General features: G+C 38.5%; 1 protein-coding gene and 1 non-coding gene across 8 annotated transcripts; both read right to left on the minus strand.

The window, feature by feature from the left end:
• Window positions 1-32,535: 32,535 nt before the first annotated feature.
• On the minus strand, window positions 32,536-32,641 carry LOC137749651 (U6 spliceosomal RNA). The gene has a single exon (XR_011070242.1). It is a non-coding gene; the product is annotated as a U6 spliceosomal RNA (small nuclear RNA).
• An 8,812-nt stretch (window positions 32,642-41,453) lies between these two features.
• MCTP2 (multiple C2 and transmembrane domain containing 2) lies at window positions 41,454-230,478 on the minus strand. Of its 7 annotated transcripts, none has more exons than XM_068537510.1 (22): window positions 230,011-230,478; window positions 209,900-209,962; window positions 208,618-208,726; window positions 188,569-188,711; window positions 187,755-187,831; window positions 187,154-187,265; window positions 183,042-183,077; window positions 171,562-171,726; window positions 169,153-169,283; window positions 159,659-159,845; window positions 156,880-156,973; window positions 143,198-143,300; window positions 141,720-141,822; window positions 126,462-126,563; window positions 124,226-124,300; window positions 121,810-121,929; window positions 78,744-78,866; window positions 75,964-76,011; window positions 62,688-62,797; window positions 51,071-51,180; window positions 44,859-44,956; window positions 41,454-42,681 (listed from the first exon to the last, which is right to left on the minus strand). In XM_068537510.1, exons 1-22 carry the CDS (start codon window positions 230,476-230,478, stop codon window positions 42,613-42,615), a joined length of 2,646 nt encoding a protein of 881 aa, XP_068393611.1. In that variant the 3' UTR covers window positions 41,454-42,612. The 7 variants fall into 7 exon arrangements, with proteins under 7 accessions (XP_068393611.1, XP_068393607.1, XP_068393622.1 ...); XM_068537506.1 differs by having other exon boundaries at window positions 75,940-76,011; XM_068537521.1 differs by lacking the exon at window positions 78,744-78,866.
• Between the last annotated feature and the right edge of the window lie 57,880 nt (window positions 230,479-288,358).

The following is a 288,358-nucleotide window of genomic DNA, read 5'->3' on the forward strand; positions in this document are numbered from 1 at the left end:
ACATTTCGTATATGAGAATGAACAGTCACGAGCATTGATACCACCAAAAATCTCAGCAGAGAACTGTTAAACTCAACGGACGATGCAAGTTCTCTAAAAATTCTCATTTTCTCTTGAAAGTCTACATTTTATCATTTGCAACAAATACTGTCATTTATCTTTAAGTGACAGGCTCAATTAGTTTACTTTCAAGAAAATGTTTACCAAATACCCAAGTCTGAACAATTATACTTTGTCAGTTGTTCTTTCAAGTAAAAACAGTGTTCCATGAAAAAGTGGCTAGTTCAGCTACTAACTCAAATAATCACAGAAGTGCTTTTCTGAAGATAACCAACATACTTTGATATGGAACAGAAGTGCTTCATGTGAACTTCTGATTTTGCCTCAACAAAAACATCAGAGTTAATAAAATTAATAATCTATATTGCTTTCTCAATGACATTCTTTTTTTTTTTTTTTGCTATTTTTTTAACATCTTTATTGGTGTATAATTGTTTTACAATGCTGTGTTAGTTTCTGCTGTATAACAAAGTGAATCAGCTATACATAAAAATATATCCCCATATCTCCTCCCTCTTGTGTCTCCTTCCCACACTCCCTATCCCACCCTTCTAGGTGGATACAAAGCACTGAGCTGATCTCCCTGTGCTATGTGGCTGCTTCCCACTGGCTATCTATTTTATATTTGGTAGTGCATATATGTCCATGCCACTCTCTCACTCCGCCCCAGCTTAACCTTACCCTTTCCCCTGTCCTCAAGTCCATTCTCGACGTCTGGATCTTTATTCCTGTCCTGCCCCTCGGTTCTTCAGAACCATTTTTCTTTTTTTTTTTTAGATTCCATATATATATGTTAGCATATGGTATTTGTTTTCCTCTTTCTAACTTATTTCACTCTGTATGACAGACTCTACGTCCATCCACCTCACTACAAATAACTCAATTTTGTTGCTTTTTATGGCTGAGTAATATTCCATTGTATATATGTGCCACATCTTTATCCATTCATCTGTCAATAGACACTTAGGTTGCTTCCATGTCCTGGCTATTGTAAATAGAGCTGCAATGAACATTGTGGTACATGACTCTTCTTGAATTATGGTTTTCTCAGGTTATATGCCCAGTAGTGGGATTGCTGGGTCGTATGGAAGTTCTATTTTTAGTTTTTTAGGGAACCTCCATGCTATTCTCCATAGTGGCTGTATCAATTTACATTCCCACCAACAGTGCAAGAGGGTTCCCTTTTCTCCACACCCTCTCCAGCATTTATTGTTTGTAGATTTTTTGATGACAGCCATTCTGACTGCTGTGAGGTGATACCTCATTGTAGTTTTGATTTGCATTTCTTTAACGATTAGTGATGTTGAGCATCCTTTCATGTGTTTGTTGGCAATCTGTATATCTTCTTTGGAGAAATGTCTGTTTAGGTCCTCTGCCCATTTTTGGATTGGGTTGTTTGTTTTTTTGATATTGAGCTGCATGAGCTGCTTCTATATTTTGGAGATTAATCCTTTGTCATTTGCTTGGTTTGCAAATATTTTCTCCCATTCTGAGGGTTCCCTTTTTGTCTTGTTTATGGTTTCCTTGGTATGCAAAAGTTTGAAGTTTCATTACATCCCACTTGTTTATTTTTGTTTTTATTTCCATTTCTCTATGTGGTGGGTCAAAAAGGATCTTGCTGTCATTTATGTCATAGAGTGTTCTTCCTATGTTTTCCTCTAAGAATTTTATAATGTCTGGCCTTACATTTAGGTCTTTAATCCCTTGAGTTTATTTCTGTGTATGGTGTTAGGAAGTGTTCTAGTTTCATTCTTTTACATGTAGCTGTCCAGTTTTCCCAGCACCACTTATTGAAGAGGCTGTCTTTTCTCCATTGCATATTCTTGCCTCCTTTATCAAAGATAAAGTAACCATATGTGCGTGGGTTTATCTCTGGGCTTTCTATCCTGTTCCATTGATCTATATGTCTATTTTTGTGCCAGTACCAAACTGTCTTGATTACTGTACCTTTGTAGTATAGTCTGAAGTCCAGGAGCCTGATTCCTCCAGCTCCATTTTTCTTTGTCAAGATTGCTTTGGCTATTCGAGGTCTATTGTGTTTCCATACAAATTGTGAAATTTTTTGTTCTAGTTCTGTGAAAAATGCCACTGGTAGTTTGATAGGGATTGCATTGAATCTGTAGATTGCTTTGGGTAATATAGTCATTTTCACAATGTTGATTCTTCCAATCCAGGAACAAGGTATATCTCTCCATCTGTCTGTATCATCTTTAATTTCTTTCATCAGTGTCTTACAGTTTTCTGCATACAGGTCTTTTGTCTCCTTACACAGGTTTATCCCTAGGCATTTTATTCTTTTTGTTGCAGTGGTAAATGAGAGTGTTTCCTTAATTTCTCTTTGAGATTTTTTGTTGATAGTATATAGGAATGCAAGAGATTTAAGAGCATTAATTTTGTATCCTGCTACTTTACCTAATTCATTGATTAGCTCTAGTAGTTTTCTGATAGCATCTTTAGGATTCTCTATGTATAGTATCATGTCATCTGTAAACAGTGACAGTTGTACTTCTTCTTTTCCAATTTGGATTCCTTTTATTTCTTTTTCTTCTCTGATTGCTGTGGCTAAAACTTCCAAAACTATGTTGAATAATAGTGCTGATAGTCTGCAACTTTGTATTGTTCCTGATCTTAGAGGAAATGGTTTCATTTTTTCACCATTGAGAACGATGTTGGCTGTGGGTTTGTCATATATGGCCTTTACTATGTTGAGATAGGTTCCCTCTATGCCTACTTTCTGGAGAGTTTTTATCATAAATGGGTGTTGAATGTTGTCAAAATCTTTTTCTGCATCTGTTGAGATTATCATATGGTTTTTCTCCTTCAGTTTGTTAATATGGTTTATCACACTGATTGATTTGCATGTATTGAAGAATCCTTGCATTCCTGTGATAAACCCCACTTGATCATGGTGTATAATCCTTTTAATGTGCTGTTGGATTCTGTTTGCTAGTATTTTGTTGAGGATTTTTGCATCTATGTTCATCAGTGATATTGGCCTGTAGTTTTCTTTTTTTGTGACATCTTTGTCTGGTTTTGGTATCAGGGTGATGGTGCCCTCATAGAATGAGTTTGGGAGTGTTCCTCCCTCTGCTATATTTTGGAAGAGTTTGAGAAGGATAGGTGTTAGCTCTTCTCTAAATGTTTGATAGAATTCGCCTGTGAAGCCATCTGGTCCTGGGCTTTTGTTTGTTGGAAGATTTTTAATCACAGTTTCAATTTCAGTGCTTGCGATTGGTCTGTTTATATTTTCTATTTCTTCCTGGTGCAGTCTCGGGAGGTGGTGCTTTTCTAAGAATTTATCCCTTTCTTCCGGGTTGCCCATTATATTGGCATATAGTTGCTTGTAGTAATCTCTCATGGTCCTTTGTATTTCTGCAGTGTCAGTTGTTAGTTCTCCTTTTCATTTCTAACTCTATTGATTTGAGTCTTCTCCCTTTTTTTCTTGATGAGTCTGGCTAGTGGTCTATCAATTTTGTTTCTCTTCTCAAAGAACCAGCTTTTAGTTTTATTGATCTTTGCTATCGTTTCCTTCTTTTCTTTTTCATTTATTACTGATCTGATCTTTATGATTTATTTCATTCTGCAAACTTTGGGGGTTTTTTGATCTTCTTTCTCTAATTGTTTTAGGTGTAAGGTTAGGTTGTTTGTTTGAGATGTTTCTTGTTTCTTGAGGTAGGATTGTATTGCTATAAACTTCCCTCTTAGAGCTGCTTTTGCTGCATCCTTGAGGTTTGGGGTGGTCGTGTTTTCATTGTCATTTGTTTCTAGGTATTTTTTTATTTCTTTGGTGATCTCTTGGTTATTTAGTAGTGTATTGTTTCACCTCAATGTGTTTGTATTTTTCACAGATTTTTACCTGTAATTTATATCTTGTCTCATAGCATTGTAGTCGGAAAAGATACCTGATACAATTTCAATTTTCTTAAATTTACCAAAGCTTGTTTTGTGACCCAAGATATGATTTATCCTGGATAATGTTCCATGAGCACTTGAGAAGAAAGTGTATTCTGTTGTTTTTGGATGGAATGTCCTATAAATATCAATTAAGTCCATCTTGTTTAATGTATCATTTAAAGCCAGTGTTTCCTTATTTATTTTCATTTTGGATGATCTGTCCGTTGGTGAAAGTGGGGTGTTAAAGTCCCCTACTATGATTGTGTTACTGTCGATTTCCCCTTTTATGGCTGTTAGCTTTAGCCTTATGTATTGATGTGCTCCTAGGTTGGGAGCATAAATATTTACAATTGTTATATCTTCTTCTTTGACTGATCCCTTGATCACTATGTAGTGTCCTTCTTTGTCTCGTAATAGTCTTTAAAGTCTATTTTGTCTGATATGAGAATTGTTACTCCAGCTTTCTTTTGATTTCCATTTGCATGGAATATCTTTTTCCACCTCTCACTTTGTCTGTATGTGTCCCTAGGTCTGAAGTGGGTCTCTTGTAGACAGCATATATACAGGTCTTGTTTTTGTATCCATTCAGCCAGTCTATGCCTTTGGGTTGGAGCATTTAATCCATTTATAAAGGTAGTTATCGAAATGTGTGTTCCTATTACCATTTTCTTCATCGTTTTGTGTTTGTTTTGTAGGTCTTTTCCTTCTCTTGTGTTTCCTACCTAGAGAAGTTCCTTTAGAATTTGTTGTAAAGCTGGTTTGGTGGTGCTGAATTCTCTTAGCTTTTGCTTGGCTGTAAAGCTTTTAATTTCTCTGTCGAATCTGAATGAGATCCGTGCCCGGTAGAGTAATCTTGGTTGTAGGTTCTTCCCTTTCATCACTTTAAATGTGTCCCGCCACTCCCTTCTGGCTTGCAGAGTTTCCGCTGAAAGATCAGCTGTTAACCTTATGGGGATTCCCTTGTATTCTATTTGTTGTTTTCCCCTTGCTGCTTTTAATATTTTTTCTTTGTATTTAATTTTTGATAGTTTGATTAATATGTGTTTTGGCGTGTTTCTCCTTGGATTTACCCTATATGGGACTCTCTGTGCTTCCTGGGCATGACTGACTATTTCCTTTCCCATGTTAGGGAAGTTTTCAACTATAATCTCTTCAAATATTTTCTCAGTCCCTCTTTTTTTCTCTTCTTCTTCTGGGACCCCTATAATTTGAATGTTGGTTTGTTTAATGTTTTCCCAGAGGTCTCTGAGACTGTCCTCAATTCTTTTCATTCTTTTTTCTTTATTCTGCTCTGTGGTAATTATTTCCACTATTTTATCTTCCTGGTCACTTATTCGTTCTTCTGCCTCAGTTATTCTGCTATTGATTCCTTGTGGAGAATTTTAAATTTCAATTATTATGTTGTTCATCATTTTTTGTTTGCTCTTTAGTTCTTCTAGGTGCTTGTTAAAACTTTCTTGTATTTTCTCCATTCTATTTCTGAGATTTTGGATCATCTTTACTATCATTACTCTGAATTCTTTTTCAGGTAGACTGCCTATTTCCTCTTCATTTGTTTGGTCTGGTGGGTTTTTACCTTGCTCCTTCATCTGCTGTGTATTTCTCTGTCTTCTCACTTTGCTTAATTTACTGTGTTTGTGGTCTCCTTTTCACAGGCTGCAGGTTCATAGTTTCCGTTGTTTTTGGTGTCTGCCCCCAGGGCTAAGTTTGTTTTAGTGGGTTGTGTAGGCTTCCTGGTGGAGGGGACTGGTGCATGTGTTCTGGTGGATGAGGCTGGATCTTGTCTTTCTGCTGGGCAGGACAGAGTCCGGTGGTGTGTTTTGGGTGTTGTGAACTTATTATGATTTTAGGCAGCCTCTCTGCTAAGGGCTGGGGTTGTGTTCCTGTCTTGCTAGTTGTTTGGCATAGTGTGTCCAGCACTGTAACTTGCTGGTCATTGAGTGGAACTGGGTGTTCGCATTGAGATGGAGATCTCTGGGAGAGCTTTCACCATTTGATATTACATGGGGCTGGGAGGTCTCTGGTGGACGAATGTCCTGAACTCGGCTCTCCCACCTCAGAGGCTCAGGCCTGACACCCAGCCGGAGCACCAAGACCCTGTCAACCACACGGCCCAAGTCTACAGTTACTCCCAAAGTCCACCGCCTCAATTTTGTTTTGCTTCGTGTCTATTCAGGTATTCCACAGATGCACGGTACATCAAATTGATTGTGGAGATTTAATCTACTGCTCTTGAGGCTGCTGGGAGAGACTTCCCTTTCTCTTCTATGTTTGCACAGCTCCTGGGGTTCAGCTTCGGGTTTAGTCCCACCTCTGCGTGTAGGTCACCTGAGGACATCTGTTCTTTGCCCAGACAGGATGGGGTTAAAGTAGCAGCTGATTAGGGGTCTCTGGCTCACTCAGGCCAGGGGGAGGGAGGGGTCTGGATGAGGGGCGAGGCTGTGGCGGCAGAGTCCAGCATGACGGTGCAGCAGCCTGAGGCGTGCTGTGTGTTCTCCAGGGGAAGTTGTCCCTGGATAATGGGACCCTGGCTGTGGCGGTCTGCACAGGCTCCCAGGAGGGGAGGTGTGGATAGTGACCTGTGCTCGCACACAGGCTTCTTGGTGGCTGCAGCAGCAGCCTTACATTTCATGCCCGTCTCTGGTGTCCGCGCTGATAGCCACGGCTCGTGCCCATCTCTGAAGCTTGTTTAGGCTGTGCTCTGAGTCCCCTCTCCTCACGCACCCCGAAACAATGGTCTCTTGCGTCTTAGGCAATTCCAGACTTTTTCCCGGACTCCCGCCTGCCTAGCTATGGCGCAGTAGCCCCCTTCAGGCTGTGTTCACCCAGCCAACCCCAGTCTTCTCCCTGGGATCTAACCTCCGACACCCGAGCCTCAGCTCCCAGCCCCCACCCGCCCCTGCAGGTGAGCAGACAAGCCTCTCGGACTGGTGAGTGCTGGTCGGCACCGATCCTCTGTGCGGGAATCTCTCTGCTTTGCTCTCTGCACCCCTGTTGCTGCGCTCTCCTCCGTGGCTCCGAAGCTTCCCCCCCACCAACCACCCCCCACCCCGTCTCCACCAGCGAAGGGGCTTCCTAGTGTGTGGAAACTTTTCCTTCTTCACAGATCCCTCCCAGAGATGCAGGTTCCATCCCTATTCTTTTGTCTCTGTTTTTTATTTTTTCTTTTGCCTTACCCAGGTACGTGGGGAGTTTCTTGCCTTTTGGGAAGTTTGAGGTCTTCTTCCAGCGTTCACTGGTGTTCTGTAGGAGTTGTTCCACACGTAGATGTATTTTTGATGTATTTGTGGGGAGGAAGGTGATCTCCATGTCTTACTCCTCCACCATCTTGAAGCTATCTCTCTCAATGACATACTTAAGTGAAACTGGCTTTTATTTCCCTGAAATTGCAAGGTGGTAAAGAAACAGAGTTTGATGGCATTGCATTGATTCACTGTAAGGGTCATTAGTTTTATCCATCATCACTTTTGTTCCATCAGTATAAATGTCAACACAGTGAATTAGGCAAAAAACATCTTAGTATCATTATGACAATAATTTTGATTTTGTAGATCCTCTGAAAGGAGGGTCTCAGAGTTCCTCAAGATTCCAAAACCGTATGTTGAGAATCTCTGTTACTAGCTATATCTAGTCCTACTGGCTGCCTCACCCTCATACCCCTGCCAATAATTTGAATTCCACTGAAACCCCAGCCATTCAGAATCCATGACAAGCAAGAAGGTGTCATGCTGACTCCATTACTCTAATCTACAGAAATCTGAGTGCCTAGATGCTGTCTCCTCATTACTGAGCATAAATAAATCACATGTGTTCTTCCATGGAACACCTTCTATATATTTCATCTACAAAGCTGTACTGCGTTAGATAGTATTTAAGTCAGGGTTCTCAAGAGAAACAGAGCCAGTGTGTGCGTGTCTGTGTGTGTGGTGAAAGGGTGCGGGGGGGAGATTGATTTAAAGATTTGTCTCATGCAATTCTGAAGGCATGAAGTCTATCAAGTCCAAAATATGCAGATCTGGCAGACTAGAGACTCAGGAAGAGGCAGTGCTACAGTTTAAGTCTGAAGGCAGTCAGCTGGCAGAATTCCTTCTTGCTTGGGGGAGTGTCAGTCTTTTGTTCTATTGGGACCTTCGACTTATTGGAAGAGACCCACCTCTATCGTGGATGACAGTTTGCTTCACTCAAAGTCCACTGATGAAAATGTTAATCTCATCCAAAAACACTCTTACAGAAACATCCAGAATAATATTTGACCACATAGGTGGACACTATGGCCCAATCAAGTTGACACACAAAATTAACCATCATAGATAGTGTTCCCCAAATTCATCTCCTTCCCAGAACCTCAGAATATGACTAGGGTTTGGAAATAGGGCCATTACAGATGCAATTAGTTGAGATGAGGTCATAATGGAGTAGGGTGGGCCCTTAGTACAATATGACTGGTGTCTTCAAAAGAAGAGGAAAGACAGAGCAAGAGATGCTTTGGCAGAACATTATGGGATGCCAAAGGCAGAGATTGGAGTGAGGTGTCTATGAGCCGAGGAAAACCAAGGATTTCTGGCCACACCAGAAGTTAAGTGAAAGGCAGGGAACAGGTTCTCCTCTAGAGCCTTCAGAGACAGCATGGCCCTGCCAGCCCTAGACTTCAGACTTCTGACCCCCATATCTATGAGGGAATACATTCTGTTGTGTTAGGCCACCAGGCTTGTGGTACTTTATTATGGCAGCCCTGGGAAACTAATCCAATTGTTATATTACTATGTAGCTTAATGCGTGTAAAAGTAAAAATCTCTTTAGGGGTAAAAATAAATAAATCATCAGGATTTCCTCTCCTAAGGGTGGGGAAGCAGGAGCACAACCCCTGACTCAGACATGCTCAGTGACCTGCAGTTGGAGAGAGATTCAGCAAAAAAGCCCTGAAGAAAGATGGAAGACAGTGAGATGGACCAGAAACAGCAGGAGTCATCTGCAAAATGAAGGATGCCGACTGAGGATACAGGATGGAAGCGTCAGACACGTCTTACTCATTTTCCTCTTTGATGCAGGTATCTATCCCGGAGAGCTTTGCAGGGAAGATATCACGCAGTCACTCAGAGGGGCCCAACGTTGCCTCCTGCAAAATTAAGAATACGAAAGAGAGTGGAAGAGGAGAGCCAGAGGGGTTGAGAGGAAGAACCAGACCTGCTGTCACTCTGGAAGGGAAAAGAAAGTGTCAGATAGCAGCTGGTAAATAAGATGTTACAGTGAAGCTTGAAAAGCCGGGTTCCTTCTCCTTTGTAAAGGCTCTACCTGCATCCCATGAAGGGGCTCAGTGACAGACACATTAAAACACCATTAAAGTGTGAAATAGAACACAGTGTGAAAATAGATCTAACCTTCACAGCATATCGATCGCTACCCCGCACCGTGGCCAAGTTCTTGGACAACTGTTTTATAATAGGTTTTACTTATTTTCCTGTTGCTATTTTGACTTCCTCCGAGGAGGGTGTTATTTCTTTTTTTTTTTTTTTTTTTACACACATGTTCACAGCAGTTTTATTTGTAAGAATCAAAAACTGAGAACAACCCAACTGTCATGAATAAGTGAATGGATAAGCACAATAAACACACTGTGTTATATCCATATACATGGAATACGAAGGAATAAACTTTTGATTAAAATATAGATGAACTACAAAATAATCAGTCTAAGTGACAGAAACAAGACAAAACAGAGTACATAGTATATGATTCCATTCACATAAAAATTTTTAAAATGCAAAGTCGTCTATAAGAAAGAAAACAGATTCTTTTTGTCATGGTATAGAGGAGAACAGGGAAGCACAGGAATAAAGAAAGAGTAAAGAGGTATTAGGAAACTTTGGGAGTTGAGGGCTATGTTCATTATCTTGATTATGATCATGATTTCACAGGAGTACAAGTATGTCAAACTTACCAAACTGGACATTTTAAACATGTACATTTTACTGGTTGTCAATTTTATCTCAGGACAGGAGTAAAGACACAGATGTAGAGAATGGACTTGAGGACACAGGGAGGGGGAAAGGTAAGCTGGGACAAAGTGAGAGAGTGGCATGGGCATATATACACTACCAAATGTAAAATAGATAGCTAGTGGAAAGCAGCCGCATAGCACAGGGAGATCAGCTCAGTGCTTTGAGACCACCTAGAGGGGTGGAATAAGGAGGGTGGGAGGGAGGCGCAAGAGGGAGGGGATATGGGGATATATGTATATGTATAGCTGATTCACTTTGTTATACAGCAGAAACTAACACAACAATGTAAAGCAATTAGATTCCAATAAAGAGGGTGTTATTTTTAAAAGCTCCTGACAGCAGAGAGAAGAAGACTTGCCTCTCAGGGAGTGCCTGGCCTTGGAATGCTCCTGTCAGCTGCTCCATAAACAGAAATCAGTTTTGTGAAAGTGAGGAATGATTTTATGGTGGCTGCTGGGATGACAGACGCCCAGGGATGAGGAGGAGAACATTACCAGCTTCCCAGGGAAGGAGAAGGAGAGAGGGTTGGGTCCATACAATTATAAATAATGGCAGGAGTTGGGTACCTACATCTCTTGTGACTTAATTTAGGCACCCAAGGATGATGGACTATTGCTGCCTTGTAGGATGGCTCTTATGTTTTATTTTTTTCTTCAAGATGTGTACACACACACACACACACACACACAGAGAGAGAAAACTGTTTTCAAAATAAGGGAGAAAAGAGATTCAGTTCCCTGTAACAAAAATGATTAAGGAGCTGTAACTCTCTAAATTTCTGAATAAGTTTTTGACCTACATGAGAGCAGACTAACAAAGAGGAACATAAAGACAGTAAAATCACTTTTCAACAAAACATTCATATTTAATTTTGTAATGGCTTAGAAGACTAAGCAAATGGGAAGATACATTTGTATCTCAGAGTTAATAATAATGAGCTCAGGTATCCCTCTATGTGGGACTTATCTCACTATTTTTTCTTCAACCATCTTATTTGTAAAATGAGCATCTAAGGAATAGCCCCTTCCTAAATCGTAGCAGAATCAGAGAAAAATTATAATGAAAAGATCAGTGCATGGCAAAGCATTCAATACACTTGCATCGTAGGTCATGAAAAACCAAAGAGGCCAATATTTAATGGTGTTTTATGCGGCCCACAAGACCACAGCTCATCAAAGGTGGAAAAACTACCCATGAGCGGACTCAAATCTGAACTTTCACAGCTGTATTTCCCAAATCATATTCTTAATATTCATCAAATTATGAATTCAAATACATTTGATCAAATTGAACATTATTTTTTTATACAAAAACTGTTCATAAAAAAGGACAAAAAAATTTTTAATGGAAAAAAAATCTATGCCAGAGTAGTAACTGCATCAGGCTTAATGGTGAACGAATAAATTCTCTTTGGGTTTAGAAACATGACAAAGTTACCTACGCCCATTTAACTATTGTTATTTAGAATTATTGTGTAAATAATAACTGATAAATTAAATACAAATATGGAATAATACTTCTAATAATGAAAGCGATAATGAAAAAGTTGTAGATCATATGATTGCCTAAGTAAAAAATTCAGTAAGATCTACTGAAGTCATTAAGACAATTGATTTAAATACACTTGTTGATTAAAAACTATATATAAAATACCAGTAATTTCCTGTGTAAGAAATATATCTAGTATGGAAAAGATTGCACCCAACTGGGACCATAAATATAAAATAAAGTGAAAATAATCCTTATAGGAAATGTGTGGAAATCACATGAATAAAACTATAAAATATTATGTCATGTTCACATATTGAGAGATTAATATTGTAAAGATCACAAATCATTCCCAAATAATTTATGAATGTAATAAAATTCCAGTGGATATCTCAGAGCATGAAAAAATATCTTCCAAAAAAATGTATGTAAAAGACTAAGCTGGGTAGATAGCCTGGGACTTTTTAAAATGAAGAGTGAGAGGAGATGACATGACCAATCAAATGTCAATCATTCATTAAGTAAATAATTGAGGACCTACTGTGTGTGTTTTCTTTGGGAGACAAAAGGAGAGAATGGACATGGTTCCTGACTTCAAAGAGCCTACAATCTAATGGGAGAAAGAGATGGTAAAAAAAAAAAAATAAAGACACAAATAAATATCTAATTATAAATTGTAATAAATATTTTAAAAGAAAGCTGCAGGTGTGGAGAAGCAGTGCCTTGTGGTGCTGTAGGTATCCTCCAAATCAGAGGACACTACTCACTTTGATTGGCACACAAATGGTGTCACTGGCCTATTGTGCAGCTCCCTGCAGCCTGAAACATCAGTCTTCATGATGAGAGTGACATTTAACCTGGGTCAAGGGACAGGAAGGGCAAGAGAGTTCCCAGTAGAAAGAAAACAGGTCTGAATGTCCTGCAATGAAAAGATCTGGGCACAGTCAAGAAACAAAAGGGGTCCAATGTGGCCAAAAAAATGGAACTCCAGAGAGAGACATGTTGGTAGGTGTGGAGAGAGAAGTAAGTGGGGGCCACGTGCAGACCATGCAAAATGGAATAGATGTTGAGTGTTGTGATAGTCTCCTCAAGGGTTCTGAGCAGGGAAGTGCATAATGTAATTAATGGTTTAAGGAGGTTTTTGTTGTTGTTGTTGTTGTTTGTTTTTTTGTTTTTCTATTGTGTGGCGAATGGTTTGGAATGGGCTAAGAATGGACATAGGGAGATTGAATAGTGGGCTATGCAGTACTGCAGGAGAAAATTGGTAGTGTAATTAACCAGGGTGAGGGCACTGGAAATAGAAAGTGGAAGGATTTGATAAATATTTTGAAGGTAGAGTTAATGAGAACTGGTGATTGATAGAATGTGAAGTCAAAAGACCTATATAAAGCTGATATAAAGATTTTCACTGGTATAAAAAAGACAGACTGATTGTTGGAACAGAACAAAAAAGCAGAAATAGATCGATAAATATTATAAAATAAAGTTGGTATTTTAAAATAGTGGGAAAGAAGGGATAAAAATAAATGTAGGCTATTGACTAAATTTTTAGGGGAAGGAGGAGAGAACTGAAGAAGATGGAGACCTTTGTCACAATTTGCACCAAATAAAAACAAAACATTAGAAGTACTAGAATATAGGTTTGTATTTTTATTACTTTATCTCACTTCGCTTTTTTCTTTTTTACTTTTGGACCTCAGGAACAAACATGATACAAAAATACCCCTCAGTTCATGGCTCAATACCATGCTCTCTTGTCTTTTTATTCCTTCTCAGTCATCATTCCCATCTACTTTTCTGGCTTCATACTCTCCAACCCTACCAAGCACCCACTCTAAGGCTCTACGTAAGGTTAATGAGTAGTTTAAATGTTAATACATGAAAAGCCACTTAGAAAATACATACCACTTTGTAACCAAAGTTACAACTGTTAATATCAATGAATACTAACTAATAAGTTCATTATTAAGTTGTCCCATCAAAGAATATAGTATATCTCTTCATTTGATCAAAGCTTTCTTTATGTCCTCTTTTTCTTTCAGGATTTTCTCCATAAGTGCTTATTCATTCTTTGTTAGTTTAAATTCTAGTCACTTTGTAGCTTGTGTTGATATTAAAAGGTATCTTATTTTCTATTTCTTTTACTGAATGGCTATTCCCAGTATAGAAGAATGCTACTGATTTTTAAATTTTATTTTTATGCTGAATTTAAAAAATAATCTTGGAGTAGGGAGGGCTCCCCCACCAACCAAGCATAATGCCAAAGCAGAACACATAGAAAAATGTTTGCCAAGAAAACCTACTGAAGTCAAAATCATATGACAATTTGGGAATAAAATTGTCACATATTTGACAGAAAAGGGACTAATGCTCTAAATATATAAAAAGTTATGGCAAAACAAAAAAAAATTGTCAAATATGGGTAAAGATCATGAAGAAACACTTTGAAAGACGAAACTGAAATATCCAGCAAACTCGAATTAGTGTTCAATTTTATATGTAATCAAGGCCTGCAAATTAGTAGAAGAAAGCACTTTTTGATTATCATGTGCATTCGTCGAGATTCATGTCCTAGTGACGGAATTCAAACATAATGTAAATTATGCAAAAAAGAGAAATTATAGGATCAGTTCACTGGGATATACGGGGATGATTCTTTCTTAAGTCCCAGGTGGATCCAAAAGCTCACATGTCACAGCTGTCATCTCTATTGGATTTTATTCTGTAGGCTGATGTCCACTTGGAAGAAAAGATTGCTGCTGGTAGCTCCTTCCAACCCAGCAAATGGAGAAACAAACCTAACAGCTCTCTTGAATGTCTATATATGAAACCTAGGAAAAACTCTGGTCCTGGTTCATTCACTCACCTATGCTGAATAGAGAATAACACTCTACAGACAAAAGAAAGAACTTGAGAGGGTATTTTCCAATTCCTCAAAATTTAAAAACTACAGATCATTATAAACAGACAAACAAAACCCAATAAACTGATTGAATGTGGAGCACATCAGATACGGAGTTGGATATACTCTTTCCCAGCAAGACCCCATTACATTGACGGTCACTTCCCAAACCACTACCGGGGACCTCTGGGCTGGAGTGGCTTGCTTTAGACATTATATCACGGTCCATGGAGAGAAAAAAGTTGCTTGTAGAAAGAGAAGAAGCAATTCCATCTTGCAGGACAAAAGCAAGCATTGGACAGGTCTGAGATGGGGAGAGGAGACGGACAGTGGATCCACACTCTGCATGAATAGGTTTCTCATAGTGAACCATGTGGTCCGTGCTGAGGATTAGTGACAAATACCATTTTGAGCATGTGAGAAGCCCCTCTCTTATTTTTTTGCTCCACTCAATTGATGGGTTGGCAGGTTTGAGGCCTGTGTCCTTTAGAAATCCCACCGCACAGCTTGGAGGTTTAATTCAGCCAGAAAGGCAATCAACAGCTCGAAGGTCACTCAGAGCCTCTACTACGAAGTGAAAATGTTTTACTTTATGAAAAGTACGAAACGCAGAGAAAATTGAGCCTACAAAAGGACGATGTGAAGCCTGCAGAGAGCAAATAATGAAATTCCACATTCCCTTGGAACTTTTCAGAAAACCTGAATTCCCTTTGACAACAGATCTGCCACCTTCTAACTTGAAAGACTTTCAAATGGGAAATGGCACCTGCAGTTCTGCCTGAAGAGATAAGGCTTCTATCGGGTTCAGAAAGTTGCTCTGCCCGTATGGTTGTAGACCTCCTTCTCTGGATGTGGGGAGATCTGAACTCACAGAAAGAGAGGTGAGAAGCCGGTAAGAGACTGCTCAGTCATAAAAGGAAAGGGGCCCTTCTCTCCACAGGTTTGCCCTGAACTTGGAGTTCCATGGAGGGTGCCGTAATTCCCTTAAAAGATATTGACTAAATGTCAGCTGCAGGTAAGTACTATGAAGTTCTGAATATTATTTTCAGTTTTCCTATTGGAAAGGCGGAACTACATCGTACTTGCTTTTTGTTTTCATAACACCTAGCTCCAAGACCTGACACGTAGCAGACTGTGCAAAGCCTCTGAGTTAGCTGCGAGGAGACATTTAGAAATGAGTGTACTGCAATTCAAGAAGAGATGAGACGATCATACGAATTCTTACAATATAACGTGGAGGAACACAACTGCCATCAAGGAGGAACAAAGTGATGTATGAGGTTAAAAGCAGGAAAGCTTATGCATGGTTGTGGGGATCAAAACACTTTCTTAAAGAAGTGTGATACGGGAAAAATCCTTAAAACTGACTTATTGCCTCTGGGAGAGAGAGAGGAGAAGAGGCTCTTCCAGATCAAGGCAGGCGTATGTATTCAGGTTTAAAAAGTAGTGCAGTTTGAGTGGAATCAACCATATTTCTGGGAGAGTGTTGTTATGTAGGACTGGAAAGCTAGGTTGGGGCTAGTTACTTCCTATTTACTCCAACATGCTTCAGTTGCTGGAAAAGAAAATTGGTCATGTGTGTTATTATTGCTTGTTTATTCCTCTATTTCCCATACTGGACTGTAAGTTCCTTGAAAGCATGGAGTATATCTGGCTCCTGCCTGGCAGGCATCTCTATATGTGTCTCTCCTAGTCCACAGAGTTGCTCCTAATAGGCATGGTCCTTGCCGTGGGCCACTACTCAAGAGACTGCCATGAGGAGAGTGATTTAGAGCACCATTTCTGACCTTCCTCAGTGTCTCTATCAACACCCCCTCCGCAGGAGCAGGAAGTAGGCCAGCCCACTCAGACCCATTTCCTCTCTTTTTCTTTGGAATCTCCCTGTCTGCAGTGAATGGGCGTTTTGCTCTGCTCCCTCTCCACCCTGAGTCTTAGAGGAGCAGGCTATGCCCGTGTTCAGGAGGCCTCTGGTATCCAACATTTTCTGTGTCTGGCTGGATAAGTCTATTTAATTCTGGAGTTCAGTATTAGGAAGCCCACTTGTCCTCATTCTTCAACAGCAGTAATAAGGATCTATTTTTATCTCCATTTGTTTGACTCCTGCATGTATCTCTTGGTGGAATTCAGGTGGAAAAGGGGATATGATAGCCCTTTTTTTTTTTAAGTCTTTATTGAATTTGTTACAATATTGCTTTTGTCTTATGTTTTGGCTTTTTGGCCGCAAGGCATGTGGAATCTTAGCTCCCCAACCAGGGATTGAACCCGCATCTCCTGCATTGGAAGGCAAAGTCTTAACCATTGGACCACCAGTGAAGTCCCTGATAATCCTCTTAAATGCCGTCAAACCCTAAGTGTGTGTTGATGGAAAGAATGAATGCATGATTTAATTATTGAAGCCTAGTGGATGCAAGAAGCATCAAAGTCACCATCCTATCGCTCTATTGCTCTGTCAAGGTCCAGCTGTGACCACCACGTGCACTTGATAAGGGAATCTTACCATGAGGTCATTAGGGTCACCACAGATAGATCACTTTCTCTTTGTTGTCTTGGAATATTTGATTATTTCCTTCTTTTCTCCTTTTATGTGAAATCTGTTTCTCAATTCTTGGAAATATTCCCATCACCTTTTACTCTTTGAATACCATTACCTCCCTTTCCCCACCAACACAGCTTCCAACGGCTGTTGCCTCATTAATTTCTGGTGTCCATTTCTGAAGCCAGGAATTTTAATAATCCTTGAAGTTAAGAATAAAGGAACTTATTGTTACAGCATCCCCAGCTGCACAGGGACACACCACTTACTTAGAATACATTTGCGGTTTAGAAACCAAGCCCTTGGGTTCCTATTTCTTTCACATATTATTCACCAGGAGGATGTCATACACAGTGGATTGAAGGCCAATAAGTTTTCTTTTTTAAAAAAATTCACGTTTGATTCGGATTTGTTTATTTTAGAATACACTGATACTTATAAAAACTGGATATTGCATTTTATCAAGTTCATGCCAACTAAAACAAGAAATTGACCTGCAGTTCAAAGCTTGAGTTGGAGTGTTCAGATAGCCTTCTGAAATTGGATGGTCACCTCTAGTTCCAAAGTTTCTTTAAAGATGATGAAACACTGCGATCACTAGGACCAGACTAAGTATCAGGTTGGGGATATGACTGAAAAAGTGGAAGAGATTAAGAGCTCAGTTTCTACAGCTGTCTGGACAGAAGTGTCTGAGCATCAGCACAGAACTTTTTTAAAAAAGAGGCAGGTAGAGCCCATTGAAAATGGAAAAACAATTACAAATATATTGAAAGTAGAAATAAAAAGAGAAATCATTCTTAATTAATTCTGGTGCCCTGCTCAACCCCAGACTCTTTGTAATCCTACTGGGAACATCTTTATTGATCTTCGGGTCCTGCAGCAGGCTTCTGATGCTTATCTCAGCATAAAAACAGGCTCTTGTGATGAGCAGTGATTTAATTACATGACAATCACCGTTAACAATGCATGGCGAATACCAAAAAAGATATGCAGAGCAAAACTGGCAGTGATAAATGCAAAGAGGTGGCACTGACTTTCAGTGAAGTTTCTGGCTAAAATTCCCCTGATACTTCTCTCATAGGAAAGAAGGATATTCAGTGACTTGAAATGTCTAAGAATCGACTTCATTGGTTCTTTTTTAGGTAACAATAAGGAAGTTTAAATTTTAAAATATTAATTTGTATTATATTAGTAAAACCTGTTTCTAAAACCTGAGAAATAGACATAGAATTAAAATTTTCCACAAAAATATGAGGCTTTAAAAGGCAGAGAATTTCTCTTGTCTTAGATCCTCAAGACTCACTCAATGCCTAAGTCCCTAGTCAATATTCAAAAATTATGGAAGTAACTAGTGGAAATTGAATACATTTTCACAATAAGTACCCATTCAGAATAAAATTTCAAGTGTCTTCAGATGTGTTATCATACCTAGGCTTTTAGGTATGTCAAAGCACGAATTTAAGTCTAGACATATTGAAAACAATAAAATACATTCCCCTCTATCACTATACTAAGTTGGATTAATCAAAGATAATTAGTAGTTTAGAAAGATTATATCATAATGTTAATTGCCACAGGTTGTTTTAAGACACTTGAGTAGATAAGTATGAAAGTAAGGGCCAAAACTTGTGTTTAATCTGGTTTCATAAAATCTGGTTAACTGTTTTATGTATAGTGCTGTGTATGTGTTAATCCCAGCCTCTTGATTTATCCCTCCCCCTTCCACCTTTCCCCTTTAGTGACCACAAATTTGTTTTTGAAGTCTGTGAGTCTGTTTCTGTTTTGTAAATAAGTTCATTTGTATAATATTTTTTTTAGATTCCACATATAAGTGATATCATATGATATTTGTCTTTCTCTGTCAGCAAGGCCCTGCTGTATAACATGGGGAAATCTACTCAATATTTTGTAATAACTTATATGGGAAAAGAATCTGAAAAAGAATGGATATATGTATATGTATAACTGACTCACTTTGCTGTACACCTGAAACTAACACAACATTGTAAATCAACTATACTCCAATATAACATAAAGATTAAATTAAAAAAGATCTGGTTAACTGGACATGGTAGAATGGCTCATGTGTTGTCATGAGAGGCTAATAAAATGACAGCATAGTACAAATGAGAATAAATCGACAAGAGTTAAGAGAGTGGAGGAAGAGTCATCTCAGACAAGAGCCATGGAGAAGTGTCTCGATGAATGGAACACAGTAATACCAAGGGGGGAGAGGAGTGCCGAACAGGAGGTGACACCAGTGGGGTCATCCACACCTGTGGAGTGGAGAAGGGGGCTCCGTTGTCTTTGGCAGCCTTCAAATAGCTCAGCTTGGAGTTGACAGGGTCTAAAGGTGCATAAATGGGAAAGGGTCTGGGAAGAAGGAGATTCACAGGAAGTTTATACAGAGGCACACACCAGCATGAGCTCAGTTTATAAAACTGGGGGTCTCTTCTTTTGAGAATACATGAGCTTTCTGAAGAGAGTTAAGGTAGAATATGTAACAGTCAAGGTAGAATACGTAACTCCGGAGCCAGACTGGCCATATATAAAGTTCAGCTCTGTTTCTTACAAGCTGTGTAACCTTGAACAATTTCCTTAACCCTCTGAGCTTTGGTTTCCTAATCAGTACCATTGGGGATAATAATAGTACTACCTCACAGATGTTTTGAAGAATAAATAATTATTATGTTTAAAATACTTAGAACAGTGCCTGTTAAGTGTTAGCTATTAGTGATATTCATGTTTATAGTGTCGCGTTGGCAAGCCCAGAAAAAAGTTTTCCTGATGCTGGGATTTGGGAGACTCACAATCCGGAACTGACTCTGCCTACTTGAACTAAAGCACATACTGCCACCGGGCACACTCTTCCGAGATTCACAGCGATCTCCTTCCTAAAACAGGCTAATCAGGAAACGGACCTACTGACACATTAGCAGAGGAAAGCCACATCTCTTGCCTAGCACAGTCAATCCAATTCTTCATTCCAAGATAAGAAGAATCAACAATGAATCCACAGACATGTGAGGAAAGCAAGCAATGGGAAAGAAAAACTGACATGGAAGAAATAGATAATTCAGGAAGACAGACAAAAACTTTAATTTAAAAAAAAGAAAAAGGAAGAAAATATTCTATTATCTTCAGATTTGACAAGATGGTAAAAAAAAGATGGCTAGGGAAAAAATTAACTTAGAAATTAAAAATATGAGTGGTCAAATTAAACAGTTAATCAAAAGATTGTAAGAAAAAAGCAAAGAAGTTTCCCAGAGTGTAGAGCAAAAGCAAAATATGAGAGAAAAGAAAAAAGAGACAAAAGATTATTCAAAGACATCTTACTTCTGCCTACAGTGGTCTCAGTGAGGAAGAAGAGAAAATGGAAGAACAGAAACTATTGCATATATAATAGATAACAATTTCCCAGGTTTGAGCTAGATAATGTTTTAGCTTGAAAGGGTTCACTTCAGCTTGAGTGCTAACTGGAATGAATTGAAAAATGACACAGATCTAGGTGAACCTTGTGAAATCTCTAAGCAGAGATAGAGTAAAAATTCTTAAAAAAAAAAAAAAAAAAAAAAAGCTAATGAGAAAGGGAAAAAGGTTGCCAACAAAGTTTGAGTTAGCTTGGCAGCCAACCTCTTATCAGCTACCGGCCCCAATGCCTTCAGAATTCCAAGGGAGAATTATTGTGAAACCAGCATTGACCTATAACCTTTGAACTCTGGACAAGTGTGAATGCTAAATAAATACATTTTCCTACAGTAAAGGGCTCAAATACTGTATATTCTTTCTTAGAAAGGCATTTCTCGATGTACTGCAGCATAAGAAAGAGAAGGACATGTAGCCCAGGAACACGTAGATATGACCCAAGAGAGTAAGGAAGGGATATCTCGGGTATGAGGGAGTGGTGGGTGCAAGGGAAATGAGGCACGGTGCGGGGGGTGGGACAGTGGTGTTCTGATCGCAAATATAGAGGAGGTGAAACACTGCCTGAAGTTAACAGAACAAGAAATACAGGCATGTGGTCGAAAGGATTAAAGAAAAATGAAAATTCATATATAACCTGGAATTACTTCACAATGTAGAAATCTACATATTAAACATAGATTATCCTAAATTAGCAAAAAAAATGTATCGCCTCCAATAATGATAAAAATACCTTGCACTTTTCCAAATTGCTTAAACAGCTGGCATCTCTCTCTCTCCCCCTCTCCCCACCTCCCACCCCCGCACTTTATCTGCATGAAATTGCTAGTTTTTATCCACAAAAAATCCCCACTTGACAAATCAGAAATTCAAGGCACAGTGAGATTACACAGCTAGGAAGTTAACTTTTCTCTTGGTCCAGCATTAAAAAAAATTCTCTACAAAACTAATCCAGGCTAAATTTACATCCTAAAGGATTGTAGGTGGCAAGGTAGATGCCAACAGTGGAACTTCCATTCATCAAGTCCTAAAATGCAAAACTGCCATCCACTGCAGAGACTCACCTTTGTGGCAAATGATGACTCATGAAGTCCTTCATGTCAACGTGACAAACCTATTAAAACATGATGAATTCCTCAGGTGAGTGTTTCTTATTAGCCTGACCTGTTGTCTATCTTCTGAAAAGCATATGTGTATTCCCAAGTGTGCACACCTAATATCTCTTCAGCAGACTGAGTTCTCTGCAGCTCACTGATATTAATAGAAAACAGACTCAGAAAGAAAAGAAATTCTGCGAGTTGCTGTTGCTGTATTTAGGTTTGAGCAAAGATTCAAATCTGCCTCTGCAACTCACAGCTTAATTGGTATTTCTATTAATATACAATTTCTGGCTTTAGTCTCTAGTTGTGACATAATCATTTCCTAGTGTGAGTTAGAAGGAATGCAACTTTACAGTTAAAATTTAAATATACTATTAATAAGATGATCAGTTACTTCAATCCAATCATGGCCCAAATCCAGAGAGAAAAATTCCCCAAACCAATCAATTTAAAGGACTGGAAATTTTAGTTTTAAGCCTCTATTTTTGACAGCTTGTTCCAAAAGAATTATGTAATTACAATTGCAACTTGTGATTTTCTGAAATGATAGGAGACAAGTATAACATGGATAATTGAAACTGAGAATTGGGGAACTATAAACCCAAACTATATCTAATGATCAGTTTCAATGTTCACTTTCATTGAACATTGAGGCAGTATATTGCTACAGAACCAAATGGACTAATCCCATGCCAAGATCTTAAAACAATGCAAACATTTTATGCCCTATGCCAGTGTTTATGTTCTATTCCTAAATATTTCATCCTATTACTTTAGTGGAGAAACTGAGTTAGGGTGTATTGCAATTTTGCATTCAGTATTTCAACAATTAGCATTGGTGATGACGTCAAGAATTAGGGTTTTGGAGTTTGGCCCTTACTCAGCTGAGATGAGTCTCCTATTCAGGCCCTACCATATAAAAGCATCTCTTTTCTGCTAAATTGTTAAATTTAGGGTAGGTTTATCCTCCTTCCATCCTTTACCTCTGGAGCTGAGCATTAGTTGGTCCTGAGGTTCCTTAATGGAATTTTAATGATGGAGAATACATTTGAGATATTTAAATAAATGCCCATGACTCTCTATACAGCTTAATTACTACTAATAATAATGTTTTACATGAAAGTTTATAAAAGGGCAGATTCAGGTCAAAAACATGGATTTTCTTATTCCGAGTTTGATGTTCTTTATATCGCTCATGCTGCATTTGAGCCGTTATTAAGGATGTTGTCTCATTATAAATAGGATGTGTTTTTTCACCCACTATTGTTTCTCAGTGATGCTCTGAATAAATTAGGAACGTGTTTACGTGTGTATGTGTGCATGCACGTGTAAATGTATGAGTATAACCCATACAAATATAGGAAATCTGCTTTGAAAATAAATATGGATGACAAAATCTCCAAGAAAAAAAAAGATAGAAATGTACTCCTACCCAAACTGGTTAATTTAGATTAGAAAACCTTAGTGGATGTGATAGGCAGATTAATGGCCCACCATGGATGTCCACATCGTCATCTCCAGAACTTGCAAATATGTTAGGCTACATGGCAAAAGGGATTTAAGATTGCAGATGTCATTAAGTCACTAATCAACTGGCCTGAAATATGGAGATTATCCTGGATTATACAGTTGGGGCCAAAAAATTCACAAGAGTGAGTCCTTAAGAGTAGAAAAAAGACTTGGAAAAGACAACAAGAAAGATGGCAGAGTGAGAGAAACTCTGCCCAACATTGCTGGCTTCAAAGATGGAGGAAGGGGGGCAGGAGTCAAGGTACATTGGCCTTCAGTAGCTGGAAAAGGCAAGGAAACCATCCTCCCCTAGAGGCTCTAGAAGGAATGCAGCCCTGTTGACCTCTTGATTTTCACCCAAGTGAGATCATTTCAAACTCCTGACCTCCAGAACTGTAAGGTAAATTTGTGTTGTTTTAAGCCACTAAACTTATGGTTATTTGTTACAGCAGCCACAGAAACCAATACAATAGGACTCTCTTTAATGCAGCTTATCATTTTTAACCTAAAGAGGAGACACTGCATCAAAATTAAACATCACTGAATATTTCTGCTTATCAATCAGACTTTGATTTTTTAAAAATTCTAGGAGACTTTATACTTTCAGGCATTCTCACTGTACTTTATTATACTTTTAACAAATGGTAAAGGAAGGGAGAAAAATAGTCTGGTGTGTACTGTTTAGCCAATTTGCATCCAAATGTTTATCTGTCTAAATCGTTGTTTTTCTAATTCAGCTAATGTGATATGAAACTTCAGTAATGTGTATTTTCTGTTACATATGAGATTTAGATATCTACAACATCAGAATACACGATATGAAAGCTGTTGTTTATCATTTCTTGGATATTTTTGTCGTCTTCCCTCATATTATAACAACTGACTATTATAAAGAAGATGAAAATGATTCTTTGTTTTCTAAGATTCTTATTTTCTTTCATTATAACAAGTACTCAAACTTCCTGCTTTTACATAATTTAACACACAGTGATTAAGTTACTAGATCTTTACATTTTTTTAAAACTGTGAAAACTGGGTAAAATATTTTGAACAGCCCTCCAATAATTGTAGCCTCAGTTATTTATAAATAATATACATATACAAGACTATTAGGGTGTTATGTACATTATGAAACATGCCAGGAGGGGAATTTTTTTTAATGAGAAGAAGAAATATAAATAGACTATAGAATAGTAGAAGCAAAACAGTGTTAACCTTGTTGGACTTTATAGATGTAGGTTCGAGTCTTGTTCCACTTATTACCACTATCTGGCTTTGACCAAGATTCTCTAATGGCTTTGTTCCTGCTCTGTAAGATGAAAATTATAATTATACTGAGAGAAATTCAGGAAATATGATGAAGGCAGCATATATATAGAGAGAGATATATAGATGTGTACATGTATCTATATGTATGGAAGATTATATATATATTATTTTTATCTATAGATAGATAGATATAATCTTCTCAAAGCATTTCATAAAGACACACAGAGAAACTATAATAGCATAACCAAAACTCATATAAAACATAAGTCATCCAAACTAGATTACATGACATCCTCATGAACCCCAAAATATAAATGGGTGAAGACAAACTACTGATAGTTTTAAAACCTACATGATATCAACAGAGGAAGCATGGGGTATCTGATGGACCTCACATCAAAAGACACCTAAATTTCCAATTGATACACTGAGACATAGGGCAAGCAATGTGAGAACAGTAGCTGAAACTAGGAAGGACTTTTGCATGCTCCAGTTTTTAGGTGAGTGCATGATAAGCTCTGAGGGCGGTGGAGCTGTCTGGGTACTATGAATTCTCCAATCTCAAAACCAATAGAAGAGCTCCTTCCCGAATAAAATCTGCTAGTGAGTCAGAAATTTCTATGAATAAAAAACAAAACTGAGTGGGATAGGGACCAATAGGGGAAAAGAAAGAGAAGGTTTAGATACCAGTTGTTGAGAGGAGAAGAGGGGGAAGAACTCAAATTGCAAAGCCATGTTTTTTTAATCACTTTGCAAGGACAATAGCTGTGAAGCTATCCTGACCCATATGCCCACAGAAAAACTTCAGGGAAAATAATTCTAAGTAAAAATGAATAATGCGATGTCAATTCGTATCAACTTAGAAAAAAATAAGCATGACGAGCCTTATTTCACACAGTACACCAAACTCAATTCTGGATTGAGTGAAGGTAATTCAATAAAGCTTTTCAGAGGCAAACACGGGAGAAAATCTTCATGACTTTGGAGTAGAAAAGAATTTCTTAAGCAAGATACTAAAAGCACAGATAATTTAAAAAGTAATAAATTATACTGCATTAAAATTTAGAACTTCTTTCCGTTAAAAGATACCATTGACAAGTCATAAACACTGAAAAGGCAAGTCATAAAATGGGGAAAAAAATGCTCACAATACATATCTCTGACAAATGATTCATATGCAGATTATGTGTAAAGAAATTCTACAAAACAAAGAAAATCAGGATGATTCATTTTGAAAAAAATGGCAAAAGAGTTGAATATCTAAATGATCAGGAAATATATGAAAATGTGCCTAACTTCTTTAGCTATCACAGAAATGCAGATTAAAACCACAATGAGATACAACTGCATACATGTCTGATGTTTAAAGTGAAATGGGTGGAGATATCAAGCGTTGAAGAGAACATGGAGCCACCAGAACTCTCTTACAGTGCTGTTTGAAATGCAAATAGGTACAACCACTTTGGGAAATTGGATGTATCTTCTAGAGCTTGATTTGCATACCCTATGACTCAGCAGTTTTACTAGGCTATCCCCAGCAGAACCTATACATTGACTTGACATTACATTTTGAAATATACTTGGGTTAACTGAACTAGAAAAATCAACACGTAGACATTTTTCTAGTAAATCTACTGGACTTCCAAGGAAAAATAGTAAGTCATTTACAAGTAGTAGAGAATCAGACTGATCAGACTTTTAACAGCAGTCACCATGGCAGTAGAAAACAGATATTTAAATATAATAGTAAAAATCAATCAAGTATTAAAAATCAAGACAAAAAGCAAATAACAAAAAACATGGGTGAGTTCTTCTATGACATGTGAATGAGGAACACTTCCTTAAAAGTCTGGGAACAATATGGAAAAATATAGATAAAATGATTTTATTAAAAGAATACAAACATTAAAACAATTTTTTTTGGTGAAAGACACTATAATTAGAGTTTAAAAAATGACAAACTTGGAAAAATATTTGCAACTTATATCACAGATGAAGGGTTAATATTCCTATATAATTAATTTCTAAAACTATAAAAAACACCAAAATCTCTGTACAAAAATGGGCTAGAGAAATGATCGGAAAATTCATAGAAAAAGAAATGCAAATAGATATTCAACATATGAAAAGCATTTCTCACAATAAGAGAAATGCAAATTAAAACTACATTAAAATATCATTTCTCACTTATCAGATTGGAAAAATTCAAAAGTTTGTCAATCTACTGGGCTGGTGAGCCTGGAGGAAACAAGCATTCTCAAATATTATTTGGGAGAATGTAAAATTGAAAAGCTCTACAGAAGAGGATTTAGCAATTGCTAGCAAAGTTACCTATATATTTACCTTTTGAACAATTCAACATCTAGGAGGAAACACTGGTAAAATTATAAAGAAAGAGGTGCAAAATAATTCATTGCATGGTCAATGGTAAAAGCAATAAATGGAAAGAACTAAATAAGTATTACTTGCTACATCCACAAGTGCAAAACAGAATAAGGATCATATTTATATACTGCGATGGAGTGCTTTCCAGAACATGTTGTTCAGTGTAAAAAGTAAGTTGGATAAAAGTGTTTTAGTAGGATACTAAGTAGCACATATGCTAACATATGTGTGTGTCTGTGTGTCCTTATGTTAAAAAAATTTTTAATACAACTAATGTGATGGAAGGAGAAAAAAAGTTACTTTGGGGGGAAGGTGATAATACTTCATAGATTTGACTTTGGAGGAGAGTAACTATTTTGCCAATTATAAAACCAAATTAAATTTTAAAAAGCAATCCCTAAAAAAAAATAAAACAAATTAACTTACATATGTATGCATTCGGTGGCATAATTCCAGAGAAGAACTCTTCTATGTGACTTAAAGACAATCATTTGAAGAACTACAAAAAAACTACATAAATAAATAATTACCTGTAATAATATTATTAGTGGTAGTGCTGGTATTGCTATTCTGAGACTGCTGTGACTGTGTTCTGGGATAAAGAACATGCTTAATTCTGTAATATTCTAATTTACATTAGGTTTAATTGAAAACTGGAATTCTCCATATAGGGAAATAAGACATAGAAATAAGATTAAAGAATTTAAGTAAAAACCCTGTAGCTGGAAGTATCAGCATGAATTTATCATGTATTGGAAAGAGCTAGAAACAATGAGAAACTCAGTTGTACTCAGCACTTTTAGCACCCAGTGTGATGCTTAATTTTACATGTCATCTGACTGGGCCATAGGGCACCCAGATATTTGATCAAACATTATTTTGGGTGTTTCTGTGAGGATGTTTTAGGATAAGATTAACCTTTAAGTTGGTAGACTGTGTAAAGCAGATTGCTCTCCCTAATGTGGGTGGGCCTCATTTAATCTGTTGAAGGCCTGAATGAAAAAAAAAACCAAAAAAGGCTCTCCTTCCCTGAGTAAGAAAGGATTTTCTACTTCAGTGCCTTTGAACTGAGACATGGGCTTTTTTCCTGTCTTCAGACTGGAACTGAAACATAATTCTTTCTGGGATTTAAGCCTGCCAGCCTCTGAACTAGAACTACATCATTGGTCCTCTGGGTCACCAGCTTGCTGGCTCACCCTGCGGATTTGAGACCTACCAGCCTCCATAATTGTGTGGGCCAATTCGTTATCTTTACACACACACACACACACACATACACACACACATAACCTATTGGTTCTTTTTCTCTAGAGAATGCTGGTAAGGCACCCAGACTGTGGTCCTGAAATACCACTTCCCACTAAAAAAACCCAGTGCTCTTGGGAGAAATGGCTGATTCTAAGTCCTCAGTAAGGTAGGTGCACAATGAGTTTCATGCATCTCATCATATCAGATACCAAGAAAACTATCAAAAAGTACTAAGATCATGTCAAAAGGAATCAGAAGCCAACTTAAAGAGACCTCATTGACACTTTGTCTACAAGGATAATAATGGCAATAATTTGAAACATTTAAAAACATTTAAATCCATTGGTTCATAGAGACAAAAAATCTAATTGATCAACATTAGATGTGAATAGATAATGTGAATAAATCTTTATTTTAAAATCTGGTAAATAAAGGGAAAAAAACTTGAATTTCCTTCTTTTGAAGTATAAGCTGATGAATAAGGAGAAACACTAAATGTAAAATATTCCTATATTGCAGTCCTAATGAAGTAATGCATCTAGACTTCATTCATTGCTAACATTATATGCCTCTTGATAGCAGAGTATAGCAGCACTATGAAATAGCATCAAAAATTATCAAACCTTATTTTGTTTCTGTCTCAGCCCATCAATAGTAATGCTATCAGCTAGGAATATCTGGGAGCATTCAACTTGGCCCATTGTGAGTCCCCATAGACATTTTGAATGCTGCGGCTGGACCAGCCCTTGTGATTCTTATTCTGATTGCAAGATGCCTGCAGACACCTCAGCAACAACCATCAGGGAACTTTGAAATGAACAAGATTTATTACTCACAGGTCCTGGAGGGTACACAGCATGCCTGGGGTCATACAACAAGGTCATGGGGGGAGAGAGAGAGAGAAAGAGAGCATGGACCTTGAAGTTGTGCCTTTACTGGGGTCAAGGGTGGGGTGCCTAGGGTTTTGTGGGTTCACTATTTATTGGTGAATTTAAACCATAAGAGTGGGAATTAAAGTAGAAGAAAGGAAAAGCAGGGTCACCAAAAAGGTCAGTTATCTAGGTCAGCCAGGACTTTCTGGAAGGAGAACTTCATGGGTGGGGTGGCCTGGCTCTTTACACAATGGCTAGTTGACAATGTGTTCATTCAAGATGAACGTCTTTGAAATGGATGCCTTTAATGTCAGGCACTTACATTACAATCCAAAAAAGCTAATTGTCAGGGCCTTATACTACAAACTGTATCTGAGAACACCTCTTTCCAATTACTATTTACAGAGAACGTATTAAATGACACCAGTGGGATGCAGTCATTTAAATTCAGATGATCAAAAGATTTACAGGACAAAAACTCAGTTTCTTTAACTAATAAATTGAGACAAAAAATACAGATTGGAAACATACTAGCTTAAAAGTGATTTCAGACATATATTAACAATGAAATATGTAAACTTGTTTGGAATCTGATTCAAATTATAAACAAGAATGTTTATTGCAAAACAATTAATACTAATATTAATCTTCATCTTGAACTCCCCAGCTTTCTTGTAGTACAAATCAAGGAAATAATTTTTCTTATTTTCAGCTGTAATACTCCACTAAAATATACAGGCTAATTAATATGTTAATGTTGTCTGTTGCAAGTTACTTCAGATCTCTTTTTGGGAAAGGCCAGATGTAAATGATTAAGTAAATACTCAAACTGGGGTAGTCATAGGGTACACATATGTACAGCTTAATAAATCCCTATAAATACTGCCAACAGTTTCCCAGAGTGGATGAACTAATTTACACTTCTACTAGCAGAAATTGGTAGAAGCTAGGGAGAAATGGGAAAAGAAGCAAGACATTTGGGGCCCCAGGCCCCAGGAGGAAGTGGATTTCAGAACTCCTAGGCAGTGTACATACTTGGTAGTAGTTGGTACTCAGAAGTTTCTCTCAACTGCATGAGTCCCCACAGAGGAGGGAAGACAGAGGAGAACAAGTGACAGCTCACACAGGAGGTGTCCCTCAGGACTTAGTTCCTAGTGGTATAAAGAATAGTATATAGCAGAGGTTCTCACCTGGGGGACATTTTGCCTCCCCCCAACCCACCCCCAAAAATTTGACAATATCTAGAGACATTTTTGATTGTCATATTTTGGCAGGATTGGGAGGTACTGCAGGCATCTAATTGTCAGAAGCCAGGGGTGCTGCTAAACATTACACTGCCATTGCTCTGCATCAAAGAAGTGTCCGGCCCCAAATACCAATAGTGCCAAGTTTGAGAAAACGTGCATGTACCCTTGAGGGGTAGAATGAAAAGAGGCACAGGAGAGGCTTCTGGGGCGCTGGTAATGTCAAGTTCCTTGACCTGGGTGCTGGTTTCATAATGATATTCAATTAGTAAAGATTCATCAAACTGTGCACTTGATATATGCACTTTTCTGCATATATATATATATATATATACACACACACATATATATCTTAATTTAATAAAAGCAAAGAGTGTGTGCCTGACACTGCTGAGTATTTATATTCTTTATTCAAAACCCGATAATTTGGGTGTTATTATTTCTAATCTAGAAATGAAGAAATTGGGGCTCCAGGAAGATTAGTGTGTTGCCCAGACATACAGTAAGTTACCACCGTAGTACCCAATCTTGGACTTGAACTTCTCTCTTTCTAGCTCCAGGTCACTGAGGTCACCCAAGCCAATAACAATCAAATGTTAATGAAAGGCAGTTGGAGGAAGGGAACTGGTTTTCATTTCAAAATAGTCCAAATCTGAGCTCAACCAGCCCTCTAAGTTTTTAAATCCCCCCTTTTAAATTGCCTGTTTTAGGACGTGTAAAATGTTTGCCACCTCTGAGATAGAGAATTGACAGCTGTAAAAGAGAGCAAGTGAGGGAAACACAGATTAAATAAGGTAACAATTGTATAGCTCATCAGGACATTGGGAGAGATGTGCAATACGATAAGGTTTAAAACTTTTTGTTTTTAAATTTTATTTTATTTTTTTTATACAGCAGGTTCTAATTAGTTATCTATTTTATACATATTAGTGTATAATGGCAACTTTTAGGACCACATGTGCATTGCATTCATGTTCCCACAGGACTATGAATAATCGAAATCTAGGCTGAAATCTAAGGGTTAGGAGAAAAGGAGGCATTAATTATCAAATGAATGAGACACTATTCATTTGGAAATCTTTCACAGGAACAGTCAATATGAATACTTGATAGGAATGGACAGTTTGACCAAGTTACCATTTATAAGAAACACAGGAAAGAGCTGTCAGGAGACCTTATCTTTCAAAAGTCAATAGTTCTAAAATGGCTCAGACCTTACAGCATTCACCACCCCGCAACCTCCTAACCATGACTCCTTCAAAGTGGTTCATGTAAAATCAAGAACTGAAGCACAGATCAAAACCTTATGCTTAGACAGACCCTGCTAATTATGCAAAATATCTTTGTAATTGACTAAAACTATGATTTCAAAGTGCCTTGAATATAAATGACCATCAATAAATAGTAGCGACTGCGATGATTGTAACGGCCCAGAGTTTTAAAAGCAAATATACTACTATAAATTATGAAGCTTAAACTTGAGAATATTGAGTGAGAGGGGTTATCTGGAAAAGGCCCTAAGTTCTGTTTGCTATTTAAAATCAATATAGAAGATTCAGTGGTATTTCACAAAGCTCCAGTTTTCAGTTTAATTTGCTGGAAAAAAAATACAGACTGATTAGTTGAATCCAATTACTTTTTAAGCCCTTAATAGTGATAAATGCTCCTGGATCTAGTTTAAAAGAAGTGTCTGGTCAGTGGTCTGAAAGGATCAATGTTATGTGCTGACCTGTTTTAGAATCTTTATTAATGCTTTGGAAGAGAAAAGAATATTCAGCACAAACATTTCAGGTAATTTTAAAATGGAATATATATAGTATATATATACACACACACACAGTACAGACAATATGAAAAAGAAGAAATATGATTTTTATATGATAGGGGCTTTTTTTCTGCTCAGAACATTAAGCCAGGTAGCACTGGCACTTCTAAATTCCCTGGGGAAAAAGTTGCTGCACCTGAGGGCATCAGTATTCATAGTCAAGGGCAAAAGTTTCAGAGTTTGAGACAACAGGTACCTGTGTCCCTCTCCTAGTAAGCTCAGCTCTGTCAGGGTTACGGCGCTGCATGACCAGAGGACCTGTCCCTGGCCATTGATGTCTGACACTTTCTCAAAGTCAGAGGCGGTGCTTCCCACTTCTTTTTTTTTAATCAGAAGCAAGAAAGTTTTATTAATTTCACAATTTATCAAAGCAGAGTATTTCCTAATTAGTATTTCTACCAGTTTGGAAATATCCTACTAACGTAAAAACTTACATCAAAAGGAGTTTTTATCTGACTGGTCAATTGCTGCCAGGCACGTTAATAGGAAAATATCTCTAGGGTAAAAATTAAAAGAAAGCTTTTTGTAGAATTTTTGAAATATTATAAAAGAAGAATTGAATTGAAATACTGGCACTGGTTTTAATGCCTGGGTATTATAGCAATACATACAAGAAAACATGAAGTCATTATACCTCCTACGCATGTAGTAGGTACTCAATGCGTATTTCATTGTTTTGAAAATTCCTTTGAAAGCCTATTTCTGTTGTGCAGTATTTCACTATTGTTTAAAAGTTGAAGTCATATTTAACTTTTTTTTTGTTATTTCACAGATGTTATTGTTAAAAACTATGGAATGCTTCACAAATTTGCATGCCATCCTTTCACAGGGACTGTGCTAATCTCTGTATCGTTCCAATTTTAGTACATCAGTCTTTTATTTTTTTAATGTTTTTTTTTTTTTAACGTCTTTGTTGGAGTATAATTGTTTTACAATGGTGTGTTAGTTTCTGCTGTATAACAAAGTGAATAAGCTATACGTACACATATATTCCCATATCCCCTCCCTCTTGCATCTCCCTCCCACCTTCCCTAGCCCACCTGTCTAGTTGGTCACAAAGCACCGAGCTGATCTCCCTGTGCTATGCGGCTGCTTCCCACTAGCTATCTATTTTACATTTGGTAGTGTATATATGTCCATGCCACTCTCTCACTTCATCCCAGCTTACCCTTCCCCCTCCCCGTGTCCTCAAGTCCATTCTCTATGTCTGCGTCTTTATTCCTGTCTTGCCCCTTGGTTCTTCAGAACCACTTTTTTTTTTTTTTAGATTCCGTATATATGTGTTAGCATACAGTATTTGTTTTTCTCTTTCTGACTTACTTCACTCTGTATGACAGACTCTAGGTCCATCCACCTCACTACAAATAACTCAATTTCCTTGCTTTTTATGGCTGAGTAATATTCCATTGTATATATGTGTCACATCTTCTTTATCCATTCAACTGTCGATGGACACTTAGGTTGCTTCCATATCCTGGCTATCGTAAATAGTGCTGCAATAAACATTGTGGTATGTGTCTCTTTTTGAATTATGGTTTTCTCAGGGTATGTGCCCAGTAGTGCGATTGCTGGGTCATATGGTAGTTCCAGTTTTCATTTCTTAAGTAACCTCCATACTGCTCTTCATAGTGGCTGTATCAATTTACATTCCCACCAACAGTGCAAGAGGGTTCCCTTTTCTCCACACCTTCGCCAGCATTTATTGTTTGTAGATTTTTTGATGATGGCCATTCTGACCAGTGCAAGAATATACAATGGAGAAAAGACAAGCTCTTCAATAAGTGGTGCTGGGAAAACTGGACAGCTACATGTAAAAGAATGAAATTAGAACACTCCCTAACACCATACACAAAAATAAACTCAAAATGGATTAACAACCTAAATGTAAGGCCAGACACTATAAAACTTAGAGGAAAACATAGGCAGAACACTCTATGACATAAATCACAGCAAGATCCTTTTTGACCCACCTCCTAGAGAAATGGAAATAAAAACAAAAATAAACAAATGGGATCTAATGAAACTTAAAAGTTTTTGCACGGCAAAGGAAACCATAAACAAGATGAAAAGACAACCCTCAGAATGGGAGAAAATATTTGCAAACCAAGCAACTGACAAAGGATTAATCTCCAAAATACACAAGTAGCTCATGCAGTTCAATATCAAAAAAACAAACAACCCAATCCAAAAATGGGCAGAAGACCTAAATAGACATTTCTCCAAAGAAGATATACAGATTGCCAACAAACACATGAAAGGATGTTCAACATCACTAATCATTAGAGAAATACAAATCAAAGCCTCCCACTTCTTATACCAGATTCGTGTCCAGCAACCTCCAGTTTCTGCCTGGGTGCAGCCCAACATAGAGCCCAACAGGTGATTCATGCCTGGACTAAATAAAACCAATCTGCAGTCTCCCTTCACTGTGCCAGGAATGTTCCACTTGTCCCTGTTAACTTTGCTTGGCTGGACCACTGCTCTGGGTTGTGCAGGCCTTTTGGGGATAAAAATGCCAAAACAAAAACAAACTCACACCAAGCATTTATTGGGTAGATGCATACTGAGTCAGTTATGGCAGCTATTTATTATGCAGTTAAACAAATGATTTCATGTGTTTTCACTTTTCCAACCAGTTGTTTTGATCTGATAATGAAAATACATGGAGGGTAGAAGCTTGTATGTATTATTGTAATGAATTAAGGGAATGGAAAACCAACTGAAATTTTAGGATTTTTCAGCCTATAAAGACTAGCTTAATAAAACATTTCCCAGAGAAAAGCTGGATCAGAAATAAATGAGTCGGATTCTGGCAATGAGCAGGCTACTGACATTGGGCTCCTAGAAAAACACACCCTGCACCCTGAGGTTTCAAATGCAGCAAGAGACAAACTTCTAATGTTTCACCTGAACACACAGTTCTTGGGTTCTTAATTGGAGTCTTTGGATCAATTTTTGGAGATATGTGAAATTTCACAAAAACGTACGACTATACATGTGTATGTATATACATATTGAAGGAGTACAGAAAATACCGTTGTGACATAAAAATTATTTTGAACTGAAGACATTTGAGAATCAACAGATGATTTTTTTTTTTTTTTCTGAACTCCTTTATCTGACTGAAAGCAGAGCCTCCCAAAAAGAACTCAGTTGTTTTAAATCCCCTGCCCAAGAGTAACCTAGGAAGGTTGACTCTTATCACCAGGGACAATGAAAAGGCACCACACCTAGAGAGACATTGCCACAAAACTATCCTATCTCCCATCTGTCTATTCTCCTAAGGGCCAATCTAATTTTCCTGAAAGTCATCTGTTTTCCCATGTGCTGTTCCTCCCTTCTCCCCTCTAACAAGTCATTTGTCTTCCCATTTTACATGCCCTTCTCCTCCTTCCCTTCGCCTCTTAAGATGGTGTTTAAGTCCCAAATTCAACCGCTCTCTTTGAGTCACATTTCTTTGTGAACTCCTTTACAAGATTAAAATCTGTTCTTTCTCTTGTTAATCTGTTAGTTGAGTTTAATTTGTAGGCCTCCAACTACTGAGCCTAAGAAGGTAAAGTTTTCACTTCAGCAAAATAGATATATATGCATATATATGTGTATACATACTCTCATCTATATCATCTATATTTATATCTATCATCTATCTCTATCATCCATTTATCATCTATCTATCCATCTATCACCTATCGTCTACCTATCTATCTATCTATCTATCTATCTATCTATCTATCTATCTATCTATCTATCAATCTATCTATCATCTATCATCATCTATCTCTCTTTCTTCCCATGGGAGAGAAGACACATAGCCTTTCTCAGGAACCACAAAAATTCCATCACCTTTTTGCTTTACAAGCTTTAATAGGTGAAAAGGGAAGAAAAATAACTCATGTGAGAGATGTTGTCCTAGGATGCCAGGCTCAATGAACCTAAGTATAAACTGTAAAAAGTTAAAATTTTCTGGAACACTTAGGATTCTGAGGTTTTATGGGTCAGTTTGCTCATGCAAAGCAACTTTTTAATGCTCCATCATGTAATCAGTTAGAAGTCATTTTTAGTACTTCTGATAATAAAGATTTTTTAAAACTGATGGTTGATTTAACATGAAATCGAATACTCAAAGGCAATAAGATTATGTAAGAACTGCCTTCTTTGGGCTTATCGTTTAAAGTGACTTCCAACTCTTACACAATTTTAAAGGTTTATTTGAATGGGTTCTCCCTTTTCATGTTTAAAATACTTAACAGTGATTGGTCTTGGTTTCTTTCATTGTAAATTAGGGATAAAATTGTCATGCTTCATCGTTTTTCTTTTCTTTTTAGGAAACATGCAGGAAATTACATTAGTCTTAAGTTCAGGGAATTTCACAAAGTGAACAAGTTCACGTAACTAGAGTCCAAACCAAAACAACTGACCATTACCATCATCCCAGGAGCCCACTCATACATTCTTTTAGTCACTATCCCCCCAGCCTCCTGACTTCTAACACCATAGACTGTATTCTCCCTGTTTTTGAACTTGACATAAATGAAATCATACATTGCATTTATCTGTGCATCTGTCTTGTTCCTTTTGCTCAACATTGTTTGTGAAATTTGTCCATGTTGTTGCATGTAACAGTTTTTCATTTCATTTCTCTATGTATTCCATTGTAGAGTCACAATTTACTGATCAACCCAGCGATTGATGGGTATCTATATCTATATATATATATATACTGTTTCTAGTTTGGAATTATACAAGTAGTGCCGCTACAAATATTCTCGGGCATGCCTTTTATTGACATGCACATATCTATTGGTTATAAACCTAAGAGTAAACCTGGGGGAAGGGTCATAGGGTATTCATATAGCCAGCTTTAATAGGTACTGCCAACCAGTTTTCCAAAGTGGTTGTACCAATTTATGTTCCCACCCACCAGCAAGTATGAGAATTTTTTTCCCATATTCTCGATAATGCTTAATATTGACTTTCCTACTTTAGTTATTCTGGCTTTGTGCAATTGTATCATTTTGTGATTTCAGGTTCCATTTGCCTGATGACTAATGATGTTAAGCACCTTTTTATATATTTGCTGGCCATTTGGATAGGCTCATTTGTACAGTGCCTGTTCAAGTCTTTTGCCCATTTTTCTACTGGGTTATAGGCCTTTTCATTGTAGAAATTCTTTACGTATTCCGGATAAGAATCCTTTGTCAGTTTACATATAGAGATTGCATATCTTCTCCCACTTTGTGGCTTATCTTTACACTCAGTCATATTTTTTGAGGACAAGATTAATTGTAATGATCAACAACTTAACAGTATTTTCCCTTTATTATTAGCATCTTGTCTCCAGTTTAAGAAATCTTTTTGCTTATCACATAGATGTGAAAATATTTTCCTATGTCTTTTTCTGAAATCTTTATTTTGCCATCCACTTTTGGACCTGCAAACTCATATGGAATTGATTCTTGTAAATTATATATGGAAGAGGTCAAGATTCATTTTAACCACATGGATACTAAAATAACCCAGCATCATTTTCCAAAAAGGTCTTTTCCCTATGCATTGCAAATATGTTACCTTTGACATAAATTAAGTCACAGGTTACCAAATATGTGTGGGTCTGCTTCTGGTCTTTTCTACTTCTTTGATATATTTGTCCACGTTTGTGCCAATACCACATTGTCTTAGTTACAATAGCTTTGTAATACATCTGGACATCTGCTAGAGTTATTACCTGTAAGATTGCTTTGGCTATTCTTGAACTCTTGTATTTCCATATACATTTTAGAGTCAGCTGATTAATTTCTGCAAAAAAAAAAAAAACCCTCTAATTTTTACCAGGCTTACATTCAATCTGTTGACATCTTAATATATTGAATTTCTAATCCATGAACCCCATCATTTGTATATCTTCTTCCTTTCATTAATTTTCTTCAGTGTAGAGGCTTATATATCTTTCATAATTTTACATTTATATTCATGAGGGATTTTGGTAAGTAATTTTCCATTCTTGTATCATCTTGTTGGGTTTTGGGATGAAGATTATCCTGGCCTCATAAAATGTATAGAAGAGTGTAATCTTTTTTGCTGTTTTCTAGGACAGTTTGTATAAGATGGGTGTTTTTTTTTTTTTTAATAAGTATTTAGAGGGAATATCATAGTTGCTTTTCAAAAAATTATTAAATGTGTTATTACATCTAAAGCACCTAGAAAGTATCTGGCATTCGATAAGTGCTATAAAATGTTAACCGTTCTGATGTGCTTGACTATCCATTTTCCTGTGTAAATTATTACATTAAAATGCCGGAACAGAATGGCAGGTTTTATACAAAGAGACCTATATAAAGAGGTAATGTGCTTTAAGCCATTCTTGAGAAGTCACCCTTCAACTTTTATTCAATTTTCAATTGACTACTCATTATATTTTCAGAGAATATTCTATTTCGATTTTTCATCCATTCTGTTGCCATAAAAGTTAGATTAAGACTACATAAATGAGGTGGGTTTTGACAGAACGTAATTTTAAATAATGAATATAGTTAACTCCATCTCATACTCATGAAGAATTTTTGGATCTGATGGGTATATACTGAGTTCATGACACATCTAATTTTTCCTCTTACTACAATCATCCTGTAGCCCTTCTTTCATTCCCAATCTCTGCCCTCTCTCCCTCGTCTCCCTCCAGTGGAAATTTGCAAAGTTACCTTCATTCAGTCTCCACATTCTGACACCCACTCACGTCTCAACCTCAATCTTTTCTACTCCTACCACTCCCCTGAAATGACTTGTTGCCAAGGTCCTCCCAAACTGCCATGTCATTAAGGTCATCATTCTGTCCTCAATCTATGTGATCACAGTGGCATTTAGCACTACTGACCACACTTTTCTGGAAACATGCTCTATCCTTGAATTCTATGACAGCACATGCTTACTGCTTTCCTATTTAATTCTATTTCTATTTACAGTCTTAGCTGACTAATCTTTATATATATATGACTATGAGTGTTGAGTTCAATCTCTTAAAGCACGTAGCTTCATTCATCTTCTATGACTGTTGGCCCTTAAATGTATCTCTCTCAAGTACAGTGTATTTCTTTTAGCTCCATTTCAGTCATCTCATAGACATCCCGGTTTGGAGGCTTCTCAAGCATCCCAAATTCAACGCCATCTAAAATTGGGCTCCTGCAGTTCTTCCCCTGGATGCTCTTACAATCCTCTCTCTGGGTAAAAGGCGAGATGATCTTTCTAGACCCAGAGACAAGAGGACTGAGTGCCATCCTTGATCTACTCTCTCCCTCACTCCATAGTCAAGCAATTGTGAAGTCCTGCTCACTTTAATCTCTTAACCATTCTCTGATTTCACTTATATGTGTTTCTTTTTCCAGTGCCCTTATTTGACAGTCCAGGCAAACATCAACTTATCAGGAGCTCTACAACTGGCTCTTCTCTGGTCATTCGTAATTGCTAGTGTACCCACTGCAGTCAGAATGATCACTTTAAAAGCTGAATCTGAGAATGTCATGCCATTGCTTGAAAATATTTGTTTAATGCCTGGCTCTACCAAGGGAATGTAATCTGTTTTGTTCAAGTATATCATCAACATTCAATATATGTTTGTTCAGTGATAAATAATAAGAAAAAGAATCAAAAATTGTTTTACCACCTACAAATAAACATTATATTTTCCTTTGATATGTAGGTAATCTGTTTTGTTCAAGTATATCATCAACATTCAATATATGTTTGTTCAGTGATAAATAATAAGAAAAAGAATCAAAAATTGTTTTACCACCTACAAATAAACATTATATTTTCCTTTGATATGTAGGTAAGGACTTCTCCAAATATGACACTGTTTAATTTAAAAGTTTATAATCAACATGGCCAGAGCTTATAAGTAGTATCACATAATATGAGGTGTGCACTTAATGCAAGAAATTATTTCCTGGGATAGACCACACTAATTTATTCAGCTCAGCTCTCTGTTCTGAGAATCACACATGAAAAGGCAGAGAAAGAAATGTTCTCTATGACCTGGTCAGTTAATCATGTATTTTCTGAGTGACTATTCGATGCCAGATAGGATGGGCTATCCAGTGGAGGGAAGTGGGAGTCAAGGCTCTGGTAATTATGAGCGATGGCAGAATACGGCAGATGCCAGAAAGATATCTAAGATGTCGGGGTGCAAAAGAGAAAGATGGACTCTAATCCAGCCAAGGAACTAAGAAAGCCAATGTGGGCAGGAGACTTCTGAAAGTTTTGAAGGAGGGTAGAATTAATTTGGATAGAAACTGGGGAGAAACTATTTCAAGGGAAAAGAATAATCTGAATGAATACTGACCTGGCATAATGTAATTGGCACCATTACCTACCTTGACTTGTGAGAGGTTATAGAGGCCTCAGCTTGGGCGGTGCCTTGGGTGGTCGAGATTGGAAATGTACAAAACATAAACGGACAAGATAATGTGTCAACACTGATCTACCAGATTTTATGGGTTGGGAGATGGTGATAAAAGCATGAGGAATAAAAAAGGGATGCCAAGGGCCCCCCAGCCCATAAGATGCTTGCGCCAATAAGGGGAATAACAAAGCTAGAAGGAGACTGTGGGGTTAGGGATCCTGAACACATGGAGGGAAAGATAATGCTGAATTTCCGAACTGCTGAGGAAGAGATGCCTGTAAGACACCAAGCAGGACTGGAAACTGGTGTGTGAGGTTTGAGAAGAGAACCAGGAGAGCTTGGCCAGACTTCAACATTCCTACTAAATTATCTTTAATTATCACACTGTGAAACCATAATCCATAAACTTTATCTAAAGCATCCCCGAATCTTTCATACGAGTTTGACTACTTGTAGGAATCTTAACATTTCACTTGCAGATAGCATTCATTTTTAACATCCCATGCCTACTTAATCAATTAACAATTGTTTTCCATACAGTTTACTAAAGGTTGATTCTGTCCTTGCTCTTGCATCCCAGCTGCTGTTTGTATCCTAAACTTAATGCTGAAAATTCCAGAGGGACTACAGAAGAGATAAGTCTAACTAATGATGCCTTCTTTTCAGGCGAATTATTTCATTTTGAAATTCTATTGCAAGAGAACAACAATAAAGTATTGGTTCCACTTTTAAATAAATAAGGGGTTATTCTGCTGCTGAAAGTTTTCATTCAAATGACTGATCAGATCTCACGTGTCTGTTTAAAAATGTCTGACTTAGGTCGTTACAAAATGACAGACTATGATAAACTAGATGGTAGTTGGGAGTGAGACAATGAGGCATTGTTTACACAGAAGATTAACTGGTTTAACAAAAGAGGTTCTTGGGTATCTATTGTATGTACAACTCAGAGATTTACTGGAGCTTTTATAATTTCTGCAAGGTTCTTTTTCAGCCAGCTTCATTAACTTGAAGTAAATCAAATCATGCAGAAATCTGGCTCAGCCAGAAAGCAACCCAGGAAGATAGAATATGAAGAAAAACAGACACAGGATGATAAGGTTTAGAATCTTTGGCATTTTTCATAAACATTTTGTTTGAAGATTATTAAATTACAACCCAGAGACAGAGAGAGGAAAAAAAAAAAACACAGTAAAACTCACTATTAGATCTTTTTACCTCAACTTTTCTTTACAATACATATATATATATATTATATATATATAAATCTGCACATACAAAGTATGTGTCAACAAAATACAGTCTTTACAACTTAAATATCATTTGAACAGAAAGGTATTTGTATACATTTTATATATGCATAATAATTGGGATTTTTACTTGCAGGGGGTTACGGTGAAATGGTGAAGACTGATATACTCAAAAAGACTTCCGGGTGGTACTTTTCTAGGAATGGGGTTCTGAGATATATTTTTATTATGTGTAGCCTATTTTGCTCAGGAATAAAAGATCCATTTGGATTGCTACAGCATTTTTACTTTCTTAAAAACGCAGGCAAATGAAGGGAGTATGACAATCAGATAAGCAGCCACATACATTGGTTCCTTGCTCCTCAGCCTTTATCTTTCAAAACGCTTCTCAGAATTCATTCAATCATTCCCCTCCCCCTCTTTCTCAAGCTATAATATTGAGATTTTATTTGGGAGATAAGCAAAAAGTCAAGTCAGAAGAAATGGCTATTTGAGGCAACGACATACTTTCATGAAACCTTCAGGTTTTGGGTGAATGATCCCTTGGGGCCTTCCTGGGGCATCCATTGCCAGCAACGGACCACGATGCAGGCTGGCATCCAGCACCAAGCAGCTTACTGAAATTTTACATATAGGTCTTTGGTAATTACGGCTGAACGATCCCTAAAGAATTGGGCTAATCCTGGTAATTATTTTTACAAATCTATTTATAATATACATTATTTGGGTGGATGGTGACTATCTATCAAGGACTTGTTAACTCAGAGAAAAAAACGGACTCATGAACAATCATCTGAAAGGAGTGCAGGGGTGGGGAGTGAAAATAACTGAATCTTAATGAGGATCTGTCGGATGTGTGAAAACGAGTTCAAAGTCATGCTCGAATCCAAGTGGCCTCCTGGCTGTTCTCAAGGAGGGTGCTCAGACCCATGGAAGCCTTGCTTTAGCTCCTATTTGAGAAGGGATGTGAGTCTTTTACCGTCTCTGGGTTGTTCCCTTTTGCTGGGCTGACTCAAGATGCAACCAGGACGCCCCTGCACATGGATGCACACACACGTGCGTGCATCTGTGCCACGAAGAAGGGGGCGGATACAGACAGGGCTCCACACAGCACGCATTTCAGACTGACACCACGGATACCACTGAACAAGAGAGAATATTGGTCTAATCAACCCAACACGGAATCGGGTGCTGGCGTCCAAAGTCGGCGTGTGTCCTAGAGTGCGCTGCGCTTCTTCCGAAGGGGGCTCTGGCCGCTGCCGGGCTTCAACTCTGCATACTGCACCTGTGAAAACAGACAGACGTGACGCTGGCAGTTAGGTAACCCTAGCTCACCACAGTGTGCTAATGGCTCCCCGAGGACACACCAAGGCAAAGGAAGGAAGGTTCAAAGGTAATGAATCATTTTCTAAACACAGGAACATGGAGGGATTAATTGCAGGAAGGATTTGAAGAGTCATGCATCATTTCTTGAAACCAAAATATTAAAAGCAGATTTTTCTAATGAGATGCATGGGTTTCTGGGTTTCTACCTGCTCTCAGCACTGCTAGATGGTTTTAGTTCTGTGTATGCCCGTGTTCAACCAGAAAAGAGCTTAATAACAGCCTCTTGGGAATGTTTATCTTAGTATATGATACAGCAACTTACTAAGAATTATTCATTTAGAAATATCTAAAATCTTGGGGGAAAATATCTCTGCCAATTACATACATTTCTTTTGCCAGAGGGGGCAGAAATGTTGAAATTAATGCTGGCCCCAGACTAATAAAAGATTTCTCTTATAAATGAATTTCATTTACAATGTAATGGCTAAAACATCTGTGACAAATATGAACATGTGGGGAGTCCCCAGTGGCAAACTGTCTACTGTGTTATTAGCAAATGCTCTTGGAGATACACGGAGATCTTACTAGCTTACTGTACATCTTCCTCAAATGCTCTTTTGTTGTATCCCTCTGTATTCACGCCAACTCCAACTGGATGACCTCGCTCAGGGCTGGTGCCCAAACTGTGCACAGATAATCCCTAGCGGGGGCTTGATGGGAATTTCCATTCTTCAAGGATGCAGGCACAAACTCACATTGTGACTCAAGTGATGGTACGTTGCAGTCGTATTGCTTTGGTGTGTGGGCTTTGATAGGCTGATGGTGGAATGGCTTTATTTAAAGTATTGCATTACAGACCACATGTGCTCACTATTTTGAGTATTTGTGCCAAACTCCCCAAGGACATCCTACCCCATCACATAAACTGAGCTACACTTGGTGGAAAGCAGATATGTGAAAAAAGCATGCTTTCTTTAGAGTGTCTTGTGAAGGTCCCCTAGGGGATGACACGCCTGCCAATCTTCAAGGCCAAACAAATAGGGGCCAAGTTACTATTTTACAATCATGCAATGCAGTGTTAACAAGGAAATTCATATTTATAGAATGCATTTTAATAGATAATTATATCATTAAATGAAGGTTAAAAGAAAAAGCATCACAAGGTCTATTTTAATCTCTAGAAGTTGGAATGAAGGGGAAAGAAACTCTCTGGGGCCTTTCAGCCTTACGTCTCTGCGATGCACCCGGAGCTGCCGGGAAATGAATTATGGTACAGTGGCCTAGAAATTGATACTTGATTTGGGATTCTCTCAGATAATAAAAGATTGTGTCTTTGATCGTCATGATGGCATTTCATGCCACGGTCTCCCCATCTACCTATTCTATGATTTCTCTTCTCCATTAGAGAGGTCTTTGCCTGCCCTCCCGCCTCTGGATTTATAGCAGACTGATCTGCAGGGGCCTGAATTAGGCTGCTCTATGGACTTTCCGGTATTGTTGCCTTGGTTAAGCTCTGTGTATCCAAAGAAAAGGGACACTGCTGGACTAAGTGACCATTACCTGTGAATAATACTTCTGATTGATCTCAAATTATTGCATGCTGTCTCTGCCTCTATGTGTATTAGGGTAAGTGGGGGCTTTGCCCTCAGCATCTTTAAGTCTTCAAAGGGAAAGGGATAGGAGGGTGGCCTAGGAGATAATCGGGGCAAAGAAGAATCAAAAGAGTAATCCTCTTGCCCGCTACTTCCCGTAGAATGCCTGCCAACCGGAAGAGGGGGAAAATAAGCAAGCCTCCCCCAGCTCTGGATCTCACGCTCTCCTACTCGCTGAGCCCATCTTATCCTCTTTGGGAAGGCAAACGATCAGAAAAGGGGCAAACCTCACTGCGCTACAGCCTCGCAGTGTGAGTTCCAGATCATTCTTAAGTAGCTCTTTTTCCGGATAATTTTCCCCAATCATCTCATGCTTCTGGACAAAGGTTTTCTTGCCACCTCCCTGCAAGGCAGGCCTCTTTAAGGATTTTCTGATTCGTTATCTCAATGACTCACACAAGCACAGTCCTGTGCTCCTCTGGCTCTGGGGCAGGCCAGACTTCAGGGTCGGGGCCCCTGTTGGTGGTGAGCGTTCATTACATACCTTTTGAACATCAGACGGAACTCTGGAGAGGAAGTCTAGTAGCTCATCATCATTGATGGCGTAGGGATTTCGAAGCTTCTTAGTAAATTTATTTATGCCTGAAAAACAGAAATATCGGGAGATCTCTGTCTGTCTGTTGAGGTCTCTCTATCCATCTATCTATCTTTAAAAACTCACCTGACTGGGAGAGGGGAAGCAATCACAAGTAAAAATTAGTGTGAAAACAATTACTGGACCTCAAGTCATGCACACGTTGCTGTCATGTGGAATCATTCACAAATGTCTTTTCTTGGAGGAAGGAAAGGGGGATCATTGGAGAGGGGCTTTGCCTTCTTCAGCTGTGAAAATCCCATTACAATCCCATCAGCAGGGCGGCAGAAACACACACTAAAACTGTGGAGCTCACTGGTTTTTTGGACGACACTGATTAACAGCCTGCTCTGCTAGGAAAATGAATGTCCCAGATGGGAAAAGGCCTTCACTAGCCCAAACAAGTCTCTGCTTGGAAGCTCTGGACCAAACCTAGCAGCGGGAGGTGGAGGGTGGGAGTTGTTTTTTTGTTGTTAAAAAGAACCCACAAGAAATCTATCTCCCGCCCCCTGTCCAACTCATTTTCACAGGTTTCTCTTCTCTCACTGCAGAACAGAACTTGACATGTTGATTTTACTTTGATGCTGCAGGAAACTGTGAAAAGTTATTATTGGAAAATTATCTTACTGTGGTTGCTAGCTTAATTTATGGACCGTGGCACTGGTGCGAGGGTTTGGCTAGGCCATGAAGTCAGTGCGGCTGATTTAGGACAACGGTAATTAGAAGGGGGTGTGACGTTTTAAGTTGTCCTTGGTGGCGGCACCTTGGGCACGTGGGCACGTCCAGGACAAGCTCTGCCCACGGTTCCCTCTTCAGAGGGAGGCACCCCTCCACCAGCTTTTGTCTCCTACTCCGCTCCTAGGAGCTTCTTGGAGGTGTGTGTGCCTGTAGCCAGAGCTTATAAATGTGGTCTTTTCACTAAATGTCAACCCTTTGTGCCAAGTCTTAGAAGCAGAAGGTGGCCTTCTGAAGTTTGCCCACAGAGTGCTTGTTTATCAAGGACCGTATCTGAAGTCCTTGTCAATCTCCGTGATGCTGAACGAATGTTCACATTGGTGGTACCCTGACTGGCTCTTAACTCTGAAGGCAAGGTAACATTTACCTGTTCAATAGTCCACAACAGAGAAGAGGTTTGATGTTTTTCTTCTTTCATTAAATATTATTTTGCCTTCATCTAAGAACTGGACTTTCTGCGAGCCATTACACCTGACGCAATGCCAAACTCCTAGTAGTTCCTTTAGAGAGGGTCGGGTTCACATCTGCTTGGCAAATGGGAGCTGGCCATGTTTATAAGTCAAGGGTGCTTGTTGACTGGGCTGGGGAAGAATTCCTGCAAATAACCCCCTTTTTCTCAAGTCAAAGTCACTCTATGCCTTTCTTCCCTCTACCTCCACAGGCAGCTTCATGTTTCTAGTTAAAATTTCCCCCAGTGTTCCTTTAAAATACTCTCCACTGTGTTATTCTAAAGACATTTAATTGTAGCATGGGCTTTTTGGCAAAAGAAAACAGACAAAGCAAAATGATGAAGGAAGACAAAGACGTATTGAGGAAAGATATATCTTCTATTGTTAATTATATATAGTGTGCGCATCTGGAGTCTTTACAAGGAACCGCCAGGCAGGGATAATACCACAGCCGATCAAAACACTGCATTCTTAGTCACTGAGAAGATTACAAACCTGCCCAGTAGCTCAAATGCACCAGTAAGGGCAGAAGAAGTCCACAAAGCACTCCGACAGTCTATGTTTGAAAAACTTTGTTAGAATAAAAATTATAAGGAACTCAGATTGCGTGCTTCAAAAGCACACCTTGTTTTTTTAAGATGTCACAGGCTCAAATGTCAGTAAGTCCACCATATTATCTACCGTGTAAAACCAAGTGTCAAGAGGGGATCATAGAGCCCGTGGTCATCTTTAAAGGGCAACTGGGCAAGGAACAAGGGTTTGGGAACAAGAATAGCTGGGTTCCAGTTCTGGCCTCACCATATATTATTAGCTGTAGTTTCAGACAAATTACTTAACCTCCCTGAGCCTTAGATTTCTTATATTAAAATTTGAATAATAAAGACCTATATTATATAGTTCCTTGGGTTGAAGGGAGAATCACATTGGACAACAAAGGCAAGAGGATTCTATAATCTGAAATTCCACCACAATGAAGGGAGCTACCATCATTACTGTAGATGTCAATAAGCCAAGAAAACAAAGCAGGCAGTGATGGAAGAGTCTTTATACTGGCAGGTATGTGACTACATACCAAATTTGGAAGTGGTGGGTTTCTCCAGAAGCATGCTAGATGTACCTTTAGATTTTTTAACCTAAACAATACAGATAGAGCATATCTGCTGTGAATTTTTATCTGTTTTGTTTTTAGCCAAAGAAAGAAAGTGGGATTTAAATACCAAGGGATTAACATTTGGGAAAGACACTATCACTTAATGATGATAGATTGAATAGATCAGTGGATTAGAATGAGCCCTCTGGTTAAAAAAATAAATCACTTGGAGAAAGAGAGAGGAAAAATCGCATGGCTGCTTTGCACATACGGTCAATAGGGAATAAACACTTGAAACTGAATTAGAACATTTTATGAGTGACTGGCATGTAGCCCTGACTGCAAAATATTGGTGGGGGTGGGTGAGGTGGGGCAGAGGGTCCTTGCTTGCTCCTGTATCAAACACTAAGTGTCTTCCATGTGATATATATAGTACTATCAAATGGAGGTACAAAGTTAAATAAGTCACAGTTTCTTTCCAGAAGCTCAAAATCTGGCTTGGGGAGTTTGTAATCTACCTGGGAAAATCAGAAGTGGCTAAGATCAGAACTGAAAAAGTATAATTAGAGCATCTATGATGAAGAACAGAATGGAAGGAATATGGGAAACCTCTCAAAAGGTACAGAAAACCTCCATGGGATCTAATCCTCAAAGGTGCCTTGCCTTCTAGAAACACATACAACAAACAAATGACTGAAATTCAGTAGATACAGTTTTCTAGAGAAAATTCCCTCTTAAACCACTTCTAACTTAATTTTCATAATTACACTCCCAAATAAGAGAGGTGGTGAGCTCAAAAAATGCCATCTATGTAGATCACAGGTATTAAACGTGCAGACTCATCCACTCATAAAATATTTGCCAAGTACCCACTAAAGATCTACTACCTATATGTAGCTGCACTAGGAATTATACGGTTAAAGAGGAAAGAAAGTATCTCACCATTTAAAACCTTACAATAAAGTTGGTGAGTCAAGGAATATTCCCCACAGCCATCATGAAACTAGGCTGCTTTCATAGACTTATGTTAAATAATTGTGCTACTTAATAAATACTTATACAAAAATGTTATTTGGCTGTAAAGAATAGGGAAATATGAACACAGAGTTAAAAAATTTTGTTCCAAAAGGTTAATAAACATTGCACAAAAAAATTTAAGGATCTTATCCACCACTTCAGGACTCAATGAAAATGAGTAAGTAACTTAGGATAAGAAATAGTCTTTTGATGCTTAATAAGGTTAAAAGGAAAACTAGAAATTTAAGACGTATAAAGTTGTCTTCTTCTACATGATAAATTCTCTGCCAAGAATATGATCATGTAAGAGATGTGCAAAGGAAAGTCCTGGATCTGTGCTAGCTAATAACTAACTTGTCTAGGAAAAGAATAAGTCCTAACAGAATGGCAGAATATATTCCATGATGGTATGGCAGGTTTTACATGATGAAAAGAGGCAACAGATCATGTGATAAGTCAAGGCTTATCTATGGTAAGCTCATCAATAAACTATAAACCTCTGTCTAGAACATAAAACTAAAGAATGAGACACAGAACATAAAGATCAAAGGGTTATTTTCATCCAGGAGAGCATCTTAAACTCCATGCTATTTCATAATTTCATCCATAAGCTGAACAATAAATAGAACAGTGCCTCATTAAGTAGATGCAAAAAGTTGGTGTTGAAAAGCTGCCAAGAACTTGAAGGATAAGACGAGAAGTCAAAGGGATGTGGGGTAAATTGAAAGATGGATTGGAATCCCAATACTGACAATCTAAGGAAGAAACATAGTATAGTCTTCTTTCTGGATGGAGAGATGCAGAAAAGCAAATCAAGTATATACCAGAAGGATGAAGAAATCACGTGCAACAGTATTTAACAAGCTGACCGTCAACTCACACCAACTTAAAAAAGAGCAAAACACTGGCCAAATAGTTGTAATTTTGGATCAAGTTCTTGTTAGGGTCAGGCAACAATTTTAAGATCTGTGTTTTAAATGTGATCAGCAAATGGACTGAGAAACTAACACTTAACGAAAAACAAGAAAGAATGAGATTATTCAATCTATACAGATAACATTCAGTAGTATATGAGTATTCAGGGAAATGCTTTTATAAAATACGTATTCCTTCTTAATCAATGGGCCCCTGAAAAGCTCCATGCTCTCTTTCCTAAAGGTCAAATATGGGCCAATGTGCTAAAACTGAAAAACACAACAGAAAAACAAACAAAAACTAAGCATGGATATGAGATGACTTTCTCCAAGAGTAAGAGTCATCAAGTATTAAAATGGACCCCTGAAGAGGGAGTTAGAATATCCTTTCCTTTTCTAGGGCTTGTTACAAAGGAGAGAGACTTTATGTAATAGGATTTTCACCTCCTGGATAAAATAGAGAATGGATTATGAATGGATTATGCTCTCTCAAAATCATTCTATTTCTGAAATGTTATGAGTTATTCCATTTTTCCCATGACTTTTCCCATTTCTGAATGTCTAGGTTTGGCCTTCCTCATCAGCAGGATTCTGCCTGGGTTCTCTTTGGAAATGGTCTACATTTAATGGTTTTAGAAATATTATACCTCCCCCTCTCCCTGGCATTTGCAGGCTTTCAGCTTTTGCTTAAAGATGAATGCATCTCAACACAGTCACTTACATTTGGAACTTCTCTGAACCTCTCTTAACATCTGAAGATCCCTAGAAGTAACTATGGTTAAGAACTGAGAAGTGGGGCTTCCCTGGTGGCGCAGTGGTTAGGAGTCTGCCTGCCAATGCAGGGTACATGGGTTCGAGCCCTGGTCTGGGAAGATCCCACATGCCGCAGAGCGGCTAGGCCCGTGAGCCACAACTACTGAGCCTGCGCGTCTGGAGCCTGTGTTCCGCAATGGGAGAGGCCACGACAGTGAGAGGCCCGCGCACCGGGATGAAGAGTGGCCCCCGCTCGTTGGAACTGGAGAAAGCCCTCGCACAGAAACGAAGACCCAACACAGCCAAAAATAAATAAATAAATAAATAAAATTAAAAAAAAAAAGAACTGAGCAGTGGTCACAGGAGCTGAGCAATGGAAAACCAGAACTGATAGATTCTTCCAGAAAAGGGTTGATTGCTTCTCCAATTAACTGCAATGCACTCTCCTTATATCAACCCAGCGCCCACCCAGCAAGAGACACAAATATTCACAAAGTTGCTTGTAATTTTTCCAATTGCTAGCTTGAGTAGTAAATCAAGTCCTGAAATTTATTTCCAGTTTGCTGTTTTTGTTTCTACTTTTGTTAAAAGCAGCTAAACTTTATATAGGCTCACCATTTCCCCTGGTAAATAATAGCTTTTTCTTTCCTTTCAGGAACTGGTTAGGTAGTCAGTGAGGGTCCCTCCCTTTCACCTCACTGCTTCTGGATTTAAGTATTGGGTTAGGTTATTTTTTTCCTTCCAGGGGAGATAAAGTGTCAGCAGCAGGCTAGCAGTGGCTAGATCTACTTTTACATAATATAAAGGGCAAGATGCAGGTGTTTGCTCACTCTGAATAACAGTGTTTCCTAAAAGTTACTGGGCCACAGCAGTATATTATTCAAGAGTATTTATGACTCTGAAAGCCCAAAGGGAAATAGCATGCACAATCACATTTTTATTTGATTGCAATTATGCAAGAGGCCTATAAATATCTATGCTGATCCTTCACGTAACTGGCCTTTTCAGGGAGGTCCTGGAAGTTTTTGTTCCCCAAATACTTTTCTTAATCTCATGTTTAACTGCCAACAAGAGCACATTTAAAGTTTATAGCCACACTTTAAAAATGAGTAATTGGTTCTTACCTGGAATTGATTGCTAGCAAAAGGACCATGCCAAACTTACCCCAGATTAAAATGATGTACCGCAGTGGAATGAAATACAAAGTGATGGTGGCAACTGCCAGTATCAAACAGGCCAGGAATGAAAGGAATGGGACCGTCCAGTTAAATGTGCTGTAGACAAACCACATACATGTCATTTTCTCTGATGCTCAAGAACAGCTGTAGATTCATTTTGCCATGTTTACTTCTTAGTTTATACACATGAAAAAGGTCTATTGGAAATGTTTCTTCTCAAAACTTGGAGATAAAAGTCTGCCAAACTGATTGGGCACTGGAAAAACATTCTTGAGGAGAAAGTCACAAGACCAACTGCCATTCGGCTTGTCAGAATCTTGGTGACTTTGCCTTCCTGGAACCGACAGTACTGAAGAGAAGACTTTGGCTCTCAAAAGTGATTAAACACTGAAATACTGTTATGTGGCTCTGTGCATGCAGAGCTTCAAAACACAAGGTGAGTTAGGTCACTTCAAAGTCAATATTTCTCTCTCAATTAACACGTGGTTGCCAGTAAACATTGAGAAAAGGGAGTATATTAGTACAGTGCTTTTGCATTTTTCTAATAACTTATATTTAGAATTTCCAGACTCACTGACTCCAGAAGGTTAATAATGCCCTGAAATGGGCTGGGGAGCATCTGGCTATAAACCATTACACCACCAACCCATAGACAATGTAGGGAATGTTGCCGTATATTATTTTCACAAGGCCCTTGGCTCCTTTTGTTCTATCTATTGCCTGCTTTGACTTGAGATCTAGAATATGGGATGTAGAACTGAATGTACTATGGAAATCCTTGCACAATCCTAGAAAGTGATCGTTAAATCCAGTGCCCTGATGAAAGCTCATGAGTGTCTGGGGCATTTCTTCTTCTGGGCCTTCATCTTCACTGAGATGAAAGATTTATTTCTGTTGTCTTTTTTTTTGGGGGGGGGTGGGTGTTAGGGGATTTGGGGAGAGCAGCTTATAATAGTTATTGGGCACTTAATATGTGCCACTGTCCTAAGATGTTTTTTTATATATTTAGGTTGTAATGCTCACAAGTAAGGATTATCCCCCTTTTACAGATGAGCAAATCAAGCCTGAAATTAGGAGTCTGGTGTTAACATATACACACTACTATATATAAAATAGGTAAACAACAAGGACCTACTCTATAACACAGGGAACTATACTCAGTATCTTATAATAACCTATAATGGAAAAGAATCTGAAAAAGAATATATATATATATATATATATATATATATATATATATACACACACACACACACATACATACACAACATTGTAAATTAACTATACTTCAATAACAAATTTAAAAAATATAAGAGCAATCCAGTTATACCTCACCCTCTTGTTAAAAATTGTTATTAATATTTTAAATCTTTGCCTATGGAGAGATACAATATTATATACACATGTGTGTGTATTTAATGTCTCATTTCTTTAAATTATAAGTAAAGGTGAATGCATTTTAATATGATTGTTGGTCATTCTAATGTGTTTCTTAGTGATATCCAGCTTATTTCCTTGCCAGAGGCAACTATTTAGGGAAGTGCTTAAGAAAATTGATTTTATAAGCAAACTGACATGGGTTTGAGTTCAAGCTCTACCTCTAAAAGTTGAGTGACTAGAGGAAAGTGTTTCAATCAATCTGAACAATAATTTCTTCTCTAAAGAATGGGAATAATAATAATACCTATAGCATAGAGTTTTGCTAGAATTAAACAGGTACTTGCATTTACAATAGCTCTGGTAACACATGAAAGATGGTTAGCTTAGTTTTCATATTAAATTTTTATCTTAAGTTTGTTTCCAAAAAAAAAAAAAAAGTTAGCTCTGCTTCTAGCACATTGTAAAAACTCAAAAAAACAAAAACAAAAACAAAAACAAAAAAGGAAAGAAGTTACTATTTGTCTATCCCTTCCCTCCCTTTGATGTTTTCCTCAAATAAAATCTCTTTGGATACTAAAGAAATCAGTCTTTTGTCATATTTGTTGCAAACGTTTTCCCAGTTTGTTGCTTTGTCTTTTTAAAAAATCTCATTTATAATTTTTTAAAGATAAAAATTATGTATTTTACATGACCAAATTCATCAATTTTTTTCCCTGTTGATTTTTAGATTTGGTATTTCTTGTAAAAGACTTCCCCTAGTCAAGTGACTTGACACCAAGAATTTGAATAATCAATATTTCCTCCACTCCTTTATCATACTGCTTTCTATGTTATTTTAAATGTCTACATATATGTAGGTCCATTCCTGACTATTCTCTTACATAGCGGAATTTGTAGTAGAACTTTTTAGTAGGCAACCTCACAATATTTGAGAAAATGTTATGGATGCCACAAATGCCCCTGTTATGCCAGGGCAAGAAACTTAACCTGCAAATATCTTTGCACAAGGACGTACGGATAGTACATGAATGTGTGATGCAGTATGGTTTGTAATAGTTAAAAAAGAAAATAGCTTCAGTATCATCAATAAAGTAATATCTAAATAAAATAAATATCTAAACATCTAAATAAAGAGGAAAAACTAAATAGATTTACACTCTGCAATATAATACAGCTTTAAAAAACAATGAGACTATGAAAAGAATACCCACACAAATACCTTTGCCCTCAACACAGAGGCTCAAAGCTAGATACAGTGAAAAACTAAGTTTCAGAAATATGTAAGTATGTTTATACACACACACACACACACATACTGAGAAAACCTCTGGAGGATATACTCCAAACTGTGACTGATAGCTCAATATGATGGGGGGAGAGGGAAAGAAAGAGGGAAGATGGAGCTACAGAGAATAACGGGAAGCTTTCTGATTTGATTACTTTTATAATGGATGTATATCACATAATCAAAATAAATAAAAATATAAAATCAATAAATTAAAACTGAAATAAACAAGTAAAAACAAATACCAATCTGTGTGCCCTATTTTTGTTTTCGTTGTTGTTGCTTTTTAAAGCAGAGACATAGTAAGTGTCAGATCCTGGATGCCAATACACAGGTAGGTAGCAATGCACCCGTCTCTTTTCCATTAGGTGAGCTTAAGCAATGTACTCTACTTCTCTGTGCTTTAATTTTCCCATCTGTAAAGTGGGAATAATGACTTTCTACTTTATAGAGATGCTGAGGGGATTCAATGAATTAATAAATGTAAACCCCTTAAAAACAACATCTGGTACATAGTAATTATTCAGTAAATGTTAGCTAGCCTCATTTTTCTTGTTGTTATTGCACAAAAGTGACATAAATATGAAAAAAGCTAATTATATCAGGTAGCATTTTGAAGATAATAAAAACTATGGAAAATGTATGGAACTACTTTTTATAAAGAAATATACATTATGGCTCCTTTTCTAAAAATAGCAAACCTGCCTTTAAAAAAAGTTAAATAATAGCTAAATAATTTTTAATACCTTGAAAAAAAAGAGAAAGCCACCATTAGGCTGACATAAAAATAAGAAAACATCAGAGTGTAAAATATATTGCAAGAATTCTGGAGATTACCAACCTCCAAAGTCAATTTCACTCTAATAATTTCTGCCAAATATTGAAATTTTTAACTTCTGCATCTGTTACCTGCACGGGAGGGCAGAAGATAAAGCCTAGGGCCTCCACAAAGGAAGATTCAAGTAGAAGAACACTGCATAAAACTTACATTTTCAGGGTAAGGATGAATTGAGAGAGACAGACAGACAGAAAGACAGACAGACAGAGAAAAAAAGGAAGAAAGGAAGGGAGGGACAAATCCACCATATATAAGTGGATGCAGAGAACTCTCTTGTGTGTCACGATGCTAGTGCCAGGATTTATCATCTGAGTTTATGCTACCAGTATACTCTGAAAAGCCTCAGCAAAAAATTTAATTAAAAAAGGAGATCCCAGGTTGGATCACCCCAAAGTGACTCGAGCAATAATCCTCTCTAGGGAAATGCACTATCAACTCAGATATCTGAGTATGCTTCACACACACACAAATCCAAGGAATATGAGTTCATAATTAAAACTGCAAAATATAAAAGGACACACAGCATCATGAGTAAGAGCCAGCAGAAGTAACAGCAAAATCCCAAACAAAAGACTTCAAATACGGAAAGCAAACACAATATGTTAAATAATAATGTTTAATAATTTAAAAGTCATAAAACAGAGGCTTAAAAATATAGTCAAGGAAGAGATGATGAAAATGACCAAGAAGATTTGAAAACAAAGCAAGGAGAACTTTAAAAAGAAATACAGTTAAAGTTAAGACCCCCACGCATGGATTAAACTGGATTTTAAATATCAGAGGAAATAAGGTTGTGCAAGAGAGTCCAAAGAAAGTACTTAGAAGGCATCACAAAGAGCAAAAAGATAGAAGATGTCAAAGAGAAGAGACATGGAACATAGATTAACTGACTGAATTGACTGGGAAGATGATAATAGTAACAATTAATATTAGACTGTGGTAATAAGCCATGCTGTAAACTCTAGGGTAACAACAACAACAGCAACAACAACAAATGGCAAAAGGGTGCTTATATATAGAGGAAAATAGAAGAAAATTACAGAAAATAATGAAAAAAAGAACCAAAAAACAGAGCAAGGGCAAAAAAGACACAATAAAAACCACAGATTTAAATCTAAGTATATCAGTAACCACATTAAATTTGCATGCACTACATGCTGCAAGTAAAAGACAGTGACTCTCAGAAACAAGAGAGATATCTAAAACATAAACAGGTTGAAAGAAAGTGATAGAAAACTTGTATTATGAAGGAAGCATCAAAAGGAAGATGGTATAGCCATATCATTAGTTAAACAAGATATTAAGGCCAATTTTTAAAATCGGTCACTTTCTATTGATTAATGATCCAATTCAACAGGAAAATACAACAATTTTAACATGTATAAACCAAATAACATAACTTCAGAATATAGAAAGCAAAACCTGATCAAACTACAAAGAGTAGACAAATCCATGACCCCAGTGGAAGGTTTTAACACACATCTTTAATTAATACAAGAAGAACCAAAAATAAAGACCAGTATGAGTATAAAAGATTTGAACACCATCAACAAATTTAATCAATGAATATATATAAAATAATACACTCAATAACCTTCTTTTCAAAAATTTATAAAAGTTGGCCATTTGTTAGAAATTAAGCAATATACTTCTTGGCAAGGAAGAAATAAAAATAGAAATTAGAAAAAAGTTTTTACTAAACGTGAATTGATAATGAGTATCAGTGCCTAAATGTTTGGCATGGAGCTAAGCATTTAGGAAACTGTAGCACTTTAAATGCTTACGTTAGGAAAACAGAAAGATTGAAAATAAATGATCTAGTTATCCATCTTAGAGAGTTAGAATAAGAATAGTAAATTAATCTGAAAGAAACTAGAAGGAAGAAAGTAATAAAAATAAGAGTAGTAATTAATGGAAAAGAAAACAGGCAACAGGGAAGATTAACAAAGGCAAATGATGGTTCTTGCTAAAGACTAACATAATTGATAAATGACTGTCAAGAAGAAAAAAGGGAAAACACAATTTTGAGGATAAAAAAGTGAACAATGCTACAGATTCTACTGTCATCAAAGATAGTAAGAGGATTTTATAAACAACTTCATGTCAAAAAGTAGAAAATTTAAATGAAATGGAAAAACTCTTAGAAAATGACAACTTACAGAAACAGATATGAGAAGAAATAGAATAGCTGAACAGATCTCTATATATACTACAGAAACTGAATATTTAATTGAAATCTTCCCTGAAAGAAAACTCCAGGCCCAGATACTTCACTAGAAAATTATATAAAATCTTAAAGGAAGTAATTACACCAGGCTTACACAGACTCTTCCAGATAATGGTAAAGAGAGAACACTGCCCACCTATTGTATGAGTCTAGAATAACCTTCACACCATAAAGAATTTTCAAGAACAGAAAACTATATATCAGATCTCACTGATGGTCACAGCTGCAAAAATCCTAGGCAAAAAAATTGTAAATAAAATCCCAGCATATATAAAGAGATTGGATAGCATGATGAAGCTGAGTTTATTCCAGAAATGTAAGATTGGTTTAATATTTGAAAATCAATCATAATTATATACCACATTAACAAAAATAGGAGAAAACAAAAACAACCATAAGATTATCTCAATGAATGCAGAAAAAAAGTTTGACAAAACTCAACCTACATTCACGATAAAAACTCTCAGCAAACTAGGAATAAAAGGGAAATTCCTTAAGCTAATAAAGCACCTTTACAAAAACCTACAGAAAACAACATTCTTAAGGGTAAAATGTTGAAAGCTTTCTCTCTGAGATCGTGTGTGAGAAAGGAATGTTCACTAACAACAATTCTGTTCAACACTGTACTGGAGCTACTAGCCAGTACAATAAAGCAAGAAAACAAAGTAAAATGTATAAGGACTGAAAAATAAGAAAGAAAAAAAATTATTCCTGGATGATATGTTTATGTAATACAACATCCAGAATAATAATCTTCATATAAAAATTAAGATAATTAAGTTTATCAAGGTTGATAGATTCAAAGTCAATGTAGGAATAATAATTTCACTTTTATATCCCAGTAACAAACAGGTAGAGATGAAATCTGAAAAAAAAGATACCCTTTAAAATAGCATGAAACAAATCAAGTACTTCAGACTATATCTCACAAAAATGTGTCAAATTTTTATACATAAAACTCTCAAATACTGAGATAAATTAACGACGATCTAAGTAGATGAAGGAATACATTACATTCATATGTTAGAAAACTTAAATTTTAACAAGATGTCAATTTTTTCCCAATTAATGCAATCCTTATAAAGATCTCAATGATCGTTTGCTTGTGTGCAAGTGCATGGTGTGTCACGTGTGTTTATGTGTTGGATGCTAAAAGTGGAGATCTGTACCAGACACATTCGTACACACCCTGTCAGATTAGCCCTCCCAACAGCCAAGTCAGTTAAGTCATGTATTTTTCTCTCGGCAACCCACAGTTTTAGTGGTAAAATGTTTAAATGTTTCACAGTTTTTTAAAAATTTAAGACACAGAGGAAGAAGGTCAAAGCAATTTACCAAAAATAATACTCATAATCGTTAATATTTTTATGTGATTACTAAAGGCCATCCACTGGTTTAAACTCTTTATAGGCACTAATTCATCCAGGAATGTTATGAAGTAGGAATTATTATTATGCCCATTCTACAGATGAGAACTTGAGTCAGAGAAGGTAATAATTGGCCCCAAACATTTACTCCCAGTATAAGTGGCAGAACTGGGATCTGAATCCAGAGAGTTGGCTCAAGAGCCTACACTCACTGTCTGTATAGTAGACATTTCAGAAAATGTAAGATGGCACATTTTACTCATTTAATCCCCTGAATATTCCTGCTTGTAAGACTGAGGACTTAATTCAAAGATATTGGCACTAACACTCAAAAACTTACTAGACCGTCACTCCAGCTAAAGTGGAGTATCCTGTCTTTCATAGAAGGCCCAAGATTGAAGAACTCTGATAAATCAAAGCTTTCCATCTCAAAATTAAACAATTTGTTAAATATTTTCATAGAAATCCCCAGATTTCCTGAGTTGGCAGCTCCCCAAATTCTAAATAGGAAATCCCTGACTCAAACCTTTCAATGAATGAAAAAATCCAAGGAATCCCCATTCATTCATTCAACTCTTCAGGTTCACTAACACATCCTAAGAATATCTTTGACAAAATTTCAAAACAAAAACCAGAAATTATTGTGACCACATCCAGTAAGGTGGGGAAAACTCCATCCTAGAGTTCCTCTCCCAACTGGGTGCCCCACTAGTTGACCTTTGTGTCAATGAAGTCATTATTTTCCTCATTTCCTAGGCACGGAAAAATGAAGTCCTCTGACTCTTCTACCCATGGAAACAGAAACGAGGGTCATAAAATCCTGTAGACCATTCTTTTGTGATTTACCCACATGATGCTTTCCTTCATACATGCATGGTTTTCACCCCAGTTTGTGAACTCTCCCCTCACAACTGGTCTCCTATCCTCACCTTGGTCTTTCTGCCTTCATTCTCTGTCCCTTAAACATGTAACTTTAGATAAAATATAAGATACATCAATCTATCATTCCCCACGTGCTCACCGTCATTCAAACTTCACTTATCCTGCTTTCTCATCTTCATTGCTTAGTATTTCATGATATTACTTCAAAGAAGTTCTTCTTCCTAGGAATGTGCCTTCTAAGCCTTACTCTGGGACATTTGCAGGGAAGACTCCCCTGTCCTAGGTCTACCTTAATTTCACTATCTCCTCTGTGGAGATTTCCCTCACCACTCAAGGACACAAGTGTTGGAGCCATCACTCTATAATGACAGGACATACAAGATACCTCAGTATTCTGATCCACCCTCTCTGCTGCCTGGGATAATATAAATGCCACATGTTAAGCAAATGTTAGCCTGATGCATGCATACATTTGAAATCTGTATACAATGAAAGAAGGTAATTAGAGAATGTAGAGAAAAGAAAATACCGTTCACTCCATGTAAATGCAAAATCACCAGGGTCTTCGCTGTCAGTAGCAGGGAAGCCTTGCTCTGAGAGATTTATGTAAGTCTATTTATTTGTTAGCTGCCAAAAGTTGGGTACAAGTTTTCCTGGTCCTTATGCACTGAATTACAATGGAATTCCAACAGAGTTACACATGACGTTGTACTTGAATGCCCAGTGGGAACTTTAAGGTCACTGTAATAATGAATGGCCAAAGAATTAATAGGAGTTGAGTCTCATGTGCCTTCCTGTGTTGCAGCTGGGTAGAACAGTGCTCTGTTCATGGCTGAAAATACGTCTCAGACGTGGCCACCACAGCTGTGTCGGGCACAGCCGCCGTCAAAAGCACTGTAGAGTTGGGGGCCTGTTTAAATCACTCTGCCCTCCTCTCATCAGACACAGTTCCTTGACCATTATCAACTACACAACAGCTACATTTGTCTATTAACAGACATTCAAACATGGAGATACTTTTACCAAAGGACATGGCCTTCTTGCCTCAGTCTTGCCCCCGCTCCACATCCTCTTATCTTCTTTGCTGCCAGTACCTCCCTCACTCAATTTTTTTCATTTGCTTTTCCATCCACTCAAGGCCCTGCATGACCAGCCGCATTTCCAGGCTCTGCCACGTCCATCCCCAGTGGCACAGACATACTGACGCCCCTCCATCTCCCTGTATCTAGCACAGTCTTGGGCTTTGAGCCTCTGCACAAAGGTGCCCACCTACTGAAGCCCCCATTCATCAACTCTGTGCCCAGCTAGCTCTTCTCATTCTCAGAGATGCTGATAAGTTGTTGCTTCTTCAGAACTTTCCTTTGTTTCTCTCTCTCTCTCCTACAACCTTCCTGGGATGTAGGACTTCCCCCCGCATCCTACCTAACCTCTATCTAGCATCAATGCTATTCTAATTGTCTTATTAGTGTTCTTCTCCCTCGTTGGAAAATAGATTCCTACAGAGAGGGAAGTGGGGAGTGGCAAGACGGGGGCGGGGGTTTAAAAAGTACAAACTACTATGTATAAAATAAATAAGCTACAGGAATATATTGTACAACACAGGGAGTATACCCAATATTTTATAATAACTTTAAATGGAATATAATCTATAAAAATTTACTATCTTGTATACCTGAAACTAATATACTATTGTAATCAACTATACCACAACAAAAAAATGAATTAAAAATAAAGTATTATTTATTTTAAAAAACACACGAAGAAAGAGAATAGATCCCCAGAGGACAATGACATTATAGTGTAAAGTGAGGAGGGGAAGTTCAAACCCAAGATCCATGGCTTACTCGTTGTGTGATCTGGGTTTCATATTTAATCATTCTGTACTTCAGTTTCTTCATCTGTAAAATGGGGATACTAACAATCCTTACTCTGTAGGGTTGTTGGAATCATTTAATCCAATTTCTTTAAGTAACTCCTTAAAGAAGTTGCTATGTATAAAGGGCTTAGAACAGTATCTGGCTGGCACATGACATTAGTTGATGTTTCTATTATCATTGTTATTGTGGATGCATTTCTCATTCTTAAACCAAGCCAGTGCCTGAAACTCAAACACTGATAGCTGAATGAGTGAATGAAGAATTATAAATGCTCTCTTCATCATTTCACTATTTTCTACTGCCACTTATGTTTTTGCTAAGCAATTTTGAGGGTACATTCAGGAATCAGTTTTCAATTTATATGAAACCTAGAGAAATAAAGCAGATAAATATCAATATACATGACCAAACCCCCTACTGCTCTTTAATTTTTCTTGACATTGTTCATGGGAATAACAATGTGTAAGTTCAGTAAAAACTCACTAAATTTGAAGATGACTTTGAACCTGTTTTTTTAAAGCAAAAGAAACATGTTTGCTATGCCAACAATAAATGGACATTCAAGGGCAATTTCATGTAATAAGGGATGGAGGAATAACATCAGTAACGACAGAAAGTTCCATATTAGCTGTTTATATTTCCTGATGTTAATCACCACTTATTGATTTCCCTGCATCTTGATAGACAAAATTTCACTTGGCTTTTAGCACTAATTTCAGTCTCTTCTTTATCCATGTAATTTCTAAATATTATGTTCTTTACTTAAAGAAACTAGAATGGCCAGTAAAGTATGAAACAGTATTAATTAATCTTTAGAAAGAACAACATGGCTGACACAACTCTGGATTTAAAGGGGAAACAAACATCTACAATTCAAAAGAAAGAAAAAACCTGCTCTGTTCATTGGTATCAAATGAAGACCAAGTTACACAGAGTTCGCAATGTATAAAACAAAATAAATAAAAAATAAAAACATGAATCACAGAGAGTTTTTCTCAATTGAGACTCCATTAGAGAATTTAGCCTTTATGCCCTAATGTAGGGGGATGGCAAGCTATGGGTTGGAGCTGAGTCAAACCTAGCCTGACATCTGTTTTTGTAAATAAAGTTTTATTGGAATACATATCACATCCATTCATTTACATATCAACTATCTGCTTTTACACTTAAACAAGGGAGCTGAGTAGCTGCTGCGACACAAACCATATAGTCCAAAGCTGAAAACATTTACTCTTGGGTCCTTTATGGAGAAAGTTTGTTGATCCCTGTCCTAAGCTGTCCATGTATGTGATGAATTAACTTTACATCTTTGCGTCTGTGATGTTACTAGTTATGTACCATTCTCTGGAGAACAGAGAAAAAAATTTCACTCAAGGCATTTACTGTATTCTGTGATTCAGATGAAAAAGCCTCCTTTAAAGCATATTTGCTTCCTTCTTTATTTCTGTATAGGACAATCTATTTTTTAATCTATAGTTTATCACTTAAACCAGAGTATTTTTGAGAATGAATAGAGGCACTATTAATAATTATGCTGGGACAACTGGTGTAAATTGGGCCATACAGCCACCCTGTGAAATTGACAAGCCCAAAGAACACACCAATCAAAGTTAAAAGGCCCAAGACTGTTGCTTTTTTTTTTCTTTGTTTTTGCATTTTCTGATCCTATCCTCCCTAAGACTCCCCACCCTCGTTTGTCCTAGTGGATGGCAGTTTCACTTCACAACAACACAAATGTAGAACTTACTTTTTAATTCTTTCTCCAAAAGAAGCTATCTCCTCCAAGACGTTTTGAACAGTTGAGACAACATCCTGTACCATATAGATTCTTTCAATTAAGCCCTTTTTCTCAGATTCCTAAGAAACATAAAAGATTTAACTCAGTTACTTCATTTTTATTGGTCTGCTATAGAAATTATTATGCCATATTATCATAGCATGGTTATTATCAACAGAGTGACTTCAGAAGATAAATTTACGTTTTTCACAACTTATTTATTGACTCCCCCAAATCCCTGCCTACTCATGAGATGTGACCACTTGTAGTGCACAAGCATGTCGCTACCTCAATATCATGAGCTGATGAAGGGGAGCCCCACAGACAAAAGAACTTCATTTCCCTGTGGAGTTGCTTCTTCTCTCTGCAGTCCTTTCCATTGGCTGATCCTGATTTCTTCTGTCTTCACAAGGTTAGCTTACTTACCCTTCTCCCATTAGTCCTTCAGAAAGGTTTCCAGCAGGTAACAATAAGGCATGTTGGATATCCAGATTTTGTATATGGAATTCAGCTTTCTAAGAATATTACCCTTACTTCGCTTATAGAAAACCTAAAATGTGTTTTACCATGTTAGGTAGCTAATGTTTATGAAAATAATTTAGAAATTACTCCCATATTGGAGAAAAGATGATTCCCTGAAGAGTGGCATTTTCATGCTATTTCTTATATTCTGATACCATATTCTAGCTCCTTTATGAACTCTACTGTAACTGGGATTTAGTTAGTGTCTTCTTAGCTCAGGCCTAGCTGGGTCACTGTAGCTGTCACATCTAACATATAGTACCTAAAACCTCAAATAAATCTAACAAAACTTATTTTTTTTTCTATCTTTTACTTGGGTTAGAATTGTACTAAATTATTGAGCAAATATCTTCTAAATTTAAGAGACCATTTCTATAATAATCTTTGCAGCAAAAGAAAAAAAAAATCATTCTCATCTTGTATTCTCTGTTCCATCAAACTGGACCCACAGATGGAAGAAGGAAAACACACCACCTCATACTGATTGCAGCGACTGGTAAAAGCACCAATATGGCTGAAATGTCAAAAAGCACAAATTTCCCTTCTTGCATCTGCCCTTGTTTATGGAGCTACTGGCAGAAACAGAGCAAAGAGAGGGGCTGAGGTTAGAATGTACCATTGCTACCCCCTTTTGAGTAAGGGTGCTGGGCTGGTTTGAATAACTTCCTACCATCTGTTCTGTACCCATTTATGCTGCCATTCTGTACAGAAGGAGAGGTCATACTCATTGCTTCCTCTTGCAAAGTCAAACTCACAAGACATTTTTACTTTTTCACTCTAATTTTAAATTTCTTCTTTCCCTTATTCTCTTACTGACTCTAATTCTTCAAGTCGTTTGCATCAAAAATCGGATAGACTGCCAGAGCGACTTAATTCATCTTCAGCAATCCACCAACATCTATTAATGGGCACAATGGTGAAAACCCATCTCTGTCTGCCACAGAAGCATTCATGTTTATAAAGGAGGATTTGAAAGCACCAGGGAATTTGACCCAAAGGGCAAAAGTGGCTTCCTCTTCTCAACAGTGTAGAGTTTAGGTCAAAACAATTTCTTGGAAAATGACTCAAATTACCATGTGGCTCAATTTCATAAAAATTTCCTATTTTAGTTGACTGATTTTTTTTTTCCCCTTTGAAACAGCCAAATGCGGAGGTTCTGGTTGTGAAGAAAAGCCTGAGTTAGTACACCAAAATAATAAATGATTCTCACAATGTTCTTTTACTTTTTAATGAATTTGATGTTTTAGTTTGAATATTCAACATTTAAAGACTACGCCAAAGAATTCCACTGTATCTAGGGTACCAGCATAATTTATGAACCATATCTGTACACTTTTAAGAGTGAAAGTAATCAGAATTATAAATTTTTGAAATATTTACCAACTGACAACTTGGTTTATTAGTGGATCTATAAAATTATTTCATTTTTATTTATTTTCATAATGACATTGTTTCAAAATAAAAAAATATATTTTACATGCATTAGAACAAAAGAGATGTGCTTATATTAACTGAATTTTAAAATGATACATGAAGAATGATTATTCATGCTACATATTCATATATTTAATTGGTTTCCTAGTTATATCTGTTTATAGTCCCATGTTAAGATTACTTTTCCAAAAAATGTACTTCTTTAATGTCATCTTTTCACTTACAATATTTCATAAAATTGTTCTTACTTATCTTCAGAATTGCACTTAATGGTCATTAAATTGACACCTTTAATTGACTCTACTGTAGGCCATAATTTTAATTACAAAAATACTCTCTCTCCAGGCACTGAGAGGAACTCACAGCAAAAATGTGATACATGAAGAATATTCTCAATTCTATATTTTAAATATTGAAATCTGTATATATTTCTGCCCAAATAATTTCAAAGGCACGATATCTTGTATCCATTCATATGAACTTTCTCTGTCAATATTTTTTCAAGATAAAACTTTAAATAAGTTGTCTCTATGATTCTCCACAAAATTTATGCTGAAAAATTAATGGCTTCTCAATTTCCTTCCATTCCTGGGTAGAATTTATATTTATCCTATTAAAAATCAAAAGATTTTTTTTATCCCACAAATTGAGATAATCCAAAGTGTAACTTCAGAACTTAAACACTGAATCATGCACAAATAGGTCAACTATTTGACCTCACAGTTTGCTTTGTGCTGAATATCCCTTTCTTTTGTAAAGAAAAAAAATTCAATATCTTTTATGCCAGTTCTTGTAAAATTCGCTTCCATCTACTAAGGGCTTCCAAAGATGAAGTTACTTAGCATTTTCAGTCATCAAAAATTTTGATTAAAAATATTCCAAATGATACGACCAAAATGCAACAAACATTTAAAAGATTTCTTTTTTTCACAAGAGTTCAATAGCTTTGGGGAATGTTTAAGTTGACTGAGAGTTCTTCAAAGGTTTCAAACATTCTTAAAATCAGACTGATGGATGGATGACTGGCAGCAAAAACAAAGTGCACACTGCCATGCTGAAAGAAGTATATTTTTATATCTGAACATATCTCTGTCATGAAAACTGCTGTTGCTATCCCAACTCTGTATACATAAAATATTTATAAATGTGGGCACTACAGCTTCTAATTCAATTGGTGGTGCATTATCACTTGTCTGTATGCGATCATGGATAATCAGGGCACCATGATCTATCAACTGTACATTTCTGCTTCAAAGATCCCTTCAATTTATATGAATATTTTATTAGCCCTGATGCTGTGCTTCATCAAAATCTGCATTCATATTATCACTACAAAATTAAATAACCCTCAATGCTAAATGTTTAAACTAAATTTACAATAGCATTCCTGATGTCAGAGATTTCATTGTTTGTCAAATTAACTTGCAAAAGCTTTATTTTGATTCCATATAGTGGATGAAAAAAATCGTAATTTCAAGTCATCGTGGTGGGGTATTGGAAAAGTTTTCAATTAGCAATAATCATGCCTCATTGATTGAGGCATTGTATGAGTACAACAATTTCAGAATTAACTTATTTGATATTCTGTTTGAATCATTTGACGGCATGCTAATAAGACTGGTATCATCTGACTCTACAAGGATTTTAATATATTGATGCTACTGAAGTCAACACATTAATACCTACCTTGCCCTTTTTCGTACATGCATGATTAAACCTTGGAATGGAAGATGAGATAAATGTGGAAGAACAGTCATTTGATCTAAAAGAAAAGTCATGCTGCACAGAGAGATTTGTAAACACATCCTTTGGGCTGTGTAAATTAACATCATGTTTCCAGAAATAGTCTTCTAAAAGTAACTATTGACAGCTGAAGGCTCTTCAGCAGGTTTGTAACTTAAGTTTACATGTATCAGTGATGTGATCATGGTCCCAGTGGTAGACAGGAAATGTGAACATTTCATTCATGAATGTAGACATTCATTTCATTTCATGAATGTAGACATTCATCAGTTAGTCTGTCAACAATTATCTTGAGAAATGGATTTTCAGTACTTGATTATTCATTAAACATGTACTCTTTATATTTATTATTATTATTTACTCACTGAAAAAGCATTATCAAACAGTAAGAAGTAAGAAGGAAGATTCCAGGCCTCCTAACTCCAGCAGAATGATCTAAAGGTCCAACTTATACTCCTGGCCTTCGTGAAATCTTTCCTAGGGAGGCCAGTCCACACCAACTACTGTCTTGTTCTTTCAATTTGCATCACACCTCTACTCTTTTCATCATTCTAGTAGCAAATGTTCTTTTCACTCTCTACACTGCAAACTTTATCTTTTAAAACATGTACTATTGATTTCACGGGTCTTTAATTATATCTGCCAGTATACCAATGGACATGTTATATGGTCTTTGATACTAGCATTTCCATTAATAGGAAACCAAGGTACAAAGAGGTTAAGTGATGTGTCTATGTCCACATTTGTCTATGTTCACATATATGTGGCAGAGAATTCCAGTCCAGGACTATTAAGTCCAGAGGAAGAGTGGACATTTTCTAGTGGACATTTCACAAGGTAGGCATTCAGCTCACACTTGTTCTTTTTGTCATTTGCTTCTTTGGTGTCTATGGATCTCTGTTCTCTCGACTCACTATAAAATACATGATTTTTAGCCATTTCATTCAGTTACATATTTCTATCTACTGTTCATTTCCAGTATTATTTGCCCAGTTTTCATGAGAATGTATGTTAAATTACACTTTTTGAAAATACTTGGGGAAAAACATTTCTTTCCATTCTTACTTATTTTTTAACTTTTCTTGCTAAACATTTTAGCAAACTTTGTGTATAATTTGCATAAAACACATACCATAATTTACATTATAATAAAATGCATTCATTCTTATCTAGGAGCTGGAGTAACCAGGGTTTACAAAAACAGATGCAAAGTTAGGGGGAAAAAAACAAAAAAACACTTAAGATGTACCAACTCCACAGGCCTGCATATTTTATTAATCACAGGTTATGGAGTCAGAGGGAAGTGAGTTCAACATGGGTCTTGTCATCTACGAGCTTTGTGATCATGTCAAGTTCCTACTGGTTTCTGAGTCACAATTCTGCTATCTGGAAAAGGGAGATCATAATCCTGACCCTGACTGGAGTATTTGGAGAATTAAATATTGTATCATATGCAAAGCATTTGGTGCACTCCAGGTGTTTCATAAACATAAGTCCTTGCCCTTCAAGAATGTGAAGAGACAAAAGAACAAATAACCTTTTGTCTAGTTTAAAGAATCCTGGGGTTCATTTAAGTTTCAAAAGCAACGATCTTCCAGGACAAGTCTACTCATGTTGCCCTGCGTTGTATGAAAGATCATCTGGCAGTTCTATCTGCATCATGCTGGCTTTATTTACACGTTTCAGATTGAACCAGGGAATGTGGTGATAACACAGTTTAGCAAACACAGCATTACATCTGCGGCTGCTACCAAATTGCCTAGGAAGAGTAACAGTGATTCATTCAGAAAAAGGAAACTGTTATCACATGTGCTTATATTTTTCCTTAACATATAAGGCTTCTAATTTATAGAGGGAAATGTGTAATAAAAATAGTGATGGCCACTGGTGTGATTAAACTAATGAACAAGATAATTGTGGCTGAACACATATTTTTAGATTCCTACAATTCAGAAAGAATGGATTTTACTTCCCATTACTTGAAAAAAACACCAAGGCATAAGTAAAATTTGCATGATTTAGGGCCTACTTTATGAGCAAGTAGGTAATAACATATAACAGAAGAGATGAAAGCATGGAAATTTTCAGATCCAGAATTAAAATTTCAAAAGGTTCCTTTGCTTTATTATATACTACAGAGAATGACTGTAAGAAAAATAATGTAATTATAATAATAATTGTAAGAAAAATAATGACAAACTCCAAATCTGTAACCTAAAAATGCATATTATTATATAAAATGTATGTAAGATCATCATTTTTTCATTGTCCATTTGTTTATAAAATGTCAAAAAAAAAAAAAAAAAGAAAAACAACACTGAGTCTTTAGTGGCTAAGTTTTAGAGACAACTGACTGAAGAACAAATAATGTGCCTGTGTTGTAACATGGTTGTTCTTTAAGAACAAAGCCAATAAATAAATAAATGAATCAGTCAGGCAGTGCATCTTTTCTTCTTCAAGGCTTTGTTGGCTTCCCCAATGTCTCCAAAGAGCATAGCACTGTAGGTGCAATAAACTAGCTTCGAGCCTCTGGGAGAGAATTAACACCATCAAAATGAATTTACAGCTAAGAATTCATTATATAATCGGTATGCTACTTTAAATCTTTCCCACATGTTCTGGTTCAGGAAAAAAAATTCTCATTTCTCTATTAATTACCTAAGCAAAACCAAAGAGCTAGTCCTGAAAATTGACCACGTCAGGAAAGATCCTTGGGACATGCTTAAAAACTGAGTAGTATTTGTCACAGGATGCCCAGGATTCCCACAAGGGATTGGTGCAAAATTTCTATCTCAGGATTGTCCCAGCAATGCCAACCATCCAGGGCAAAGACAACGCAAAAATACGACTTTAGACTTTAAATGGGAATCTGTTTGGTCTGTTTCATCCCACTGAATATTAAAAGCCTGCAATTTGAAAACCTGAAGAATTACAAACATCAGAAATAGATTGAGTGGCATTTAGCAGGGGAAAAAAAAAAAACCTCTCAGCATCTGTCATAACAAAGAACAAGAAGTAATATTTCTGATACACGAGATTAAAAATTGTTCTTTGGGAATCTGGCTTAATGCACTGGGAACTGTCCTTAAGGGTTCTTCCCATGAGCTACGTCCTGTGTGCATGGACGGACACACACACACACACACACACACACACCTCTATGGTATGCTATTAAAATGGGGGAAAAAGTCTGCAGTCTTTCAGGAGAATACTTCTTTCTCAAGCAGTATTTTTGCTTTGGGAAATGAATATGAAACAGACTGGATTTTGAACCAGTATCATTTCTAAGTAGTTATAAACTGCTGTATCTGTTCATTACATAGAGTCCTTCCTTCCAGACTGACTGGTATTTACCAACATGTTTCTTTGGCCTGCAACAGGATTCTCATCAGGGATCAAACGAGAGGGCTGAAAAAGTAAAAGGAATAAACATCATCATGAGGAAGATGTTGATAAAACTCTTTTGAAAAATTGGGAACAATTTGGAAAAAAAAAATTATTTGGAATTAGACCCTGGGAAGATTGATTTCCTTAAAAGTTTCTCTGAGCCAAATGACAGATGCCACGCCATTACAAGGCAAACAGGGCTAATGGTTTTCTCTAACTGTCACTACCATAGGTAAACACACAGTAAGCTGCAGTTGCTGATTTAGCTATGTGTCCTTTAGTTTTCTTTGAGGTGGGGGGTAGAAGATAAAATATTTATCACCTAAGACTCAGCTCAAACATCACCTTTAGCAGTCCTGACTCACCCAGGCACTGCATCGCTAACACCCAATGTAGTATACAAATTTTGATGAAAGTAGCAATCACAGATGCAGAGAAAACACTCCATAAAGGTTGTCAATAATAATGCAGAAAAATGGACCAATAAATTAATGACATGTTTCCTTCATAATAATGTAACATAGTCCAAAATAAACAGGATTTAAATCAGAAGGGCTGGATTTGAGTCTCGCTACTATCCTGGCTGGGAAATCTCTGATGCATTATTACATTTCTCTTAACCTGGGTTAGTTCATTCGCATATGGGGAAAATAGTATCAAATTTAATGGTTTACTTTGAGTACTGAATGAGCTGAAGCATATAAAAATAGCCTGCAAATTGTAAACACTCTACAAATAAGAATAATCTTATAAATCTAATCATTTAAATAATTCTTACTCAAAATGGTCTCATTTTAAATTATTATTTTTGTGTCATTTATTACTTACTTTAAATTACTATATTCCCTTGAGGAAAAAGTGACGTCCCCACCTTTCTATCAATTATTTTGCAAATTATCTATCAATTACCTTGCAAACTCATTGGATAATTGGGACTTAAGGCAAACCACATTGAAACAGAGCAGATTTCAATAGGAAATTCCTCTTGTAGGAATGGCTACTATCCTCAGAAAAATAATGACTTGTGGATAATTGAGATACAATGTCCAATGTATTCTATATTAGCATAATGTAAAAAATTTAGACAACGGCAAGATAAATATCCAGATGTAGTATAGTCTATAACATCAGAGCACCAGTTAGTGCACATTAGCTAATAAAAGGATGGCTAATCCATCTAATTTATAGTCTGGCACACCATATTTCACAATATTTGGGAGTAACCTACCAAGTATAATCCTTACAGTAGAAATCACAAAGAAAATCCACAAGTACTGGGGCTATTAGTGAACCTGGTAGCAGTAGGCTGAATAATGCTTCAAATGTCAGATTAATAACATTTCTGGATTATTTCTGAAGGTAATGAAGCCAAACATTTTTAAGAATGGAAGTTTGAGTTTTTAAAAGGGATTTGAGCAAGTCATTGGTTCAGAGAAAAGACGGCAGGAAATAGGGAAGCCGATCCTTTTTCATGCAAAACATGCATAAACTGATAATTAAGAATTGGCTGGAATCCATTTTAATATTAAAGTCTTGGAAGTAAGATGGTATGGTTGAAATGTTAGCAATTAAATCACTTCATCACTGAATATAATATTAATTCAAATTAAAAGGAGTTACATCGGAACAACCATTTACTTTATTCCCCTGAAAATTATCCATAAGTAGGTCCTCTACAACATGCCCTGTATATAGACTGTATATGCCTTGAAAATATGTGTGTGTATTCAACTATTGTTAACCTTTCAAAGATATTATCTGACTTTTCATTTTCTTAAAAATATCACACCATCTTAAAGTACCATGGCTTAGTCAATAGTTACAAAAAAAATCACTGTTCAAACTAATTTGCTTTGTTTCTGACATTCTTAAGGCACAAAGGAATCATAAACAAAACTACTCTCACTATTAAATTGTAAGACTTCCTCCAAGAACGAGTCTTCCCTGGTTGAGATACTATAGATCATCTTCTCTTTCTGGAACAAGAAAACACAGGGCATGAGGTATGCTGGCCCTGAACAACTCAACCAAAGGACTATGCAGGTTAATTTACAACAAGAACTCCTAAATATTGATACATAATAAATATTGATATATATGCCACATCCTTCTCTCTCTAAGAAGGCTCTGCCTGGGTAGTGATGAGTGAACTAATCAATTTGTAGGACGAAAATCATTTTTACAACTAAGATTGATGGTTTAAAATATACTTAAATTTTAATAATATCATCCTAATTTGTGAAAAGAGAATAGAGATATAATATTCATTTGCATCCTTTCATTATAAAATGTTCCACCACGTTCCACCATCAATCAACAAAAACGTATCAGATATTTCTTATTTTCTTAAAGGAAAACGTCCATATCTGTTTTTCACCCATAACTGACACGAAAGGATGATCCCCACCCCCCCAAACACTGTAAAGCAATTGTGAACTCATTGATAATCTTAAAAGAACAGATGATTCAAGTCCTATTTCTGACAGCTGAGTTAAAAACAAACCAACCCATAATGCAGGCATCACAATGCAGTCTCTTTATGATAGCAATAGGCAGGTTTTTTGTTTTTTTTTTTTATTACATGCCCTTATGATTCTTTCTTCCTGATGTTACTAGTAAATGCTGAAATATTCTACCTAAGTGATTGTTGGGCTGGGAAAAAAAAAAAAAAGAAACTCTAATGCAAGTATTTATACCTTCTGCAATGAAAACAAGATATTATTGCCTTGCATGACCTTTCCTAAATATGAGATACAGCATTTTACACAATAGTTTCTTGGTTCACGTTTCAATTACTGACCTTTACTGTGTAGAAAATTAATGCAATTTTCATTGTAATCCATCCGTACAAATAAGGTCCACATAGAAGAATTCCACATATGGAATCTAATACAAATAGGAAATGTCAGCTGATTGCTGTTGGCTGAACTTAGCCGTTATCTGTTTGTTCTGGGGTCCCCAGCAAACTCTACTTGTAACAAGGAATTTCTTGTGTGGAGCCATCAGGTATAAGAAAGAAAAATCTCCTCTCCTCAAAGTTTAGTTTGTACAGTTAGTTTCCTAAAAGCCAAAAAACTAGTGACCTGAAAGTTCTACATTGTAACTGAAAGTCCACAAAAAGAAAGGACGGCAAAACTGTGGAGCCTAATTTGGTTTCTAAAAATGCAGGTCATTTACCATGGACTTTTAACAATGAGAAGAAGCAAGAGGCTATAGTGATGTCATTTTACAACCATCCCTGTTCCAGACAATAAAAAGATGACAGACCCCAGACCATGTCCTGGCCTGTGCATCAGAGACAGGCAGAATATGGGAATGCGTCCATCTCCCAAGGAAGCTGTGCCAAGGGGCCCCAGCATGCTTTCATCTTCCACAGTCGTCCATGATGGTATTTGGTGGGAAGGGGTGCTGGCAATTAAGGAGTGTCACTTTCAAGATGGATTGTTTGGGTAGAAAGGAGTTCCTCTCCTCTTCTGGTTTGGAAGGAGACGGCTGTGTGTTTATAATCTGTAAACAGTTCATCTCTCACTGGGTGTGTTACAGTTCCCAGAAGCCCGTCTGTCATGTCGAACACACAACAGAAGCCAGAAGGGCGCTGTGGGGAAGCCCTTGGAGTCAGCACACTGTGGAGGGCAGTGGCCCAGGGCCTGTGTGCTTGAGGGACCCATCCCAGGCATGGAGGCTGCTCTACATGGAGAAGAAATGATGAAGTGTAATAATATATAGGTGGACGTATGCTCCCGAAGTCTTAAAGTTGAAAACTGCTCTAGTTTACCCATCTCTTAGAGAAGTGAGAGTGAAGAGATGTGCAAAAAGACTGCAAAATTTGCCAAAATCCCCTCACAATAGAAGGCTTGTGTTCAGCAGAAGAGGCACAAACAGAAGTCAACATTTCATTTCAGACTTATTCCTCTAGAAGTTTCCACAGAAATATGAAATTGAGGAAGCAAAACAAACATGGCCAAGTGGGGTTATTAAAGGCCCTACAAACATACTACAATCAAAGTATCTCAAGAAAGGAATTGCCCTGGAGGAGACATGGAGAACCCCAGAGCCAACGTCCTCAGTGTGGGATGAGCTGACGCATCTGTTGCGTGGAGGGCCGTGCTTGGGTGAGCGCAAGAGCTCCCAGGCTCATGCATGTAGATGCTGTAGTTCCAACTCAGTTATCCTTGCCCAGAAAAGCTTGATGCACAGCCCAAATGGCTCTACCTCCACACCCCCAGGCCCCCAGACAGCCCTTGAAGCACCACAATGGAAGGTTAGATGGTGAAAAACACTGGTCTAGAGTTTCATGGCTCAATTTGTTGCCTGACAGTTCATCGACACCACTTTTTCATCCATTGCCTTCTTGTTAGATGTCTCCTGTATCAGATGGGACAAAGCCCCATGGTCACAATGATCTCTCTAGGGTGGATGACATCCTCCTTCCACGGGTGGCTCGTTTACACAGACTTGGTCCAAGAGAAAGACATCTTCCTCACTTCCAAACTTTGGTTAATGAAATTGATAATTATGCCTAATGTAGGTTTAAAATAATTTCATTAATACCTGTGTTTCCTTTGGTTAAACACCCCTTCGTCCACATTAGCTTAGCTATGACTATTTTTAATGTTCAAGGAGTTACATCACTCAGAAGCCACTCACATCAATTCATCCAGAAGAAAGTTGCAGGACTTCCCTGGTGGCGCAGTCGTTGAGAATCTGCCTGCCAATGCAGGGGACATGGGTTCGAGCCCTGGTCTGGGAAGATCCCACATGCCGCAGAGCAACTAAACCCGTGAGCCACAACTACTGAGCCTGCGCATCTGGAGCCTGTGCTCCGCAACAAGAGAGGCCGCGACAGTGAGAGGCCCGCGCACCGCGATGAAGAGTGGCCCCCACTTGCCGCAACTAGAGAAAGCCCTCGTACAGAAACGAAGACCCAACACAGCCAAAAATAATAAATAAATAAATAAATAAAAATTAAAAGAATCCGCCTGCCAGTGCAGGGGATACGGGTTCAATGCCTAGTCCAGGAACATCCCACATGCCATGCAGCAATGAAGCCTGTGCGCCATAACTACTGAGCCTGTGCTCTAGAGCCCGCGAGCCACAACTACTGAAACCCGCGAGTCTAGAGACCGTGCTCTGCAACAAAGAGTAGCCCCCGCTCGCTGCAACTAGAGAAAGCCTGCGCACAGCAACGAAGACCCGAAGCAGCCAAAAAATAAATTAATTAATAAAAAAAAAAAAAAAAAAGAAGAAGAAGAAAGTTGCATCATGGGACCTTCATTCTAAAAAGGGTCAATTCCCTTTTAAAAAAATTATACTTTATTACTTTGCTATTAATGATCATTTTAGCCCAACAAATAAGATTTACTTTGTAATCTGCCCAGCATCCTTCAAATGGGCAAAACCATCTGGCTCGCTCAATTAATTTTAAGGCTGTCTGTGTCATGGAGCTAGTGTTTTTAAATTCGTTTCTATTTTCTGGACATTTTATATTGGATACTTAGCTCTTAAGTTTCCCCCGTTTGCCCCTTTCCTCTCCTGTCAGCCTTCTACACACTATCACCCCAGCCCCGTAGACCCATAGGTTCTAGGGGACTGGGCAGCCGTGAAGCTAGTAGCAACTCATTTGGCATTTCACTTTTATTTTTTTTCATTTTATTCCAGAAGGTTTGTCTGAAAGCGTAATGACAACAAAAAGCAGCAGATTTGAGAGATTCTCCCAGGAGGAGAGAAAGGACAGATGTACACAGACGTAAAGCTGAAAACGTTGCCAGCAACAGCTGGGCAAGTGACAGGTTCTGAAGCGGGTGACCACCCTGCAGAGTGCAGACATGAGCCTAAAGGAACAGCGATTGCACTTGATTTACTTTTGACTTCCTGGGCTACCTTTCATCTACCTTTCATCCACCAAGGGGAAGGCTAATCTTTGCCTCCAATGACAGGCCTCCTAGAGGGATGCTTCTATAACATTTCAGTTATTCCTTATATTTCGCCCCTTTTCATCCTCATTTAAAAAACCTTAAAAAGGGATACCCTTTTTACATTACGAGAATATCACTATACTGGTCACCCTATAGTAGTAAAAAAATATATATATATAGTTTGACTCAACCGGCTAGAACGCTGAAAGCAGTCACGTTACCCCTTTGTGTCCTTTCTCGAGCGCACCCATCTTGTCATCTTCATCCTCCTCCTCATCGACGTCCGTGCTCTCCTGCAAGGAAAATCCATAATTTGTAATAAAACGTCAACCGAAATTACCGACTACGAATGAAATGCATACTCATGCTTAAAGTTTTCCCATATCATTGCAACACTAGTCTTTTTAAAATACACTGTAACTTCTTTAAAAAGGACATTTTTAAAGTTAAGGGATGCCTTGCCAAGGTTGTAAACAATATGCATAATCTACATAAAACTGTTAAGTATAAATAAAGCTATTAGGGGAGTGCCCTTTGAAGGCAGCCAGCTTTAAAAATGCATTGCGGAGTTGTACTATCTGTAAACAGTTTTGTTCTGAGTCTGACAAATGAAGCAGCTGCTGTGTTAAGGCTGAGAACACCATACTCCGTCTGTGCTGGGCTCATTGTTAGAATGACTGCACTTTTCCTCTGGGGCCATTACCGAAACATTAGACAGTAGAAAATGCATTAGTCTGAATGTAATCAATCTCAAGAATAAGCTACAGGTTTCTATATGGCATTCTTGTCTTCCTTGGGCTTCAGGGTTGGTGGGGGGCAGGTGAGGGAAGGAAACTCAAGGCTCAGATCTGGACTAAAGGGGGGACTGCCTTTAGTTCAGGGGCCCCAGCACCAGCTGTGCTGCACATAGGCTTGTTCAGATTCATTTAGAAATCTCGGCTAGTTAACAGGTACACTTGAATAATATCACTGCTACATTTAAAAGCTAACACGTGTTGGTACACAATCCAATGATTTGGTAGCTTGAAAAGAATTCTGGGTATCAGAAAACCAGGGACTATTTTCAATTTGAACGCTTACCTTTCTGCTTAACCTTGCAAAGGTCAGGCATGCTAATTAGATGCCATTGTTCCAATAGAAAAAAGAATGGTCAATATCATGCTTGTATAAGGGAGTAACTCTGAAGTATCCAGAAGGTACTCTGCTATCCTCCATAAACCACTGAGCAATTTCTTCAGGGCTGGTACTGTATTACCGCCCAGAATTCCTAGGAGATCCCTAGCAGTCTGTGGAATACTTACTGATGCTGGAGAACTAACCTATTCAATGATGGCAACAAGCATTTTTCATACAAGCACATGGATAAAAATGAATACAATGAAACATGTTATGGGAGGAAAAAACTCTGTAATTAGGAGTCAGAAGTCTTCATCTTGAGACAAAGTCTTCAGCTGGAGACATTGTTCCAGCACTGCTTTGCTGTGTGACTTTGAGCAAATCACTTTGCCACTCTGAACGTTAGCTTTATGAAGCATGAAATGAAAACAGTAGTTCTTGACTCCTTCATGGTTATGTTAACAAGATTAAATTAGGTAATAAATTAGAAAATGTTTAGTAAATTAAAAAGGTTTCATACATGCACATACACATTTATATGCATACACACACAAGTACACTTATGTACCCATATTTACATACACACACATATATACATATATATACCTGCCTACAAATACACATGTACACATACACATATATATATACACACGCTGTAAACGTATACATCATATATATACCTGGGAAAATAAAATCTGATTAAAACTGTAAAAATGTTAGTTGACAGCACTTTTACAACAGATGCTTCTCTGTAAAAATTTCCCTCATCTGTACCTCTGTGAAACTTAGTCCTTACATAAACCTGTATTTTAAACCTGTTTATTTGCTACTTGGTTCTAGCATCTTCAGGCCCCTCATTTATTGATATATGCACATGCTTACTGCACTACACAATCAAAAACCAAACAGAATAGAATTTGGAATTTGTCTGAGGTTTTACTCCCTGCCATAACACTCATTTCCCCCATCCCAAATGAAACCAGAAACATTCCTTAAATATCCATTATTTCAGAGATAATTTTTTAAAATAATCAGAACATTATAAGGAAAAATAGGTGAAGATGGTCAGCTTTTGAGTCTTAGAAAACCTCATGTGCAGGTGATTTTTCTAAAGGATGTTATCAAGTCTCAAGACCTTTGATTTTTGTTTCAAAAACTTGGTTCTTGAATCTGGAATGCCAAGATTATATCATAAAGCAAGTCTATAAATACAAGTTCCTTCTAACCCAGAGCAGAAAAAGATTCTATGGGCTGGGATAAGAGGGGTAGGGGAGGGAGAACTGGAGAAAAATTAAGAAGAGTAAATGCTGAGGGATGTCTTTGAGAAGAGGCCTTGCCTGTGCCTCCTTTAACACCACGGTGAGTTTGAGAATTGCAAGAAAAACTTGGGCACTCAAGAACAGAGGGGCCCATGCCCACGCACTCTCTGATTTCCCTGGGAGTTGGCAAGCCTCAGAATATCCCCTGAGGCTTCAGCCTAGAGGAGAATATTGCACAGGATAATCATAGGGAGAGGCCTGAGGCAGCCTCCCAGTTGCGTGTGCCCTGAAGGGGGCTCAAGGAGCCACCAAAGGCTTTTCTCTAGTGATTGAGAATCTCATTCCCAGGAACCTTATGGAGAACCAGATGGGCACGCAGACATGTGCTGCCCGCATGGAAATGCTGACCAAGAACCAGATGGCTCACTCGGGCTAAGAAGGCAGGCCAAGACTCAGGAACACAAGATGCTCTAGGAAGAAGACTCCAGATTACACATGATAAATACCTTCCCTGTAACATGAATACATGTGCAGTGTCGCTCCTCAAACCTCAAATGCAGTGGACTCGGGTCATGATTCGGTGGTGGTGGTTTACTGCTAACACATTTTTTCTTTAGTCCAATGTCAGAATTATTGGAATCTTTGCTCACCTGGCTGTCCTGGATGCTGCCAACCTTCCCCCTCGCAGGTCTGATGAAATTGTAGACAAAGAGGAGCGATAATGCCAGCGGGATCATGTACAGTTCAAAATTCCAGACAGTGACTAAAAATACCTGATTGGAAGACACAGACCAAATGACTGCTTGAAAAAACAGGATGGGAGCAATCTTCAATTCCTATTCATTGACTTAAGGAGATTAAACCCAGGACTCTCTATATAGTTCCAAATAGGTTAAAACACACACACACACACACACACACACACACAGATACACACATGATGACTAACAGTTTTAGAACTGGTAGCAGAATAAAGAAGACAGAGAAATGAATTGGCCTGTCACACTCTGGAATAGAGTTCCCATATTTGGAAACCTCATTACCCTATCAACCTGATTCAGAGTTTCTTGCTGCTGGATTCAATGTACCAGAATTTAGGAGAAGTAGTGTGGAAAATCCAAAAGTCATGAAGAGGCTGGCCACAGGCCAAATTTTGCCAACAGTGAGGTGTATCTGAACTAGAAAGAATGATTACTTTTCAAAGAGGCTGCCAATGTTGAAAAATTCAAATATTTTGGATAAAAACTTCAACTTCAGTTGATTTACAATGTTGTGTTAATTTCTGCCATACAGCAAAGTGACTCAGTTATATATATTTATATATATATGTATATATTCTTTTTCATATTCTTTTCCATTATGGTTTGTCACAGAATGCTGAATATAGTTCCCTGTGCTATACAGTAGGACCTTGTTGTTTATCCATAAAAATCTTAAAATCTTCCAGTTTTGAGGCAACATGGCCACAAGATGATGATCAGTGTGAATCTCTGACACTTGAGGAGACATAAGGTTTATATTAGAAATAACATAAACAGTATCAAAATGTTGAGATCATTCTGGAATTTTTTTGTTCAGTACTATGTTTTATAGATCTATTGATGGTGTTATATATAAATCAAGTATATTCATTTTACCTGATCTATGGTACCCCATTCCAATGAATATTCTGCAATTTTTCCATTATACTCTCTTATCAATGAAAACTTAGGTTGAAACAGTGGTTTGTTTTTTAATATAGTCAAACATATTAATCTTTGACTTTAGCATTTCTGCCATTTAATATTCAATGTTCTACTTAAGAAATCATATGCTACCCTGAGGTGATAAAGCAATTTCCTTGTATTTTCTTCCAAAAGGTAATTGTATGTGTGTGGGTGTATGTGTGTGTGTGCGTGTGTGTGTTCCTTATTTTGTCTCAAATGCTTTTTGCTTTATCGTTGGAAACAAGCATCCGATTTGAACTCCATCCTTACAGATAGCCAACTTTTATTTTTTATTTCATTTTTTTAAATTGAAGTGGAGTTGATTTACAACGTTGTATTAGTTTCAGGTGTACAGCAAAGTGATTCAGGTATACACACATATATATCTTTTTTTTCAGATTCTTTTCCCTTATTGGTTATTACAAGATATTGAATACAGTCAACTTTCAGAATTAGATTACTGAAGGGATCCATACGTTGCTCACTGATCTACATGCCCACCTCTGTCACACATCAGCTTCCCACATGACTGTGTTGGTTGTTTACGGACCCTCTCATCCCTTCCACTGAATTATATTATTGTTCTTCCACCAAGACCACGTTGTTAAACAGCAGTTTAGTAACCAGGTGATATCTGAGTGGGTAAGTCCCAATTACTTCACTTTCAAAATTATCTCGGATCGTTCTTTGCCCTTTATCCTTCCACATGTATTTAAAAATCAATTTGCAACATTCTATAAAATTATTGGTGAAATTTTTATTGAGATAGCCTTTAATGTATATGTCAATTCAGAGAGAAATGACATCCTGACATTGATCTTCTGAATTATAAGGACTTTATTTCTCCATATACTCAGGACTTCTTTTATGTATCTCAAAATATCTTTTTTACTTTCACCATAATGATTTTACATATGTTTTGTTATTTTTTGTAAGTAACAACACTTTTGATACTATTACAAATGGGGTCATTTTCAAATTTATATACTTTAGTTGGTTACTTCTAGGTACAGGAACATTGATTTATATGTTGTTCCCATTATTTCTGAGCCCTCTTATTGCTTGTTATGAGATTGCAAATATATCATTTTGGAGATGTGGTGTGGAAAATCATATAAACTGCAAATCATGACAGTTTTCTTTAGCCTCCCAGTCTATACATTATATTTTGTTTTAGTGCTAAACCTCTATACATTTTTTAATAAGTACAGAATTTTTGAAATACTTTTTGATTCAATGCAAATTATTACACTGTTGATGTCTTCCAGTCTATTAATTTGGTGTGCTTTATCAACTTTCTTTTATTTATTATTTCATAATATATATATTTTCCTATAATTTCCTAGCTTTTTAAATCTTTCTTTTTCTTTTACTTTTTTGTCTTGTTTTGTTTTATTATGAACAACATAGAGAAAAGTAGAGAAAACAGTACAGCAACTTCTCTACTATGTAAAACTAGTGATTTTCCTCATTGTTACCTATTTCCCTTTCCCTGTTCTTAAAGTTCTTTTAGGAATAGAGGTTTTAACTGTGTTCTAAAGGATTACTATTTCTTTATGTATATCTACTGGATAAGTGGGGTTTTACTGTTCCTTTAAATTTCTAAATATAATTTCAAGTAAAAAGAGGCTGACCTAAAACTATTGAGAAAAAATAGGAAACAACATATTTTTGATTTATTTTCATCATCAACTATTTATAAAATGTCTTCAACAAAATTACTTGTACATCAACCAATACTAGAGGGACAGCTGTGTTATACAAACACCTCATTTGCCATAATATTTGCCTCCACCAGGTATAGGTAAGTAAGCCCAGAGTGTTTTACAAAAAAAAAAAAAAAGACCCACATTTAAATATCACATTCAAAGGGCTTGAAACTCTTTTAGACTGAGAGACTAGTACCTTCAGAAACATTTAAAAACTCAATGCCTAATTCCTACTTCTGTAATAAAGGATTAATTTCCTAGCAACAGGTTCTAGCAAAAACAAATAGAAACCCTTGGCAGGGAGAGGAGACCAATTATCTGAGAGTCTGAAACAAAGTTACTTAATTTTGCAGGGGAGTTGAAACCTCGGGAAAAGAAATCAGATGTGCATGGAGTCACTTTAACGTTTTTTGCACCTTTGACTCAAAAGCAGCTGCAGACGCAGAGATGGTACCAGTTGGTACTCAACAGAAAAATTTGCCATCTTTCTGAATGAAGGATACAGGCAAAGGAGTCAGTGACAATTAGGGCCACCAGAGAGTGTACAAACACACTGGAAGGAGAGAGTAAGCAAAAGAAAATCCCAAATTCTGTATGTGAACTCTGCTATGGTCTGTACCACACACACGGGGCAGACTCAAAGCAGTGTCTGAATTGGGATCAAAGCTGCCACCCACAGCAGGTGTGACCAAATGTGCAATTTGAGTCTAACAGGATTAATCCCTAGGGCAATCACTAAAGAACAAGCAGAGAAGAACAGATAAAAAGTTAACAGATGAATTAAAATGGAATTCTAAAAGGTAAGAAAAGGGAAATAGGAATAAGAAACATAGTAGACAAATACAAAAATAATAAAATGGTAACCTAAATTCAACATATCAATAATTACATTGAAAGTTAATAGAATAAACATTGCAAGTATAAAAGGTAGAGATGAGAATAAAATGAATAACTCTGTGGCAAAAACTGTGACCACTTAAACAAAAGGAAAAATTTATTGAAAAATGCAACTTAACAAAATTGAACAAATGTCCCCACCAAGATAAATTCAGGTTCAAATGCTTTTACTGTTGAATTCTATCAAACATTCAAAGAAGAAAGAATATTATGTTGGAGGGAACACTTCACAACCAATTTTATGAAGCCAGTGTTACCCTGATACCAAAACCTGACAAAGCCATTACAACAAAATAAATTACAGGCAAATATTCAACAGAGCAAAGATGCAAAAATCCTTAAGAAAATAATAGCGAACCAAATCAAGAAATATATGAAAAATATATACTACAGTGTGACCAACTAGAAGATGTTCCAAGAATGTAAGATTAGTTTCACATTAAAAAACAATGTGATTCACCACATTGACAGAAAGGAGAAAAAAACACTTGATTATTTCAATAGATGTGGAAAAAAATATTGACAAAAAATTCAACACTATTAACAAACAATGAATGGAAGGAATTTCCTCAATCTGATAAAGGACACTTACAAAAATCTTACAGTTATCGTATTTGATCATATTTGGCTATAGTTTGTTGTATGTAAATTATGCTTTGAGAAGTTGCTTTTAAAAAAATCAACACTTGCTAAGAAGGAAACTACTTAGGCATGGAACCACATGAATAAATCTCAAAAACACACTGAGAGAAAGAAGCCTTGTACAAAAAAGAGCACATACTGTATAATTCCATTTAGATGAAGTTCTAGAACAGACAAAATGATTCTATGATGGAGAAAACTGCATGATTTCCTTCTAAAATTAGAAACAAGGTAGGGATGTCTGCTCTCACTACTCCTATTCAGTATTGGACTGAATGTCTTAGTCATTGCAATAAAGGAAAATAAATGAAATAAAAGGCATAAGTATCAGAAAGGAGGAAAGCAAAACTGTCTCTTTTTATTGATGACCTGATATTTTACACAGAAAATCCTAAGGAATCTACAAAGCAAATCGTAGAAATAACAAATCCAGCAGTGACAGGGTATAAAGTTACTTTTTAAAAATCAATTCTATTTTTAAAACTAGCAGCAAAAATCTGGAAAATAAAATTTAAGATTTTCCATTTATAGTAGAACCAAAGCCCATAAAATACATGGGAATAAAATTCACAAAATGTGAGCAAGATCTCTTCACTGCAAATTATAAAATATTACTGAGGAATGTTACAGAATACATAAAGAAGTGGACAGAAATGCCACTAGTTCATGGATTATAAGACTCAATATTGTTAAGCTGGCAGTTCTTCACAAATTGATCCACAGATGCAAGCAATCCCAATTTTGTAGAAATTGACAAGCTGATTCTGAATATTATATTGAAATGTAAATAACACAGAATAGTCAAAGTAATTTTAAAAAATAAAGGTTATACTACTTAATATAGTTTACTATAAAGCTATAGTAATGGAACAGAAAATAGAATCCACATATGTGTAATTAACTGATCTCTAAGAAAGTTGCCAAGGTAATTCAATGGGAGAAATGAGAGTCTTTTCAACAAATGGCGCTGGAACACTGGATATATGTGTGGGGGAAAAAAAATCACTAACCCTTACCACTTACCATATATAGAAATTAAATAAATCATAATATCTAAAAGTAAATGCTAAAATTTCAAAACTTCTAGAATAAACATATGAGAAAACCTTTGGCATACGGGAGGGTAGGCCAAAGACTTCTTAGGACAAAAAAGCACAACAAAATAATGTAAATAAAAGAAAAAGGAAACTTCATTGAAATTATTCTTCCTTTGCTCTTTGGAAGACACAATTAAGAAATGAAAAAAAAAGTCACAAAATGGGAGAAAATATTTTCTATGCATATACTGAAAGAGAACATGTATCTGGAATATATAAAGAATTCTTACAACTTAGTAAGAAGACAACTCAATAAAGATTGGTGAAATATTTGATTGGACTCTTCACACACACACAAATCTATATGAATATCTAAAAGCACATGGAAAGACATCCAACTTGATTATCCATCAGGAAAATGCAAATAACTCCTATGAAATAGTACATATCAGAAAAAAAAAAAAAACTGACAAGATATAAAGTGTTGACAATGTGGAACAACTGGAGGTCTTATACACTCCTGGTAGGAATACAAAATGATAACTGATTTGGGAAACCACATGGCAGTTTTTCAAAAAGTTGTGCATACACCTCTGTAATTCAAGCCCTCCTACTCCTAGATATTTAACATATGACCCAGAGACTTGCGCACAAATGTTCAGAACATAGCAGCTTCATTCCAAATAACAACAACAACAAAACTGGCAACAGCCCAAATGTCCACCAACAAGTGAATACAATATATCCATTCAAGGGAACAACTACTCAGAATTAAAACAGAACCACCTATAAAATGTCGGAAGCAGTGAAGCCTGATTTCTCTGACACCAAGGAAGCTTCTCACCCCACCACGCAGGTTTCCCTGTGTTCCATGATGCAGATGCAATGGTGACCCCATCTGAACCTTCCCCAAAAATGTAACTTTAAGAAATTACCTGAAATCTTCAGCTTACAAATATTTCTTCACTTTCTACCCCAAAATGTGTTTGCCATAATTTTTATGAAATTAGATATGAAGAATATAAGCATGCCAAATCTCAGATGAGGGAAAATGATTCATAAAGACACTTGCGTTTTCCTGGGGGAAAACCTAAAAACAGAAATACTATCTTAGGGAGTCAGTGGTTCCAAGGTAGCTGTGATTGAGGAACTTAGTCAGCATTGCCATGGACGAACATATCTCTTGAACAAATCCTCTAGGTATTGTTTCTTTAGGTAGGGCTGAGAAATATATTATCTTATGTCACAAACAGTTTTAAAGAACAAATCAGGCTACATTTTTCTCAGGTTTCATTATGAAGTGGTCGATAAAATTGACCAACCAACCAATTATTAAATATCTTCTATACATCCAAGAGGATGCCTCACTATAAGGTAGTTAACTTGGAATACCAAATACAATAGCATGGCTATTTTCCAAAATACTTTAGGATTTACTCATTTAAGATTATCTTAAAATTTTGTCCTTCTGTCCCTTGAGAGTAGATTTAAGACTAGGAAATAGCTCAATTAAATGAAATCAAGTCTCTGAATAAATCAAAAACATTGCATTTGTTAAAACAAATGAAACAAACATACAAAATGTGATTATATAAATTAGCATTTGCCATTTGTGACCTACACATTGTTCATAATGTTTAAAAGAAAGTGAACAATGGAATCAAGATCCTCATTTAAATATATATATATATATTTATATACACACATATATATATATATTATGGTAGGGGTGCTCATACAAAATCATGGATTCTTTTATGTTTGTTCTCATAAATAGCTAAGGATGCCACAGAAATTTTGGAGCCGCTCAATATGATCATTATTCAGAGTATAACTTTGACCCAACATTGGTCAGATTCACTAGGTGATCTCAAATTGTTACTCTACTTTGTAGTAGAATGACATAACTTAAGATAGCATGTAAACATTAAGCATGTAATAACAAAATTAAATGTTCACTTGTGGTAAAAAAATCTTTGAGAAACTTCTATATCAAGTTTCAGCTAATGGAAAATCTACTCTCTGTTTTAAGTTACCCATTCCTATATCCCCAAGTAAACACTGAATTTTAAGGAATAGAATAAAGAAGTCAAGATCACCTCATAAAGTCAATTAAGGCTTAAGATAAAATTATTATAAAAGTGGAACTGATTATTTTAGAATAAAAACAGACGAAAATTAACCAAACATCCATCTTCCTTACTAGACTACTGGGTTAAAATTGTATGGAGAAACAGCATCTCAAGAAGCACAAAGGAAGGGCTAGTTGATTTAGTTTGGTTAAGGCACTGCTGCTTTAAAGCCCAATGACTTTGAATGAATATTCAAGGGGTTGGAAGATGTTTCGTTTGAAAAATACTGAAGAGGGGCCTAACTTTCTGTGAAAACCACTGGTGTGGCCCCTATGACAAAGAAAATGAGAAAGAGAAGCACACACGCACCTTTCAGAATACTGTGAAAATCAGCTCTTTTGTTACACTAAAGATTAAATCTAGACATTTGAAAACAGTGTCTCTTGAAATAACCAGTCTTTATGAACAACCATCCTGTATGTGTCCGGCCCAGATTGGGGGGAGATTCACACACACATGATTATTTTAGAATAAAGGTATTGAGTACTGTGAAACAAACTGTGCTAGTTCTGATCCAAAAAACTCAAGGGTTAAACAAAGAGAAAACAAGGCAACAATTTGTTTTTAATTTGACTACATACAAGTTCATTTCTATGACAACAAATCGGTAAGCAGCCCCTTCTCAATAAGGTATACCTGGATTTATTGTCATTAAAAGAGAAAACCAAAATGCCTTATGTACCAACATAATAAAGCAAAACAACAGAAAACCAAAAAAAACACCTACAGGTCATGTCATGCCCTTTCATCTGAATAATATTTTCTATTGCTTCCTGGCCTACCTTATGACATTTAGACCTCATAGTTTAACATCTAAGACCTTCCTTGAACTGACTGATACTTGACTATTTCATAAGCCAACACTCACCACACATCCTAGATTCCTAGTCATGTTGCACTATTTGCAGACCCCAAGAGATGAAATGGTGTCCAGGATTTTGCTTCTGAACACAACCTTCTCTCATTTAGGAAGCTACTGCTTGAACATTTCCTCACTCTGAAGTGTGACTCCCTCACCCCGACCCTGAGCACTAACGCACTAACCCCATCTTTTTGTCACTGTTTTACTTCATGCATAAATTGATTGTCCAGCATTTATTGAACACCTACCATGAACCACACTGATCTAGACACAACAGTGAACAAAACCAAGCAACCAACCAACAAACAAAACAGCCTTCATAGAGCTTGCATTATATTTGGGAATTAGGAATGAGATTGATAAGTAAGTAAACTATATATTCTACATCATCAGATGGTAAGAACGGCTATGAGGAGGGTGACGAAAAACAAAACAGGAATGTAATAAAGGAAATACCAGGCGATGGGGCTGGGACTGCAATTATAAGTAGAGTGGTTAGAGACAGCCTTGCTGAGAAGGGCAATATGTGGGCAAAGTCCTTGGAGAAGTGTGCAAATCTAGGTGAATAGTGTTTCTGGTCAGAAGAACAGCAAATCCAAAGGTCCGGAAATGGGAGTATGCCTAGTACGTTCAAGGAACAGTAAGAACCCCCTTGGCTGATACAGAGTGAGCAAGAGGCTTAGAAAGGGAAGAAGTGAGAAACAGGAGCCAGTCCTAAAGGGCCTGAACCATGGCTGTAAGTTCTTTGGCGTTTATTATAAGGGAGTTGTTGAGTTGTCAGAGGGTTATGAGCAGAAGATGGACATGATTTGACTCCTACTGAAGAAAGATCACTCTGGTATATCACAAGAACATACCATAAAGAGGCAGGGTAAAAGCACAGGTTTCATTTAGAAAGCTATTGCAATGATCCAGGTTAAAGTTAATTGTACTTTAGAACCATGGTGATGGCAGTGCAATTAGTGAAAAGTGGCCATGTAACTCTATTTAGAAAGTAGACCAAGAGGATTTGCAGACAATTTGAATGAGAAGATAAAAATGGAATCATCAAGGATGATACCAAGTTGTGGGGCTTGAAAAACTGGAAGACCGGATTGGTTCGTTAATGGAGACAAAAGTCTGCAGAAAGAACAGGTTTGGTGAAGGAGAGTCTGAGGCACATATTAGACATCCCTGCAGAGACACAGAGTAGGCAATGGATAGCAGGTTTGGAGTTCAGAAAAGAGGCTAGGGCTAGAGGCACAAATTTGCATATTATCAGCATCCAGATGGTATTTAAAGGTATCAGACTGGATAATTTTAACAAGGAAGTAACAGTAGAGAGAAATGGCCTACAAGTGTAGTGATCCCTAGAAAAGTGCAAATTTATGGGTTGGAGAAAATGAAAAGGAACCAGAAAAGGAGACTGAGGAGCAGTCAGAGCAAAAGAGATACACTGGGAGATTGTGCTGTCCTAGAAAACAAGATAAACAAAGAGGAGGGCAACAATACATTTCTAAATAAGACAGTCACTGAAAATTGGTCATTGGTGATTTGAAATGAGCAGCTGACTGCAGTGATAAGACAAAAATCAGATAACAGTGAGTTTAAGAGAGAACAGCAAAACTATAGACAGTGAGTAGAGATAACTCTATGAAACAGTTTGATATAAAGAAGAGCAGAGAAATAGGGTGGAAGCTGGAAGGGGATGTAGCAACAATACAGGAGAGAGAGGGAGAAAAAAATGATGATGTAGGAGACAGAAGAAAGAAGAGTTGGAACAATATTTTTGAAACAGTGGGTAGGAGCAGGAGTCAGTGCACAGATGGAGGGTTGGTCTTCAGAAGCAACAATTCAGTGATTCATAGTTAGAGGAGGGAAAGCAGAGGATACAGGCATAGATGTTGGTAGGGGGATAGGTAGGTATGGTGAGGGCAAGATAGCAGTAGATGGGTACTTGTGTCAACCATGGTCATGATCTGAGTGAGGACAGGGAGAAGGTATTAGAGTTTGAGGACAGAAGAGAAGTTATAAAATAGTCTAGAAGAGAGGAAAAGAGAATGGCTCATAGAAATGTAATATAACTGTCAGGAGGCACTGTATGTGTTTCTCTAGCCATGCTTACCTGAGGCTGCTAATCAAGTATAATGAAGGTAGAGAAGGAAAGGAAATTATTTTTAAAATGGACCATGGAATCTGAGCTGGATTACTGGTGAGGAACAATATAAAGTGGAGAGGATAAAATTTAAATGCAATGGCTATGTTAATTAACAGATTATAAACAGCTGAAGAGAAAATTAGTGAACTGAGAAATAATTCCAAAGAAGTTCTTCAGAATGGAGATGAGAGAAACAAAGATACAGATATGTAAGAGGTTAAAAGACATGGAAGATAGAAACAAGAAGGTCTGACATACGTCTGATGGGTGTTGAGGGGGCAAAGGGTTAATGAGAGAACGGGGAAGCAATATATGAAGGTACAATGCCTGAGGATTTTCCAGAACTGTTGAAATATACCATATAGGAAGATCAAAAAACCCCTATCAGGATAAATAAAGAAGAATTTAGGCCTAAAAATGTCATGGTAGAACTGAAGAATACTTGGGAAAAATGTAGAAACATTCACAAGCACCTAGAGAGAAAAGACAATTCAACTGTGAAGAAAAAGCAATTTGAGTGACTTTATATCTCAATGCAACAAGGGAAACAAGGAGAGAGTAGAATAACTTAAATACATATGCTTTCAGTCTTTCAGTTTAAAAACTTGTACCTAGCAAATTGTCTTACAAGTAAAACTGAGACTTTTCCAGAAAAGCATGAGCCAGTAGTGCTTATCACCCAAAGACCCTCATGAAAGTACATATAATAGATTTATTTCAAAGAGAAGGAAAATTGTCCCTGGTATAAAAAGGCTGAACATGAGAATGTATGTGTTCAAAAGCAATGGTAAATGTGTATACCAGTCTAAATAAACATGGACGTATTAAAAAAAAAGGTTTAATTTGTGTGTAATGAGACAATCTAGTAGTAAAACAGGGGACAGCAAAAGCCCATAAACTGGGAGAGGTATGGGTTGATTTGAAAAATTCTAAGACGCCCTTGTTGTTAAGCTTGTATGTTAAGTAGACATGTAAATTTCAGCTTTTCAGTATGAAGCTGAAGCTTTCTCTCATTCTTTCTGCATAAAACAAAATAATCCACAAAAAACAAACAGAAACCCCCCAAACAGCTGTGAAAATTGAATAATCTATACAAACTCTGTATGAAGACATTTGAGGGGAATCAAGGCATCCAGGACCTGAGGGGACAAGATCAAGGATAACAGACAAACGCAGTGAGGTACATCTTAGTTTGCTTTTGCTTTAACTCCTTCAGAGTTTTTTGTTATATTTTGTTTTATTTTTGCCAATTCACTGTGTAAGACAAGTGACTGAGCACACAGGAGCAGTTTAGAGCTCGCTTCAATCTTAATAATCTAGGGAGGTAAAAATTGGAGTGCAGGGGAACTATGGCAGCCAGGACTTGAAGGACGAAAGGAATAGCAGAGATGCAAGCCTGACATTCTGCATGCATGTCTCCTTGAGAAATTTACTGTTTCCTAAAGCATGTGAGGTTAGAATGAAAAGTTGAGGCCAAGCAGAAAGTGGGAACTAAAAGTTTTTGGCAATCTCACTGAGTTGGGAAATAAAAACTGGAGGTTAAGGACTCTTAAAAAATAAGGGCTCTAGTAAACACTACAGAATTTTATTAAGACTCCTGAAGCACTAAGCATAGGGGTAAAACCAGAAATAGATCAATCTTCAAAATGCTTGAAATCCTTCCTACTTTGGATCATTTCAATCCCTGACTGGATCATTCTGACTTGCTAGACCCTCACTGCCTCCTCTACATCCTCTCTTGTGGAAAATAATATATTCCATATCCTCTAAAATGTTTTAATAAATCTTATCCAGTATGTGATAAAAAATAACCAGGTATGGTCAGGATTAAAAAACAATGACCAAAAAATCAAGAGAAAAACAGACAATGAGAACAAAAAGCTTATTTAGATGTAAGAGTTACCAGTTATAAATTTTAAAATAGCCATGATTAATATATACATATTTTTGCCATAATATATAATATACATATGTGTATATTAGTATATACACATATACCATCTTAATATATACATAAAAATGGATTAAAAAACATGGAGAGGGGCTTCCTTGGTGGTGCAGTGGTTGAGAATCTGCCTGCCAATGCAGGGGACATGGCGTCGAGCCCTGGTCTGGGAAGACCCCACATGCCGCGGAGCAACTGGGACCGTGAGCCACCACTACTGAGCCTGCGCGTCTGGAGCCTGTGCTCCGCAACAAGAGAGGCCGCGATAGTGAGAGGCCCACGCACCGCGATGAAGAGTGGCCCCTGCTCGCTGCAACTAGAGAAAGCCCCCGCATAGAAACGAAGACCCAACACAGCCAAAAATAAATAAATAAATAAATAAATAAATAAATAAATAAATAAATAAATAAATAATTTAAAAAATGGAGAATATCAGCAGAGAACTGGGGTCTATGAAATAGAATCCAATGGAAATAGAAATTTTTTTTAAAAAAAGATAAGTGAAATGAAGAGCTCACTAAATGAATTTAATAGCAGAGCAGAAAAGAGAGCATTTGTGATTTGGAGTATTAGTAGAAAATATCTATACTTAAAGCAGATATAAACATGATGACAAAACACACCAAAAAAAAAAAAAGCAGCTACATGGCACATTTAGAAAGGTTTAATTTAGATGTAAAAACTTGGAGTCCAGAAAAAGAGAGTAAGAGAGAAATGGGGAAAAGCTATAAATGATATTGAATGAGAATTTCCAAAAACCTAATATAAAAGCTGTGAAGTTACAGATTTAAAGAACCTCAAATAGGATGAAGGGGAAAAAAATCACAGGCAGGCATCTCATAGTAAAACTGCATATAATTCATGACCAAAAGAAAGCGGGAAAGTAGATATAATGAAGTTTAAAGAAAAATCACATTTCCTCCACAATGAACAACAATCAAAATGACAACTGACTTTTCAACGGAAAAGATAACAGCCAGAAGACAATTGAAAAGAATCTGTATAATATAGGATTTATCTGCTCCTTGAATGTTTGGTAAAAACGTGTCTCTAAAGTTGCCTGGGCCTATGTTTTGTTTTCTGGTAAGACATTAAACCACTGATTCAATTATTTAGTGGGTGTAGGACCATTCAAGTTCTCATTCTTTTTCAGTCATTTGGATACACTGTGGTACAGGTTTCATCTCTTTCATACATCTTTCAACGTTTTAAGCATAAAACTTCATAATATCCTCATATGTTTAATCTCTGCCCATCTGAATTATCTCCCCATTCAATGCCTGCTGTTATTTATTTGTGTCTTTACTCTTTGTACATTGAAAACTCTCAGGAAAGAATAACCCATTTTGTTAGTTTTTCAAAGAGACAGCTTTTAACTATTATTCCTTTTTATTTTACACACATATTCTACTTCACCAATTTTTCTCTTATTTTTACTTCTAGTTAATTTGGCTTCATTCTGCTGTTCTTTATCAATGGCATGATCCTGACAGTTAACTCAATAATTCTGATTCTGACTCATTTTCCATATTGGCTTTGTCTTGTTCTATTTTTTGTGAAACACAACATGTCAATTCTAACTATTACGTGGAAGAGCAAAATGCCAAGAAGAGCCTAGGCATTCTTGAAGATGAAAAACAAATTGGGAAGGACAATGCTAAATTCAAGTGATGCTTGTGTAACATTGGTACTGGTGTAGACAAGAGACCAATGAATGGACAAGCCCACCTATATAAGGAAACCTGATTTACAATATGACCTGGTGGAAATTGTAGATCTGTGAGGAAAAGTAGAATATTCAAGAAATGGTACTGGATCAGTTGGTAAACAAAATACAAAAATGAAATCAATTCACAAGCAGATTTTTAAATTTAATATAAAAAGTAAAACCATAAAAAATTTAAAGAGCGTCTTTATGACTTTGAGACTGGGAACGATCCCTCAACAGTGACACAAAATGCACAAACCACAGTGAAAATAATTAATACATTTGACATTAAGTGTAAGAAGTTTGTTCATCAAAAAATATAATGGAAAAAAATAAGCCACAAACTTGGAGAGGATATTTCTATTACAAAGAAGTTCTATCTAGATTACATAAAACACATCTACAAATCAATAAAAAGGTAGAGGGGGGAAGAAAATTAGGCAAAAGAAGAAAAAAGGGGTGGAAAGGTCCCCAAACCTATATATATTATTAGTAATGAGGAAAATGGAAATTAAAACCACAACAAAGTACGACAACTCATGAGATTGACACAACTTAGAAGTCATACAATGAGAAGAGTTTTCTAAGATGTAGAACGCTGATAACTTTTATTTGATGCTGACGGTTCAGTAACTTGGGAAACGGTTGCATTAACTATTAAGCAGAATGTGTATATCAGATAATGTGCATTTTTACTCCTAGGTATAAACTTGGGAGCAGTGGGTTTCAGATTTTACCATGCATGGGAAATGCCAGAGGACTGGTGTAGACAAGATCTCTGGGCCCCAACCACAGTTCCTGGTTCAGCAGGAGTGGGGTGGGGCCCAAGAAATTCATTTCTGCAAAGTTTCTAGGTGATGCTGATGCTACTCTCCAGGCACTACATACTGAGAGCCATTGCTCTAAAGTCTTGCACATGTCTGCCAGATGAAATGTACAATGTTGACAAGACCACTTTTCATAATAGCTGAAAAACAAGCAAACCAATCAACAAACAAAAAACCCCAATCAAGCCTGCAATCAATTCAAATACCTTTCTAGAGTAGAATGGATAAATAACTTATGCATAAAGTTATATATCATACACAATGAAGATATCTGAAGGTCACATTTTTTTTTGAAGGTCACATTTTGACCACATGGACGAAGGTCAAAAACAATACTGAGTGAATTAATTTGTAAGTCACAGAGTAAGACGTAAAAGTATTACACAATTCCTTTATAAAATCTTAAAAAAGCAGATAAAATTGGATTACACTGTTCAAGGTAGATACAAAGGTAGTAAAACCACAATGAGTAAATGACACACATTCAGTGTTACCACTACTTCTGGGGATGAGGGAAGAAGGATTCAGTAATAAAGAGGCAGAGGAAGGAATCTAAAATAATGGGAGGGGGGGACCTTCAAGATGATGGAGGAGTAAGACATGGAGATCACCTTCCTCCCCACAAATACATCAAAAATACATCTACATGTGGAACAACTCCTACAGAACACATACTGAACGCTGGCAGAAGGCCTCAGACTTCCCAAAAGGCAAGCAAGTCCCCATGTACCTGGGTAGGGCAAAAGAAAAAAAAAAAAAAAAACAGAAACAAAAGAATAGGGACAGGACCTGCACCTCTGGGAGGGAGCTGTGAAGGAGGAAAAGTTTCCACATACTAGGAAGCCCCTTCACTGGCAGAGACTCGGGGTGGGTGGGTTGAGGGGGCAGAAGCTTCGGAGCCACAGAGGAGAGCGCAACAACAGGGGTACAGAGGGCAAAGCAGAGAGATTCCCGCACAGAGAATCAGTGCCGGCCAGCACTCACCAGCCTGAGAGGCTCGTCTGCTCACCCACCGGGGTGGGTGGGGGCTGGGGGCTGAGGCTCCGGCTTCTTCAGAGGTCAGATCCCAGGGAGAGGACTGGGGTTGGCTGCATGAACACAGCCTGAAGGGGGCTAGTGGCCACAGCTAGCCTGGAGGGAGTCCGGGTAAAAGTCTGGAACTGCCTAAGAGGCAAGAGACCATTGTTTCGGGGTGTGTGAGGAAAGGGGATACAGAGCAGCACCTAAACGAGCTACAGAGACAGGCGCGAGCTGTGGCTATCAGCTCGGACCCCAGAGACAGGCATGAAACGCTACCGCTGCTGCTGCCGCCACCAAGAATCCTGTGTGCAAGCACAGGTCACTATCCACACCCTCCGACCCCCCTGCCGGAAGCCTGTGTAGCCCGCCATTGCCAGGGTTCCGTGATCCAGGGACAACTTCCCCGGGAGAACGCACGGTGCGCCTCAGGCTGTTGCAAAGTCACGCTGGCCTCTGCCACCGCAGGCTCTCCCCGCATTCCAATTACGACTACCATACCCGTCCCTCCCCCTGGCCTGAGTGAGCAAGAGCAACCTAATCAGCTGCTACGTTAACCCCCTCCTGTGTGGGCGGGAACAGATGCCTGAGGGCAACCTACACGCAGAGGTGGGGCCAAAACCAAAGCTAAACCCCGGGAGCTGTGCGAACAAAGAAGAGAAAGGGAAATTTCTCCCAGCAGCCTCAGGAGGAGTGGATTACATCCCCATAATCAACTTGATGTACCCTGCATCTGTGGAATACCTGAACAGACAACAAATCATCCCAAAATTGAGGTGGTGGACTCTGGGAGCAACCGTAGACTTGGGGTTTGCTGTTTGTGACTGACTAGCTTCTGATTTTTATGTTTATCTTAGTTTAGATTTAGCACTTGATATCATTGGTGGATTTTTTATTGGTTTGGTTGCTCTCTTCTTCTTTTTCTTTTATTACTATTCTTTTATTTTAATCATTCTTTTCTCTTTTCTTTTTTTCTCCCTTTACTTCTAAGCCGTGTGGTTGACAGGGTCTTGGTGCTCCGGCCTGGTGTCAGGCCTGAGGCTCTGAGGTGGGAGAGCCAAGTTCAGGACATTGGATCACCAGAGACCTCCCAGCCCCATGTAATATCAATAGGTGAGAGCTCTCCCAGGGATCTCCGTCTCAACCCTAAGACCCAACTCCAACCAACAGCCAGCAAGCTCTAGGGCTGGACGCCCCATGCCAAAAAACTAGCAAGACAGGAACACAACCCCACCCATTAGCAGAGAGGCTGCCTAAAATCATACTAAGTTCAAAGACACACCAAAACACACCACCAGACGTGGCACTGTTCACCAGACAGACAAGATGCAGCCCCACCCACCAGAACATAGGCACCAGTCCCCTCCGCTAGGAAGCCTACACAAGCCACTGAACCAACCTCACCCACAGGGTGCAGATACCATAAACAACAGGAACTACAAACCTGCAGCCTGCAAAAAGGAGACCTCAAACACAGTAAGTTAAGCAAAATGAGAAGACAGAGAACTATACAGCAGATGAAGGAGCAAAGTAAAAACCAACCAGACCAAATAAATGAAGAGGAAATATGCAGTCTACCTGAAAAAGGATTCACAGTAATGATAGTAAAGATGATCCAAAATCTTGGAAATAGAATGGAGAAAATAAAAGAAACATTTAACAAGGACCTAGAAGAACTAAAGAGCAAACAAACAATGATAAACAACACAATAAATGAAATTAAAAATTCTCTAGAAGGAATCAACAGCAGAATAACTGAGGCAGAAGAACAGATAAGTGAACTGGAAGATAAAATACTGGAAATAACTACCACAGAGCAGAATGAAGTAAAAAGAGTGAAAAGAATTGAGCACAGTCTCAGAGACCACTGGGAAAACATTAAACACACCAACATTTGAATTACAGGGGTCCCAGAAGAAGAAGAGAAAAAGAAAGGGTCTGAGAAAATATTTGAAGAGATTATAGTTGAAAACTTCCCTAACATGGGAAAGGAAATAGTCAGTCAAGTCCAGGAAGCACGGAGAGTCCCATACAGGATAAATCCAAGGAGAAACACACAAAGACACATATTAATCAAACTATCAAAAATTAAACACAAAGAAAGAATATTAAAAGCAGCAAGGGAAAAACAACAAATAACATACAAGGGAATCCCCATAAGGTTAACACCTGATCTTTCAGCAGAAACTCTGCAAGCCAGAAGGAAGTAGCAGGACATATATAAAGTGATGAAAAGGAAAAAACTACATCCAAGATTACTCTACCACCAAGGATCTCATTCAGATTTGACAGAGAAATTAAAACCTTTCAGACAAGCAAAAGTTAAGAGCATTCAGCATCACCAAACCACCATTACAACAAATGCTAAAGGAACTTCTCTAGGCAGCAAACACAAGAGAAGGAAAAGACCTACAGAACCAAACCCAAAACAATGAAGAAAATGGTAATAGGAACATACACATTGATAATTATCTTAAATGTAAATGGATTAAATGCTCCAACCAAAAGACATGGACTGGCTGAATGGATACAAAAAGAAAACCCGTATATATGCTGTCTACAAGAGACCCACTTCAGACCTAGGGACACATACAGGCTGAAAGTGAGGGAATGGAAAAAGATATTCCATGCAAATGGAAATCAAAAGAAGGCTGGAGTAGCAATTCTCATATCAGACAAAATAGACTTTAAAATAAAGACTATTACAAGAGACAAAGAAGGACACTACATAATGATCAAGGGATCGATCCAAGAAGAAGATATAACAATTGTAAATATTTAACCATCCAACGAAGGAGCACCTCAATACATAAGGCAAGTGCTAACAGCCATAAAAGGGGAAATCGACAGTAACACAATCATAGTAGGGGACTTTAACACCCCACTTTCACCAATGGACAGATCATCCAAAATGAAAATAAATTAGGAAACATAAGCTTTAAATGACACATTAGACAAGATAGACTAAACTGGTATTTATAGGACATTCCATCCAAAAACAACAGAATACACTTTCTTCTCAAGTGCTCATGGAACATTCTCCAGGATAGATTATATCTTGGGTCACAAATCAAGGCTTGGTTAATTTAAGAAAATTGGAGTCATATCTAGTATCTTTTCTGACCACAACGCTATGAGACTAGATGTCAATTACAGGAAAAAAAACTGTGAAGAATACAAACACATGGAGGCTAAGCAATACACCACTAAATAACAAAGAGACCACTGAAGAAATCAAAGAGGAAATCAAAAAATACCTACAAACAAATGACAATGAAAACACGATGACCCAAAACCTTAGGGATGCAGCAAAAGCAGTTTTAAGAGGGAAGTTTATAGCAACACAATCCTACCTCAAGAAAGAAGAAGAATCTCAAACAAACAACCTCACCTTACACCTAAAGCAATTAGAGAAAGAAGAACAAAAAAACCCAAAGTTAGCAGAAGGAAAAAAATCATAAAGATCAGATCAGAAATAAATGAAAAAGAAATGAAGGAAATGATAGCAAAGATCAATAAAACTAAAAGCTGGTTCTTTGAGAAGATAAACAACACTGATAAACCATTAGCCACACTCGTCAAGAATAAAAGGGAGAAGACTCAAATCAACAGAATTAAAAATGATAACGGAGATGTAACAACTGACACTGCAGAGATACAAAGGATCATGAGAGATTACTACAAGCAACTATATGCCAAAAAAATGGACAACCTGGAAGAAAAGGACAAATTCTTAGAAAAGCACAACCTTCCAAGACTGAACCAGGAAGAAATAGAAAATATAAACAGACCAATCACAAGCACTGAAATTGAAAATGTGATTAAAAAGCTTCCAACAGGGCTTCCCTGGTGGCGCAGTGGTTGAGAATCTGCCTGCCAATGCAGGGGACACGGGTTCGAGCCCTGGTCTGGGAAGATCCCACATGCCATGGAGCAACTGGGCCCGTGAGCCACAACTACTGAGCCTGCGCATCTGGAGCCTGTGCTCCGCAACAAGAGAGGCCGCGACAGTGAGAGGCCCACGCACCACGATGAAGAGTGGCCCCCGCTCGCTGCAACTAGAGAAAGCCCTCGCACAGAAACGAAGACCCAACACAGCCAAATAAATAAATAAATAAATAAATAAAATAAATTTTAAAAAAAAGCATAAACTGTTCTAATTTAAAAAAAAAAAAAAAAGCTTCCAACAAACAAAAGCCCAGGACCAGATGGCTTCACAGGTGAATTCTATCAAACATTTAAAGAAGAGCTAACACATATCCTTCTCAAACTCTTCCAAAATATAGCAGAGGGAGGAACACTCCCAAACTCATTCTACGAGGCCACCATCACCCTGATACCAAAACCAGACAAAGATGTCACAAAAAAGGAAACTACAGGCCAATATCACTGATGAACATAGATGCAAAAATCCTCAACAAAATACTAGCAAACAGAATCCAAGAGCACATTAAAAGGATCATACACAGGATGATCATACACAGGACGGTTTATCACAGGAATGCAAGGATTCTTCAATATACGGAAATAATCAATGGGATAAACCATATTAACAAACTGAAGGAGAAAAACCTTATGATAATCTCAATAGATGCAGAAAAAGATTCTGACAACATTCAACACCCACTTATGATAAAAACTCTCCAATAAGTACGCATAGAGGGAACCTGCCTCAACATAGTAAAGGCCATTTATGACAAACCCACAGCCAACGTTGTTCTCAGTGGTGAAAAAAATGAAACCATTTCCTCTAAGATCAGGAACAAGACAAGGTTGCCCACTCTCAGCACTATTGTTCAACATAGTTGTGGAAGTGTTAGCCACAGAAATCAGAGAAGAAAAATAAATAAAAGGAATACAAATCGGAAAAGAGAGGTAAAACTGTCACTGTTTGCAGATGACATGATACTATACATAGAGAAACCTAAAGATGCTACCAGAAAACTACTAGAGCTAATCAATGAATTTGGTAAAGTAGCAGGATACAAAATTAATGCTCTTAAATCTCTTGCATTCCTATACACTATCAACAAAAAATCTTAAAGAGAAATTAAGGAAACACTCCCATTTACCATTGCAACAAAAAGAATAAAGTACCTAGGGATAAACCTACATAAGGAGACAAAAGACCTGTATGCAGAAAACTATAAGACACTGATGAAAGAAATTAAAGATGATACAGACAGAAGGAGAGACATACCATGTTCTTGGATTGGAAGAATCAACATTGTGAAAATGACTATACTACCCAAAGCAATCTACAGATTCAATGCAATCCCTATCAAACTACCAGTGGCATTTTTCACAGAACTAGAACAAAAAATTTCACAATTTGTATGGAAACACAATAGACCTTGAATAGCCAAAGCAATCTTGACAAAGAAAAATGGAGCTGGAGGAATCAGGCTCCCTGAATTCAGACTATACTACAAAGCTACAATAATCAAGACAGTATAGTACTGGCACAAAAACAGAAATATAGATCAATGGAACAGGATAGAAAGCCCAGAGATAAACCCACACACATATGGTTATGTTATCTTTGATAAAGGAGGCAAGAATATAGAATGGAGAAAAGACAGCCTCTTCAATAAGTGGTGCTGGGAAAACTGGACAGCTACATGTACAAGAATGAAACTAGAACACTTCCTAACACCATACACAGAAATAAACTCAAAGGATTAAAGACCTAAATGTAAGGCCAGACATTATAAAACTCTTAGAGGAAAACATAGGAAGAACACTTTATGACATAAATCACAGCAAGATCCTTTTTGACCCACCACATACAGAAATGGAAATAAAAACAAAAATAAACAAATGGGACCTAATGAAACTTAAAAGCTTTTGCACAGCAAAGGAAACCATAAACAAGACAAAAAGAGAACCCTCAGAATGGGAGAAAATATTTGCAAACCAAGCAAATGACAAAGGATTAATCTCCAAAATATACAAGCAGCTCATGCAGCTCAATATCAAAAAAACAAACAACCCAATCCAAAAACGGGCAGAAGACCTAAATAGACATTTCTCCAAAGAAGATATACAGATTGCCAACAAACACATGAAAGGATGTTCAACATCACTAATCATTACAGAAATGCAAATCAAAACTACAATGAGGTATCACCTCACACCAGTCAGAATGGCCATCATCAAAAAATCTAGAAACAATAAATGCTGGAGAGGGTGTGGACAAAAGGGAACCCTCTTGCACTGTTGGTGGGAACATAAATTGATACCGTCACTATGGAGAACAGTATGGAGGCTCCTTTAAAAACTAAAAATAAAACTACCATATGACAGAGCAAACCCACTACGGGGCATATACCCTGAGCAAACCATAGTTCAAAAAGAGACATGTACCACAATGTTCTTTGCAGCACTATTTACAATAGCCAGGACATGAAACCAAACTAAACGTCCACTGACAGATGAATGGATAAAGAAGATGTGGCACATATATGCAATGAAATATTATTCAGCCATAAAAAGAAATGAAATGAGCTATTTGTAGTGAGGTGGATGGACCTACAGTCTGTCATACAGAGTGAAGTCAGAAAGAGGAAAACAAATACTGTATGCTAACCCATATATATGGACTATAAACAAAAAGTGGTTCTCAGGAACCCAGGGGCAGGAAAGGAATAAAGACACAGATGTAGAGAATGGACTTGAGGACATGGGGAGGGGGAAGGGTAAGCTGGGACGAAGTGAAAGTGTAGCACTGACATATATACACTACCAAATGTAAAACAGATAGCTAGTTGGAAGCAGCTGCATAGCACAGGGAGATGAGCTCAGTGTTTTGTGATCACCTAGAGGGGTGGGATAGGGAGGGTGGGAGGGAGACGCAAGAGGGAGGGGATATGGGGATATATGTATACATATAGATGATTCACTTTGTTATACAGCAGAAACTAACACAATATTGTAAAGCAATTATACTCCAATAAAGATGTTTAAAAATAAATAAATAAAAATAAAATAATGGGAATTTTCATTTTTTAAGTTGAGTGGAAGTAAACAAGTGATTCTTATTCTTTAAAATGTACACGTATGTGCATGGTTTTATCAACTCCCTTGCATATACAATATATTTTATAATAAAATTTTTATGGCAGGTAACATACTACAGGAAATAATGGCTATGATTTTGCACTGACCTAGGAATGCCTTCCAAAGCCTTGGAATTAAGCTCTCCCAAGCAGCCACTTCTATTGTTTTACAGCTGCTATGAAGGACGAAGAGCTGATTTTGAAAGTGAGGAAGGCCAGGATGGGTGATAAAGAAGAAAAGGAGGAAAGACACCACCAAACAACACAAACACACACACACACACACACACACACACACACACACACACACACACAACTATGATGGGTACAAAATTTTGGGGTGATGCCGAGTTCCTGAGCAGCATTTGTCTGTGTGCTTTCCTCACTTTCTCTATTTTTGGCCTTGGGAATAAACGAGTAGCAGCATTCTTCCTAATAGTCCCACCCCCATGACCCCTGACACCTCTCCCCCACACCTGTACAAATTCCTTTGTAGTCAACAGTGTTTAAAGAAAAAAAAATCTGTGGTCTAATACATTTGTAGACACTCCATAAACATAATAGGACATGCGGATTTTTTTTAACTCTGTCAAAACTTACTACTTGATACTTTGTTTCCCCATCTCATCTAAGAAGGGGGATAAAATTTGTTTTCCCATATCAGATATATTAATGTGTGAAACACTGCTCATTTTACATCCGTTTCAGAAATGGTAGCTACTCTCAGGGGTTACAGACCCAGATGCCCACAGGGGTCAGGGTAAAATATAAAGTACAGGAAGCCCAGGTGTAAGACCATAAGGAGTGTTGGGGACCAGGGTGCGCTCAGATTGTAAACCTTCTCCAAGGGGTCCACCCCGTACTCAACTTCAGCTGACTGTCATCATGTGAGATTAGGTCTGATGTTACCCAGTATTCTGATTTTTCAAAAATTCATGACATGAGTCAACTATTGATGCACGCAACTTGGATGGATCTGAAAGCCATTACGCTGAGTGAAAAAAAAGTGCATTTCAAAAGGTAACATAATATAAGATTCCTTCTATATGACATTCGTGAAGTGACAAAATTATGGTGATGAAGATAGATAAGTGGTTGCTAGGACTAGAGTTGGGGGTGTGTGAACATTAAGGGGCAATAAGAATGAGCTTCTCTGTGATTATAGAACTTTCCTAGGGACACAGGGAATAAGGCATTGAGAAGGAAAACAATAGACCAGTTCGTGGAAAGACCTGTATGTCATGGTAGTAAGTTGAAGATGTGATCGTAAACTAAAGGAGAAGTCTTTAATGGATTTTTTAAGAGAATAAAAATAATAGGATCAGATATTTAACTAGATAATTCTAATAGCAAATTACCCTTAATTATGGGAATGGGGTAAGGAAATGAGAAACTGAGAAAAATTTTAGAAAGAAACAGCAATAGCCCAGGAAAAAGGGCAAAACCACTTTTCTCGGGGATGCTGAGGGGTGTTTTACAGAGAATATAGGCTTTTGTTGGTTCTTTAAACATGGCTTGTATTTTTATTAACCACAGGGAATCAAGTGGGGAAATGCCATGGATCTTATGCCCAGTAACATTCACCCGCTTACCAGGAATTACATCTGAGTCCTGGACAAACTTTCAAGTCACTCCTTGTCCCTTTACCCCTTTTGGTTGCCCTCTAGAACTAGCCCATCCATTCTTCTCCCTGTTGGGGTTCTGATATTCAAGATCTGCTGTGTGGAGAGGAACATAGCTTCCTCCTAGATGTCTGACCCTCCAGCCATACACTATGATCACAGGGAAGCAGATAGAGCAAGCCAAATACCAACAGTCTCTCAAGTTACTAATAACATGTGACTTCTGTATATTTGTAATTACAGTCCTCTTAGCCATTCGCAGGTTTAAATGTCCATAATATATAAACTCTTCCCCCCTCCCCCCAAATGTATGCTAAATTAATTTCTATGCAATGAACCAACGCTTGCTTCAGAAATCCTTATCCATCAGAAAGCAACATGAGTAGAAGACAGGCATGGTTGTGGTAGGCAGAATAATAGCACCCCAAAGATATCCACGTCCTATTCCCCGGACCTTGTGAATATGTTACACTGCAAAGAGAAATCAAGACTACTGATGGAGTTAAGGTTGCTGATCATCTGACTTTAACATAGGAAGATCATCATGGATTATCTGGTTGAGTCTAATGTAAGCAAAGGGTCTTTAAAAGTGGAAGATGGAGGCAGAAAAAGAAATTCCGGAAAAGATGTGAGGGCAGAAGCAAGGTCAGAGTGATGCCATGTGAGGATTGAACCTTGTGCCCTTGCTGGATATGATGGAGGAAGGGGCCATGAGACAAGGAATGTGGGCAGCCTCTAGAAGCTGGAAAAGGAAAGGGAACATATTCTCCCCAGAATGGAACACAGCCTTTCCAACACCTTGATTTTAGTGCAGTGAGACGTGTGGTAGACTCCTGACCTCCAGAACAGTAAGATAATAAATATGTGTTGTCTTAAGCCACTCATGTGTATGGTAACTTGTTACAATAGCAATAGAAAACTAATAAAGTAGTATAATGTAAAAAAGGTGAACACATCTAGGGAAATTATGAAAGGCTATCTGGACTGACCAGAAAACCAATTTTACACCTTTGGAAGGAACCACTGGGTCTAGGTAAGAAATTGTTTTTCCCAGTCCTTCCCAGTCCAGCCTCCACCTAGAAGGAGGTAAGGGGAAAACAGCACCAATCAAGGAAGAATGACTTTGGCAAACCTCAACTCAGATTGGGTCCAGAACTGAAAAGTCCTTTCCTGCTCTGACCCTCACTTTTCTCCCATCCTCTAACAAAACCTTTGTGCCTCTACATCATGCTCGAGTAACATACATAGAAAGTTTACTAAATCAACATTGATTAACCGCCTATTTTCTTGGGCATCAGAATATACCACTTTGGGTGTTTATCTGGCATTGCCTTTGACTATTTCTACAAGACATGGAATGATCTGGTCACTTCATTGCGAGTTAAATCAAACTAGGTGTCTTGCCTTCTCTCTTAGAGTTAGTTCATCAATTAGTTCTAGTTTTGTGTGAGAATGATCACAACTGACAGTTTATTCCCAATACTTTTGCAGAAAGATACCTGGATTATGTGTTCCCTGCTTTTATTATCCTCTGTAACTGTTTGAATAAACAATGTATGTAATTTTCAAACTGCCAATGTCACAATAACACTAAGCTGAACATTTCAAGAAGAATGTAGCTTATTCCATGCTGGTTTTAGAGGAAGTCTATACATAAAAAGTCCTTAATATACTAATATTAAATATAAATTGGAGACTTTTAGACTGTATTTTTCTAGACAGAGAGTTTTTGTTGACATTTATTTTCCCCTTTTGACTGTATAATGGGATTTTTTTAAAAAACAGAAAAATAAATGATTCTAACTTGTATTTATGCATGCATTCCTTTCTAAATACATCATCATCTTTTCCCTCTTTTAAATATAAAGTATTTATTAAAATCCCATCATGTTAAGGTTTGTATCATGTTACCGGCCACTCTACACTTTACATTTCTTGATTTCTTGATTCTACATAAATGGGAACAAGTCAAACAATCACCTGTAGCCCAATAAAAATCCCCACACCACTCATAAAGGCAGAACAACTACTTTAAAAAGTAGAAAAGCACTAAACTAAATGAGACAAAGCATGTAATGTGCTGCAACTATTGGCTTTTTCACCCAGAATGATCATAATTCCAGGTCTAGAACCAGACAATAAATTTCTCATTATGCGTTTTTGCCGAAGCTAGTAATTGAGCAGTGGAAAGTCTGATTTTGGTAAATACACCTTTCAAAGCCATCAGCAAATTATCTGCTCTGATTAAAGGAAGAGAGGAAAAATCACATATTTATTCATTCCCCATAAAGCTGGGCATCTCGAGGAGGTCAAGAAAAAATTCCATTAAATGTACCAGTAAGTGTCTCACTTATTCCGGAGGTGTAATTGTTGGCACCGTGGGTACCCTCGGTGGGAGAAGTCTGACGGGGCTCTAATTGTACAAAGCGGACAGAGTGGACAAAGCATTCTCTAAAAGTGTTCCCCGACTTTGGTCACATGAACATCAGGCTGCAATTCTGACTAAAAACTTCAACTGAACACTTAAGACTTACTCCTTCATATTCACAGAAAGATTGGATCAGAATGAATACAGGAAAAACGCTCTGGGTAATAAAGCAAGTGTATCTAATTAGCATTAGCGCAGTGATGGAATAAAGCAGTTCACTGTATTAAGTTCCTCCACTTGCAGCTTTATTTCTGGCACTCAAAGAAGCAGGGTTGCAATATGTTCACATTAAGCCTGCAGTAGCTCTTTACATGTTCAGTGTGCTTAAAATAGACTAAGGTGCCTTAATTCAAGAACTCTCCCACAGGGGTTAGTGAGCGATGCTCTTTATAGCAAAGAACAATTCCCTTAGGAATCGGATCAAGAATGTCTTGGATGGTCTCCCATTACTTGGATAGACTACCTATTTGCTTAATCAAAAAGAAAATTGTGCTTGTATCAGAGCCACACATCCTTGCCACTAAAAACAACACTGATGCCAACTTTGGATCTTCCTTTCCTTTAAAAATGCTCTTAGGAGTCCTGAGTTTATTTTGATGAGGAATCCAAGCAGCTTTCCGACAAAGCTGAGACATCACTATAAACCGGGAAGAAACACAAAATATGGTCTTTAAGCATGCATGTACACACATACATACACACATACACTCACACACACACACACACACACACACACACCACTGACATTCAAACAATCTTTTGCTCACCAAAATAATAGTTCAAATCAAAACCCAGCAAGTATGAATTCAATTTTTGGCCTGTTATGTTTAAAATCTGTTGCATCATGTAAGTAAATGTTCCCAAAACAACCACCAAAATTCCTGAAACAACAATGATCCTATTTAAAGATGCCGTGTGAATTTTAATGTTTTTCCTTTCAAACAAAAAATAATAAGTTTGATGACATGAATAGAAAATAAAGTCTTCCTCAGCTTTTTTGGGATCAGATTCATTTAAGCACAGAATGAAAATATTTTAAAAGGCCCTTTAAAATCCAAGAGGCAGATGTTCAGGTAAAAGCAAAGCCAGGAGACTGTTTATTTTAATAAAGCTATTATATGTGCCGCTCCGAATTAGGAATGGCACTGAGACTAGGGCATGTCTAAACCATCACCACCTGTTTGCCCTGAAAAATCAATTAAAGTCACACTTTCATAGCACGGCCTTTCTAACCAATAAAACTTAGACAGCTTCATCATGAGACTTGAGTCGCTCAGAGGGAATGTACTTGAAACCCAAACCCTTAGTCTCACATTCCTGCCCTGCTTGCATTCATATAAACGAACCACAGTAAAACCAGCCTTCAGGGGCAGTGGTAGAAATCAGAGGGAGAAAGAGACGAAAACAGGAGAGAAAAAGAGGAGAGAGATTCTGACTTCTATTGGTTTCATACTGAGAATCATACCTCTTTTTGGTGAATTCCAATAATTTCTTCAAAGGCTCTTTTTTTCCCCCTTTTCTTTTTTTCTCCTTCAGAACAGAATCCTGTGCTACATTTTCTGTGCAGTAGAAGAGATCCAACTTTGCCAGTTGAGAGCAAGGGCAGGAAAGCCATCCCAAGTGTTTTAGTAATTAAACGAATATGCATAATGAACCATATGCCCAAAGGGCCTGTTCTTCATGTGGGCCAGATTTTTGTTTGAATTTTTAATTTTTATATACAGATGAAACATTCAGTGTAATCTACCAACAGTGCAAGGGAACATACAATAAGACGAAGTGTGAGGGACAGTCTACATAGGAGCAGGAACGAGAGACACTGGAGAAATTCTCTCCTGAAGATGTTGATTCAAATGTGTTTTTCCCCCTCTAGCAATAGTTCTCGTCATCTGCTCAGAGTCTTCAGGAGACACACATAACGCATACACTGACAGCTTTACACAATATGAGTAAAATACAGTGCCATCAGCTGAAAAGTGTGAAAATCCCGTGGGACAAATAAGGATTTCTTTAAAAAAAAATCCGTCTACACCCATCATTCAGACTTCCATCTTGAATTACAGGGAATCCTCCCAAGTCTCTTTTGGAAGCTACATAAATATATTGCAGGCTCTAGGCCACATATATTAGCAATTTGAACAGATCTGAGAGGAATTCTTACCTCTCAATGATGCAACTGCGCATGGTGGGCAGAATATGCTCAGGGCGAAAAGCAAGCTTGCCCTCCCCACTCCTATAGCAAGGCAGACTATGAATTTAAGGAGCGCAACATCGCATCTGCAACATACAGATTCCCGGGATTTCCTTAACTCCCATCATGGAAGAATTGGTAAAAGCTTCCTTTAAGCTTTTGAGTGTCATTTAGAAAATACTAAGTTAAAATCAAAGCAATGTAAGAGATACAGAGTCTGATAAAATTACTATCTCAGCTTCCAGACACCACAGAGGAATGAGTAAGCATTCTTTAATGCAGAGAGGAGAGGTTTTTAAAAATGCGTTTGCACAACATATGAAATTTATAATGATGGTCTGGACAAAGTTATCAGGTCCTACGCGTGGGTCAGTCTTGTACGTGCTTACTTCAGGATAAACATTTCAGAATGGAGTGTGTGTGTGTGTGTGTGTGTGTGTGTGTGTGTTGGGGGGGGGGAAGCAGCACAGAGGAAACGCTGAAGTCCACTATTCTTTACTTCTTTAACGGAAATAAATTCAATGCAAAATGCCACACTGGCCCTTATGTCATTGAGACAAGATTATGAAAACAAACCTGATCAAAAGTCAAAGTGAAGCCCTGGATTTCTTTCAGCCCCCCTTTTTGAACGCGAATACGCTGTTGTTTTCACAATGTAAACACCAGAGATGGAATGCAAAGCATTTAAAGAGCAGGTCATAATGGAGCTGTAAATAACATCTCTCCTTGCTTTCACTATTAATTCAGAGTTTATGCCTTTGACACTGGCGAGGCTACTTGATCTAGTGGTCTCAGTGGAAAGACAGATAAACTTCAACTGCAGGCAGAAGACAAAAATTGACAAGGAGCATCACCTTGCCTGACTGTTTAAATCCTTTAAGGAAGTGTCGGAGCAATTAGAGAGGGAGTGTAATCTTTGCAGAGTGCATTAACACTCATCTGACCTCCCAGACAATAGATCAGACCTCAGACACATAATGCTTCCCTAAGGCTTTTTAGCCAGTGTATTTGATCTCTTAGTCACTGCGTGTGTGTGACTATAGGTATCCTCCATGTAGAAGGCATTATTCATTAGCACTACTGTCCACTGGCTCCAACACTGGACGGCAATCAAGCAAAAAGCAGGAAAATCACCATAATCCACAGCAGTATTTCCTGTATCTTTAAGATGGGGGGGTGAGGGTGAGTCCAGACTTCTGGAAAATCATCTTTCACCATTCTCTTATTATTTTTTAAAGCTACAGAGTTCGCTCTGTAAAAGTGAATTAGTTACATTAATAGGAATAGGTCACTGATGAGCATCCGGTGTGTGGGGCGGGAGTGGGGCGTGGAGGGGGGAGGCGACCTCCAAAACACTGGATGCTTTTTGTCTATAAAATGAACTTTGGAATAGATTTGTTGAGAAAAAAACACCATGGGTGATAAACAACACTGTGATATGCAAAAGAAGGCAAAGGGGGGAAATCAAATAAACTCCTTGCACTGCAAGCTTTTAAATCTTCATCTATCCTGCAGGTTACGCAGCAGGACACACTGGTAAGGCAATAACCTATTTCCTGATGAACACATCCTGTTCCAACTGCTAATCTCACAGTGGAAGCTTGGCTTTTACCATTCATTATAAACATTTTCAAGAACTGCTTACCACGATATATTTTTTAATGGATTAGATTTTGGTCAGTTGCTAACAGAGCACAGAATTGAATATCCTTTATGTGAAGGCAGCAAAACAGGTTTTCCGAGGGTCTGACTTGCTTTCCACTCTTCCCCCTCATGAGTAATTGGAATAGCAATTGAAACAGAATATTAGAAGGCTAGAAGGTTTCTCTTCTTTTCTCTTTTTCCCCCTCTTCTATTATAAGAAATTCTGTATTCTACGGTACATTATACAAGACCTTATTGGTTTTGAACTTCACCATAAGACTCAGTGAAATGTTCAGAAGAGAGACAAAGACTGAATTTCACATAATTTGCTCAAGACCATCACAGTTGTCTGTTGATGACACTCAACATCTAAAGCCTAAAGCATTTAAACCAAAATAATTACATTTTCTAGAATCAAGGCAGTTCCCCTTGAAAATGTGCACTGCAAAGGTTTTTAAATGAGGCTACGTGAAAAGACGAGAGCTGAAAATTAGCTTTATGTTTAAGCAAATCACTTCAGAGTTTGCATCTTCGAACCCAAACTTAAGAAAAAATGGCAAGTGAAAACATACATTCACAATAAGCAATTTAAGAACTTTTGAACCTCAACTAGCAGGAAAGAAAGATCTACTGAATGTTTTAACTTTGCTTGAACAAAGCCTAATATCTAAAATAATTGAAAAAATGTTATCATATCCACTATGCAATTTCTAGTGTTTTCAAACAAACTGTTTATGTTGTCTTTTTATTGCTGGGTAAAATAAATAGCTTTCAAAGAATTTGTGATTCCTCTCAGATTAAAACTAACCTTCAACAATTAGCTAAGGAAGGAAATGTCCTCTGGAAGCAACTGATTTGATACTCTGATACACAAGCAAACACTGACACACATACACCCACACAGCACTACCCTTATACAACTTAATACTCAATAGCAAAAGATTTTATGAACCTAACCGATGGCACAGGCATCAAATTTTAGCTATAGGTTAAAAAAAGTAAAATAAAAATTTAAAAAACAGGCTTAAAATGGTTATTTGCCATATAAAATGTGTACCAGCTCGGCAATAACCTAGATCTCATCTCTTGTGCATAAAGATGAACAAGCCATAAAATATGTGAGAAAATTTTTATAAAAACAGAGATTACACAACATGGAAATTTGAATTTTTTCTAATGTAATGATTTCTGCTTGTAGATGATTGTATCAAATTAAAAATAAATTACTGAAATTAAAATCCCCAAGAAACAGTGCACAGAAATTTACTTTGGGATTTTTATCATTTATGAGATTCTATCGCCACCTGCAGGACTGTCTTTAAGTAAACTCCAGCAATGGAAAGGCTATTTGCTCTCCCTTCTCTTTTCCCTTTTCCTTTCTCTCCTCTTCCTCCTCCTCTGCCCCCCTCCCCCTTGTATATGTTCGTGCGTGTGTGTATGCACATGCACAGAATTTCCTGGAAATCAATTATTTTTTTCTTGGAATGTGTACATTACTAGAAGTCTAAAAATCATGAAATGCAAAATAAAATGTATGGAAAGAGGTATAGGCGACTGAGGCCACAGGTGGCTAATTTTTTAACAGCTAAACACACATCCCATTTTCCTATTTTGCAAAGTAGAATCTGGAGCACAAATTAGCCTATAGAAATTTCCTTACCAAAAATGTGAGGACTTCAATGGTTTCCAAGGAAAGCCACTTTTGCTATGGAATAATTGACAATAAAGTTTATAATTGCATGTACCTGGTTTATACCAGAGCAGAAGAAATGTTGCTATCGGCAAATTCATACTTAGTATTCTGTTGCTCTTTAAATAAAAGACAAATGTGAGACAATATTTCACTACAAGTGTTACTGTAGCCCAATAAAGGAAGAACAAGTTGAACAGCAGAAGTCAAAACTTAAACACCCAGAACATGCAAACAGATTATCATCATCATCCTCACGTCATCATCTTCAGGGGCCAGCAGCACTACCCCTCAAGTCTTAATGAGGAAGATTCATCTGCTGGAAGAAAAGCCCACATGAAGTAACAGATACTACAGATATTTGTTCCTCCAGGGCATATTACCCCTCTGAGTAGCAGCTCTCCAGACTTATAAAATATTTTCCAAATGTAAGACTTGCAGAAAAGTATGTTTTCAAAAAAATTTTTTAATAGCACAATCTGTGGACACTGTATACAGCTCATACTCACAAACTAAAACCATAATTGCAAAATTTATGACCACAAAAGCCACACACTGTAAAAATGGTATAAGGACTGAAAATCTTCTGTTCTAACAGGCCAGGAGAAAAATCACTTTCCCGAAGCCTTCAGTTTCTTCCCCCATGAATGCACATAACCCTCTGACTTAACATTCTATAGCTCCATGCTTTTCCAGACTTAAAATCGTAGCCATGGAGGTCTCAACACCAATTGAGCTAATAAGTATATTTCTTTCTTTTTATTTTTCCCTGACAAAGTGAAGTATCCCTGGCAACGAGTGTAAACAAAAAAATTTTTAAAGTTAGGCCAGATATAGAAAAGTCATTTTAAAGGGCCAAAAAACACAGATTTGGGTTATAAGAAAATCCCAGGGAGACTAAAACAGTCTGTAAACACTGTACAGGAACATCGTTTAAATGATGACATAATGAATTGGCTGTTTGATTTAACTGTCTTCCTATCTTTTTTAATAAAATTGGGAGCTACAGTATCAGTCCAATGAAAACTACCCCCTCCAAATTAGCGCTGTTATTTCAAAAGCCAATGACACAACTCCAAGCTCGGCGGAGAGGTAGCAAAACACAACTTCCTGAATTATAAATCAAATGGCAAAAGTAAGATACAGTATAGTAAACCCTAACCAGACCACAAAGAAGGTTTCTCTCTATAAACATCAGATCAGGCAGCTAGAATGATTACCAGGCTCTCTTGTAACTGTCATCTGTGGTGGGTCTAATTACAGGCTGCCCGGCAAGCATGCCCGCATCACACAGCAATAAAAGGGCCAGCGGCTTGCCAAGCCCAGTCAGACAACGGAGAGCACGCGCCACCTGATGCGGAGCCCCAAAGATCAGCCAGAGAGACTAATAAAGATGACAGCTTCCAAACAAATGACAAAGCTCGGACCACCAAAAAGGCAATATCAAATTAGCCCGAAATGTAAGTGCTGAGCGTGGTTCTTCAACAGATCAAAACTGAAGCAGGAAATTGGTTCTGACTGTTTTCAGACACACCAGCACTCTATTCCTCCCTTCCAACCCTCTCTCTTTGATTTCTAAATCTTCTTTTCCATTTTTGCATCAGACAAAATGTTTGCACATCCAGGTGTCATAAATAGCAACAGATGTGGGGGGGGGAAAGCACTCAGCTCTGTAAGAATCAAAAATAAAATCCCTCCAGATTCAGGGTCTGTTGATCTGGGTTAGAGATTTGCCAACTCCCCTCCTCCAAGTTCTCCTACTGCTGACTGTCTTTTGGACATTTTGCTGCAAATTAGCACCATCACCCCCCCCACCATGGGCAGGGTCGAGAAAAAGTTGGGAAAATGCACACCAGAAAAGATTATGAAGTCATTCAGTTGTCTTTGAATTTTACCCTCTGGTGGGGTCACAGATTGCTATGGTCAGAGGAGTAGTCGGAATACAAACAAACAGTAACTGGTAATAGATGGTCTGCATGAGTTCCAGTATTCTTCTAAGAAGCATTGATTAGATGCCTGCAATGTACTCAGCACCATCATAAGCGGTAAGGACGTACACACAGATAAAAGACTGGGTCTCTGTCATTCAATCTGTAGCTCACAATGTCTTAACATAATCCTTCAATCATATGGCTACGTTACACTGAATGATTTTTTTAGCATATGACATTAACCTGAAATATTAAAATAAAATCCCTCCTATTTTGATATAAAGAACTTAATTTATTAGGTCAAACATGAAAAGTACTATCACAGCCTTAAAGGTAGAATCACATAATTTGGAATTTGGTGGTTCCATGCACATTAATCTAGAGATAGTTGACTCTTGTACATTAATTGTATGACACAGAATACAACTGTTTGCATTTCTACCCCATTCTCGAACAGGTCCTCCACATCATTTGCAATTAAACAGCAACTCTGTGTGTGTGTGTTTGTGTGTGTACCTGTACCCACTTCAGTGAAGCTTTCAGCAACTGTATGTATGTGTTTGTGTGTGTACCTGTACCCACTTCAGCGAAGCTTTTCTCTGAGTTAGGAGAGCAACACCCTAACCTCCCAATAGTTATATCAGCTAATAATTCCTACTCACATTTGTAGCTCACTTCATATGTTTAAAATAGTTCCATGCTTATTATTTAATTTGCTCTCCAAAGGGCAAACTTAATTTTTCTTACGGTGTGCTTTATTAATTAAAAATTTACTGCTTTGGTTTCAAATATAAGATGAGGACAGTGGAGGGAAGCTGGGGGAGAGAAAGAAAGGGTGCAGGCAAAGGAGGTGGAGAGGGATACTGGGGAGAGGCTGGGAGGCTGGTGGATAGGGTGAGAAGGGAGAGAGAGGGAGAGATGAAGGGGGGAAGAGAAGAAAAGAGGGGAGGAAGACAGATGGTCAGATGACTTACTATGATCATTTCATCTCTGTATCTCAATATCTAGCAGTGTATGAGACACTGGACAAACAATGATTGTGGAAAGGGAGGGAAGGAGGGAGGAAGGAAGAGGGGAAAGCTTGAAGGAGGCAGTGAAGCACTGGTTTGGTCAAGGAGGGACATGATCACTGAAGTCTTTTCTTCATCTAAGATTTAAGTTCCTAAATTCAGGATCAAGTTCAAATTAACAGTAGGGTATCTCTGGACAGCAGAGTGAACTAGACTGAGTTCTCTGGAATCTGTAAAGGACAACGGCTCCTAACCAGAAAATTCACAGAAGGCAGAAAAATGTGTACTTGCAAGTATATCTCAATAGAAAGCTTAGGAAAGGCAGCAGGTAGAGACAGAGAGTCCCCATACAGGGCCTGGACCTATCAGAACCATTCACTTATTACCCATCTGGGTCATGTGAAGACTGACAACATATGCTATTCTGGGATTTTAAAAAATGAAGATCTAATGCTTACTATTCAAAATTGGGATGTACCAGCTGATTTCATTCAGTATAGCTAGGATTCTGCCTGGAAATGCAATTCAATTATAAAGTTGAAAATATAAACATGAAATATACTAAAATAGCTAAGAGTGTCCTTTTAAATTTTCAATAGATAATCTTTTAATGCAATTACTGTAATTTTATTAAATGGCATAATTAGTTAATGCCTGAGAAGTTGTCAATAGAAGGTGCAATTATGTTGTAAAAAATTATAATCGCAATGTGCAATAATGGATTGTTCTTATGGAAAAAAATACTGAAAAAGAACTTTAAAGTATTTTTTAAAGTATGTTAGGTAGTCCTCTGCGAAAAGGAAGATTTGGGAAATCATCGTACAAATGTTAAATAAAACAAATAATAAACTGGCAAATATTTTAAGCATTTAATGTAATATATTTATACATTTTTGCATGTAAGTATATATACGTAACATTTAAGATGCCTAAAAAATTTTCTCCAGACAAAATGGTGATTGTAACTGTGGATTTTTTTTCAGTTTTACTGTTAATCTTTGAGCAGCAACTGCACAAACACCCACCAAACAGGCAGTGATGCCTGCTGTGCACATCCGACTGTGACTTCTGGTGGGTGTGGAAACAGCCACCAAAAGTTGAATCAAATGCAGTGCATCTAGTTGTGAATAAACTGGTGATAGAATTAAAAAAAAAAAAAATCTTTTAGACCCAGTTAACACATAAATATCTAAAGCATCAAAAAGACAACTGACCAGCACTATTTTAATCGTCCAATCTGAAAACAAAACGTCCAGTGTAATTGTCATTTGTACCAAAGTAAGTTCAATCTGAATGTCCTGTGGGCCACAGAAGGGATTATAAACAGGGACACTCCGCAAGGTCTCATGAAATTTTTATCAAATCGTTCTCAGAAAACTTTCAGCAGCGAAACTTTTTGCTTCCCAAATGCCCTCTGCTTCTCAGTGTTTTGTGTGTGAGTGCGTGTACGCACACATGTGTGTGATGGAAGGGTTCGTTCTGTTACAGTTGTTATTGTTTTTAAGTTCAATGTGAAATCATTTCACACTTCTCAAAATTCTAGGATCTCTAAAAGCTAAGAATTCTATATATGTTAAATAGGGGCTATCACTAAGAAAGTGGAGAATTGTATTTTAACCTTATTGGGGAGCGGGACAGTTGATTGATGCTTTAAATTATGTATCATATTGCAGGCCCTGTCAACTCTGAAGAATTAATTCTTCATTTTCTTACAATCAAAAAATGCAGGAAAAAAAGTCACAGATGTTAAAAGCATAGCTTTATGAAAATACCCATTGATATATGGTAGACTTAGATTGCTTTTTAACATCAAAGGTCCAAGTAAAATTTTAATAAATAAGGAATCCATCAATGCCCCCATAGACTCCTCTCCCTCAACGCAAGAGGCGAGGGACTGAAAGAGTGGTGGAAAACCAAACTACGTAAATGCAATCCTTTTTTACAGCATTGGGAGACCTTTGCTATTTCAAATAATTTTCTGATGATGCCAACTGTCAAGTAAATGTTTTCTGTCATATGAAAAAATTAATGCACTTATGCCATAATATAACCTTAGGTCTTTTTATAGACGACATTTGGGGCTTGTATATAAAGTACAATTACCCGAGAGAAAAACAAATCAAAAAAACTCATACAGATGATTGCTTCTACAATACAAATACCACAATGCAAAATTATCTTTTGAAAACAAACTCAATTCCTCTTAACTATCATCGCATAATGTATTTGCACTAGACATGGGAATATATTGTACAATACACCACCCTTCCCACAGTAGAAATATGAGCCAATTTCTCTGAAAGTCACTGTTTTAAGATATTTTGTAGTAATTTACTAAAGTAGATAGTTACTCATCTCTACTACTAGCCCGTATTCTGAACAACTTGGAATTCTTGAAGAAGATCTGAAAACTACAGATTCCTTCCATGGCTCCTTCCGTCAGTTGTTTTCACTCTTCACTCTCCCCTTGAAAGCCCTTCTACATCATCTAAGAGCTTCCTCCAAAAGCGGGAAAAGATAACTCAGACCTCAATTTGGGGCTTAGCCTAGAACCAAGCACTGAGGTTTTCCAGACCATCAAGCTGAATTCCACGGAGGTCATAAGCATGTGATTCCCACGGTCTGGGCTGTTCCCCAAAGATGCCAGAGACATTTCTACCTTTCACTTCTTTAATTTTACTCCATCTCTTGTGAATATAATGACTATGTATGAGAATTATTCTTACCCGTATAATAAGGATTTCTTTCTCCCAAAGAATCTTGGAATAGGCTTAACTTCCATTTATAACATCTAGATATTATACATATCTGAAATGACTCATATGGTTGTCCCTAGAGCCATTATATCGATCTAAATACAAGGATCGTGATCACTGCATCCTGGGCATCAATGACAGGCAGTGTAGCCCAATGTTTACATGCATGGACTCTAAATCCTGATGGTCTGGGTTTAAATCTCAGCTCTGTCTCTTAAAAGCATATGAGCTCTGACACTTTATTTAACCATTATTTAACTTCTATGGGCTTATTTTTCTTATCTGTAAAAAGAAGGAAATACTGATACTGGCATCTACATCAGCAGGTTGTTATGAGAACTAAATGAATTAACACTTGTAACATGCTTTAGGACAGTACCTGACACATAGTAATCACTGAAACAACACAAGCCATTAATTATCCCTAGAGTTCAAAGCCTGTGACTGGGAATGACCATGGGCATGTATACAAAATACCATATATATTTACAAATCCATTCATAGGGAAATATACAGATGTGCTTCTTCTAGGCATGATGTTTTAGTTATAGGCCTCTGTCCATAAGCTGACGTCTTATATTAATTTATCTTTCAATTGGAAAAACTGAGAATGTGAACTTTTGAGTGAAAAACAATTATCTTTAGCTTAAAGCAAGTAAAGCTCAGAAAACACATTAAAAAAAAATCTAGAAAACTTAGAGGAAGGAGAAAGACTCAAAAGAGGTAATGACACGGGGAGGGGGAAGGGTAAGCTGGGACGAAGTGAGAGAGTGGCACGGACATATATACACTACCAAATGTAAAATAGATAGCTAGTGGGAAGCAGCCGCATAGCACAGGGAGATCAGCTCGGTGCTTTGTGACCACCTAGAGGGGTGGGATAGGGAGGCTGGATGGGAGGGAGACGCAAGAGGGAAGAGATATGGGGATATATGTATATGTATAGCTGATTCACTTTGTTATACAGCAGAAACTAACACACCATGTAAAGCAATTATACTCCAATAAAGATGTTAAAAAAAAAAAGAGGTAATGAGCACGGTGTCCCGTAATTATCCTAACAAAAAATGAAGCCTATAGAAGTATGATTTGGAATCTGACCGCTCTAAAAAAGTCCACATTCAGTGACCTACTGTATAGCACAGGGAACTATATTCAATACCTTGTAATAACCTATAATAGAAAAGAATCTGAAAAAGAATAGACATATATATATATGTATAACTGAATCACTTTGTTGTACACCTGAAACTAATACAACATTGTAAATCAACTATACTTCAATAAAAATTAAAGAAAGATAGTCCACTTTTAATTTCTTACAATAACAATGAATTAAACAGTATACAGCAACAGTCACGTGGCAGGTGTCAGGAAATTGAAGATAACTTTCTTCTCTTAGTATTGGGAGAACAACCACCCACGTTAAGTGGAGAGGGGATTAATCCCCTAGTGGGGGAGGTTAATGCTTAGACAGTCTAACAAGATAAGTTTTCTCATGTTTGTTCATCCACTTCTGACTGGACACCACAGGACCTAGATCTTAACAGGTTGCTTTCCTTTAACTCCTGCTTTCAACAAGATACGATATATTCATACATCCATCCACAGGATCCCTTAGAAAATGTATGGCTTGCTTTCATAAAGTCTTAAGATTAACAACCAGAATATACTAAACATGATCCTATAACATTCCTGCTTTGTATCAACTGAAAATAGAAACATGAACATGATGTTAGTAAGGCAATTTCATGTTACCTGACAAAACAGAAGTGAAAAATTCCTATGTTTCTGCCCTTAGCTTGTGGTGCTGTACCTCTAGGGGAAGGAAAAGCCCCAATGGAGACGGGTTTAGCCAAGACGGTTCTTTTCACACCTGTGCAGTGAACCCTCAAAGAGCACTTATCCTAATTTCTAATAGAGAAAGGCCTTCACATGCAGTCCTACTGTTTAATAAATTCTTGGCTTAAGACCTTGCTTCAGACCAGCACGAAATTACTCTGCCCCTGTAATGCCAAGGCAAGTGGACAAAGCATGAACAAAGTACCACATGGATGAATAAAGACCAGGAGCAGCATTCTGTCCTCAGCAGATCATAGGAGAACATCAGTGTGTACTGTACCACCAAAGACAAACACGGTGTTCTCAGTAGTGGAGTGAGGGAGCGAAGCCAGGCTTCAGTATCACAGTCTCGCCATACCTCCCTCTCTGGCCCAGGTCACCTGAGGATCCAACATTGTGCAGAAAGACAACCCTGAACAGAGTCCTACAGAGTCAGGGACACAGCCAGTGGCAGCCCACAGGCCTGGAATCACCCATCAGCACTCCACAAGCAGCTAGTGTTAAGTCTGTAAGCAAGAGCCATGAAAGCAAAATGTTTTCTGAAAAATATGAAGGCTTGGCTACCCATGATCTTATTAAAGAAAATAAGGGAGGCTACAATGCATTTTTTATTTTATCCTAATAATGTACTTTCTTTATATGTTCTCGCTTTAAGAGCAGAAATAGTTTTGGAGTGACCATCATGATGGTAGCAACAAAAACATTCTCTAATGAAATTACACATCATCAGCTTAGGGAGGGGAGGTACCTACGTCTCTACATCTGCAGTATCTCTGAGATCCACCATGGCTGGTCAAAGTAAATGTGAGATAAACATTCAAAAGTAGAGTTTCAAATGAAAACAGAAAACTAAGTGTATCTGAGTGAAGCTGTCTTTATTTCAGTACTTTCAGGACAACCTAGAGAGAGAGAGAACGGGTGCACATATCACTCGTAATTGACTCTGCATTTTCCAATGATGTCCAATGGAAAATGTCCCCCATCCACACCTGCAGTGGGGCCTCCCACCGTCTCATAAACTCGGGTACCCTTGCAAAATCACATTTTGGCAAACCAGCAAGAAGAGCACTCCTCTATCTTTCGTTCCTTGGGCCTTAGGGATTTTAAAGGAGGATGTGCTGGCCTGCCTCTGGCAGCCAGCCTGGCAGAGGGCTGTGCGGTGTGGTGTCAGCAAGGAGGGTCCACTCAGGTCCCAGGCCATGCAGAAGTGGCCCCAATGCCAAGGCTCCCTTCCCGTTTAGAAGCCCCCTCTATGAAACAACTTATTTCTATTCATTTGTTGTAATCTTTCTTCAGATCAGGCTGACAGCCCATTAATCATTTCTGTCATCCCCCTACATAATCCAGTGCAACAGATCTCTGTTTTTCTAAAAATCTCAGTGCCAGAAACTAAGCTCAAGAAAGAGGAAATCCCTCTTCCTCCAAGGGACTGGCCGGGGTGCTGACTGGAAGAAGCCACCAATCATGTTGACTCGCCTCTTTTGCCCAGAATCACACAGAACATTCCCTGGGAAGTTTGTAGAGAGGATTCAGGTGGGAAACAGAGGCAGGGAGGCTGAAGAGGAACCCAACACACAAAGCCCCCAGCTGAGGAGAATGTGAGAAAGGGAAGTGGATGAATCAATGCCAAGTCAAAGGCAGATAGGGATTAATAAAATCCTTCTTAATGCTGTTATCAAGCCCAATTGTTCTAGCAACTTTAAAACAAAGAAAAAGTATATTAAAGGCCAAGGCTGCAGCCATCATAGGCCTTCTACCTCCTGAACCAATGAAAAACTAACATTAACTAAAGATAAAACAATGTGCTAAAATGGCTAAGAAAAAGCCTCTTATGGAGCCAGTATACAGCTTGCATAATAAAGGTGGGAGTGACCTCGAACCCACTGACCTCTGGGACTGATTTTTTTTTTTTTTTTTTTTTAATGTGGATAAGCCTGGTGGGTAAGAGAGAGCATGGATGATAGAAAACAGGAGACAAAAGAGCCGTAATCATGACTCAACCACTCACACATCATATGAGGTCCTACTGTGATCTTTGCACAGTGCAGGAGTTAATGGCCTAATACAGAAGGCACAAGATTAGCAGTCGAGCAAATTGGTTTCTCCTCCCATGCCTGACGCTACCAATCTGATCAATGACAAGTGCCTTTACAGATGAGGGAGGATGCCCACAGATGTAAAGTGAGGACATTATGCTCACTTTCAAGTCCTTACAAGATCCTTGGACTCTCAGTGGTTGACCTAGGTGGTTTTAAGATCTCATGAAGTTCTGAGATTCCATGATTTTATTATGCGCATAAGGAAAGGCCAACTATTATTATAAGAATGTATTTCACAGACAGTGGTTCTCCTTTGTGGTGTTGGGTCAACGTGTAATGTGTAGTAATCAGTTACGTCTCAAGAGGTTTGATCTGAATACATGTTTTTTATACCAAAGTTTGCCAATGATTTACTTAAAACATAAATTAGAGCAATTTAGTCTTCATTTAGTCATGTGATTTTTCAACTGCCATTTTTCAGAAAACACTGGGCCTCATGGATACAGAAGGAGACAAACACATTGTGGGGACTATACAAATGGTTTATCATAAGCACCACAGAAACATTTAAAAATGCATAGAACACTGGCTCTCTTTACCTTATCAAGAGATAGTATATAAGTATGATTTGGGTAATTTAAGGGATTTCCAAGGGTAAATCTGACAAGTATGGTCTTGGAAAGACACCTCCTACATTAATCTCCTATGTCATAATATATTTTAGAAAGATGAATGGCTATCCTTTTCTTTAAAGTTTCCTTCCCAGTGTAAACTTCACCTATATCGAATGTACCTCATTCTGCTTCACGTAAGTAAAATAAAACCCAACTGCATTCGGACTTGGGACTCAGAAGCAAATAAGCTGAACATAAAAAAGGAAGCTTACCACGAATGCTACTGTACTTCTCAATGTGGATTCCCATTGGAAGCAGCTTTTAAGGAACTGTATTGTATTCCAGACTGTCATGCTGAGTCTTTTCACTCGGTCTACATCTCTTGATAAGATCTGATTAAAAAAATGGAAAACAGGGAACTAGGTTTAAACATTCCAAATATCCTCTTTAGATCAGACAACTTGGTCATTTAAATTAGATTCTGTATAACTGCCAATGAATAAAACAGCAAAAATGAAGAGTCCTAATACTTTTTCTAAAGTTCATTTTTAAACTATGATCATCCTGGGAGGAAAAGAAAATCCAATGCATTTTATAGCTCCTTTGAAGGAGAATAGGCTGTTTCAATAATGTTCAGCACAAAACTGAGCTGGTAAAAAATACAGCAGTCAGGGGACTTCCCTGATGGCGCAGTGGTTAAGAATCCTCCTGCCAATGCAGGGAACATGGGTTCGATCCCTGGTCTGGGAAGATCCCCCATGCCGTGGAGCAACTAAGCCCGTGCACCACAACTACTGAGCCTGTGCTCTAGGGTCTGCGAGCCACAACTACTGAGCCCACGTGCCACAACTACTAAAGCCTGAGCGTCCCAGAGCCCACATGCCACAACTACTGAGCCCACGTGCTGCAACTACTGAAGCCCGCACACCTAGAGCCTGTGCTCCGCGACAAGAGAAGCCGCCAGTGAGAAGCCCGCGCACCGCAACAAGGAGTAGCCCCCGCTCGCCTCGACTAGAGAAAGCCCGCACACAGCAACAAAGCCCCAACGCAGCCAAAAAAAAAAAAAACAGCAGTCAGGCATGTGATATGTGTGTGTGTGTTTGAAAGAGACAGACAGAATGGAATGAGGGTCTATGTTGTTTAGTTTGGAAGGAAATGGGTAGATTTACAGTAGAAATGTACATGTAATCTAGCTTATCTAGTCCAAAAGGAAAAGTCTATTCTATAGGAAAGTAAAGTTCTGGAAAGGAAATCCAGCTCTCTTACCTCTTTGCTGTGTGACCTTGGGCCAGTTTCTTAACCTCTCTCTTACTCAATGGGGTTGATAGGAGTGCTAACCTTGTAGGTTGTGGAGAGAATTAAAGGGCTTAGAAGAGTGCCTGGCACATACTAAGTGATTTTAAGTATTTGTGTCATGAGCACAAGTTTCAACTTTATAAAAATCTGGGGACGCGTAGTGGTGAGAGGAACTTGGGGAGAAACCTAACATACCCCAGAGTCTCAGCCCCAAAACCCCCCAGTGCTCTCAGAGCCCAAAGCCACCCAACGCGGAGGTCCTGTTTGGCAAAGGAAATGTCTTTTCTCCCAGTTGTAGGTAGATTCATTTCAATTTGTTTACAAAGCAGCTATGCCACCTACCTCAACTCAGGTTTTAACTTTCAAGTAAACAGAGCAAAAGGCAATAATAACAACAATAATAAAGCCATTTACTCAGATTACACAAAATAAATATTACACTCAATGTTACGGCAGACCAAAACAAAACATCTGGATGCTCCCTTCTGAAGAGGGTTAAGGCCTTTCCCGAGCGTGTCCAGAAGTTCATGGGAAACCAAAGGATGATAAGATGCCTTTATATTTAACTTGCTTTATGTAATCCACAGCTGCTCACCCCACAGGAAGTGGTGGAAGTAATAAACACTTTAAAAAGGGGACACTTTGTTCTTTGCTACACAACTGAAGAGGGGCCGTAAGTACAGAGTGAAATCCTGAACTGTGTCTGAATAGGACAGGGAGGGGTTCTGAAAAGAACTGCAAAGGTCATGTTAAAAAAAAAAAAAAATGTGAAACTTCCTCTACTTGGCCCTGATCTTCACTTTTTGTTGAACTGATGAGAGAGGAATTAAGGGCAACAGGCAGAGGGAGTGAAAGTTAACTCAATAGGAGGTAAAATGCCAACACAATCCAAATTTAGGCAAAAAAAAGTGGTAGGAGCAGCTATCGGTGAATCTGAGGCTGCACATCTCGAAAGATCAACTGGGTTAATTCCACGATGGACTCCGCTGGCAGAATGCCTCCCTGAAATGTTGAAAGATGGAGAGTAAAGTGGCTGTGATTCAAGGAGGGTACGAGGGGCAAGTAAATTCAAGAGAAGGTTTATGGCTTGACGCTCAGAACTTTTGTTTACAAAATGGTTCAGGGGATGAATGGAGGCCTGACACCCTCTGCAGCATGCAACAGATGTGTTCTGAGTCTTTGCCTTCTTACTGAGCCCAGCTGAAGTCCTTGTCTAGGGAGAGAAGGGGAGATGGAGGAAGGAGTGGAGAGATGGGGAGAGAAGCGGGGAGAGGGAGGAGGGAGAGAGGAAAACAGAGAAGGAGGGCGAGATGCAACCAAGTCATGACGAGTAAGTACTCCGGGTGCTGGGTGCTGACTGTACCAACAAGCCAGTTTACTGCACTGACCTACCTTTTTGGACAGCTTGCGGCTATCTTCAGCAAAGCGCTTTTCTCTGGGAGTAAAGGTCCGAATACTTGCTTTGATCTAGAAAGACACCAGTGTTAAAAGGGGCAGCATTGAGATGGACTTCACTCTCTTCTTTTTCTAATGACTGAGAAGCTCTGGAAACCAATACCTTCTGACCCTAAGGGCGCGGGGTTAGGGGGTTGGGGGGTGGGCAGAGACATGGTGGGTACCCGGAGCTCTGCATGGGTCTCCGGAGTGTCATTTCATGAGCATCACTCGGGTAGGTCAGACTGGAGATTCCAGAGTGTTGTTTCCACGTTGCAAATCAAAGAGATACTTTAAACCACTGCAGAGATTGGGCTCATGAAGTCCTCAAACCAAAGTCTCTAAAAAAAGTAAAACTTCCTTTCACATCAAAGTTTTGAACTACTCTTTGCCAGTAATACCTTGCGTGTGAAAATCAGTTTCCGGCTTATAAAAACATCTTTTCCATAGAGAATCTCATTTCCTCTCAGTGATCCAGAAAAATAAGTAAATGAGTCATTTTAGCCCAGCTTTTAGGGAATAAACTGAGGGTCAGAGAGATTTCATGGCTTATCCAAATCACTAAACTGAGGAAAACCTCAAAGAACAAAATTCAAGTCCTTCTCCTCTACATCAGATGGACAACTAGAACATTACTTAACAGTTTTTCATTTAAGGCTGTTTTTCCCCCTAAAACTCAAGTTTTACCTGTGTGCATAGTCTATATACAAGTACTTGTCAGAAGAAAAGAGGAGATGAAGGGTGATCTGTGTGCAACACACACATACGATCTCCTTGAAGGGAAAGGTTAAGAGATGGGGAAAAAGAGGAAGTAACAACAGACCCCATATTGGAGGCTGTGCCCAGAGTTCTAACATTTCCAGGAATAAATATAAAACTTCCCTGCCATTGATTTTATGAATAATCTCTTAAAGATAGTAAACAATCAGCAATGTAGCATCGGGATAATTGAAGAGTCAGAAAGATCTGGATTTGGATCCCAACTCACTCATTTATCAGCAAATCAGCTCCCCTGTTTAATTCCATTTGCGCATCATAAGATGGCATTCATGATAGCTAGGGACCAGGCTTATTGTGGGGATGAAATGAAATAATATCAGAGCCTGGCACATCGTAGATGGCCAATAAATGGCAGCCATTCTTCTAATTATTGTAAAAGCACCATTATGCTACATTCATTTACCCCACTAACTGGATTAACCTGTGCTCTCCCTTCCCTTTCTAGAACCTACTGCTGATACCATGGCAAGGAAAGCTCACAGCTAAGTAAGCCATGTCCGTGCACGCCTAGGGATTTCTGCTCCTGACAGTCCAATAGTATTCCCATCTGGAACCAACTGTGCTAATTTGTAAACCTATTTATGCCAATTTTACCCGTTACTATAATTCTATATTTAATTAATTATTATATAAATTATTGAAATACAGATCAAAAGACTTGAAATCGATGTTGCTCTAGAAAGCCTTGAGAAAAGTCAGTTACTAAAAAGATACTGCTATTGAGGTGATGATTTTATGGAAAAATAATCTGGAGGAATTCCACATTCAGATTGTTCTGTGAGTGTCTTTAAAGAATATCTCTACTTTCAAGAAACTGAAATTAGAAATCATAGATGTTATGGGTGTATTTATTCAAGGAATATGCTGTAGAACTAAAAATAATATGTCCATGCTACTTAAAAAAAGGTTTTAGGCCCGCACCTAAAAATTGGCAAGTGAATGTATATTTACATATTTTATTTATATTAAACTAAAAGTTTAAGATACATTAAAAAAAAATCCTCCTTTAACTGTAGTTTTCAATTGAGTAACTACCTGTCTTGATAGTGTTGGATAGTAGAACATCTACTGTAATAATTAAATAACATGTCAGAGGCTTGAAGATATCTCTGTCCAACAGCCAACTGTTGCCTTGGAAGAAGATTAAAGGTAATAAAGCTAAGAACCTAATTTTCCTCTTATTTTTTTTTTTCCCTTGACATATATTGAGAATTACACACCATCAATTCTACTGGCCCAACAGGATTAATACCAGACTGTCCAGCACTGATTTTTCTTGCCTCAGTTTTAAAACACTATTTTCTTTGTAGCTGCAAAAATTCTGAAACATTTTACATTGATTTGAAACTCTCCAGGCTGGTCATCTTTTACTTTCCATAGAGAGAAGCTGGGAGATCTGTCCAGTTAGACCTACCGGATTATATATGAGGTCCATCTCCAAGTAAATAACTCCTTTAAAAGCTTGTTCTAAATCTTTATTCTTCAACACGTAACAGTTTGTCTGTCCATCTCGAATCTGTCATAAACAATAGATAAAATACAGACTTTCTATGGGATTTAAACTGAATGAGCTGACAAAATTGAAAATGCAGAACGCATACACAGATGAAGCCAATATTAAGCAAATATTAAAACTATGTAAATATTAAATCATAAATCAACTTTTAATTCTAGAGTGCTGCTATAACTGATAAGAAGATAAAGTAACAATCACCAGGCTGAAACTGATATACGAAAGGAAAATTAGTGGTACAAATGATTACTAAGCCTACCAGGGCTTTCATTCAAAAATCCCAGAGGTTGAATATTTTTAGTTGTTAAAAAATGATGAATATTCTACAAAATTTCTGGCAAGTACTACTCAAGATTGCCAAGGTCATGGGAAAAAGGAAAAACTTGGAAACTGCCACAGTCAGAAGACTAAGATTAGATGATAAAATGCAATGTGGTACCCTTGGTTGGATCCTGGAACAGAAAAAGGACATTAGTGGAAAAACTGGTGAAATCCAAATAAAGACCAGAGTTTAGTTAATAGCAATGTACAATGTCAGTTTTTTCCTTAGTTTTGATAAATGCATCATGGCAATGTAAGATGTTAACATTAGAGGAAACTAGGTGAGGATAGATGGGAACTCTGTATCACTTTGCAACTTTTCTGTAAACCTAGAATTATTCCAAAATAAAAAGGTTATAAAATAAGATCTTTTATTTATTTATAATATAGTATTTTATTTTATGAAAATATTATAAAATATTTTATACAATATTTTATAAAAATATTGCCTTATAAAATATTATTTTATAAAATGTTATTTTAGAAAAATATTATTTTATACAAATACTATGAAATATTTTAAAGAAATGAATAAAGGAACCAGTTTTCTAAAACTGACCAGTGTTTCACAGCCAACGTACAATGCAAATTAAATAAATCAGCATAGCTAGAGTTGAGGTCAAAATCCAAAAACATTTCAAAAGAACAATGTGCTGATAAACCTACAAAATAAACAAGTTCTTCTGATAGCATCTCTCAGCCAAGCATGTCACATCAATTCCACATACCAATCTACCTGTGGACCCCCAGTGTGTGAGGCGTCTAAGAAAAAAATCCCCTGTGTCATTTTGGAAATGACTTGGCTCCCATTAAGGCATTTTCTTTTCAGATTTGATAGCAGCAATGCTTATATTATACACAGTGGTAGTATCTGCATTTTTAAACTTCTGGCTTATTCGAAGCATATCTCTTAACTCCAACAGGGCAGAGCAAAACTTGAGCTGACCAAAAGCTCCATTTGGGATTGTAATGATCAAACATCTGAAATAACATAGGAAATTTGAGGGCATGAAATCTGAGCCATATTTTAAATGACTATTGCTGTCACTACAAGCATTCAGCACAAGTGTTCTTATAAACAGTGGTGGAAATGAGTTGAATAAGTCATGGGGGGAAACAGAGCCATTCCACTTTACAAGGGAGAGGTCACCTTCCTTCCCAAAGTCACCCCACCTCTCTCAAATTGAATAGGTTTTAAACAGAAAGATGGTTTTCCTGGCCAGTGGCTAAGAGGAAGGGGGTACCCCATAAAGACCTGGCTTCCTTCCTAAACGGTATCCAAACAGGATTCTGAGCTTCCTCTTTTATCCACTGTCTCACTTAATAAATTGTGGGTGTTAAAGTTGAAAGAAATAAATACAAAAACAGCATGACAATTTGCCAAGCTGACTTTGGTCCAGTTTAGTTTTGCCTCAACCCATAATCATTGTACTGTTATCTTAAAATTTCCATGATTTCTTAAGGGTTAGGAAGGGCAACAGAGGAACAAGAGGTATCAGTATAAAAAGAAATATTTTATAGTCAAAGAAGTTTTTTTTGTTTTTTTGGGTAAATGATCGTTTCCTCTTTCTCAATGTCCTAGAATTGTGTCAGCAAAGCACAGAATCCACCTAGGACATTAAAGCAGTTTTTAAAGCTAGAGAAATAATTAAGGCTACTCATATTTGGCACTTTCATATATTATTTTAAAATATATAAATTATAAGTTTAAAAATTTGTGAAAAGATTGAAAAATTACAGGAAATAAAAAAGTCCCTTTGAATGTCCATAAATACCACAATTCTTTCCCTGAGAAGGAAATTAGATAGGAATTTGGCATGTATCCTTTCTAAATTTTTATTGAGAATTTATATTCATAAATATATCCTTGAAGAAAGTATTTTACATTTTTTGTTTCAAACTGTACATATTTTGCAATTTCATTCTGTATGTATCAATATGACTTGATAATGTGTCTGTATTAGTATATAGATCAGCCTCATTTCTTTAAACTGCTATGTAAAATTCAAAAGCTGAATAAACCACAATTTATGAATCCTCCTATTTATGAACATTTGGTTGATTCCACTTTTTCAGTCTGTCCTCTATAAGGAATATCTTTTGGGAAAAGATAAACTGAGAGATACAGGAAATACACTACTTTGTATTTGGGATATGCTTGGGTTAAGAACAGATCAATGCATTTGAATATTTAGCGTTATAATTAAACACTGAAATAGTAACCAAAGAAACTATTTGTTAAATATTTTCATTTTCCATGGTGTTTATATAATTGAACTTCCAACACATGAATACAGGATAAAAAGTTCGGTAACACCCCAACTTGCCAAACTCCTACATGACAGTATTTATATAATAAATGAAAGCTAAACATATTTTTCCAGTCAAGAACTATATTTATTATTTATACTTAACTCTTAAAATTATTTCTAGCATTTTATAATGTTAAAACCTCTATGAAATAGGACAACTAAAGCACAGCTAAAAGAAAACTTAGAGCAAAGAATCTATATATACTTTTGTCTTTACGTATGAGATAGTGACTTCAATTAAGACAAGTTTAATTCTGAGATCTCTATCACCCAAGGCAAATTGTGACAAAAGGAAATCTCGAAGTTCAACTGGAGAGTCTTCCTGGGCTGACATCGGGGAGGATTTCCTTTCACTCAAATAGAAGGATGAAATAATAGATAATGTCCTTAACTTTAGTGTTACAAGAAAACTCTTCAAATTGACTTATCACACACCTTTGCCTACTTGCCTTTCCATAGGTGAGGAGCACAGATATCAGGCAATAATTTGGGGAAGGCATCTCTGCAGGACAGTTATAAAGATTTAACTTAATTAGGAATTAAACTTCCATAATTAGGGAAATGGGCATTTCCATGTCCCTTTACATTATTCTCAGAAACAATATATCAGAAAGCTAATCATGCTAACCATGAATTCTTAGTTACATTAGACAGTGAATGAAAGAGCACAGGAAGTCTGTTTCTGAGTAATAATTCAGGATTTCAGAGCCAGAGGGCAAGTTACAGAGAAGGTAGTCTGGTCTGGATTTTAATCTGACCTGAAATTATCTTTAACCTATGCGATTTTTCTCTATCTAAAAGAATTTTAAATCTGCTTACACAAGCTTTAAGCACGGTAAACATGAAGAACTTTTAAAACGTTTGGTGATAAAACTAATTTTTGAGTCACAGAGATACTACATTAACTATATTAGAAAACAAAACTTTTTAAATTGGCATATAACAAAGGTTAGTATGTGGGACAGAGAAAAAATATTTTTCTCAGCTGGAACTCTTTTTAAAGAATTCTCATTATTTAAAAAAAACAAGAAAAAAAAAGAGAATTGTCATTATTATGCTTTACTGTAAAGTTTTGATGTGACAAGATATCAACTGATTCAACAGCAAAGTTAATCAGAATCGATATGAAGGAATAAAACCATCAGTTGCTTTAAGGAGAAAAGATACACATTTAACATCAAAATCCAAACTGAAGAGTCATATCGATCCTCCCCAGCCCCCAATTCGACCTTCATGTGAATAAATGGAGAACATTTGGGGGTAAACAAGCGTTATTCTATCAGAAGCTTTTCATTGCATGCAAAAGGGAAAATAATGTGACATAACAATACGGCATGTGATCCCCACTAATGCACATGCAAGGTGACTCCAACAAAATGTGATGTGAACAGACACGTATGTTCACATGTGATATGTGGCTAGGAAAGAAGAAAAGTAAATATCCTTTACTTGGTAGTGATTCTATTCACATCCCCACTTGGAAACACGCCTGTTTCCCACCGCAGGAGTTACAAACAGCAGGAGAGATTGAAAAGCCCACAAGGTCACTGTTTGCCCTGACACAGTCAACCACCAGCCAGTAGAGGCAGCACTGAACTCATCACCCCAGCCCTCCACATACAACTCACCTTTCTCTGTGCAAGGCAATCCAACCCACCCTTTGCCTGAATCCAAAACCCAGCACTGAACTTTGGTAAAGGCAGAAAACCCTGCTGTACCCAAAATGTCTTATCAACTCCTCTCCCTGAAATAGAAGCTGTCTTTACAAAGTAATATTTACTAATTGTAAGAATGGTGTACAATTTACAAAAATAGCTTAGAAAAAGGGAAAAAAATGTAATTTTTACAATATTACATATTTTAACAAACATCTCTAATTTTTAATGTACTTTTATAAATATTTATCTTATGAAAATATGATCATAGTGTATTGGATAAAGTTTGGGACTCTTAGAGGCAGATGAAGTGAGTTTAAATTCTGGCTCTGCCTCAGAGTGGCTGGGTAACTTTGGATAAGTTACATAACTCCTCTATTCTTCAGTTTCCTAACCTGTAAAGTGTGAAAAAAAAAAAAAAAAAAGGATACATATCTCAGCAGCTGTTGTGAAATAATCAGCAAAAAGCAGTAAGAACAGTGACAAGTACACAGAAATTGCTTATTAAATAACATGATTTTTTTCTGTCTTACTTTCATTTATGTACTTTTTAATCACTTGTGTTTTAAACTTTAAAAAAGTATGGGGAAACATTCTCCAATGTAAAAATCGATTCTTCTCCATAATTGAGAATGGTTCTTCATCTTATGAATATTCTATTATTAGCTTAACCAATCTTCCATTGTAACTAAGATTGTTTCCAATTTTTAACAACTGTAAACACTGTGATGGTTTTATACATAGATACCTTTGTGCTTCCATGATGCATTCCTAAAAATAAAGTCTTAGAGGTGGAATTATCGAGTCATATGGTACACCTATTTTTATGGTTTCGGCAAGTATTGCCAATTTGCTCTCCTAAAATGTTGTATTAATTTATACTCCTAGCCTCAGTGAATGAGCCTGTCCGTTTCCTTCCAACGTTGCCAACCATAGGCATTTTTATTTAATATAGTTATTTCATAGGAATAAAATGGCCTCAGATTGTTTTAATATGTGCTTTTTTTTATAACTAATGAAACTGAACATTTTCTGTCATATGTTTATTAACAGTGGGCCATGGTAGGACCACGAAACCAGACAGACTTCAATTCAATTCCCATTTCTGGCGTTTAGCATCTGTGTGACCATGGGTAATTACTGTATCTCTCCAAGCCCCAGTTGCCTCCCTAAAATAGATATCTAGAATATAAACGCTCAAAGATATGTGTCTATTAAATTTTAATCCAAGGTGCCTTCTAGGAGGCTGGTAGCAGGTCATGCTCCCTCCAACAGCATTTGAGAGAGTCCTTTGACTACACTTAATCATCACTGCTCACGAAAAATCTTGACTATATTTCTTAATCTGACTGGTTAAAATAATTTGGTAATTTAAGCTACTAAAACAAGGGTGATGAAGATGAGAGCTTACACTTTAAGTGCTTACTGTGTGCTACTGTACTCTTTTTACATTTACCAAACCATTTAAATCCTCACCACAGACCTCCAACACAGGTACTGTGATAATTTTCATTTAGGAGGAAACAGAAACAGAAATGTCAAGTAAGGTGTCAAAAGTCACACAGCCAGTTAATGGAGAAGACTGGGGGCCAACCCAGGTGATCTGGCTCCCTCTTCTACACTTTTTAAAAAAAAAAAAAAATTATTTATTTGACTGCATTGGGTCTTCATTGCAGCTCGCGGGCTTTCTCTAGTTGCGGTGAGTGGGGGCTACTCTTCGATGTGGTGTCCAGGTTCTAGGCACGCAGGCTGTAGCGCGCAGGCTCAGTAGTTGTGGCGCAGGGGCTTAGTTGCTCTGCGGCATGTGGGATCTTCCCAGACCAGGGCTCGAACCCATGTCCCCTGCATTGGCAGGCAGACTCCTAACCACTGCGCCACCAGGGAAGCCCCCTCTTCTGCACTTTTAACAACCATGATGGTGGTTGAATAAAGCATGAGCCATTCATCTGCTTATTAGCTATACAGATTTCTGCCTCCTTGATTTAAATTTTCTGTTAGGTTGAATTGTCTTTTCCTTACTGATCAAAAAAAAACCTTTTATATTAGTGCTGTCATCTATTTGTTTTATGGCAATTTTTGTTTTCACCACGACATCTTAAATCTTTCTTCCTTTATCATTCCTGTTTTTCAGTTTGTTTATGTAGCACTTCCCATTATTTTAATAGTTTTATTTATGGAACTGTATATAAATAAATATTTATTTATTTTGTTTCAAGCATTTGACCTTTAATTCACCTTAAAATAGTTACTGTGTTTGGTGTAACATGCTGACGCATTTTTCCCTGATGGATAAGCAACCAACTTACCTCAGAATCACTTATACAGTGATCACTTAGTTTATCCTCTCAATGACTTCATGTTTCAAGTTTATCATATATTAAATTTCTCAATTAGTCTTTTTTTCATGTCCTTCAGTACAGTTCAGAAATTCCTCACATAGTTAAGCGTTATAGCATTTTTTTGTTTCCTGTTATACTCTTTGATTTTTTTTTTAGGTTTTTAAGATTTTTTTCTATTGGGTATGGGCACTGGTTTTCATTTTCTTAATTTTGATATTGTTTATACATAACTGACCTTTTTTTATTCCAATACGTCGTCTATTAATTTTCTTTATATTTACAGATATTATCAGATAGCTAGTACTTGCAAATAATGTGTTTCCTTCATTCAAATATCATTTATTTCTCTTACATTTTTGCATTGGCTGGATCTGACCTCAAGGCTTAATTTTAATAGTTAATTCATAAGTATGTAAGCTCATTAAATTCTTGCAACAATCCTAGCAGTAGAAACTACTGTTATCTTCATTTTAAAAATGAGGAACTAGAGTGGCTTCCCTGGTTGTCCAGTGATTAAGACTCCGGGCTTGCACTGCAGAGGGCGTGGGTTCCACCCCTGGTGGGGGAAGTTCCACATGCCACGAGGTACGGCCAAAAAAAAAGAAAAAAAAAAAAAAAAAGAGGAACTAGAATAACTATCTCTAGTGTTTCAGCAATAAGTCTGATGTTTGTGATACTTCTGATAGATATCATTCATCATGTAAAGGCACTGCTCATCATTTACTAATTTATTAGACTATTTTTTCATAATCAAGAAGGGATGTTAAATTTTATCAAGTACACCTTCTACATCTATTGAGATTGTCAAGGTTTTTTTTTTTTTTTCTTAACTCAATAATATAAATTACACAATTAGATTTCCTAATGTGTTCAATCTTACTGATGTTCCATGAAAGATATATAATTTGCTTTTTTAAAAAATCTGTGTTTTTTTTAATATCAGAATTATTTTAGCCTCAGGGAATGAATTCACACATTTTCCATTTTCTTTTATGTTCTTAATAAACTTGAACAACGTTTAAGAATTGCCTGTACAGTTAAGGTTTCAAAACTCATGTTCATTAAATGATTGAAATGTGTTATTTTCTTATTCAGGGGCGGGGAGTATGCAGGGAGAAAAGGGTGGAGTTATTTGATAACTATTTCTGATATTTCCATCAGTAATGATTTTCACTAAACAGTGCATTTAATACCTGATATTCAAGTTCCTCTAATTATATTTTTAAAGATAATTTCCTTGATATTTTTATACATTAATTTCTTCAAATGGGGGACAGTATTATATTTTTAGTTAACTTGGGGAGATTTTTATACCTTTACAATACCTAAGTCTTCCCAAGGTATGTCTCTATATTTATTCACGTTTTCTCTCATACTCAGTAAAATTTAGTTATGTTCTTCATAGCAATCCCTATATTTCTTGTTGTTCACTCATTCTTAATAGTATATGTTTTCCCTTTTTTTCATTAGCCTTGAAAATGGCTTGCCTGTATCACTGGTTTGGGGGGCAACTAATACTTGGATTTATCAAATACACTGTTTAAGTACTTTCTATGTAATTGCTCTTTTATTAATCTTCATAAATTTCTTTATAATTTTCTCAGTTTTCTTTATTTTAGTTCATTTTGGTGAGATGTTTAATTGATTTTCAACCTTGTTGTTCAATTATAAAACCATTCACGTAACTTCCCTGGTGGTCCAGTGGTTAAGACACTGTGCTTCCACTGCAGGGGGCACAAGTTCGATCCCTGGTCAGGAAACTAAGATCCTACATGCCCTGTGGTGCAGCCAAAAAAAATTTCCTCTGAATAATACTTTTGGCCCTTATCCATAGTTTTTATATATCGCATTTCATTGTTAGTTTCTAAGAAGTTTATAGTTGCAGTTTTGGTAACTACATTAGCTACCTGAGATTTTTTTTCTACCAAGGATTCTGATACTTGTTTCATTTTTGTTATTTATTTCTCTTTACCGTGATCACAGTACAGGTTCTGCCTTTTTGAAATCTATTGAAGCGTTTTGGACCCACAACATAATCAATAATTAAACAAGTTAAGTGGGTATGTGAACAGAATATTTTATGTATTTATGTGTAATTCTACACATACACATATTGGACAAAGCTTATGGCTGATTCTCTAAAGTCTAAGAACCACCACTTTAGTTTGTTTAAAATTCACCTGAGAACTTGCTAAAAAAATAAAAACAAAAACAAAAGAGATTCCAGGGTTTCATCACCAGAAATTTAGTAGCTGTGGAATCATGTGCAAGGACTTCTGCTATTAGCATACACTTCATGGAACTTGGAATTTCAAAGACTTGGCATTTTAAAACATCACTTCAAAGCTTTGTTTTTTGTTTCTGATTTTTAAAAGCTAAATAGATAATATATATTATTTTTCTGTGATTCCAATTTTGTAATTTTTCTGGTGTTTCAAATATTATATATATATGTGTGTATATACATATGCACACACACATTTCCTTGGGAAGTCATTCACGTAAAAGTTCCTGTCTTTATAACTTTATTGATAATTAAATTATTTTGTAACCCATAAAATAACCTCCTCTGTATGTTTCTCACTTACCTTTTGTTTACATTTATGTGTTACACTTTTGTTCACCCATTTTAGTATTGCCATGCTTTAGGTGTCTCATCTAGAAGCAGCACTTAGATTTTACTCTTTCACTCATTATGAGAGGTTTTCCCATATAATAGAAAAGTTTAACCTATTCAATGTTTACCATCATGCAGGATATGCTCAGATTTATACTTGCTATCTTCCCGTTATAGGACAGTAGAGGAATTCCACTAGTCATTCTTCTTTCTCCCTTGGCCTGTCGTAACCAAATATCATCCACCTTCTACACTAGTTATGGTTCATGATAATTACAGCATATTTATGGCACCCTTTGCTGGTTTCTAGGGCCAACAGAAAAATGTGCCTTATCTTCCTTTACTTCAATGAACATGTTGGACCAGGATTAGATGAGGAAGAGAGTTGAATGTTTGTGTCCAAAAATCACCATTTTGTCCTGTTAAATTTTGTATTTGGTTATACATCCATAAACATTTATATAAAGTAAAATAAATATTATATATTTCAATGGCCAAAATTTCAGCATTAACTTAATAAATCTGATTAAGAATGTCCAGTACAATGTGCAAAATCCATTATAGGTGAGAGTTGGGCAAATACTTAATTGGAAATGCAAATGAAGATGTGCATGGACATTTATTTGGTACAGCAATTATAGAAAATTTATCCCATAAAGCTAATTAAGTGAGGCTGTTATTGGTGTACCTAGTTACCGGGCACTGGCTTCACAGAGAACGCTAAGGGCTGCATGAAGGCCTGTGCTTCTGATATAAATTCACATGTGCATGTTGGCATGGCTTACACAAGAGGACTCAAATTTGTTTCAAAATGTAGGACCTCATCAAATTGGGATGACTTCTCCATAGATAGCAGGAAATAACAACAAATAGATGCTTTTCCTATTTTACAGAAAGCTGATTTTCAAAGTCTTCCAAAATTGACCCATTAGATAATTAATTCTAGGAGGGTAAACACATGTTTAAATAAGAAGGATGAGAAGAACTCAGCCAGATTTTCATGACAAAATCAAGATCACTTAATTGAGAATAGCAATGAAAAATAGATCTACTGAATTGGATAATTATAAGGAGACAATGTCTATGTTGGGAATGTTTTAAAACTAAAACATTCCTACTGTTTTTCAATGTATATTTACTATATTACTGATTAGAAGATTTTTGGAAGAATGTGGAAATGTACAAATATTAAAAGTTTTCGGGACTTCCCTGGTGGTCCAGTGGTTAAGACTCCACACTTCCACTGCAGGGGGCACAGGTTAGATCCCTGGTGGGGGAAGTTCCGTGTGGTGCGTCCAAAAAAAAAATTTTTTTTCAGATTATAATCCAATCCAACTGCAATCTTCTACTGCTTTTAATCATGAGTAAAAAGTTTTGCCTATCTATATAATCATTTTTAAAAACTGTTTTTTAAAAAGTTGAACAGAAATGAAATCTATGGAAGGATGGCTCACTGTCCTGCATTTTTTCAATTCTGATGTATATCTGAGCACATGTATATGCTTTGAACAATTCACCACCATTAATAAATATACTGACTTTAGAATATGAATTTTAAGGGAGCCAAGAGTCATCCAATATATTCACCCTGATTAAAAGGTATAGTGAATTCAGAACAGGCTCTTTATTTAACAGGCTGAAATGCACTTAGCACATTACCATTTCGAGAGAGTAAAAGTTGAAGGACTTTCAATACTTTACACTTAGACATTTTAAAATGTAGTTTGCATTTTCTCTGAAAGTGTAAATCAAGTTTTAGTTTATGACTTGATTAAAGAAAATGTGTTCTCACAAAAATTACGCACACTCTAAGAAATACAATTTTTGTTTTTAAATACAAAGCAAGGTATTATAGGACACTGTTCCATGTCCTATAGAGGTAATAGTGAAGCACCAACGGATCCATTTTTGTGACTAAAAATATTTAAAAAGCAGGGAAATAAATCCTTCTCCTAAGAGGCCTAGAACACAGAATTGAAGGGTTTTCTCTTTGATGCTTTTTTTCTGGAGTTGCAACCAATTCCTCCAGGAAGAGCCTTCCTCCCCTATAATTTGCTTCACACAGGAGCCAAAGTTTCTTCCTAGTTAACTGTTCTGCTATATCCATGCCAAAGCCTGCAGATAATCCCCGCCCATAGAATAGGCCCCAAACTCCCTCCACCCCTCCTGAGCTGCACTCTCCAGCCTCCCTGTTCACACTGAGAGCTAGGCACCAAGGGCGCTCCTTGCTTCCAGAATGTGGCCTCTCCTTTACCCTGCTGTTTCTCTGCTCATGCTTTCCCCTCTGCTTGGAATGGCCTTCATGCTTCATCTCACCCAGCAGTTCCTATCAACACCATACTCTTTCCTGGCCAGCTCAGACTCCCCACTTTCTAAAGTCTTCCCAAAGTTAAATTCAGCCCTCCCACCTTGCATTTTCCTGTTCCTTTTATATGGCACCTAATATTTTCGGTCTTGTGTGTTCATCTCACAGGCATCACCCATGGAATGCAAGTCTTTACTTAACTCTGTACCCCACCTGCACCCCTGTCCCCCACCTCCATTGCACTGAGCGCAGTGGCTGCACAAAGCAGATCTTGGTTATGGCTTTTGGCACAATATTTACTTAACAGCTACTCACTATGGCAGCACAGCATCCTCTTAGGATGGCTCTGATATGAGACTGCCTAATTCAAACCCAGCCTCCCCTACTTACCAGCTACAGGTCTTTCTTTGCCTCAGTTTCCTCATTTGTAGATGGTCATAATAATAAAGCGTGCCTCATTAGGCTGTCATAGAATTAATGATGTACCATATGGTAAGTGCACAGCACAGGGCTTGCTAGGTAAGTATTGCTCAATAGACATTAAATAAAGAAAAAACTTAGATCTAAATACATTTTAAAATATACCCTCTAAATCACAAGTTAGAATTATTTTAAAATAATTATAAATATAAACAAAATTTATAAATATAAATACTATAGATATAAGTAATATAAATTTTTTAAAAAACCAAATGATCAATGAAATAACAAACAAAATTTGCCTGTTACAGATACTGAGGGTTATGACCTTTTTTTCTAATACATTTATATCTACACTTTAGGTAGGGAATCAATTCATTTGGAGAAGGTATGTTGCGGGTGCATCGGGAAGAGCCCACACAGATCTTACGTAAGATCTGATCACTTTCCCAATCTACTGGTCAAAGCATTGGAAATAAATATGAACTGAAACAGCCATGCTGAACAACAACTACTGAAATGTCTTATTCAGCTCAACATCCCTGGGCCCCCAAAGTCCCAAAGGGGAAACGTGGCTCAGGCCACACTGCCTTTACACAGTGGAGACCTTTCAGATCTGGGCTTATTTCTCCACGTGCTACATTTATATTAGAAACAAGCAGTGTAAACCAAATCAAACACTCCCCGGCTGGAAACCTCCCTGTGGTTTCCCATCACCACTAAGAAAGAGCCAAAGTCCTTCTAACTTTCAGGCTGTCAGGGTCCTACAAGGTCCTCTTCCACACCATCCTATCTCCTATCCTTTCCTATCTCACATTTGCTATTCTCTACTCACTCTATTCCATCCACACTGCTCTGCTATTTTTGAAATTTGACAGTCAAGGCCTGGCCTTGGAACCTTTGAACTTGAAGATTTCCTGCCTGGAAGAGTTTCCCCAGATACCCTCCTGGTTTTCTCCCCGCCCTTACCTACTTAAGTTCTCAGTCAAATGTTCCCTTTCCAGTGAGGTAATCGCTGCCTGAATCACGGAAAATTGCATCCCTTTCCCACACACATCCTCTTGGAGGCCCCTCCCCCTGCTTCATTTTCTACATAGCACTTTTCACCATCTAACCTACTGTGCATTGCTTTTTTTTTTTTTTCTTTTTTTGTTTCTGGTTTGTATATTGCCTCCTGCAATCAAAAGATAAGTTCCAGGAGAGGACATAGCTTCACTGAGATCATTGTTAGAACATTACCACCTAAAACAATTCTTGGCACACACTGAACACTTGATAAATATTTATCAAATGAATGCTTAGATTGTGGGGCAGCTTATCAGCAACCTGAAAAAGTGAAGGGGGCTAATGGGCTTGCTTTCATCGAAACGAAGTCTTTCACAAATCACTCTATCTTGTATTTAGAAGGATATAGTTTGAAAGCTCTATTAATTGAGGTCAGGGGTTCTCCACTCCACCGGGAGTGACTCTGCCCCCTTCAGAGCCCTGGGCGATGTTGCAAGACATCTTTGGTTATCACAATAGCGATGGGTGGATGGGTGCTACTGGCATCTAGTGGGTAGAGGTCAGGGATGCTGCTAAACTTCATACAGTACATAGGACAGTCCCCGCAGCAGAGAACGATCCGTCCAACAATGTCAGGAGTGCTGAGGTTGAGAAACCCTAAACCTGATTTAGCCAGGGGTAATTTCTTAGATCTAACTCCACAGCGTATAGCGATTGTACAGTACGAGGGAGGGAGGAAAGAAAGTCGGTCAACTTGTTGGTATTCTAGGAAGACCAAATACACAAAATGTTTACATGCGAAACAGAGGGAGGTTAATAAAGGTACGAAGTGGCGTCCACCCAGCAAGGAATCAAATACGCTACTAAGGATTTATCTATAAAAACAAGACGAGAAATGTCCAAAAAAAAAAAAAATGTTAGAGAGAAAGGACACTAAATTCTAAAGGAGAGCCTTGGTTCCTTGTCCCTTTAGACCTCTTTAAAATTGTGCCCCATGTTCCTGTCACATGTATTCTTTCAGGAATAACTGACAAAGTTGTAATAAAAAAAAAAGGAGGGAAATCCCACATCACCATCTCCTCTCTGAGAGTGGGCGTGGCTTGCTGCTGGTGGCTCAGAACATTCGGCAGCAGCCAGCTCTGCAAGGGAGCAGCTGCTCTACCACGCTCTCCAAGTAACATCAGGGATATGAGAACTTGGGGAGAAATTAACCAAGCCAATCAAAAAGAGAAGAGATATTGAGAGGTGCAGCGTTTCCCCCTCTGTAAACACCATATGAGCTAGTCTAATCTCATGGATAAATTACAGACTGCTCCAGCCACAAAAATGCACTAAGAGCTTTGGGGAAATAAGTCTTTGGGAAGAAAGAAATAAAGCCTTCCTCACAGATAAAAGGCCATTACAACTCTACCACACATTGTATGAATGGTTGGATGAAAAACTGAAATTCTCTCCTCTAGAAGAGTACATTTGGCGTAAACACAAATGCCCAATTAATAGGTGAATTCGGATCCCAGCTTTCCACCTTTGCCCACGTAAAGACATTATATGATGCTCTCCCCTCTGAATTTTATAGGGTATTTTTTTTCATTCAGCTCTTAGCTCACTCTGACACATTACCTTTTAAGGGGACTACCAAAACAGCCCTCTTTTTCCAAGAGAGGCTCTCTGCTTTCTTCCACAAAGCACTTTTGGAAACTGAAAACAAACGGGACTGCTAAAAAGACAAACAGAATTTTTGAGAAAATGGTCTTTAGTGGAATTGAGAATAACTATGCAGTTACCAGCAAGTAATCTTTGAAGAAATGGGCAGTAAGGACGCAATGAAGAAAAACATGGATGTTTTTCATTCACCAATGGAAAATCAGTCATAGATATGTATTCCCTGAAACAAAAGAGAAACTCCTATCTTAAGATGGAAAGACTGAGTGTGGATTGAAAGACCGGTCAAAATGTTTTGGTTGGTTAAATCAATACGCAATTGACACACAGAGAAAATTATGTGACTTTACATCTGAAACTACTGAAAATACTGGAGAAGGATAAGGAATAAAACAGCTGTTTCCTGCTATAGCTGGGAGGACATTTCCCCCCCCAGATTGACAAAGATAAAGCAACTCTAGACCATAGAAACTTGTCAACTGTAAAATGACTCACACACTGTATATTAACGAAGGTAACTTACAGACAGCAAGGGAATGGCAACTTTCCCAAGAAAATCAGGGGGTTTATCTCCATCTTCATCAAACACAGTCACTTCCAAAACATCATGAATATCTTTAATGGGACTGAAACAAGAAACACACCATGTATTAGATACAAAAACACAAAAGTGAAGTCTGTTCCATGAAGATCTGAAAACACGGTTTCACTAATTAAATCTGTATGTCCTCAGAGTATAAAAGTACCATTTAATTAAATTCCAAAAATTAAATCAAACTGACTGTATTCCCAAACCTTCCATCAGAGAAGATTCAGACATCCATATGGAAAAAAAAAGTCAGCTTTTTTACTATGACATTTTCCATGTATATGTGTACTCAAGGGCAGAACCGTTAAAGAAACAGGATAAAGAAAGAGAACAGGGGACAGAATAAGGAGGACAGTGATTTCAAAGTAGCTTCCAAATGAGAAGAACAAAAATCAGATTTACTTTACTTTAAACTAAGGAAGAATTCCCTTACAAAAAAAAAGATGGTCAAAATCACTACTTGCCGAGATCCCTAGAAAGCATCCTATTGTTGAAACACAGAGTACTAAAAGTCTTACGCATATTTACATACTGGTAAACAGTTTTTATGTTGACCAGAAGCCAGACATCGGCTACAATGAAACACGGAGCCATGGTCATTGGCAGGGTGTTGACCAAACCAGAGACTTGCATATGGCAATTTGCAAACCTGCTTAGCACAGTACATCCTCTTCTCATAGATCCTTGGGAAGTTTCTGCTTGGGAACCACCAACTGCATTCAATACGAACTATATTCTTCCAGTTATAAGCACAGACAGAGCATTTCTTCAGTGTTGTGAGGCCAGTGTACCACCATTTCACCCAAATTGAAAAAGGGGCCTCCCCCTTGATGGCCAGGCGCCTTGGAATCTACAGCAAACTAGGAATATACTCAGCCTCCTAAGTGCCTGAGTCTGAAAAGTGAGCATCACTACGGAGCAGGTCATTCAGAGAAGCTGGAATATAAGGGGCCTTTGGGAGTCCTTGAGGAATTGCAGATAATCTATATGTTCCAAAAGACTCTGGCAGAATACAAGCCTTCAGATATTAAAATAATGTTGTACCATACAAGCTCCTTGAATTAAAGACAGGTCTACATTTGTAATTTCCTTGAACCCAGGAATGAATTAGTCTGGATTTATGGAAGCTTCCTTCTACTCACAGATTAATTTAGTCACTAAAAGACCTACTTTACAAATGCCTCTCCTATAACACTCCCTTGCAGTTCCAAATGGTCTCTTCTATTATTAACACTATACTCTATAAAATGAAAGCATAAAAGGTTTTCAGAAAAACAATAAACTTCACTCTTTGCCCATAAAAATGGACAGAAAGTTCCACTCAAGAGCCCCAGACTGCCCCAAACATATCAGGGATAATTGGTCTCTGAGTTAAAGCTGCTCTTTGATATTCCAGGGGCTAAAGTACTTACAATGTAAAAACTTTGTTCCACTCAGGGTTGAGGTTTTTGTAAATGGTATGTGTCTGAAGTCGGTCATTTCCCAACTCCAGCAAGCAAAAGGGATCGCTCTTCCCTGCAAAGAGAACACAGACAGAGACAAAGGAATCTCCTTGGTCAGAGGCAAGTGAATCTCAAAAGTGACAGAGGCAAAGTGAACAAAAGTCATGCACTTTTTTTCCAATTATTATTATTTTTTTAAATTTTATATTGCAGTATAGTTGATTTACAATGCTGTGTTAGTTTCAGGTGTACAGCAAAGTGATTCAGTTATACATATACCTGTATCTATTCTTTTTCAGATTCTTTTCCCATTTAGGTTATTACAGAATATTAAGTAGAGCTCCCTGTACTATACAGTAGGTCCTTGTTGATTGTATATTTTACGTATAGTAATGTGTATATGTTAATCCCAGACTCCTAATTTATCCCTCACTCCACCTTTCCCCTTTGGTAACCATAAATTTGTTTTCTAAATCTCTGAGTCTGTTTCTGTTTGTAAATAAGTTCATTTGTATCATTTTTTAGATTCCACATATTGTTAACAATAAAATTGGGCTTGCTGATAGAGAATAGACTTGTGGTTGCCAAGGGGGAGGGGATGTGACGGAGGGATGGATTGGGAGTTTGGGGTTAGCAGATGCAAACTATTAGATATAGAATGGATAAACAACAAAGTCCTACTGCATATTCAATACCCTGTGATAAACCATAATGGAAAAGAATATGAAAAAGAATGTGTATATATATATGTACAACCATCACTTTGCTGTACAGCAGAAATTAACACAGCACTGTAAATCAACTACACTTCAATTAAAAAAAAAATTGTGCTTGCTAAAAGATTGAACGTGAGCCTCTCTTTTCAGCAAGCCGTGTAAGCCCTGTGTGGGAATTCGGGAGGTGGACAGACATATAGGTGTCAGCACACTTATTGGACTGGGACTGACACACAACCCAGATGCAGCCTTGAGAGCAGTGGCAACACTGGTTTCACAAGAGCAGGTGTCAGTGTGGCATGTGAGAGAGTCCAAGTTTGTGTTTTGTTTTAAAACAGAAGCACATCTCTGTTTCCTTCCTAAATTCTCTGAGCCAACATATTTTTTTTTTTCTTTTTTTGGCCGCGTCAGGTCTTAGCTGCGGCACGCGGGGTCTTCGTTGAGGCACGCGGGATCTTTCGTTGTGGCACGCAGGCTCTTCGCTGTGGCACGCGGGCTTCTCTCTAGTTGCGGTGTGCGGGTTTTCTCCCTCTAGCTGTGGCGCTCGGGCTCCAGAGCGCATGGGCTCTATAGTTTGCGGCACACGGGCTCTCTCGTTGAGCCGCACGAGCTCAGTAGTTGTGGCGCGCGGGCTTAGTTGCCTCGCGGCATGTGGGATCCTAGTTCCCCGACCAGGGATTGAACCCGCATCCCCTGCATTGAGAGGCGGCTTCTTTACCACTGGACCACCAGGCAAGTCCCTGAGTGAATATAATTACTCGTTTACAACTGGAAGTCTATGATAACTTACATGCTTCTACAAGGTGATAAGAGAAAGGAGAAAAAGTGTAACCATGGCTATTTAGGAGGTAAAACTCTGCTCTGGAGTGAGTGGCCACACACACATAGGATCTTATATACTTAGTAAATGGTGAGAATACACATGGGACATTTTTGGTGCTCAGACACATGCAGAAGTCTAATTTCATAAGGTTAAGTTCAAAGTTTTTATCTTAAAAAATAATGAAGCTTAACCTTTACTTCTCCCATCTCACCTCTTCTTCTTCCCCCCTACCTCACACAGCCTCCAAAAGAAAAAAATAAAAAGATTAGAAAATCCTGAATCCAAAGGGGAACACAGAAAGTTACCGCATAAGAAGTCTCTCCCCTTCTGTTGGGCTTGGCAGAGGGATCCAGAGTTGAAACTGTCAGGGTCTCTAACATTCTCAGGACATGAACACATGGCCTACCTCTGCGCACACTGGCGCTTTACAAAGCGGTGTGTACTAAATTAATTGGCGGCAAAAGGACAGACATGCCTCCAACAAATGGGCAAGGAATCCCAGACCAGGGCCTAACTCAGACAGTGCTCAGGCCACTTGACCTACTGGCCTACCATTCAGGTCACTGAACCTACATCTAATTCACTTAATAACCAGGAGCTCTGAAGTATTGCAAGTCATTAGAGAGACACATGTGCAGGAGCCAGCATGAAGATATTTCAAAACAGGAAGAAAAGAAGAGCAGCTGTATGGCTAAGAGTCAGTGTGAAACAGGATATTCCATTCAACTGACTAGTGGCCTGGACACTTGGATGCCTGGCCAAAGCTTTTAAGTCAAGGCTATTATCTCAGTGGCCAGCAGACAGTGATTGAGCCATGGACACAGATGAATGCATTGGGGTCGTCACTTACAAACAATGGAAATGATCCCTGTCTAAATTTAGCAGAAAAGGAATTTATTAAAATAATAGCAAGCAGCTCTCAGGATCAGACCACAGATTGGAAAACCAGGCTGGAAAAATCACTGGAAACCAAAGAATGCTGAGGGATACTAAGGCACAGAATCTCAGTCAATCTCTCACCCCAGGAAAAGTCTGGCGTGGCCTCTGCTTCCCAGGAAAACTGGCCCCGCCGACACTTCCAACCCCGGCCCGTAAATGTAGCTGCTTCTAATATGAATTCTCCACTCCCGCTTCTTTGCCTCACTTGATGTAGATGAAAAGGGATTGCCCCTGCCTAGCAAATCCTCATGCCCTAACTTCCAGGGCTCAGAAAGGGAGTACATATTGACTTTCTACCACATGAAAGTGGCTCTGAGCCCTTCTCCAAAACATTCGATGAGAAGCACCCCAAACCTAGAAGGGGTTTCAAATGTTGGGCAGCCTAAATCAAACACACACACACAAATCCATCTGCATCTGTAAAAAGTCTTGCTTCTTTAAGGCATTTTACTCAGCCATAAAAAAGTGAAATAATGCCATTTGCAGCAACATGGATGGACCTAGAGATTATCATACTAAGTGAACTAAATCAGACAGAGAAAGACAAATATCACATGATATCACTTATTTGCGGAATCTAAAAAAAAATGATACATTTCGTAATTTTCTTGTTTCTAGTTGTGGCCTTTTCTTTTCTGCCTAGATAAGTTCTTTTAGCATTTGTTGTAAAGCTGGTTAAAAAAAAAATTGATACAAATGAACTTATTTGCAACATATAAATAGACTCAGGGACATAGGAAACTTTGGTAACTTACGGTTACCAAAGGGGATGGAGGTGGGGAGATAAATTCGGAATTTGGGATTAACACACTACTATATAAAACAGATAAACAACAAGGACCTACTGGATAGCACAGGAACTATAGTCAATATCTCGTAATAACCTATAATGGAAAAGAATCTGATTCATATGCATATAACTGAATCACTCTGCTGTGCACTTGAAACTAACACAACACTGTAAATTTACTACACTTCATTTTTTTAAAAAGGCAGTTTTAACTCTGGGACTGTGTCTCACGGGGCACGGGGTAGGGGTTGGGTGACAGTGCAGAAGGTCATGACATCTCTCGACTAACATGAAAAGAACATGAACATGAAAGAACACATATGTTCTCAGCTTCATACTCAGGTAGACAATGCTCAGCTCCCCAACCCAAGCTGAAACCGCTACTTAACCGTTTGTCAGACTGTTGGGAGGTGACACTGACATGACATCCCACCAGCACTGGCTCGGGGGGAGCCGTCTGAGACTTGTAATGAAAGCCCGGGGGTTCCTCCACAGCGACGTGGAGAGGGTCCGGGCCTGTGCCTGCACAGGTGCGCTGAGCCCTGCCTACTCCCCGTCTCTCCAGCACACTCCTCCGCTATCCCAGCTAAGAAGGAACAGTCTTCCTTCCAGGAACTGGGAACTTCAGTTGTGTCTCCAAGGAACACACTGCGCCGACTCTCTGAAGATAATTCCTTCAAAGCTCATTAAAATGCTGCATTTATTAATATTACAGTGTAAACAGGCAGAGAGGAGGAAGAAGAAGCGAAGACATTAACACATTTATAGAGTAATGTATATACACTTTAGGATTGATCTCTTGCCCTTCAAAGATTCCAGATAGAGGGGGACTTTCAAAAAAATTTAAATCATGAGTATTTTTATTCAATCATGATAAAACGATCTCCCATCACAAATGTTTCCCAAGAGTAGCAAGCAAACAGTACCAGACAAAGTGACATATATACACTTGGGTCTGCACTTTTGCTCTTTGCTCCACCTGTTTGTACAGGTAAAACATCTAGACCACCTCTTCTACATCCAGATGCCGTGTCACCTTGACACGGCTATACCACTAGCGATTCAGATTCACGGTCGGGTGGTGTTTTAGCGCCTTGCTCTCAATAGCCTTTGCTATTTTTGAACAGCACGTTAAAATTCATTTGTATTCCTTGAATGGCAAGTGGAGGTTCCTCGTTTAAATAATTTTACCTTTATATTAGTTACAGAAGTTGAATGACAAGCAATAAAAGTATTTTAGAGGTCAAAGCATTCATCCAATAAATATTTATTAAGCGCCCATTCTGCTCTTGGCACTGAACCAGGCCGGTCCCAATGTACACAGACCACCAAGTCATCACCTTCAAGGAACTCTCATAATAATCATGCTTTTCAGCAAATGTCACCTTTCCAGTGAAAACTTCACTCACACCCTCTGCCAGAGGACTAAGCTGTTCCCCTCTGTGATCTCCAACTGTATATTTTCCTTGCCCGTTTTCAACTGCACACCTGTACATCTCTGTTCTGTATTTAGCCCTGTATTTCATTTAAGGGGCCCAATGCAGGCACAACCAAGGTATGCGTGCCCCTCTCATGCCCTGTGAAGAGTGTCCTGGCCCAGTGACAGAAGGCAGCAGGGGACTTCCGGCTCTGGTGATGGGTGTTGGCTGGAGGGAGCCAGGCTCCTCCCACTCTGTGCAGAAAACAATGCTTCATGCAGGTTCTCCTTTAATCTTCGCGCCCATTCTATGGGGTAAGGTATGTCTGTGCCATTTTGCAGATGAGAAGACTAAAGTTCAGAGACATTTATTATGGTTGGTTAAAGTCCAGAAAGATTTCACAGTGGAGGTGAATTCTAAGCAAGGTTTAGGAGGAGGCTGATTTGGTTAAAAGAAATGGGTAGGTCCTTGCTGAGGAGATAGGGACAGATCGGAGCCTAACATTCATTAAGTAGATAGATAGATAGATAGATAGATAGATAGATAGATAGATAGATAGATAGATAGATACAGATATAGATACATATATATGCATACATACAGCTAAATAGTGGTGATCAGGAAATATAAGATATGGGTGGATAAAGGAAGAGACTGGCTGGAAGCCTGGAAGGCCATGACTGGTGCTTTTTTTAAAAATTTCATTTCTTTTTACTTATCAAGCAGCCAGGAGCCACCAAAGACTGTCAACACAAGGGGCAAGAATTTCTAGAGGAAGGTAATTCCTGAAGCTAACTGTGGAGCATTATAGCTCAGGCTAGGGGCGGATGTGGGAGTGGGGACAACAGCCATTCCAGACTTCATTTCCAAAATCTCTCCCTTAAATTCTTGTCCCCAACCGTTTGTTGACAAAACTTACTTTTGCATATTGGAGCCAATTCTAGTGTTCATCCTGAAAATCTGTGTTCTCTGACAACTTATCCCACACCATCCATGCTGCTCTATCTCCTATTCCCTAACCTTTATCAAGTCGGCGTGTCTGGGCCCCACCCCTGGACCAGCACAGAGGTACGGGGCTCAGTCATGCTTCCTAACTCTGCGTGTGGAATGGCTTCTCCGTGCAATGCTCTCCCAAGCCCTGCTCCTCTCCAAAAAAAAAAAAAAAAAAAAGAAAAAAAAAGGACCAACTAACCTCTGAGGCCTAGTTCAAGATGCATCATCTGCATGGAACTTTCTCTGCCACCTTAAACTCCAGGGAGCTCCCCACTCAATCTCCTATGATCATTAGTTTGGGTATCATAATGCCACATGTATGATATGCTTGCTCCTCCCTTCAACAAATAATTTATGGTTTCCTAAAATGTGTAAAGTACTGTGCTGGGCTGTGAGACGGATTTTAAAGAAAGAGAAAACACTGATCTCTATTCCTTCCGGACCTAACTTTCAAGTATCTCTTGCCTTCCTGAGTGGGTTGCAAGCATCTCTAATCCAAACAATGGCCTCGGTGGCATCCTGCAGATGAGGACGGATCGCTTCACCGTGGCAGACGTCCAGAGCTGGGGACAGACAGGTCTCACTTAGGACTGTGAGGTCCGCAAAGGAAGAGGACACTATTGCTGAAATGTTTTTTAACTAAATTTCTGATGTTGTAATATTCTAGCACAAATAGAACAAACAAGAACTGATGACATGAGAATTTTTCCTTCTTCTAATTCCATTCCCCTGTCACCACTCAAGCTCCATAAAGCACCATCATCCACTGAATTTGCCTAACATCTCCCCATTTTCAGTCTTGCACCCCCAAAATCCTTGCTCTTCGCAGCCACCAGAATAAACTTGTATTTAAGTTCATATCGGATCATATCAGTTCCCTACTTAAAAAGGTCTCTAATTTCTTCACCTGGACCCCATGTTCTTATATAATCCAGTCCCACCTAATACAATAGCCTCCTGGCCCCTGAGGGTCCCCTTGCTCTGTTCTCCAGTTTCACTTGATTTTCTGCAAGTCTTGGGAAAGCCCTGCAGGCTTTGGCACATGCTGTTCCCTCATTTGAAAACTGCTTTTCCTTCAGCTCTACTGTGCTAACTCCTCCTTATGCCTGACACCTCAGCTAAAAAATCACTTCCTGCAGGAACACCAGTCAGGTGTCCCTTTAATGAACCTTGACACCTGTTCTTGACCTTGACAGTATCATTGTCATTAGATGCCACTGGGTTAGCAGTCACTCCATGTGAAGGCAGGGACCAATTCCTCTCCCCCACCATGTCACCAGGACCCACCACAGGCTCACACACAGAGGAGGTATACTGGCTGAGTAAATTAAGATCTTACTAAGAAGCCAGCCAGTAAGATCAGCTGTTAATCAATGAACTGAACTCATTCACTCACAAGGTACCAGTAAGCTACAAACTGCTAAATCTTCGATAAACTCCCAAACTTTACGTCAACTAGAGTTCATGTTCCTTGGCAGACTGCTAAAGCAGATGGCCTGCCAAGGCAGATTTGTATCATTTTTTACGTGTTTTTGAAAAGTTGGTCTTGATTTGGGCTCATCTAGCCATGAGGTTCTCATGAAAATTAAGAGCACTAAATCACTATGGCTGAGCTTCCTAGAAATTCAATTACAGTCAACCCTTTGAAAATGGGGCATCTTTAAGAGGGGACGTATTGCTACGAATATAGCTTCAAACAGCAGACAATGAAAACAAACTAGAAAATGGACATGTGACTTAAAATTCCCAACGAACAACAACCATAGGACTATTTTATTTCTCTTTCGATACAAGCAGTCTTATGTTTCAAAAAAAAAACAAAACAACAGAAAACAAAGCTAGTGTTATAATTTACAGAAACTACTCAAACGTCAGTATTACAGCATATGGCTGGAATATTTCTATGCTATAATATGGTATCTAACTGCAGTATTTTGGTCAACAGTTTCTCAAAACAGCACTTTTATATACAACAAAAAATTGATGAGCTCATAAAAGCATTTTATATCGATAAAACTATTATCCATATTATCAAAATGTGAATACAAGCACTAAACTGGTTTAAGCATGAGAATTTTCCTACCATGAAGCATGTTTTTTCTTCACTTTTATCAGGCAATAGAAACAGAAACAAAAAGAAACAAACATCATAGAGTGGTAACTATAGATTTCTAAAAGTGGTTGAAAAGCTAAAAGTGATTAGCAACGTTGATATTTCCAACATTATTTAAAATTAGAGAAATCATAAACAAAATACCAAGAAGACAATAACCTGTGAAATTCCCCAGGTCAACTATACTCTAAAAAAATAAATCTAATAAAGAATGGGAATAGCATTTATTGAGCATGCAATATGTGTCAGGTATGCTCATTTAGGTTTTGATTTAACTCTCAAAATATCCATGAGAAGCTGGAGGCTTAAGTGGACCCAAGGCTGGTATGTGGTAGAACCAAGATTTACACATCTGTTTCTATACAACTTCTATAACATAATACATGGGGATTAAAATGAAAGGCAGCTACCATAAAAATAAAGAGCAAATAAAATGGGGAATAATTTTCATCTTCAGTGAATAAATTATTGAACTGAACATTAATTTACCCAAAGCATGAGTTTCGGTCTCTTGGAAAGGGATCGTGTACTTAATGAATGAATGGAGAACTTTACCAGTCATGGGAGAGCAACCCTGCGTGTGGAACAGAGCTCCTCCTAATGGCATTGCCAAGGAACCACTCAACTGAAAATGCCACCCAATTTTGAGCAAGGTCCTCACCCACATCAATGATACTCACTGCCCCCTAGAGGAGGAAGAGTGAAGTGATCACAAGCTCCCTACAGGTAGGTGTGTCTGATCTGTCGTAGATGCTCAACGAACATTTCTTGAAGATCACTAGATCTACACACCAAGGTGACTTTTCTTAAATTAAGACAAACTCAAAAAGCATTTGGAAAACTACACTGGGCTCCCTGAAAAGTATGGAGTTCTTGAATTAAATGTGTCTTTGTTCTCCTGCATCAGGCACTGTTATGGCCCCTGACATGCTTATTTATCACATAAGACTACTTTCCCGTAACCCATATTTTTTGCTTGAAAACATAGTCTTTTCCATTCCTCTGATAAAGATTCTCTAATTACAAGATTCTGTTAATTTGGTAGTTGTCTTACTAACATTGGAAACAGAGAAAGGGTCCAAGTGACAATCTTACAGCCAAGAAATCAAAAAAATCCAGATATATTTGGAAAATTTTTGCGTTTTATGGGTGGGTTTTGTATGGCAAAAAGTAACTAAAAATCGCAATGATAAAAAAGACCCCTGGAGAACAGTTACTCCAAATTTTGAGGAAAGATGGTTATTTCCAGTTTTGTTCCTTCGTTGCCTCCTGATAATTCCCCAGCTTCTCACCATGACATACAGTGTATTATGACAGGAACATGAAAAATTAAGATAGGATTGTGCTACCAAAAGAAGGGCTATTGAGACCCATACCCTATTATGCTGTGTGTTGTTAGAACACTTACTATCATCTTATATGGAGGTGAGCTTGCAATGCTGTTCTCCTTGCTCTTTTGCCACTGCTGGCATGACGAGGTAAAGAAAACTCTCCTAAGCTTCTATCGCCCCTATTTTATGTCAGAATACTTAATGGCTAGGGTCATCTTGGTGGTGTTAACAGGGTGGAGGAATAAAGCGGAGGGAGACTAAAGAATAACCCATCCTGCCACTGGAAGATTCCTTAAGGAGAAGGGTGTTAATATATAAGAACTCTTTTAGAACAAAATTAATATATAGAAAGCTTAATTAGTAGGGAGGAAGATGTGTGAAACCCACATTTTGATTCTAAGAATATAAGAGAAGGGTCACTGACTAAGTGCTGAATTTTGGCAGGTGTGTTATGCAAATAGAGGCCGTGATGGTTTCAGTACTGATACACGGAAGGAGCCCCTCCGTCGTACAATTCTGGAAGCTTCCCCACAATATTCTATCAATTATAACAAGGCTATCCAGAACATTTCTCCGCGTATGTGCTGAACACAGTAAATACTTTCCTACTCTTCACTGGTGGATCTCCCAATAGGTAAGATAAGCATTGCCATTTGTACTGAAATACAATTCTGATCAGAAAATATTTCAGTTCCCTAACTATTTTTCTGTTTACCTATTATCTACTTGATTACCTTTTTATAGCATATGAAACAAACTCTGCATTGTTTTTGTTTGGTTTTTATTGCTTTCTTCTCAAAACAGCTGAGTTCTAAGACTAGCGGCAGCTGAGTGAAGTATGTTGGTCTCATTAAACATTACAAACAGCTATGCTCACCTTGAGTTTCAAAGTACAATTTATCATCTGCTTTGTGAATCAAGGCTATGGCCTTGTTTACTACAGAAGAACTGACATCAGACAGGATAACCTATTACTTAAAAATTTTAGGTTACATTGGACACAAGGTGTTTGTGAGACAAATGCTTTAATAAAAATATCTGACAGGCTCTTCTATTAGAATAACTGTGTATGGCTATCCATATCTCATATTGGCTGTAGAGAACATTAAAATATCTTTCACCAATTTTAGAGGGATGGACTGCAAAAGAAGTTAATTACCTCCAATTCTTTAAAATAAAAAGTCTTCTCACTTATATACAAACAAATGTCAGATACACACACAAAAATGCCAAGCTATATATAAATTTAAATTTATTAATTCTAGAGTAGGTTCAATCACACAATAAAATAGCATATTTAGAAAAGAATGAATTAGTTTGAAAAAATAATAAATTATCTTTTCTCCACATTAGAACACCGAAGCCTTTATCTTTTATAAATATCTTAATATTGGTAACATATGTAGATTTAGGTTATTAATATCTTATAACATTTGGAAAGCTACACTAATTTTTTTCTTTATATAAAAAAGTTAAACGTTTAATTGCAAAGAAGTTCACCTTAGTGCATGTATATATATAATGTATATATATGATATATATTATTCCAATGTTCTAAAATGCTAGCAAAGTAGTGAGGATTCAATTTCCCCCAAGTTTAATTTATTTTTATGGCTACATAATCATAACATTAATAACCACTCATGAGGAATATCCACCTAACTTTGATCCGATTAGCATAAGTGACTGATATTTTCTTTTTCTAATTGCTACTTGCAAAAATATAGATAACTTTAAAATTGGCAAACCACTGATCGCAGGGCTGCCAAGTGCTTTCATTTCTCCTCTAGGACAAAAGGTCCCTGCACTCTGCAAACCGTAACCTTCACCTCCATATGGACCACTGCCAAGATCTGCTCCCATGGACTTTTGTTTTATCAGAGTCCCTGAATCTAACTTGAAGCATCAGTTATTATGGTTATTTGGTATTGTTTTCAAGAAACAAACAATTACAGAAAAAAAAAAGAAGAAACTATCAAGAAAAAATGTAGGAAGGTTGGAAAGTTCCCTTTTGCACTGTCTAAAACGACCACCGTTCTTTGAGAATGTGCCTGGTTATTCAGAGTAAATGCAGTTCTTTTTAATTTGCAGGAGTGAATATTTTGTTCTCTGAGCAAGTGCCATGAAACACTCAGTTATAAAAAGCAAGGCTGACTGGAAAATGCTGGGTATAAATAGTTACTTATTTCTTAAATGTTTCTGGCACTGGCAATGATGAGTACCTCTTCTGATCCATGATCAAGTGAAGCTGGCATTTTTTTTTTCTGCATATCAAGTGAATTGGTAATGATAATAACAGCAATAATGTATGAGTCGCCACTGCATGATATGATCGTTAACATCTCGGAGGCATTAATTACATCTCTACTGCTACCTCACAGCAACCTGAATCCACTTCTTTTTTCACATAGAAAAGTTACTTTACAACTCTGTGGATTAGGTCCACTTTGTTGCCCTAAAGCAACACCTTGGTTTGGAACAGACTGGATGAGCCTACCAACCTATAAAGATCATTAGACTGTGAAATTTGATTCTAAGAATAAAGATTGATATGGTCTAAAGACATGTTTAGCTAATGACAAGGATCTCTGCTTCAATTCAGAAGAGTGATGATTTTCTCGTAAATAATACAGAGATAGTAAAACACCAGGGCATTTAGCTAAATCGCTTAGCATTATTTGGTTTCTAACCACTGCTTTTTGTTAATGGAATCCTCAGGTACTCACCACCTTCATCCACTCCAAAACTATCTACTGAATATCTTGAATATAAAGAAAATGACAAAATGGTAGCATTTTGCCCCAAAATTATTCTTCTGAAAAGTGGGTTTTGCCTTATCGTCTGATCTTTATAAAAACTTCCATTTTCCAGGTTTCTCTCCTATACACTTTAATAGTCAAAGTACTCTTTGGAGAATTCACATTGGCCTGAAACAACCTCCATCAATCCTAGTTTTGGGGGTGCTTTATGGAAGTCACCTGATAGGAAGCATAAAATAAGGTAAGTTTTAAAAAAGTATTTCCACATATGGATGTAGTTGTACACAAGCCTTTTAAAAAAGTGTTTAATGCATTTCAATTAGTTGCTGGCAAACACAAAATATACAACTACAGAAAGAATATTTGAAAATACTGCTTGAAAGCATAAATGAGTTCTTGGGGCCTGAGACAACGTTTACTGAGACATCAACAATCACAGATTCAAACAGTGTTGTATCTAAACACTGAGATGGAAGTAAAACACAATTTGCTCTGGAAAACTGGTCGATATCTCTACATGTGCTTTAGTGATGACAAAACTACTTCTGTCAAAGGCACATGAAACGTCTGAATTAAGCGTTTTCATAAACTGTAAGTTTCAAAAGGAAAATTTCTAAATCAATCTAAGACTATATAAGCATTTGCAAGTAAACTGATGAATATTACAAGTCATTACTGAAGTATTTCATCCACAACCCTGAGAATTAATATATTCATATTGGCTGAAAAAGCATTTTTGGATATACTCACTGGGCATTTCCTTAAAATTGAGATCACCTTATTTGGGGGGGCTTATAGAGTAGTGATTTCCATTGGTTCATTTTTTGAAGGAGGGTGGGGAGAACTCTTTTTTTAAAACTAAGTTCATATATCCCATCATTTTTGTAATATAAAGTGCTTCTAATTAACATTCTCTTTTCCAGAGTTTGAGCTACCTCAAACTCAGAAGTTCAGAGGTTACACAAATACAGAGAGTAGACCACATTCTAAAATTATGATATAACAACAACAACAAAAATGCACTACTGCATTAATAGATAGATCCATGTTGTATAATAGCCTTCATATTCATCAATTTACTTGGTAAATAGCATCTGTCATATAGGTGCTTAAATTGTTAGTCAGTACAAGGGGGTAATTCAGCAATGAGGCAATGAGCGGAGAGGCATCCTCTGATCATACACTGGAACGTTTGGATTACTCTCCTCATAGTCAAGCATAATTCAGCACAAAGCATGTCAGTTCCAGCCTCTGTCTATAAGTTCCAGGTAGTGAAACACCAAGAGAAATTTTGTATAAAACAATGGCAATGGCAAAGTGGTTCCATGGCCAAGACTTTGGTTACTGTTACAGAGAAGTGCCAGCCAGCCAGATTTAGGACCCTGTGAAGAATAAAACACTGTCTGCACACAGCGCTGCAAGAGAAAAGGCAAGAAGTCAAATCTGTCTTCTGAGGTCCTATAGAAAAGCTTCATCAAACATTTAACAAATAAAGAAGTCATGACACGAATCAACCACAAATATCTTTGAAAGCTAAATGGACTAGCACATTATCTAACCGTAGTAAAATTACTTGAAAAAGATAATTTTGCAAAAAATGTGAAGTGAGAGAACTTGTTGTCTGCACCTTTTTTTCTTCTGTGACTCTGTCTGAAAGAGTATGATTGCTCTGTACATGCTTCTACTTAGTAAAACATTTCACTCTGCCACCGGATCATTACAAAGCAGGAAATAAATAAAAATGAATAAAAAGATGGAACTTTTCTATACCTGAGAAATCTGCTGCTAAGAGATCTACCGCCTTTAAAACCTTCACTTGTAAAATGCCGACGTCCTTCATATTTTTCAGGGAGTTCTGTAAACACTGGGGGGAGAAAAGTAGATCACAAATGAACATAGCTTTCTGATATACTGTTTAATGCCAAAAACTCCCCATAGGAAGTACCTTCTAGATTTATCATCATCTATCTCATGCAATGCTAAGAAAAGTTCCAATGCGCATTGCATCAGTCAACAGGAAACTTAGGCATTTGCAGCAACCAGATTAAAAGTGACTGAGAATTAATTAACTCCCCTTTCAAAATAAACAAATTACAAAGCACATGCAATCTACTTTTAACATCACCCCCTGGTGATAGTACAGACATCCCACCGGGAAAATGGGTGTAGAACTACATTCATTCTCTTTTCCCCCTTTCTCTTTAATGAAACTTTTAAATCACCCGAAAAGGCAACATTATTCTGACCTAGTTAGAACAAACTTTATGGATATCAGAGGACTAAACTTGGACTCTTCGTAGACACTTATTACTACCAGAAAGAGAGTAGGGATGGAAATGGAATGAATTTTCTAGTCCATGTTACATCCAGCTTATTAGAGACTGAGCATCTAGTTCTGCTCTGTAATCACATTTACTTTCATTCTTAGTTTGCATGTGCCAAAGCTCTAATATATCTACTGATAATTCTTAAGCATGTATAGAAATACTTAGATGTCTACGCACATTGCATTCTTTCGAAATTGTGCATGAGATAAGAGATAAGCAAATAAATGCTCTTTGCATGCCTCCAAAACACATTTGCTGAAAAAGATGCTGCTTTCAAACCTTTGGATATAGTATTTCCGTCATCATTAGATAACTAAAAACCTGTGATAAGTGGACCCCAGGGATTTATGGAAGGGTAGTAAAATCCTTGTTATTTAGGCATTTCAGGAAAGAATAACGAAAGCTTAATAACAGCTAAGGTTTGCCTAACGTAAACCTTAGGAAGCACCATTCCTAAGAACTTTTGGAAGTTGTTTCTTCAAACAGTATTTTCAATCTTAAAAAAAACAAACAGAAAAAAACTAGTGTTTAAGCTAAGATGGAAACATCTGAAATAAAGTACTTTCATAATTTAGAGGCAAAATGCCTTTGAAGATTACCTATTCTTAAAACCTAAAAAACAAATCCAGGAGTCTGGAACTTGTGTCTTGTAACACAGTATCTTTCCCTCTAGCATGCTGGTCAGCTCGTTAGCTACAAAAAAAACCAAAACAAAACAAAACACTTGATATTTTTATTTTGATTACTGGCTTTTCAAATCTCTTTTCAATGAGTACTCCTCGAATCCTGAGACATTATTCAAAGCAGTCATTATGATCTTACCTAATGTCACCTTATAAATGCATGACACTCCTCATGAATTTGGTAAATTGTGCAATTTATCCATGGGAAAGTTTGGGGAAGTGTTTTATTTTCATTTGCTTAACTAAAGTCATCAAAGAGAATATTAAAAGTGGATTTTGTCAAAACTTCTTTAGAGTACTTCAACCTTGCATGCAGAATCTTGTGTTGTCATTAAGATGTGTGGCTAGGCTTTGTACTCCTGAAGATAAAGGATTATTCAATTAATCAATACGCCTGCACAGTGAAGGAGTCTGGAGGCACTGAAGTTTATGCTGAGAATAATATTCCCATTAAATAGGGATTCATCTTTGCTTCACTTCCATGCCACTTTCCTAAAACATGCCTTTCGTGTGTGTGGCAATAAAATAAATGCATTGATTTACAAAGAAGATGGAATAAAACGAGAATGCAAATAAAGACACCTAGAAAGCCAGAGCACAAAAAATAATGACGAGAACAAAGCCATTTGATTTAAAAATGCTGAGTGGACTTTTAAGCAAATTGCAACTACTTAGGCAAAAATCACAAACTGCTCTTATTCAGGGTAGTATGGAATAAGTCTTTCGTGCCTGTCTACGGCTTGGCTTTGCTTTATGAGACACAAGCGCTTTCTCACTTGACCTTAAGAGGTTCTAGAAAAGTATCTACAACATGGCAGACATTAATATTTGGTTTTAAAAAAAGCGACTTTTGTGAACGTATATTAAAATTCCTAAAAATGATACAAATGAACTTACTTACAATACAGAAACAGACTCACAGACTTGGAAAACAAACTTATGGTTACCAAAGGGGAAACGTGGTGGGGAGGAATAAATTAGGATTTTGGGATTAACATATACACACTACTATATATAAAATAGAAAATCAACAAGGACCTACTATATAGCACAGGGAACTATACTCAATATTCTGTAGTAACCTATATGGGAAAAGAATCTGAAAAAGAATGGATATATGTATATGTATAACTGAATCACTTAGCTGTACACCTAAAACTAACACAACATTGCAAATCAACTATATTCCAAAATAAAAATTAAAAAAATAAAATAAAATTCCTATTTACATATACAGACATGCTAAACAACCTTTTGCCCCCTTGAGGATTTCAATTTTCTCCAAAGAGATCCAGGATACTAAAAAATCAAATACCTTTTTTTTGGCTTTTAAAATAGGAAGGCAAACTCTAATCTACTGTCACCTTCTCACTAATGCATTAACCTCTAGGGCTGATGTCTTGTTTTACGAGACATACCATTAAACTTTGGACAAAGATCTCTTTGGAGGCAGTTTTTCAATTCATAGACTTTGTTTCAACTTACAAGTGGGGGTGGGTGTCGGGGTCAGGAGGGGGTGTAGCAAGGCAAAGAACTCACGAATCGCTGGGCGATCTGCTTTCTCTCGCTGGGATCTGCCAAGGGGCACACACACAGATCTGAGATGGAGACTCCTGCACAGGGCGTGAGGGTGACCAGCATCCGGAGCGTCCCCAGGCAGCTCTCCAGCGGCAGCTCCAGGCAGTTGGCTTGCTTCAGTGGGAGGGCTGAGATATCCACTTTACACCTGGAAAAGTTGCAGGAATCAGAGACAGAAAAGCGATTAACGCGTGGCAGCTGCTGAACCTCCAAAGCACCTGATTTTCATTTCATCCTCCCCATGAAACCTCACGCTGCCTGGGCAAGGGCTGGTTGAGTAGTGAAGGTTGCAAGGGCTCTCCTGGCTGCTAACACTCCATCCCAGCCTAACACACCCTGAATGAAGGAGAGAAAGAGATCAAGAAAAACAAAGAAAAGGCAGCATGGAGAAAGTGGCAAATGAACCAAGAAGCAGCAGATCTTTGATAAATAAGGTCTGCAGAAAAACGATGAGATCAAGAACTAGCAAGAAAAGAGTTTCAAAGTTTCAACACTATGGATGCCGGCTCTAGAAGGCTGCTCTGGGCTGCTCTTGGCTGGTCTTCTACCAGCAAAGAGAATAAGAGACATTGGTTCAAAAAAAGAAGAAAAGATAGGAGCTGTGCAAGCGGGAGAGGGTTAATGGAGAAACCATTTTCTTCTAGATTAATGCCGACTGGCGAGTTTTTATTTAAAGAAGTGTGTTAAGGTGTTTTCCTAATAGGCATAGTTCCACAGGATTTCCCCAGGTGGGCTTCTGTTAGACAAATGGAGCGTGAAGTGCTACTGATTGATCCCATTTCGGCAGCACTGCCAGAAAAGGCTGCACCCATCTGCTATCAATTGCATGTTTTCCGCCTCTTAACAGTCAATGTTCTGGTGATGTTGAAAACCTCAAACGCATTTAAATACAGAAGCAAACACCCATAAGCGGGGGCTGAGGTGCTAAGCCATTTATTTGCTTTAACACGAAAAGTCTGGGATTGCCTGGACCACACTTGCTTTGTTTATGTGCAGGTAGGTGAGGTAGGCAGGGCTGAGTAGAGTGAGGGAGGGTAGTGTGTGGTTTTCATTCTCATTTGCCATCTCTAGTTTTTGAATAAGATGACTATTCAAGACGTTATTAAAAAATGGAAGCACGGCCTCAGAATGTCTGACAGGAATGGATTCTTACCCTTAATCATCAATGGACTTTGTAAGTTTGCAGATAACAGGAAATAGGTAAACTTACTTTATATATAAAGCAACGACAATTTTGAGCCACATGGATATGGAAAAAGCTCCAGTTTAATAAATTTAAAAGAAAGCTTGCAATCCCTTCCCCCAGAAATATCAATATTAAAGGTCTATACCAGCTTTTACCACAGAATAGAATTAATAGTGATATGTACCTATAAAATTAAACATATGTGGGTATTTACTTCCTAATTACCAAAAGCGATTCCAGTGACTAGAAGAGGTGGCAATTAGAGCTTTTGCATGAAATAAATTCATCATTTCTACTGGAAACACGTTAAAATATATATATATATATATATATATATTTTAAATAACCCTCTAGGATTTGAATCAAAACAATTTTTTTTTCTGTACAATAAGGGATATTTCAAAGTTAAAGTTCACTACTGTGAAAAGAGGGGTTAGTAAATATTTTTATTTCATGAGCAAGTATGTAAATGGGGAATTAATTTTGCTTGGAAAGAAAGGTCAAGTGCTTTAACTGTGCCATTTCTACAAAACTAAGTACCCGCAAATTCTGAACAAGTATAGCAGTAGTTCACCTGCTTAGGAACACTTTGCTAAGCATTATTTTCCACTGTTATGTACACTTTCATTTCATAAACCTCTTTCTTACGGAAAGATGAATGATCCGAATTTGTAAGACTTTTCTCTGGTGGTCATCTTCATTAGTCCAAAGTAGCAATAACCTACCTATTTATGACACATTCATTTTAATATCATTAATAATGGCATTTTTGTCCTTTGAAGTTTACCTTTTTGTTGTGGTGGTGGTTTTATTTATCTTCTGAACAAAGGAAAAGTTACAGGATCTCTGAGAGCAAATAATATTTGGGAGTCAAAAATGATGTATAATGAGGCAATAATAATTTTTTTCTTGGATAATTCAAAACGGACCTGACAGTAATTCTAAAAAGTCATCTAGACTGTAAGCAATATTAGCATATTTACAATAACTTTGCACCCTCTTCCTGACTGTCTAAAGGCACAGCTTACTTGAACAGAGCAGTTTATTAATTTAAACAAGTGTGAATCACATCCCAGATGAAATGCAAACTAAATATTGAATTTTGTCTCAGAAATTACACATTTTCACAAACTTTTCAGTCATTTCTGCCCACTGTGAAACTTTTCCACCTATCTCAGTTTTAAAGATTATTTCGATAACGAAGAAAGAAACCCTGCACAGAACATAGCCTTGCCTATTTCAGATAAAAGAGCCCCATAAACACCAGATGGGGGATTTCAGGACAAACTTAATGGATTCTACGTTCCCAGTTAACTAATGAGTGAATTCAATCAAATACTTACTTTTACTTTCTTAGTGACTTGAAAGAGCAAATTAAATTGATACATAGGCATCAGGTCAATCAAAATTAAACCTTGATCCTTCTGCACATAGATGACGACCCAGTTTCTTAGGGTCCCTGCCCCATCATATGAATTAATTGATTCTTAAAACACTGATGTCTTTAGTCTTATGAATTAATGTAAAGCTACCTTCTCCCTAGTGTTAACCACCCGCTCTAAGGATGACGTTCTATAAACTTTCTAGAACTGAACTGCTCTATCCACCTGGCTTCCCCATTCATTTTCACATTCTGGAAGAAAGAAGGAAAGACGGGAGAAAGAAGAAATGAATCTCATACAAAACCCTTTCCTCCAGGCCTCCCATTTTTCTCTGTTGCAATCTCAGCCCCCACGGCTTCAGCTCATCCTCACATCTGAAGGAGAACCAGAATGTTCGGGAGGTTAGCCAGAGGCTGAAGAAATATTTACATTAACCCCAAGCTAGGAACTAGCTTGTATGATCAGCAAAAGCAGTAGAAGAAAAAAAAAAAAAAATGTAAGGACTTTTCTTCCAGAATTTCAGAATACTTTTACCACAAGACTCATTGAATCTTCTAAAGAAAGGTTAAGTATCATGTAAACTAAATGGCTTTCTTTAGGCTCAAGTAAAGATAAATCCTCTAAAATCTTTAAGATATAATCATTCTGAAATATATTCATCAAAGACATGTTTAATATAAAAAATCTTGAAAGGAGACTCTGGGCTGCTTCCTTAATTTTCTATAGGGTACCAGATTCTACCCTGAGAAAGTACTAAATGATTTGGTCAGTCTCTTCATTCTTTCTCGTTGCTACTGAAGCACTACAGAATCTGCTGTTCTTTCCCAAGGCTTTCTGTTAACTGTTTAGTTACCAGTTCCGGGAAAAGTGCAGGGTTGGCCCCTAAGAATGCCTAGGAGAAGAGATCCAGCCCAGCTTCCTGGGCAAATCAAAACTCTTCCTCCTCCTCCCTTCCTTCTCATTCTTATAAACAATACTTGCTCACTCATTGATTCCAGAATTTTACAGGTGTTGTTATATATTCTCTTTCTCTTCCATTTTGTACCCCCTAAGTTTCTTCCCAAACTCTACCCAAATGGCAACCTTATATGAGCACTGATGAAAACTGAGCTTACTACTATGGATGCAAATTTTCTTTGAAAAATAAACTCAGTTTTCAGATATGTGGTTTAAAAGGCTCTCATAATGAATGTTCCAATTATCATTAAAAACCACACCAACATTAATAAGTGATAGGCACTAAGACCATTTTTTCTGTGAAGGGCAAGACAGTAAATATATTTTTAGTTTGTTGGCCACCTGGTCTCTATTGCAACTACTCAACTCTCCTCTTGTAGCATGAAAGCAGTAATAGACAATGTACACAAATGAACAAGACTGTTTTCCAATAAAACTTTATTCAAAAACAAGCAGCCATCTGCATTTGGCCCATGGGCCCTAGTTTGCTGACCCCTAACCTAGAGAAATGCCAATCATTCAGCTGTGGTGAATTATAGAGATGGAAGTATTTAAAAATTTTTTCCCAGGTTGGTAACTGACAGTACAAACACACTGATAAAGGTATCAAGAGATACTGACCTAAGAACAATTTAAAAGAAAAAATAACTTTTAACTCACCATAGCCCACGAGACTCTGGCCAACATATCTAAAGACATGTTTGTTAACAAAAACCAATAAAGCAATAAAACTTATAAAACTGTTCTTCTATCTGAGGAAACAATGTGGAAAACACGTGCTCAGGGCATCCATGTAAAACACATGAGTAATGAGCACTAGCAAATTAGGTCTATTCCCGTGGCATCATGTGTGACTCCACAGGCAAGGGGAGTGACCACATCTGGGCCATCATTCAGCAGGTGCTACACGCTGGCCCTTAGGTGACCAGGAAATCCTCATTCCGAAGTCAGAACTTACACCATTCAGTCCGAAAGAGCTCCACTACGATAACAAGCTTTGCATTAGGAACATAAAGTAGCAGAGCACTAATGCATCTGTGTCTAGCCAGGAGCCACTGTTGTTCATCTGCAGGTCATGGAATCCGATGGTTTTGTGACCTCACTCCTGCCTTCCTCTCTAGTTTGATCGCATGACATCACCCACCCTTCTCATCCCTTTCAAGTTTCTCAGAATGTGTTCTCCCTCCTCTCTAAGTCTTTGTCCATGTGGTCCCATCTTCCTGGAAAGTTCTTCCTCCTTGTCAGGCTAACCACCACTCATGTTACAGGTCTCAGCTTAGACTCTCTTCTTCCAGGAAGCTGCCCTTCCACCCCCAAGACGCTGCCCACAACCTAATGCCTGAGGACAGAATCCACCTCCGAACCCCCAGCACTTGGCAGGATGTCTGATACACGATGTGCTCTACATTTGTTCAATAAAATGAACAAACAAACAAATGCATGCCAGTGGCAAAATAAAATTCCAAGTCAAAAACTCCAAATTATAAAGTCAGTGTTTTTTTGGTTAACCAACTAAATATTCTGTAGTGTCTATTTCCTCCCCTACCTAAAGAAAGGGAAATAAATATATGTACTAGGTGCCTCCCAGATTGAAAGGCCTGTGGTTCTATTCACCTGGAGGAAACAAGGACTAAATTACTTTTTTTTTTTTTTTCTTTCCTCTGCAAGCTTTTTTTTTTCTCTGCATATATTAAAGCCAGCCCCTCTGGCCCACAGGCAGTTAATGTGCTGATTTAGCGTTGTTTCTGACCTCCTGTTCCTGTCTTTCTCCATTAATCCCACCGCATTTTAATGTTTTAATTCCAACACATAATTTTACCATATCAGTTAGCCAAACCTGCTTAAGTTCCACTTGCCATGATAGCTTTTAACCTCTTATTCATTACCATAATTCTATGCTTTATATTATAGACTGGTCAGCTTTTCACTTAAATGCAAGGGGAAGAAAAGGGTGCTAGAGTTTTAAAAGCTGTACATCTCAGAGGCTAAGGAAGGGGGTGAACGGGAAGAAAATGGCGGCTGCGTCATGCCTGGCTGTAAGAGCAGATCAGCGACATGGGGTGCAGACTATCCAAAGAAATCCTCTAGCCCTGATTCTCCTCTGCACCAGAGTCACCAGTAAACCGGTAGCACGTCAGAGTCACTTTCTGAGGCACCGCGTGGGGCTGAGGATTGGCTCTGAGGCAGCCCAGTTAAAATGAGCTTGTGCATTCTCATTCTTAAGTTTCCAAACTAAATTAAGTCTAGAATATTCTGTGACAAATTAATCTCCGGAATCACAGGGAAATGTAAAATATACTTTAAGAAAATGATACGATCATGTTGAAATGGCACAGGTTGACAAGGGGGTTAATCTGTGTTTCTACTCTTGCCATTTTGTTTAAAAGTTGGGGCAGGTTATATTTAGCTTTATTTCTTACTCCTCCCTAAAAATTCTCTGTCTCTAGACCACTGATGGACTCAAAAGACTGGCTTTTTTTGGTCCATGAACAAACAGCTGAGTTAGTAGGCACCCTGGTCTGGGAGGGGTGTTGGATTTGCCCAAGCACCTTCATCTCACCAGCCCTGACTTCCTCAGGAGTTACCTGTGGCTCAGTGGAAGCCCACAGGTGCACCATGACACAAGGGATTTCAGAAAGTTCCCCGTGACTCAGGAGAGCCTGGGGGAGGCTGGCTACCAGGAGGGGGTGGGCCATGCCTGAACCATCACCAAGCTAGCAACCCACCAATGCCAACATGATTTCTCTTCACATGACTGACCACTACTCCAGCTTTCTGTCCACAGCTACAAAACCCAGTATTGTTCAGGCTAATCGACACTGCTCAGATCTCCAGTCAACGAATGTCCTTCCCACCATGTCCTGGAAGACAGTGACGGCTCACTTCTACCAAAAAATATAAAAAATGTCTCTCCTGTTTTGAAGAAACAAAAATATGCTGAATTTTAACTAGTGTTTCAGTTACTTAAATGACAGAATTTTAGTTGCAAATGTTGTGGGGATCTATAGTTACCATCCAGAAAAAAAAATCTCAAAATTAATAGGAATAATAATAGCTACCAACAAGAGACATTGTTGCCAATTGCCATGATGACCTGCAAATTGGTGGAAAACCCCATTACACAAATAGAAAACCACAAGGAAAGTCACTGGCAAGGTCACGCAGCTAGCAAATGCTGTGGTTACAAGCCAGCCCAGGAAGTACAACTCAAAGGCTGGTGTTCCTTCCCTCACATCAAACTGCCTGGCAGAGGACTTTCTTAGGCCATGCAGAACTTTAAATTACCAGCATCAAGGTGTTATCCAAACACAAAATATGACATAGGTCTGAGGACAGTCATGACTCATTCAACATTGTCAAAGACCCTTCTCATGCAAAAAGGTATTTCCCAACAGTTGGGAGATAAAATAACTGAGCCTTAGAATTACAACAAAGAACAGGAAAACAATAAGTGAACATTTTTAAATAAGAAGGAACAGTAAGTAACAGGTCTGTGATACGCATATGCCAGCACAATCTCTCTTTTAACTCTGACAAGAAGTATGTATTTTAGGGTAAGTCTCACCCCACCTGGAAGTTCACTCAGGGTAATGCTGTGTAGCCAACTCCCAAGAGATACTTTTGTTATCTTTTGTACCTTAGGAGAGGAAAAAGGAAAAGGATACCAAAAAAAAAAAAAAAAAAAAAATCCTTTAAAATCCATGAAAAGGAAGGACAGAATGACCACTGGGGCAGGTATACGGCTAAGTTACAAACAGGAAATAGCTCAAATAATAAATGAAGACCCAAATGACAAAACATGGCATAAGAGGGACATCTCCAATTATTCTTTGTGTCTGTAAAGAAACTTAACACTCATTTGGAAAAGCGTTTCCTATTATGTGAAGGAAACATAACAGCACAATGACATGCAGAATGAAAGGCCATTATTTTCTGCACCTACTAAAATAACACGCTGGCCATCCATCACTGGGGGCCCAAATTCCCACCATTCAGATAACGCTTTGGGACACAGAGTTCTCTGCATTTGTGCATTTACGTGACTTATTCCTGCTCTGCTGGCTAGCACAAAGTTTCTGATCCTCCTACCATGGGTGTTGGCAGGGCACTGGGGTGTCACGGTGGTGGCCAGGGTGGGAGACACTGGGAAGACTCTGAGGTGTCTCAGTTACCCCATGGTGTTGGGGGGTGGTGGTTGGGGGGAGACTAGTAAGGCATCTGACAGGCAAAATCTGTGATTGACCACAGGAAGACCTCTCTCCTGGACTGGAGAGTGTGACATGACCTAGTTTGGTACCCAAAAACACAAACCTGGCCCTGGAGATCTCCAAGGAAGCACGGCTACTACCTGCTAGCTCAGCACAGAGCTGGGGATGAGAGGGCTGTGCAAAGCAATGTAACCAGGGCCATGACACGTGCAGGGAAAAGCACCCATGTCTCAGTCCGTGGCAGTGTTGCTCTCCTAGCAGGTGTTTGGACATGTGTGCATGAGCTGTCAGTGTGTGTGTGTGTGTGTGTGTGTGTCTTCCCCAGGATAATTGGGGAATGTTGCTGGCATCAGGTGGGTGAGAGCCAGGTTTATTAGGCACCTGGAACATGCCCGGCCGTCCCATGAGACAAGGTGCCTCTGCTGAGAAGCTTGGGCCTCCGAACTCCCACCTGTCTATCTCAGGAGGAGCCACTGAGGTGGGACAGGGTAACAGCAGCAAAAAGAGCTGACGTTCCGTGCACCAGGCTTCGCTAAGTGTTTTACACAGAAAAAGCACTGCATCAGGTATCGGGTTAGCTGGGGCTCATCCCACTTCTGCCCCTAAATTCCTTGCTGATGGAAAAACATGACTTCTCTGGGCCTCTGGACTTCCTCAACTATAAAATGAAGGCGTTCTACTGGATGAGTGTTTTCAATCTTTCATTTTCAGCAGTAAGCTCTTCCCTCGAATGGAGCTCTACCAATGTAGAGCACAGGTAAAAGTGGAGACGCTCTGGTTTCAGGAGACCCCCGTTCTCCAAGGGTGACCCCAAGGCATCTCCCTGAACCCAGGGTTCCAGAGAACTTGGTTTGAAAAAGACCACAAACAGCTGTTGAGAGCCCTTTAAATGCTTCTACTTAGGATTGGTGGACAAATTGTATGTATATGGGCTGAACAAAAGGCAGTGGTTTGGTGGGAAAAACTTGGTCTTTGAAAACACAGAATCCTGACTCTCGCACTCGCTGCTCTGAAGTCTACAGCGAAGATGTCTGCAAACCTCTTGCACTCCATTTCCTCATCTATAAAACAAAAATAATACCGCGAACTTGCAGGGCTATCAGAAAGATCAGAGATGTATGCTTCCACCAGCATCTCCTTCATGCTTAAACTGGAGCAGCCACAGTGCAGGCACAATTGCATTTAACTATATTCTTACTACAATCCTATAAGGAAGCTATAGTACTTACAGTATTTTTCGTTATGTACGAGTGAGCCCCTCAATTAAGTTGGGAAGGTCCAAAGTAAAGAAATAAAACAAATCTGGCCTCAATAGATTTCATTATGATTTGCCACAAAGTTCATCAAGGACACCGAAAAGTTTCCATCAATTTGGGACACCTAGCTTCACAGTGTTACTAAATTATATGGTATTTCACTAAGTAGCAAAACCCAAATCATAGGGTGCATTGGACATTTATACCAACATTTCCCAAAGAGTGTGAGATGGTACATTATCTTTCTTTAGAGAATTCCTGGCACATACAATTTTCTTCTGTTGTAATCAATACTAAATTAAAAAATTGAAAAAACTTTCCCCAGGTTAGGGTCCAGCTAACTTATGGCTCCTTGGGGGGGTGGGGATATGAGGTTTTATTCTAAGCTCAAACAGATAAAGATATTCCCTCAGACCAGCCTCATGTAGACACATCTCCCACCGTTTAGAAAGCAGAGCAGACTCACGTGCCCAGACGTTCCTCGTGCTTTTTGCTGTCCTTTCCCCACACTTCAATGTCCAAAATGCCCATCCTGTCAGAGAAGTAGTGAAAGTCAAACTGTTCCTGCCACTGCGGATTTGCACTCTTACACAGTGTCTAGAAAACATGCAGTTATAATATTTATTTTCTTAAAATGGCATTCATTGCTACAGCAACTACACATTCATTTCTTAAACAGCAGGAGATCATAATTATGGTTACGATTGCTCTTATAAAGTTAAACTTTTCTTTTTGGAAACGAAAGGGACTTCAAGGTTTCGGGAATTGGCAAAACATCATACTCTTTTAGCTGACTCCCCAGATTCACTAATTTATCCACCAAATTTGGAGAAACACTGTTATCCCAAAAGAAACCATAAATTTTATATATATAAAATACATACTTTTGATATATATATATATTTATTATATAATATTTATTACACACACACAATAATGACTATTGAGATATGCTCTCTATACAATATTATATCTCAGTAGACATTTTACAGTTGTTCTCTCTTACAAAAGATACTACTAATTGGTTAATCAAATGGAAGTAACATTTTTATTGGCACATCCATTCAGCGCTGGCTTAAGAACTATGTGAATTAACAGTCTGGGGTCTTAATTAACATCTGTCAGATGCATTACATGAGAAACCCGTAACCTGTAGGCCGCTGCCTATTTTTAAATCCAAGTTTACTGAATCCAGTCACTAGAATGAGAGGAAGACTATGAAATTCCACTGCGCCCCAAACCTAAAGATTAACAAATGTGGTCTGAAAACTCCACAAGTGTTCCTGTGTTCTCCGAGAGTGATTTCAAATTGCTTGTGTGTTTGATTCATGGGCAGGACTTTCATTTTTGTTTCATTTACACAGAGATTCAATTTGTGAATAAAAAGTGAGCAAAAATGCAGGCCACTAAGAATCAGGACCTCAGGGCCAACTATTAAATCCTGGGGCCAAGTATCCCCGTGTGAGAAAACAGGGACTGCTCAGACCTCAGCTGCAGCCAACATCACGTAACATCATTTACGCTGTTTTTCATCATCATTGGGCTTAAATATAGCAGATCACAGCATTTTGAAACCATGAAGAAAAAAAAAACCTATTAGACCACGAATTAAGTGCAATATTCCCCAAGGGGGAACGTAGCAGATACTGGACTAATTCTACACTTCACCTTAGTCTAAAAGGGTACGTGTGCTTAGTGATGAATAATTTTTCTATAAATCCTTACCCTGACCCTGGATCGTTAAAGGAATCTTAGTGGAGAGCTTTGGTCATCCTGGATATACTCACTGTGAAGTACAGCCTAAAACTGCCTGGTTAAAATAATTATCTGTATATTTCTGCTGTAACTTGTCTTCAATTTTCTGCATTTCTTATAATAAACGATTCTTCAGTATGAGCTTCAATCCTCTACTCCTTGTGCTGGAGTAAATGACATTTCATATTTGATTTTGCACTGAAAATTGTGCAGCAGAGAAAACCTCTTGCCCCCCTAAATCATTTTCTAACTAGTCTGCTTCAGTTAAGTCCTCTACACTAGAAAGCCCAAACTGCAAATATCCTCAGGCCTATTTTCAAAATCTTCCACTGATGTTTTTCTTCCTATGTGGCTTTTGGCAAATGACTTAACTTTCAAGTACCCTAGTTCCCTCAATCCATAAAACATAGGAAATATTTCTGTCTGACAGTTATGTAAAACTAATTAATTACCATGGTTTGGAGACTAGTGTTTTTGAAATAAAAACCACACCAAATTACTGAGATTAAAAATTAAATGGAAGTTGGATCAGCAGAATAAGATGATTGATTTTTAAAGACGGCTAAAAAAAGCCATTACCTTTGGTCAAAACAAATCACTTTTAATACTTTTTAGATAGTTTAAAAAATCACAGCAAAAAAATCCCCAGCAGCACTAGATGTCTATTTTTAGTGTTCATACCAACAAGTTAGAGAAAGCCCAGAGTACATAATTTTGAAAACATGTTTAGTTAACTCAAATATTTTAATCCAACTATAACATAGTATACCATTTTATTTTTATACGATTTTGAACGCATTTAATAATCCTTTTCCCTCATTCTCTGAAACATAGTTTGCTTATTTTCAAAACAAAAATAAGCCATGCATTCAAATCTATTACTTAATAAGCTTTCTCTAGCTCCAGTTTAGTATATTAAAATAGATTATACTAAGCAATCAAATACCCATATTAATAGACTGCACCTATACAATTATTTTGTTTTCTGGGATGCTCCTAATACAGTTAGGAGGGTTAAAAATAAATTCTGTTCTTGCAAAGTTTAGAGTGGGAAAACATTTTTTTTCCATTGTTTTAATCTTAAAGATATTGTTCTACTTAAGGAACTGACAGAACTTACCTTACTTTTATACCTCTGATCTCCCAGTTTTAACTGGACAAACATCGCTGTCATGCTTCCTCCTGAGACATTCTTTCCTTCCAACAAAGTTATACTTATAATCCCGTTCCAGAGTTGGTTCTTTTTCAAGGACTCTGAGAGCCGGAGGTTGCGTATCAAAGAGGGCTAAAGCAAAAAATAAAGATAACATATAAACTTGCTGATAATTCTTGAGTGTGACTTTGGTGATCAGAGGAATTCCAGCTTTCAATATTTGATTAGAAATAGCACTCCCTGCCTGGTAAAAGTGTTAATATTCTTCACTGGCTTTGCAAACCTGCAATCACAGTTATGTGACTTCCTTCTCAAGCATTGGACTTGAAACATATAGCAAAGCATGAATTCGAACAACACTTGCATTTGGCACTGGCCTGTACTCCCACCTAGATGTGCTCTTTGGTAGGAATCCTTCAGCTGGGCCTTTGGCTATTTTAATAGTAGGAAGGGAAGAAAGGCATTCTGGGAAACAGAGATATAAGAACCAGGCATTGCTTTTCAGGGAAACAAAATACCTCTGGGCATTTAGAAATTATGGTTTTGAATTTATCCTTCACACTTGAATCTGTCCCCACTTCCCTTTATTCCTTGGGCTACAACTAAAAAGCCTAACACCACTGTGAGATCCACAACTCCAGATATAGCCCGTAATCGGCTAGCCAGCCAGATGAGCTTTGCAGAGGGAAGGCTGCATAAAGAACACTGCCCCATGGCTGGGACCCAGTAGGGGTTCAGTAACTTGTTACCTTATTTTTTTTTCCTTTTCTACATTGTATTACTCACACACATCTTAAACAGAATATAGAAAAAGGCAAATATCCCCTATTATTAAATTATAAAGAGGCCAAGCACACTTTATTTTTAATTTCCATTATGTAAATTTTCGAACACACACAAAGATAGAACAACAAACCTCCATGTGCTTATTCATCAGATTCGACATTTTATCAACCTTATTTCACCTATCCCTTCACTATTTTTTTTTCTGCCTGAAATATTTGAAAGCAAAATCCTTGTTTGTTTTTACATAAGCACCATGCCATGATCACACTCAACACAAGTAACCATGATTCCTTTAATACTGTTAAATGCCCTGAAGGTCTCAACAGTGTCTTTTTATGGTTAGTTTGTTTGAGTGAGGATCCCCGACACGATCTGCAGGCTGCATTCAGTTGGCGGAGTTCATTCACGTTCTCCGTTCAATAAGTGAAATGGCACGAGTGTGGACGGCTTGATTTGAGGGAGAAATAAATGGGCTGAAGAAGGTAGATGGTGTCGAGTATCATAGTAAAGCAATGAATTTCTAACACTATATATTCATTCCTGTCATCTGCTCACTCTATCTTCGAGATCATTTAGGCATCAATTTGCTCGGTTTGATGACCAGTTAGTCACAATTTGTCACAACAAACAGTATGTCAGTGCCATGTTAATTACACGCCAGCTTACCTCATCCAACACAGGTCACTCCACCACCCTTAATAAATGATGCAATAATGCCAAGTGTTTGGATCATTTTATGATTTCCTTAAACAAAATACTTTTAAGGAAATCTGTACTCCCAACTTCATATCTGTGTTGCTTTTCTCTTGAAATTGGAATTCACACACATACATGCACACACACAAATGCACACACACACAAATGCACACACACGCACAAGGGTTTGGAGGTGCTGAAACAGAGCAGGAAAGGGAGATGGGAAAATAAGTAATTTTTTTAAAAAAGAAAAAAACCCTCTCCTTTGGAAAACATGAACAATTCTTTCTCTAACTTCTATTTGCAGTTGGGTTGTGGACAGAATATATTCAATAATGAAGGTTTATGAAATAAAGTTAAGTAATTTTATATTTGCTAAAAACAATGCACACCATCACAATATATAGACAAATACATATATAAATATGTATATAATCTATATGTGTGCATACAGATGTAGATACACTTAATACATTCTCTAGCTTAGTAAGCACACGGGCTGAAAATTTCTATCTTTAAAAAGAAAATGAGATTTTGATTCATATATCCTGTTGCACTTTCCTTTTTTATGTTTTTTTCTTCTTAAAGTTCGACTTGCCAACCAACAAGCTGAAGCATGACCTGTCCCATGGCTATGCTTCAAAGTTCCGACAGATATATTCCTCCCTAAACACTGCAACTATTTCAAAATCCTTTTTATAAAGAAGGGAGTAATGTCCACAAGGGATCAAAGGGCATCCTACAGTCTGGCAATTGCCTAAGAAAAATGGCAGTGCTTCCATGAAATATGCCCTAAAATAATTTTGCGGCTTGGTATGTCCTAATTTCAAATTGGATGTTTATCTTGGAAAGGCTTCTAACTTGTCCATAAAACAGCCCCACTTAGCTCTATGAGCTCTGTGAAAATGGAATCCAAAGCTGGTTATTAAGGGGGCCCAGAGATAGGTTCCATATGGCGGAACAGCATGGGAGGGCAAGGCAAAAGGCCTACATCAGGCCCGGCTTGGCTGGAGCTCCTGATCTATCCACGGACACTCGTTGCATTACACTCTAACATCTGGATTATTGCTTGCAATGTCCCTGGGAAATATCCACTTTCCATCAAAGCCTTTATCTATCTCAGTCGGACTTTGAACATTTTAGTATTTAACACAGTCATGTTTGATGTGATGGACTTGCTCTTTGCTGTCCAAGATTTTTTTTTTTTTCCTTACTCAAAGCGGGGTAGGAAAAGAGACGTATTTATCGCACAGTTCACAGATAGAAAAGGACACAGGACCATTATTCTACTTATTTCACCCTAAGTATTTCTGCAAAGCCCACTATAAGGTTATGTCCAAAAAAAGGTTTCATTTGCAAGCGATGCAGTCTAGGATATGAGTATGAGTTTTAAGACGTTTCTTAACTACTTTCGCATTTCTCTTCCACCTTTGAGACTTGTGATGAGGCTTAAGAGCAGGGTCTGTGGTTGTGGGCGGCATCCGGGCCATCCCATGTGTGCTCTCATGCAGACCTGGGCTATCCAAATCTTTTGTGCTTCTCAAATGCTCCCTTTCTCCCCACCATAAATCGACTCCTCTGCACTCACTCTGTTAGCTCAATAGCTCAGGTTTTCATGACTGTGCCCGAGCCCTATATGTGAAATTTGTCATCTTAATGCAGTTTGGAATGTGAAAGGAGAGAAGGAAATGACCCATCAAAAGGAGAAACCCACCCCACCTGAGCTGAAACAAACACCAGGAGATAGAGCAAAGCTTCTGGGTCCCGACCCTAATTTCTCAGCAGACATAATGGATAAAATATAGTACATCAGGGTTTTGTTATTTTTCTCCTTCCTCCCAGAGGGTCAGAACCTTTTACTATTTCTATGTGGATTCATTCATAGGCTCTCTTCCTTGGCCCTCACCCCACCAAATCCACACCCAGAAAAAGTGACTTTCTTTTGAAACATGCAACTTAGTTATGACTAGTGAAAACAAGGTGTGATATTTAACTTAGAAACATATTAGCTTTTGTAAAAATGAAACAGATTCCAAAACATTAATATACTTCCAGGTCACGAAAATTTCGCAGGAAGGAAGGGAAGAAAGGGAGAGAGACTGAAAGTATAGGCTGTGGAGCGTCTGCTCACTTCCAACACGTGCAGAATTCTCAGGAGTTTTTGATCTAGGAATAGACTCTCAAAACAGTGAATAGATTTTCCTTCCTGGAACATAAAAAACAGATTGTAGCTTGGCGACATGCATTATTTGAGGATTTTGGCCAAGCAGCATGCTGTGAAGACAGCAATGTGGACTCCAGTACCCCGATTCCTGGCGTGGCTACAAAGGAAACCCTGGGATAGTGGACATGTCAGCTCGATGCCTCCTGTCCGTCCCAAGCCAGGAAGAATAGCAGAGAGTTCAGGAGTAAAGAAGGATCCTGATAGGATGGCACAGAGTCCAGGAGCTGGGGCCATAGCCTGCAGTTATCAAAAGCAAAGCAATGTTATATTCAGTGATGCCACAGTCCATAACTAACTATGCCGACCAATACCACAGGGTAACAATTCAAAGCACTCCCTTGGGTGACAAAAAACACCAAAACGTTAAAAAAAATTAAAATTAAAAATAGGGGCGGGACTTCCCTGGTGGTCCAGTGGTTGAGGCTCCGTGCTCCCAATGCAGGGGCCCCGGGTTTGATCCCTGGGCAGGGAACTAGATCCCACATGCATGCCACAACTGAGAGTCTGCATGCTGCAACTAAGACCTGGTGCAGCAAAATAAATTAATAAATAAATATTTTTAAAAAAATAGAGGCATTGAGAAAATGTTTTTACAAGATTTTTGTACTAGGCCTACCTTACTGGTGCCAATTACTGTATGGGTACCTTTTAGATCATCTCAGTGATGGAGATTTAAAAGTATGAGTTCCGATGTTGCCAATCCATCTTATTTTGACTCTCATTAATTATTTTTCCTGAGTCATTGTGAGAAAGGAGGGAGTCAAGGAGACAAATGCATGAAAAAAAAAAAAAAAAGGAACTAACTTTGTAAGCAAAATGAGGAGTAAAGCAAGATTCCAACTATGTTGGCAATGCTTAGAAAAACTAAGGGAGAACATTCAGTCTATAAAAGGTTTCCCTGAAATATTCCTTCCAAGCTTTTTCAACATGTAAAACTACTGCTCATTGTCAACAGCTTTTATAGCATGACATGAGAAGAGCCATACATTCATGCAACAGGCTTCCAGAAAGCTGCTACTCGACAGCTCCTTATATCATCTGAAGAGAACCCTGTAGGCATAAATTCTCCTAGAACTACACAAACATTTTTGCATAGGATATAAAGGAAGCCTTTTAAATTTCCCACAGGGGCATGGACATGAAAGATGAGATTTATATTTATAGATGAAAACTATTTCACAGTCCCAAGGATATGAATAATCTGTATGCACAGACATTAGCTATAAAAGGATTATATTATTTTTTTAATTAAAAGGGAATATCCTCACTCAATGTTTGAACTTAAAAATAAAAATTAGGGGCTTCCCTGGTGGCGCAGTGGTTGAGAATCTGCCTGCCAATGCAGGGGACACGGGTTCGAGCCCTGGTCTGGGAAGATCCCACATGCCGCGGAGCGACTAGGCCCGTGAGCCACAACTACCGAGCCTGTGCGTCTGGAGCCTGTGCTCCGCAACGAGAGAGGCCGCGATAGTGAGAGGCCCGCGCACCGCGATGAAGAGTGGCCGCCGCTTGCCGCAACTAGAGAAAGCCCTCGCACAGAAACGAAGACCCAACACAGCCAAAAATAAATAATTAATTAAAAAAAAAAAATTAGACTAAGAGAAGATTTTTAAAAATTGATAAAGTCCATAAATACCCAATGATTCTCAGGGGTCTGGACTGAGGGGGGAAAAAAATGAAGGCCATGTGATTTAACAAGATTTTCCTTTTTGCCCTGACCTCTAGGAAGCTCAATATTAAATGCTGGGCTCATATATGATAATATTCATCAACTAGTATCTCTTGATTCACATGTGTCATCCCACAGGCCTTCATTTCTGTGTTCCATATTTCTATGTCTCTCCTTCACTTAAAATAGGTCAAGGGCACCCCTATACGAGACTGGGACTAGGGTGAGGCAAGTGAGGCATTCGGGGTGAAACATTTAAGGAGGTGCTCACTCTCAGGCTTCTGCAAGCGCAGGGCTGGCCCCTGAGCCCGAGTGCCTTCTCATGTTTTACACCCCAGGCACCTCACCCGCCTCACCCTAATCCCAGCCAAACCTAAGATTTAGCAGTGCTCCCCACTGCTCTACAAGGCCTGCCCCTCTTACATCCCTGGCTTTGCCTCCTACTTTCCCTAGCATCCCACGCCGTACCCTAGTCCTCACCAGTGGCTCTCAAATATCACTATGCTTCCGAATCACCTGGAAGGCTTGCTAAAAGATGGCTGGGCCCCGTTTCCAGAGTTTCTGATCTGAGAGGCCTGAAATGGAGGCCCAACATCCACATTTCAGAAAATGTCCAGGTGACGCTGATGGTGTTGGCCCAGGGGCTCCCCTTTGGAACTGATAACAAAGAATTTGGAGCACTTGCCATGCACCACATTATTTTATAAATGTCCTGTCTCAGTTCACTTCCTCCTCCTTCTCATCTGGTGAGATTCACTCCAGCTTTCTCGGTCCCCAGCCTTCAATCCACCCCACCCACCTGTAAAGCCAAGATAAGGGCCTAGTCTCTGAATACTCCCACCTCCTTACTCTCATCTCTCCTAATCCCTCATCAGTTATGATGGCCAACTCTTGTCTCCGAATTCTCAGGACAGCGCTCCTGACAATACAGTATGTGCTCAGTGAGAGGCTTTTTTTTTTTTTTTTGGCCAAAACTGAATCTAATGTCACTGAGAGGAGAGATCTGATGCAAAGTTTACGAAGGAAGTGGCTCTGTTCTTCTGGGCTGGAGACACACAAGGTTTGAGAGTTCTAACAGATCCAAGGTCTTACGTGAGCATGACTGAAGCCCACAGAAATGAGGAAAGCCTCTAGAAACCATTCTGCTCAGGGTAATGCTGACCTAGACTTCATAACAAGGCAGTAGAAGCATCGGGGTTAAGATATTTAGAAGTGTGCCCGTGCAGTGTCACTACTAGATAGATAGGCAGGCAGGTAGGTAGGTAGGTAGGTAGGTAGAAAGAGAGATAGGCATATAGACAGACAGACAAATAAATTAGGTAGATATATAGATGAGCAGATAGAGATAGATAGGTATATGGATGTATATGGCTGCTTGGGGTATACCATTCTCCAATCCTTCAAATTTAACCAAGAAAACAAAAAAGTAAAAGGTATTACTAAGGGTGGGCACTTGAGTAAAGAATGTGTCAAAATGAAAAAGAACCAAACAAACAAAAAGCATTCTATTAGTTGGGAAAGTGGTCCAGGCACAATACTCTCACTTTAGTTCTACAAGTGGACCACACTTCTTACAAGGGGTTTTGCTTGTGCTACTTCCTGGGCTCATAGTGAAATAAGGGACATGGGTTCACCTAGAGAAAGGTACAGTGACAGAGGGCATTTACCAGTAAGGTGGGAGGAGTGGCATCTCTTCCAGTTTGAGCAGCTTCTTCTCAACCCAAAACTATATGACAGACAAAACAATCATCCAGTCTTCCTCCTGGTTCTCACCTGGGCTCTGGTCACAAAGCACGTCATGATATGTAGCTGGATAGATAGGTAGATGATAGATAGATAGATAGATAGACAGACAGATAGACAGATAGATAGGCAGACAGACAGACAGAAAGAGCTTCCCTCCAAATTCTTTGACTGTCCTCTTTCAATTTAAGTTCCTCCACATTAAACTAGCCTTGTGACAAGATACCTTTCAGGAGCTAAATATGTTAAAACCACACTTTTAAAGCCACCGGAGTCCCAGCCCTGCAAAGTGCTTCAACCTGCATTGAGGTCTTCAGTGAACCCATCTTGGCCCACGTGTTAGAAGCAAAATTGACAAGGTCAACCTGTATAACTGAATCAAAGGCAAAAGCACAACCACAATAATTTGCTGAAACTTCCCAGACTTCACTCATTTGGCCAGACAGCTAACCCACAGACACAGCCACCCCCGGGGCAGCAGCCCATGGGAGGGGTCACAACTGACAAGGATGCCACGTCACCCCCTGGCAAGAGAGCGTATAGTCACAAGACCCAACCAGCATCCCATCACAGGGGGCTGCTGGGCGATGAGTCTGAGGATGGCACACTTCAAAAAGCCCAAGTGGACAAACCAGCAGAGAAAGGAGGCGCTGGCCCATGCAACAGGCAGCTCTCCGGGTTCAAGACCAACCTCAGCAAAACACTGCTACTACTAGCTCCACCTTTCTGAGACTGCCTACCTGCTCTGAGTCCTAGATGTCAGAGAGCTAGAAACAGAGGGGCAGACAGAGCCCAAGGGAAAAAGAGAAAGTGGAAAAGGGGAAAGAAGACAAGGAGGACATAACCTAAATTCAGGCAGAACCCTCACCATGTAATTCATGACTCTTACCAAGTCATGACACTGAGATAAAGTATCCATAAAAGCCGAAAGCAAGAGCGTGGCCCCTATATTTTGTCAGGGAATACAATGGGAAAAGAGAACCATTCCAGGTACTACGAACAGAGGGAACATAATGCGGAGAACAGGTGATGGAAAAGCTGAGACGCCAAATAGAGTATATCGAGAAAAGTTAAGGTCAGTGACAGGAGGAAGAAGCCAGCACTCTTAGGCTGGAGTGAGGGCGGGGCGGGCAGACTTTCTGTAAAGTTCCAGGTAGTAAGAATTAGGGTCTGCCCCAAGTACTCAACTCTTCCATGTCAGCCAGAGGCAGTGCATACGCAAATGAGTGCATGAGTGCAGCTGCGCTCCGATCAAACTTTATTTGCAGAAGCAGACACAGGGCTGAATTTTGCACTCAGGCTGAAGTTCAATGACCCCTGGGCTAGAGAGAGAAAAAGAGTAAATGCTAGGATCAGGGTACAGAAAAAAAATGTTGCACTAGGTGCAGGGATATCTTTTACCTTAAATGGCTGACACATAATTGCATAAAACAATGGGTCAGAAGAGGGGCCATGTGAGAATAAATACTTATCTCAGTGCAAATTATCTAAAATAAAGAAAGTCCATAACTAAAAAGGCACTGTGGTCACTCATAATACAGTCCCAAATGAAAGGGCAAGGGTGTGGTGTGTATGTATATATACAGATTTTCTGAATACAATCAGTGACCCATCAATTCCATATTTTATCATCATGTTTTTATCCCATTAGACTATTTGATGTAAGAGAAGTAACTGCTGTTAATTTTCTATCTCTGTAACTGTGACATACATTAGAAAGTGAGAAGTAAGGTTGGGAAACAGATCTATTCACAGAAAAGATTGTGCATAGTAAATATCTAAAAAGAAGTAGTTATCTGATTCAGGTCCTTTCAAATAAGATTTTCAGTTCTCTCTTTAAAAGGCTCATTAGAAGGAAAACAAAGGCTTTTGTATGAAACCTAAAGCTATTTTTTAAAGGCAATCTCTATGTATTTACTGTATTAAAATCAAGGTCAGTATCAAAATCAAGGAAACGGGGAATTCTCTGGCAGTCCAGTGGTTAGGACTCCGTGCTTTCGCTGTCAAGGGTGCAGGTTCAATCCCTGGTTGGGGAACTAAGCCCACGAGAGACGGGAAAAAAAAAAAAATCAGGAAATGCTTTAGAATACAGTCCACAAAGACTCTGCCATTCTGGGTCCCTCTAGATGATGCAAAATTATAAACTTATGGGTCTAAGAACAATTATTTAAATAAAGTTAAGTTATTATAAGAATAAGATTGAGGTGAAAGAGTCAAAGACATTTTATAGGTAATACATCACTTAGGACTAGTAAAATTTTAGATACTCATAGTAAGTAATCTTCTTTATATTAAACTTCTGTTACCTAATTTTTAAATATAATATGGAAATCCTAAAAAAGAAGCTTATAGTTTAAAAATACCAAGATAGGTTGATCAGGGTGTTTTAACTACTTACACAGAGGGTTAATCACAGAGTCTACAGATTTTCCACATGACTCATTTTCATAAGCTAAATTAGAAGCTATCTCATGTTTTCCTCCAAAACTGCAAACTCTAAGCAGCAAAATGTCAACCTAACAATTGAAATTCTTCACCAATATATAAATGGCATCGCTCATATAAGATCACGAGTGAGTAGCTTTCAATGACCTATATTCATCTAAGGTTTTATTAAACATTGTATTAGGTTTGGGCATTTAGTCTCTGAGCCCAGTGCACTGAAGTCAAAATTCTCGAAACTACAATGATAGGGAAAAAAAGAAGATGACAGTTCCAGGATCCTCTGTTCCTTTCATATTTTTGATATCTTTATCCCGGCCGTCAACATTTTTCCTCCCCCTCTTCATTCCTTTGGCTGTTCTTCCTAACCTCTTCTGTCCTCCTCTAGACTCCCATATTCCCCAAGCTCACAATTTTTCTTTCTAGCCTTTATGTTCTTCTGCAAACCGCCAGTGCTCTTCCACAGGCCGGAGCTCCCTAACTAAAGATGGTTATTGATGTACAGTACCAGTGTTTTAGTGCAGCAGCAGAATCAATAAATGAGAAAATACTGCTTTGTCAGGTTTCGCCAGAGCATGCTGGGAAACTTTACTGCTCCAAATGGTTACAGCAACTCTTAATACATGAGAGGGAGAGCCGGGCTCCCTTCTGCGGAGAGAAATGATGTTCTTCTACCCTCTAGTGACTATAAAGGAATAAGACAAAAGTTGGAGGAATTTTTGAGACCACTTCACATGATTATTTATTGTCTCTTAAGTTTATTTCTAAAAAGAACCAGAGTCTTGGAAACCAAGTGAACAGGGAAGATTAAAAAAAAAAAAAAAAAAAAGAAAACCACCTTAGCCTGGTTATTTTTAAAGTGCTCAAAAATGCAAAGGATATACATTTTAGGAAGAGTCAAAACTTTGATTCCTCTGGATTTTAAAAAGCAAGGTTTAGAAAGTTTACCTTCTTTCCTAGGAACTAGTCAGGTTACAAATCTCTCCTTCTCTCTCTTTCACATACACACGCTCTTACAAACACACGAAATCTTTGTTTCAATCTCCTTATTTTATAGAGAAGTAAACAACTGCAGTGTGGTGAGGTTAGAAATGAGAGATGGCATATATCTGTGTACACATATGTGTGTATAAATAAATGCATATACAGAGATTGCCCACGCACCCTCCCCTCATACACGGACACATCACGGCCACCTCCATCTTGGTTATTCCTCTTTTAAAAGCAGTAGACCTGCTAAAGTAAGTTATACATAATATTTTTGGTTTTGTTTACATTTACATTAATTTTGACATTTAGTCACTTAAGTTACAATGTGTTACCTTAATAACCTGATAATAACACATCCCTACCTTGGTACACCTATACTTTTTATAAATTGCACAGAAGTATGTAATTGTTTAAAATGATACTAACAATGTAAAAAAGTCACTGGTATTTCATGGAGAAATCTTTAAAGAAACGCTCACAAAAAAAAAAAAGGTAAAATAAAAGTAATATAAAAAAGATTTATAAAATATACCACGTATTCTTCTCAATCTTTTCACTGCCCTTATAACAGTTTCCACCGAATGGTAAATAGCTTTCTAAAGGACTAAATCTAACTGCACTACAACTCCAAATAATTCAAGCTTAATGAAGTGTAACATTCTAATATGACCGGTACATATAAAATGTCAACACTAAAACAAGTGTAAGTTCAAACATCTGGCTATGCCCTTATTAAATGAAATTTTAAAAGGTAGTTTGTTTCCTTTTTATTCATAACAGCAGTAAGAGGAAAAGAAAGCCTTTCCATGTAAAGGTTGGATAATAATCTTGTCTACATTTGTCTTTGCTACAAAGGTGAACCACATGATGTAAAGGAAAAAAAACAGCTATATTTACCTTGCTGGCACTTAACTGCTTCCGATTTGACCAACGCTAAGGATTATGTCCATTGAAACGTGAAAAATGGCAAAATAAAAGAGAGAGATAGAGCCGTTAACAACATGATGATGTTATCATGCTAGTTAGATGGTGCAGACTATCTTCGAACAACTGACACCCACACTCTAAGGTTTCAGAGGAAACACATTTGAGCAAGAAAATAGTTAGAAACCTAGAAAAATCACATTTCTGTGGTTGTGTTACATCATTTTCTCACAGTATTCAAAAATGAAAAGACAAGGACACAGAATACTGCTCAGTCCTTACAGGTACATTTATGTTTTTATTTGCCTGAAAACACTCTAATTTTACCTCGAAAAGCAAAGTGGAAAGGCAGGTTTTTTCTACCTGAAATATTCAGAGAGCATTATAAAAATGTTTAAGAAATTCATGGACAAAGTTAGTTCATGTTTAGGTTTCTGTAGTTTTAGATACTAGAAAAAAATAATTCCATTGCCCTCTGATGAGAAAATCTCAATATTCGAAATAATAGGAAAAACAATCTGAGTCATTTCTTCACAATGAAGAAAAATAGGCTAATGTACCAGTGAGGGAGGGAAGAAAAAAATGTTCTGAACAGCCAGTAACTTCACCACTGTTCTCTTTTGATCTCTCATTTGTCGAGCTAAGACTGCTGAATTTCGTCTACAATTAAAGTTCTCTCCTAACAAAATCCTCTCATTACTCCTGTCACCATCCAGTACTGCAAAGCTCTACTCTGGCTGGTTAACCAGCTAACTGGATGTTAAAACTTGGAAAAATTTGGCAGATTACAACTCAATTATGAATCTAATTGAGCAGCCCATAGTAACTATTATGAGTAAGGGAAAAAAATGCCTTTAGGCAAATGACCTATCCACATTGCCAATAAGTCTCCCCAGTAAATTAGAAACCAGAAAACAAATTGTCTTTGGGGAAAATCCACTTATATTCCAGGGACCAGCAAGTAGAAACGCTGGTACAAAAATGTCTTGAAAATATTCTTCAGGAAAAACACTTTCCCTGGTGAAACTGTTAAGCTCAACCACTCAGCATGTGACCCAGAGTTATAGATACTACAATCTGGGTATTAAAATCAGTTCTTTTTGTATCTTCCCAACAACATATGAACAAATATTTTCAACCAGAACAACCACTAAAATTAATCACCATCTTGTAGGTACACATGGCTATTCTTAAATAGCCTTTTGAAATACAATTCATTTGATTTTTATATCACCAAAGATTAAAAAATGGATAAGGAAATTAATGGAAAATGAGTATTACTGTCTGCTTACTACAATACTAAGAGCTACCATATATCGGGTGTCTACTCCATGCTAAGCACTATATTTGATCATCTTGACCTTTACAAACCTATAAAATAGATAGTCTTTCTTTTAAATCCTCATTTCACAAATTGTAGCTGAGAATTAAGTAATTCTGTGAATTTGACCTGATCACTTAACTTCTCAAAACTAAAAATAGTGGAGTCAGGATTCAAACCCAGGCAGTCTGATGACAGCGCTCATAATTATAACTAAAATCCTATTTTTGCTGAGAAAAAAAGACAGAGGGCAGGTTTATCAGCCCTCCACCCAGTGCCTTACCCCTTAACTGCACCATGCCCGTATGCACTTAAATCCCTGGCCCTGAGGGTCAATTCACAGACATTTTGCACATGTTAAGATTTTTACTGGCTTGGCTCTAAAGCAACAAAGACTGCCTCAATGACAACGGGAAGAAATATGGGTACAAAACCGAGAATTCAAACTGAAATCTCTCCATCAGGCTTTAAGTTAAAATGGAAATTTATAAACAAATTATTCCCAAATAATCTCAGTCTCCCATGTTAGTTACCCCATTTAAAACCCCAATATAAGAATATCTTTAAATACTAACTTAAACTCAATGAAAAGATCAACAGTTTTCTGATACCTACTCTATCCAAAGGGCCCCTGATATGCATTGTAAGTTGAATAGCCACACATGGCCAAGGATAAATTATTCCTTGCTCAGGTATACTTTGAACAAGTATATAAACAGAAAAATAACACTACCAATCAGAACAAATAGAACAGGCATTACCATTATTATTATTTCTATAATACCCCATTTTATTTATATATGTACATCTATATACACGTATATGTATATATATGTATGTACACTCATATATACAGTAAATATATTGTACACTAGACCCTGCCAGACAAGCAAAGAACAAAGAAAATGAGAAATCATACCAGCAAGTAGATAATGCGTACCATCTGACAAACTCTCAAAAACGGGGTGGAGGAGTCAAGGAAAGAAGGGCCAAACTAAATAGGATGACAAGTGTGTCTCCTTTTAGGGCTCTGAAAAGATAGGCTTTGAGATGTTTTCCAAAAACAAACTCAAGCTGCATTGAGTATTAATTGCTCTGCAATTTGAAATAAATTTTGACTGAAATGGCTCTACTTAAGAACTCCAAATTTTGGCAATATTTCAACATATTTTAAGTGCCAGAAGTACTGCTAAATAGGATCCAATACACTACAGAAAAATCCACTTGTGGAATAAATATACAGCTATTACGCAGCTGAAATATGCAGCTATCTTCATGAGGTCATTATCCAAGTTTACAAACCCCACTTAAACATGTAAGAAATTTTCAGAACATATCAGCTGGCAATTATGCAACCATGTGGCAAATAATATGCTCATTTCCATGGCATGCCATTGTAACCTGGCATCCAGCTCAAGGAACCGGTAACCTACTGGATGCCCCGCCACTGAATCCGATGGCAATGCCATCAAAACTAAGAGAAGTTAAAGGAAATCCCTCCGTCACTATGTTGGGTAGAAAAAAAAAATTTTTTTTGACATGTTTAAGACATTTTAACATCAAAATATCAATGTTATTGAGGCCTCAGGTTTTAACAGTGCCACTTCTTAATTAATAAATAGAGATATCCCCCCCAAAGTTATCAAGTAAATGCTTATAAATAAAGAATTCAAATTAAAAATAGCAACTGTTTAGTTGACCCTCTGGCAATTGAAAAATCACTGTACATTTTTTTTGTTGTTTTTTTTACTCCTTTAAACTATCTTCAGTGAGTTTACTAGTAAATCACTCATGATTTTCATCATGAAAATAAATTACAACTAACAGCAAAGGTAATGTCAAAATGAAGAATATTCTCCACACTGACCTCACTGACTCAATTCAAGAGGTATTACTGGAGGCCTACTTTATAAACAGGCTTCAGATTTTCATACCAGATTCTAAACATGCTGAAATTTTAACACATCTTAGTCCTTTTTCAAGTAGCTGTTTTTAATTGGCTTTTTAAATACCTTTCAAATAAATGACAATCCAAGATGCTTTCATTCTCATTTTCATTCTTGGAATTTTAAGGTATAATACCAGAATATAAAATAAGATTATGGTTTGTATTCACATATTTGCTCCTAAAAACAGAGTCCCCATCATACTGTCACAAAATCCAATGCTTTTTGATGTTACAGACATCTTTAATAGGTAATGCATTAACTAGAAATTTCCATGTAATAGACTAGAGAATATTAAATGTGTGTCTTCCCAGAAGAACTCTCAATAGAAAATTTGGTAGCTAAAAGAAAAAGGAAGATGAAACGGAAATGCTGCGAATGTATACTTGATCACCTTAGTAATGTACAACACAATGACTAAATCCTGGGGACAGCTTTTCATAACCAAATAATGCCTAAGTCATCTAGTACCTAAGAAAACAGTAAATGGAAACGTTAACATTTAGAAAAAGCATATTTTGTATGATCTGTGACACGCAAACCATAAGCAGCATAAACATTTAATAACAGCAATAGTATTATTGCTACAATATTAATAATGTTTACATCCCTAGCCAAAATAGAGATCATTCCATACTGGATTTCTTTGCAGGTTTCCAAAAGAAAGGGTGTACATTATCACAGATAGGTACTTTAAGTCTCGATACAGTTTTTCCCCCTACCCAAATAAATACAAAAATGTCAGTCATCTGGCAACCCAATTATCAAAGAAAAGTTGCAATGGAGAATTTTAAAAAGAAAAAAAGGGTCACACTCACGTGTCTCTTGAAATCACACTGTTTTACTACTAGGTTCAAATTTAATACAATCACTCCCATGTCATCTTCTAAACTGTTTGGATCTTCCAATTTTAAAATATGTTCAGTCGTTCTATAAGCAAAAAGCAACAAATGACGGTAGCACTTATTGGTAGTACTTTATAGCCTTAGAATACATCAGGAGCTTATGATAAAAATCTCCTACCTCTAAACAGGGGTGAGACACAAGTTAAAAAAAAGCACCAGATTCAGTGAAAATAAACCAACCATCTTCAGGGTAGAGAAACTGTTTGGCATTGCCTAACTCAACAGTTGGTCAACTGATTCTTCTCCCCTACTCCCCAAAGAAAATGTAAATACTTGTTTTAATTTTAAGGTAAGTAGGTTAATGAACATGAAAGTACAAAATTCAATACACCTTTTAGGTTACGTTATAGAAGATATAATATCTGACCAATATATATTTGGGAGCTAAAAAGCAAAAATTATAGAAAAACTCACATTTTAAAGCACTCCTTCATTTATTCAGATTTTGTCATTTGATTATCTTGAGTTCCTTCTAAAATTCACTAATAACAACTAGATGGTAAAATTACAATACCTGTTAAGCTCAAGATCACTCAGAACGACAAATGCAGAACCCATGAAATCAGATATAGTTAAATCTCGATCATACACCTACAAAGAAGAAGGGGGCCAGTAACACACATTAATATGGCAAACCAACTGAGTATATCAAAGTATGGATAAATGCAATAGGCTGGGAATTTTGAATTCAGTTTTCTAGATCTAAAAATAATTTGCACAGTATAAAGAAGAATTTAACCAAGCTGATGGAGAGAACAAAATTATTCAAACCTGTGCATTTTGCTTACTATGGCCAAAATAACAGAAAATACTTTTAAGGCAGTATTCATATGCATTAAGATATTATGCACAATGGACGACTCTCTGTAGTTTAAATGGTCTCTCAATAAAATTTAGTATTTTCCACAGTGAGCAAGTCTGCCAATTAAATAGAAATTTGCTAAATATTCTATAGCAATCCCATCCTGCACTCAACTCATGCAGTTTTAACCCAGATGTTAGAGCAATTGACGCTTACAACTGGTAGCTTAAAGCTCTCTGAGAAAGGCTTTAGTACTTGTCACCACCGCACTGGCAGTAATAATTCTTCCACATTCAGTAAGTTTAAATACAATCAATGGAGATATTATTTTCACTCTGCTAGATCTGAGAGTAACATACAGTTTGACCAAGGGTAAAAAGAATCCCTTCCATACTTATATTTTTAACCCAGTGCTTAGGAATGATACAAGAATGAATTTGGGGAAGTTGACTTTTAAGAGGGCGAAGATGGCTGAGAAATAAACGTTTTTAATAAAAGAGCAGATTTGAAAGTCATCTGGGATTACCTTCACATGCAGCTTTTGATCAAGGCTTTGTATTGGCAATAAGACTATCTCGTCCCAAACTGGGTTCAAGTTCTTATATATGACTTTACTTTTGTACAGAGTCTTCCCATTCAGCTTAAATTTCACATAGGGATCACTCGTGCCTTTAAATGAAAAAGAGAGCAAGACAGGTTTTAAAAATATACGTAAAAAGCCTAGGATCTCCATTAAGTAAAGATTCTTTCCACGCTCTCCAGGCTCAAAGCACTTCACTGAGCACACCCAGAACAAATGTCTCCCTGCACAGAGACTGAGGGCCCCAGAGGTGGAGAGGGGAGAGAAGTGAAACAATCTGGGGTAAATGACTGATTCTTCTTTGCCTTTCATGGTAGAATATAAATGGGCTCCTTGAGCTTTTTCTGTTTGGTTTCATTGTGGGTATGTCATCACTCTCCTACCCACAAAAAAATTCAAGAACTAAAATCCACCAGCACCAGCCAAGCATCTCAGGAGTCCTGGGGAGAAGCCCACTCCTCCTAAGAATGGCAGTGAGTCAGTGAAAATGGAAAGAAACCATTTTCAAACATTTGGCCAGATGGCTGACTCAACAGAACCCTGTACTTTATAATATAATCATAATAAATCAATCAATCCCTGAAACCACCGACTCAAAAGATGGAGCCTGGGGACTCAGACCGGAACGGGGGGTGTAGAGATTAAACTGACAAAGTTGCCATTCTTCGCCACCCCCCGCACCTGCGGTAAAGCAGAGAACATTGTCTCCCCCTGGCCAGCTGAACGCCCCTCAACAAGGCCCTCCGACCCGCCGGCCTCGGGCCAACACCCTTGACCTGCTGCCTCCTCCCGGGAAGCTTTGAAAAGGGATGAATAATGTCCCGCTATAGCCACCATGTCCAAAGCAGAAAGAAGGGCCGATGATGGACCCTCCTCCACATTTTTCAGATCAGTTGAGGAAAAAAAAATGCCCACAAACATAATACCAGGATTAATGTGTTGTGCAAGTGTGTTACATGCATGCAAGTGTGCCATCATACTCGGGACACAGAACAGTGACCGGGACATACTTGCACATTACTACCTAGTGAAGGATGAATAAAGGAGGCACAAATAAATGAATAATCCATGAGGGCATGAATGCAGGCCAGCCGATAATGCTACAAAGAAAGGAAAAAAATCTAATTTGGGGAGGTACGCTGGTATAATTCATCGTGAACCAGACTCTGAATAAGTGCTCAAAGACCAACAGTCTGTTTTGTTCGCTGACACATTCCAGGTGCCTTGGACAATGCCCAGCAGAGGCCTCCACAGATTTACTGACATGAGTTCTTGATATTAAAGTCAAGCCAATGTAGTCGAAGAATATTACATCAAAAATTAATTAGGCTACTCTGTCACAAACATTTCCAACTCGTTAATACCCACCATGAATTATTTCAATCATTTTTTTTTTCCAGCTCTTTCTGAGGTTTCTGCAGGATGGAAAACTCCTGAACATGAATGCAGTTCTTATCCCAACTATTTTAACTGGGAGTCACAACACTTGGGGGCAAGATAATACACATTGGCTAAAAGTCTTAACAGAGTAACCAAGGTTATCATTTGGATAATTCAGCCATTCCAGTATGGCAAGGCTACTAACTTTCAAACAAAGAAATCAAGCTACACATATACACATATACATATTCGACACTCACGTTTTAAGTTTGGCAACAAAGGGGCAGAAACCCAGCAGTCTTTACTTTAAACCTGGACACACACACACTCGCACACGCTGAAGCAGCAATTCTGAGCAGGATAGTAAAAATGAAGGCATTCCCAGCCATTCAGTGGAATAGTCACTAGTGAGTCAGTAATCTGTCCACACCCCCTCTTTGAGAGTACAAGAGAACACCTGCGGCAAGTCAGATTTTAACAGTCATTCTGATATATATAGATTAAAAAAAAAAAAAAGTGGGGGGAAAACTCTAATAAAAAGAGGCCTTTAATTAAATGAAATTGCCACTCTGGGATCAGGCCTTCATGCTTGTCAGCGTGCTCTCAAAATAAACATCTCAAAACCAGGCCTCGGTGGTGTCACTTTCTCACAGGCAAAGCATACTGGGTAATCCCCAGGCATCTTGACAGCTACATAATGTTCAAACTGTTTCACGGGTGAATGGCAGCAGTTGCGTGAAAGAAAATATTAATGTCTGGAATTAATAGAAAAAGGGACCAGGGTTTACAAAGCCAAACAAGGAACCAGGGTGTCAAGTGCGTACGGCGTTAATTGTTAGGGAAAATTTGAGAAGGGGGGGCAGGGGGCACATAGTGATTTTTTTCTCTCTGAGCCTAAGTGCCTCACTGTCAGGCAAGTGACATCTTAACTAGGCAGGTTCTGAAAAGGGGTCGCCGCTCAGGAATGCAATGCCCAGATTATACAAATGATGAGATGACACCTGAATGGGTGGACTTTAACCTTTCTTTCACAGGGCGCTTCATAAACAATGAGGCTCCTTGGAATAAAGAGGTAGCGTGGAACTTTGGGAGGAGAATGAAACGAGGAGGCCGGGGACGGTGCCTCCCTCCTGGGGTCGCCACCCGTTCTGCCGTGTGGACTCAACAGAGTCACGGAGCCTCAAATATAGAATATGTAGCCATCACGCATCCATAGCCAGAGCTTCCTGCTCCCATGCAAAAGGTACTGTGGTTCTGTGTGTGCTGAGACAGACTGACAGCCACTCACTGGTCCTCCAGAAATGCTGTGCCAACTCACACTCCCGACAACAACGCGGGACAGTCCTTATTTCTGCTCGTGACGCTCTGGATGGCCACGCCTCCCTTGACCCTGTACCTGTCAGGCCCGCTAACGTCACTCACATGCCACAAACACAGGCTGCCCCAGAGCATGGCTCAGTGTTACTGAGTACTAAGGGGGATGGCAAAGGAAGAGCCATCCCAGAGCCTTTTCTTCTGTACCTGGCGTGCAGCAGGCAGATGGTATATATAACCCAAGGTCCAAGAGGTAAGTGTCAAAATAGAATAGAACTTGGAGGTTATGCTAGTTCACAGGCAGGAAAGGTTAGTTCCAGCTGGGGTATCAGTGGAGGCTGAAATAAAGGAGATGGGAATTGAAACATGGGCGGATCTGGCCAAGCGGAAAAGGACTGAGGCCATTTGGGCTGGAGGAATCGGCACTGAAAGGAGAAAGAGGCCAAAATGACTAGATCTGTGCGGTGCCAAGCAAGCATTTCAATTCATCCAGAAATTAAGGGGGAAAAATGTATAGTGAGAAAGTTAAAAACCCCGGTTTTGAGTCAGACTGAAGTGCCTTAAAAACCACAAAATAAGGAGTTAAGTTTTTGTTCTGTAAGAAATATAGGGTAAGTTTTGTTTTTCCTGTTCTCTTTTTCTAAATTTTTTAACAAGTGTAATGCATGCACATGATTCTGAAAAGTATGAAAGGAAAACTCTCCACCCTCTTAATCTTTCCTGATTCCCATTCCTCACATGCACCAGCTTCTTGAGTGTTTTACAGGAAAAAATACAAGAATTGTTTTTAACTCGAATGTAATCATAATAAATGCACTGGACTCTGTGCTTTCACAACTAAAGTACCTTGAGGCTCTGTTCACATCAGCAATACAGATTCACCAGTTTTTTTTTCTTTTATCAACTGCATACATTTTCATTGTGTTGTTGTATCTTAATTTATGTAACTAGTTACCAAATAATAAACATTTACATCACTTCCAATTTTTTTTTTTTTTTACTAGCACGAACAATACTACAACAAGCATCCTTGTATGACTATCTCGGAGTTCCTATGTGATTATATTCAAAAAGAACTGCAGGGCAGATGAATGTGTCTTTTCTGGTTCTGACAGCCATTGTCAAATTGTTCTTCCAAAGTCTGTCAAAATTTACGCTTCCACCAAGAGTATACGTTTTGTATTTTTTTTTTCTTTACATGCTCACCAATATTTGATGTCATAAACCTTTACTTTGAAAAAATGGCAGGTAAAAAAACTAGTATCTCCATTTTTCTCTATCATTAACATTTTGAGTAAAGCTTAGGATCTTTCATATTTTAGTGACCTACATTTGTCTTTCTTTGTCAGGGAAATTCTCACCGATATCATTTACCCATTTTTCTATGGGCTCAAGGTTTTGTCTTTTGCTTATGGATTTGAATGAGCCCTTAATTATGGAAAGCAGCCATTGGCTGTAAGTCTTGCCATACTTTGTTTAGACTTACCTTACTTCTTGCAATAAGTTACTTCCATTTTTATTTAGGCAAATTTACCAGTTTTATTTATGGCACTGTCGTTTAGCATTCTGCTTAGAAGAATTTTTCTCACTAAAGGATTTTAAGTTAGTTCAGCCATGTTTCTTTCCACTGATTTTGCAGCTTTTCGTTTTTTACACTTAAGTCTTTGGTCCATCTGGAATTATTTTAGTGTGAGAGGGAAGGAAATCCAGGTTTACTTATGAGTAGGAGAGTAAAATGATCAGAGCCAAGCTTCAGAAATATAAATCTGGCAGCAGCTTATAATTTAGAAGGAAGAAGAAAAAGGCTAAAGCGAAGAAACCTGGTAGTTGAGATAACACAGCACCAGGGAGTTGAGGAGACAGCTATACCCAAACTATAAGAAGCACCGATCCAGGGTTTCACAAAGCATGATCCAGGGAACACTCACACCTCGAGACGCTCCACGGACTGAAAGGGTTATGTCATCAAAGCCACTGGGAAAAGCTGTTTACTCTTTTCTTACTTGGAACTTCCCTATGTAGAGTAAAATATTAAACACAGCTAAGAACTGTATTAATGACAAACAGAAGCAATAATAAAAACAGCTTAAAACTTTTCTACTCTGTATTTCATAAAATTATTTAAATATAGAAAACATTTTCCTTGGGGCACCTATGAACGTAATATTAAACTCCTCCAAATCAAAGCTCTGGAAGGTGAAATGCATGCCCAGAGTTGCCTAATATGCATGGTAGGTGAATTATATGAAGATATGATAAATGAATAAACTTTGAAGTAGGATGGGCATGGTGGATTAAACTCCCAGACCTTCCTTTCAGTAACTGTATAACCTTAGGCATCGTAATTTCCTTATGCCTTACTATCTTCACCTGTAGATGGAAAAATGCCAACTTTGTAGAATTATCTTGAGAACTGAATGAACCACTAGACTTCGGTAACAAGAGGCTCCAAACGTTTACATAGTATGTGCTTCTATTTATACTATTACTACTCAATTAATTTAAAAGGGGAGAGTGTGTAACGATGTATGCAGTACTAATTAAATATTCATTTACTTTATTTTAGCTGTCCAAGTAACATGCACTGATAACTTGTCTCTATATGTCCCTTCTTTTTTTTTTAGAAATTCACGTTCTTTTATTTATTTATTTATTTATTTATTTATTTATTTATTTATGACTGTGTTGGGTCTTCGTTTCTGTGCCAGGGCTTTCTCTAGTTGTGGCAAGTGGGGACCACTCTTCATCGCGGTGCACGGGCCTCTCACCATCGCGGCCTCTCTTGTTGTGGAACACAGGCTCCAGACGCGCAGGCTCAGTAATTGTGGCTCACGGGCCCAGTTGCTCCGTGGCATGTGGGATCTTCCCAGACCAGGGCTCGAACCCGTGTCCCCTGCATTGGCAGGCAGATTCTCAACCACTGCGCCACCAGGGAAGCCCTATATGTCCCTTCTAAAGCTGTGATGTTTATATCCCCTTCTGTCTTCAAAAGTTGAACAGAAAATTCCTTATGTTATATCCTTCTCACAGGGATCCCATGTGGTTTGGGAAAATTTCATGAAACAATCTGAGCTGTCTTGGAAGGAATGGGCTGTTTGAAATCTGAAAGTCACTAAGTATTCATGAGTACTAGCTACTGCCCCACCTACAGTCCTAAGGGGATTCATCAGGATTTCAGAGAACTTTGCAGGTTTAATCTTATGAAAATAACAGGCAGCTCAATAAGAAGGACACGTAACTCAAGTTTATCATCAGGAGAGAGTCATCAAGAACCATCATATTTGAAGATTCTGTTCTCTTGGCATTTTTTTTTTAAATGTATTTGTATGTTTGGTTGTTTTTATAAATTTATTTATTTACTTATTTTATTTTTGTCTGTGTTGGGTCTTCGTTTCTGTGCGAGGGCTTTCTCCAGTTGCGGCGAGCAGGGGCCACTCTTCATCGCGGTGCGCGGGCCTCTCACTATCGCGGCCTCTCGTTGCGGAGCACAGGCTCCAGACGCGCAGGCTCAGTAGTTGTTGCACACAGGCTTAGTTACTCCGCGGCATGTGGGATCTTCCCAGCCCAGGGCTCGAACCCGTGTCCCCTGCATCGGCAGGCAGACTCTCAACCACTGCGCCACCAGGGAAGCCCTCTCTTGGCATTTGATTTATCATCCCAAGGGGCTATTACCGGATTGAGTGTGTTATGGAAAAGATGGGCAGTATCAACAGGTGAAGTGGTTGAATAGAACAGACAAAATCACATGGACTGGCTCAAGAACTAGCCCAATATGCAAATAAGATAAATCTGTAATGAAACTCCAACTACCAACACCTTCTCTTTGCTTTTTCTAGTATAACAACTCATGGCCATGGTAGTAGAAAAAGCAGAAAGTCAAGATTAATTTAAAAAAAAAAAAAAGAAAGAAAATCACCACCATCTAGAAAAGCTTACTATCTTGATATGCACCGAGACTTTACACACACACACTTTTCACAAAAAGGAATCAGCCTTCATATTGTATTCTTTTACCTGCCTTCTTCAGTCAATAACACATCTGTCCCCTTCCATGCCCGTAAATATATTTCTATAAATCAGTTTAATGGTCATTTATGTATCTATTTGTGTGAGTGTATGTGTGTGTGTGTGTGTATATATATATATACACACACACACACACATACGCACTATATCATATAGTTTACGTACTATATCATATAGGTTTTTAAAACTAGCATTCCTAACTTAAACTAAAAATCCAATGCATTGAATGCAAAAGCTGTATTTGTAGACAAAACCTACTTATTTGTCACCAGCAAAGCTCATTCGCCAAGTTAAAAACTTCAGCCATATAGGGTCTCCAAAAGAAACGTGGTCTTAAGCTAGAAAAGTTTCCTAATTAAATGCATTTCTCAGAGTTGTTGTTTGTTTATGAAAGGAAATGATCTCCATAATTTTACACGAAGTTCACATTTTGTAATACCTGAGAACTTTTTTCAGGGGATCTTAAGAGTTCAGTTTCAAGTCAATAATTATTTACTAAGTCTTTAGGGAAACTGAGATAAACATAGATGAATTCATTCTGCATAAAAAGATTTGAACACATATGAAAAGCATAAATTTGACTTTTTTCCTATCCTCTGGCTTAAGAGTAATAAGATTCATTATATTTATACACATATCTTTAGATTCTTTGCAATATGTATACCTATTTGGAATGTTTCTTCTTGCCAGAAAAAGAAGTAAATCTGAGTTGTTTCCATATGGGATCCATAAGTTCTGACTTTCTCCAAGGGTGGCTAAATAAGAGCCAGACGTGATTTCAGAAAACAAGCAAGTGATGATTTTTGAACAGCTGCTGCTGCCCTCTAGCAGTTACACTGAGATTTCCAGAGCAAGCCATGTCCGATTGCAGCTTTCTTAACAGACCCCTTCAGAAACCATAATGGGCCTTATGGAAACTCAAGGGCATTTTTCCTCAGTCACATGGGACAGGAGAAACAACTTTCCCTTTGTAGAGCACAGTCAACTTTACTTAAGAGAGCAGGAGATTCCAGTCTAGCAGAATTCCAAGCCAGGCTTTATCCACTACAATTAGATGAAGGGAACATGCACATTCCCAGGATTGCTTTATCCACTACAATTAAATGAAGGGAATATGCACATTCCCTTTCTCCTGCACATGGTGGCTGCATGCTTCTGTTTTTTTGGTACCAACCTCAGAAGAACCGTTTCCTCCCAGACCATCTAAGGGCCTTGCTGGCCACGTTCTGTCACTTAGCACATCCTGGTTGAACCACTCCCGAGCTTTTCTCCCAGTGAGATTGACTCCCCTCCTACTGGGGAGCCCACCATGGACAACAGCCCAGCGGCACCTTGGACAAGGCTTGCCCATGGCTGGACCCTGTGATGTAGTGTACCAAGTTCACCAAAATCCATTTTTTTGAAAGACCATCCAGTGGCCAACTTACAGTGAGATTGAGGATCTGAATTTACCAATTCTACCAAAATTTGCTTATTTTAACTATAAAGTTTCACCAAAACTGTTTATTTTGACTATTTTTAAAGTTTGTATAGAATAAATAATGGGAATTAAGAAAGCTGTGGAGAGTGAGGTCCTCGTGGGGCCCTCAGATTCTCCCCCTGTACCATGCTCCCCCACAAACGTCCTTCACCCCACCCACCCCACCCCAAGACTTCCCTACCTGCCCTACTCTCTGCCTGCTCCCCACCTCTGTTCCCCCTAATATTCTTTTTCTGTCTTTAGTCATCCCCTTTCTGGGATCTTCGGCTTAGGCCAGGCCATGTCCATTCCTTTCTATCATCTTCTTTGGCCTGAGACAAATTAAATATTATTTAAGATGCTGTTCTGGCTTTGTCTTCAGAGCCAATTAACTAATATGACCCAGAGACCTTCCAAAGTTGTTTTTAAAAGTTCTCATCCAATACTGTTATACACTTAATTTTATAAATAGATGAAAGACATTGTCAATATACTGATGGATTCAGTAAATGGGCCATTTGGTGAGTAGATTATTGAACAAATTGGCTTTTGTTGAAGTGATCACTAAGAAGAGATGCCTGCACCCCTATTCTTGATGAGGTGATCAGAAGTACACAGGGGTGTAAACTTCTGCTTAGAGACAGCATGCATGGTTGCCCTTGTAACACCAAAGGAGGAGGAACCCAGGTAAAAGTTAGAGGAAAGCATGACCACATAGAAAAAAGGAGAGGAGAGGAGAGGCAGTGGCCAGGAGGCAGCACTATAAACAGAGCAGAACGCATTGGGGGGATAAAAGGAAATAAAGTTACGAGTAAGCCAGAAAGCCAATGAATGTAGCTGCCTGAAGTCTCTATAAAGGGTCAAACCTCCCAGATCTATAAGGGTATCAGCTCTCGGTGTTCCAGAAATTCACTTTGCCAAAGTACACACAACTATTAATACCTTCACATTCTCCTCTTTATTAATAAAAATACTTCAAATGTCCCCAGCCGAAGCTATCATTTAGGCATAAATCTAAGTCTACTGAAATGGATACCAGCCTTTATGGAAAAGAGACAACAGGACTGAAGTTTAGTATAATACTCACAATGGATGGGATCTCATTTGCTCCTCCTAAAACGGTATTATGTTGTAGTTTTAAGGATGAGGATGGCTACTGAGTTGCTAGAGCCAAGCCTCAGTCCCAGACCCACTGCACACTAAAGCTTTCATAAGTGCAGCCACACCTAATACCTAAGCACAACCTCCAAGTACTGATGCTCCTTCCATCAAGAAGCAGGGTGCCGGGCTTCCCTGGTGGCGCAGTGGTTGAGAATCTGCCCGCCAATGCAGGGCACACGGGTTCGGGCCCTGGTCTGGGAAGACCCCACATGTTGCGGAGCAACTAGGCCCGTGAGCCACAACTACCGAGCCTGCGCGTCTGGAGCCTGTGTTCCGCAACAAGAGAGGCCCGCGCACCGCGATGAAGAGTGGCCCCCGCTTGCCGGAACTAGAGAAAGCCCTCGCACAGAAACGAAGACCCAACACAGCAATCAATCAATCAATCAATCAATCAATCAATAAATAAATAAGCAGGGTGCCTACTTTGTCCCCTGTAATCTGGGCAACTGCTTTAACCTATGCGGGGTGGTGAAAATAACACTGTGTGCCTTCCAAGGCTCTGCTGTAACCGGTGACACAGCCCCTGCCTCGTGCACTGGCCCTTCACGTCTGGCGCCCTGAGCCGTGATGTAAGAAGTGTGACAATTCTGAGAGCACCAGGCCGTGAGGAAGCCAGGCCTCATGTGCAACAGTCCTCCTCTTCCAAGCAGCCCATCCCAGGCACCAAACATGCGTGTGAAAGGGCCTTTGAGTCTTCAGATGATAAAGTCCCCACAGTAAGTCATCCCCCAAATCTCAAGTCTTCCAGGTTGAGGCCCCAGACAGTGTGTAGCAAAGCAAGCCATCCCCACTGTGCCTTGTCCAAATCCACACTCCAGAATTCACGAACACATGGTAAATTGTTACACGCTGATTGTCTCTGGAATAATACCCTTCACCATCGTGTGCCATGCTCCCTGCCTCAAATTCAGCATGTTGGGGACACCTGAGGTGCGATGGCATGATGGAATTAGCTGACCAATACTGTAGCTGACCTCCAAATTAAGCCACAAGTAAAATCACAGACACATGGAAACACACACATACACCCTCTGTGGACTTCATCCTCTGTGTAAACCGTGCACGCACTCTCTAGCAGAATCCACCATATCGACGTCACGATCAAACAAAGGAAGTAAAAAGAACTACTCAAAACATAGCATGCCATGCTGCACATATTATTATACATCAGCATGGAAATGAACAGAAAAAACCACTCCTACAGAGAAATCCAATTCAACCAAATGGAAGGCATGCAAAAGTCAAGTCAATGATCTTCGGGTGGGTGTAAGGTGATTTTTTACAAGCAGTGGACACAGGAAGCAGGCCTGTTTTGCTCCAGAATACTTCATAGGAATGGAGATGGGATCCCACAGAAGGAACAGGTAATTGACTATCTAAAGCAGGGGAGGACCAAGACCTTCTAACCAACCTATGAGGATGCAGAGTGTCAAAACAAAACCCATCAACAAAAATCTCTAGAGGAAAGAGCTCAGTTGTGAGAATCCACTAATGGCTGTTTGGATGCTGGTCTATATCCTAGCGGAAAAGGGGTAAAGAGAAGCAGATTCCCAAACTCAGCTCCCCATCCCTGTTGCGGAAGCTTGGCAGGCTACCAAAACCCACCAAGTGGAGGAAATCCAACTGCTACCTGGGTTTCAGGATGGGTGTTTGCATCTTTAAAGTTTCAAGTTTGCTAATGAATGAGCATCTTTCTGAATAAGCTGACCAGATGTGTCTTCCTTGCTCTCACACAAGCACACCAATGATCGAGTGCCATCTGGTGCTCAGAGTAGGTACTCCAATGTGAAGCAAAGCCCCAATTTTCGCAAAATAAAAAGTATTGACTGTGACCTTTCAATACAGTACAACTGGGATGTGGTGCTGGCACTGGAACAAAACAACACATCCATAGGAATCAAAGAGAAATCCAAAACGCAGACCCTCATATGGACTGCGTTTTAATACCCAATCAAAAAGTGGCCATCAAATCATTAGGGAAAGGAAAATTTAGTCCTAGTTAATTAAATACCCATTTGGCAAAAAGTAAAACTAAGTTCCGATTCTGGGCCAAGAAATCAAAATAAACTTGATACAGATCAAAGAGATTAATGAAAAAAATGTAAAACCAGACAGAAAAGAATAAATATAGGTTAATGCATCTCTCTCTCAAGAGAGAAAAGGCCTTTCAAGGTACAAAAACGCAGGAAGCAAGGAAGAAAAGGAACTCTCCAGAATAAAATCGTAAGACTGGAAAAGAGGTTTGCAACAAAAACTTTATAAACAAAATTAAAAGGCAAATGACGAATTAGAAAAATATACGTGAACATATCCAGGAACCAGGAGAATAAGCCACAGAGATGCATGGAGTTGACTGTGTACAATAGAGAAGCAAATATCTCTTAACCAAATATATCTCAGGGTCCAAATTTCTCAGCACAAATTAAAACAAAACCAAGACGATACTGCTTCTCTATCAAAATTGACATAGATAATCTACACACAGTGGAGGTGAGAAACGGGAAGTGGATCACTCATATGCTCCTGGTGGGTGAGCAAAATAGAGGTGTTTCTCAAGAGTGAACTGGCAGTTCTGTTAAGGAGAATCTTGAGATGTCAGATCGTGTGACAGAAAACATCCAATTCACTGCAATAAACGACTTGCAAAGAAATAAAGTTTGACACACAGATGTAGGCACAAGAATGTGTGCTGCAGCCTTATTACTAGTAGTTAAAATCTGGAATGATAACCTAATCTGGCACATTAATAAAACAAAGAAAGGTGTACTACTGTTTTTAATTTCTTCTCAAAATACAACTTTTATAATACAGAAAAAATATATATGTGAAGCAAAAATAGCAAATAACCAAGTAATTTGAAGTCAGATCCTATTTTACTTTAGAACTCAGTATTTTTTATAAAATCAGATCAGTGTAGTACATTCAGTAAAAAATTCCAATAAGTAATGACCTACTGGGATGACTTCATCCACACCAAGCTTTCCCATGTTGGTCGCTATGAAACTTGAGGGGCACCTTCTGAGTCAATTTAAGATGAAGAAAATAAAACCACCAATTCACAATGGAGTTCTTATTCAAATAATGCACCCTTAAAAACTAGTGTCTCTTTCATTTCTGCTGTTGCACTGATAAGAAAGCAGGAACTGGTCTCAGAAAACAACCTTAACCAACCCTTTGCCCCGCTGGCAGTGGGCAGGGGGGTGAGGAGTACAAAATCTAAAGAGAAAAACAAGAGGTATGCAAGCGGTGGGACAAATTATCAAGAAACTGGGAAGAAGGGCCCTAATAAAATTGGCGGAAATGCCACAAGTCATTGCCTTTCCCAGAGGGAAAACACAGAAATAAAACCAAAAGAAGAATAACTAGAACCAGACACAGCAATAATAATAGCTCGTGGCCACTGTACATGGCTATGTCACCCCTACCGCACACACATCCCCATAAGCACACGCACCAGCTTAATCACCACAATCATTGCTGGATGGTGTCTGAGCTGGTATGCAAACTCAGATGGTCTATGCCCCGAGTCTGTGACTCTGACCCACTGTCCAGTGCCCCCAACACTTCCCATCCTAGCACAAACAAGGTCATCTTTGTTGGGCAGCACAGGGTATACAGAAGAGACTGATGAGGGGCTGACCCAAGCCCACAGAGCTGCCCGGAGGCAGAGGGGTGAACCCTCAGTGTAACCCATTCACAGCACACTTGCTGGGAAGCTACACGGCTGCTCCTCAGCATATAACACAGAGGTCTAGAAACATCCAGCCTGTCCCCCAATCACAGCTGCAATGAGAATGTTCCTCTCTAGGTCTAATACAAGAGCATCCTTTCCTTTTTAAAGAAGAAATATATAATCATGAAAATGGTACAATCTTTAAAATCAGCCTCCTAAATCACAAGAGGCAAACAGGACCCAAATCAGAGGTACCTGACATTTGAACATTTTGGTAGCAGTTTAGTCATTTATTAAACCCCTATTGCATGGCCAACTTTTCACACTAGTGGGAGATCTTTAAAAATTTTTGTCTAAACCATTCCTTTCAAATAGGAAAATGACTTATGCAATGCATTCTTCCTATAATCTGCAAAAGTACCTGTCCCTGCTCTAAAAACAGCTGTCCCGGTCTACCTGGGCTGGGATTAGAGAACCGTTTGCTGGATGAATGGGTCATGAACTGTCATTGCCTAAAATTCACATCAAGAAGACGACCATGAACCCTCAGCCCTCAGGCCTACAGCTGAAGTGATGTGTATGCCCTAGTGATGTTGCTGTGAACTCCTGCAATGGGCTTTTCTTTCCCTTTTGCAGTATTGCAGTGTGGCCACCAGAGGGCATCAGTAACCTAGTATGCTAGTGCACAGCAGGACGCTATGCAACTACCCTTCACATCAATGGAAAACACAGGGTTTCAATGAAAGGGCTGTTGACAAAGTTTCCAGTCCTCAATCACAAACCCTATAAGGTCCTTTGAACATCCTTTTCCTGAGAGAGATATGATGACTTTTCACTTTACTGCCCAGTGAAAATATAGGGGGAAAAAAATGACTTTTTACCACCCAACATCTCTAGATTTTTCTGCATTATTTTATGTCACATAACTGAGATGTTTTCCAGATACTTCATTTGAAAACATGAGCTTCACAACTTGATCACTTCCTCATTAGCTTATACCTCCTTATTTTAAATAAAGATGTACTTGGCTACTCTAAAAAGCAGCTTCTCCAATAGAAAATCCAAAATCAGATCATGATATTCTAGACTGAGGTCAGCAAATTTTGGACATGGGTAAAATCCAGCCTCGTGCCTGTTTTTATAAATAAAGTTGTACTGGAACATGGTCATGTCCACTGGTTTACATATTATCTATGGCTGTTTGGTCACTAGACCAGCAGAGTAGCTGTCACTAAGTTTATGGACCTATGCCCCATAAACTCTAAAATATTCATTTCTGTCCCTGTACAGAAAAGGTCTGCCAACCCATGTTCTATATGGAATGTTACCTACGCAGCAATGATTATGTAATAATCCAAAGAAAATGCTGACCTCTTCCCTCAGCAGGGAATGATTCAACAAAAAAATTCTTTTCTCCCTAAAAATTCACAAAGAGTGATGGCACAATTGGGTTAAATATCCTGGAGCAGGTCCTCTGTAGTCAAGGGTGCAACACATTTCAACAACACTTTGAAGGCATCCCTGTCATAAGTGAAATCAATATTTGGTCAAATTGATTATATTTTAGACAAATATAAAATACATGATTGAATATATGTAAAATAAAACATAAATCAACTCCTATGCTGAAGATGGGGCATAAAGAGAGAGCACAAGGGTACTGACAAATTAACCCAAACTAAGAGCCAAGTGTCCAAGGTCAGTGATGGGAAAGCTGACACGGAACACAGGAACCAGCTCTGCAGTGGGAGTCAGGATCATGGGCCAAGTTCATTATCATTATTCATTAATTACCATAACACACACACTATCATTTACTGACTATTTTCTCTATGTATGGCACTATGTTATATACACTTTCTTTTTTTTCAGTTCTTACAACTACATTATAAGGCAAGCTACATCATGCCCATTTTGCAGATGGGTAAATTCCACTTGACAGTGAGTGAGTCGCCATCGGAAATCACAAGCCAAGAAGTAGATGGTAATGTCTCACTCCTCCTCTTGTCCCCCAGAGCCACCCATTCTGGTGAGTCCTGCCTCAGCCACTGCTTCCCTGCAAGTCCCTGGTCAAGTCACTTAGTCTCTGTACTTCTATCACCTGAATTAGAACTTCTGTTAAATGGGTTGCAGCCGGTGATCTGTATGACATTTTAAAATTGTATGTAAGTCTTTTTTTCTGGACTCTATCACTAGGTCCCAGTTGAGTACCAGCGTGCTGCTCATCTCACTGAAGGGACTGAATAAACGCTTGCTGAGTCAAGGTGTGAGTGAAGGAACTCTGTTCCCTCCTGGGAAGATGTTTTCCCTTTCACGATAGTCTTTAACACTCCTTGTCTTTAAGTCCGGCACTTAAGTTGGATTTCCTTAATGAAGAACTAAAATGTATTAAAAGCATTCTATGTATAAACCACCAGTATGGCTCAGTAGGGCATACAAAGATGAATAAAACAGTTACCCAGCTAATATAGCACTAATAGTAACAGGGAGGAACAGTCATTTATCCAATTGAGGGTAAAGGTGTACGGTTTATAGAGGTAAAATTTTCATAGGACTGAGATGACAGGGAGCTTATGTCTGTGAAAAACATAGAAGACTAGATAGAAATGCCATCTGAATAGATCTTGAAGGATATTTAGTACTGAAACAATCGGCTCTCGATCCTATATCCAGAGAATCGGAGAACACGGGATACAGCATAGTGTAAATTCATAGATAATTCACAAGTCCTTTTATATTTGGTACTTCGGCACATCACACCGTTCTCTGTACCTAATTATGTTAATGAGGTGAATACCAAGTTAAATTATGTTCAGAGAATACAAATTGAGTAAGAGTGCAAATGCATAGTGAGGTCCAGCCCCAAGAAAAGAAAACGCCATGTCTAATCGGGAATTGAAACTCTCCCTACCAGGAGAAGCACGCGTTTCTGCTCAAGTGCCACCACCCAGCGTCTAGAGCAGTGGTCCTCACAATGTGGTTCCTGGACCAGCTGCATCGTGATCACTTGGGAACCTGTCAGAAATGTAAGTTCTCGGGCCACAACCCCAGACCTACTGAATTAGAATCTCTGGGGGTGGGCAATGTGTATTTTCATACGCCCTCTAGGTTGTTCTGATGCTCACTCAAATTTGAGAGCTACTGGCCGAAAGGACTGTGCTGGATAAAATTCTGAGGTTGGGCTGGGTTCCATAGAAAATATTGGCATAGTGATAAGCCATGTCAGTCCAGGGCAAAGGAGGCAAGCACTGGTGCCAGTGACTATGAACCCTGCACAAATCAACAGTGGGCACCAAACATGCCCTGATCACTACCTTAATACTCGTGAAAATCGAGCAGTCATGAACACAGTCACAGTAAGGAAGGCACACCACACTGCAAAGTATAGAAGAAGTACTTGCTGAGAGGGGGGTGTTTTCTTCATAGGTAATGATTAATCTTCCCAATAAATAAAAGAGACAGGAACAATGTTACTGGTTATAAAAGATATAGGTGCTAAAACAAGTTATGATCTAGATTCCTTACTAGGTATTTATCCTTGGATTATATTAGGTTGACACAAGATAAAGCCAAATTGTTATATGATGTTTAACTCTGATGAAACTATGAAGATAGAGATGCTATTGACGGCATTAGAGCACAGATTACAGTCTCTCCTTTGGCCCTGAAGCAGCGAGGTGTGGAGTAGGCACACATAAACCCTATTGTTTTGGTCATTTTCTGATGTAGGCAATGGCTGCCCCGTCATCTGCCAAGTTTACTGACTGTCTCCTGAGTATCTGTTGTAAGTGTACTGGTGTGATGTATCAAGGGTGGTGTGGCCAGATCACTCACATCAATTAGGGATAAATAATCAGAACAGATGGCAAAACTGGAAAAGGGGCAGCTGGCCCTGGAAGAGGTCCAAGGCCTGGGCACAGCCCCAAAGCTACATACTATATTGGAGCTTTCCAAAAATGTACAACAGGACACGTATTTTAAAGGTTTAGAGCACTTTCTTTCCAGTAAAGTTAAATGTGCTCTCTGTGGAACACACTTCCAATCTCCAGATAAACTGTCCCAAATCGAGCTCCATAATGATCATCATTTGACAGAAGCATCCACTGGACACTACAGGTTCTGAGCAAGAGTCAGGATATTTGTGGGCAGGCACCTCACTCTAGTTTATGATCATGTCCCTCAGATGTGATTTCAGGTACAAAATGCTATCTGCCCCAAATCATTCAAAATAACCTTAAGAGAGCTACCTATTAAGATGCAGACATTTATAATAATAGTACACAATGACAGTACACAAGAAGTTGCACAACTGATGGATAAGAAATTATAACTTTGACAGAAAACACTATTTACCAACAAGTAGAAAGTGAAATTTGTTCACCATTTTGAAATCCTGAGAAATTACAAAAAGACAGAGAGAGAGAGAGAGAGAGAAAGAGACAGAAAAGAGAAAGGTAGTAATTTTGTTTTTAAAAAGTGGGTATATGCAGATCTAAAAGATGGAAGTTGGTGAGATCAGATTGATGGAAGAACCCACAGTCCAAAACAGGAGCAGTAGAAAGTCACAGCAGAAAAAGTTTCAGGGGCAGAGGTGGGCCAAGGGGATAGGATGGCAGGTGAACCAGGGATGTTCCAGCTTGGAGGCAGTGGATACAGGAAGCAGAAGATGGCCTGAGCAAGTACCATGGTGACTGGTTGGTACAGCACACATAGAACAGCTGGATGGCCCAGCACTGCCCTGTCCCTTTGGTGCCGAGCAGTGACCAGCAAAGGCACTTGCAAGCAGGAAAAGTGAGCATGGGCAGGAAGCCAGTGAGGAAGGTTTTCCATGACGGGGGATCACCAGGAGCCGGCCTGAACGACTGGCTCTCCCTGTCTGGCTGCATGTCCCAACCCTGCTCATGCTCAGTGAAGTCAGGACACAGCAGTAAGCAAAAATAGCATCCATAGATGGCAACAGGGACACACAAATAAAAAGAGGAGTGGAAAACACAACCAAAGGATATCCAAGGGAGAAAGCACCAAACAGGAGATTTTCAATGTATACTTTATGCTCTCAAAGCTGATGGCAACATCTCATGCATGAAATAGACTGTTCTAAAAATGAAAAAAAAAAAATGCCAACTCAAAAGATGAACAGAATATCACAATGGTCATAACAACTGACGAGAAAACAGTAAGCTGGAAGGCCCAGCTGAGGAATTCTTCCTGAAAAAAAAAAAAGGAATGGCAAGAATGAGAAAGAAAAAGTAAGAGACACAGAAGACAAATGGAAGGGAGACCCATCCTCCGTTTCACAGTTTTTCCAAAACAGATTAGAGAGGAACTAGCAGGAGAGACTGGCAAAGACCTGGAGAAAGACACAAAATTCTTTAGAATAAAAAGGTCCCACCTACTAAAAGAAATAAATGAAAAGAGACAACAAAGGAAAAACAGATATATTTACCTGTAATGAGATGTAAAACCTCTGAAGGACAAAAGAGGCCATAAAAATGAGGGGTAAACAACAGACTGGAGAAGAAAAATTGCAACACCCAACAAACAAATGAATGCTGAAAATTTTAAAGACTCACAAAAATTTAGAAGGAAAAGCTCAATGGAAAACTGGGCAAAGGATATAGAGAGACAGTCACAGGAGAGGAACTACAAAGGTCCATGTTCATCACCATAATAATCCACGAAGCACAGCTTAAAACAAGTGGACACTTGACCTAGAAGATTGCCAAAAACTAAGTAGAGTGATAAAAGGAAATATTCAATGGTGACAAGGTAGGGAACACATAACCATAGTGTAGGAGAGGACATACTCTGTACCTTTTAGGGGGCCATGTACCAGTATCTTTACATTTGCAAATGTGCATCTTCAGGATCCTGTAATTGCATTTCTAGGTTCTGCCCTGAGCTGCTCACAATAGTTAACTTTTATTAAGTGCTAGAAGCCCAACAAGGTTTTAAGTCACTACCTTCAATCCTCTTAAAAGCCTATAAGGTAGGTCAATACTAATGTTCTTGTTTTACAGATGGGGAACCTAAGTCACAGGCGGGTCCAGGAACATTTCTTAAATCAAATAGCAATAAATGGAAAAAACAAGGTTTGAGCCCAGGCAGTCTGGCTCCACTGTCTGCTCTTAAACATACACTATTCTTAATCTAAGATATATTCTTAACTGTGTATGGAGCCATACACAGGATGTTTATTACAGCATCATTTATATGGCTGAGAAAGTAAGAAAAAACAACTATCATCAGCAGAGAAACAGATATTTAACACAACATACTATGGAATACTATTAGTATTTAAAAGAAGGGAGATATAGTTACATGGAAAAGCATGGAAAATCTTTAATTCATATTGTAAAGTTTAAAAAAATCTTAATGCAGAATATGGAATATGCAGAATAATACTGCAGAATAACGATATTAAAATATCACTTTAATTAAGAAATATATGTGTGTGTAAATGCACAGAAAGAGGTAGCAAAGGTGAACAAATCAATCACATATGTTATAACATCATAACAGATGTTATCCAGAGGGAGGGGAGTCCAGTGGGATTTCAGGGCAGGAAGGAGGATGGTTCAAAGGGCATTTCCATCTATGCGTATGTTTGCTAACTTAGATCAAGGATGTATTTCCATATTTCTCATGGATAATTAAACTAGGATCAAGGAAACATTTTCTTTAGCAGTTGTTATATACCAGCCATAAAGCACTTACAGCAATCTTATTTCATTCTACAATAACTTTATGTGATCATCAATATTTGATTATTACTATTAATTTAATCATAAAAAAAGGACAGCAAGATTCCATGTGTTTCAATAACTCAATGCAAATACCTTGATACCTGGAGAAGCTTAGATTTGAGCTCCAGTCTAGCACCAGCCATGCTGAGATGGAAAAGGTTGACTAGCAAGGTTGACAGGAGGGTTGAGAGGAAGAGGTCTGCAGGCTACCAAGGGCGCCCAGAGCCAGGCCTTACCACAGCGATCCCGGACCACCAGGTTCCGGCCTTCCTTCAGGTGGATGGTGAGGAGGTAGGCGAAAGGGCTGGGCAGGTTACTCAAGCCGTCGCCGGCTTCCCCGAGAGTCTGCACAGATGGAGAAGCCATTGAAGTCAGTTGTCTTAGGCCCAAGAAACAGAATGTCGGAAACACTTCTTCATTTAAGGAAAGAAGATGATCACTGTAATGGCAAATCTGTGAGCGCCCTCCTCCACTCCCACCCACCCGTGTCGATGACACGGTTACACTGTTCTTTATCCTTCTCCCCAGTGGGATTCTATGAGAATTCATGACAATAGCGTCACAATATTAACTTCCCAAGAAGAAGCAGGTAAGTTGCATGCCGACATCTGACATCCCCCTAAACTCACCCATGCCCCGCAGGATCCTTATCCTATAGCTCCCAGTGGAGGACCCAGAGAGGACACAGCATGCAGAAGTCCAGCTAAGGGGCGGGTTCCCACGGCCCTGGTCCACACCTCTCAGCTCGGATATGTGATGTCTCCCTCCTCTTCTCCCCTCACCCCACCAACCCCTATCAGTTCAGGTCCACCTCCTGCACATGTAATAAAAACATTCCCGTTCACGACTACTCAGCTGATCACCTACTGATACATGCCCAGCCAACATGTGCCCCACCCCTGGCTCCATATGGGAGACACTTCCTCTCTGCTCTCCTGCTTGTGGCATATTTTTCTTTCACTCCCTGGTCCCCATTATAGTGTTTCCTACACTTACGCACACAGTCTCACCTCCCACCAAGTTCACTTTCCTCTCCAGGAATGCATCAACTCCTACAAGCCACAACATCAAATTTGGTTTCTGAATATTTCTTAAACGAATCCAATTCAAGTTTTGAAAAGAGCAAATTTGTGTCTTTTGAGAGAAAAAGTACAAATAAAATGATTTATTGTTCACTTATTTGAATTTCAATGAATCGATCTGTGGCTAAGTCACTCTCGACAGCGTTCTTTTGAAAGTTTCTCGGTCCATATTTCAAAGCACTTCAAAATGGCTTTGTCTCCTGCACCATCTCACTCAATTTCACAGCTCTGTATTTTTAGAAGAATCTATCCCACTCTGACAAATCAATAGACACTGAATTCATCTTTTCCAGCCACAATTTGCAAGGCCTGTCTTTGTGGGTGGTAACAGTTCAGCATCCTTTAGAAATAAAAGAGGCAAAGATCCAAACATTTGATAAGAAATATTTATAGCATTTACTTTAGTGTTTGTTTGTTTTTAAGGAATGCCACTTACAGATTGCTCTTCGAAACGCTGGGATGTCAGAGAAGCATTCAGATCACCACTTCCACAGAGCTTCTGTAAACAAGAAGAAAAAATAATAATAACCCTGCTTTTAAAAAACCAAAAGAATATCAACCTACAAGGATATCCTTTATCGGGTGTTTCCCTTTGAAGCTGACATTTGCATAGTCAAATGCAGGCTGCCTTCCGGAGTGTGTGGCAAGTCTTGGCAGTAAAAGGTTGACTCACTGGAGTTCATCTGGCTGCAGCCTCTGCCCTCTTAGTCATTGATCAGCATGTGGATAAGGCCGATTCTGCTCTCCTGAAGGGCCGCTGAGGCATCCGTGGTTCATCCAAGCCATTAGTGTGCCAGCAACTTTGTCCCAGGGGAGGCAGTGGGAGCAGCAGGGCCATCCTGCCAGGTCCCTCCATCGAGGACCTGCCTGGTCCCTCAGCCATCAAAGAGAAAAGGGCTATCAGGTACCAGAGACCCGAGTTTATCAGTCTAGTAGGACACATTTCAAATGTGACCACAAAGACCTTCCTCCAACCATAACCTCACGGGTCTAGCAACTGTACAAGAACCAACCAAAGAGTAAGGAAATGCAAATTCTCAACAAGTGATCTCAGACTGGGAGGTGTCTATGTTTCCTACTTAAATATGCCTCTGACAACCTAGGAAAGGATGCCACCAGGCACTGAAGTAAGCGCGGTTCAGCAGTTAGTATGGGACGCAGTAAACATTTGCATTCTGTCAGGTTTTATATGCACCAATGTGGGGTCCAGAGGAGCTCTGGGATTTTATGAAGGTTCTGGGTTAGATGTGAGGAGAGCTACCTGCATGGAAAGGCAGAGTGGAAGGGAAAGGAGCAAAAGGTCTCCCAGCATTTTAGGGATGTTCCCGTTTGTTGGACACATTAGCCAGGGCTGCTTTCCTGTGAGAAAACATGAGATTTCTCCCTCCAAACAAGGCTGAGTAACTCTGAAGTTATGGGTAAATTTAGATAAAGGCAGCAGGCCTGCGGAGATTGCTTAGATGACCATGAAGCTTTGAGGGGGTGAAGATGGGGACCAGATGCACTACGGTCATTGGTCCTTCCCACCCACAGCAAAGATCAGGGAGATTCTGGCACAGTTCAGAGATCCTGCCTGGATAGAAGGCAGGTTGCCTTCCAAGACATTCTCTCTCTGTCTCTCTGTCTCTCTCTCTCTCTCTCTCCCTGTCTATCAAGTGGAGCTCAGGCAGCAACAGAACCTGGATTCTACAGCAATGGGGCATTTCTTCAGGCCCTAAGAGAGCTGACAAAGGGCTGCAAACAAGCAGGGCTCTCTGGTCTACCCCCCTGCATGCAGTGACACCAAGAAAGGCTGCAGCGAGGCAGAAACGAGCCCTGATCACAAGTCGGCGTGGAGCCTCCCAAGCCCTCACCGGGGAGCAGAGAAGCCCCACGGTTGTTTGCATCTGTGCTTCTCCCATCACATCTGCCCCTTTCTCCCAGTCCCAGCTCGAATGTCCCTTTACTGTGAATACATTTCATTCAATTCAAATTCACACAGGACCCAGGGTGACTTCAGACACTTGGACCTTTCTCTAAGGACCCCAGCACTTCAGTCACTGGTGCCCCCCGGCTCTGGAAGTATCACCACTGCCCAGCTGGGCCAAGAGCCCTCACTCTCATTGTGGGCTTGACCTGACAGCAGACAAGGAAGGAGGCAGCTGGGCCTCTGTTGGTCACCTTCCCATCCAGTTCCCGGTACACAAGTACCTCCTACTTGTGTTATGTGTAAAATGACACTCGGGGGAGTGGGACAGGACGGCCTGAAGACCGCTGTATGACAACGATCAAATCTTACTCAACTCTCCCAATTTCAAAAGATTTCTCCTCATGCCTTTTACACTATTACTGTCCTCATGATTATCTCCTGGAAGCTCAGCGATTCCCCTTCTGTCTGATCTGCAAAACCCAAAATACTCCGATCAGGTCTTCATGTGCAGAACCAACAAGTAACATCTGCTGTCTGATCCTCTGCAGCCTGATCACCCCCTGTTATTGTCTCCAGTTTTACGAAACGAATCAACGCTCCACTTAACCAATCCTGTTTGAAGGCAGTTCTGTAAAACTGCCGGTGCTGGGATCAGAATTCCTGTTTAAAGTGCGTGGTCCCGTATCTTCTACTGTCACCTTCTGCTGTCAAACAGAAGAGTGAATGTTTCTTAAAAACCATCACTCCTCAAACCAACACACCATACACACTCTCCCAAGGGAGCCTCCCTGTACTTAATGATCACGTTCATTCAGTGACAAAACGAGCCCACATCACCACCATCATTTACACACTATCAAAAATGAACACGGAGCTTTTATTCAAATACTCAATAAGTCTTCCACTTAGAACAACGTGGAAATTAAATGTGAAGAATGACATTAATTCAACATTATGGCTCGTTTTACTCACAGAAGTCACAGAACTTAAAGTTATGGTTCCCACAGCCGCCGTGACTGTCACACGCAGTATATACACACCAAGGAAGGAAAGTGATCACCATAAAGAAGACAGGAAAGGCTACAGAAGTACAGGAGTACCGGGTTACAGCTGCTGGGGGACACATAACTTTGAGTATTCCCGACACTCTGCATGGAACTGAAGGTATTATTCACTGAGTAGAAGCTACATTATTTTCAGCTTCTTTGTAAACCTAGTAACTACATCACTGAATTTTTCATTAAAAAATTACAATTAGTATTTTTCTTACAGAAGTCCCTGGTATCCGTCAACATGAGAAGATTTTTTTTGATGTTCTCAACAAGCAAAATCAAGCACTCTTAATTTTTCTTTTTAAATTTTACTTTAAAAAAGTTAACACAGTGAAATTGACTTTTTACATGTGTGTACAATGCGATGACTTTTTTACACATGTATATATTTGTGTAACTACCACCACTATTGGGACATAAAACAGTCCCCCAAAAAACTCCTGCATGCAATCCTACTGTTATCACATTGTACCCTCACCCCTAATTCATGGCAGTCATTGACCTGTCCTCATCCTATAGCTTCATCTTTTTCCATAATGTCATATAAATGGGATACATGCAAATTTGACACTGGCTGACATCTTTCACTTGGCCCAATGCCTTTGAAATCCATTCAAGTTGGCATCTGTATAAATAGTTCTTTTTTTTTTAATTACTGAATAGTATTCCATCATTATGAGTGTACCATAGTTTGTTTATCCATTAAGCACTGGTTTTAACCATTTTAAACAAATGTTTCCAAGGACATACTCAGGGAAAGACAAATAATCTTGAATATCATCAATGCTGAGAAGTCTTAATATGACAAAACTCTCTAATTATATACAAACATTCAGAAACTCAGCATTAACATGTTGGCATGAGGCTAGTCATCTCTCACACAACTCTCACTGTTACCTTTTAGATAAGTGGGATTTGTGTGTGTGTGTGTGTGTGTGTGTGTGTGTGTGTTTAATGACAGCAAATTTACACTGATATTTCCATTTTATCTTGCTAAGGTGAAATTCATGGGAAGGTATGTAAATACATACAAGGTAATACATATAAGATTGCAAATGTATTAAAATGAGGAGATATTAGAATGGATGGGTCAATTATTGGATCTTAAGAACAAGACACTGATGTGAAAAAACATTTTCTTTTGTGTACACTAAATGTGATCTTGTACAAATATCACCTCCCACGTGGCTGTCTGAAGGATCTTAGCACGAAGAATACACAGGAAGTTAAATAATAAGCGATGTAAACAATCACTGGCTGTTTAAACTTTACTGGAAGAAGACATAAACCCACATGCAGGAAAGCTAAATAAGAGTAACAAGTTCGCTGAGAAGATCACTTAAGATTTTCTTTGGGAAATACTCTATTCAAGTACATGAGTATAGCAAATGATATATATTGATACGATACATATTTAGTTAATTACTTAACCCACATCCATTACTAAGAACGTGGATACTCAGGAAGAGCGTACTCACGGACACAAATACCTACGGGGCAAAGGAAGCAGCAAAAGGAGCAAAGGGGATCAGATGGCTAGACAGACCGTTAAGCAATGCTTGGATACAGTGATAGAATTAAAACAACTCACATGACAATCAGAGGTCAAAATTAGAATGCCTGTTCAGAAAAATTCGGGTCTACCAAATGGCTGAGTTTACTCTTATTCAAATTTTTTTAACACATCTTTATTGGAGTATAATTGCTTCACAATGCTGTGTTAGTGTCTGTTATACAACAATGTGAATCAGCCATATGCATACATATATCCCCATATCCCCTCCCTTTTGAGCCTCCCTCCCACCCTCCCTATCCCACCCCTCTAGGTGGTCACAAAGCACCAAGCTGATCTCCCTGTGCTATGCGGCTGCTTCCCACTAGCTATCTATTTTACATTTGGTAGTGTATACATGTCAGTGCTACTCTCACTTTGCCGCAGCTTCTGCCTCCCCAGCCGTGTCCTCAAGTCCATTCTCTATGTCTGCGTCTTTATTCCTGTCCTGACCCTCGGTTCATCATCAGAAGCATTTTTTTTTTACATTCCACATATATGTATTAGCATACGGTATTTGTTATTCTCTCCCTGACTTACTTCACTCTGTATGACAGTCTCTAGGTCCATCCACCTCACTACAAAAAACTCAATTTCGTTTCCTTTTATGGCAGAGTAATATTCCATTGTATATATGTGCCACATCTTCTTTATCCATTCATCAGTCAATGGACACTTAGGTTGCTTCCATGTCCTGGCTATTGTAAATAGTGCTGCAATGAACATTGTGACACATGTCTCTTTTTGAATTATGGCATTCTCAGGGTATATGCCCAGTAGTGGGATTGCTGGGTCATATGGTAGTTCTATTTTTAGTTTCTTAAGGAACCTCCATACTGTTTTCCATAGTGGCTGTATCAATGTACATTCCCACGAACAGTGCAAAAGGGTTCCCTTTTCACCACACCCTTTCCAGCATTTATTGTTTCTAGATTTTCTGATAATGGTCATTCTGACCAGTGTGAGGTGATACCTCCTAGTTTTGATTTGTATTTCTCTAATAATTAGTGATGTTGAGCATCTTCTCATGTGCCTCTTGACAATCTGTATGTCTTCTTTGGTTAAATGTCTATTTAGGTCTTCTGCCCATTTTTTAGTTAGGTTGTTTGTTTTTTTTGATATTGAGCTCCATGAGCTGTTTGTATATTTTGGAGATTAATCCTTTGTCAGTGGTTTCATTTGCAAATATCTTCTCCCATTCAGAGGGTTGTCTTTTCGTCTTGTTTATGGTTTCCTTGGCTGTGCAAAAGCTTTTAAGTTTAATTAGGTCCCATTTGTTTATTTTTGTTTTTATTTTCATTACTCTAGGAGGTGGGTCAAAAAAGAACTTGCTGTGGTTTATGTCAAAGAGTGTTTTTCCTATGTTTTCCTCTAAGAGTTTTATTGTGTCTGGACTTACACTTAGGTCTTTAATCCATTTTGAGTTTATTTTTGTGTATGGTGTTAGGGAGTGTTCTAATTTCAATCTTTTGCATGTAGCTATCCAGTTTGCCCAGCACCACTTATTGAAGAGGCTGTCTTTTCTCCATTGTATGTTCTTGCCTCCGTTGTCGTAAATTAGGTGACTATATTTGCGTGGGTTTATCTCTAGGCTTTCTATCCTGTACCATTGATCTATATTTCTGTTTTTGTGCCAGTACCATACTGTTACTGTAGCTTTGTAGTATAGTTTGAAGTCGGGGAGCCTGATTCCTCCAGCTCCACTTCTCTTTCTCAAGATTGCTTTGGCTATTCAGGGTCTTTTTTGTTTCCATACGAATTGTAAAATTTTTTGTTCTAATTCTGTGAAGAATGCCATTGGTAGTTTGATAGGGATTGCACTGAATCCGTAGATTGCTTTGGGTAGTACAGTCATTTTCACAATATTGATTATTCCAATCCAACAGCATGGTATATTTCTCCATCTGTTTGTCATCTTTGATTTCTTTCATCAGTGTTTTATAGTTTTCTGAGTACAAGTCTTTTGACTCCTTAGGTAGGTTTATTCCTAGGTATTTTATTCCTTTTGTTGCAATGGTAAATGGGATTGTTTCCTTAATTTCTCTTTCTGATTTTTCATTGTTAGTGTATAGGAATGCAAGAGATTTCTGTGCATTAATTTTGTAACCTGCAACTTTACCAAATTCATTGATTAGTTCTAGCAGTTTTCTGGTGGCATCTTTAGGATTTTCTATGTATATTATCATGTCATCTGCAAACACTGACAGTTTTACTTCTTCTTTTCCAATTTGTATTCCTTTTATTTTTTTCTTCTCTAACTGCCGTGGCTAGGACTTCCAAAACTATGTTGAATAAGAGTGGCGAGAGTGGACATCCTCGTCTTGTTCCTGATCTTAGCGGAAATGCTTTCAGTTTTTCACCACTGAGTATGATGTTTGCTGTGGGTTTGTCGTATATGGCCTTTATTACGTCGAAGTAGGTTCCCTCTATGCCCATTTTCTGAAGAGTTTTTATCATAAATGGATGTTGAATTTTGTCAAAAGCTATTTCTGAGCCTACTGAGATGATCATATGGTTTTATTCCTTAATTTGTTAATATGGTGTATCACATTTATTGCTTTGCATATATTGAAGAAACCTGGCACCCCTGGGATAAATCCCACTAGATCATTGTGTATGATGCTTTTAATGTGCTGTTGGATTCTGTTTGCTAGTATTTTGTTCAAGATTTTTGCATCTATGCTCATCAGTGATATTGGTCTATAATTTTCTTTTTTTGTGATACCTTTTCCTGGTTTTAGTATCAGGGTGATGGTAGCTTCATATAATAAATTTGGGAATGTTTCTCCCTCTGAAATTTTTTGGAAGAGTTTGAGAAGGATTGGTGTTAGCTCTTCTCTAAATATTTGATAGAATTCACCTGTAAAGCCATCTGGTCCTGGACTTTTCTTTGCTGGAAGGTTTTTAATTACGGTTTCAATTTCATTACTTGTGATTGGTCTGTTTATATTTTCTAATTCTTCCTGGTTCCGTCTTGGAAAATTGTAACTTTCCAAGAATTTGTCCATTTCTTCGTGGTTGTCCATTTTATTGGCATATAGTTGTTTGTAGTAGTCTCTTATAATCCTTTGTATTTCTGTGTGTCAGTTGTGTTTTCTCCTTTTTCATTTCTAATTTTATTGATTTGCATCCTCTCCCTTTTTTTCCTTGATGGGTCTGGCTAAGGGTTTATCAATTTTGTTTATCTTCTCAGAGAACCAGCTTTTAGTTTTATTGATCTTTGTTATTGTTTCCTACATTTCTTTTTCATTTATTTCTGATCTGATCTTTATGATTTCTTTCCTTCTACTGACTTTGGGTTTTTTTGATTCTGCTTTCTCTAGCTGCTTTAGGTGTAGTGTTAGATTGTTTATTTGAGATTTTTCTTGTTTCTTGACGTGAGATTGAATTCCTATAAACTTCCCTTTTAGAACTGCTTTTGCTGCGTTCCATAGGTTTTGGGTTGTCATGTTTTCATTGTCATTTGTTTCTATGTATTTTTAAATTTCTTCTCTGATTTCTTCAGTGATCTCTCGGTTATTTAGTTGCACACTCTTTAGCCTCCATGTTTTGGTGTTTTTTACAGTTTTTTTTTTTTTTTTTTTCCTGTAATTGATTTCCACTGTGGTCCAAAAAGATGCTTGATATGATTTCAATTTTCTTAAATTTTCCGAGGCTTGAGTTGTGACCCAAGATGTGACCTATCTTGGAGAATGTTCCATGTGCACTTGAGGAGAAAATCTATTCTGTCCCTTTCGGGTGGAATGTTCTATAAATTATCAATTAAATCTATCGGGTCTATTGTGTCATTTAAAGCTTCTGTTTTCTCATTTATTTTCTGTTTGCATGATCTGTCCATTTGTGTAAGTGGAGTGTTAAAGTCCCCTACTATTATTGTGTTACTGTCAATTTCCCCTTTCATGGTTGTTAGCATTTGCCTTATATATTGAGGTGCTCCTATGTTGGGTGCACAAACGTATATAATGTTATATCTTCTTCATGGATTGATCCCTTGATCATTATGTAGTGTCCTTCCTTATCTCTTGTAACAGTCTTTATTTTAAACTCTATTTTATCTGATACAAGTATTGCTACTCCAGATTTCTTTCAATTTTCATTCACATGGAATATCTTTTCCCATCGCTTCACTTTCAGTCTGTATGTGTCCCTAGGTCTGAAGTGGGTCTCCTGCAGACAGCATATATATGGTCTTGTTTTTGTATCCATTCAGCCAGTCTGTGTCTTTTGGTTGGGGCATTTAATCCATTTACATTCAAGGTTATTATTGATATGTATGTTCCTATTACCATTTACTTAATTGTTTTAGGTTTGTTTTTGTGGGTCTTTTTCTTCTCTTGTGTTTCCCGCCTAGAGAAGTTCCTTGTAAAGCTGGTTTGGTGGTGCTGAATTCTCTTGGCTTTTGCTTGTCTGAAAAGCTTTTGATTTCTCCATCGAATCTGAATGAGATCCTTGCTGGGTAGAGTAATCCTGGTTGTAGGTTTTTCTCTTTCCTCCGTTTAAGTATATCCTGCCACTCCCTTCTGACCTGCAGAGTTTCTGCTGAAAACTCAGCTGATAACCTTATGGGGATAACTTTGTATGTTATTTTTTGTTTTTCTCCTGCTGCTTTTAATATTTTTCCTTTGAATTTAATTTTTGTTAGTTTGATTAATATGTGTCTTGGTGTGTTTCTCCTAGGGTTTATCCTGTACAGGACTCTCTGCGCTTCTGGGACTTGGGTGACAATTTCCTTTCCCATGTTGGGGCAGTTTTACACTATAATCTCTTCAAATATTTTCTCAGACCCTTTCTTTTCCTCTTCTTCTTCTGGGACCCTATAATTTGAATGTTAGTGTGTTCAGTGTTGTCCCAGAGGTCTCTGAGATTGTCTTCAATTCTTTTCCTTCTTTTTTCTTTATTCTGCTCCTTGGCAGTTATTTCCACCATTTTGTCTTCCAGCTCACTTATTCATTCTTCTGCCTCAGTTCTTCTGTTATTGATTCCTTCTAGTGTATTTTTCATTTCAGTTATTGTGTTGTTCATCTCTGTTTGTTTGTTCTCTAGTTCTTCTAGATCTTTATTAAACATTTCTTGTATTTTCTCAGTCGTTGCCTCCATTCTATTTCTGAGATTCTGGATCATCTTTACTATCATTACTCTGAATTATTTTTCAGGTAGATTGCCTATCTCCTCTTCATTTATTTGGTCTTGTAGGTTTTTACCTTGCTCCTTCATCTGTGACATATTTTTTTGCTGTCTTATTTTTTTGTTTGTTTTTGATGGGTGGGATTGTGTTCCTGTCTTACTGGGTGTTTGGACTAAGGCTTCCAACACTGGAGCTTGTAGGTTGTTGGGTATAGCTGGTTCTTGGTGCCAAGATGATTACCTCTGGGAGACCTCACTCTGATGAATATTCCCTGGGGTCTGAGGTTCTCTGTTAGACCAGTGGTTCAGATTTGGAGCTCCCACTGCACAAGCTTCAGCCCAACCCTGCCTTGTGAACCAAGATTCTGTAAGCTGTGCAGGGTGGCAAAAAAAAAAAAAAAAGGAGAACAATACCAAAGAGTAAAAACTAAAATTAGACTAGGAAACTAACAGGTATGTTAGAAAGAGTATAAAAATAAAAATATAGATGAAACAACCGGAAGTTAAAACAGAGCCACAATAGTAAAATAGAGGAAAAGAAAAAAAAGGGGGAAAAAAAGGCAGAAAAGGCCTTGGCTGTGGAGGGTAGGGCCTAGGCAGAGGCAGGATTTGGACAGTCAGCAGGGCCTATGCTTAGGACCCACAGGGCTGGAAAAGGCCCTGGGGGGTGTGGGGGCTGGGGCTTAGGCTCAACAGAACAGAAGGGGCCCCGGCCTCTGGTCTCATAGGGTGGGGGACCCCACCTGGGAGCCCAGCAGGCTTCCGGGCCCTGAGTGGGCAGGGCAAATGCTCTCCACTCCTCTCCCGCTCCTCTGGTCCTGGAAGGCCCCTCCTTCCTGCCTCTCCTGTTCTCCCCCGGCTTCCCTCCTATGCCCCCAGGACCAACGTGGCCTGGAGGGGGCCTCTGAGGGCATAGGACTCGGTCCAAGAGCCAGGTAGACTTCCCAGGCCTATGGGGCAAGGGAAACGCTCAGTGCACTCCCCCCTGATCCGAGCCCCCAAGGGGTCCATCCAAGCATGGAAACCTTCCCCACTCTCAGCCACCCCTAAGGGGAGCCAGTACTGTTCATCCTCCACTTCTCCTCCCCCCTCAGTCCCCCCATGTCCGACCGGTTCCCTTGGGGGTTCCTCCCGTCTCCATGGGTATCAAGGTCCCCCACCAGCATCCGGCAGGCACCCTAGTTGTGGGGAGACGTGAACTCCACATCTTCCCACGCTGCCATGTTGACTCCGCCCTCCATATTCAATTTTTATACAACTTTTTAGGAGGTTATTGATTATACAATCAAGGTATACACATTTATTTTTCCCCACCTGCAAGATTGTTCACTTAAAGTGATTACCCTGGAATATTATCTAATATACAAAATATAAGTCAGGTGTGTGTATGTGCACGTGTGTGTATACACATATTCACTACCTATCCACCAGCAAAGTAAAGCCCAACACTTGTTTTTATAAAGTTTAAACTTTCAAACCCAGCCCCACCTATTCATTTATACATTGCCTATGTACATATCTATATATATTTCTACGGCTAATTTCATGCTACAACACCAGAGTTGAGTAGTTACCACAGAGACAGCTCTATGGCTCACAAAGCTGGACCTATTCATTACCAGGTCCCTTACAGAAAATGTCTGCAACCTTGGTATAATAAACTTTTCTTACCATATTCAGTAATATTTGCTTACTGACCTTCCATAATTGTTTTCATTACTATTAGCAGTAGATACTTTAAAAGATTAACAGTACCTGCTTTACTTTGCTTAGTAGTTCATAACTGACAAACACACACTCTTATTAACTTCTTATAAGGAGTCTATGGGCTGTCATTAGTAATTTACAATGTACAAATCTGGAGCCAGAGCTAAGAGGCTAGATGGTTGCCAAAGAGAAACAAGAGAGTTAGCCCTTCATCTGAGTCCTGGGTATCCACTCTTCACTGAACCACAACTGTGCCCAAAACCAGAAGAATGCAAAAGTAGAACACCTCATCTGACATACAGCTAGGCAGCTCTGCACAGTAGTAGACAAAGCTCTGGAGTCACAAAGACCTGGATTTGAATTCCACTTCTGCTACTTCTTGGCTCTGTGTCCTTGAAAAGTTTACTTACTTAAAGTTCACGACCATGGGAACATCTCTAAAAGGGGCAAAAAAATATTAACCGTGTAAGCTGTTAGGAGAAAAATTCATTCATTCAAAGATATCTACTGAGTACCTTCTTTGGGTCGGACACTGCACAAGGCTCTTTGTGTAAAGAGTGAGCCCAATAGATGTGGTCCAATGAGATGACATTTACATTGCACTTTGTAGTTTCTTACACATAACCTCTCAGGGTGCTACTGGATTGGTGTTGCCACTCTATTATTTTTATTATTATGAGGACAGTGGATGTATTTGGGAAGACTGGAGAAAACAACTCAATGAAGGTGGTCAGCAACCCAAGTCCCTCCCTTCATTCTGACCATCCCTTCCTCACTGACACTGTTATGATGACAGATAGACAATCAAGGTATAACATATCTCGGGACAGTGCTGTCTTCCCCTCTCCACACAGCTTATCAACTGGTGCCCACTTCCTCCACAGTTCCGATCCGAGGCAAACCCACTTATTGCTATTCCCGGTGTTCACAGCAGGTACAGCAAGCACCACTATATGCTATTGATTCTTCCTGCCCTGCCTGTGAGCAACACGGCACCAAGCCCATAGGGTTCCTTTGCATCTGCTCATCCAGTGCCCTGGGTAGTTGTTATGGTAGCAGAGTTGCCTGGCAGGATGGGAAAGCCCATGTGATACATCATCAGAAGTAACTCTGACACCTCCTACCATCCTCTCCAGTCACACTGCTTTCCTGCTCTTCCTGACAAATACCAGGCACACTCCTGCCTTCCTGGAACCTGCACGCTGGCTGTTCTCTCCTTTAGCACGCTGGCTGTTCTCTCCTTTAGAAATGCTTTGTCTCCAGATACGCACATGACTTGCTTTCTTGCCTCTTCTAGGACTTTGTGTAAATGTTATCTTCTCAGAAGAGATATTTCCTGACCACTGTGTTCAAAATGGTCACACCTCCACCTGAGCACTCCTCTGCTTTATTTTTCTCCATTAAATCTATCACTTTCTGAATATATCTGTAGCCTGCCACCATCTAGAACAGGATCTCCATGAGGAAATACCCTGTTCTGTTTTGTTGACTGCTGTGTTCCCAGTGCCTCAGGGCAGGATCAGCACGTAGTAGGTATGGGAAGGAGGGATGGAAAAAGAAAAAAGGGGCCAATCCCATGAAGCACCCTGGGACATGGTTTACATATTTGTCTCACTGACCCCACGTATGTTGAGCAATGATTTCTGAGATAAAGCAAAAATAGTAAAGAACACGTAATTGAAGTGTAGAGAAATTGACACACTTGTTTAATTCTGCAAGCCGTAGGTTGTTTCCTCTCCTCTCTGGTTTGTCATTTTGCTTCTCTGTGGTCACTAAACTGAAGCTCTGTGGTTGCCAAGCAGAGTTTCTGGAACTATCCCAACAGGGTACTTCTCTAAACCACTCAACTCATCCACTTAAACTTGCACCAAAGCGAGCTGTTTAAAACTCCAACTGTCAAATAAAGTGTTAGGGAAGGATGTACCCCATTGTGGGATTAAATGGATGGTGGGGCGGGGATGGTAATAATCCTTCCATTCAGGATTACTGGCTATAGACCATGATAATAAGCCATTCCAGCACCATAATTATCCCTGCATTTAAAAGGGCACAGTGGACAAAGAAAAACATACATCTTCCTATGATGATCAACATTTTTTAGATTACCAGCTCTGAGTTCTCCCAACTTGCAGATGTGCACATCTCTAAAGCCCTAATATACACAGTTTTATGCACAGGCTTTGGATTCAAACAGAACTGGATTTAGATCCTGGCTCTGACACTTACTAGCTGGATAATATTAGGCAAGTCATTCAATCTCCTTGGCCCTCGATTTCATGCTGAAAAGGTAATGATAAAAATAATAACAGTAATAAATACAACCATAATCATAGCAGTGAGTCCTTGTTAGGCACTTGTGACTGCCATGTACTGGGCTAAGAGCATTCTCTTTTGCTAGCATCATGAACAGCAACCGTAACTACTCGGATTTACTCCCCAACCACTTGAGTCTTAACTTCAAAACACATCCTCTTCAGGCCTTTCTGACCACATACTCAGAGCAACCACTCCCTTCTCACCTCAACTGGTTAGTTATCTAGCACTGTCTAGAGACTGCCTCATAGTGTTGGTCATTGTTTCCAGTACCTCATCTAATCTCAATTCCATCATCAACACTGGAGATGAGAACCAGAGGGGACTCTCTGTATTCTCTAAACACTTAACTGTTTTTCCAAGGCATGAGAAGGTATCTTGTAAAATAACTACTCGGGGGGGGGGGGGGGGGGTGGGGTGGGGAATGCTGACAGGAGAAGGAAGTAAGAAAAAAATAGCAAGAAAAGAAGAAAAGAAGGAAAAATAAGCTACTCTCCCTCTGAGTCTCCTTAATTTTAGTTTCTTCATATTGCATCTGACATTTGAGAACGCCTTCAGAACTCACCTATCCACTCGGGGCTTCCATGTATCACCACCTTCCCCAACCAAACTGAATTTCTTATGGCCCCACAGCACCTAGCAGTCAACTTCAGACACAAAGTGAATCAATATATTTTACATAAGCAAGGTTTGCAGAAAGGCTGGGAGAAGAAGAAGACAGCTTCCAATCTGACAAGAGAGGCTGACTTCTACACAACTAACCGAATACAAGGTGGTGGTGGTGTTTGGCAGTAGGGTGAGATGCCCTAACCGCCTCCTAAGCCCCAAGTCTTGGTGATGACACCAATGGAAATGAAACGGTAAGACTACCTTTCGCCCATCAGAGGTGGGACATACACAGCCACCTACTGGAGACAATCTGGTTGTCAGGCAACCATGATAGGCTATCAGCCTGAGTAAAAGTGATAACATACAACTATGGTAATAGTTGTTAATAAAATAACGTGTCAATCACAAAAAGGGAGAGGTCCTGCAAGGAAGCCTAGGTAAAAGTTTGGACCTGCCCATTTGAACCCTACGGAGGGAAGAGGAAGCCTATCCCACAGGACTTTAAGAATCTTGGCTTCATTGGCAAAGCAGGTTGGCATGTGGAGATGGATGCAGTGGGTCCTAGCAAACAAACTGTAAGTGTGTCGAGTTCTCATCTACAGCTCAATCCCTCCTGTGAAATGGACAGCACACCAGATGCCATTTCAGTGTAGAACCTACCCATTGTCCATGCAGTGATTCATAGAACAATCTCCTGACTCTATGTGACTTCTCATGTAGGCTGACTTCAGGGAGTTAACACACCTAACATGGATTTTTCAAGTATTTCCAGGCCCTGAAATAATTCTTTTTCCCAGCAAGTTAATGAAGTAGGTGTTGATTATGATCTGCCTTCCAAAGTAACTTGACAGCATTGAAACAATGAGCTATTAATGTCAAAATGAGCACTAGAGTCTATATAGTATTTAATTCTCACTAAAAATTAGTTGTGATTGTCGTTTGCAGCTTAGTCCCATGATCATTTATCATGAGTCGGTCCTCAGAGCCAGGGGGCCACTGGACAGTTAATATAGGTCATGGAGCTTGCAACCTTCTTAGGGTCTTATCCAATGACACTCTTGCCCAGCACCAATATGCCTTCACATCTCAACCTCCTCTACCTGTTCTAATCCCTTTCTCTCTACAGACTTCGACAGAACGCAGGATGAGGTCAGCACTCAGCAACAGTAAAAGTAGCGATGCTTGCAAATGAAGGCAGGAGGGTCATATTGATTGTAGAGTTGGGAAAAGCACCACAGAGAAGGAAGATTTCAGCTGGGCCTTGAAAGATGAGAGGAATGAAGAAAAAAAGGGAGGAGAAGATGTAAGATGTAACAAGGATAAATGAAAATTTCATAGAACATTAAAAGTAAAGGAAGTAAAACAGTCCAGCATGACACACAGTTTTTTTTTCCTCTTGAGCAAATAGGTGAATAATGGCGATGTTGCCAAGAAACGATGGTCTGTATTTGGGGGGAACTCCAGGTAGACAGTGAATTCTGTCCTGAGACAAGGGTTCTGTGGGGTATCAAGTGCAATATGAATCCAGGGCTCAAGAAAGAGTCTGGAGACATGGAAGCAACCTAAATGTCCACAGATAGATGAATGGATAAAGAAGATTTGGTACATATATACAATGGAATATTATTCAGCCATAAAAAGGAATGAAATTGGGTCATTTGTAAAGACACAGATGGACATAGAGAGTGTCATACAGAGTGAAGTAAGCCAGAAAGAGGAAAACAAATATCGTATATTAACTCATATATGTGGAATCTATAAAAATGGCATAGATAATCTTACTTGCAAAGCAGAAATAGAGACACAGACACAGAGACCAAATGTATGGATACCAAGGGGGAAGTGGTGGTGGGATAAATTGGGAGATTGGGACTGACATATACACACTACTATGTATAAAATAGACAACTAATGAGAACCTACTGTAAAGTACAGGGAACTCTACTTAATGCTCTGTGTTGACCTAAATGGGAAGGAAATCCAAAAAAGAGGTGCTATATGTATACATACAGCTGATTCATTTTGCTATACAGTAGAAACTAACACAACATTGTAAAGCAACTATACTCCAGTAAAAATTAATTTAAAAAAAAAGAGAGAGAGAGAGTCTAGAGAACCCCTTCTACCAGTGTGTCGTTTATTCTAAACCTACCTCCTCCCGTTTTGGTTTTATGGCTGGTTGGAGCACCTGCACTGACTATTCCAGTCTCCACCTGACCTCTACATTCTCACATCCATTATTCCTCTTCCCTCACACTTAAATTTCTTCTTTGCCTCAAATTCTTCCCCCCGTAACTGTCAGCCAACACTTCATTTCCTTTGCTGACACTGGCAGGACGAGAAAGTGACTGCAGGACATTCAGGCAATACTGCTGAAGCTCAAGCTGGCACCAAGACGGCATCGGGCACTAAAACGTGAGACAAACCCCCATGGGTGCCTGAGACCACAGATGTTCCATCTCTCACCCCCCTCTGGAAAGCTCCACACGAAATAAGTTACACCAAGGACACTGGCAAACATCCTATTAACCTCGTTGTCCTCTGGGCTTGTCACACGCCAATCCCTACCTTCTTCCTCATTTCCTCCCCCATTTCATGAAAGCCGCAGAACTCTGTTTGCTCTTCATTAGGAAGAAACAGATAAACCAGATCTAAGACAAGGACTAACCAACTCCAGAACTCACAGATGACAGGAATTCAGCAGGACTTCCATTCATTTTATTTTTTTAAATAATTTTTATTGGAGTATAGTTGCTTTACAATGTTGTGTTAGTTTCTCCTATACCACAAAGTGAATCAGCTATATGTATATATATCCCTCATTTTTGGATTTCCTTCCCATTTAGGTCACCGCAGGGCATTGAGTAGAGTTCCCTGTGTATATTTTATAGATAGTAGTGTATATATGTCAGTCCCAATCTCCCAATTCATCCCACCCCCCTTCCCCCCTTGGTATCCATATGTTTGTTCTCTACATCTATGTCTCTATTTCTGCTTTGCAAATAAGTTCATCTGTACCATTTTTCTAGATTCCACATATGTGATATTATACGATATTTGTTTTTCACTTTCTGACTTACTTCACTCTGTATGACAATCTCTAGGTCTATCCATGTCTCTACAAATGGCACAAAAACTACCATGTGACCCAGCAATCCCACTCCTGGGTATATACCCAGAGAAAACCAAAATTCAAAAAGATACATGCACCCCATTCACTGCAGCACTATTTACAATAGCCAGGTCATGGAAGCAACCTAAATGTCCATTAACAGAGGAATGGATAAAGAAGATGTGGTACATATGTACAATGGAATATTACTCAGCCATTAAAAGGAATGAAATTGTGCCATTTGCAGAGACATGGAAGGATTTCCATTCATTTTAAAAATACATAAAGAACAGACTTGTGGTTGCCAAGGGGGGAGGGGTTTGGGGGAGGGAAGAGGTGGGAGGTTGGGGTTAGCAGATGTAAGCTTTTATATAGAGAATGGATAAAAAACAAGGTCCTACTGTATAGTACAGAGAACTATATTCAATATCCTATGACAAACTATAACTGGAAAGAATATTTTTAAAAAGAATGTGTATATATGTACATATATATGTATAACTGAATCACCTTGCTGCACAGCAGAAATTAACGCAACACTGCAAATCAACTATACTTCAATAAAAAAATTTTTTTATTCATAGATAATAAATTCAGATTTTAAATGAGTATTCAACTTGGGCTCTACACCTGTCTAAATTTCTCTATATCTTCAGTCAATACTATTTAAAAAGAGTTCCTTGATAGTATGATGAGTTTTTTCCAACAAAACCAAAAAAATGCTGACTTTAAATCATAAACTGAAGAGAAGTCGAAGAGAAGACACTAAGAAAAGCCCTATGAATGCACACACTGCCATCATTGATTTCTCTATTAAAAAAATATTGATGGAGCACATACCATGGGCCAGGCACGGAGCTGGGCCCTGAGCAAAGACAAGTTAGACAAGACTTCCCCAGTCACGCCACCCCCAAATTAACATAGCCTAGTGTAAAAGATAAGCAAGGGAGGGGCTAACTTCTGTGCCAGGTGATGAACTGGATCCTCAGGTAGTGGGAGCAGCCCACCCAATACAGGGGGAGAAGGAGGAATGGGGAGAGGAGCAGTGGGTAGGTGAGATAGTGCACCTGACCACAAGTGATCCTACGGGTCTGATGAGCTGCAGCCCTGTCGCTCCATCCTCTGCAAACAGCTCACCAAGCAGATAAATGGCAATGAGGGGCCACGGAAGGAAGACTCAGTCTCAGTCTATGTCAATTATTTTTAGGGCAGGAGAAGAGAAGCAGAAGATTCTTTTTCAAGAAAGAAGTTTTTAGTTGTTGTTGTTTGTTTGTTTGTTTAATGGCTGAGTTAAATCCAACCCAGAATAACCTAAAGGACTGCACATTCCAGGCTTTTCTGCATTTAGCTGGAGAAGAGAAAATAACCACTACCACCCATCTGCAAACCATCCATCTGCCATCACATGACGGACAGACCTCAGCACAGCCCACAGCCACTGCAGACACACGTCATGTCAGAAAGCCCTCCAGCCTTCATTCAAGGCAGAGCAGAATGCTCACCACCCTTGACCACCCCCCATCCACACTTCAGGCCTGTGTTTGTCATATTTCCTCACCTATCAAATCCTACTTATCCTCTGTGCCAACTTGAACACTGCCTCACACATGACAAGCCCTTGCGTCCCCACATATGATCTCCTCCAACCACTGAGCTGCCAGGAGAAAGGCTTGAATGTTTTGCACAGACAGCCAGCCCCAATATCTGTTTGCCTCTTATGCTACAATTAATGCTATGTCCTAATAGATCACAACTTGAAGGCAGGGTCAAATTCTTAACCATCTCTTATTTCCAATAGAATCTTTATGATGCCCGAGTTAGAGTAGGCATTAAATATTTATAGTCAGCGAAATAGTTTAACAGCACTAACTTTTAAAACAACTTACTCTAATTTGAGTTTGTTAGCCTATCAAGGCCAAGAAGCCCACCTATTTTTTTTCTGGTCAGTTAATAAGTAACAAGAAGATAAAGATTAACATTAGTATACAATTTAACATCTTACCTCTTTCATAGTGAACTATGAATTAGGAACTATGTTTAAAAATTCACTTAATTTATATTTTGATTAGTGGAAAAAGATATTTCAAATTTACAAATAACAGTAAACATCAGAAAAAATTGTTACAAAAAGGATTTCATAAATGTTAATGGTTATGAAACAAATAGTTAAGTCATTTAATGGTTAATGGTGTCTTAACATAGTAATGCTTCCAAAAGAATATGGTCTTCAAATATCCACAATCCCACCCCCCAGTGAAATCTAAATGTATGGCATAATTAAGAGGCTTTGGTTCTAAAAATAAAACCAAAAATCCTAGTGGAATAACCAGTTTTCTCCATAATTATAACACTAACCTAAAATTAGGTTAAAAAAATTAAGCCATTGCCTCAACACTGAAACCTACTTCCAGTGCCATAAATGTAAGTTTTTTTTAAAAAACTGATTAAACTGATTATCCAAATCATAGTTGGTCATCTGATGATTACATTTAAATTAAATTCATCCTAGAAATATAATATTTGTCACATAATTATATTTGGTTATTTTTATTATAGAAATACTAAAGCTTTATAAAAATCACTGAATTGATAAGAATTTGTTTCCTTTAATGTTTGGCTTTCTTTTCATTTTTAGAGGAGGCAAGTGAAGTTGCCCACAGGTAAGCGTGCACACATGTGCACAGGAGCAGACACTCACGCAGGTATGTACTTGTGAAGGAGAAGAGAGTTCCAACTCTCTGGCAGTCAAAAGGAGACACATATTCTTACATTTCTTAGGAATGTGAATATGCATTTTTGTCTGTGGGTAGTGGAGACAGAGAGATAGAAATAGACACACATTTCAGCAAAAAAGTCAAAGTTATGCTCTTGATTTCTTTGCCAGGAGATGGAAAACAGAAAACTCATCCAATAGGGCTTTTAATGCCTTGAAGTATTCTAGGAAGGTTATTTGTAATACTTTGAAAATACATAGAGGTCAACCCCCAAACAAATGGGAACACTGGGTGCAATCAATATTACCTTCGTTTAAATTCTTATAAATGGCATCCTCTCCAGGCAAGCTAACCACAAAAATAAATCGTAACCAAATTTTTCAAGGGCACTGAATACACTTTTAAAAAAAGAAAAAAAGAAAGACAAACAGGGAAGTGCCCAGCCCTGGTCTCACCTCTGGCCCTTCTGGCGCATCCTCTCCAAGGGGAGTTTTCTGGAGCACATCAAAGATGCCATTGCTGGAAGCCCTCCTGTCCTCGGCAGGAGAGGCGTAGGTCTCCTCGGAGTCTGTTTCCACTACATGGAAGTGGCCTGCTTCTTCCTGGCTCCAATCCAATTCTTCTTCAGACTGTTTCAAAGAGCTACTGCTACTTTTGGGAACGATCCCTGCCGTCGACAGGCTGCTAGGCACCGAGGTGTAGGATGACTGGGGCAGGGAGTAAGGCCGCCCCTCCGGGGCCAAGGCCTCAGCCTCCAGGAGGTCAGGAACGGAGAGGCTGAGGTGGCGGTCCAGACAATGCCTGACCCGTAAGTCCAGGGGTTTGTCCGAGTTCTTTTTCACCTTCCTCTTGCTCAGGCTGATTAACAAAGGCCTGGTCCGCTGTTTTAAAGAGCCCCAGACAGAAGGTTTATCCAGATCCATGGCTGCATGAAGACCCAGGAAGTCACTCTGGGAAACAGTGCGTCTCTACAGGCCCTTCCTAGGAAACAGAAGACAAGAAGAAAGAACATGAAGCTACTCTGTGCTGTCAGGGCACATCAAAGTGGAAAACATGACTCAAGAATCTTACCCTCCCATTAAGTGATCAAGATCGAAACATTTGATTGGTAACATCTACAAATATCAGGAAAAGCATTCTTATGGAACTGAATATATAAGATCTTTTTTATCAGAGTAGTTACAGAAAAGTTAAAGCAATGAATGCATGAAACTATAAGGTTGACACAAAAAATGTGACATTAAAAGACTGTTTTCTGAGTTTGGCTTATTTCACTCATTGCACTCCAGGTTCATCTTTGCTGCTGCAAATGACAGAATTTCCTTCTTTTTATGACTACATAATATCCCACTGTATATACATGTATATACCACATTTTCTTTATCTATTCATGCTTCAATGGCCATCTAGGTTTTTTTCCAAATCTTGGTTACTGTGAATAATGCTGCAGTGAAAAGGGACGCAGATATCTCTTGGAGATACTGATTTCATTTCCTTTGAATATATACCCAGAAATGGGATAGCTGGTTTAATTCTAGTTTTTCGTTGTTTAAGGAACTTCCATATTGTTTTCCATAATAACTAGAGCAATGTATATTTCCACCAACAGTGTGTAAGTGTTCCCTATTCGCCACACCCTCGCCGACACTCATCTCTTTGTCTTTTTTCTTTTTATAATCACCATGTATTTTTGAAATTTGCTAAGAGAGTAGATCTTAGGTGTTCTCAGCACACACACGCACATAAAAATGGTAAGTATATGAGGTGATGGAGATATTAATTAACTTGCTTGTGGTGCTAATTTTGTAATGCATATGTATATTAAATTGACCACTGTATACCTTAAATATACGCAATTTTTATTTGTCAATTATACCTTAATAAACCTTGAAAAAAAACAAGAATAAAAATAAAAAGTAAATAAGAAGGCTTCTTCCTTATCTCCTCTCAAGAGAAAGCAGAGCAAAAGACATTTACTAGAAAAATAACAGCATCTTTTAACCAGTATGTTCAAGGGAGTCCCTTTCTATGTCTCTAAACCCAGAGTCAGCAAACAATTTCTGTACAAGGCCAGTTAGTAAATATTGCAGACTTTGAGGGTGAGATGGTGGTCAAACTACTTAACTATGTTGTTGTGACACCAAAGGAGACATAGATAATACCAAAATGAAAGAGTGTACCTGTGTTCCAATAAAACTTTATTTATAAAAACGGGCAGCAGACTGTAGTTTGTCAATCCTGCTTTAAGCTTATCTTCCTTTCTAGAGTTAAGTGTGCACTTTGAAGGACAAACAACTGCTCATATCAACTAGGATTCCATCTAGTATCTTTAAAATTTATATTAAAATAGGAGTGAGAGGTCTGCCCTTATTCCAGTGTACCAGATCAGAAGAACTGGCAAAACTTCTATAATGGAAATCTTAAGAAAAGCCACCTTCAGAGCTGCAGCTTGAGAATGAAAGATTTAGAGAAAATGTTTCCCACAAACAGTTGGGTGTGAGTGATAGGAATGCTTCACAAACAAACATGATACATTATGGTGAATGCTATGCAAGAAAGGAAGTAATTTAAGATATAACAAGGCAGACGCGTTAGGAATCAGATTAAAATCAAATGTGGAGCATTAACCCTTATCCTCTGTGTCAAGTGCCTCAGAATAAATCTTTCCAATATGAAAAAGTACAGTGTGGTCAAGTCACTCTAATTTGGCCTGTACTCACATTGCCACATTTGGCTGAGGACAAAAAAGACCAAGAGCCATGGCAAAAAGCATTTCCAAAATTCAAGGACTTCAAGCATTTGTACCCAGCCCAGGATATTTAGTCATTGGGAAGTCACTGCCTTTAGAAGGTTAGGACAATATGACTCTACAGCTCTTGCCTGTTGACCATTAGCATCCCAGGATGAACTTGGTATCTTCAGTAGGCAATGCGGAGATGAATGGATTCTAGAGACAGACTCCACAGGTTGGAATTTTACTTTTTTATGTTCTACTTAGGTGTACTATCACACTAAGTCTCAATTTTTTCACCTATCCACTGGGGATTGTATCACCTAGTTTACAGACAAAATGAGATAAAGTGTTAAGTCCCAGTGTCCGAGTATCTGATGCAGAGAAAGTGTTCAGTCAGGAAAAGCTATTTTTTATTACTACTGATAATACTATCATAATGTCACATTTTGATATCTTAACTCAAGTTACTTAAGAGCTGTCTCATTATTATTTCCATTTTTATACATAAGTTTAAATATAACTACCTCATAGGGATCTTGTGAGGACTGAATGAGTTAGTCCATAAAAAGTACTTAGGGTCAGTGGGCTAGAAGATGGCGGAAGAGTAAGACGCGGAGATCACCTTCCTTCCCACAGATACATTAGAAATACATCTACACGTGGAACTGCTCCTATAGAACACCCACTGAACGCTGGCAGAAGACCTCAGACCTCCCAAAAGGCAAAAAACTCCCCACGTACTTGGGTAGGGCAAAAGAAAAAAGAAATAACAGAGACAAAAGAATAGGGACGGCACCTGCACCAGTGGGAGGGAGCTGTGAAGCAGGAAAGGTTTCCACACACTAGGAAGCCCCTTCGCAGGCGGAGATTGTGGGTGGCGGAGCGGGGAAGCTTCGGAGCCACAAAGGAGAACACAGCCACAGGGGTGCGGAGGGCAAAGTGGAGAGATTCCCGCACAGAGGAGCGGTGCCGACCAGCACTCACCAGCCCGAGAGGCTTGTCGCTCACCCACCGGGGCGGGAGGGGGCTGGGAGCTGAGGCTCGGGCTTCGGTCGGATCCCAGGGAGAGGACTGGGGTTGGCGGCGTGAACACAGCCTGAAGGGGTTAGCGCACCACAGCTAACCAGGAGGGAGACCGGGAAAAAGTCTGCAGCTGCCAAAGAGGCAAGAGACTTTTTCTTGCCTCTTTGTTTCGCGGCGCGCAAGGAGAGGGGATTCAGAGCGCCGCCTAAACAAACTCCAGAGATGGGTGCGAGCCGCGGCTATCAGAGCGGACCCCAGAGACGGGCATGAGACGCTAAGGCTGCTGCTGCCGCCACCAAGAAGCCTGTGTGCCAGCACAGGTCACTATCCACACCGCCCCTCCCGGGAGCCTACGCAGCCCACCACTGCCAGGGTCCCGTGATCCGGGGACAACTTGCGGATCGTGCGAGAACGCACGGCGTGCCTCGGCTTGGTGCAACGTCACGCCGGCTGCTGCCGCTGCAGGCTCGCCCCGCCTCCTCCGTACCCCACCCTCCCCCAGGCCTGAGTGAGCCAGAGACCCCGAAGCAGCTGCTCCTTTAACCCGGTCCTGTGTGAGCGAAGAACAGACGCCCTCAGGCGACCTACACGCAGAGGCGGGTCCAAAGCTGAACCCCAGGATTAAAGCTCCACAAACAATTTGATGTACCTTCATGTGCTGAATAAATGAATAGACAACGAATCATCCCAAATTCAGGAGGCGGACTTTGGGAGCAGTATATATTAATTTTCCCCCTTTTCCTTTTTTTGTGAGTGTATATGTGTATGTTTCCGGGTGAGATTTTGTCTGTATAGCTTTGCTTTCACCATTTATCCTAGGGTTCGGTCCGTCTGTTTTTCTTCTTCTTTTCCTTAAAAAATATTTTTTTCTTAATAAATGTTTTCTTAATACTATTTTCCTTATTATCTATTTTTAAAAATTAAAAAAATTTTTTTCTTAATAAGTTTTTTTCATATTTTTTATTTTAAAAAATTAAAAATTTTTTTCTTAACTTTTTTCTTAATTTTTTTCTTATTTTTTATTATAAAAATTAATAAATTAATTTTAAAAATTAAAAGACATTTTTCTTAATGTTTTCTTAATAATTTTTTTCTTATTTTTTATTATAATAGCTTTATTTTCTTTTATTTTATTTTATCCTCTTGCTTTCTTTCTTTCTGTTTTTTCTCCCTTTTATTCTGAGCCGTGTGGATGAAACTCTCTTGGTGCTGCGGGCAGGCATCAGGGCTGTGTCTCTGAGGTGGGAGAGCCAACTTCAGGACACTGGTCCACAAGAGACCTCCCAGCTCCACGTAATACCAAACGGCGAAAATCTCTCAAAGATCTCCATCTCAACATCAAGACCCACCTTCACTGAACGACCAGCAAGCTACAGTGCTGGACACCCTATGCCAAACAACTAGCAAGACAGGAACACAGCCCCATCCATTAGCAGAGAGGCTGCCTAAAATCATAATAAGGCCACAGACACCCCAAATCACACCAGCAGATGTGGACATGCCCACCAGAAAGACAAGATCCAGCCTCGTCCACCAGAATACAGGCACTAGTCTCCTCCACCAGGAAGCCTACACAACCCACTGAACCAACCTTAGCCACTGGGGACAGATACCAAAAACAACGGGAACTACAAACCTGCAGCCTGTGAAAAGGAGACCCCAAACACAGTAAGATAAGCAAAATGAGAAGACAGAAAAACACACAACAGATGAAGGAGCAGGGTCAAAAAACACCAGAGCTAACAAATGAAGAGGAAATAGGCAGTCTACCTGAAAAAGAATTCAGAATAATGATAGTAAAGATGATCCAAAATCTTGGAAATAGAATAGACAAAATGCAAGAAACATCTAACAAGGACATAGAAGAACTAAAGAGGAACCAAGCAATATGAAAAACACAATAAATGAAATTAAAAATACTCTAGACGGGATCAATAGCAGAATAACTGAGGCAGAAGAACGGATAAGGGACCTGTAAGATAAAATAGTGGAAATAACTACTGCAGAGCAGAATAAAGAAAAAAGAAAGAAAAGAACTGAAAACAGCCTCAGAGACCTCTGGGACAACATTGAACGCACCAACATTCGAATTATAGGGGTCCCAGAAGAAGAAGAGAAAAAGAAAGGGACTGAGAAAATATTTGAAGAGATTATAGTTGAAAACTTCCCTAATATGGGAAAGGAAATAGTTAATCAAGTCCTGGAAGCACAGAGAGTCCCATACAGGATAAATCCAAGGAGAAACATGCCAAGACACATATTAATCAAATTATCATAAATCAAATATAAAGAAAACATATTAAAAGCAGCAAGGGAAAAACAACAAATAACACACAAGGGAATCCCCCATAAGGTTAACAGCTGATCTTTCAGCAGAAACTCTGCAAGCCAGAAGGGAGTGGCAGGATATACTTAAAGTGATGAAGGAGAAAAACCTACAACCAAGATTACTCTACCCAGTAAGGATCTCATTCAGATTCGATGGAGAAATTAAAACCTTTACAGACAAGCAAAAGCTGAGAGTTCAGCACCACCAAACCAGCTTTACAACACATGTTAAAGGAACTTCTCTAGGCAAGAAACACAAGAGAAGGAAAACACCTACAATAACAAACCCAAAACATTTAAGAAAATGGGAATAGGAACATACAAATCGATAATTACCTTAAATTTAAATGGATTAAATGCTCCCACCAAAAGACACAGACTGGCTCAATGGATACAAAAACAAGACCCATATATACGCTGTCTACAAAAGACCCACTTCAGACCTAGAGACACATACAGACTGAAAGAGAGGGATGGAAAAAGATATTCCATGCACATGGAAATCAAAAGAAAGCTGGAGTAGCAATTCTCATATCAGACAAAATAGACTTCAAAATAAAGACTATTACAAGAGACAAAGAAGGACACTATATAATGATCAAGGGATCGATCCAAGAGGAAGGTATAACAATTGTAAATATTTATGCACCCAACATAGGAGCACCTCAATACATAAGGAAAATACTAACAGCCATAAAAGGGGAAATCGACAGTAACACAATCATAGTAGGGGACTTTAACACCCCACTTTCACCAATGGACAGATCATCCAAAATGAAAATAAATAAGGAAACACAAGCTTTAAATGATACATTAAACAAGATGGACTTAATTGATATTTATAGGACATTCCACCCAAAAACAACAGAATACACATTTTTCTCAAGAGCTCATGGAACATTCTCCAGGATAGATCATATCTTGGGTCACAAATCAAGCCTTGGTAAATTTAAGAAAATTGAAATCATATCAAGTATCTTTTCCGACCAGAACGCTATGAGACTAGATATCAATTACAGGAAAAGATCTGTAAAAAATACAAACACATGGAGGTTACACAATACACTACTTAATAACGAAGTGATCACTGAAGAAATCAAAGGGGAAATCAAAAAATCCCTAGAAAAAAATGACAATGGAGACACGACGACCCAAAACCTATGGGATGCAGCAAAAGCAGTTCTAAGAGGGAATTTATGGGCTTCCCTGGTGGCGCAGTTGTTGAGAGTCTGCCTTCCAATGCAGGTGACACGGGTTCGAGCCCTGGTCTGGGAAGATCCCAGGTGCCGCGGAGCAGCTGGGCCCGTGAGCCACAATTACTGAGCCTGCGTGTCTGGAGCCTGTGCTCCGCAACAAGAGAGGCCGCGATAGTGAGAGGCCCGTGCACCGCGATGAAGAGTGCTCTCCGCTTGCCGCAACTGGAGAAGGCCCTCGCACTGAAGCGAAGACCCAACACAGCCATAAATAAATAAATAAACAAATATTTTTTTTTTAAAAAAAAGTAAAAGTCTATTAAAAAAAAAAAAAGAGGGACGTTTATAGCAATACAAGCCTACATCAAGAAACAGGAAGCATCTCGAATAAACAACCTAACCTTGCACCTAAAGCAATTAGAGAAAGAAGAACAAAAAAACCCCAAAGCTAGCAGAAGGAGAGAAATCATAAAGATCAGATCAGAAATAAATGAAAAAGAAATGAAGGAAATGATAGCAAAGATCAATAAAACTAAAAGCTGGTTCTTTGAGATGATAAACAAAATTGATAAACCATTAGCCAGACTCATCAAGAGAAAAAGGGAGAAGACTCAAATCAATAGAATTAGAAATGAAAAAGGAGAAGTAACCACTGACACTGCAGAAATACAAATGATCATGAGAGACTACTACAAGCAACTCTATGCCAATAAAATGGACAACATGGAAGAAATGGACAGATTCTTAGAAATGCACAACCTGCCGAGACTGAACCAGGAAGAAATAGAAAATATAAACAGACCAATCACAAGCACTGAAATTGAAACTGTGATTAAAAATCTTCCAACAAACAAAAGCCCAGGACCAGATGGCTTCACAGGCGAATTCTATCAAACATTTAGAGAAGAGCTAACAGCTATCCTTCTCAAACTCTTCCAAAATATTGCAGAGGGAGGAACACTACCCAACTCTTTCTACGAGGTCACCATCACCCTGATACCAAAAGCAGAAAAAGATGTCACAAAAAAAGAAAACTACAGGCCAATATCACTGATGAACATAGATGCAAAAATCCTCAACAAACTACTAGCAAACAGAATCCAACAGCACATTAAAAGGATCATACACCATGATCAAGGGGTTTTATTCCAGGAATGCAAGGATACTTCAGTATATGCAAATCAATCGACGTGATACATCATATTAACAAATTGAAGGAGAAAAACCATATGATCATCTCAATAGATGCAGAGAAAGCTTTCGACAAAATTCAACACGCATTTATGATAAAAGCCCTGCAGAAAGTAGGCATAGAGGGAACTTTCCTCAACATAATAAAGGCCATATATGACAAACCCACAGCCAACATTGTCCTCAATAGTGAAAAACTGAAACCATTTCCACTAAGATCAGGAACAAGAAAAGGTTGCCCACTCTCACCACTATTATTCAACATAGTTTTGGAAGTGTTAGCCACAGCAATCAGAGAAGAAAAAGAAATAAAAGGAATCCAAATTGGAGAAGAAGAAGTAAAGCTGTCACTATTTACAGATGACATGATACTATACATAGAGAATCCTAAAGATGCTAACAGAAAACTACTAGAGCTAATCAATGAATTTGGTAAAGGAGCAGGATACAAAATTAATGCACAGAAATCTCTTGCATTCCTATACACTACTGATGAAAAATCTGAAAGTGAAATTAAGAAAGCACTCCCATTTACCATTGCAACAAAAAGAATAAAATATCTAGGAATAAACCTGCCTAAGGAGACAAAAGACCTGTATGCAGAAAATTATAAGATACTGATGAAAGAAATTAAAGATGATACAAATAGATGGAGAGCTATACCATGTTCTTGGATTGGAAGAATCAACATTGTGAAAATGATTCTACTACCCAAAGCAATCTACAGATTCAGTGCAATCCCTATCAAACTACCACTGGCATTTTTCACAGAACTAGAACAAAAAATTTCACAATTTGTATGGAAACACAAAGGACCCCGAATAGCCAAAGCAATCTTGAGAAAGAAAAACGGAGCTGGAGGAATCAGGCTCCCTGACTTCAGACTATATTACAAAGCTACAGTAATCAAGACAGTTTGGTACTGGCACAAAAACAGAAATATAGATCAATGGAACGGGATAGAAAGCCCAGAGATAAACCCACACACATATAGTCACCTTATCTTTGATAAAGGAGGCAAGCATATACAGTGGAGAAAAGACAGCCTCTTCAATAAGTGGTGCTTGGAAAACTGGACAGGTACATGTAAAAGTATGAAATTAGAACACTCCCTGACACCATACACAAAAATAAACTCAAAATGGATTAAAGACCTAAGTGTAAAGCCAGACACTATCAAACTCTTAGAGGAAAACATAGGCAGAACACTCTATGACATAAATCACAGCAAGATCCTTTTTGACCCAGCACCTAGATAAATGGAAATAAAAACACAAATAAACAAATGGGACCTAATGAAACTTAAAAGCTTTTGCACAGCAAAGGAAACCATAAACAAGAGCAAAAGACAACCCTCAGAATGGGAGAAAATATTTGCAAATGAAGCAACTGACAAAGGATTAATCTCCAAGATTTACAAGCAGCTCATGCAGCTCAATAACGAAAAAACAAACAACCCAATCCAAAAATGGGCAGAAGACCTAAATAGACATTTCTCCAAAGAAGATATACAGATTGCCAACAGACACATGAAAGAATGCTCAACATCATTAATCATTAGAGAAATGCAAATCAAAACTACAATGAGATATCATCTCACACCGGTCAGAATGGCCATCATCAAAAAATCTAGAAACAATAAATGCTGGAGAGGGTGTGGAGAAAAGGGAACACTCTTGCACTGTTGGTGGGAATGTAAATTGATACAGCCACTATGGAGAATAGTATGGAGGTTCCTTAAAAAACTAAAAATAGAACTACCATACGACCCAGCGATCCCACTACTGGGCATATACCCTGAGAAAACCATAATTCAAAAAGAGTCATGTACCAAAATGTTCATTGCAGCTCTATTTACAATAGCCAGGACATGGAAGCAACCTAAGTGTCCATCGACAGATGAACAGATAAAGAAGATGTGGCACATATATACAATGGAATATTACTCAGCCGTAAAAAGAAATGAAATGAAGGTATTTGTAGTGAGGTGGATGGAGTTAGAGTCTGTCATACAGAGTGAAGTAAGTCAGAAAGAGAAAAATAAATACCGTATGCTAACACATATATATGGAATCTAAGGAAAAAAAAAAAAAAAAAGGTCATGAAGAACCTAGTGGCAAGACGGGAATAAAGACACAGACTTACTACAGAATGGACTTGAGGATATGGGGAGGGGGAGGGGTAAGATGTGACAGGTTGAGAGAGTGTCATGGACATATATACACTACCAAATGTAAAATAGATAGCTAGTGGGAAGCAGCCGCATAGCACAGGGAGATCAGCTCGGTGCTTTGTGACCACCTAGAGGGGTGGGATGGGGAGGGTGGGAGGAAGGGAGATGCAAGAGGGAAGAGATATGGGAACATATGTATAATGTATAACTGGTTCACTTTGTTATAAAGCAGAAACTAACACACCATTGTAAAGCAATTATACTCCAATAAAGATGTTTAAAAAAAAAAAGTGCTTAGAATAATGCTTCACATAGAGTAAATTTTTAATATTATAATGTTACCCAACTTTTAAATTATTATTATTTCAATTATTTCATATTGGGTCATTCCTGCTTTAAAATTTTTAAGTATTTTACAACTCTTTGCTGCTTTTCAAACTGCTACTCTAAACATAAATTTGTATTTCACATTAGCAAGACACAAGTACATTATTTAATTCGCATCTTATAGTTTAACTTGCAAATATGTTCAAAACAATTGTTTCTCTGTTCATCTAGAAATATTTTTAGTCAATTTGCATTTAATTCAGTGTTATATAGATATCTATTAGATCTAGTTGGTTGACAGTTTAGTTCTTTTATACTCTACTACTTGTTATTATTGAAGAGGTGTTGGTTTTTTCAACTACGAATTTGTCTATTTCTACTTTCAGTTATGTCAGTCTTTGCTTCTGTATTTTCAAGGTCTGGTTTTTTTTAAATTTTTATTCATGGAAAGGCATTTTATTTTAAATATGGCAGTGTGTACATGTTAATCCCAAACTCCCAATCTATCCCTCTCCACAACCCATCCCCCCCGTAACCATAAGTTCATAAGTTCGTTCTCTAAGTCTGTGAGTCTGTTTCTGTTTTGTAAATAAGTTCAATTGTATCATATTTTTTAGATTCTGCACATAAGCAATATCGTATGCTATTTGTCTTTCTCTGTCTGACTTACTTCACTTAGTATGATAATCTCCAGGTCCATCCATGTTGCTGCAAATGGCATTATTTCATTCTTTTTAATGGCTGAGTAATATTCCATTGTATATATGTATCACATCTTCTTTATCCATTCATCTGTCAATGGACATTTAGGTTGCTTCCATGTCTTGGCTACTGTAAACAGTGCTGCACTGAACACTGTGGTGCATGTCTCCTTTCAAACCATGTTTTTCTCCGGATATATACGCAAAAGTGGGATTGCTGAATCATATGGTAGTTCTATTTTTAGTTTATTAAGGAACCTCCATACCGTTCTCCATAGTGGCTGTACCAATTTACGTTCCCACCAACAGTGCAGGAGGGTTCCCTTTTCTCCACACCCTCTCCAGCATTTACTGTTTGCAGATTTTTTGATGATGGCCATTCTGACTGGTGTGAGGTGATATCTCACTGTAGTTTTGATTTGCATTTCTCTAATAATTAGTGATGTTGAGCATCTTTTCATGTGCCTCTTGGCCATCTGTATGTCTTATTTGGAGAAATGTCTCTTTAGGTTTTCTGCCCATTTTGTGATTGGGTTGTTTTTTTTGATATTGAGCTGCATGAGCTGTTTGTAAATTTTGGAGACTAATTCCTTTTTAGTTGCATTGTTTGCAAATATTTTCTCCCATTCTGTGGATTGTCTTTTTGTTTTCTTTATGATTTCCTTTGCTGTGCAAAAGCTTTTGAGTTTAATTAGGTCTCATTTGCTTTTTGTTTTTTTATTTTTTTCCATTACTCTGGGAGACAGAAAAAGATATTGCTGCAATTTATGTCAAAGAGTGTTCTGCCTAAGTTTTCCTCTTAGAATTTTAGAGTATCTGGTCTTACATCTAGGTCTTTAGTCCATTTTGAGTGTATTTTTGTGTATAGTGTTAAAGAATGTTCTAATTTCATTTTTTTACGTGTAGCTGTCCCGTTTTCCCAGCACCATTTATTGAAAGACTGTCTTTCCTCCATTTTATAGTCTTCCCACCATTGTCATAGATTAATTGGCCATAGGTGCATGGGTTTATTTCTGGGCTTTCTCTCCTTTTCCATTGATCTTTATTTCTGTTTTTGTGCCAGTACCAAACTATTGTTTTTTGTATACATGTCACAGTTAAGACAATTCTCTTCTTGCTGTTTAAATCCATTCTGACAATCTCTATTTTGTAGTTGGTTTGTTTAGACCATTTACATTTAATGTAATAATTGATATGTTTTTACTTAGGTCTAGGATTTTATCATTTCCTGTTTGTTTCCTCTACTACTTGTTCTGTTTCCTCTTTCCCGCACTGTTTAGATTTATTTAAACATTTTTTTAGTGTGACATTTTAACTTATCAATTGTGATTTTTGACTATCTCTTTGTGTAAATTTTTGGTGGTTGATCTAGGGGTTACAACATGCAGAGTTAACCTTTTATCCTTTACTTGGAATCAATAATTAAGCACTCCAATTGGATTAGAAAAACGAAACCACAAGCATTTGTTTGCTATTGCTGCTATAATTTAAAAAACCCCACAAACTTAGTGGTTTATTGAGATTAATTTATTACTTTTCAATTCTGGACGTCAGAAGTCCAATACACATTTCATCAAGCTAAAATCAAGGTTTTGACAAAGCTGCGTGATTTCCTGGAAGCTCTGGAGGAAAATCTATGTCTTGGTGATTCCACACAAAAAAGTCCTCATTTTCTTGCTGGCTATCAGCTGAGGGCCTTTTGCAACTTCTACAGGCTGCCTATGTACCTTGGCCCTCTTCTTCACCTTTAAAGACAGAAACAGCCATGAAAGTCCTTCTTAACACTGCAACTCTCTGATGCAGTCTTCTGCCTTCCTCTTCCATTTTTAAGGACTCATGTGACATGACGGGGTAAACCAGGATAGTATATTCTTCCCATCACAAGATTTGCAGGCATAAAAAAAAAAAGAACGTTGTAGATTCGTTTAACATCTTTATTGGAGTATAACTGCTTTACAATGGTGTGTTAGTTTCTGCTTTGTAACAAAGTGAATCAGATGTACATATACATATATCCCCAAACCTCCTCCCTCTTTCGCCTCCCTCCCACCCTCCGTATCCCACCCCTCTAGGTGGACACAAAGCACCGAGGTGATCTCCCTGTGCTATGCGGCTGTTTCCCACTAGCTATCTGTTTTATATTTGTTAGTGTATATATGTCCATGCAACTGTCTAACTTCATCCCAGCTTACCCTTCCCCATCCTCGTGTCCTCAAGTCCATTCTCTATGTATGCATCTTTATTCCTGTCCTGCCCCTAGGTTCTTCATAATAATTTTTTTTTTTAGATTCCATATATATATGTTAGCATACAGTATTTGTTTTCCTCTTTCTAACTTCACTCTATATGACAGTCTCTAGGTCCATCCACCTCACTAAAAATCACCCAATTTAGTTCTTTTTATGGCTGAGTAATATTCCATTGTATATATGTGCTGCATCTTCTTTATCCACTCATCTGTCGATGGACACTTAGGTTGCTTCCATTTCCGGGCTACTGTAAATAGAGCTGCAATGAACATTTTGGTACATGACTCTTTTTGAATTATGGTTTTCTCAGGGTATATGCCAAGTAGAGGGATTGCTGGGTCATATGGTAGTTCTATTTTTATTTTAAGGAGCCTCCATACTATTCTCCATAGTGGCTTTTTCAATTTACATTCCCACTAACAGTGCAAGAGGGTTCCCTTTTCTCCACACACTCTCCAGCATTTACTGTTCACAGATTTTATGATGATCGCCATTCTAACAGGTGTGAAGTGATACCTAATTGTACTTCTGATTTGCATTTCTCTAACGATTAGACATGTTGAGCATCCTTTCGTGTGTTTGTTGTCAATCTGTATATCTTCTATGGAGAAATGTCTATTTAGGTCTTCTGCCCATTTTTGGATTGGGTTGTTTGTTTTTCTGATATTGAGCTGCTTGTAAATTTTTGAGATTAATCCTTTGTCAGTTGCTTCATTTGCAAATATCTTCTCCCATTCTGAGGGTTGTCTTTTCGTTTTGTTTAAACTTTCCTTTGCTTTGCAAAAGCTTTTAAGTTTCATTAGGTCCCATTTATTTTTGTATTTATTTCCATTTCTCTAGGAGGTGGGTCAAAAAGGATCTTGCTGTGATTTATGTCATAGAGTGTTCTGCCTATGTTTTCCTCTAAGAGTTTGATAGTGTGTGGCCTTACATTTACGTCTTTAATCCATTTTGAGTTTATTTTTGTATATGGCGTTAGGAAGTGTTCTAATTTCATTCTTTTACATGTAGCTGTCCAGTTTTCCAAGCACCACTTACTGAAGAGGCTGTCTTTTCTGCATTGTATGTTCTTGCCTCCTTTATCAAAGATAAGGTGACCATATGTACGTGGGTTTATCTCCAGGCTTTCTATCCTGTTCCATTGATCTATATTTGTGTGTTTGTGCCAGTACCAAACTGTACTCATTACGGTAGCTTTGTAGTATAGTCTGACGTCTGGTAGCCTAATTCCTCCAGCTCCATTTTCCTTTGTCAAGATTGCTTTGGCTATTCGAGGTCTTTTGTGTTTCCATACAAATTGTGAAATTTTATGTTCTAGTTCTGTAAAAAATGCTATTGGTAGTTTGATAGGGATTGCATTGAATCTGTACATTGCTTTGGGTAGTGTAGTCATTTTCACAATGTTGATTCTTCCAATCCAAGGGCATGGTGTATCTCCCCATTTGTTTGTATCATTTTTAATTTCTTTCATCAGTTTCTTATAATATTCTGCATACAGGTCTTTTGTCTCCTTAGGTGGGTTTCTTCCTATGTATTTTTTTTGTTGCAACGGTAAATGGGAGTGGTTCCTTAATATCTTTTTCAGATTATTCACCATTAGTGTATAGGAATGCAAGAGACTTCTGTGCATTAATTTTGTATCCTGCTACTTTAACAAATTCATTGATTAGCTCTAGGAGTTGTCTGGTAGCATCTTTAGGATTCTCTGTGTAGAGTATCATGTCATCTGCAAACAGTGACAGATTTACTTCTTCTTTTCCAATTTGGATTCCTTTCAATTCTTTTTCTTCTCTGATTGCTGTGGCTAAAACTTCCAAAACTATGTTGAATGACAGTGGTGAGAGTGGGCAACCTTATCTTCTTCCTGATCGTAGAGGAAATGGTTTCAGTTTTTCACCATTGAGAATGATGCTGGCTGTGGGTTTGTCATATATGGCCTTTATTAGGTTGAGGTAAGTTGCCTCTATGCCTACTTTCTGCAGGGCTTTTATCATACATGAGTGTTGAATTTTGTCGAAAGCTTTCTCTGCATCTACTGAGATGATCATGTGGTTTTTCTTCAATTTGTTAATATAGTGTATCACATTGATTGATTTGTGTATGTTGAAGATCCTTGCATTCTTGGGATAAACCCCACTTGATCATGGTGTATGATCCTTTTAATGCCCTGTTGGATTCTGTTTGCTAGTATTTTGTTGAGGATTTTTGCATCTCTGTTCATCAGTGATATTGGCCTGTAGTTTTCTTTTTTTGTGACATCTTTGTCTGCTTTTGGTATCAGGGTGATGCTGGCCTCATAGAATGAGTTTGGGAGTGTTCCTCCCTCTGCTATATTTTGGAAGAGTTTGAGAAGGACAGATGTTAGCTCTTTTCTAAATGTTTGACAGAATTCGCCTGTGAAGCCATCTGGTCCTGGGCTTTTGTTTGTTGGAAGATTTTTAATCACAGTTTCAACTTCAGTGCTTGTGATTGGTCTGTTTATATTTTCTGTTTCTTCCTGGATCAGTGTCAGAAGGCTGTGGTTTTCTAAGAATCTGTCCATTTCTTCCAGGTTGTGCATTTTATTGGCATATAGTTACTTGTATTAATCTCTCATGATCCTTTATATTTCTGCAGTGTCAGTTGTTACTTCTCCTTTTTCTTTTCTAATTCTATTGATTTTCGTATTTTCCCTTTTTTTCTTGATAGGTCTGGCTAATGCTTTATCAGTTTTGTTTATCTTCTCAAATAACCAGCTTTTAGTTTTATTGATCTTTGCTATCATTTCCTTCATTTCTTTTTCATTTATTTCTGATCCGATCTTTATGATTTCTTTCATTCTGCTAACTTTGGGGTTTTTTTTTTCTTCTTTCTCTAATTGTTTTAGGTGTAAGGTTAGGTTGTTTTTTTGAGATGGTTCTTGTTTCTTGAGGTAGGAGTGTATTGCTATAAACTTCCCTCTTAGAAGTGCTTTTGCTGCATCCCATAGGATTTGGGTTGTCGTGTTTTCATTGTCATTTGTTTCTAGGTATTTTCTGATTTCCTCTTTGATTTCTTCAGTATTCTCTTGGTTATTTAGTAGTGTATTGTTTAGCCTCCATGTGTTTCTGTTTATTACAGATTCTTTCCTGTGACTGATATCTAGTCTTATAGTGTTAGGGTTAGAAAAGATACTTGATACAATTCCAATTTTCTTAAGTTTACCAAGGCTTGATTTGTGACACAAGGTATGATCTATCCTGCAGAATGTTCCATGAGCACTTGAGAAGAGAGTGTATCCTGTTGTTTTTGGATGGAATGTCCTATAAATATCAGTTAAGTCCATCTTGTTTAATGTATCATTTAAAGCTTGTGTTTCCTTATTTATTTTCATTTTGGATGATCTGTTCATTGGTGAAAGTGGGGTGTTAAAGTCCCCTAGTATGATTGTGTAACTGTCGATTTCTCCTTTTATGGCTGCTAGCATTTGCCTTATGTACTGAGGAGCTCCTACATTGGATGCATAAATATTTACAATTGTTATATCTTCTTCTTGGATTGATCCCATGATCATTATGTAGTGTCCTTCTTTGTCTCTTGTAATAGTCTTTATTTTAAAGTCTATTTTGTCTGATATGAGAATTGCTACTCCAGCTTTCTTTTGATTTCCATGTGCATGGAATATCTTTTTCAATCCCCTCACTTCCAGTCTGTATGTGTCCCTAAGTCTGAAGTGGGTCTCTTGTAGACAGCATATATATGGGTCTTGTTTTTGTATCCATTGAGCCAGTCTATGTCTTTTGGTTGGAGCATTTAATCCATTTACATTTAAGGTAATTATCGATATGTATTTCCCTATTACCATTTTCTTAATTGATTTTGGTTTGTTATTGTAGGTCTTTTCTTTCTCTTGTGTTTGCTGCATAGGGAAGTTCCTTTAGCATTTGTTGTAAAGCTGGTTTGGTGGTGCTGAATTCTCTTAGCTATTGCTTGTTTCTAAAGGTTTTAATTTCTCCATCAAATCTGAATGAGATCCTTGCTGTGTAGAGTAGTCTTGGTGTAGGTTTTTCACTTTCATCACTTTAAATATGTCCTGCCACTCCCTTCTGGCTTGCAGAGTTTCTGCTGAAAGATCAGCTGTTAACCTTATGGGGATTCCCTTGTATGTTATTTGTTGTTTTTCCCTTCTGCATTTAATATTAATTCTTTGTATTTAATTTTTGATTGTTTGATTAATATGTGTCTTGGCATGTTTCTCCTTTGACTTATCCTGTATGGGACTCTCTGTGCTTCATAGACTTGATTGACTATTTCCTTTCCCATATTAGGGAAGTTTTCCACTATAATCTCTTCAAATATTTTCTCAGTCCCTTTCTTTTACTCTACTTCTTCTGGGACCCCTAAAATTCGAATTATGGTGCATTTAATGTTGTCCCAGAGGTCTCTGAGACTGTCCTCAATTCTTATCATTCTTTTTTCTTTTTTCTTCTCTGTGGTAGTTATTTCCACTGTTTTATCTTCCAGGTCACTTATCCATTCCGCTGCCTCAGTTATTCTGCTATTGATTCCTTCTAGAGAATTTTTAATTTCATTTATTATGTTGTTCATTATTCTTTGTTGGCTCTTTAGTTCTTCTAGGTCCTTGTTAAACGTTTTTTGTATTTTCTCCATTAACTTCCAAGATTTTGGATCATCTTTACTATCATTACTCTGAATTCTTTTTCAGGTAGATTGCCTATATCCTGTTCAGTTGTTTGGTCTGGTGGGTTTTTACCTTGCTCCTTCAGCTGCTGTGTGTTTCTCTGTCTTCTCATTTTGCTTATCTTACTGTGTTTGGGGTCTCCTATTTGCAGGCTGCAGGTTCGTAGTTCACATTGTTTTTGGTGTCTGCCCCCAGTGGCTAAGATTGGTTCAGTGGTTGTGTAGGCTTCCTGGTGGAAGGGACTAGTGCCTGTATTCTGGTGGATGAGGCTGGATCTTGTCTTTCTGGTGGGCAGGACCACGTCCAGTGGTGTGTTTTGGGGTGTCTGTGACCTTATTATGATTTTAGGCAGCCTCTCCTAATGGGTGGGGTTTTGTTCCTGTTCTTCTCGCTGTTTGGCATACGGTGTCCAGCACTGTAGCTTGCTGGTCGTTGAGTGGAACTGGGTCTTAGCTTTGAGATGGAGATCTCTGGGAGAGCTTTCACCATTTGGTATTACATGGGGCCGGAAGGTCTCTGGTGGACCAATGTCCTGAACTCAGCTCTCCCACCTAAGAGGCTCAGGCCTGACACTTGGCCAGAGCACCAGGTGTCAGCCACACGGCTCAGAAGATATGGGAGAAAAAAGAGAGAAAGAAAGAAAATAAATAAAATAAAGTTATTAAAATAAAAAATTAAAAAAAATTATTAAAAATTTAAAAATTAAAAAAAGAAAGAAAGAGAGCAACCAAACCAATAAACAAATCCACCAATGATAACAAGTGCTAAAAACTATACTAAAAAAAAAAAAAAAAAAAAACAGACAGACAGAACCCTAGGGCAAATGGTAAAAGCAAAGTTATACAGACAAAATCACACAAAGAAGCATACACATACACACTCACAAAAAGAAAAAAAGGAAAAAATATACGTATTTATATATATTAAAAAAAGGAAGAGAGCAACCAAATCTACCAATGATAATAAGCTCTATATACTAAACTAAGACAAACATAAAACCAGAAACAATAAATTAGATGCAGAAAGCAAACCCCAAGTCTACAGTTGCTCCCAAAGTCCACTGCCTGAATTTTGGGATGATTCGTTGTCTATTCAGGTATTCCACAGATGCAGCGTACATCAAGTTGATTGTGGAGATTTAATCCACTGCACCTGAGGCTGCTGGGAGAGATTTCCCTTTCTCTTATTTGTTCACACAGCTCCCGGGGTTCAACTTTGGATTTGGCCCTGCCTCTGTGTGTAGGTCGCTTGAGGGCGTCTGTTCCAGTCCAGACAGGGCATGGTTAAAGTAGCAGCTGATTAGGGGGCTCTGGCTCACTCAGGCCGGTCAGAGGGAGGGGTACAGAATGCAGGGCGAGCCTGTGGCAGCAGAGGCCAGCATGACATTGCAACAGCCTGAGGCGCACTGTGTGCTCTCCTGGGGAAGTTGTCCCTGGATCATGGGACCGTGGCAGTAGCGGGCTGCACAGTTTCCCGGTAGGTGAGGTGTGGATAGTGACCTGTGCTTGCACACAGGCTTCTTGGTGGCTGCAGTAGCAGCCTTAGTGTTTCATGCCTGTCTCTCGTGTCCTCGCTGATAGCCTCAGCTCGCGCCTGTCTCTGGCGCCCATTTAGGCGGTGCTCTGAGTTGCCTCTCCTCACGCACCCCGAAACAATGGTCTCTTGCCTCTTAGGCAGATGCAGACTTTTTCCCGGACTCCCTCCTGGCTAGCTGTGGCGCACTAGCCCCGTTCAGGCTGTGTTCACCCAGCCAACCCCAGTCCTCTCCCTGGGGTCTGACCTCCAAAGCCCGAGCCTCAGCTTCCAGCCCTGACCCGCCCCTGCAAGTGAGCAGACAAGCCTCTTGGGCTGGTGAGTGCTGGTCCGCACCAATCCTCTGTGTGGGAATCTCTCCACTTTGCCCTCCGCACCCCTGTTGCTGTGCTCTCCTCCGTGGCTCCAATGCTTCTTCCCTGTCCACCCCGTCTCCGCCAGTGAAGCAGCTTCCTAGTATGTGGAAACTTTTCCTCCTTCACAGCTCCCTCCTAGAGGTGCATGTCCCATCCCTCTTCTTTTGTTTCTGTTTTATCTTTTTTCTTTTGCCCTACCCAGGTACGTGGGGAGTTTCTTGCCTTTTGGGAAATCTGAGGCCTTCTGCCAGCGTTCAGTAGGTGTTCTGTAGGGGTTGTTCCACATGTAGATGTACTCCTGATGTATTTGTAGGGAGGAAGGTGATCTCCACGTCTTACTCCTCTGCCATCTTGAAGGCCTCCCCCCACATCATTCTTTTTGCCATTTACTGTAACATATTCATTCACAGGACTTGGGGATTAGAGTGTAGATATTGGGGGGGGCGGGGACGGGGGGAGATTATTCTGCCTTCCATACCACCATATAGGTTTCCTCGTCATCTCCCTTTTATAAAGTTCTTACATATTACACCTAAATACATTGAAAATTCCCATCAGACAATGTTCTACTTTGATTTAAATGATGAACCACTTTTTTAATAATTCAAGAAGAGAAGATTTTGTTATAGTTACCATTTCCTGAGTGTATATTTCTTCGGATTGATCTTGTCTGGGATTTGCTTAGCTTCTGGAATTTATAGGTTAATCTCTTTTGCCAAACTTGGAAAGTTTTCAGCTATTATTTCTTGGAATATTTTTTAGCAACACACTCTTCTTTCCTTCTGAGCCTTCAATCATACAAACATTATGCCTTTTTGTTATTCTCCAACAGTTCCAGGGTCTCTTCAATATTGTTCCTCTCCTTTATTAACAATGGATAATTTCTACTGACTTATTTTCAAGTTTGCTGATTCTTTCCTCTGTCACCTCCATTCTGTTACTGATTCCATACAGCGAGGGTTTTTTTCCTTTTTGGTGTGGGGGGTGCAGGGTAGAGAGGCTATTGTATTTTTTAATTCTAAAATTTCCATTTGGTTTACTTCATATTTCCTATTTCTTTACTGATTACTTCCTATTCTAACTTTTATTTCAGTATTTAAGATTATTCATTTGAGCACTTTTACAATAGTTGTTTTAAAGTCATCTTTTCATTGTTATCTGTTGTCTTTTCCCATGTGATCTGAGATTTTTGTAGTACTTCATACACCCATATGGAACGTGCCTTGTTTAAATCTATGGTGAATGTTGATATTTTTTTATAAGGGACTTGATTTCGTTAGCTTCTGGCCATTAATTCCAACCCCCCTCTATGGGCTGTAGTTCCAGTATCAGTTCCATTTACAAAAGCTATGCAGGGCCATTCAGATTTACACTGGGTGTGCACCATGTAGAGATCAGTCTGGGACTCCGGTTCTATTCATTAATTCCATCCTCAAAGCCCTTGGTATGCTAATAAGGATGAGATCCAAGCATGTGCAGATTGTAGTGAGTCTAGGAGTTCACAGATTCATGGGATCATTTCCCAAGCCCCTCCTTCTCACCTGTCTCCGCTGATACTTTCTGGTACCCTGGAACATCCCTTGTCACTCCTCCAATCAGCAACAACCCACTTCTATGACTGCACCAGAGTAGCAGGAGGATCGAGAGGGGGTGGGGGGCGGGGGAACAAGCAATGGTTTAGCCCTGCCTTTCATAACTATAGCTTTACCAGATAGACAGAATGTTCCCTTCACTCATTGGCTCCTGCAGTTTCCCACTGCCAGCTGTTTCTGCTGCTACTGACTCTGCCACAAGATTGCCAGGGGGCTGGGGCATGACAAAACCAAGAAAAAGGAGACAAAAAAGATGGGAGATTTCTCCCTTCTCTCACAGCTTTAGGGCTTCCCTTTTCTACTCCTTGAGCCAGAACTAGAAGGGTCTCCTGGATTTCTGTCTGTGTTCCAATACTGACTTCAGGATTTTGGACTGCATTGAATTCAAGCTGTGGGATTAGCAGAGAAAAAAATTGTAAGCCCATCTCTAGTTCAGTAGTATTTCATTCTAGTATTCTTCCTTAGTCTACATGCTGATATTTACTTTTCAGAGAACTCAACTAGCTTCAACTGGCATTTTATCCAGTTTCATGTTTGTATTCATTGGGGGAAAAAAGGTTGGAGTGGTTTTATTCAATTTTACCTGGAACCAGAATTCTTTTAATAAGTTTTGTAAAAGCATTTTAACCAATTTCCCCAAGTGTGCAATGCCAGGTGTACAGAACTGCAAACATATCAACACAAAAGATATGTCCCCAGGAAGAAAAAAGTAATCTTAAGGGTATACATAAAGCTAATACACTGTTAGACTGTGGTCTCTTTGATGCTTGAAAACGTCATCCCTCCAATTCACAATGCATTCTTCAGAATAAAGGAAACTTACAAATCTAAGGTTTGAAGAAAATGACAGTGAGGTAAATCCAACTATCTAAGTACTAAAATATACTGAGTTTTCTTCATCTCAAAGGATACTTAAAAACAAACAAACATATCTGTTCCATTTTCTACAATGACAAAAGTTCATAGGTTATTGTCATAAACACCCAAAGGGCCACACGTTAAAATATAACCCACACTCTGCAAGCCATCAGCACTAGAAGCAGAATCTCTTCGCAAAACAACACACCAATGCTACCCTACCTGTTAAATTTCAGCTTTCATTTATTGAATGAAAATAAGTATTCTGTTTCTTCAAACTACTAAAGGCAGGACAAGGTCTTTACAGGAAACAGCCCCAAGCCAAGGAGCCTAATGGAAGCTTCATTTATTATGGTTTTAACCCAGACATCCTCCCTCCCCAGCTGGCTGCTAGCAACTGGCCAAATGGAAAAAGAACAAACCTTTTAAATTTCAGCTCAAAAGTTTCTGATTGAACCTGGACCACAACCCCTATCTGAATGAGAAACTCAAGAAAGGAAAGAGGTTCTGAGAATGACAGCAGCATAAGTTATCATTACGTGTATCAGAGCTATTCAGTAACATTAACTCAAATTGGGCTTCTCAAAGTTCTCCTTTAGTGTAAATGTGATGAAAAGGGTTTGTTTTCACAATCTAAATATCAATTCCAATGACAAAGCAGCAGGTAGTTATTCTGAGTCAGAATGTGTCATTACTGAGACATCTTTTTAGTTAACCACAATATCTTTTTTCTTACCAGTAGAAAGAAAATTTCCTACCACATTCTGTTAAAATAGGGGGGGAAATATCTAAACTAAATTCAATAAAAGTGAAAATCTGATGGTGTAAGCTTATCTTATGGGAAAAGACAAAGGCAAATAAAATTCTAAAAAGGATTACTCAGTATTCTGATAGAACAGGGTAAGAGTCTGTACACCTGGGCATATTTAATTGTGCTTGTAGCAGAAATAATCCCCCCCACCCTTATCTAAAAGAGACTATCATTAGGGAAAGGTCTCTCGAGATCAGTTCCATATAAAGGACAGACAATTCTCTGCTTTTACAGTCAATTTGGTTTTTTGCTTCTAAAATACAGCCTCCCAATCTATCATCCAACTTGTTACTAAATTTGTGAACCAATTGAGGGAAGGGAGATCATTCCATATACCAGACATCTATTAAAAATATATATCATGGAGACAGAAATCCCTCCAAAATTAGGATCAACCAAAAGGACTAGATGCATTTTTCAGTCCCACTACATATGTTCTTGGAAAGAAACAAAATGCATTAATAGAGAAGTAGGTTCTGTCTCCTCTGGTTAATGCCATACCTGGCCACACTACTGGTCTCTTAAAAAAAAATCTCATCTACAGAAAAAAAAAAAAAAAAACAAACAACTCAGAATTTCTTACCTCTTTATCAATCACTCCTAATTCAGAGGCTGTGCTTGGAGAGGATTAGAGGAAAGGAGAGGAAGGGGCTAGGGTTTCTGAAGCATCAGATACATGTACTTTCACTTTAATTCCATCTCTGACAGCATATCCACAGTTACTATCTTGCCCTGAAATGACCAGAATGAGTTTAAGAAAAGGTATACATGATTTTTAAATGAGCCCTGAGTTAACATTCCATTCCAAAAGAATAAAGAAATTGCACAGAAAAGCATAAGTAGCTAGCTTTTAAAAGGCCTGTTTGCAAGGTTATTCCTTGGTTGGCATCTGGAAGGAACTTGGAGTTGGAAGGTTTCCCCCACCAAACTAAGTGACAAGAGCAGCTCATTGTTCCTAAACCATGTATGCAAACAATTTGTCTTATGCTAAATACCCGCTTCCCTTCTAAGAGTCTGGAAATGAAATACACACTAGGCAGAGGGGGCCTATGTGACCAGTTCCCAGCACAAATCTACTTCAAAAATCTCTCTAATGAGCTTCCCTGGTAAACAACATTTCACAGGTGCTGTCACACCTCCCCACTAGAGGAATCAAGCCTGTCCTAAGTGACTCCACTGGGAGAGGACTCTTGGAAGCTTACGTCCGGTTTCCTCCAGACTCTCCTATGCACTTTTCTCTTCATTGGTTTTGCTGTGTATCCTTTCCCTACAGGAAATCATAGCTAAGAGTATGACAAAATGCTGAGTCCTTCTAGAGAGCCACCTGACCTGGGGGCAGTCTTAGGAATCCCTGACACAGAAATGTTAATAAGAACATCAATGCTTTAACATAAGTTGCCAAAATGGACAGATTTGGAAGAAACGAAATATTCTAAATGATTCTGATTCATTCCTTAGTAAGAGTAACTGAAAGAAAACAAACCAGATCTTAAAAAAAAAAAAAAAAGACTAAGAAGAAAGAATAAGTGAAATCTCATTATAGCATTAAAATTTTTTTTAATATAAGCATGAAAAGACAGGCAGCTCAACTTAACAATAAACAGATGGGTCTGCAAGGAGGGTAGGAAGGAAATGAGATGAGAAATGGTCAATTAAATCAGTGGTATTCTATGGGCCAGGCTTAACTGTGAGTGGTGTCTGCCCATCCAGAAACATTCAAGAGGAACCAGAAACACAACAGCTAAGAAGGAATAACTCAACTTGAGAGGGCAGGTGGTGCTCTGGCAGAAAAAGCTGGGCCAGCCTGGTGTTGAACATCCTGAAAGACAACTCAGTGTTAACAGGGAACACAGAGACCATGCGGGCCTTGGTCCTTCCAAGGGTTTCTACCATCTCTCTTTAATCAAAGTATCTCTGTCTAGAGTTCTGGCAGGGATGGATGGCCTAAGTAACATTCTGTAATTTGGGGATTTACCTTTATCCCATGAAAAGTGGGAGAGAGAGGGGAGAGAAGGATACAATGATTACTAGGTACTCATCATTTCTGGAAGCTACAGAATTCTCTATAGTCAGTATGAACACTGACTCTTAGATTTCATAAACGTAAATTTCTTCAGCACTCTTTTTCACTTTAATTGCATTTAGAGAAATTAAGTCAATTTAATAAGCTAAGAAGTAGCTCACCACCATGTCAAGTACCAGTCCCTCCTCATTTGATGTCTCTTGTTTTATTGCCATATTCTTTGTTAGGATCCAGTGAGATCATATCCATCAAACTGCTCTGCAAACGTTAAATAAATACTAAATAAGTGGGTTTGAACATTATAACTCCTACCCTGAGGTCTTCTCTAATCTTTCCTGACTTTTCTTGATCTAAAGAGTTTATTTCATTGATTGGTCTGTTTATTTACTGTTTTATTGATTTCACCCTGACATTGCTTATATACCTTAGTTCATAATCATTTTTAGATCTCTGGACCTAATAACTCCACTCAAACTTTCTCAGCCTTGGTTATGTATTTCTACTTCCACTCTTGTTATTTTTTTACACTTAGTTTTCTTTGGTTACTTTCTAAAAAACATTTCGCCCTATGAATATATATAGAAACTTTTATAACACACAGGTGCTGGTATAATAAAAACTTAACAGCAATTACATTTCCTTTGTGCTTCTTTCTGACTTTCCCATCATGCCCTGACAGAAGTAACCACTATTCTAAAATTATATTTATCACATGCAGTTATTTTGTGAGATGTTATTCAGGGATATATAATACCGTACTATTTTTCATAATTATAAACTTTATTTAGTGCGAGATTTATATAAGTGGTATATTACCCGATGCTTTTATTTTTCTTTTTACAGTAATGCATAATTATTTTATCATGTCAACTCAGAGGTACCTGAGGGAAACAATAATCTTCCTCTATCCTTTTTTTAAATTTTTAAAATATTTCATACAATTTTTAAAGGTTACTTTCCATTTACAGTTACTACAAAATATTGGCTATATTCTCCACATTGTATAATACATCCTTGAGCTATGCTTTTATTACTTTTTTTTATAAATTTATTTATTTATTTTTTGGCTGCGTTGGGTCTTCATTGCTGCAAGCGGGCTTTCTCTAGTTGCGGTGAGCGGGGGCTACTCTTCGTTGCAGTGAGCAGGCTTCTCATTGTGGTGGCCTATCTTTGTTGCAGAGCACGGGCTCTAGGTGTGCGGGCTTCAGTAGCTGCAGCACACGGGCTCAGCAGTTGTGGCTCACGGGCTCTAGAGCACAGGCTCAGTAGTTGTGGCACACGGGCTTAGTTGCTCCGCGGCATGTGGGATCTTCCCGGACCAGGGCTTGAACCTGTGTCCCCTGCATTGGTAGGCGGATTCTTAACCACTGTGCCACCAGGGAAGTCCAAGCCATGCTTTTAAATCAACATCTCCTTCAAGAATTTTATCCACAATGATAAATGTAGCTTTATTAACCTCATTTTAACAGTCATATCCTATTTCCATTGTCAGAAGATGCTACATTGTATTTAATTTCCTTGCAGATGGATACTTAAGATGCTTACTATATTTTACAACTACAGAGTTACACAAAGCTTTAAAGAAGATTCTTAGATGTGTCTTCTGATGCATAAGTCAATTTCTCCCAGAGTTTTCAATCAGCCATGGACTGCCCCACTAGAAGTGATTAGAAATGTTTGAAGAATGTTTGGATGTTTGAATGACCATGGTATAGGGGGCATAACTCACACACAGTGGGATATGAATGATACCCCAGAAGAGAGGCTTACCCTGCCCAAATTACCAGTAAGGTCCCAATGAGAAACACCATATCTCAGAGTTGAATTGTTGGTTTGTAGGTTATATGGATCCTAAAGTTGACTCATGAGGTATTGCCAAATTGCCCTTCAAAGTAGGTATATTAATTAATACACCCAACGTCAGCCAATAATTTCCTACTGTGCAACATCTTTGCCTGCACCTAGTATTGCAAGATTTTTTAACATTTGCCAATCTGAAATTGTGAAAGGGGATCCGTTATTCTCTTAAGTGATAGCTTTGAAGTTTTTCTTATTTATTTGAAATGGTACTTTAAACATTCTAATAATAATGCTTTCTAAGTATTTTTTGTTACAAAACTTTTCACCCAATATCTAGCCTTTTAAAAAAAAAAAAACTTTATTATTATGGTACCAAGATGCACGTGTATAAAAAAACGTGGTGAGCTGAATTTATAAATATTTTTCTTTGAAGGTTGTGTTTTTGTGTGTGGCATATATCTACGGGGTATGGTTTTAAAACCCTCAAGGTCACACATACATTCTCATATAACTTCTTGGAAAAGCTCTAAAGTTTTGCTTTTCACAATCTTTATCCTGAATTGTTTGCTTATGGTTTAAGGTGGGGATGATATTTTATTTTTTATCCATATGGATAATCAAACTTCAAAGCATCTTTTATTGAAAAGACCTATCCTAACTCCCAGTGACCTACAAGTCCATCTCTATCAGGTATATAATTTCCATAAATAAGGTCTCTACTTGCTTATCTATACCTGTGCCAATATCTCATAATAATTCATTCCTATAGGTTTGTAGTAAGTCTTGAAATCTATTTGGGTAAGCCCCCCACCTTGTTGTAGTCTTTCAGATCAATTTCTTTTCTTCTTTGTTCTTCCATGTAAATTTTAGAATCCATTTGTCTAATATCCCCACCCCCAAATAAAAGCAGTGGAGATTTTGTTTGGCAATTTTCTTACAAATTAATCTAAGAACAGCTTCATGATATCATTCTCTTCCTAGCCATGAATATGGTTACTTTCTATATATCTTTTTTGGAATAGACTTTAATCTTTAGAGCAATTTTAGTATACAGAGTAACTGCAAAAGTACAGAGTTCCCTCGTATCTCCTCTTCCTCCCTATACACAGTATCACCAATTGTTAAGATCTAGCATTAATGTGGTTACAATGGACAAACCATTATTGACACATTATTATTAACTAAAGTCCATAATTTACCTTAGCATTCACTTTTCTGTTGTACAGTTTTATGAGCTTGGACAAATGTATAATGTCATGTGCCTCCCATCACAGTATCATACAGAATTGTCTCAACTGTTCTAAAAATCCCCTGTGTTCCACCTACCCATTCTTCCCTCCCGTCTCCTCCCCCACCCTGGCAATCATTGATCTTTTCACTGTCCCTAGTTTTGTCTTTTCCAGAATGTCATATAGTTGGAAATACACTTTACATAGCCTTCTCAGACTGGCTTCTTTTATTTATTTTTTTTAGTGTGGCTTTGTTTTTTTATTTTTATTTATTTTTTTAACATCTTTATTGGAGTATAATTGCTTTACAATGGTGTGTTAGTTTCTGCTTTATAACAAAGTGAATCAGTTATACATATACATATATCCCCATATCTCTTCCCTCTTGCATCTCCCTCCCTCCCACCTTCCCTATCCCACCCCTCTAGGTGGTCACAAAGCACCAAGCTGATATCCCTGTGCTATGAGGCTCCTTCCCGCTAGCTATCTATTTTACATTTGGTAGTGTATATATGTCCATGCCACTCTCTCACTTTGTCCCAGCTTAGCCTTCCCCCTCCCCATATCCTCAAGTCCATTCTCTAGTAGGTCTGCATCTTTATTCCCGTCTTGCCCCTAGGTTCTTCATGACCATTTTTTTTTCTTAGATTCCATATATACGTGTTAGCATATGGTACTTGTTTTCCTCTTTCTGACTTACTTCACTCTGTATGACAGATGTGAGGTCCATCCACCTCACTACAAATAACTCAATTTTGTTTCTTTTTATGGCTGAGTAATACTCCATTGTATATATCTGCCACATCTTCTTTATCCATTCATCTGTTGATGGACACTTAGGTTGCTTCCAGGTCCTGGCTATTGTAAATAGAGCTGCAATGAACATTGTGGTACATGACTCTTTTTGAATTATGGTTTTCTCAGGGTACATGTCCAGTAGTGGGATTGCTGGGTCGTATGGTAGCTCTATTCTTAATTTTTTAAGGAAACTCCATACTGTTCTCCATAGTGGCTGTATCAATTTACATTCCCACCAACAGTGCAAGAGGGTTCCCTTTTCTCCACACCCTCTCCTGCATTTATTGTTTCTAGATTTTTTGATGATGGCCATTTTAACCGGTGTGAGATGATATCTCACTGTAGTTTTGATTCGCATTTCTCTAATGATTAATGATGTTGAGCATTCTTTCATGTGCTTGTGGGCAATCTGTATATGTTCTTTGGAGAAATGTCTGTTTAGGTCTTCTGCCCTTTTTTGGATTGGTTTGTTTGTTTTTTTGATATTGAGCTGCATGAGCTGCTTGTAAATTTTGGAGATTAATCCTTTGTCAGTTGCTTCATTTGCAAATATTTTCTCCCATTCTGAGGGTTGTCTTTAATCTTGCTTACGGTTTCCTTTGCTGTGCAAAAGCTTTTAAGTTTCATTAGGTCCCATTTGTTTATTTTTGTTTTTATTTCCATTCCTCTAGGAGGTGGGTCAAAAAGGATCTTCCTGTGATTTATGTCATGGAGTGTTCTGCCTATGTTTTCCTGTAAGAGTTTAATACTGTTTGGCCTTACACTTAGGTCTTTAATCCATTTTGAGTTTATTTTTGTGTATGGTGTTAGGGAGTGTTCTAATTTCATTCTTTTACATGTAGCTGTCCAGTTTTCCCAGCACCACTTATTGGAGAGGCTGTTTTTTCTCCACTGTATATTCTTGCCTCCTTTATCAAAGATAAGGTGACCATATGTGCGTGGCTTTATCTCTGGGTTTTCTATCCTGTTCCATTGATCTATATTTCCGTTTCTGTGCCAGTACCATACTGTCAGACTGGCTTCTTGCACTTATGCATTTAATTTTCCTCCATGCCTTTTGTGGCTTGATAGACAGCTCATTTATTTTTATTGCTGAATAATATTCCATTGTGTGGATATACCACAGTTTGTTTATCCACTCAACTATTGAAGAATATCTTGGTTGCTTCCAATTTTTGGCAATTATGGCTATAAACATCTTTGTGAAGTTTTTGCACAGGCATAAGTATTCAACTCATTTAGGTAAATACCAGGGAGAAAGATCACTGAATCATGTGGTATCTATACAACTTTAAACAGTCTTTAGTAATCATCGGTTATATTGTTTAAACTTTCATAATAAGCATCTTGCCCATATTTTGCTAACTCAATTCCTAGGTAACTCATAGCTTTGAAGTTATTGACATTTTTATTATGTTTTCATTGTGAGCTGCTGTATATAGAAAATTAAGTCAATTGTTTTTATATTGTTTTATATTGTTATAAATGGATTCTAATTCCAACCATCTTGTTGAGGTCATTTATTAACTCTAATAATTTGTCTGTAAATTATAATTAATTCTGGTTTTCAGTGTAAGCCATTAAATTAGTTTCAAATGATGAAAATTTTGATTCATCTTTTCTGAAATAACTATTTTTCCTTCCTGCACTGACCAGGGTTTCCAATTCAATATGTAATAGTCTACTGGTAATATGTTTTATCTCTTAATTTTCTTGATCAGTCTTACAAGGGGTTTATTAGTTTTTTAATCTTTCTAAAACTAACTTTTCCTTTATTGATTTATTGATTTCTGTTCTTAATTTTACTCTTTCCTTCTTCCTATACCCTCTGGGTTTAAGTTTCTTTTCTTCATTTAAATTCTTGGTATGGAAAATTAGATACTGATTTTCAGACTGTACTCTTCTCTTATTTATGCATTTGTTATAAAGTTACCTTTAAGCACTGAGTTAGCTGCATCCCATGAGTATTATGTCAAATTATCATCACCATTTAATGCAAAATACTTCCTAATTTCTATATTAAGTTCTTCTAAGGTACATAGGTTTTTCTAGAGGTACAGTGCTTAATTTCTTTAAAAAATGAGATTGTCTAGTTATCTTTATGTTACTGATTTCTAAGCTTAATTCCTAATGATTAAATCAGAAAGAAAATCCTGATGTTTTCATTCCTCTACAATTGAGGGCTTTCTTTATGGCTCAGCTTACAGTCAGTTCTGCAGTTCCGGGTTCTATACATGTCAATCAGTTGAAGCTGTTTGTGTTGTTTAGAGCTGTCTTCTCATTTTTTTGTCTTCTTGTTCTATTAGTAGAGAAAAGTGGGCAGGTATTGAGAAACCGTAATGATGTTGAGTTGACAGGACTCAAAAGGGGATGAGAAAGAGGAGATGTCGGGATTGAGTCCAGCCCAATTAAAGTGTACTAGAGCCATTCACTCAAAAGTCCAGATTTTGAAGGGAAATCCAGAGCTCAGTCTTGGCTTCTTTGTGTTTGAGAAGTTCAGCTGGAGAAGCCAAGTTGTCATCTGGGTACAGGATTGTGGAGCTGAGAGAGAGGTCAGGTCTAGAGACAGACTTTGGAGATTGACATTCCAGTGACAATTGGGAGCATAGCAATGTATGAGATTGACAAGAAGAGTACAAAATGGAAAAATGGGATGAGCCTTAAGCAACTCCAGCACTTAATCTGTTAGAGCAGGATAAGCTTGCAGAGGAGACTAAAATGACATAGTCAGAGAGGAAACAAATAGTGTGGTGTTACCTTATGACAAATAGAACCCGAAACAGAGAAGACAAAGGAAGAATGTGTTATAGAGGAAGTGGTTAAGAGCATCAAGTGCTGCTTGCAGGCTAGTTAACATCAGTCCTAAAAGCATCCATGTGGTGCAAGAGAGATTACTGGTAATCTTGGTATGACATGTGTTGGTGGCATGAGGGGGAAGGTTCACAAGGAAGTGGGAAAGGAAGAAAAGGAGGCAACAGATTAACTGATTTTCAAAAAATTGGGCTGAAGGAGAAGAGGGGTATAGGTCAAGTTGAGAGACTTGATCATACTTAGAGGTAAATCGATGTAATACTCATGCTAAAGGTACATGTTTCTCTGGCTACGGCGCTCAATGAATATTTACTTGCTGACTGAATTGCTCCCCACCACTGGCCAACACACACATACACACACACACACACACACACACACACTTTCTTGATTCCCTTATCAGAATATTTATTACCTGTCATGCAGCTATAGACCCCAGTTTTGAAAATCAAGCATTATCCAACAAATAATTTCATGAGTCTTAACAATACACACTGGGTATAAGAGAAGGTAATTTATGTTTTCACAAAACCTATCAGAGAAATATTTGGACCTATCAACTGCACGAAGGAAATTTTACATGTAAATACCTATCTTTTAAATAAGCATCTCACACAGTTTATCATTCCCCTAATCCCAAAACATAAAGCCAGTGTTTTTTTTTTTTAATAACGTAACCCTTAAAAAAGCATTTCCCAAGTCCATGCCTATATCAACAGAAGCAGCAAATATCATCTAGCCAGAGAACAATTATACCTCCTCCAAGCAGATAAGAAAACTCAATCATTCTAATATGCTATGGATAATATTATTGATGACCTCTAGAAATTTTGCAACCAATTTCAAAACACATACTCCAAGATAATCACATCATTACACCCTTAAAGCAGTCTCTTATAAAAATAAAAGGACATGCTTTCCTCAATTAAAAGTGAAGGAAGTATCACAGAGTTGAATGAGTAGAGAGTAGAGAAATTCGAATCTTAGACAACCTGGTGTCTGTTATCTCTTTCAGTGTTTCTCAAATTGTTTAGATGGAGAGATTCCCATAAATGATTAATTCCATCATCTGGATTAGAAACTATTTACTAGAAAGTATAACTTTATTACACACACACACACACACACACACAGAGTCACTCTCTCACACACACAGCATATGTACACAAGCCAATCATAACTTCTTCTCCTTTGTTATTTTTAATAAGTCATTCATTCAATATACATTTATTGGCATCTATGTACTAGGGGATATTACATTAGGGATTCATCAGTGAACAAAACAGAGTCCTTGCTTTCATAAAATGTATGCTCTAGGGACTTCCCTGGTGGTCCAGTGGTTAAGACTTCGCCTTCCAATGCAGGGGGTGTGGGTTCGATCCCTGGTCAGGGAGCTAAGATCCCACATGCCTCGCAGCCAAAAAACCAAAACATAAAACAGAAGCAATACTGTAACAAATTCAATAAAGACTTTATAAAAAATGGTCCACATCAAGAAAATCTTGAAAAAAAATGTTCTACTTGAAAGAGATAGACAATGAGCAAAAAAATATTTGGTATGTTGGGTGATGGTAAGGGAAAGAACAAGAGCTGAAGAGAAGGGGTGGCTGCTGAGAGCCAGGCTGCCATTTTTTATATCTTATATCAGGAAAGCCTCCTTCAGATAAAGTGAGCAGAGAACGAAAGGAAGTAAGTGAGGGAGGAGCGCCAAGTCGATGTATGTAGAGGAAGAGCCTTCCACACAGAAGAAAGAACAAGTGCAGAAGGTCCAGAGACAGGCTGATCTCTCAGGGAAATGGAGAAACAGACAGGAGGCCAGCGTGTGACTGGAGCAGAGGCAGGAAGGAGAACTTCAGGAGATGAGTTCAGAGGGGAGTAGGTCAGATCAGGCCAAGTCCTTGTAGGTCACTGCCAGGATCCTGGGTTTTACACTGAGTAGGCTGGAAAGCCACTCGAGCCAATGATGCCTTGCTACTTCCTACTATGTATCTGGTCCTGTGTTCACTGCTTTACTTCCATCATCAGCAATGTTCCCAATGATCTTATACAATATGCACTTTTACTCCAACTTTACAGGTGAGGAAAATGCAACTTGTTCAGGTCCACAGTGCTGGGAACTGAAACACAGGCTCATCTAGTTCAGCACTGCTCAGTGGCACGGGGGATATTACTAGCATTTGGAGCAGGACAATTCGTCATTGTATGGGACTGTTCTACACATTGCAGGATAGCAGTTATCAATGCCATACCTCACCTTCAAATGCCGGCAATGTCCCCTCATCCTTCTGACAATCAAAAACATCATACATATTTTCAAAAGCCCTCAACAGGCACACTACCCCCACAAGTTGGAACCACTAGTACAGTCCCTGCCCACCCTCCCTTGTTTTACCCTGCTAGCAGAAAGCTGGTGATTGGAACAAAATTTGTAAGAAAGATGGATGCATGAGTGAAACACTTTAAAGTTGAACTATCTTCTCTGTTGAAACCATTGGTTTTGGGCATTCCCCCCCCCCTCTTATTTAAAACTCTGAAACAGCACTGTTAAATATCAGAGTTGGAATACAAATGTCCAGGACAGAGAATAACATAATATTCTTCAGAATATTGAGAGCTGAGCCTTCAACTCCTTGGAATAATAAAAATTTGCCTGTGGGCTTGGGAATACAATGGGCTCTTTGGAAAACACTCAGGTGAGATTTTCTTTGGAACTATATATATGAAAACGTGCTTAGAGAAATAACTAACACGAAATACTAGGAAATTGTCCATAGCAATGCATGATCATACACATGTGAGCCTTATAAATTCAATCCTTATCAAAGTTGCTATATCCACTTGAGAGTACTTATATAAGAAACACCAAAAATTAATACTGAGACATCAGTTTTCAGTAAGTCTTTATAAAGCAGTCACAGAAAAGATTTGACCCAAGACACTCAAAGTTATAGGGATAAATCTGTATTATTATCTAAGATATTAATTATGCTTCCAATGGAATTTGATGAGAGCTTGAAAATTGGTAGAACTTGAAACCAAGCCCAAATCTTTATAATACGATCACTGAAATGATATGACCCAAGATAACCAAAGTTGTAGGGATAAATCTATATTATTATCTGTCTAAAACATTAATTATGCTTACGCTTACAACTGAATTTGAAGAGAGTTTGAAAATTGGCAGAATTTGAAACCAAGCCCAAACAAGCCTAACTGCTTCGACAGGAGGCATTTCAATGGGCACTTCAGAAGTGACGAACTAAAAGAAGAACACATAGTGATGTAACTAATTTAATAAGCAATTGAAAAGTCCTTATACTAATAGCTTAAACAATAATATCAATAACAGCGTTCTGCCAATTGATCCCCAATTCAGAACTGAAAAGCTGGCAAATATGCTTCTCTTAAGTCCTAAAAAAACTACCAAGAACACCTTACATACCAAAAGGTTATAAATTAGAGTCTTTTTAAAATAATTTTTTCAAGACTGACTCTACTCTTTCTTATCCCCTACAACTCAATCAACATAGAATGTTACCTGAGTGCCTGTTGGTTCTTATCCGAGTGGCAAGAAACCTGCCCACAAGAAGTTCATGATCTAACAGTAAGAGTTCAGCAGGGAGCGAAGTAGTGTGTAATGCATACTACGAATATGCAGAAATAGAACTGGGACAGTATTTAATGAGGTGTTAATCCTAGTCTATACAAACAAAGTCAGTGAAGGGGAAAAGCAAGGTGGAAGACCTCCTCAAGAAAAAGAGAAGTGATAACAACAAATTAAAGAATTAAAAAGAGAAAAATGAACGTAAGACCATGCCCATACCATTACACTCAAAACTAAACCAACTATCTTCTAGTACAACCAAAAACAAACAAACAAACAAACAAACAAGCAAAAGCAAAAAATGGACAACACAAAGTGCTGGCAAGGATGCTGAGCAACTGGAGCTTTCCTGTGTTGCTGATAGGAATGCAAACTGGTACAAACACTTAGGAAAACAGTTTGATAGTTTCCTATACAATTAAACATACACTTACCACATGGCCCAACAATCCCACTTATAGGTATTCACTCAACAGAAATTGAAACAGATGTCCATACAATGACCCGTACATGAGTTTATGGAAATTGTTTTCAGAATTATCAAAAACTTAACACAACCCAACTCTCCGAAAACTAGTGAATGGATTTTAAAGATATGGTACATCCATACAATGGAACACTACTCAGCAATAAAAAGGAATGAACTTTTAATATACAAAACAACATAGATATCAACATAAAAGCATTATGTTAAGTGAAAGAAGCCAAACACAAAAGGCCCTATACTGTATGATACCATCTTTTATGACCTTCTGGAACAGGGAAACCTATATGGACAGAAACAAGATCAGTGGTGGCTGGGGAAAAGGAGGGGATTAACTACAAAAGAGGACAAGGGAACTTTAGGGGTGATAAGAGACAGTCTATATCATGTTTGTGGTAGTGGTTGCATGACTGTTTCTCTCAAGCTCAGACAACTATTTACCTCCAAAGGGCAAATTTTAGTCTATGTATATTACACCTCAATAAAACTAATCATTTAAAAAAAAAAAAAAAAACTGAACCAACTGGATTTTAACCACACTACAAGGGAGTTCTTTAAAACAAACCGAAATGATGCAAGTCACCTGAGTACTTCCTGGTCCTTGCCAGTCCTGCCACTGTGGAGAGTTGTATGTCACAATGTCACTCTTCCAATCTTACAAATCCCTCAACCACCACCAGCAGCCCCTTTTGCACTGTACTTCAAGAATGCCTTACATTGTTCTAAGTGAGGAATTGCATTTACCTATTTCATTTTCTGATTTAGCTCTTTCACTCCTTCCCTTTATAAGTTAATACTGGTAAGGTGGGTCTGACCCAAATGCCAGATGCCAGAAGAGAGTGTCTGATCTCTCAGTACAGGATATTTCTTATTGGCCCCGTGCCTGTGTTGCTTCCCTCCCTACCTCTCACCTCCTCTTCTGCTCCTCACATTACACACACCCACAGGCAGTGGTCTCCAAAGTTGAGTGTACGTATCTCAGTGTGGGCAGGAATTAAGTAACAGAACTTCTACGTATAGTTATCTTTATTTTTAAATTGAGAAGAATTAACCATTGCTAAAATTTAATATACGGGTTGATTCACTCGTTTGACAATATTTACTGAGCCATGAATTTGTGCCAAGAATGGATCAAAGTGCTGGCAACGCCACAATGAACAAAACAAAGTCCCTGAACTCAGGGAGTGTGCATCCTGAAGGAGGAGACAGATAAGAAATTATAATAATAAAAATACAAACAAACCAAAAAGTATACACATGCAATTCCCCTAGTGAAAGGTGCTAATAAAGTCAGGAAAGGGAAGAGAACATGGTCCCCACACCTAATCCATATATCAGCCAATCACAAGCGATTTTGAGCTGCTCTGAGGAGAAAATGGAAATTTCACAGTACAGAGATCACAGGCCACAGCTTCTCAGGATCCCTGTGCTGCAAACTGAGAAACTCGTGTGTGTGTGTGTGTAAGTGCGCACGCATGTGCGTTCACCCACACAACTGGCTAAAGACGTTTAAAGATGTTACCAAGTTTTACTGAAAAAGATCCTTGCAAAGAAACTATGGGCTAAAGAGAATGCTGATAATTAAGCACAGGAGAAAGTAATAGAGTGGTACTTAGACTCCTAAAATGAGCTTTTTAATAAAACAATTAAGTGATTAAAAATGTTAAGGATTCTGTTTAATCACATTGCTCTTAATAACCATAGTATTTAGTTCTCAATACATTGGATGAGAATAAAAGGGGTTTTTATATTTATAATACGTTTTAAGATGTTTATATACTGCTAATTCCATCTCCACCTCATCCTTCCTTTTTTAAACTTCTTTATGAAGGCATAATTTACATAACAGAAAAGTCACCCATTTTAAGTGTGTAATTGAATGAATAATATTTAGTGAATTTTCCGAGTTATGCAACTATCTCTACAATCTACTTTGAGAACTGTCATCCTTCTTTTTCAACCTCTTCTTAATGCACATTATAATGTATAAATTACATGAGTTTTGAACTTCATATATGCAATCTACAGGTAAACAAATGCATACACAGGGGTATGTGTGTTTAAATATTTCATAATCAAGGGGCATGAACCAAAAGCATGGAGTATATGGCTTTAGGGCCCCAGCCACTGTGTCCTCCAAGTCCATGCGGCCCCATACACAAGCCACCCTAGACTCAGCCCCTTTATCTGCCTCTTATGCCTTCAGTATCTATACAGAACACCCAATGCCTTTTTCTGCACTAGAGCTGCATGTCTGTGATCCATGATAAAATCAGGGGAAGAGCAAGCACAGGGCTCTTGTAGAGACAGCTGTGTTGGCAATCACATCATCAGAAGCAGGGATTCCATAGCAGAGTTACCATCTCCGCGCTAGACCTGGAGATGAAATCAATGAGATAACACCCAGCCTCCAAGACTCCAAGGTGAGAGAGAGACACGGGTACACACAAACGTATTACAAATCTGTGTAACTGGCATCTGAATACCAAGGGGTCCTATGAAGAACCAAGAAAGAAATTACTCAGTTCCAGAAATAGCTGTGTGCTTCCTGAACAACTGCTTTTATGTAAAAGATAATGAGAATCAGGCCTTTCTTTTTGGGAACTGGTCGACCCAGGGCCAAACTGAGAGTTTCTCTCTCCCTAACCCAACAGTTTGTTGTAGCATCACCTCAGCTTCACCTTTTCACACTTTGGAACTTTTCACCGTAATTCTTTTCCTTAAATTTTTTTTGGGGGTGTTGTTTTTGTTGGTGGTGCATCATCAAATCCTTAAGAAAAGTGAAAAGGCGAGTTGGGTATGGATAACTGAGTGGATTGATAGTTTACATGTGAGGGCTTACGCACCAACTCCTGTCTTAAATATCTGATATATATCGGATATCATATAATACATTATTATACCCATTTTATAGAGAAGAAAAGAATGTGCAAAAAAGCTGAGGAGCCCTGTCCGAGGGCAGGCAGGCAGTAAGTGATAGACCCAAAATTTGAACCCAGGACATGGGAATGCACAGCCCACTTTCTTAATCACCACACTCTTAATGTCTCCCAACTCAGAGACCAGGCCAGGATGGGGAAGCTAACTGCAGGGTCATAGCAGGCCAAAGGCAATTCACTCGTGCAAGTGGAGGCAGGGACCGTGACCCAGAAGAGGCGAGGAACACCTAACAGGTCTCAAGTGTTAGCATCAGGTAGAGAATCCAGCCCTTCCCAGTAGGAAAGCTTAGCTCTACTCACTTCTACCAGATCCAGCTCTTGGGAAGGAACAGTTTAACTACTCAACTTGTCATTCAAGGCATACATGTGGCCTCAACATTACTTTATCCTAACTACAGTTGAGTCTCATTATTCATGAATTCTGTATTTGTGAATTCGCCTACTCACTAAAATGTATTTGTAACCCCAGCAGTACTTTCCAGGTCCATTCACGGACCTGCCACAGGGTGACAAAAAATTGGAGCTGCCCAATGCACACATTCCCAGTTGCGGTCAAACAAGGTGAGGTTCTCGCATCCTGTCTCAGATCTCATACTGTAAACAAATAACCATTTTGAGGTCCACTGAGTGCCACTTTTTCGCATTTTTTGCTTTTTCTTGGCAATCCTGCTGTTTATAATGGCCCCAGACACAGTGTTGCAGTGCTGTCTAACGTCCCTAAGCCCAAGTAGGCTATGCTGTGTCTTGTGGAGAAAATACCTGTGGGAGTTAAGCTTTGTTCAGGCATGAGTTACAGAGCTGTTGGCTGTGAGTTCAATGTTAATGAGTCAATAATATATATTAAATAAGGTGTCTTTAAACAGAAACACATATAAAACAAGGTTATGTATTAATAGGTTGACAAAATGTGACTGGAAGCTTATAGGAACCTATTCCTGTATTTCCCTTATGAGTAATGACCCATTATTCACTAATTTAGTGATCATGGTGACTTTCTAAAAGATAACTATAGTGAATAATGAGAATCAACTCTATGTCTCTTTGGATAGACATTTTGTCCAGTCAGTATTCAGCCAAAAACCCAAGTGCATAATGTGTCCTGTCCTGCTTAGAAAACAGGTTTATGGTCACAAAGATTTAAGTCAAGAGTCTGTTTTGTACTGTAAAGAAGAAATAATAATCTGTTTTTCCACAGAGGAGTTATATGCCCAATTTATTTTGCAACTAAAGTAATCGAACACAAATCTTTTAAAATACACTTTGAGAAGCAATAAATATGTTAAATGCATGTTAAATGGAACCTATAAACACTGCAGCTATGACTTACATAAATCTTGTAGCCATTGTTGAATTTGTTTTCACAATTAAAGTTAAAATTAAGAGCGAGTTTATAGACCATTGATCTTGACAAATGATGCTAGGCCAATATGTTTCCAGCAATGTCCTAGTCATCTCCCAAAAGAAACAGTTCATATTATAAGTTGCTATAAAACAGACTAGGGAATACAGTAACTAAAACACACATACACTGCACAAATTAAAACCACAATCATCAAATAATTCTTTGCAAAGGAAGCTCAGCTAGCAAACACTACATATATTAAATGGTACCATGAAATAACATAATGCTAACTGCATAATAAGAATATTGTAAAGTTTCACATACTGGTGCTTAATAACACTAAGATAGTTTATGTGACTTTAACCAAAAATTCTTTAAGCATAACTTATTTTTTATCTTTTAAAATAAGCTAAATTACTCTGAATGAAAGAATATAGATTATATTGCTTGAATAAAATGTATAATGACAATAATTAGAGGGGAAGAGTATAAATCATTAACTTATTAATTTCCCAAAAGTAATGAAGTGTCTGTCTAATCAGATTGACATATACAAGAAATTATGAAATGAATATTGTTTCCTATTCAACAAAGTTTTATAACCTCATATAGACCACAGTCTTAATGGGATGTTCCATCCAAAGTTATGCATAACGGGAAACACATTTATCACTAGTTTTAAACTATGGCATGAAATCATTCCAAAAAGACTTAAATACCAGTCAAGCAGGAACTTTATTTAATAGCCTAGTATATGGTTAGAAAAACTATTCCTTTTTATTAACATAATCTAACTAATACTATCTATGTCCATTAATAGAGACACTATTTGGAATACCAAAAGAATCAACTTCATATGCCAGGATTTCACAAGGTCGGACCTCAGTGCAAATATCTCATGGTGGCGTGGAGGGGACTAACAACAGTTACTGAGAGTGTACTATGTTCCTGGTACTCAGAACACATCACAAACTTAATTTATAGAATACTCATAAAAATCCTGCAGAGATTATGAATAATCATTCAAATCTCTACTTTACAGATTAACTTGCCCTGAGTCAACAGCTTTTATGAATAATCATTCAAATCTCTACTTTACAGATTAACTTGCCCTGAGTCAACAGCTTTGCTTTTGGGGGCAGAGTTATCACTAAAAGCCACAGCTGTCTAGCTCAGGATCCATGTGCTTTGTACTCTGCCAGGCCGTTTTACCAGTCAAGCAATAAAGTACTCAACTAAATTAACAGTTTGAAATTGGAATGAAATGCAGGGTTTTCTCTGAGCCTCTGCCTCTACTCCCAAGCCTCTCTCCTCTGCAAACTCTCTTCTACACCCCCAGAGCAATGGTCTTACCAAAGTAGAGATAGAATCCCCTGTAATGGCTCCTGCGCTGCCTGTAGGACAAAGTTCACCGTCCTTCATGTGGCATTTGAAACCCCATTGCATATCTGGCTACAACCTGTATGTCCAGCCATCCCACCTGTGCTGAGGGGTGAGAGAAGATGAGGGCCCAGTAAGAAAAGAAGGACTGGAATGGTCAGTCTAAAAGCATGCCAGCCTGTCAAGGGGGGCTCCACCCTATGATCAAGAGATGAGGGGATGATGCCAACAGCTGAACAGCAGGAACGCTGAGTGGACCTTGTCTCAGTGGGCAGCCTGCAGCCTCAGGAAGGAATGACAAAGAGATGGTGGAGCATTCTCAAATTGAATACACCATGCTGGAGGAAGTCCCATTGGATTCTGAGTTGAGAGGAATTTTGCTTAGACTTTTTATCTCCACTGAGATGCTCAGTGACCAGAATCCCCAGGAAAGGTCCAGCAAGGTTCTGCGGGTAGAGAAAACAGAGATAATGAGGGTAGAAGCAGGGCTGACATAAGTAGAACAGTCTTAGAGGCCGGGGTAGAGGCTTTTCATATATTCCTGAGATAAGGCAAATGATCCAGCTGGTATCTAGCAAAAGGGGGACGGGAGGTTGAGAAAGATAAAGAACAATGAGGTGAAAGGCTCCTCACCGAATGTATGGGACCTGGAAAGGGCAGTGAGGAGGGTATTACAGGTTAGACTACAGTCATCTACTGTTCCATCCTATCATCATAAGGCAGAAATGACCATATTGGCACAAGTGACCAAATCAGGGCAGGTACACTCTTTTCCATGGCAGAGATTTGAGTAAACCTTTTCAAGTAATCAAGACCCTCAAAATGCAGGTATCCTTTAAAAAAATGGTCTTACAGCAAGGACCTGAACAACAGGGCGATTTAGGCTTCAAAGAAGCAAGAGCAGCACATTTCCACGTTCCTTATATGAAAATCTTGGGCCAGGTTTGTCTCGGAATATAGAACTTAAAATTTTACAAAGGGCTGTGTATTATGTAACAACCTAAATGGTATTTGAGTCAGCATCCCATAGTCAAACATAAGATTCACACTAAACGACACAGAGACCAAATAGCTTCCTGAGAGTTCAGGTCAGAATTTGCTACCAAATAAAATTTTGTAAAAACTTTCCATTTCCAAAAAAATCTTTCCATTTTCAAGAGATATAAAGCAGCAGTAACAGCTGCAGGAATAGAACAAAAACAGAAATAGACGTGGAACATGAACTTCTGCAACCTGATCACCACCCCACACCAGGCACCGTATGCACTCTAACATGTTATGAAGAGTGAAGAATGCAGTGAGTTTAGCAGATTACTTTCAGGACCATTGGCAGATTACTCTCTCTCCAGCCTCCCTGGGCAGAGTTTGAGCACCTTTTCATGGTGCATTTTCACGGAGATCCTGCAAACCCATGAGGCTCAGGGGAAGCAGTCCCCAGGATGCACTGAGCCTGCCCCATGGAGGGACCAGAACAGCCATGGGATGTGCACGGAAAACACTGGGACTTCCATTCAGACTGATCTAATGTGTCCTTTTAATTTCTATTTTTGTGAATGTTTAATAATACATGTACTATCAATACCACAGCACAAAAAGATCCTGCTCAAAAAGTAAGTATGCAGCAAGTATGCCTGCTCAAAAAGTATCCGCTAATAGGATGTCTGATCAAAAGAGCATGCAGAGAACATTTCTAGAGCACCTGGACAGTGAAATCCTTTAATTTGCTGCAAAAAAAAAAAAAAAAAAAAAAAAAGCCTGCAATACTAAGAGAAGAATTTGTTTTTCCCCTTTAGGCAATGACTATTTTCAGAACTGTGTCTCTTCTCTCAGAAGAAAGTAGCAGGTAAACAGGTAACAACGTAATACAAACCAGACAAGCTTAAATAGGCAACGTGCTTGTTTTGAAAGAAAAAACCCAAGTGTGATTTAAACAGGGTTTTCAGTAAACACCGCTGCCACCTCTGCTAAAGGCTGTTTCTCTTGGGGAACTTTAATTTCAACAAATGATCTCATTGGTCTCAAGTTTACCCTAACATTTACAAACTACACTATGCACTGCTTCCTGTTGCTTCCTCCGGCTCATTCATATAATTTGCATTTTCAAAAGTAGATACAGATGCCTTTCTCTGGACCCAGGTGATGAGGCAGAGGTAGGGGAAAAGAAAAAGATTTGCATCTCCTTTGAGAAAGGAGTCACTCATTATTAGAGCAGAAATTCAAGCTTACAACATTAAAATAAACCCATTTAACGTACAGTGGGGTTACAGAAATCTGGTTCACTGAAGCCTTGATTTAGCAGTGGCATCGTGAATAAGAGACAGGAGTTAGAAACCCTCATGAGACTGAAGCACAATGAAAGGTCAATGTGCCGAATGGACCATAAATATTCTTTAAATGGTGACATTTCCAAAACAAAACAAGTTTTCTCTGTAATGCTTTCAGTTCATTGTAGTGAACATGCAGCACTGCTGCAAATGCAAAATGTATAGAAGATAAGGTTGAATTCGGTCTGATCTATCATAAACTCTGAAAGTTCTTTTAAATGGACTCTCAGGAACAGCTTCCCAAGCCTGACTTGACCTCTTGTGTATTCAACAATTCAGTGGCCAAATCAATCAGAGAGATCTGCTCTCTTGAAGTGGGGATATATATGCATGGAGGGGGCGACGGAGCCATTTCACAGAGGAAGAAGGAACATAGGAGCAGACATCTAAGTGACAAGGAGGAGAAACACTGGCTCTTTGGGGAAGAGGATTCCAGACAGAGGGGAGAGTTGATGCAAAGCCCAAATCCAGAAGCATGCTCCCTGTATCCTAAGAAGAGCGAAGAAGTCAACACAGCCAGACCTGCAGGACCCAGTGGGCAGTAGGAAGAGATGACATCAGAGAAGAGGTTGGCCCGACAAAGACTTTAGATTTTATTTTAAGTAAGCTGGGAAGTCAGTGCAGCAGGGAGGGGGAGGGGAGGGGAGGGGGAGGTCAGTAAGAGGATGGATCTTATTCGGTGTATATTTTAAGGACCATACTGGGTGCTGTGGAGACTCTGTCTCACACAAGAGTCAGAGGAGTGAGACCAGCTTAAAGGATCAAAGGTTCTTTGGTTTACTATTCACTTTTTCGTTTTGAGCTTTCTGATTATTTAGGTTTCAATAAAGCGTATCCATAAATCCTATACCACATCTTACATTATCTACTGCCTATTCCATCCACGCAGGAAATGAGAACATGAGAGAGTTACACTTCCTCTCAAAAAGGTCCATGCAGGAAACAAGAACCTGAGAAAGTTATACTTCCTCTCAAAAAGGTCCTTTACTTCACTGAGAATCACCCTCACAGAAAAGAGACCAATCCCTAAGCCAGCTGCCTTCCTGATATTCACTAAGGACATTATAATAGCCTATCAATCTAAACAGTGCCATGCAAATTTTTGCAAGTATTTACTGGGACTTTCCTTTTTGTCTGAAAGGAGCCCCATATTTTGTAGGCGAACAGCTTAAGGACCAAGTAAAGTATATCATCAATAAAAGTTGTTATTCCTTCAACAGACATGGGAGGAGGGGATGGGTGCCTGTATTTTATTCTTACCATACGTCAAGAATTGTTCTGGACACTAGAATGTGGCTGTGAAGAAAAGACAAAACTCTTCATGGGACACTTAAGAAAAATCATCCCTACTAAAATTCACACTGTGACATACTTACAGAGAGAGAGGTCCAGCAGCAAAGTCAAAAGAACACATGTTCCCCAAGATCACACCATAGCTGCCAAACATTGTATTAACCCCCTACTGTCGTGAGTGATTATTTCTTTCATACCAGCTCCCACAACTTTACTTTATTCTTCCCATCTCCTGAGCAAAGATTACTGGAATAGCCAATTGTTAAACTGCCCTGGTTTCAGGACAGTACGCAGCTTGGAGGTGGTCCCAGCCTCCCCTGGTTCTTCCTTAAAACCATCCAGCATAAACGCAGAGAGACCTCCTCCAATCCCTTCTACTAAAACACCCCAGGATTCCTCACGGTGTACACTCTCGCTGCTTGGAGGTCTTTATCTAAATGGAATTCATCACTACTCAGGGAAAACAGGTACAAATAAAATAAATAATTATTAAAATATTATTATGTTAGATGGTGATAAGTGCTATGACAAAAACAAAACTGCTAAACAAAAAAAAAAAAAAATTAACAGTCAACTTTCTAGCTGTTTACATCCAAATGATTGCTAATACCAAAGATTTCAGTCCCACAGAAGAAAATCTCTCTACTTGAAACAGTAACAAATCTAAAAAGATCTTCTAATCCTGTTTCTCTCTTAGGTCTCCAAAGTGCCTGGCTGACCAAACTTGAAATTTAGCAGTCTTCTGTAAAGATATATTAGAAATCATTTCAGTCAACAGTCCTGACTAGATGGATCATTTCACCAGGAAATTCAGTGTGTAGCTATAAGCTCAAAATGTTAGGGACTATTTTTAAAGTATTAATCAATGCTATCTATTGAAAGTTATCTTTAGAAAGAGGAGGAGGAACATGTCTGATCTCCCAATGGGCGATTCAGAAAAGTTGTGTTTCCATCAACCCCAGCTTTGCCATCATATTACTGACCCTTCCCAAGCGTAATACATCTTTTACAAAAATGCTAGATTAAACCTATCTGAAAACTTCAAGCTTTAGAAAAATGATACAGTGACATTGTTGAAATTACATGCAATGCAACAGAGTTTGAAAATTCTCTCTGGTAAAGTCATTAGTTTCTAAATAAAGAGGTCATCAGTTTCTAAATAAGAGTCATCAATCATCTAAGGTTGTGCTCAATGATAAAGTAATGTTTACTCTCATAAGGACAAGAATGACAGTTTAAAGTCGTTCATTTATCCAACAAATATGTCTACAACTTAGTATTTATCAGAACATAAAATCTGTGTTTTCTTAACATTTGTATAGCTCAGTTTTGTTGATCTCAACTTCATCCACGAAGGAAATAACTGCTTCAAGAAAACATACGTTGGACACATTTGTCAAATTTCCAAATCAAGTGGGTAATTAGTTCAAGAATGATAAATAGTGACCCTTTATTTTGTGATAACTATAGGCAAGCCCTCTACTGAATACTTTTTCTCTAAGAGTTTGCTGAATCCCCACAACCATAATAGAGGTACACAAAATTATTCTGATTAAACATGAGAATAAATCAAGGATTTGAAATATTAAGCAAATCATCAGCTAGTAAGTGGCAGTACCAGGATTTAAACCAGCTTCTCTCTTACCACAAAATCTGTGCTTATACCTTAAGCCACACTGCCATCACTAACTAGGGATCACCAAATCTCTCTTCTGTGTAAATCAGTCAAAATTATAAAATAAGAATTTAAAAAAACCAAAGAGACGTGGTGGATGACACAATTATTGATGCATTAGAGTGAAAAAGAATACAGAAAATTACAAAGGCTAATTAAAAAAGTGATGGTATTTAAATACCCTATGAAATAAGCAGCAATAATAAACAGAAGCAAGTGGAAAGTAACTATAAAAATATCCAAATGCTATGAAGAAAGCATCTGCTGTCACCAATCCACCATCGAAGTATTGAAAGCTTTCTATCATGTCACCCACCATTGCCCCGTCATTTCAGTGCACGCATGTGCAACCCTGATTTATACAGTTGGAAATCTGAGTCACTGAAGGTGAAAGTAAACAGTGTGCTCTAGAGCATAAAAAGCCACGTTAAAAGCAGATGTTGGTTTCAACCCACCAATGAGCTAAAACAATACAAGATTTTTTTTAAAACTAATGAGAAAACTTTCTTTTTCCATCTTTGGATTTTAAGGGTTACAACTCTATGAATACTGAAACAGAATTAAATCTTTGACATGAAAAGGAACTATCATACTGTTCATGTTTTTATGAGTTTTTTAAAAAACTGGGGTGCAATGGTAATGAGGGTATGATTTTTCTTCCCTAGGTATTAGCTCAAGGAATAAAATATACACTTATCATTCTCCTGAGGCACTCAGTTCAGTAGGAGAGAGAACAAAACAATTTCAATACAGTGTGGTCTATGAGGTATTAAGAATAAGATGCTAATAGAGCACGTCAGATGGATCAACCCATCATGGTAAGGGCATAGACCAAGGAGATGGTAATTAGAATAGAGATGAGGGGACTAGTTGAGAAGCTGAATTATGTTATCTATTTGCTTATATGTGTTGGGCGGGTAGGAGTAAGGCAAAGGCAGATGTCCAAGGTTTCTAGACTGGGAGCAGGGAATCCATGGAAACTACCAATGAACACAGGAAAGTAAAAGCAAGAGCCATTTACAGAAAACAAGATGAATTCCACGTTGAATATCTTCAGTCGGAAGGACTGATAAGTTCTCAAATTGGAGACAGACTACATAGCCCAACTGGCTGTCCAAGTTTACAGTTTAAGAACAAGGTTTGGATAGAAATGAGGAGAATAGGAACCCTCCCCCTTTCCCAAGCCAGTGTGTAAAGTAAAAAGAAAACAAGATTAGGGACAGAACCATAGGGATCACATACTTTTAGTGGCAGCACAGAAAAAAAACAACTTATAATAAAACCTGAGCACTCTCCAGAGAGGCACAGGAGAGCTAGGGAGGAAAAGGGAGCAATCAAGGAAGCTGAGACAGGAAAGAGTTTCAAAGAGGGAGAGACCAACCATTTCAAATATTTCAGAGAAGTCAGCTGAAGAAAGCTAAAGTGCATCCATTGTTTTTGGCTATTGGGAGGGCAGCAGAACCCTCAGGGACACAGAAGCCAGAATGCAGAACACTGAGAAGGCAGGAAAGCAAGATATGACAAGAGACACCCTCTCAAGAAGCTTTGCTGTGAAGAGGAGAGAAATTCTCTGTAGTCTTATGCCAGTGACAATGTAATAAATAGTATTATCTGATTAAAATAGGTTAAATTTTCAAAATCAAACTCATAAATTAAGACTAAGTGAAAGTTGTAAATATATAAAATTCAGATTTTAATTGTAGACTCCTCAAAAATCTCACCATTTCCTTTTCCCCTCAACATTAAAGTTTTCATGTTGTATTTTGATGGCAGGCAATCCTACCTAGTCTGAAGAGACCCTGGATTATACTTACATCCTTAGGTCATAGGTTAAAATCTTCAGAATTAGAAAAGATTTCAGCCGTTTTACTTTCAAAGACAAGAAAACTATAAACCAGAGACATGAATGAAAAAATCCTGATTTATTTTTCTCCTCCCTGTGGCACCCAGTGCAGCCATCAGCGCTTGGCAGAGGTCTAATTCACATCTGTTAAATGGAACTGAAGATCAGATGGCTAATTAGGATAGAGACTTGACTAAAATCCACATCTTTTGCCTCTCCGGGTAATTTTTTTTCAATGACAATTCAAAAGGTCGTTTTTTGCACCTATAGTAAACTTTTAAAACATCATTAATCATTAGGGAAATGCAAATCAAAATTACAATGAAATACCACCTCACACCCATTAGGATGGCCACTATTAAAAAAATAACAGAAAATCACCAGTGTTGGTGAGGATCTAGGGAAATCGGAATCCTTTGGGCACTGTTGGTAGGAATGTAAAATGATGCAGCCACTATAGAAATCAGTATACATGGCTCCTCAAAAAAATTAAACACAGAATTACCATCTGTTCCAGAAATTCCACTTTTGAATATATATCCAAAAGAAGCGAAAGCAGGTACTTGAAGAGGTATATGTACAACCATGGGTCATAGCAGCATCATTCACAATAGCCAAAAGATGGAAGCAACCCAACTGTCCATCAACTGATGAATACAAAAGCAAATTGTGGAAAATTATTCAGCCTTAAAAAGGAAGGAAATTCTGATAGATGCTACAACATGGATGAACCTTGAGGACATTATGCTAAGTGAAATAAGCCAGTCACAAAAGAACAAATATGAAATGATTCCACATATTATAAGGCACCTAGAGTAGTCAAATTCATAGAGACAGAAAGTATAATAGAATGGTGGTGGCTTCCAGAGTCTGTGGAGAGGAAAAGATGGGAAGTGGTTGTTGAATGGGTACGGAGTTTCCGTTTTGCAAGATGAAAAGAGTTCTGGAGACAGATGGTGGTAATGGTTACATAACAATGTGAATGTACTTAATGCCACTGAACAGTACACTTAGAAATGGGTAGGGTGGTAAATTTTATGTTATGTTTATTTTCTGACAATTCAAAATTTTTAAATAAGTTATAAAATTGATTTTTAAGCCTAGTTGGAGTGAACATATGTATATATAAAGTGATACCATTTAAGAGGATGCATTAGGTAAAATAATAAGACAAGTGTGTCCGTAGCAGGGTCCAAATCTCAGGCGATCATGGGTGCCACAGAAGAAAAACAGGAACACAGGCAGATGAGTTGTGCTGGAGGATGAGGCAAGCCAGAGAACACACAGGACTCCCTGGAGCAAAGGTCCTCCTCACTGTGGCCAAGGGCTGTCCCAACACTCTGATTTTTCAAGAGATGCTCCCAGCCCAAATATCTGTGTGAAATTTCCACATCTCCATACACTGTCAATCAAACAAAAGTCACCCAAGAGCCACAATTTTCAAATCAATCTCCATAGTCGTGTTTCTTATGTCAGTATATAAATATCCACGTATTGCTTCTAACTTGGATAGGATACTTGCTAAAACTTGACTAGGTGGACATTTTCTATGGCTTCTCACTCTATAAATACCCAGCACTGATTCACATTTAATAACACAATGAAGATAGCTTTTTTTCCCCGAAAGGATCATTTTTGTACTAAAATTGTTGGGCTATGCTGTCGATTTTGCTCTCTTAGTCCTTCGTGTTGGATTCTATAAATAAGCATAAAAATCAAATGTATAGTTTCAGGCCACATTTCTTCATTTTATGATTGTTCTCTGAGTGATCTCACCTTGCAGAGCTCATGGCATTTAATACAGTTGAGATACAAAGACCCTCCCTGAGCTAATAAAAGGAAAAATACACAACTCTCAGTCCCCATCATGAGGTATAAATTCACTTAGATAAATTTGTTTTCAAGGTTATTCCACTGTGTTAGCTCTTTAGAGGGCCCAGTGATTTGCCTTAATGTGTTTTTATATTTAGAGTATATTAAAGAAAATCCATACAAAAACACATGGTTCATAGCCTTCTCTACTAACTCCCTATACGTGCTCACCACGTGAAATTTTAGATTACCCCTTGATCACAGGTGAAGAACAGAATGCATCGCACAGTTTGCACAAGGTGACAATCAGGTTAATATAAAATATAAATGTACTATAAGCCTAGGAAACTTAGCACATAATGCATATTATTTCAGTGATGTATTTGTAGAGATACACACACTCGTGAACAGAAATATGAACCACTAATCTTCATTAATGCCACCATTAAAAATTAGTTCTCTGATGCTATGTAGCCACCTGGAAAATGATTTATGATATAATTTTAAATGGAAAACACACAAACTGAAACTGTACCTAATCTATGTTTGCAGCTCTAGAAAATGATGTGTAAGTATGGACTAGGCTAGAAGGAAACACAGCAAAACTGTTAATGGCTAGTTTTTTCAACACAGAGAATACCTGCTTTCTTTCTGAATTTTTAGTTTGTATTCCCTTTAGTATTGACATCATGCTGTTTGCGTAATAAATACACATAAAAATAAAAGCAATGTGTACAATGGTATTTGGTGGATGTGTGTGTCTGTGTGTGCTTTCCCCCAATATAAAGGAAAAGTTCAATCCCAAATTATCTTGGATGACAACTAGGTTTCTGATGACCAGCTCAGATCAACTGATGGCAGCTGCCTAAAGAGCTGTTATTGCAAAGGATTCTGATGCTCAGCGGGAAACATGATGTCATCCACATGAATATCTGCCATGGGCTTCAGAAGGGGAACAAATGCCCTATGCCAGCTATTTGCCGTCTCTGTCTCAGCACTAATATCAGAAACATGGATCCTGTGGAAGGACCAAGGGTATTCTACGGCTTTCCTTAGAACAATCAACTCAAGAGGCCTTAGCAACTCAAAACATGACATAGCTAATTAGTTCTTATCTAACAGCCAATGTAGAAAAGTCCATGTATACAGTTTTAGAATTTAATATTCTAAAAATGAATTCTTAAAAATGAACGCAGTCACTTCACTGACATGGTACAGACACATGCTGGGGAATCAGGACAAACATCTACTTAATCTGTCTTATTATTAGGTTGCTGTAATTCCTACTTATTTGCAATAAAATGTTTTCATGTTATTGTCTCTGTGCAGAACAGAAGTCTCCAAAGAGAGAAGAGCCTGAATAAGCATTTATCTACAAAACCCAGGGTGTGGATAGCATCTAAGTTTGTGGTTAATATTTTATTTAATAAATGTCTGCTTCCCTATAAGGTTGTAATTCTGATAACCATTCTCTTCTATGGTAAAGGAGAAAACGGCACTGTTCTGTACTTAGAGTTAATCAACAAGAAATACAGAGTACCAGCTCAAGCCACCGTGGCAGCGTTGACACCGCTGGGCGAGTTCCCTGACCATAAAGGGTTCTCGATTCAGACACTTGAACCTTCTCAAAGCCTCATCGGCTGCTTTCATTCGTTTTCTATAAATACACAAAACAATTCAAACTTCAGAAAAGATAGAAAAAGCCTAAAAATAATCCATAGTTGAAAGAGTCAGACTGAAAAAAGAGGAAGCTCTAATTTCCAGCAGGTGTATTGACACCAGTGGGCAGAATCTTGACCATGTGAGAATACGGCAGCCTGATGTGTCATTTACAGAAAGCTAAAGGCATCAAGTGAAATCACACGTGTATTAGGCATGAGAGGAAAGTTAAAGTAAGCTCTGGGCTCACCTAACCAGCCAGGATAATTGGAAAGTAAACACAGAAGAGCTCTTGTTAGGGGCAAAGTTCAGTTGACATGGGTTGTATGCCAGGAGGAAGGCTCACCAACCCATAGTGAACACCTGGCCTGGAAGAAGCCATCATTTCCAGAATGTTCAGTTTTACCAGGTCTAATGTTCATACCCGAATGCAGGAGACCACTGCAGCCCCAGAGCAAGGAGAAAAATGGGTGTAGCAAATATTTAGGATGAAGGTCTAGGGAGTTTTGGTTCGAGGCTGTTACATAATCTGTTCTCCCCACAGGTCAAACACTGCCTCTTTCAGATCTCAGATCAAGCATCGCTTCCTTAGAAAGCCTGACCCTAACCCTAACCCAGACCCTGACCCTGACCCTCTAGTATGAAGCTGCATTTCTGCACCATAATCTCTTGTCACATCTGACATTCAGCGTGGCCTTGATGATCAAAATTATCTCATCAGTTTGTTTACTTGGTCTCCCCAATCTACCTCCCACCCCTCACAACAATTAAGTCCTGTGAGGAGATGGGGCTGTATTTGCCTAGTCCACATCTGCAACTTCAGCACAATACCTGGCCTTAGCAGCGGAAGGAAGGAAGGAAGGAAGGAAGGAAGGAAGGAAGGAAGGAAGGAAGGGAGGGAGGGAGGAAGGGAGGAAGGGAGGAAGGGAGGAAGGGAGGGAAGAAGGGCGGGAGGAAGGAACAAACGAACTCAGATGGCAAATCCTCTACTACTATCATGACTGAATATTTCCCAGAATTCCAAACCTGCCTAGAGACCAGTATATTCCATCAACCTGAAAAGTCTCACAATGCGTAAGCTCTTTAACACATGTTTAATCATTAATTAAATAACACTGGGCAATACATTTATTGCTCTGTGATAGGATGTGTGAGCAGTTTCATGTATCATATACAGAGCATTAAATCAGTCCTGACACAGCCTCATTAGAGACCTACCTGGGTGTCACCATGCTGGGGATGGAGCATGCTTTACCTGCCTGCCCTTCCCCTCTGGTTTTCCCCATTCATTTCATAATGGAATGATCCACTCCTCTTATCAACTTTATAAAATCACAGTCTGCAGGTTGACGATGAAGCCCACCTAATTCATCTCTGAAACCCTCAACCAAGAACTGAAAGATCCTAGAACTGGGCATGACTGCAAAAGCCTACAAACCCAGCCGCTTTCCTCTCTTCCCATCAGTGTTTGGATTTCAGTCATCTAGGATGTTCCTCAATCCTGAGGCTCCTGGAGACAGCCAGTGTGCCCCAGCATGTCAGGACCAAGAAAAGACAACAGGTGAGGCTTCCGAGATGCATTCATGAGGAACTAATTTATGTGCACCTGATCACCTCTGAACTGGTCCAAATGTCTGAATCAAATGAGGAGAACTGCTATAAATGAATTAAAATTCATCAGTCACATACACACACACACATGCATACACCAAGCACCAAGCCTTTCCTTGCCTGAGAAAGGTTTTTAAGGAGGGATAAATTAGGAGTTTGGGATTAACATTTACACACTACTATATATAAAACAAATAACCAACAAGGACCTACTGTATAACACAGAGAACTGTACTCAGTATTTTGTAATAACCTATTAAGGAAAAGAATCTGGAAAAGAGTTGATACATGTACATGTATAACTGAATCACTTTGCTGTACACCTGAAACTAACACAACATTGTAAATCAACTATATTTCAATTTATAAAATAAAATTTAGTTCAAAACAGAACTGTTAAAATTTTTTTTTAAAGTTTAAAGAAAGGTTTTTAAAATGTAGATTACTGGCTATTTCCTACACTCATGTGAAATATGCTTTATTTGAAGAATATATTTCTAAAACTCTCAGTGGTGCATTAAAGTGACATTTGCCCAGATCACAGAACTTTTTGTCTCAAAATACCCAAAGGGATTACTCACTCTCAGAATGTAGTCAGCACACATTAGTGTTTATAAAGCATTCCATTATAGCAGCATCTCTCAAATGAAAAGGTAGAGCACACTATTATCAATATTAAAACCATCTATCTCTTAAAAAGGTTACATCGATTTTTCCCCCACCACTCTGATTCCATCAATGCCAGTGTCAGGTCCATGAAGCGGCCGCTATCATGTAACAGCTTAAATTCACAATTCCCAAATGAACTTTCCTAATTTTCTATGCTCTCTCAACCCATGCACTTTACAACTCATTTACTAGAACATCAGCTAGGAAAAGGCTTGGAGTGATCAGACGTATCCAAACAAATCTTCCCACTGAGCTAAAATACTGCAAATGAGTTTTTAAATATGAAGCAATAGTGAGGTTCTATTAAGATGGGCAAACAGGACACTTTCTAGGTCATTTCAGCTAAAATCAGCCTCCCCACCATCAATGGTATAAAAACAACAGCAACAGCAGCAGCTACTGTAACTACTCCATACATGAGGCATTAGGTGTAACAGACATCACGCACCAACCACTTTAAGTGTATCTGTCGTTTAATCCTCATAACCCTATAAGGTAGGTACTATTAGAAGCCTCATTCACTGACGGGTAAACTAAGGCACAGAAAGTTTAAGTAACTTGCCCAGCAGCACACAGTCAATATGTTGCAGAGCCAAGATTCAGGCCCAACAGCCCAACTCCACGTTCTTGATCACTATGCAACCTTGTCCCCCAGTCTCTGTCACTTCATCTCCTGCTTCACGGTATCTAGTCCTAAAACATGCAGCGTTGCAAAGGGTCCTTCAGCAAAGTTCCAGGAGGCTACACGCTATGAAAGGAACAGAGATAAACAGTGCAGATCTCTCCTGGCGACCTCCACAAGCCTTTGAGGGTCACTTCCTCTCCATCCTTCCAGACTCAGATCACATTTTCCCTCGCATCAGCCTAAAACAGACCTCACCTGCCTTCAAAATCCTCTCTGCTCCCAAGAGGGTACCACTAATAATCTTTTCACAACGATGGATCTTGACTCTCCAAGGAGATAAGCTTTTTGAAACTAGGAACCACTTCTATTTTCTCTATTGCCCTGTATAAACAGGAAATCATAGCTAATCGTTCCTTTTTTCTTTCTTTCTTTCTTTTTTTTTGCAATCAGAAATGTAGGCACATGAACCCAGTAAAGACATTGATTAGTTGTCACCTTCCAAAGACAGCCTTCCAAGGTATTCTTTCATCTATATATATCTAGGCAACATTGTCAGGTTTCCCCCAGGAGTGGCTGGGCTTTCATCAAATTATACTGTAATCACCAAGAAAGTGCTAAATCCAGCACAATCAATAGAACGTGTACATGACCAATATCCACTTTCTGCTCTCAAGACTTACTTAAAAATGCAAAAGGGAAAAACACCTTAAAAGTGAAAGTAAAAATCTGAAATTTAAAAAAAAAGGAAGGATGATGTCTCATCTCTAAAAAGGACGGCCTCAAGGTGGGTAAAAAGGACTGAATTTGATAAATTTTATTGCTCCCTAAAATGTGTCTCCAGTTAGTTTTTGAAATACTGTCATTTAGTACCAGCTCCTACCCATGCTTCCTGCCCTACCCCCTTCTTACTCTTATTCTGGTTGGAAGAAAATATAGAACAAAACATCAGCAGTGCAGAGGGGTCTGATCTCTGGGGAAAAGCTCCCATAACACTGTGGGCACTCACTTCCCCAAACCTCTGCAGCCTTACTCATTACCAAGTAGCCAGACTCCCTCTTTTCCTTGAATAACAGGAATGTATAAAGTACTTATTACATACAAGGCACTCTGCAGGGATTATTATTAATAGTCACAGCACCCCAAGGTAAGTATTTTCATCTCCATTTTACAAATAATGAACCCAGGCTTTGGAGATGATGAAGTCCTACAAAGGGCAGAGCTGATATTTGAGCCCAGGTTTGTCTGAATTCCAAACCCTGGCTCTTCCCAGTAACTGGGTCATGGTGAGTTAAGGGAGCCACAGAGTGGGGTTCCATAGCCAGCCTACTGGGGTGGAGGTTTCTGAAGTGGTCCCACCCCACGCCTACCTCATCCGAGGTGACCTCCAGGAAGGCCCACTGAGTAGATAGAATCTTGGTAACTTTTCTCTCCTTAATCATATCAACTACCAGGCACTGTAGTGCCACTGCAGTGTTTCCAGATCTCTAACAGAGAAGATGTTTGGCTGGTAAAATCTGATAATAAATACCGGAGACTTTTTAAAAGCTTTAAAATGTTAAAGAAATTCAAAGTATTTTTAATATTCTCACGTCCAAGGATGACTTTTTTTAAAATGACATCTTAAATACAACAAAAAAAAGGCCTGTTATCTCACCATCCAATTAACCCTGGCAATATTTTTTCAAGGTATGCCTTTAGGAAATTGTAATTGTGCAGAGAAGCTCGCAATGAAAAGTGACTCAGCCTAGACTAGACCATTTCCAAAAAGTAACCACTAGTAAGTTTCTAATGCTCATTTCCAGAACACAAAAAAAAAAAAATATATATATATATATATATATACACACACATTCATATACTAGCACATAGTAACAGTATAAATACGTGTGTATGTAAAAGGGGTCTTGCTCTATACTATTTCATACCATGCTTTATCACATAATGTTGAAAGCAACAATGAAACCAATGTTTCATCAATTCTAAGTCAGTTAGCTCTGACTAATAGCCACTACCAAAAAACAACATTTCAAGGCAGGGGCTGGTTCTCGAACTGGCTAGATTCGGGATGTTATTGCAAACCAAAAAAACTACCAAAATCACACTGACAAGACATCCAGAACTGGTCAGCAAAATTTGCATTAAACAAATAGTTTAACCAAAGCACCAACTTATCTTTCATTACATATGAATGTCTGTAATGTTTCTTATTGGAATGAATGCAGATGACACTAACAAGCATTCTGTCCAAAAGCACAGGACATCAGTTCGCAGGGTGCTAGGGAGCTTACCTTACACCCTCTCCATTCCCACTTCCACCACATCAGCTTCAGCATCTGCTGTCACATCCTACGAGGCCACAGGCTCTACGTCCACTAAAGGAGGGTTCCTAGGAGGTATGGCATAAGCAGAATGTCCAGCACAAGTAACTCCAGTTTCTCCAAGACCACATCAAACAGAATATCAACCTCATCTGTATACTGTGGACCCTTAAAAGATCTCATTTGATAAATGGGCCTAATGCTTAGAAATAAATGAGTAACAAAAAAGCACCTAGATTTGATCAATTCCACCACAGGAATTTTACTTGGATTTTGAAATGTCAACATCTGCATGTACTTAAAAGCTTACCTCAATTTAAGAACACAAAAACACTGTGAGGTAGCTCTCCTGTGAACATTTGGGAATTACGCATGGTGTTTAGATGGAAGGGGCCACCTGCTTTGCTCTGCAAATCTATTACAACAATTACGTGTTTTATGCGTCACTTGGGTCAGATAAAGGAGAGAGACCTTTCCAGAATATCCAGTTTCATGTATTCACAATCTTTGGGCATGAAACTGCTCTAAAGCAATATATTTATCAAGACCATGCCAAATCCATGTCCAGAAGAGGGTCTAGCAGGATTCCAGAGCTTCACTGATGTGAAAGGTGAAAGGTTTCAACTATGCCTTCACCCTGGGAAGGTGCAGAGCAGCTGCTTCCAACCCCAGGCTGCAGGGAAATTCCTGGAATCTCATTTGGAACAGGTCTTGTAGATTCTCCGGTCTTATGGTTAAACAACTTCACTGGGAAGCAAGGCAGAGTGGAATGGTTGAAATAGCACTGGCTGGAATGGAATAGTAGGAAAAAAAGTAAAATTCCATCCAATTGGGT

The sequence above is a fragment of the Eschrichtius robustus genome, chromosome 1, assembly GCF_028021215.1.
Source record: "Eschrichtius robustus isolate mEscRob2 chromosome 1, mEscRob2.pri, whole genome shotgun sequence".
NCBI lineage: Eukaryota > Metazoa > Chordata > Mammalia > Artiodactyla > Eschrichtiidae > Eschrichtius > Eschrichtius robustus.

Excerpts from the sequence above, each read along its gene's own strand:
- MCTP2 (XM_068537506.1), bottom strand. The coding sequence starts at position 230,478 with ATGGATCTGGATAAACCTTCTGTCTGGGGCTCTTTAAAACAGCGGACC. Across the intron at positions 187,266-187,754 it reads AGTGATCTTGAGCTTAACAG|AACGACTGAACATATTTTAA; the intron begins GTATTGTAATTT and ends TTTTGCTTATAG. Across the intron at positions 51,181-62,687 it reads TTTGGAGAAAGAATTAAAAA|CACATTTAACTGGACGGTCC; the intron begins GTAAGTTCTACA and ends GTTTGTCTACAG.